This window comes from Calypte anna, chromosome 12 (assembly GCF_003957555.1).
Source record: "Calypte anna isolate BGI_N300 chromosome 12, bCalAnn1_v1.p, whole genome shotgun sequence".
Taxonomy (NCBI): domain Eukaryota; kingdom Metazoa; phylum Chordata; class Aves; order Apodiformes; family Trochilidae; genus Calypte; species Calypte anna.
The window spans coordinates 16,682,149-16,926,885 of record NC_044258.1 but is presented as its reverse complement, the minus strand read 5'-3'; the positions used below and the strand labels follow the sequence as shown (position 1 = coordinate 16,926,885).

The following is a 244,737-nucleotide window of genomic DNA, read 5'->3' as shown; positions in this document are numbered from 1 at the left end:
ACACTGCTCTGTATAGAGCCTTCAGGATTGTGTCTGTAACACTTGAAATCCTGCCCAAGTCTGGCTTCGCTCGCACTAACAGGTACTCTCTGTGCTTCTGCATCTTTTCCTACAAGCAAATGTTGCAACTTTCCTATTGCGACAGCTGTAATAGGCATTCACTTGACTCTGTTTTTTCCTTAACACCCCTGATTCCTTTTATATCTGGCAGGGAGAACACTCGAGATCTAAGGGTTCAGCCATCAAGGCTCAGCATTGCTTTTCTGGCTATTTGTATTTCTTTGTTTTGGAAATCTGAACTTTACCAAGATCCAAATGCCTGATATTTAACTGAGAGTCATCTCTCTTAAGGTCAGAAGGCACCATTAAATCAAGCTGGCAACACAAGATCAGCATCTAGTTGGAGAAGGGAGGTTTTAAATCAGTCATTCCTCCCTCTTCCTTCTGTTTGGGTAGTAAGAGGATTCCAGGTGCCAGGTAATTAAGTCTCCACTGACAGATGAGACAAGTGATGGACCTGCATCTGTATGTTAACACTTCGAGTTTGGTAACCTCAGAGGATGTGGCTCTCGTGGCTCACGTGGCACAGTAGTGATCTACAGCTGCTGGTGTTTGCTCCTTAGTCAGCACAAGCTCCTTTTGCCACCACATGATGAAGAAGTCCCAAGGGACTGAACAGAAATGTAGCTTATAAGTCTCCAAAGACATTGTTACTTAAAATCATAGAATGGTTTCTATTGGAAGGGACCTTTAAGATCATCTGGATCCAAGTCCAGCACATTCTACTAGACCAGGTTGCTCCAAGCCCCATCCAACCTGGCCTGGAAGAGCTTGTCCTGGAGTCTCAGGCCTTAACACTTTCTGCTACTGGTCCTTTGGGGTGGTTCAAGCCATTGTGAACAGCACCATAGAATCATCATAGTTGGAAAGAACCTTCAAGATCAAGTCCAACCATCAGTCCTACACCACCTTAATCACCTCCTGAAGCAGTGTGGTCCTGTATGGTGGCAAATAGCCTGAACTGCCTTGTGAGCCACTTCCAAACCCTTCAACCTACCCGTGATAAAAGGGCTTGGGTGGGATGGGAAGAAATGACACTGTTAAGCTCTACAAACCCCATTGGTAAGGCAAAGCAAGGAGAGCTGCGGGGGAGCCGAGGGAGAGTGGAGACAGCCAAAAAATTCAGAAACTGCTTCAGCAAACAGAGAGAGAGAGACATACCACCACCCAGGCAGGTCTGGCAGAAGGGTTTTGAACAGGAGCCTTCAAAGTTTTATTACTAGGCTCCTTTTTGTGAGGCAGGGCACAGCAAATACTCCGTTTAAGGCTTCTGTGGAGTAGAACCAGAAATATCCAGCCTTGCAAATATCCTCAGCAGCCAAGCGTGGAGCCGAGACGTGCAACATGAGCACCCGTCAGCTCAGTGCCAGCACAACAGAAGGCAGAAGTGCTTCAAGGAACTTGTGACAGGTTCTCTGGATGCACCAATACGAGACGGGCCAATCCCTGCTTGAAATGTGCAAACTCTCACACTCCTTGGCATGACCGCGCAGCCAAAATGCACATTTTTTAATTTTTTTTTTAAAGGATTCAGAGAAAACACGACCAAAGGGATAGGAACGCAGAAGAATTTGGCAATGGGAAGCAGATGCTTCCTAGGGAGGAGGCAGGACTTAGTTTGAAAAAGGTTTGAGGGAAAACTTTATATATAGCAATGAAGTTGCTGAAGTCTGTTTCGTCGCAGAACATCCAAGTCACAGGGGTGACTGTACTCCCAAAGCCACCCCTAGCAAAGCATCTCTGTGGACACTCACCTGGGGCAGTGAGGTGGTACAGACACCAGGTTTACCTCCAGAAACTGCTGCAGCCATCCAGCACAACCCAGGTTACCCAGGTCTGGTCATCTGGACACTCTGAAGTGTCATCTGGACACTTCAGAGGTGATGTCCCATGGATGCCTTCTGGTGTGCAGGGCTGGAGTGGGGAAAAGAGGGAGAGACACACATCAAACTGTATATAAGGCAAAAATAAAAGTGCAGAGACTCAAGTTGAGCTCCAAAGTTGCTGGCAAGAAAGAGAAACGTGGCCATTAGTTTTGGGGAAGGAGGTGGTACAATCCAGGCTTGCTCCTGGTTAGTCAGGTACAAATTTTAGTTGTACTTTGTCTGAGAACTGTCATGGAGTTAAGCACTGAAATGGAAAGAAAATGAATAATAAGCTGATCTGTGAGGGACGAAGTTAATGACCTGAAAGAGAGAGAAAGGGCAGATCTGAGGGAAAAGGACCCAGGAGATGGTAGAATATCCTACAAGAGAAGGAAGTGAATCCCCGTTCTCCTTTATTGCACTAAAAAAGGAATGGCCCCCATCCAGAGGTATCTTACTTTACTTTCTCCTCATCAGCAACTATGAAATACTTCATTCCAAACAGACCCTAGTTATATCCTGAGCTGAGCCTTTGAGTCCTTCAGGTAAAAAAAAATAAGACACTTTCAGGTCTCTGGGCTTTAGTCCTTTTCATACTGGTGTTAATTTTATTTTTCAGGCTGAACAAGATCACTCCTCATTCACAGCTTGGGACCTCCTCATAAAATTAGCCTGGGAAAGCAAGATAATTGGACTGAAATTTTTTGGACTTGCTTAGCTTTGGAACACTCCTAAAAACCTCATGTTTCCTTGAAAATATTCCCTCTTCGAGTAAATGAAGCCTGCTTTATTTTCACTGAGTGTTACAAGATCATACCTCCCTCCTCTGGGACCAGAGAGTTTCTTTCCTACAAAGCTGGGTTTAAAGCCCAGCTGAGCTCCTGTGGCTTCAGCAAGAGCCTGCAGCTTCCTGCCAGGATCCAGCCCAGTACATGGGCTCACAAAAGGCTGTAAAACATCTTGCATGGAATAGGGAGAAGAAATAAATAAAAAATACCAGGGTGCTTTACCAAACACTTGCTATTTGCACCAAGTGTTTTTTGCAGGGGGTATCTGGGATGGGGCAGAGCTCCTGCTCCCTGGGAACTGCAGTGGTTTTGTTTTATCTGCATAGAAATTAGGTTGTCTGATGCCTCTGGGGGGAAAGCTTCCATCTGAGGCACAGCTGAATTCCAATTCTGCCACAGAATTCATTTGCAGCCCTGCTGACTCACATAAGACTCCTGCCTCAGTTTCCCCATCTGGAAAAAACGTGAATATGCTGTTTACACAGCTGTCTTGGGCACTGAAGGGACACCCACTTCTGAAGCACACGTTTTTTCTGCTTTTTGAAGCAGAAAACCAAGGAAATATAGGACATGAACTGTCCTAAAGAGGACTGAGCTTCTGCAGTGGATTGGCATTGCTGCCCTCACTGTCCTGCAGGAACCTGTCAGACAAAACCTATCCATGCCCAACAAAAATCTTTGGCTTCAGGAGAAGCAGCTTTTCCCAATTTGGGATGTAGAAAGAGGATCCTACAGGTAAGAAATTCCTTCTTGCTCAGATGGAACAAAATTTAGAGAGAAAAGGAACCAAGGGGAGAGCTAACCTGTGCTGTGGCCTCTGCTTGTTCAAAAGGAGCTGAGAGGAATGGGATACAGGGTGCATGGACAATGAGCTACAGGATGCTCTGGGGTTCAAGCAACCAGTTATTAATTCCTTATGTCAGAGTGATATTTTTTTTAATCTATGTAGCCCTTTGCTTAACCAATCTCCAACTGTTAGCTCCCCTCCAACACAACAGAAATCCTCAGTATTGAAAGGGAATGCTAAAGCACAAAGGTACCTTCACATCTCCTCCCTCAGAAAGCACCTTGCAGGTCTGCCTAAATCTGTCCTTTGCAAAGGACAGGTGATTTTGACCACACCACAGCTCTGCCCTGTCCTCTGCTCCTGCAAGCTGGCATCCAGATGCTGAAGGGAGAGTCCCTGCTCATGGCAGCCAGGGGAGGACCCAACCTTCTGGACCACTGGGTGTTGCCAAGGACACAAGAGCATCCTGATGGCATGGGATGGATGCTCCTGGCCACCCTGGAACCAAAGGAACATCCCTCCCCACCTGCCTGCCCTTGTCCCTCACATCACCTCCTTCTCTCTCTGCAGTGCAGAATCTGCCCCAAGAACCAGATCTGGGACAGTTTCTCCCGAGATGGGGCTGGCTTTTGTCAAAACCCATCATTAGGGCTCCGTTTCCCTCCTGTTTGGAACCTTCTTCCGTACAACACTGAAGCCTCAGATTTGTCAAAACACGCAAAGGTGCTGCCAGAGGCTGAGCAACTCATTTCAGTCCCTTTACAAAGCCATTTTACAGAAAGAAACAACATGTCAGGGCGATGCCAACAACTGACTGCACCAACAAGGAGAGGTTTGACATACTTTGCTATGCTGCAGTGACTGTTATAATAAAAGACAGCAGAGCATTAGTGAAAGATTTATACTAGTATTTCAACAATGGAAAACATGAGCTTTGCTGGATTCTCATTCACACCGAGACAGGCAGCGAGGGCATGTCATGTAGCTCTGTTTCCAGGAATGATGTTCCAACTGAGGAAATGCTGATTTGCTGCTACAGCAAGACAATTCCTGGAAGCAGGAGAGACTCTCGGATTGTTATCACCTCAGAGGGAAAATTTCTCGGTGCTGCCTCTTATCCCGGGGTGGTTTAAGAGGGAAGGCTCTCCCTCTCCCAAAGGGTAGGAAGAAAAGGTGAGCCAGGAAGCCTGGGAGAGCTCTGGGACCCGCTCTGCATGGCAGCATCCTCCCTGGCACCAGCACCAGAGCCCTCCATGCCAGCAAGCATCAGTGCCAGCTAATTGAATTTGCTAATGATATCTTCTCTCGAAACCCTTCGCACTGCACCCACCATTTTGTGCTTGCAATTAAATTACAAGGAAGGGGGAAAAAAAAAAAAAAAAGGAAAGAGAAAAAAAAAAAAAAAGAAGATGCCATGTGGTGTCATTTGACATTTAGATGTCAAAGTAACTGATTGACAGGGGGAAAAAAAAAAAAAATCAACAGTGAAAGTCCCGTTCCTGCCAAAGCCAGCAGGGAGGTTGCCAGAGGCATTGGGAAGAGCAGAATCCAGGTCCTCATGGGCCAGAGGGATGAGGGAAGGTGGTGGGAGAGGGGATAAAAAAAAACATTCCAAGTTATCCTACCCTAAGGGATGCCACCTCTGAGAGCATCCTGCTCCATCCCCTCCAGCATGGGGATTGGGACCCACAAAGGGAGGAGAAGAGATTGAGATCTTCATGGGAAGGTGGTTCTGTGCAGAACCTGGGGTCCTCCTGCTTCATCAGGGGTTTTGACATCTTGCTAGGTTTTTTTCCTGCCCCTGTTCAAGATAAAGAAAGAAGATATTTTAAAAAATACATATATAATTTTTGAGCTGACCACTAGGGAAAAAAAAGAATTAAATCACTCATTGTCACAATTTTGAAATCTTTTCTCCATTTTTTTTTTACTTTGCAAGATTTTTAATTTTTTTAATGTGAAGAATAAAAAATATTAAAAAAAAACCAATGAAACTATCTCAAAATATGGACAGGTTCTGCCAATTTAAAAAAAAGCTTTTTAACACTTTTTTTATCCTTTTCAAACCAAAGAGGTTCACTCAAACTTGCCCCATCCTGCAAAAAGCCTCAGCAACAGTAAGTAGGACATTTTCCCAACTGGATTAAAGGTTTGCACCCAGATTTCTGAGCTGAATGAGGAAAACCTGCCTCAGGAGCAGAGAGGTGGCAAGGGGACTGTGTAGGTCTGTGTGCTCATCCCCACAGCCTCCATCAGCATCCCCCCCAGGTTCAGGAGTACAAAACACAGTCATGGGCCTCTTGTTTGAGACAGGCAAAGGAGAGAAGGGAAATAAATAAAAAATAGGAAAAAAAAATAGGGAATGGCATCTTTTTTCTCTTTCCCAGACCTCACGTGGAGGTTGGGTAAATACAGGAGGTTTTGACTCCCCCAGTGCAGGCAGCCCCAGATCCATTATGTGGTGCTCAGCTGCTGGAGGGATATGAAAGCACAAATTCCTGTAAGAGAAGAAGAATGTTAATAATACAAAATTAAAAGTTTTCTGTCCCTCAAGCTCACTGACTCACTGGCTATAGAAAATGAGGGACATCAGTGAGCTCCTTTTCTGCCTCCATCCCTGCCTGCAGCAGCCATTCCCCCAGGGACCACCAGTGGGCCAGGAATGGGCACTGGGACCTGTGTGTGTTTTAATGGAATGGCTAAAATATGTACATAGAGTTAAAAAGAAAGGTTTAGGGCTTTTTTCCTTCTCTTAAGTGCAGGTGGGGCTATAAAACCCTGTTGCCATGAGTCAGAGAGCCAGACTTGGCAAAGCCTGGTTTGCCACTTGAAAAACAGAGCACTAATTAAGTCAAGTAACAACAAGGCAAGAAAAAAAATATATATCTTTTTTCCAATAACTAATCCAGCCTGAAATGAATTAAAAATATTTTACCTGGACTCTATTCATATAAAGAATAAAGCAAAAGAAAAACAAAAACCAAACCATGCCTGAAAAAAACAAAAAAAATTGCTTGGCAAAAACTTAGTGCAAATTGCTCTAGCAAGAAAGTGCAGCCTCTTTTTTTAAGCATTTCAGATAGATTTAATCACAAAGCTGAAAGCCTCTTCTTTCTCTGAGGAGAGGCCAAAGGAACAGCCCTTGCTCAGGTGTTCTTTGTAGGGGAGAGAGGATGGGAGAGTCAGTAAAGTCTGAAAACCCCTTTACAAACAGCTACTAACAGACTAAAATGCATCCTTTATCTATCAATATGTATTTTGCATCCCACTGCTACTGGAGAGGCTGGGAGTGGGTTCATTAGGGTGATGTGATGGCAGAAAGTTACACTTTGGGCTGGTCCTGCATCCCCTGAGCAGAGGGATAAGCCATCAGTAGGTGATGTGGCTCTACCCCAGGATTGCCCAGGCACAGAGACGTTGAACTGGTACTTGCAGCCAATCTTCTGGGCACAACCCACCTGAAGGATTTGGATAATTACCACAATTTTATACTCCCATGGTTTGTGCTGCTTGCAAACATTGCAGGAAAATGAGACCCATTTTGAAGTCGTATCAATGTGGAAAAAGACTCCACATCTCCAGCACCCCACAGTTCCTTGGCACTATTCTGACAGATTTTCTTCCAGGGTTGGATTTTTGGGGGGTTTCTGGTTTCGTTTTTTGTTTTTTTGTTTTGTTTTGTTTTTCTCTTGTTTTATTTTTTTTTCCTATTCATACGTTTTTAATATTAAAAAAATTCTTAAGAACTGGTGTGAAACACAGAAAATTAGTGTGAAAACCCTCAGTACAAATACTGGAACGAGATGGGAGGGAATCTATTTTTAAAAAGCAGTTATTTCCTCCTGACCACCCCACCCTTGCAGCAGTCAGGGTTCATTTAGGAATCATTGCACAAAGTGCCACAGCATCCAGGGCATCCAACCAGCTCATCACAGGATTCACTCACCTCTAAAATCACTTGGGGAGAAAAAAAAACCAAAATTGCTGCTCAGGGTAGAGGACAGTCCTGCCATGAACTCCCAGCAGAAATCTGCTTACCTGAATAAAACAACAAAAAAAAAGACTTTCTGGAGGGTTTCTATCAGCACGGGGAGCAGTAAGAGATGCAAAGCACACAGCTTGCAGTTATTCATGCTGGAGATTTATTTTTAGTGGGAGCTATTTACAGAAAGATTCTGTTGCTGCATATTTGGGGATGCTCAGACTGGACCATGGAGTGTGGTCCCCAGGAATGAGCAGAGACCCATTGGCTCCTCTCCTCTGCTCTGTCTGCTAAAACCATTGCACTCCCAGCTATCTGCAGGCTTCTACCTGCACCCAAACTCTGCTATTAACTTCAGGGACAAATCTGGCTGCCAAATAATAATAAATAAATAAAAAATAAAAGGGATGCCTGGTTGGGTGGAGAACACACCATGTGCCAGAGCTTGGTCTTTGTTACTCTTGAAGCCTGTGCATAGATCCCACAAACAGGCATTAAAATTCCCAGGTGGAGTTGGAAGGGAAATGGGAATTGATTGGTGGGGGGGAAGTTCAGGAGGAGGGAAGAAGCCCTGGGTATTTGTGTAGCTCCTGTTCAGGCTCCTGATCTTCGAGGAGGTGTTTTTGTGGGTCAAACCTGGGTTGGGTAGAGCTCCCTGAAGAGCTCCTCATCCATGATCCATGGCAGCTCAGGTGGGACAGATCCCAAGCCCCATCACAACTTGTCCTCATGCACCTCACCTCCATGCTGCTTCTGCAAGGAACAGGAAACTCAAAATTACCATGACCATGCTCAAAATTACATGGGAAAAGCTCTGCCCCCCAAGACTTCTCAAGTCCCACCCCTTGCTCTTCTCACCAAAGGCATCTTTGGTTTTTTTCAGTGTTCATTTAAATTACATTTAATAAGATAGGCATGTCAGATTTTGTTTACAGAAGTTTACCACTCAAGTCAGTGGGGAAAATAAAAATCTATCGACTGTGGCTTTTAAATAATAAGAAAGCAGATTTTTTTTTTATTAGCACTTTATTTCAGTGCAGACAGAAACATCACTGACTATCACTGTTGTTTACTGTTCAAGGCACAGCTCCTACTGCCTTTCCACACACAGAATATTCCCATGGCAATCAATGGAAGTTTAGCATCAAGAGCAAAACATACTCCATCACGTTGTCTGCCTATATAGTAAATGCTAATTCCTTGCCAAGTAAAAACGTGAACATTTCTTGCAGTACATTGCAACACAAACCCATTCTCAAGATGTAATTTAGATTTTCAAGATATATACATTCCCATTGGAGAGTCATTTGTGTGTGTGTGTCAGTGTATGTATAGAAAAGGAAATGTTAATGACTTCTCCATCTACATTTCTATACTTGTTAGCTTTCCCTCCTAGTTTTCTCCTGCCCTTCAGAGTGCTAATTGTGCCTGTAAAAGTCCAGGAAATTTGTGTCATAAATAGTTTCTGCCTATTATAGCCAATGAAACACATATTGAGACAAATATATGGGACTGAATTACAAGCGATTTCACTGAAGTCAATGGGGTTACTCTGCATTTTGATTTCAATTTGGCAAAGCATGTGGTCTAAAGTTGGTCTTGGAGACAGGAATAAAATTAAGTACATGCATACGTACATGTCTGGGTTTGTTGTTTTGGTTTTTTTTCCTCTTTAAATTGATTCCATACAGGGAGCAGAATTTAGCTAAATATATTTAATACTATTTCCTTCTCATTTTCATCACTACAGATAAGAGCTTTTATTAGGAAGAGTGTACCATAAGTATTACACATTTGCCAGATCACAGGCAAAGAGGAAACACTGATGCTGCACTCAGATCTGCAGTAGTGCTGATTGTGATGACCGAGTTACTGCCATCTGGCCATTAAGTCTGCTGGTAGGTTGCAAAATAATGTGCTTTTCTATGTTAACTGGTTAATTCTGTATTCAGGAGAAATAAAAAAAAAATTCCTTAACTTTCTCAGGTATTCAGCAATACAACCTTTTCTTTGCCACTGCCTGTTCCCCAGTATTTTGGGTGTGTCATTCTTTTCCGTGGGTAAATTCAACCCTTAAAAGACCCTGGCTTTTTTTTTTTTTTTCCATGTAGTGCAGAATTGTGTGCATGTGTGTTTTTAAACAAGGGCACCTGCATTAAAAAAAAAAAAAAAAAAAAAAAAAAAAAAGTCTATCCTCATTAGATCCATTTTCTCAATTAAATTCCAGTTTCTGTGTCCAAAAGGCATAAATCTGAGTATCGATTTAGTCATAAAATAATGAAACTCCCAGCAGCCTTCTAAACCCATTTTACTTGGAGGAGCATATAAGCTTTTAAAATATCAAGTTATTCCAGTATTTAATACACATAACTGCTTCCAGAGGGCTGAAGGCAGCAAGGCATCTCTTCCCAACCCAGCTGAAGCTCAGCAGCCAGACCTGGCCAGTCCCTTCCTGGTGGTTTTAAGGCTTCTGACAATTTTATTCAGTGTGAGTTTGATACTTTCACAGCAGGGGCTACATCCCCCAAAGCCAAAATCAATAACCTATCAAATCAAAGCTCTATAAAATACCAATGTACTCTTGGTGTTTTGCTCCTGTAAATACAATTCAGCTTCATTCTACACTTCCAAAAAGGGCTGACTCTACACATCCTGGGCTGCTCCAGCAAGTTAACTGTATCATCTATGTGTACTTCCAAAAAAACACTTTTTAATAAACAAATAATGATCAAGTCCTTGTAAAATAAAGGATAAAATCCAATTGCACTTACATCTATTCAGGGGAAAAAACTCTGAATCTTTTTTTCTACAAACAGGGAACTATTTTGCTGCACTGGTGCATCCTTCACCATGTTCAAAGGATTTGCTCAGCTGAGCATGTGTAACCTCTACGTGGAGGTTGCTGGAGTCTGAGTAAAGCATTTGAGTTTCTTGTGCTCCTATTTTAGGTCAAACTGGATTTCATAGTACCTAAATCAATGTTGGTGAACAAGCTTTGAGGTACATTGGCCCTTTATTCAGCCCTGTCTGTGCTCAGAGCAGCTTGAAATCATAGGAAAAATAGTAAATTGAAACAAATTTTAAAGCCTCTCTGTTTTAGTTGAACTTCTCTCCTCACACACATGCTGAACTTGCTGCTTAATGAAACAAAATCTCCCAGAAATGAGGATTTTATAAGCTAAGAAACATTCTCTTCTAGCTCAAAGTAAAGTGTAACAATGCAAGGAGTAACCTCACTAAATCAATACAAATCCCTCATACAATATTTTTCCCCAGCTGGCAGAGTTTAGCATGCAAACCCACCCTGCATAATGCAATAAACATTCTTCTGGTAACTATGAGTAATATTACAAATTTGGTGGGTTTGGGAGGTGAGTGATCTGCTGGTGCAAGCTGCAGTTCCTTCCCTTTCTTTGCTTGCCTTTAACACCAGAAAGCTCAGTTCAATACCAAGTTATTCCAGGATTTACACCACTACACAACTGGAGAAAAGGGTCCTGCTGACTGTTTTCAAATTATTTCAAAAGAATTGAACTGTGAGGTTTCACCAAAACGGCACGTGCAGAAAACTGAAGCCATGACATGCTGAAATACCCTCTAAATACAAGTATTTTGATCAGTAATGAATATTAAATACAATTATTATTAACAGTTTCTCATACACAATCTTAAGGCCTGTTCTGTTGCAGGACTAGTTTCTAAATTTAGTCAAGGTCAGTGAATAAAAAAATGCAAAGTGTGACCACATTTCAAATGTCTTTCTATACAATAAATCAAAATAGACCCCCAAAACTTTCATACAAATGAGTGTCTCCAGGTTCTGCCACTTTTCTTTCCTCTCATTAACTCTTCCCCAATACATGTAACTAGGTACTTGCTATATTTTTTCTCTGCATGGCACTTACATAGCTCCCCTACAGCAAACATCACAGGAATCTGCTTATTTATTGATCTCTGATGTCCTCCAAAAAACCAGTTCTCTAATACTACATTATTCCAGATGGGTTTGCACATTCTTGACTCTGTTCTACAAAATAGTAACCAAATTCTCTTCTCTCTATATATGAATATTATATATTGAAAAAAAAGTGTGACTGAGAGCCACTAATACCATCTAGAATCATCTCCTTCCACTATTAATTTCAGCCCTGTAGCTTGCAAGGACAACGCTCAGCTTTGGAGGGCTGAACAGCTGCCGAGCAGGACCACAACCTTTGTTTCATGACATCTCTTGGTTTGACCCCTGCTTTCTGGTCACAGGAGAGATGATTGACTAAGTGCATGGGGAAGTCCATTTTTAGTCAGGTGGACTGGAGCCCGGCGTGACAAACTGTGATGTCTGAGTTTTACCTTACACCATCTGGCCTGCCATTTCCAGAGCCTCACATCAGAGGCCTGATGATGTATGTTTAAGCTTGGCACTATCATTTATCTCCTATTCTCTGTTTAAACAGATGCAAGCTGAATATAACAGAAAAGGAGACCTTGGGTACAGGAGGCACTGCAGAAAGTGATGCTCTTGAGCTGTCTGCAGACTCCCAGATTAAGTGTAAAACCTGACAGGGAAGATATGTGTTAAAAAATATGTGTTGACAGAATGATTTAACTAATATTTTAAAAGCAAAACATCAACTGAATTTCCATATCATTTGTAATGTTAGTGAACAAGGTACTACAAAGCAGGCTAACCCCTTCTGTCATTGCCAACTTTATATTTTTCAGATCAAGAAGGTTTTAATAAAAGGAAGCTCTGGAGCCTGATTTTCAGCTGCTGCAAATCAACACAGCTACACCAACAGCACCAGGGCAACCACATTTCATGAAGAGAAGCTGATTTGCACCAGCTGAGGATCCAGGTCCTGATTCTGATACAAGTTCTTGTACACCGGGGTAACTTGCTGAATTGCCAGGAATACAAGACCTCCATGATTAAAATGAGCCTAGGAATGGCTCCAGAGGGGAAGGCATGACTGAACCAGGGTCTGAACCAGATGAGTTCATCAGCCCAGTAAGAGGAGAAGAAAGGAAAAGGTTCTGCCCCGTGCCCTGAGGCCATGCAGGGGTGCTGGGTCCACAGTTGTGCTCCCCTCTTTTTGCCTTCATCCCACATAAAAAACTGTACCCCCTCCTGGATCTAGTTGACATAAATCAAAAAAATCCAGGGGAGGAATAACACTTCTCACCAGCTTTGGATTCATCCCCTGAAGCCTAGATTAAGCTCACCTAGCTGTAGAAATTCAATTTATTGCATTGCTTAAATTAGCAGCTCAGGTCTGCACTCCTAATCCCAACCAGAAGGGGATGCAGCCCTTTTAGGATAGGAAACCTCTGAAACAAGGGGTGCAAACTTCATGTGAGTGACAGCAAAAGGAGTGATGGGCACTGTTGTGTATCTGGGCCACCTGGGGCCTGACATGGAAAAGATAAAATACCCCAGGACCAACTAGACAATGGATACAGGGAAGTTCTGGGAGACACACTGGAGGTTGGAAGGGGAAGAAAACATGCTGAACCAACTCAGGTAAGTAGGTAATCCAGATGTGAAGAGTTTGGGACGCCCCAGCTATACCAAACCTGGATATGTCACCCTCAAGATTGCTTGAAGAGAGAACAGCTCTTCCATGATGTCCATGGGACATCCCTGTGCTGACACTGAGGGATGAGGCCAGACACCCCTGAGTGACACACACACCAGCACCAGCTCCTGAGCAGGCAATTTTCAGCCCTTATTAAAACGTTAGCTCTTTATTTTGTGAATGGAGCCATACTTCCATTGCATGCACAATTAGCCTGCTGTATTAGCAACTTCCTAGCAACTCTGTTCCTTAAAATAGGGACTTACAGTGCAGGCTTTTATCTTATATAATCCCTTAGAAGAAGATAGCTCAGACACCTTTTGGGGGTTTTAAACATCAAACCTTCAGCTTGAGACCTGTCTTTATCAAAGGAACTAGCAGCTCTATCTAGGGTTTATGTTCTTTAGCGGAATTCCAAATTGCCTGTTTTTTATAGACTACCTACATAACAACCTCCTACAGTATTTAAATTTTTGTAATTTTCTACTCCTAATGTGATCTTCACATTTAAATGCACACAGAGTATTTTACATTTATCTATTTAATATCATAGTTATGTCTTTCTTTAAATGCCTGTTATTCAACAACTTATTAATAGTTAGATTTTTTTTTTTTTTTAACACAAGACATTTAAATTTAGTTTATGGTGATTTCTTGTATCTTTCCAGCCAGGAGAAAAGCCTTATTAGCCTAGAAGCCTGTGTTTATAAAACATGTTTGTCTATTTAACTTCAGAGGCATCACCATTATGAGAGAACTAAAGCATTTTCCCTAATTTTTCACAGATACTTCATCACTGAGCATTAATAAATGTGACTCCTGTGACACAGACTTGCTGTTCATCACCAAGCCTTAAAAAAAATGTTTTGGCATTAAAAAACAAAGAAGTTCTTACCCACAGAGTATTCCAGGAAGCTGTCCCAAAGACTAAAGCCATGAGAGAGCTGTGCTGCCCTTTGCTGTCACACTGCTATGGGGTCCCAATGGGGTCTCAGTTGCTCAGCTGCCAGATGTGACCCCATCCAGAGACAGAGAGCACCCCAATGCCTGTGCTGAGCACATGGCTCAAAGAAATGTCATTGGTTAGTGAAGAGGATCTACCATCTCCTGAGCAGGACAAGGTAAGGAGGGGAGAAACAAGTTGTAGTGTCACTTAGCATCACACTCACCCCTCCAACCTTCTTACTCCTGTGGACTTGGATTTTGGTGCCCAACTGGGCCAATAACCCAGAGCAAAGCCTCACACGGGCTGTAGTGGAAGAGCAGAAATGCTCACAGGGATTCAAGGACATCCTGGGCCACTGCTCTGCACAGGGTCTCTACAGGCATGGGGGTTTTCTTGAGAGGATGCACAGAAAGGAAGAGATGAGGGATGAGAGGGAAATGAGATCTGCTGAAGTCCTCTTCAGAATGACCTGCACAGGATCACCAGCTCCAGTCAATGGTGTCATTGACTTCACTCATGTTATTGAGCACCTCCCAGGCAGGATGGAGGTGACCGCTCACTTCTGACAAGGTTTTGAACATCCTTACCCTGAAACAAGCTGAACAGGAAGAAATTGAGGCTTCCTGGAGGACAAGAACAACCCGGCTCCCTGAATTCCCACAACATCGAGTGATGCCTGAGAAGGATTTGGCTGTAGGGGGAGACCCAAGTGCCAGGAGGGCCTCAAACCTGGAGCATCACACCCATGGCTTTGGGGTATCCTCCACCTTGCAGGACCTCATAGGTCAGGCAGCTCCTGGTGCTCTCCCTTGCTGTGGGTACCTCACAGCCAAGTTTCAAGAAGTACTCCTCCTTTTTATTTACTCACCCAACCTGCTTTGCTGGGGCTAGTTCATATTTGAGTAGCAGTGTGTATGAAGGTCTAAGAAAGGCATTTCAGCCACCAGAGAAGTGAGGATGTGCTTTGCATTTGCTGTCTCTAATTCCAAGCGGGAAGGAGAGGAGGTGCAGCTCCTCCTGCCTCTGCACAAGCCACTTTGACTATTGCAAAGCTAATTAAATATGTCTCCTGTATATAAAATATATCATCTCCAGATAACAGCATACTGTTAAATTCTTCATCTTATTAAAAGCTTGCATTAATGCTTTTCCAACATAAATTTTAACTATGGACAGGTACTATTTGAGGAGCCTGACAATAGGACTGACCTAGATTAGCCTGACAGTGCCAAAAGATATATCACCTCCAGCTGTCTGGGGGAGAAGAAGGATGAGGAATACATTCTCCATTATTGCCTAAAGCTGATGTGCTGGCATTATCTCCAGAAACCCAGTGCTGCTTCACCTTCTGCTCTCTTGGTACAGTAAGTGGCTACACCACACCGAGGGATGGTGTTCTCTGCTTGCTGTCTCTTATTTCTCACCTTATTCCTCAGCTGCAGGGAGATTTAAAGGGGTAATGGATAACGATTTGAAAGCCATTGATAATTTCCTCCATAGCTTATAAAATTATGGGAGAAGTCAGGCAATTCCAGGTGGTTGGGTTTATGCACTGAGTTCTCACAGGTGCTTAGCTCAGGGTTGTCATTTGTACAGGAGCAGAAATCACTGTTTATACCAGTGCTTTGAAAAAATTTGAAAGTTAAATTGAAATTCATTAAATTACATTTGAAATCAAACTGAAATTTGGCCTTTGAAAATTAAATCTTCTCTAAGGTTGCTTGGACTCTTCTGTTAGGCTTGAGCAAGATGTGGTGATGGCAGGTTTAGAAACCACAGGGTGTTTCACCACACAGGAAACATATTGTTCTTTTAGTACATGTGCACAGATCAAAGATATTTCAAAGCATCCTTGTACAAAAAGAAACCAGCAAGTGGGTTCATAAAAACCCCTTTACTGTCACACATCTTCTAAATGCAGAAAAACCAAGACTGCCGAAGAGCAGCAGTGTTTCACATGTGCATTACTGAATATTCAAAAGATATGAAAATAGCTTTAAGAGACCAAGAAAATAGAAATTCCAAATATTAATAGGAACTCTGCCATTGATTTTAGCACAGAGCTTGCATTGACATTGTGAGATTGCTCAGGCTTAGACACTTGATTGACACAGTGATGGCTCATTCAAAGTGTATGCAAAGTCAGTGCAACTCTATTAGGCTTTTCTCTTGACTTCAGGTTTTTTTAACTTTTTCCACTGACATCCCCAGGGCTGTTGTATTGACAGAATAATACTTCTATTGCAGTGCTGGTGTATGAGACACTTTCCTTTTTGGGAAGGGGGAAGGGAAGACTCCTCCACTCCTATCCTCCTGGATGAAGAGCTCGAGTGACTGAGCTGCAGCAGTTTAAGAGAATATATATATATATATATATATGTCAGATATTCAGTTGTGGCCACAGAGCCTCTAGATCATTAAATTCTCTTTGGATTAACCGGTGGATTGCTCACCAGATTTTATTTTTGTGTTTTTAATTGTTGACTGAAGTGTTTCCCAGAGCTGGCTCAAACTTCCCAGCAGGACAGGGGAAAAGCAACATTGCCATTTCCCAAAAGAGGACATGATTTCTTCCCAGGACAAAGGTGTCATTTGGCATCTTTCTTCCCCACATACACAGCAACCATCCCTTTCCCTAGGCACTGAGCTCATGGTCTCATTGCCCAAGATACAAGTGCAGGCAAAATATCCTAATCCAGAGGAGAAAATAATATTCCATTGTTACCTGCTTTTGCTATAAAACTGGGTGACAGACAAATAAAAGGAAAAAAGGTGAAGGAAAGGTCTCTCTAGGGAAAAGGCTATCCCTTGAGTTTCAGGATGGTCAAATAAAGCTTACTGTATCTAGGGCTTCTGTCTGACAAAAAGAAACTTCAGTACGAAAGCAAAGCAGAGGGTTGGAAACACAATGAGTAAGAACAGGAAGGGTCTCAGGATCACTTCCTCAGCAGGAGTAAATGGCTATAACTGCACTGGATTTAATACCAGACAAGAACATGTCAGGGATCTACCGAAAAAGTCCTGCAGAAACAGATGTTTCCACCTACTGAGAGATATGGGCAAGAGCCTCAGTTACCCTAAAATCCCTCTCATGCTCTTCTGAATATATACCCCTCATATGCCCTTTAAGGTGTGAGAATGATGCAAGACAGACTTCACCTGTCTGAAAATCTTATCCTGGATTTTTACAGGGAAAACAATAATTTATCATGAAACTTTTTTCCCAGCAGTTCCACTGGCTGTGGAAATTTGCCTCCTCATTTTGGAAGGTATGTACAGGAATGTGTCTAACTCAAGGAAGGAAAATGGAAACAGACAATAAACAACCATAATCTGCTCGATCAGCTGGAGAACAGAAATAAAAATGCTGCCTCTTAAAAAGAGCAGTCTGCATTATCTTGATTTGTACACAGAAAGAAGTGACAACAACATCTAGATGGCACGACTTCCTATCCACATATTTAAACTTAGTCAAGGTTGAGTGAAAAAATACTGCTGCCTTGAAAGATAAATATATTACTTATATTAGCTATAACAGGAATATGTGCTACTGCATAAATATTTAAATTCCAATTTGGAAACTATGTATTTTGAAGAAACCAAGCCCAATAAATATTGGATTACAAATTTATATTTACATTTTCCTTTAAAAACAAAAACAAAAAAACCCTCAAGAATTTCATGATTTCTGTTTCACTGAACTGGAGTTGTAATAATTTGCCTGTGTTGTATAAATGCTCACGTTGCACTCTGTCCTCCAAGCTAAGGTTTCCCATTTCCTTTTAACTTAGCAGAAAAGTGAAAAGCTTGCCTTAAAATATTTCCATTCAAATTGCCTAGATTAAATCATATGCACTTAAACCTCACTGAAAAGCCCACAGACACTTCTGCTGTTGCACTCCAACCCAGCTGGTTGGAGGGAATGAAAAGGAATGGAGTTGTTGTACCACAGCAGTGCTGGCTTGGAGCAGATAAACCAAAAAATGCTGCCCCACAGGCAACAGGAAGAGCCCAGGGCCAGAAAACAGTCCTAAAAAAAGGATCTGAAATGTATTTAATTAAAAAAAAATAAAAATCAGAAAGGGATGGAATGTCATAAAATCTAAGATGTTCTCCAGCCTGTAAAGAACAAGGGCAAGGAGGAGGGGGTTTGTTTGACCCACCAGAGAGAATACTGCATTTAGCTCCAGGGCAGCTTGTCAGGGTCATTTTTATCTACAAAATTGGCCTCCAGTCTCATGTAATCTGATGGTCCCTACATTAAGTACTGAAGACCAGGTTGTTCTTCTTGCTCAGGTAAGATGCTGCTGGTCTCTGATGGTGCAGACTTGGAAGCAGAGGATTTGTGGTTGTGTCAGGGCAGGAGTCAGGAAAATATTAGCCAGGAGTAACAAAGAAAAGATTGAAAATGAACTTGGCAAGTGCCATGGTACTTAAAGTTTAAAGTAGGCAAGGGATGTTTTTATAAAGTTTAGGAAGAATATAGACTCCAGTCACATAAATTATAGGGAACAAAATTGTTCTGTGGGGCTAATTGTAAGACAAGGAAGAAAATCATCTCTTGCTATTCTGCAAACATGTATCTGCAGTTTTTCAGGCTGGGTAAGATCCCAGAAGGGTGAAAAATCATCTGACTGAACTTGCAGAGTGCTGTCCCCTCATGCTGGACCCCCATGTCACTATATGTGGGGACCCAGCAGCTCCATGCAGGTATTAGAGGGATGTTAGAACCCAGCCCAGCTGATGGTACAAGCTGCACATTGCTCTGAATTTCAGAAAACAATTGCTGGGTTTAGTTGCTCCTCTTTTTGGGTGGCTGCTCAAGGGAATTGATTGGCAGAGAGCAAAGGCTTGGGTTCACTGTGAATCAGGAGCTAATAAAACATCCCAAAGGACAGGTGAAGGCATGCCAATTGGTTTTGAAAGTGGAGGGTTTTAAACACAATGTGACTACATAAAGAAAAAAAAGGGGGGGGGAGGGAAAGAAGAAAAAGGAGAAAAAAAGAAAATAAGAAATTAATCGTGTTCATAAGCAGCCCAGTAAAAATATCATATTTTGGGGGGGGTGGAAATATGGATTTTTTGCAGAATCTCACTAGAAAAGTATCTTATTTTTGAGGAGCTTCAGTGCTACATCAAACAGTTTAGACTTTTTTTTTTTTTTTTTTTTTTAATCCCACTGGGAAAACCTACTAAACTTTTACATTCCTCTCCTTTCTGTTCTACAACTGACTGTTGCAACAAAATAGTATAACTCTGGCCCATTACTGGGCCATCAATGAGTGAACCATAAGAAAAAACCACATACAATCAGTACCATGATCCAAATGGAAACATAAATAACAAAGAAGTTTTAAGAAGCCTTGAGAAAAATTCTGTTTTCACCAATTTAAGCTACTTTCCCACTCTTTCCAGCACTGACAACCCCCTGCATTCCCATGGAGCAGGAACATCATGTCCATAACTGTGAGATGAACCTTGACAACATGTCTGGCCCTTCAGCACACAGCAGACTGACCTCTGGGTTTCCAAACCTTCCCCTTCTCAGGAAGTTTTTTACACTTGTTCATTAATACTTAGCTTAAAGGGCAATTTGCTGCCCACTACTGTGTGGACAGCATTTTTAATAAATAATGCATAATGTGTCATGAGAGCAGTAAAGGACAAGGTAAAAAATGCAAAACATTTTAATGGGATGTCTCGATGAAAGCTCCCCATCATCTTCTCTAAATATTTTACTAATGATCTTCTAGCTTGGGGAGGTTATTTTTTTTTTTTTATTTTGAAACAAGTTCATAATGTAGTAATAATATGCTGCTAATTGCTGAAGTAGTAAAATTCAGATTGGTTATTCTGGCTGTTCTCACTGAGGAAACACTCTTACACCCCACACCAAAAACTTCACTAGGGTCTAAGTGCCATATGGACCAAGTCTTCTTCAGGTCTGGGAGAACTTCAGCTTCTCAAGACAAGGGTGGGCTCCAGTTTTCAGGGATGGAATATGGAATAATGAAGTGAAATAATAGCATTAACCAATACCTAATTAACACACAATCTATTTAATTTCTAGCCCCACCATTAGGTTAGTGTCATAGTATATTTAGTTGGCCTGTGTAAAACCCCATTATGGCAGCTTTTCAGAGCCAGGCTATTCACAGGCCATTTGTAATTTTCATTTCTCTCCTCTCTTTAATGTCATAGAGTGAACTTCATGATGGTCTAGAGCAGATTAGTGCAGAAGATTGACGATTACAGCCATAGAGGGTTTTTTTCCCTGCCCCTTCCCAGTGTCTATTAGAAACCTGTACAGATTCAGGGCAGCAACGTGTCTGGCTGTCTTCTGGATTTCAGATCAAGTGGGTGCTGGGGCTTCAAGCCATATGCTTTGTGGATCAGCCCAGCTACACCCATTCTCTCTCAGTAAGGTCTTGGGTCACAATCACTCCAAACCTGAGTGTGGTCATGGATGTGGTCCTGGATGCTGGGATCAGCAGCTGGGACCACGGGGAGCCTCAGTCCCTTGTTCATCCCTGCCAAGAGACCCAGCATCCCAGTCCAAAAACTTAGTATCTAACTTGAGTCAATCATTCAAAACCCTGAGATGAAGCACATAAGATAAAGGACAGGTGTGATTTAGGAAGGCTCTCAGGCTGGGCTGAGCAGAGCTGTCTGTGTTACCTCAAGCTAGAAAAAGATGAGTTTTCAACAGACCTGCTCAGGATATTTTAATTTGCCTAAGTGCATTCAAAGCATGAAAGCAGATGGACAATATGTGAATTATGAACTAATTGGGGGGAGATGGAAATGAGAAGGTAAATTTCATTTACATTATCTCCCTTTTTACGCTTGCTAAGGTCTAAGGTAAAGGCTTGGTCTCTTTCTGGTCCATAAAATATGGATTGCTATTTTCAAACTACATCAACACTGCTAATAGCCATTCCCATTAGTCAACCATATAATAGCATTATGATGCTATGAAATATTGACATGAAAAAAACAATGTAAGGCAGGGGTTACTGACAGTGCACGCTCTGATATTGACAAATAAATGCAGGGTTTTTTCAATGCACTCTTTTTGCCACCTTTCTACCTGGCTGACAGTATATAAAAACTATTTTTCCAGACACTTCACTCACTATTGCTGATGCCAGCTAATGGCAGAGGACCTCTAAAATTAATGGGACTATTCCCAGTGGTCTTTTCCAATGTGGAAAAAGAATTCAGAAATTTGGCTAAAAAGAGGAAGCCTTTATATCCCAGCCAGTGCAGGGAGGCAAGATGGGGGTGGAGGTACAAGAACTCAACCAAGGAGATGCAAACTCACCAAAACAAGCTTTTTAGAAATGTGATCACACAGAAGTGATGAGGGGAAGAGAAAGTGATAGACTTGGTTGCTCCAGCATTTCTTTCTTGTACCCAAGGCTCCAAGAGGAGCCCAGTAGAGTTTTGGGTTTCTCCTGGAGAGAGTCTGCTGGACTCATTCTCCACCTCCCAGGAGTCCACCCTAGGACTGAGCTCTTCCCATTCCTCCAACCCATCTGTTATAATGACAACTAATTTTCAACACAGATAAATCACCATCTCCCCCTTGTTTTCCTGGAAGAACCCCTATCCTGTGGTACCTACCTCCTTATCTGTTCCTGTAACCAGCTGTCCTTTCTTTGATGGTTTCTCCCAAAAAATCCCCAGGCTGTACAAATCCTTTTCTGTGGAAACATGATCATTTTGCCACCAGGGGTATCCAGCCCACTCCTGAGATGACAGGACCTGGGGAAGGGTCTGTGACAAGCCCTGGCTTTGATGTTGTCTTCCCACACACTCTGTCTGGGGCTGTAGGGACCACAGGAGAGTACAACAAGGGCAGCCTGAGGAGAGGTTGTCTGGTGGGGCTGGTTCCAAGGAAGATGTGAGTTTCTGGTCTCCATTATCTGCAAGAGTCAAACAGAGGACGTGTCAGTGGGAGCTGATGGGGAGTGCTGAGCTAAGGAGAACGCAGCCCTGTCTGAGCAGCCACAGCTCCCCTGTGCCTTCAGCAAATGACACTTCACAGACAGGCTCTGGGCACCACAGGAAATCTCCCCAGCAGATGTTGCAGCCCCTACCTGCAGGCACAGACCACACAAGGGTCTGTGGAGAAGCACCAGAGGGAAAACAGAGGGAGGGAAGGATGGGGTCACTGCTCACCTCCTGCCTCCTGGCACTGCTGGGACAATCGGATCTCCTCTTGCTTCCCACCAATGTGTGACACATCCTTCTTGCTTAAGATACAAATGTAGTTTTCTGGTTACAGAGGCACAAGAAGCTGTGTAATTAAAGCAAGGATGAAACAATAATAGGAGCATTGAAGGGGAACAGTAAAAAGAGAAAAGAGAACCTTGAGCTGGCAGGGGATGTGCTTGCTCCTGACTATTGACAAGGAAGATGTGAAGCGGGCCCCTTTGCTGTGCCCACACTATCTATGGGGGGTCACTACCATTCCCACATTCCAAACTGGAGAAAAAGAGTCCTGATGGTGCAGCCAGCCCATCAGCAGGGCTTGAAGAAGGGCAGCATGATGAGGGAAGGATACGCTCACACACAAGGACAAGTGCTTGCTAGAAATGTCACATTGCTCCCACTGATGCCTGAGGGTCACAGCCCCACACTCAGAGAGGCTCTAGGGTTAGCCAAGGCTACTGGAGGGTACAAGCAACAGTTTGCAGCTGTGGAAGTAGTGCTACAAGGCTGACAGAAATCCTGGAGAAATCTTATGTGGCTGCTGAGCTCACCCATTTTCCCTGCTCTTATTCAGGAGGCAGCTCCTGGGGACCAGACCGTCCTGTAAGACTTAGGATTACTGGATTGTAGCACAGGTAGGAAACCTTGCTTGGAGTAGGAACCAATGCTTGTAAGATGCTCTCTTGAGCTAGCATTTTGCTGATCTGGGTCTTTACCTGAGAAATGTTTAACAGCCATGAAAGTGTTCCAAGTTGTGGGCTAGGTTGCTGGCTGTGGGTGAAGCTTGGGCAATCAAAAATGTTGTCAGAAATCAGTTTTCAGATAAAAGAAGTGATATGCAAAGCAGGTGCCTGTTCTTACTATTTGGAAACCCGTGGCACCCCTCCAAAAACCAAGTTTAAACTGCACCCTGAACTCACTTTAATTAGTTTTAAGGTATTGACACCGCAGCAAGAGCCATCAGACAAAACTTCAGTGCTTGATCAAACACAGGACTTTATCTGTGTCTGATGCGAGGCTTTGGCTGCCTAAACCTGAAAACTTCTTATCACTTAATAGCTTGCCTCAAAAAAAAAAAAAAAAAAAAAAAGCTAATTTGGGATGGTAAGTGGATTGACTGCCCAGTTTGTGTTTTAAGGCTAATCCACAAGTGCTGTGCTTCACAGTGCTCCTTGGTGAACTCCTCACCTCGTTCTGAAGCTTTCTGTATAAGCCATCTTCTGTGACAAGTGCAGGGAGATGCAGTGAAGAGTTAAAAGTGAATCTCCTGCCTCTTTGAACTGTTTTCTCAGTACTGCGTGTACACAGATACACTTTTGATGTGTTAACTAGAAAATCTGACTGAAAAAGAACAAAGCAGCTGTCACTGAAAGGAAGACACTGACGAAGAACCACACAGCCTTTTATTGAAGAACTGTCAAGATTGATCCCACAGCACTCAGTTTGTCTGTAGTATTTATCAAAGACCTAGATCAGATGAAGGAAATTAAAAAAAATAATAAAATTCTCTCCACTGGACATTTATAAATGGTATCTGGAAACGCATTACACTTAAAACACCTATGAGAATGTGGTTTTTAACATCTCAGGGACTAGAATAGAAGAACACTGGCATTTTTTCACAAATTTTGGTAAACAATAATTTGGCATTGCTGAGCAAACCCATTTAATTGTTTTAAGTAGCAAAGTTATAAGTAACAAACTGGAGTAAAACCCATTGTGTGATATTAAATAAACGAACTCATAGAAAGTTCAAAACCTCTTGCCTTTAAAAGAGAAGCAGAACATACAGTGCCTCCTCAGAAGCACTGACATTCGTGTTATAGTTGCACCTTTAGAGCTCAAAACAAGATCAGGGAACAAGTGCACCAGAACCTCCCCAGACATTTGAGTAGAACTCAGGTGGGATGAAGGCATTTGCTCAAGGTCACACAGGAGGCCTTTGGACAACCCAATCCATGTCCCTGAGGATTTCAATCCAATCCTCTACCACAAGGTCAGCTGCTAATCAAACATCCTTGCTGGCCTAGGGGTTGAAGCACAGGATGTGAAGATGCAAAGAAGGCTGATACATATCTCATAGGAATGGCAATGATTGCCATTGAAAGGATATTAAAAGCCAAAAACCTCTCTGGATTAACAGGTCCTGGTCCTGCACTGAGCTCCTCAGAGGAACCAGTAAAACCTGTGGTTACTCTGTGGTATTTCTTGGCAAAAATTTAATGGTGAAGGCTCTGAAGATACCCAACACAAAGCCAGCATGATAAGTTCTTCTCCATCAACTTCACTTTATAAGTAATTAGAAAAATGCCCTTTCTTCCACAAAGGCAATTGCTGCACAAAGAGCTCTTAAGTTTTATGAAAGCATTGATTAACATCCAAATTCTACCCATCTAATATACACAAAAAGGCTTTGGGAGAGGAAGGCAGATTAGGCTTTCTGTTAGCTGTGGAAATGGAAGTCAAGGAGATGTGGAAGCCCACATGAAAAAAATGCTGTGGGCCATTGCCTTTTGTGGAAAAGCACCAGGAAATTCTGAAAATATTGGTGTGCTATTCTGCATCCTGGGCCATTCCAGACTTCATGTGGACTTTCACAAGAGGGTTGCTGGCCTTTCTTTCACCAAGGAATTCCTTCTTTTGGGAAGAAATTTGCACCTCACTGGGTCCAGTTCCTTACCCCACACTCACACATTTTCACTCCTGAGGGTTAATGCCTCCCAGCTACAAGGCTGCCAATGTTTCCACCTCTCTTTCCAGTAGAGTAAAACCACATCTCCAAAAAGGATGGGGCAAATGGCCAGGAAAGGCATATATATACATATATATATATATGGTACATCAAAGAACTGTCCACAGGGGGTTTATACACACTCTCTTTGCACTGGCAAACAAGATGCCTGCTAATAAGGTAGTCAGGCCTTCATAATTAATTCATCTGCCCACTAGTGAGCACAGCACTGGCCTGCCTCTCCCATGAGAAGCAGCCCTGGGAGAGGTGGCAATGGGTTAGGCACAGCAGGGGTTAAGGAGTTGGATTGGGAATAGACGTGTGTCTCAGTTTGACAGTCAGACGCTAACTGGGGATGGCTGAACAGATGCTCTCCGAATGCTAATGTCACTCATGGTGTTCTACTTTGGGCAGACTTTCTCCACCAGCACAAGTCATCTGGGAAGTGGCTGAGCTTGGAGGAGCTGGTGGCTTTTCTCCTGGGGTGCTGGGGACCAGGCAGGGTTCGCCCCAGCACACACAGCCAGGCTAAAACCCCTTGCTCAAATGTTATTTAAGTGCCTTAAACCAGCATTGCCCCTTTATGCCAACCTTTGGCAAGGGGTGGATTTCTATAAATCACCTGACAATGGAGCCTTAGCCATTCAGATGCTCTTGAAGGAATTTAAAAAGCACATTGGACTTGCCACATACACTGTTAAAAGACATTTAGCAAGTCCTTAGCCAGCATCTCTGCATCGATTTAAACACCAGTTTTGTTTCCAGACTGGCTCCTCCTCAGACTCCTACTCCTGAAGCCCCTTTAGAAGTGGAAGGGTCTGTGCTATCAAAGACAGTGCATGGTCAAGACATTACATAAGAGGCTGCTTAGACTGAGGATGCACACAGTGCCACGGGGACCTATGACACTGCATAGCCATCATAAACAAGACTTAGTTAAATTGCACTTGGAGAAATTATACACTTGTATAAATCTGGAGCAGAAGACCCTGAAGTTTTACAGTCACATTGGTGCTGCCTGTTATAAACAAAAGAATGGCAGAACTTTGCCCGAGCTCCATCCATATAAACATTCCCTGAAAATAATCACTGAGTTGTCCTGGTGGTGACAGAGATATGGGAGTATAGAGGCATAGGATGCTCTCAGTGGAGTAACACTGAGTTACACCCCTGGGAATCTGTCCCAGAGATCTGACTTTTTCTGAAAAACACTTCCCTCTGTGGCAGACATAACGCTGTACCCAAGGCATGTGCTGCAATACACAATGAAGATAGAGCTTTCATAATTTTCAATTACACTTCCTCTGCAATGATGTTAGTGAATCTCACCCAAAAGTAAATTATTCAGTGCAGATGATACAGGAATCGCTTGATGAGTGTCACTTTTCCATTTAAAGTTTCACCAAGATCTTGGATAAGGGGCTCTTTCTTCACAAGACACATTTTAGATTTTGTTTCTCTCCCTTACCTTCTTTCAGCAGCCTGTTTCAACTTTTTAATACAAAAGTAGCCATTCCAATGGGTCTATTCAGAGGGAGAGCTCATCCATTCAGCCAGAAATACTGATATATATGTTTGATTTAATTTTAAGAATACTTTTTTTTTTTTTTTAATTTTGAGAACACTGAAAGCTAGAGCCAAATATGAAAAGACAACCTCCTCTCAAGGAAGGCTTGGAGGGAGAAGTATCGTGGGCTGCACTGGAAATCTTTTTCTCTCATGTAAATAAATAGTTCATTTACAAGAGCTTTTTAAATGGAAAAACACATCCAATACACCAATACATTTAAACTCAATCATATGGTAAAATATAGCAAACTGAAAAGCTAAATTCCAGAATGTTTCTTTCTCTCTTTTCATGAAGTTACAATTACATTGGAATTTTGTTTTTAGAAAAAAAATAAATGTCCCTTTAACTTCACAGTTACTTTCTACTTGCTGTACTTCAGATACCTACAACAATTAATCATTTTGCTTTTCCATCTACTCCTTCTCTTCTACCAAGCTATTCAGAATCTTACCCATGTGACATGGCCAGTAAATGACATCCTGGTTTTATTTTTATATGATGGAAACTCCTGCTTTTATTCCTGGATCAGTAATACATTCCTTAGTACCTCACCCATACTGGACAAGAAGAATCAGGGAGCTGTACTGAGAGCTGCCCCAAGAGTTCCTGTTTGGAAGTGGGTAACACTAACCCCAACTAAACTGTATTTTGGCAAGGATGGAATCAAAGGAAGGAGCTGGAAGAAGAACATGAGTTTCACACATTGTTATGGACTGTTGAACCAACAGACCAGGAAGCCTCTATCCCATTATTCTAAGTCAGACAACAAAGCCCCATTTCTATCTCCTGGAGAGAGGATGGGGAAATTCTGCTGCTGAAACATCAAGATAGACCAAGAGGTTTGAGACCAGAAGATGTAGCAGCAAAGGAGATGACAGAAGTTTGGGAGAGAGGGATTTAGCATGCATTGATGTGGAGGAAAGGTGGACCCAGCCAGGATGGGAGAAGCAATGACATCCTTCACTGTTTTCCTCCTGCTGCCTTGGAGTCCTGAACCCACCTGGATTTCCCTAATTCTTTAAACAAGGCCTGGATCTACCCACAGCTCATGACAGGTGACACATATCCATGCAAAACCCCCAAGCTTCAACATCTGTCACCAAGCAAATCAAAATCACAGCACAAAATACCTTTTTGTCCTGGCATTTCTCCTGCATTGCCTTGGTTTTGGCATGGCTCAGGCAGCACGGTGCCAGGCTGGTTCCAGCTTGCTGTAAATGGCCCACAGGTAAAGGTCAAAGTCAATCTTTATCCCTTGTGTCTTACATAGCCTGAAGAAAAGGGGGTACAGGAGAAGTGGGTAATAGAGATCATTTAGGACCTTCTGGTCTTCCTAATTAAAAACATAAAAGGGACATTGAAGGATGGGAAATTAAAAACTGAGTTACTCAGATTTTTCCAGTTTGCTCATGCACAAGAGAAAGTTCTTGAATCCTACAACCTTGCAAGATTCAAGAAGGGACTGGACATTTGCACAAATTCCACTATCCAGAGAAATTCTAGCATTGCATAACATCCATCTGCCAAACACAGCACCTGAATTCAGCTGTTCTTCCATTTTGAAATGGCAGAAAAAGCGAAAAGTAAAAAGCTGCCATCTCCCTAGAGTTGCACTTTACGTTACAAATGTTCAAACTCCCAGGCTTTTGGGGCTTCCTAATCCACTGATGTTCCTCCTGACTCCCACCCTAGCAATAGAGAACTGATAGACGAAATAGTGTTGCCATCTAACACAGATCCATACATACAGCTCATATACCCTTGCCATAGAACGAGATTGACAGCCTGTGCTGGGAAAGCTGATCCAAACTTGGACTCCTGTTGGCGTGCTCCTTGTACAGACTTCAAGTCAAGTGTGCAGAGTGCTCAAGAAAACAAGACCATGGCTCAAAAGACAACAGGACACCCCCTTTTTTGCACGCCAGCTTCTCTCTCTAAGCCAGCAATCTATCAGGAACACGATTCCTCCCCACCACAAACACTCAGCTCTGAAAGGAAACTTGTCTTTCCCATTCTTGATTTCCTTTCAACCTGTTTCTCTAAAACAATCTTCCCCTCAGGCAACGTGAGTCTCCAGCCTTTGTTTGGCTGAAGATGTAAATATTTGGGCACTCACAGATTTGATATATATATACATATTTGTTGGAACATTTACCACCTGCTATTCAAAGTTAAATCCATAGATTTCAGAAAACAAGTTCTTTATTGCTTTTTGTCTAATGTAAAATTAAAGACAGCTGAAAGCCTACAAGCTTTCTCTTGCTTGTGACTCAGTTGTAGCATAATTACCCCTCTAAGGCTTGAATAGCAGCAAAGAGCCAGAACTTTGCAAGGGATCATCATCCCAGCAAGAGCTCCAGAAGTTTTGTGCTCCTGAGGACATTAAATCAGAGGTCATTAAAGACACCCCAGACTCATGAAAACTCCCCATCTGTACTCTGCACGAGCTCTCATCTGCCACTGGGAAAGTTTCACTTGACTCCTGAAGCAGGAAGACCCAGGGTCTCCATAGAGCATCATGTGCCTCCTTCAGGGTCTAATGTAGATAACACCCCAGTGATGCATTGCACAGGGTTTTCCCAGCCCCATTCCCAAATTTAAGTGTTTTTAAGAGGTCTGTGAGATCCTTATGCAGCTAAACTGTTCCTACATATGAGGTCAGGTCTACCAAACCTCCATGGCTTTCCCAGAAGGGCTTCTCTTCCATAAGGCACTGAAGCAGTACTAGGAACAAGGTCCACCACTTGGCTATGGGCAGATTTCTTTTCTCTCCAGGCATCTCAGAAACTTCTTCAGACTCAAAACCAGATGAAGCACTGGCTGTCTGGAAAACAAAAACAAAACCCAAAAAACCCTCCAAGGAGATGCCTTTCCCAGGAGAACTGTGCTGTGTTCTCATGCTCATTGCTTTCATTAGGTTTTCCAGGTGCTGACCAGGGGTGGTATGAGCAGAGAACAGAGCACATAGGAGCATGGCAGTGTGTGGAATGGTAGAGCAGAGCTCGTATAAATAGGGATGCAAAATGCAGGAATGCCATGGTCTCCAGCATCAAACTGGGTTTGTTTCTCACTACTACATAGAGGCCTCTTTAGGCTCACAGGACAATTTGAGCTTTCAGAATATGCTTCAATAATACTATTACATCCCCCAAAGGCTTACTTTAGGCAGGTCAGAATTTCCCAGTCCCTTGTGACTGCTCTCAGCAAACAGGTCCCGGTGAAGTTTCATCACCCACACCCACTGCTGGCACCCAAGGACAAACCCAAACTGCTCACATGGCAACTGCTTTTTGCACTTAATTGCATCTATGCAAATACTTTCAACACCCAGCTTTGCATATGGGACTTACATGAGGTTCATCTAATGGGACACACAACAGTATAACCAATACCTTCCAAACAAGCAGGTTTGGAAACCTGAGAAGCAGAAGCACTGATGGCTGGTCATTAAACTGACTGTTTGGATCTGCCTGTTATAGGAGAGGAAAGGATGTCTCTGCTCCCTAATGAAAAGGATAGACAGATATTGAAGAAGAGTAAGTTGGACTTTAATTACTGTTTTTGTTGTCTGATCTATAACTCAAAAAAAAATTTTTTTTTCAGGACTAATATGGAAGCCTCAGAAAAATTCCACTGGGATATAGATGAGGTCCAGTTTGCAAAAATATCCTCTTCATAAAGAAGCTCAGTGCCCTCTTTTGCTTGGCAAACCATCATGAATTTATGATGCATTACATTTGGAAGGGAACACAGAGCACAGCTGAGGCAAGTTACTGAAACGCCAGGAGAGTAAAAGCAAAATGTTCCGAGAGGGAAGATGCATATGGGGATGTATTTGAAAAAAAAAAATTATATATATATATATAAATATACACACACATTTGCTAGAGAAAATGTATATGTATTTATAAAAAAAAATCTAAAGTTCTCACCAGTCAAGAGTTAGAAATTATGCAAAACGCATCTGCTTTGATAAGCCTGTTATAAATCTCACAGCTTGAAGCTTTTAACTGACCCTTTCCAGATCATGAATATTTTAAGCGAATCCAGTTTAATTTAAAACAACCCTGGATCAATATATGCATTTATTCTGGCACTGTCCAAATTTCAGGGCCTTGTATTATCAAAAACCCTATTCTACATCTCCAACTTGACTCCAAATCTCCAAGGCTGGAGCTCAAATTGGGGGTAAATCTACATGGATTGAAACCTAAAAGTGTCTATATGGAACCTAGCCAAGAAAGACAATTTGGCCAACTATATTTAGTGCAAACCCATGACACAAAGCCTTTCCTACTGCCCGAAACCGATGCTCAGAGAAGCACACAAATGCCCTGGAGAATTGGTGGTTTCCAATACGACTTTGTGATGGTGTTTAACATGGGATAGCAGCAAGGAGACATTTCTTGCATTTCAAGCAAGTCCACCCTACCTACCTTCAGAAAACCCACCCACTTGTTCCCCAGAACACTGATGAGGAGATGTCCACCCCTCCAAGAACTGGCACATCCAGCCTGGAGGGTTACACCTTCCATGCCAACATAGTTTCAACAATCCAAAAGGTGTCCTGAGCACCCTTGGGAAGAAGTCCTCCAGCCTGTATGACACTTTTTCTTCCTTCAGATGTGCAGAGAGAGTCACAAGCTGAGAACAGTGAGGCTGGAAAATTATTATTGGAGGTTTATAGAATCTTAGAGGACTTTGCAAGACTTTGCAAAAAGCAGCTATGTATAAGAATAACTCCAAGCCTACTGTCCAGTTTAAATGTTAATGGAATTAACAACTGCTCACTGTCCCACAGATCAGCTTTCTCTGCCTCTCATCTTCATGTCAGCAAGAATTTCTTAATAACTACAGTGCAAAGTAAATCCTGCCTTCCTTTTCAAGTCAATGAGAGTTTTGCTCTGAGTCAGAATTTATTATGTACTTATGTTTTGCCTTCCTAGTACTGTTCATTTTTTTTTTTTAGAAAAAGTTCTCTCTCTCAGCACATAGTCTGCTGCACTCTTTCTCATTTGAAAGCCTCCCTTTCCCCTACATCTCCATCCACTGCAAAATTCATTCAGTGCCACTAACACAGCGCAGATCCTGTATTAATCCAAGCAGCAAACTTCTGTCACCGTCACGTTCCGCAGCGGTGACAGCCGCCTGGCAGCCGTCCCCTCGCCTGGTGTCAGGGCAGCAGCCAGCTCCCCACCTGCCATCCCTTGGGCCTGCTGGGACACCAGTGAAAGCACAGCACCCTTCAGAGACACACACACCTCCCCCCCACCCCCCCCCCCCCAAAAAAAAGAAAAAAAAAAAAAAAAAAAAAGAAAATGTTTAAAAAAATATTTATGGGTATGCATGGGAAGGGCTGTGGAGTTACTCGCTTCTCAGGTATAATTTGAATGCCTAAAAAACATCCATCTCCATAGGAAGGACATGCTAGAGCAGCTTCCAGGTGCCTGAGTAAAAAGAAAAGCTATTGGTCATTGTAATGCAATGAATAACAGATAGTAAGCTAAGCCTGCTTTACAGCCCCAGCCTTTCTATCTAACCACATGTGCTCGTGGTGATAAAAAGGCAGAAAAACTTCAGGTGTGTTTGTGGGGTTTGTTCAGTGCATAGATTGTGAAACCAACCTCTAAGGAAATTCCTACATAAACACCCTGCTTGTGACTTCATTAGGATGCTCACTGACTCTATGTGAAGTCCATAATCATCTCTACAGAAGGAAAGCAATCAATATGTTATCGAGAAGATAAGTCAGTGTCAATGCTAATGTTTAAATATTCATCTACTTGTACCAACATCTTGTCTGTTACCGAAACAACAGGAACATTCAAAGATTAACTCTACATAAAAGACTCAGATGATTTTTTTTTTTTTTCCCTCCAATTCCTTGTTTTTCTCTCATCGGTTCCATGAACAGTTGTTAAGTAGAACAGGTTGGCATTTTTTCATCAAAACGTTACTTATTTGAAAAATGGGTCTTGGAACAAACCTAGACTTTTGCAGAAAATTTTCATTTTGGGGGAAATTTTTCAGCTTGTTGTCAAGAAAAGTGAAAACTGAAAAGAACTCATTTTCCAGGATACACAATAGTTTTGAATATATAATCAAAAGAGCTAAAAGAACCAGACGGTATTTGTTTTAATCCAAAGAATTCGAAGGGAGAGAATATAAAAGGACTCATATTAATTGCAAGCACATTTATGAGAAGCTTCGGAAGAGAGAAGATTTACTCCTTCATTCAGGACCACCAGAATTACTCCAAGAAAGTATGGAAAGAGAAGAGAAGGAGTGAGGATGACTTCCTAGCCTTTGCAACGCACTCAAGCTATTTCCATCACTCAGAAGAGACTTCCCAACACTTCTGCAATAAGAGATCTGTTTAAAATTAGAAATAAATTAAAAAAAAAAACAAACTTAAGTAGAAGATTAAGCAGCACGTGAAATGCTTATACAGAAAGATGCTGAAGTTCATTGTGTTCTGCAAGGTGCTGGTTGGAGGCTCAAAATATGAGCAACATTCCTACCACCAGAGGCAACAGTCCCCTGCATAAGGGGAGAAAACTCATCTCCCAGGTGATCACATTACCCTGAGAAATCCTGCTGAAGAGCATTAGCATGGTTTCATGCAAGATGGAGACTACATCTACCTGGAAAAAATCTGGAAAAAATAATACATGGCCGTGATCCCAGTCCCACAACAAACTCATCTATTGCAGCACAGGCATTGTGCAGCTTAGCAAAAGTAAACCAACACTTCCAACACCTCATCCACAGGTAAGCATTGAAGTAAAGCCTGTTACCATTTCTTAGGTGGGATTTGAACATCAGAATTGGATGAGTGATATGACAATAAGAGAAGCAACAGAGACAAACCCCACTGTCAGCAAGAGAGGTTTGTAATGGAATAGCAGAGAATTTGCTATTTACCAAAAGCCTTGTTTTAATCAGGGCTACAATTAAAGACTTTAATCATTCTGAGCAGCTTCAAAGCAATGACTTCTCTCATGCATATCATTTATGCAACAACTGTAGCATCAGTAGTCTGTCTGGACATGGGAAGTAGCCTATGGAAACATAAATCCATTTGTCTGTATGTTAATACAAATCTGAAAATGCTGCTTTACACATTTGAGAAGCTGTTACAAACTGTCAAGCAAAAAAATATGTATCTTGTGAATTAACGAAGCTTCTGAAAGACACAAACTGTGTCTGTACACAGCTTGTTATGCTGGGGAGAAGGGGGCAAAGAGAGCATGGCAGAGAGCACCCACAGCTACCCTGTGGGGTTGTGTCCTGAAGGACAAATTCCAGGGGAGGGCAGATTGTCCCCATACCCAGCCAGCCCTCATCAAGCCTCAGTTTAGGTAAGGACTTAAGCAAATGTAGGAATGAAATCTACAGACTTGCCTCATGACTGGACACATTTTTTAGGCCAGCTCTGAGTTCAAGAGCATACTCAAATGGGAAGGGATTGAGGTGGGAGTTACTTGTACTCACCCATCAACAAGTGTCTTGCTGCCACCAATAAAGTCCTGGGACCAGGAGCTTCATGGATGGTGATGGAGGCATTTGTCAAGCATGTGAAGGCTAAATCCAGGCCTTGAGGTCTCTGTGTAACCCATGTGTACCACCAACTTACTCTGCTTGGCCCCTCTCCACTCTTCTCCATTTGCCTTGGTGGGATGGGGCAACAGCAGCAGCACTGGCAGCAGAGCAGGGAAATTGGTGAGTTAGGAGAGAGCTCCAGAGAAAGAAGGATGAGGCACCAAAAGGAGAAAAGACTGTGGGTAGGGGCAAATCTAGCAGCAAACACCCCCTGTTATTAGGGAGCTTTGAAGAATTTCAACCTGTGCTGGGAAGAAGGCAAAATGCTCTAAAACTGCATTGGGGTTCTTCTCTGCTTTAAAGAATTAAACTAGCATGGAAATTAATGTATAATCAGATTTATAATTACAGTGTAAAACACATATGGTATTAGGCAAGGCTGGGAAAGGCATCCAGTTTCCAGCCCTCATTTCCAGCTCCTTGCATTTCCCCTCCTAACAACTCTTTTGCTCACCTGAAGATCATAAACCTCTTATTCCCAGGTGCTACCATACCCTTCTGCTTGTCTGTCAGCTGGCCCCAAAGGCAGAGAGAACCTCCCAGATCTTCTTATTTGCTAAAAAAATAGAAACAGCATTCTCTTCTGACCTTGTGAAACAAAGATAGGCAGGAATTTGCCACAAAACCTTTTACCCGAAGGGAATTGCTGATTTCTTTAAGAAATTGTTCCAGAATGGATTTTGCTGAACTTCCAGTAAAACACTGGCATGATTCCAAGGAAGAACTGGGGGATCACAGTGCTGTGCTGGACTCCACATGCAAGCTCTAGCAGAGGAATGGAAGTTCTAAGCAGGACATGTCAGAGCCTGAGCCACCCAAAAAGCAGAAAACCACGAGGACTTGTGTCCTCACAGGACAATACATAGAAGAGAATGTCCCAAGAGCCACATCTTATGGTGCAGAGTTCCCTCCCCTGAAATTTGAATGGCCCATACCACATTTCCTCAGGTTCTATACTGAAACAGATAAATAAAATAAAATGTGAAACCCTGTACCAACCTCCTGGCCTTGGCTTTGCCTGCCCACAGACCTGAGACATCAGCCCCTGAGGTGTCCTCCAGCACAAGGAACACCACATCTGTGCTTCAGGGCTGTGGTGCCATCAGCAGCTATTCCAGGTCACTGGTCTTGAGTCACCAGATGTCACCTCTACCTTTGGAAGTGTCACCTTAACACATTTCTTTCAGGACAACTACCAAACCCCCCTTTTTCCTCTCAGAGGCTACAACAACATTTAGTCCCACTTCCATATCAAGCCCAAGCCTTCATTTTAAAATATACATCGAGGAGACTGTCTTGGAAAAAAAAAAAAAAAATTAAAAATCTAATATTATGCTTTTGAATAGAGAATTTACCTAAGTAAATAATTATTTTTAAACCCAAGATTTAGGCAGCTTTAGTACTCCACATTATGCTAATGTTTGACAATTACTAAGTGTGGGTATCAGCCAGCATTTTTTTATTTTTTTTTAAGTTTAATTTAAAGCAATTTGACATGGAAAGGTTATTACTGTAGTTGCCAATAAAAGCTGTACTTTTAACATAAGTGTACACCAAGCCCTAGGGTATGTGACTATTATCTTTTCTGCAATTATGTGGTGTTCTACATAAATGTTTAAAAAAACCTTAGAAATATCAAAAGTACTAACTTAGCTGCAATCAAAAGTTGAGGAGCAGCGCTGGGAAGCCCGGTTCCTGCAGACACAACACAGGTTGAGGTTTCCTCCTAGAGGTACCGCCGGGAACGGCGGCTCTGTCCGCACCGCTCCGCCCCTGTCCGCACCGAGATGCCCCGAATATCCTCACCAAATCCCGATGCTTTCCCCCTGCATCCCGCAGAAAGGCGGTTTTGGTTTTTTTTTTTTTTGCTTTTTTCCTTCTCTTTTTTTTTTTTTTTTTTTTTTTCATTTTTTCTTTTTTCTTCTTTTTTCTCTTTTTTCTTTTTTTTTCTTTTGTCTCTTTTTTCTTTTTTTTTCTTCTTTTGTCTTTTTTTTCTTTTTCTTTTTTTTATCCTTTTTTTCCCCTTTTTTTTCTTTTTTTTTTTCCTTCCTTTCTCCCAGTTTTTTTCCCCTTTTATAAACACACACCCACCCCCCAACCCCCCCAGGTTTCTCTAGCATGGCATTTGAGTTTTTTCCCTTTCTAACTGGAAATCCCTGTTTCCACTTGCTTTAGGGCTGTGTTGCCAGAAGAGACCCCACAACTGGAATTACGAACCTCAGGGAGTCCCCACGCCCAAGGAGAAACCCCCTCACAGCAAGGCAGGGGGCCCAACCCTCACACAAAATTTGATCCCTCCAGACAGGAGCATCAGTGCATTGCCAGCCCTGCCTTTGGGTGGAAATCAGCCTTTTTCCCCAGGAAATTACGAGGAAGACCACAAAGAGCGCCTGGATATAGGTGTGTGGAGGAGAAAGGTGAAGATCTGTCCTCAGGAAAGCTCAGGCATGCTTGGGGAGAAACAGTTTCTTCCAGATAACTGCTCTCCTTCAGGATTCACTTCTTTGGCCCAAGTGAAGATGCCACAAGATGCTCATGGCAGCATCTCCAGCCAAGGTCCAAGCCCCACATCAGCCTGTGCAGGTAAACTCCTCTCTGCTCCGCTTGCTCAGCCCTTCAAAGGCAGAGCATGGGGGCAAAGACACTGGAGTGAGACAAGCTCTAGTCCAAACACTGGAGGCTGCTTAGTTAAGAGATAATTTTGATTTTTTAATTTTTTTTTTTTAAGTCTGGATGCTTTGGTTTGGGTTGTCAGGGTTTTGCTTTTTTTTTTCTGTCTGGGTTTTGTTTTAAAAGTTAATTTGAAGCTTGAAAAAGTCACAGCACCAGAGTGGCTGGCTGAAAAAACAGTTTCCCAAAACCATCCAGCACCAGGGCAATGAACTTCAGCTCCTTGCCCTGCCAGTGCCTTGTGCTGCTAACCTGGAACCATCTCCAGACAGGGAAAGGGAGCTCAACCTCAGCAGCTGCTCAGCCCTTTGTCTTTCTACTGAGAAAATGAAAACATTGGTTAATAGCTCCAGTGCCAACTGCAGTTCATGTTTCAAATTAGCTAAAGTTTGTTATTTTACACTTTAGGTAGGAGCTGCAACAAACCCTTCACCAGCATAGTATACAAGCCCCTCTAGGATCCTTTGGAAGAGCTCCTGATGAGTTCACCAATGTTTGCACATTAACCTCTGGGTGAAAAGCCAGCCAGAGGGATGTGAGAACTCCGCCGAGCCCTCCAGAGCATGACACAAAATGATGCAAGTGTGGGAGCTGGGAGAGAAAAGGTTTGGTGAGCCCAGAAAAAATAATAAAACGTTTAAATCCTTAATTGTTTTTCTTGAAGATTTATCCAAAACTGAGCTCTCCTTAAGCCTGTGAGTTTGCAGAGCATTGTCAATAAATTAGATCATGCACACAAGGCAGGGATTTCAAGCCAAAAAGCTCTAGCCCTGAGTCTCTTCACAGCAACACTCCCCAGAAAAACGGCTGGAGATGAAACATGAGATATGTATTAATTATCAATGGTCTAATAGAAAATTTAATGAAGACAAGTATCTTCTTGCACTTTATCCATGATAACGATGATGGTACGTCAGCGAGATGCATACCTTACTCTGTGGCAGTGAATGTCAAGTCTGAAGCCATTATAGCAATTCACCACAATAATGGCTGGCCAATGTATGGACTTGTAGCACTTCATCAAAGTAATGACATTCATCCACAATTATTTATGTTATGGTAACAAAGAGCTGCCAAATGCAAAACAAATGACAGGAGGATTTGCAAGTGAATTCCTTCCCGTAAATTCTCCTTGGGTTATGCTTAAAGGCCCTCAGGATGGAAGGCTGCACAAACCCAGAGCTGTTGTGCCACCTTTTATTGCCTACGAGCCATGAACCCAGTGCTGCTGCTCTGCAGCTCTTCAGAGATGTACTGACAGCATTTGAGCTGTCCCTGGTTTACACCCAGGAGTTGCCTTCAGAATTTTACAGGAGTTAAAAAAAAACATATTTGGAAGATGACCTCTGCTTACATCTGCCTGTTAAGAGAAACAAAGACCCAGTTGTACCAACACTAACACATTGAACTCACAATATACGAGCAGTCCCCACTTACCTCGATGGTGGTTGGATTAGAGACATTATTATTACCAACCAGGATCCTCTGTTAAGAGCAGTAATTTTCTTTCAGGGGCATTCATGTGGGTGTTTGTATAAATACACTGTCAAACCCCTAGGAACACCAGCAAATATAAAATGGTGACATTCAGGTTCAAATGCAATGAACTAATTTATTTTTTTTAAAACGCAGCATCCAACTGTTTTTCAGCACTCACAGATGTCACTGGAACAACTTGAATACAAAAAACTGCCTAAGAACAATATACTACAGAGACCAGCTAATATTAATTGCTTTTAAAAATGCTCCCTGTTTAAGTAAATAAGAGCCAAACCTCCCTGCAGTAAATGTGCCTTCATATCATTACATACCAATGTAACAGCAATCTGAATGCATAAAGCATGAAAAGGTTGAAAATATTGGATTTTTTTTTTCTTTTTTTTTTTTTTCTTTTTTTCCTTTATCATATAAGTCTCCAAAGCAACACCCAGAAAAGAAAACAATAATATCTTCTCAGCTGCTCCTTCAACCACCCAGGTCAAAACTCTACGAAACTCTAAGCCGCGTTTTCCGAAGCGAACTCTGCCCTTGAGAGAAGACACTGGAGGACGCCCCTCACCACAGGCTCTGGCCACCCTCGATGACCAGATTATGGCCTGTCATGTAATCTGAGGCTTCAGAGGCCAAATAGACAACTGCAGCCTGGAGGTCAGTGGCCTGGGCCAGCCTCCCAGCAGGGATGTCCAGGAGCCAGCGTCGCACCAGCGGCTGCAGCTCCTTGGAGCGGATCAGTGGCGTGTCCACGATGCCCCTGCAAAGAGCAGACAGGCTGTGAGGCTTAGAGGGTTTCTTTAAAATTATTTCATACTGTGTTCATAGATATAATCAGTTCACCCCTTTATTTTAGGTTACTTGTCATAATTTTATGTTTTTTTTCTATAAACCAATAGTTTAGAACCAAACTCAAAAACTCCTTGGACTCTTGGTAATGGTTTTCTTCCACCTATTTCTTATGTTTTTAGAGCATGTCACACAGTGGGTTTGTGTACAAGCCAGAAACTGAAAACCACCCTACTTCCTATATGTCAAAAAAACAAGGGACACAAAAGTCAGAGCCCTCCTGGGTACCAGACCCTTTCCTCACAAAAAAAGAAGAGGCAAAGCTCAGCACAGCACCCCCAGTGCTGTCCCCCTCAACCAACAAATCACCCTGTATTTACCCATCTTTCTTCTTTCACATTAATGAACAGTTGCCCTATTTATTAAAACTCTGCTACGTTCATTTTCTTCAGGTGCCCCTAAAAATGAGTGATGCTTGGGAAAGCACAGAGCAGGGTGAACATTTGGCTGGCGTTTCTGCCTTTAACTGCGACTGATTTGTCGTACTCCTCCTTAACAACATATTTGTATTTTGCAAAATGTATAATTTTTTTTTTTTTTCAGGCCCTGAACAAATATATTTACATAACTGTGTCTAACGAGAAATTACATTTAACTTCTCAGAAATGACAATAAGTAAAACCTGAACTGCCAATTCCACTTCATTAGCGTGGTAGAAATGCATTCCAAATGTTAATAAAAATTCCAACATGCTGATAAATTAGCGCTTCTAAGGAGCATGTGACACCTTGGTTAACATATTCAACCTCAATTATATTTCTCTTCAGCACCCTGTTATCTGGAACCTTTGCTGGCAATCAGAGGTGCTGTTTTTCAGCGGCCAATTTTCTAGATAATGTAGCTTATCAACACTGTGGGTAAACTTGCCAATGAAATCAGGCTGCACTGAACCACACACACGCTAATTGCATCTCTTTTTTATGCATATTTACAGACTGTCACTTCAAAGAAATCAGTGGCCCATTGAGGCAGCCAGTTAGCTGGAAGAATTGCCTCTTGCAAATGAAAATTAGCAAACAAGCTAGTGATAAATATGAAATGAACAAAGTATAAAAATACCCATTTTGTTCTGAAACTTCATCGGCATCCCAATTTCTACTTCCAAGGAAACAATTTTTTGAGACACGCTGGATTCTGGGTATGAGATTCACCTTTTGTTTTAAATGAAGGCTGAAACCTCCTATTTACCCTGTTACAAAGTGAAACTAATTCAGACTTTCCCCCAAACATTTCTCTTCTCACTAATCGGGCAGGATTTAAATATCAGCTTTAGTTTTTTATTCTAATAGTCAAGAAGCACCAGAGCAGTTCAGAAGCTGTGAGAGATGCAGCTCACTTAAGCTCTGACAACGTAATAAAATCAAACACATTCCAGCATAAGATTGCAGATGATTTACTTATTTCCCCCAAGAACAGCACCCCTGCTTTACCCCCCACTCTCTCAAACTCCTTGAAAACTGTTTTTCTTCAGAAAAAAGCATGCTTTGAGCACCAGATGTGACATATATTGGACTCCTTTCCCTCCCATGCCTCTCACTGTGCTTACAAAAGCATCAGCATAATCATCCTGGCTTTACACTATCAGAGCTCAGAATAAGATCTATCTGATTATACAATTATTATTTTTTTTTAATTTACAGATATGTTGTAAGCCCAGGGGACTGCATATCAAGAATAAGGCAAACAAACCTCCAGAACAACAGATTTTGCTAAAAAGAAGACATTTTTTTAATGTGGTTGGGAAAATGATCTTTGGTCTGATCACTGCAACCTATAAATAGCAGCACTCTGCCTCTCACTGGACCTTTCTTTAGGTTGACTTCAAGCAGCAAAAAATTTAGATGTGTGTGCAACCAAACTTCAGGACAAAGTTTTTGTTCTAAAAACGAAGGGGAAAAAAAAATACAGTGTGAAACTTAAAAGTTGCAAACACACATACTGATGGCACTATAAATATTAGGCATGTCATTGATACTACACATCTTCTGGGAAGGCTTTGGTGCCAAGTTGGGCAATTTAATGTTGTCGAACCCTTTTAGGCAGATTTTAGTTGGCTTCTAACCAGTTCCAGCAAAGACAACTGCCAAAGCATTAATTCCTACCTCATCTCATATGCAGTGCTGAGCCTATCAGTACTTTCTGTTGCATGTCAATGTAATATCAAACTGCTGGTTCCTTAATGTTAGACATGAGCATCAATATTTCATTATTGATACACAGGACAATTGGAGACATTAGGAAGAAGGAAAAAAAAAAAATTGGGTTGGGGGGAGGAGAACCAACCAAAAACAATTGTCTGAAACATTTCCATTTCAGGAGACACATTAGGAAAAATATCACTTACCAGATACTTAACTGGAATTGTTACGTGTGCTCAATCCCCAAATGAGAGCAAAAAAAGATTCCATCTGTATGTAACTTGATTTCTTTCAGATGAGTTATTAATTTGAATGAGTTAAGTACACTCCACTTAATCAGGAAGTGTTTAATCAAGAGATCCACTTAATTGGGACATCTCCCAAGGAATTAGATTTAAGTCCAAAGATACTTACCAGCAACAACTGCTGCTTAATGGGGATGGTAATGCTGCTTAATTGGGATGCCTTCAGGTGATGCTGGGGTGCTCCTTCTCCTGACAGCTCTGCTTCTCCTTCCCCATGATGGGATACACCCAAAAACTGTCCTGATCCTGCCCTACCTGCTTTCTAACTCCTCATACCCACCCAAGAGCCTGTTACAGCTCCACATCCTTCCAGGGGAACAAGGTGAGTGTGCAAGGGATGAAGCTTCTTTGCACATCACATCCTAAATCCAAATCCCACTGGAGCTCAGCAGTGGGTTGCACGTGGTCTGTGACAAGCTGGCCTGGTTATGGGTTGAGCTGAAGATCAGCTCCCAGCTGCCCATCACCAAAGGTCATTGCATTATGGCATTTTATCCTATTTTATCCACAATCATCCCAAGGAGTCTGCTGTAACATTTTATGCATTGATAACTTTTATGCATTGCTCTGCATAAGTGTTATACACTCACTAAGAAATTAAGTCGATAACAAGTGACCAGATAGGAAGATAGGGAAAAAAAGTGAAAAGATTGCATGATAAAATACTGTTTAAGGCCACACTGGAATTTTTGGAGCTTCAGCTGAGAGCAGGTAGGCTGAGAGTTCCCTAAAGCATCAGCACAGTCATGAGTAGGAAGGGCAAAGGACAAGGGCACACTTCCATATCTTACTTATCTACAGGTTATCTTGGCTACCACTATGCCCCATATCTACTTAATGTCTTCAATTGTCCTGTGTATCAATAATAAAAAACTGATGCTCCTGTCTGACATTAAGGAACCAGCAGTTTGGAATCACTTTGACATGCAGCAGAAAGTACTGATAGGCCTTGAAAAGGGTGATATTTTTTTTTTCTCCAGCTCCAACAATTGCCTTCAGAAACATGATTCCAATTCAATTCCAACTTACACAAAACAATGAGTTTTGATCATTGGGTGGGGATTTTTTAAATTTCCATAAACCTTTTAGAAATGGGTAATTCCTCATTTAAGAGCATCCTCATCCATAATGTCTGACTGTGGCACTGCTATGCCACCTCCAACAGTCAAAATTATCCATGTATTTTCAGACAAAGCCAGGATCATTTGAGCTTCCCTAATTCCTTCCATCTCCCCTGGCTCCAAAACTCCAGCACAAATTCCCTAGCACAGGTTATGGGAACACTCTTATGGAGCTGATTTTTCAGCACGGGGAAAATCCCATCAGAAAGTAAGACGCTGCTTATGGAACCTGTGGATCACATCAAGTGAAGGCTGGAATCACTGGGATAATTACTAATAAAGAATAATAAAATAAAAAATCATAAAATAAAAAATCATAAAATAAATAATCATAAAATAAATACTCTTAAAATAAATAATCTTAAAATAAATAATCATAAGGAAGACAGCTACCACAAGGGAGTGGAGAACAGACCAAAAGTAACAACACAAGCACTTGCCTATTGAGCTCTGTGCTTTTTATTTTTCTTCTTTTTTTTTTTTTTTTTCCCCCCCTAACTCCACTTGTGGATTGAAATATGTAATTTGTTTTTCCTAATTTGATGTACATTATATCTTCATTATTACAATTTAACTCCTGGGTTAAAATCCTGCCCTTCTCACTTACTCTGATTGACTTCACTGGTCTACGGAATTTGACCGCTTCCAATTAACGCTGCCCACTTGGGTTTGAGCTCAGCACTATCATGCACTGTTAATTGCTTAATAAAATGCCTGTGTTGGACACATGTGTGAGAAACAGGGGAAGAAAAAGTCTACGTGGCAAGAAAACAACGGGAATAAATATCACAAGAATCAAACGTACAGCTTTATGCCTCTAAAGAGAAGGAAAGTGTGATTTGTAATAAATATAGATATATATTTACAAAATTACACCTGGCCTCCTGTGATTGTCAGAGCTGAACAGTATCTCAATTACAGCAGCACAATGTGGCTTTTAAAGTGCCTATACATTTGTCTCAAGTAAAAAGGGGAAAGAGGTACTGTCTATTAAGTGTCAAAAGCCTTTTCTTTAACCACAGAAGGCTTGGACAGACTAAGGAAATATTTCATCTGGAAGAGAAACGCTAAAAACTACCCTTCACATTTTTGGAAAACCTATTATCAAATGCTAAAACCTCTTCTTAAATCCTTGAGTATACACAGCAACAGAGCAGGCTCGGTTCTAAGTATTTAAACCTTTGTTAAGGGGAAAGACAACATAAAAAGGATGCAACCCACCTGCTAATTAGAAACTTTATTTGCTGAGATACTGCTCATCCGAGCTTCTTAGATTTCATTCTCTTTGTGCTTTCAGACTGAGACTGTGTTTTACTTACGGGGAAATGCAGTTGACTTTTACTCCTCTGTCAATCCACTCGGTTCCTAATGTCTGCGTTAATTTTACGACCCCGGCTTTCGAGGCGTTGTACGCCAGCTGCTTCTGTGGGTGTGGGACTGGAAGGGATTCAGAAAGAGAAAATTATTTATTCTTCACCAACTGAGATAGCTCAGAGCCTGCCTGAACAATTCTCTGTGTTAAGATGAATTACTGGACGTTTTCCTCCCTGCGCCAAGCTGGCAGCGAGAAGGATTTAGCTGCCCACACAACAAAACTCTGTTTTGCCATCTCTGTTTGCCTCAGCAGGTAGGGAACTGGGGGGAAAAAAATGAGTAAAAAATCAAGAAACAAAGATGTTTAAAAGGTTCTGTATTTGGGCAAAATCAAATCCGAGGGATTAAACATACTTAGGCAATACTTGACTAATTCCAAGAAAGATAGTTATATACACACATATAGTGTAAATCTATGTGTGCTTATGTACAAAATACTAAAATACTTTTAAACTCTTGTACTAATAAAATATAATGTACCATAAAGATATATTATGTATTGTATCACATTACATAATATAATACATTCTATGTTGTAATCTGATATAATTTATATGATATCATACGATATAAGTGCACACTATATTTTATATAACTTATCTTATACATAGCACCCTGGAACAAATTCTTCTCCTTAATTTTAAAATTATCTGTAGTCTGAAGCAAATACATCATATTATCTAACCAGTGTTTGTGTGGATGTGAGCACAGGTGTGTCCTAAAAATTCAGAACACCCACCACTTCCAAAATCTGAAGCTTTTGAAACTGTTTCAGTGATGTCACATGTCAGTCAGGGAGGGAAAATGATCAGCTTGCTAATTACAATGTTCATGCTTGTTAGTGCTGTGTGCTCGAGAGGGTCTGCCCCTCCACCAGCTCTCACACTTGCAGTATTCCCAGGAAAGCTACTTAAGGACACATCACCAGTGGATGGAAAGTGCTTTAAACCCACCAGAGTCAAATCAAGTCATCCCAGCTGCTGGGACTTACACCCACAAAGTTTTCCTTCTTGGACCTTCTGGCCACCATCAGGACTTCATTAAACAAACCCAGTGCAAAGCACTGATAGGTGATCAGCCCCATACTGGCACTGAGCACTGCCAAGCTGCTGGCTCCTCCATGGCAGGGAAATCAGTGCCTACTATCAGGAATCACAAAGCCAATTGTATCCTGTGGGATACAGCCCTGAAAACAGGGAAACTGAGTCTATGTGAAAAACAGCCAGAAATCCCCGTGATGCTTGGATAAAAGCAGATGGGAGGCACGGGTAGAGGGCATTAAATGGGTCTGAATTTTTCAAGTTGAGCTGGTGCATCAGTTCTAGATCACCACAGGCCATGATACCTCAACATACTCACTAATGCTTCCATTGCCTAAACCCACTGGGTTTGTGAAAGTCCATTTAATGAGTGAGAAGGAAATACTAAACAAATTGAGTTACCCAGACTCTGAAAGAGCAAAAAGCCCTGACACAAAGTACAGCACTTGTGAATAAGGAGCTTTGCCTTCAGCACAGATGTTTGTGAATAAGTTTAAAGCACACACATGATGGGATCAACAATTAGTTTTGGTCTGTTGGGGGGTTTTTTGCATGCACTGGAAGTTTGCTAAAAAATTCAGAGGCCTTTTGCTTGCTCCGATGAGCATTCCACACCATGGCTCCCCTCTGCCAATATTTATTCTGTGCTCCTTTTTTGTTCAAAAGGAAATAATTCACATTTCAGCCACTTTGCCCTCTGTGTGTGGCTGCTGCCCCTCAGCCTCAGCACTGCCGTGCAGGCTCTCCAAGAGATGTGGAATGTGATTTCTTGATTAATTGCCAGGCATCAGCTCCAAGTTACATACAACTTCGGTAGTTAACCTTGTGACCTCCCAAAAGCAGTTCTTTGCTAAACTTTCCAAACATGTCTGTTTGTGATAAATCATTCAGCATTTGCTACATAGAAAAGGGTTTTGGCACCACCTCTGCACCTCCAGCACATACGGGTGAGAACAGCAAGTGGGTGCCAGCTATGACAGTCAATTTTCTGACTCAGGAAGGGGGTCCTCAGATGGGGTTTTCAAGAGAGTCCTTCCATGTACATGCTTTTGTCTTCATAACAATATCTAAGGAAGGTAATTCAGAAGATGAAACTTCCCTTCCTGAGACACTTGGCCCCTCTCAAAGGGAAGAGCTCAAGAGGAAGGCAAGGAAGGTTGTGAAGCTCTTGCTCTGGGTGGGGTTTTTGCAGCTGAGCACCCTGCTCCACCTTCTCCTCCTCCTCCTGTACCTGAGGTGGTCTCTTACAGACAGAAGAGCAAATCTGTAACCCTCTGTGTTCCTACAAAAAGGAGCTTGAGCTTGTGAACAAAGCTTTGCCTCTGGCAGTGTCACCAAAACCACCTGAATTTATAAGGCTTCTGAGAAGCAAGAGCACTCATTCCTGTTTGATGAGAAGATGGGAGGAGAGCAGACAACAATTTCAACATTTTCAACACCTGACATTACTTTTTTTGTGACCTTGGTTGGTGCATAAGGCTTCTAAGCCTGACCTCAAAGCAGCCACCTGATGTTAATGAGAGGTGTACATGGAGAGGAAAAGACCAGGCCACTTACCACTAAAGATATTCCCTATAAAAATTCCAGATCTAAGTTACATCTGTGCAAACCGTGGAGCTGCAGCAGCCTCGTCTGCCCTACTGAAGCATCCGTCTGGATTAACTCCAGTGAAATACCAGAATCAAAATGCACATATGCAAAATGTATGCAGTTTATCTTCAGTTAATTAAAACTGATTCTGAGCAGTGTATCTGGAAAAATTACAAACAAAAACCTTCCTCTCCTGCTAAGAGGCTCCTCATTTTTTCTCTATCTCTGAGGAAGGACTCAACCTACTGGGAAAAAAAAAAAAAAAAATCCCCTAACTATTTCTAGTAACATTTCATACTATGCCAGTTGGCCAACATACTTAAATAACCAACCAACCAACATATTTATTTAACATTCAGCAGATGGACATGATATGAACATCGTGGTTTTCAGTCGTAGTTTTATAACTACTAGATTTTTGCAATGCCAAGATTCAAACAGGTTCAGAAGGTAAATGCATCCCCCTTAACCTCTGGCCTAGCACACATTAACTTCCAATGACATTTAAATGCATCTCCTGATGACCCTTCCAGGCTGCTCTTAGGTTTGCTTTCCAAGGTTCCTTCCTGCTCCAGGTCTGATGCCCTCAAATGTGATCCCCATATGGGTCTCAGAGCACAGCAGAGCTGTGCCAGGGCCTGATGGAGAAGCTGGGCACTGCCTGAGCATCTCTGGGCTGCAGGAGCAGGGCTGGGAGCAACGTGCCAAAACAGCAGCCCCCCAGTTGGTGCCAGTTTCCAGACCTTCATCACTTTCCCTAAGCTGGAATACCTCCCAGTAATTATTTTTTATTTTTTTTACAGCAATAATATGGTCGGTGACAACCCAAGCCCAGAGCAGAGCCCCACAGAGCAAGAAAGTCTGGGGTATATGAAATTTAAAGCTCTACATTCTTGTCAAGAGTATTTTTCTTTGGGAAATTCTGTAACTCTACAAAGCTGGAGTGGAGGGAGGGATGGTGCCTGTGTTTAAGCAAAAGCAAAACAGCTGGTAAAGACACTTGAAAAAAAAGATTAACAACAACATTATAAATGCATTTTTGAAGAAACATTTAAAGTTACTGTGTAATAAACTGAGCAGAATGTCAGAGAATGTCAGACTGGGCACAGTAAAAATAAATGTTATTCCCAAGGAAAATAAAAAGACTGCATATTTATGTAATATTCAGCAGATGGACATGGTATTAATACAGGGGTTTTCAGTTGTACTTTTATAGCTACTAGATTTTCTTGCCTAACTTGGCAACCCAAGGCACTATTTGATTTTTGGATTTGGACAATACTGCAACAGATGTCCAGACCAATAAAATAAATTCCTAAAGGGCTCTGCTTAATTTGTGTAATTGATCAATTTTTGTTACATGGGCCTCAGCTCACCAGCATGTAACTGCCTTCCAGATTAGCTCAGCAGTGGGGATTTCATTCCATATGTTCCAATGGTTCATTGGCACTTTGACCACACTGCTGATTCAGCAGCCTTGGTGCAGACACCTGTTGGCAAGGGTAATGAAATAAAACTGCAGGTTTTGGGGTGAAAAACTGGCACACAACCTTCTGGATGGCTTGGAAACACCTTGGGTGCACAACTCTTGCACCCAAAGATGTTTTCCTGACAGCAATGGGGAATTCACCAGCACCTCTCCCATGTCATCCGTGCCTTGGGAGTCAGAGAAGGTGACTCCACCTCTTCTATAAAAAGGAATAAGTGCTCTAAAACATCGAGGACTGATAAATGTTGAAAAATGACATCAATAAAAATTCTGTAGTACATTTCCTCTAATACAAAATGTCAGTGATTTACTCCTTCCCAATACAGGTTTAATTGATTCAAATAGCATCGGTAGTAATTAAAATATGGATTCTGAAGCACAACTGTTAGCTCTCATCACTCACCTATTAAACTTGCCATGGATGCTGTGTTAATTATCTTCCCATACCCTTGATTCAGCATAATGCGGCCTGCAGCCTGTGACAGAAATTAAAGGAAAGACCAGTGACCCTTTTTGTGATTGTGCTAATAATGACATGATAATAAATTAAGTCTTCACTTTTCAGAAGAGTTTATGTGCTAACACATTTTTTTTTGAAGCACTTGATATAAAAACTTGGTATAAAAATGGCTGATGCAGGAAAAAAAACCCTTCACCATTTCAGACCCGCTTTGCTGTTGGCAGGATTATTTCAAAATAATCACAAAACTTGGGGAAATTTCCTGCCTTTCAGGATGTGTCAAATAATCACCCTCCAAAAAATCTGGCTATTTTTATATACCTGGATTTGGGCAGCCAGTAAGCACCTGATGCTTTCGAAAAAATGCACCAAAATCCACAGCTGATGTACAGCCCATCTCCCCTTAACTTTACCAAAACGAAGAGAAATACAAATGTGATAATTAGGAACAAAGTGTTATTACATCTTAATTAAGTAAAGGCTTAGAATACCATTGCCCATTTGCAAACCAGACCAGCACAGCATTTCCCACTTACTTGGCAGCACAAAAATAATCCCCTCAAATTCACATTAAAAGTTTTGTCCCATTCTTCCAGGGAAGTCTCTTCACTTGCAGAGTTCATGTTGATTCCTGCGTTGTTGCAAGCAATGTGAACTGTGCCCCAGCGAGCTACAACTGCATCCACAAACCTCTGCACATCCTCAGGTTTGCTCACATCTGCTGCCAGAGCAATGCCTTTAATCCCTGTGTTAAAATAAGAGCCATGAAGTGAGAAAAGGGATTCACAGAGAAAAAAAAAGAATCTATTTTGTGACTGATTATTAAGTTGTATATATTTACATATATGCATTTTTAATATATATATTTATATATATGCCACTTTAATTCATTGCTCCACACCAAAATGTTGCTACCTGGTGCCAGGTTTGCAAACACCAGCCCAAGGGCTGAGGGGAACCTGGCACTGAAGGAGGACGAAGCTTTGAACACTGCACCATCTTCTGTCCAAACCCTCAACTGCATCCTCCTCCTCCTCAAGCACTTCCACAGGGAGCATCCTGCACTGGAGCCTGGATGAGAACAGCTCAGGAATAAGATCAAGCAAAGGACTCTTTCACTTGCTCAGATGCAGATGGTTTTTAGGTTTGTTTTTTTTTTCTCTGGATGAACCACAGCATGCAGGCAGCTGGAAATCTCAGACAAAAACAAACCAGTTTTTAGTGGGAGCTAACTGGGAATACCAGCAGGTTCCCAGGTATGGTAGTCCCAGTGTCTGGCCTCATTCATTGCAAAACACACTACTGGAACAACACAAGTGTTCAGGAGTGTGGAGATTGTGCATGCAAAAGTTGTACTTTTTTTTCATGTAAAAACCCAGGCAGTGAAATTTGCACCAGGTGTGATCCATGAATAGCTTCACTTAATATACTATGAAAATTAGCTTTAAATACCCTTATATTAAACCAAACGAGCAGCCTACTGAGGTATCTGATGCCAATGGGATTATACCCATCCTGTAGGACAAACCCAGGAAGGCTTGTGGGGAAATGGGTCCTAAGTCACAGGAGGAGGCAGCTGCTGGGGCTGGACCATAGATGAGCAGTCTGCCAGCAGCCAGCACACAGGTAGGAAGTTACAGTTGTTAAGGCAATTTGTTTTTTTTTTTTTTGGTAGTTAAAAGGAAAAATGATTTCCCATTGGTCATTTAGATCATTCCAATGAAAAGTTTAAAAGAAGTCTTAAAACTTATCCTAGGAGAACAGGTGAAGACTCCAAAGTTGAAGCTTTGAGATGGAGGTTTCCACTAACACAATGCAAAACAAGAACTGCTCAGTGATGTTTGAAGAAAATTACAGGGAAAGTGGCTTTTGGATGGAAAAGCTTGATCTCCAGTGCCTCCAGAAGCCTTCTGGAGCACCTGCCCCAAGGTGATGCTGCTCTGGGCTGCTCCCACATTGGGCCATGGGAGCTCATGTCCCCTCTTGGCCTTCAGTCATGCCATGGTCCCCTTGCTCTCCATGGCAGAGAAAAGGTCAGGCTCATAGTACACCACCTACAAAAATGAATACACATTCTGCCACAAAACAAGACCTCTTCTTTTATCACAGGTTTTATGCTAAATATGCTGAAAGAATAAGAACAGCCAGACAGCCCCCGTGGCTCCTCCTAATTGTTATCAAGACGTGCAGGGAGCTGCTGCAATCTTTCTTATTCAATCTACAGAGAAAATGGGTGCAAGCGTGTTACTAATGGTAACAGAACGAGGCTCTTCACCTGCCCTCCAACTCTCACCCCATTCGTGGCTTCATCTTACACAACAGTTCATAAAAACAAGACAAAAGGTGCCCTGCGTGAGTGTCTCACAAGCCAGCACTGAAGGCACACTCACTTCAAACCAGAGTCCCCCACTTGACCTGAATCAATTCAGCTGATATCCCTGCACTTCCAAGGAGGGAGAAAAAAAAAAACCCCACACTTTATGTCTCTCCACTCCTCCACCCTCCCCAAACATGTTAAAAATAAAATAAACTCTGTAAAGATGGCTTCAGATCTGTAGTCCTAAGCACAGGTAAGAAAGCCAAGACATGACCAGCCTGCCACGTGCACCTCCAGAGTCCTCTGTTTAGTTTTGTGGTGCTTCTGGAGGCATTTTTTAGGCAGAGGAGGTGGGGAGGAGCCCAATGGCTCCATGCTGCAGAGGCATTGATGTGCTGAACCTGCTCGAGGTGCCCTTCTGCAGGGGACAGGGACATCCTCCCCCCCCATCCCTCCTCTTCCACAGGGCTTCATCTCTGCTCTCTCTGCAGACATGGAAGAATCCATTGCATAAAGACAAGAAGATCAGAAGTGACATTGTGGGGAAGGCATTTGCATAGTTTAGAGTGAAAATGCACATTTTAAAAATCCCATTAGACTCATTCCTCCCATAAGGTAGAGGCAGTGATTCCCCCCTGAAGACAGAGGGGTATGTAGTGGAAGGTAACCCTCAGGATTTTTTGGTTATGTTTCATCATTTTTGGTTCTTCTGTCAGGATCCATTAGCAACTGTTGAAAGAGGTATTCACTCAGGAGCTCAAACCAAAGACCCCTATAGCCAAGGGAGATACACCCGAGCTGTCTAACAAAGCTAAAACTGAGATCACAGAGGTTCTGATGTTTAAAATTCATCATTAAATGATGGCACCATCCCAAAAGACAGTGAAGGGCTCCTTGGTATAAGAAGTAAAGGGGGTTTAAGAAAGCTAAGCAAAACATTTTGAAAAAGTATCGAGGTAACTTGGAGCACCACATTTCCAACGTCAAGTTAAAGACCCATAACCAAAAAGAATGGGGGGAAATCCCAGATGTTTTGTTCTTATTATAGCAGGAAAAATATGTATTAATGCTATGAATGCTTCAATTTACTCATCTGAGTAAAGCTAGCTGAGCCTTTTTGCAAAAATTTCTTTCCAGCAGAATATGTTACTTCTTTGAAGCCAAAATGCTTCGTGGAAACATCTTGATTTCAACAAAAGTTTTCAAGGGAAATTTTCTGAGGTCCAGGCTCGACTCTCTGGTTACCTCTAGAGGGAAAAAGATTGAAAACCTGACCTTTTCAGATCCTTTCCAAAAACGGGCATTTGGATACAATTCCCTTTCACAAAAGCATTACAAAGTTTGGGTTTTGTTCCAACAAGGAATGGTAATAAATCTGAAACCTCAAAAACCATCATGAGATGGAATAGATGTGCCTTGACCAGCTGCACTGGTCAAGCTGATAGAAAATACTTGATCTCAAAGGATAAATTTATATAAAGATGGGGAAGACTGATTTTCTTTACTTTAGACTGCAATAATATTTGTTGTGCTTCACAAACTTTCCCACTGCATTTTGTAACACCTCCCAAAATCTCCTCTGGGCTTGCAGCCCAGCAGTGAAGGAGCAGAGATACAGGGCAGCCAGTGAAAGATGGAAAACCAAACTCCTACTGAAAATCCCCTGGAGAAAAGTTAAGTGAAGTTTCAAATTGGCTGCTGGCATCCCAGGTCTCAGGGCATTAGCAAGGAGCCCATTTCTTCTTGATATGCAGGATCTCACTGGGAAAAGTGTCCAAAAGGCAAGGTAACTCCTAGGGTATAACTACTTGGTGCCAAGACCATCTGGCTGCTTCAGTGCATAAGAGAATGGAAAGCTTCAGGGAAAGAGGGACTGAATGACTCAAGAATTTATAATAGGAACTGGACATTTTCTAGTCTAGGTGGTTCTTTTGGGATCAGATCATCAATCAAAGCTTTAACCAGCACACTGATACTCAGGGTGGAGTCTCCTGCTTACCAGAGCTGGGATGATACAGAGCAGGACTTGTTAAGATGTTCTCTGCAAGAGGCTCAGGATGGCATCAAAACCATCCCTCACTCCTTCCTTCCTCAGGAAAGTGGTTGAGGATGGGTGACAGAAATACACCTGGAGGTGTTGGGGAATATGGTTTTTCAATGCAATCCCTTTCTGAAGCCAGAGTGGAAACAAACACTGGTGACTGAAATCCACATGGGAATTCCTTGGCCAAAGCCCAATCTTTAGAGGCAATGAAGAACTGAACTTTGAAGAAGGCTCAGTTGTACCCTCACAAAAGGAATTATAAAATGAATAACATTTTCTTTCTTTTCTCATTAAAATTGTATTTCCAGTTTTCTTTTTCCCCTTTACAATTGTAGTGTAGCAAAACTCCAGGGGGAAATTCCATTTTATGTTAGGTTTTCTGTTTTTACAGCTAAACCAGAAGTGGCTTGCAGGGCATTTTACCTCTTACTTGGGGTTTTAGTTATTATGTATATTAGTATTGTGTTCCCTATCTGATCTTGCCTGCACAGCTGAGGGTTTCAAAACTGACTTTGCTTCAGTCTGAGGCCACACTGAGAGATTCAGGCTGACAACACCCCTGCCTTGGTTTGGTGTTTTTTCTGCATGGTGTAGACATGAGGTATGGAGGAGGTGTCACAGAGGGGGGGTATGTGCTAACAAGTTCATAGGCTGTGGTTGTCATCCATCCTTGGTGAAGCCTGAGGTGCCTTGGCTGCAGACAGCATCATCCCAGTGACTGCTGAGGGAATGCTGACATCCAGCCTGGGCAGGAGAAGCTTTGTGGCCATTCCATGTACTCACTGTTGGAAAACCCTCTGCTCTAACTATTCCCTATCAGAAGGAAGGAAGAGAACTGCCCCACAGAGGAAGGGCCAGGTCTGCCAGAGGGAAGCAGCTGGTGACAACCCATCACAGGGGCCATCTCCAGCGGGACCTGCTGGGCAGGCTTGGTCTTACCTTTCAGGCTGAGCTCGCACACCACAGCCTCTGCCTTTGCAAGGACCAGGTCCACAACAGCTACTTTAGCCCCAGCTTCACCCAGAGCATGAGCAAAGGCTCTCCCAATGCCCTGCCCTCCTCCTGTGACAAAGGCCACCTTCCCATCCAAACGCAGGCGGTCGAGGATGCGGTGCTGGTTAAAACCCCAGAAGACTTCATCCCTCACCACTTCTTTCTACAACAAAAACACATACAGAACGGTTTAGGTTAGAAGACACCTCCAAAATCACCCAATCCAACCTTTGACCAACACCATATACATGGCACAACAAGGTGCCAAGGTCAGGGACAGCTCTGGAGGGCTCTGCCTGTGGGAATGAAGTAGGAGCACAAAGTGGGATCCCCATCTTCTTGGCCCATTCTTTAACACCAAATGTGTGACTGATTAAAGCCCCAAAAGCCTCTTTATCTCTGCAGATATTGGTCTCAACAGGAGAGCCAGATATGGTATTTCCTGACCCTGTTTCCCATGGGGTCAAGTACAACATCTTCAAAGATGACTGATTAAGTCTCCCAGCTACTTCATCCCAAGGCCCAATCCTGGTTCCAGAAAGGCACAAAGACTGAGAACAAGTTTCCAAAGGCAGGATTTGATTCAAGTGGAGTGCAATCAAAATATCTTCACAAGGCTGGTGCACAAATAAAGATATCAGCCAATAACTTACACCAAGCTGTCATCTGATCAGCTGCCATACATCATTTCCCCCCTGACTGGAATCAAAATGGAAAATACAAGATGTTTAAAATCTTGAGTTTCAAATGCCAGGAATTACCAGTGGGTGTAGCTTTGGGAGCACTCAGAAACTGCAAAACAATCAGGATATTTGGGTCTGGATTTACTGAGTCAGGCCATTATGGTTCCAGATGGAAATTTCATTACAGCTGCATGATGCCCTCTATATAAAATAGAGAAAGAAAAATGCACCATCTTTTCTATAGGACAAGTAAAATCTAAGGCCATAAAAATATTCACCTCAGAGACCATTGGAGGGCATCATGTGATGCTTTGGGGGGAAAAAAAAATAAAATAGAGGTACTTCAGAAATATTGCATTGGTTCATTACTGGGCTCCTGTTCCATCTGCCTACACCCTCCTGCATGGGAAGGACCAGAGACTCCAGGGACAGACTCCTGACAAGCAGCATTCCAGCTACTCCAGGGATTTATCACAGCACCAGCATGGCTGATCCAAAAGACTTTGCATGGAATCAACATTTAATAGCTCTGGTATAATCCTGGACTCCTGAGGCTAATACTTGCCAAGTGTTAATCTGCACAGTCTATGCTGCACAACAGAACCTGAGTTTGGGTTCTTGCCACCAAACCCCTGGAAATCGTTTGGTCATTGTCCACAGCAGAGCCAAATATTACCCAGAAGGGCTCAGAGAAGGAAATACACACCTTGGATTCAATCACTGCATCTGGAGGCACAGGGCTCCTTCGAATGATGCTCAGTCCACCCTGCACAGGTAAAATTATCTGCAAAAGTAACACACACACACGTGGTTCTCAACTGCTTTGTGCCTGGATTTCCACCACCCAAAGTCCACTGAAATGAAGAATAGTCCTTCTTTCCTTCTTTAAGCCACAGTAGCTTCTCTCCTATTCCTATTCTTCAGCTGAAATTCCTTCCAACACAAATATGTCAGGCATTTCTATTTGCTCACATTCCAAACTCACAGCTTCCACAAATGCCAGGAGGGAAAAAAAAAAATTAAAAAAGCAATTTTGTCTCTCTAAATCAGTGCCAGCTGCTGGGGTTTCTGGGTTTCCACTGTCTGGCTAATGCTGTCATAAGGATATTTCAGTCTTATTCCTGGAGCTCAGCAAACCACACTAGGAATGCTTTGGTGTTCTTTAGCATTTGCTGGAACATCTGCCCTGCACCCACAGAGGAAGGTCAGAGGATTTTGCCACCTACTTTCCCTCATAGCACTATCACACTCAGTGCTGGGGGTTCAATGCCAGTATCAAACTGTTAGAATATTGGATCTGGAAAGAAGATGCTTGTGACATGCAGTGAGTGGCTACCAATGAGATTCAGGGCATGGAAAATTGCCATTCATCTTTCCCTCCTCTACAAAGCAAAGCTGTTGCTCCTGATATGTTGGCTGGCAGTTGCACTGATGATAAAACAGATACAGGATCCCAGGAAGCACCTTGGAGGCCTCCTCTGACCTGCAGAGATTCCTCACACCTGAGCCATGGAGACCTATGGCAAGAGGGCATAGAGAGGGAAGCACCTGGGAAGGAGATGGCAGAGCTCACCCAGCTCCAGGACCAGCCCTGGAGAATATGTAGATAATTTTGCCTCTAAAACCACAGCATATTGTTTATGCATCCTATTTATTCTTTTTTTCCTCCTGCTGGAGTAGGTCTTGGTTGACTCCTGCTGTGCTGGTGATGCCCTCAGCCTCCAGAGCCTTCAAAGCAGGGTGGTGGTAGAGCTGATTATTCACTCTTAAGTGCTCCACTTTTCTCCTGCCTTTAACACTCTGTATGATATAGACAGAGAATATTCTATATTTCTGAATAAAGAAACTCATAGACAGAGCTCAAGTGAGGTGAATTAGAAGAAAATTGGAGTTCATTTTAGGTCCTCTGGATAATGGCACCAACAAAAGAATCATTTTAAAGAGTACTTTGCAAAATCCATAGATACAGTGCCATGGGCACCTTAACCAATTGCATTGCACTAACCTGCTCAACACGAGGATCTGAATTAATCACTGTATTTAGTTTTCTGACAGCTAGTACATTTTCATCAGCTATGTTCTCCAGGTAGACTTGTCCTTTCAGGAGTGTATTTTCGACACAGATCACTCCACCCATTCTCAGCAAGTGGTTGTCCATGACAAAGCTGTAGCAGTCAACAGCATTTCTTTGATCAGCATCAATAAAGACTATATCAAAATCCTCATCCTCAGCACGTAATGCCTGGGAAAATAAAAATGTGTTGGAGAAAACACTAATTATTTACCTGAAAATTTAGTCTTGCCATTAAAATGTCCCTTATATAAAATCCAAACCAAAGGGAACTCTGGCCTTTTCTGGAATTCTGGAGACCTTGGAAGATTTCTGTGCTTTGCAAACAATTATTCAGCAACCCTGGTGCCCAAAAGTCTGAACCTTTCAAAGAAAATCAGGCCATAAATGAGGATGGCTCATCCCAGATTGTGGTGTTGAGAGTCACAGCAGCCACATCTGCATATCTGGAGTCAAAGTAAATTGATCCATCAGGCTGAGGGAGAGGACTGGCACCAAACCCTGTGCCTGAGGGGCTGCAATAACTTATCTCTTCTCAGAAGAGGAACTATCAACAACTTGAAGAGGGGCAACTCTCCCAGACTGGGAAAAATGAGGCAGAAGCCTGGTCCTGGGAATAGCAAACCAGTGCATCTCACTTCAGTGGCAGGAAAAATGGTTGAAATACCAATTAATAATAGAATTATAAAGCACATAAAAGAACAGGTCATGATAGAGATAAAGCAGCACAGCTCCTACGAAGGAAAATGATGTTTCTTTAATCTCAAAAAATGCTTTGGAGGGCTCAGCAACAGAGAAGATAAAAGAGAACTGGCTGCTATCATCTAATTGGATTTTCAGAAATGTGGCACACCTTCCCTCCAAGCAGGCTGCTGATGATAATGTATAAAAGTGTTGATGGATGACCAGATGGGAGCCTTTACAGCCTTCTCCTGTGGCAGTTAATGCACTCGCTGCCCAAGAGGCTGAGATGGAATATTTCAGATTCCATCTGGGACTATTTAACTGCATCTGTGTGCATTGCAATGAAACAACAGCTCATCCACCTATCTCAGCAAGCAAAAAGCTTTCAAGTCTTGGCATTTCAAGTGAAAAGAGAAATAATTATGTTTTCCAGAACTCACTGTTTCTACCACAACTTTTAACAGTACTTCTTGCCTCCAGATTTCCCTTTTGTGTTTGGAGACATTGTGCACAGTGAGTGATGAGTGGTCCCCTGGGATGTACCAGAGGAAGCATCAATAACAAATGGCAACAGGATGTGAAAAACTGATTTGTTTGGGGGAGTGAGGTTGATGGCTCCCAAACAGAGATTTCAGGCATCTTTCTGAAGAAGAGAAAGCATCGTTCAGGGGAGGAAATATCAGGAAGTGGATCGTTGAAATTATTCTGAATTATTCTATTGTGCGAAGTGGTGTCCTTGTGAGCTTGCTAGTGCCTCAGAAATTAAGCCTGCCTGAAAGCCTGGATACTCACACTTAATTGCAAATGTTTGATAGCACAGCAGCTCTGCCAAAAGCATTCATGAGTCCACATTTAGGACACCTTTTGATACTACACTATAATGAAATTTTACCTTAAGGCCAAATATATTCTGGTTTACAATAAACATAGCAGAAACTGGGACACCTGGTTTCCTGGGATTTATCCTTTCATGATGCCCTGGTTCCCATGCTGGGGGTGGAAGCAATGGGAACATTTTTGCCACTGTGGAAGAGGATCTGATATCAGGTTGCCTCTCAGCCAGTCTGTCCAATGCAGATACTTCAGGAAGGGTCAGTAGATGAAGGCTGGGAGGAGGAGTCCATCAGGAAGAGAGATCAGAGCTCTCACTCCCCAGAGAGAAGAGCCAAAGCCAAATTCAAGTAATTATCATGACTTATCACTACTTTCCAACTTGTAACCTTCCTGGGCAGAGGAGGTGGGGGGCAGACATTCAGAAGCAGATGTGGCCATCTCTGAACATATGTTACTACTGCTCTGTAGTATTGCTCCCTCATGAAAAAAAAACCTCACTTTAATGCATTGACTTCATTAGGTCCATGAGGAGTTGTGTAGCTCTTTGGATATTAGCTGGACTTCCTATTTCACCCCTCTTTCTTTACTGTCTGCTTGCTGACAGCTTATCTTTTCCTTATCTATCTTCTGATACAGATAAACCATCAGCTTTGGCTCTAGAGCTGCCTCTAACCAAGAGGAGAGTAGCCCAAGGAATGGGAATGTGCTCTGTGTCCTGGAGTTTCTTGGCTAGCAGAACACAGAGCACCTGGACAGGAGGTCACAGTGTCCAGGCTACCCTGGAGAAGGTTTCTTCCTTGCCAGCATCCACTGCTGAACTCAGACAGACTGAAAAAATAATAATAAAAATTAAAAAGCTACTCTACTGGTAGCTCTGACTGGGATTTAAGCACTGGAACAATCAGTGATGGGGATCTTGCTGCTGTCCCTCTCTCTCTAAGTGGAGGAGAGGATTTAAGAGGAGCTTGACCACCCTTATCCTCCCAGAAGAGACTGGGCCAGGCCAGGGTCCCTGCTTGGGACCTCCCAGCACGTTGGAGCTGGTTTTGTCCTTTGCTGGGAGAGCAGCAGAGCCCAAACACTTCCAACTGTGAGGAAAGCTGAGATCCAGAAGGAAATAATCTGCCTGCAAAATATCCTGCTGAAACTAATTTCCTGAATGTTTACAGTGCAATCTTTGCTCCTTGCTACAGAGGCATCAGAGATGGTAACAGATGGCAACAAGAAGTGTCTTAATTCAGAGCAAATTTGGCTAAAATTAATGCTTTTGCTTACAGTGAGTCATTAACTTCCTTTTGGATTCAAAAAGAGGGGGGGAAAAAAGAAAAAAAAACCCCAAAACCACAACAACTAAACTTGTAGCACTTCATCATATAGAGAAGATGCTCCAAAAGGTAGCACAAGTAAGGGCACAAGAAACCTACTGAGGGATAGGGTAAAAATCAGAGAGAGGACATCCTGAATAAAAGCATGAATGAATCTTCTGCCAAAGCTCAGAGAAAATCTGATTGGAGTCCTGATCAGAGGCAACACTTTCTCATAAGGCACATCCAAATTCAATCAGAAAATAAAAAGACTGTCCAGTTCCTTTGATATGGATCATACAGTCAGCGTATTTGTAATAAAGATGTACTCAAAACTTATTACCTTCCCCATGCCTTGTTCTTGACCTAAATGTAATAGCAACGCATCCTTCGGGTACACAGAATACATGAAAAAGTACAGCTCCCTTTTAAAGCACCATTAGAATATTTTACTGGATGTGGACATACACTCTTGTTACTCCTAAATGCTATTCTATTGAGTACAGTTTATATTCACCAGCAAAGCTAAATCTCTGGGGAAGCTAGAGAGGGAATGCAATTTCTAGTAATAACAGCTCACAACAGTGAATACTATCCACTTATCCCCACAATTTCCAGCTATTTTGGACTCCTTTCTGAATTAACCTTTCATATCAAAAGGAGCAATTCTGCACACTAGAGACTCCGACACAATTTCATGCATAATTTATTCACTCAGTTCAACATTAAACGCAGAGTCCTTGACTTTGTCAAGGTGGATTCTGTTGGCAGACTTCACAAGCAGCAAAACAGGAGAAATGAGATCTGCAGCTCAACCTCTTCACCTATTCTGTCTGGTAAAAGGAGGGGAAAAAAGAAGAAAGAACCCCCTGACATGCTTGCACAATGCCCTGCAATCAGCAGAATCTGTGGCAAACACGCCGCTGTTTTGCGTGTTGCCTTTTCCATCTTAAAATGGAAGGATCAAAAAATCACGGATGGGAATTAATATCCCACTAGTTTGCATTCCCTCCAGACTCAATCCTGCATCCATTGTTCAACCAAAAGTCAGCTGGGAATTCAAAGAAGCTCTTTGCAAAATCAGGCCCTGGCAAGGGACATGAACCGGGCTTGGCACGGACCGAGGGAAGGACTGGAGGAATTGTTGGGAAAGGTTTGGGAATGCTGTGCCAGCCCACATTGAGGAGGTAGCCAATTCCCACTGAATGCACCTGTACCAGAGGCTGAGCCCAGGGAAAATCTTCCCCTCAACCCACACTTTGAAATATTGTGTAAAAAAGACTTCAGGCCCCTGGGCACAGAGGTGTGTGCCATGTTGTACCTGAGCTACATTCTTTGGTGAGGACCTGATCTGTCTTGGCCCTCCTGTCCCTCACACATGAGAAAGGTGGATTTTATTTTTTCCATTGTGCCCTCAGGTACCAAATGAACCCCACTGTGTACCTGACCCCTGCAGCTCCTGACTGGTATTTAGCATCCTTTGACAGCTCAATATCCCAGATGTTTTGCAGCTGGCTCTGAGCTAGGAAAAGAGACAGGAAAACTGGCCAACATTGTGCAATAATGCAAAGGAGCACAAGAGGCTTCAGAAATCTTGGTCAGGGTGCTGCTATGGATGGATGAGCTGCTTTAGTGATGCTTTTCACTTGCTTACAGTTCTGATGGGCTGTGGTGCCACCAGAGCCACATGGGCACCACTAAATTCCTGCTGTCTGAGGTGCATGGGTACAGATGTGTCACATCCCTGTGGCAACTCCTGCAACATCTGGCAGCCTTGCTTCCAAAGGGCGTCAACAGCAGATGTGGACACAGCAGTGGACACATCCTGCAGCATGTGATGGTAACTTTTGTCAGGCTGGGATGCAACTCTTGGGTGGTTTTAAACCAGGAGTGAGAGTACATCACCTACCTTCTGGCAGTATGGACTTGATAAAACAGTTTCACCAAGCAAAAAAGGACTGCCCTGCCAGGTGGTGTTATTTAGTTTTCATATGACATTTTTGTGCTTGGAAAAAGTCAGTGGAGCAAGAAAATCCTCTGCTTCCAGGAGTGAGGACTGCAGCAGATAGGTAGAAATCCTGCCCTTTTGTACCCAACTTGGAAGGAAAACTCAGCCACAGTCACCACAGCAAGAAAGCTGCTGCAGACACCTCCAAAGAGCAACTGGTGGGTGAGCCTCTGTCCTCTTAATTTCTCTGGAGGGGACAAAAATGAAACCCAGGGCTGCAGACACTATAGACAACAAAGACAATCCCTGCAGTCTCCCTGGACAGGATGGGGACAGAAGTATGGATCTATTCCATCTGGTCCATGAAGCTGAGCAGTGGGAACTTGGATGGGCCATCCCTGACCCATATCCTGCCTGAGATTCCCTCATCTTCCTGCTTTCCAGCATGGCCACGTGGCAGTGGAGGAAGCCACAGGTCTCCAACCTAAAGCATCCTTGGAAAAGGCATCTGCTGTTCAAAGCCTGATCCTCTTCCATGCCTCCAGTTGTTTTCCCACACAGCTGCCTGGCTCCAGCTGGACAAACCTCAATGAGCCCAAACTGCAAAGGCATCAGAGAGGCCACAAAATGCATTTTGTCACCACTCATAGTCATTGAATTAAATGAATTGACACCTACAGGACAATCCTGATACCAATGCCAAAATATCTGGCAGGTTGAGGAACAGAGTTTCAGAGCCCAGTGCAGAAATCTCTCATCAAGAGGTATCAGTGCCGGGATCTCTCCTACCAAGCACCAGCATCTCCAGTTCCAGCATCTCCAGGAGCAGTTTGGAGGCCTCAGCACCTGCAGCACAGGGGTCAGGATGTGCCCTCACGTGGCAATCGGAGGATATCAAATCAATTGCAACGTTCTGTTTTAAGGATTTAATTTTCATGTCTTTGCTCCCTTCTTTAATCTCTACCCAGCATGTACTCTGCCTGCCTCTGGATATTTTAATTCAGTCACAGTAAGTCAGTTGCACAGAATGGGCACTAGAGAGCAACAGCAATTCAATTAATTTCACACTCACTCCAGGGAGCTGGGATTTTAAATGCTGCACACTGCAGGTGATCTGTAACATTTCACTTATTCATATACTTGGCAAAGCTCTTTCTTTCTTTCTTATCAGACTTGGAGGTCATGGAAGCCAGAGGTCAGAAAGCTCCTGGCCATTTCATTTTGGAAACAAATACAGGACCTCTTAATGCAAATAGTTACAATCAAACTCACACTGACACATCCAGATTGAAAATGGAATCAGATCAAATTGGTTTGCATTAATCATAAAAAGGCTACGTGTTTAATGAACCCTGCATGGACATCACCTGGCCCTCCACACCCTGGTGATGCATAAACTGGAATTAAATGTGAAACTCCTCTAGCTGCTGGCAACCAGAAACTTTCTCTACTTCTTGGGACAAAGTCACCAGTCAGTACAAAACAAACCCAGCTGAAGTATTTGACAGAACTATCAGAGCTGGAAGGGACTTCTAGAGATCATCCAGTCCAACTCTCCCACTAAAGCATCATCACCTAGAGCACATAACACAGGACTGTACATCTGAGGCTTAACACATTGCTCTGGAACCAAGGAACTTGGGGTCTGATGCCCCCCAGTGTTACCAGGTGGGGAAAATAGTGACAGATTGGGGTTTACTTGCACACTTCAGCAGGAAGGGACCTGGGAGTCTGGATTGACAGGAAGCTGAACATGAGCCAGCAGTGTGCCCAGGTGGCCAAGAAGGCCAATGGCATCCTGGCCTGGATCAGGAACAGCATGGCCAGCAGGTCCAGGGAAGGGATTCTGTCCCTATACTCAGCCCTGGTAAGGCCACACCTTGAGTACTGTGTCCAGTTCTGGGCCCCTCAGTTCAAGAAGGAGATTGAGGTCCTGGAGCAGGTCCAAAGGAGGGCAACCAAGCTGGTGAAGGGACTCGAACACAGATCCTATGAGGAGAGGCTGAGGGAGCTGGGGCTGTTCAGCCTGAAGAAGAGGAGGCTCAGGGGAGACCTCATCACTCTCTACAACTCCCTGAAAGGAGGATGGAGCCAGGCGGGGGTTGGTCTCTTTTCCCAGGCAACTCTCAGTAAGACAAGAGGGCAGGGTCTTAAATTGTGCCGGGGGAAGTTCAGATTGGAGATTAGAAAGAATTTTTTCACAGAAAGGGTGATCAGACATTGGAACGGGCTGCCTGGGGAGGTGGTGGACTCTTCGTCCCTGGAGACATTTAAAAAGCGACTCGATATGGCACTCAGTGCCATGGTCTAGTGACTGTGGCGGTAGTTGATCAAGGGTTGGACTCAATGATCTCTGAGGTCCCTTCCAACCCAGCCTATTCTATGATTCTATGACTTTTCCAATTCTTGTGAACACTAGAAGCAAGCTGTCCCTCCCAGGGCATGCCCAGCAGTCACAGATAAAATCTTCCAGCTTGTTATGTTTGGAATCAGGGACCCTGAGACTAAGCCCACCCACATCAAATAAAGCTCTGCCACTGAAGCCTGTAGATCCATTTAGAGCTTGTGATCCGTCTGACCAAAAGGTGCAATATTTTAGTTAAGAAGGACAAAAAAACTATCTTGTATAACAGAGCTGTTCCATCACCTACCATCATGAATAAGAAATAACTCCAGTGCAAGAACATGTTCACCTATTTACAAGCAAACCAGGGTCACTACCCAAAATTTTGTACAGAAACTTTTTTCTACAGAAACTAAGACCTGCCCAAAACTCTTCAACCTGCTCCCAAACTCCCCTCCCAACCCATTTTACCTCCAAAGTGTCTGCTGTAGGTCCCACTCTCATGCTTATCTTTTTACCATCTGAAGAATAATCAAATGCTTCTTGGCTGTTCACTCCCAGATACAGAGCTTCTGCACATGCAAAGATTTTGCCATCATCTGGCAATTCTTCTGCAATAGCAAGGATGCTGTAACCTTTAAGCTTGCCAATTAATAAAATCTTCCTGGCTCTGATCATATGAACAAACATCTTAAAAACTTGGCCTGTTGAAAGACAAGAATGAAAATTACAAAATAAAACCACAGTTCACAGTACCCTGTTCAGAATGAGAACTGGATGTACCTTTTAAGTTATCATTTAGAAAAAAAAATCTAATCCTAAAACACTTTCAGATAAGGGTTTAACAACAGAATCTGACAAAATTCCACCTAAAATGCAGCTAAAAGACAACAGAATAGAGGGACGGGTTTTAAATGTAGAACCTTTATCATCAATGCTGCTATTGTTCAAGTGCTTGTTAAATAGTGCTTGAAATATTGCATATTTTAACATTCCCCCCATATGAAAATGGCTTTAAGATGTCTCCATATTCTTTCTGGAACCCAGTTTAAAAAAATCACTACATTACCTTGCATTTGCTCTTAGAGTCATTATCCCCAGACAGCACCATCATTTAAGAAATTTATCATCAGTGGTGTCCTTCGAACAATGTATTAGTGTAATACATTATAAGAGTACTTCACTGGGATGATATATTACCCAAAAGATGGGAACATCTGGGAAGAATGAATCTGGGAATAGATTTAGTGTAATAGGCTTTATATGTGGGGGCACAAGCCTGGGTTTACTCCTTGGAAAGGTGCAGTGCTCAGCCACAGGCACCTCCACCACCAAAGCACAAAAACCTCTATCAGGCACCACCAAACCAAACCCAATGTGATTTTTCCCCTTCCTTTCCCTTCTAGTGAGGACAATGATCTCCCCCTGGAACTCTGAATTAAAGCACACGAGTGGGCACAAGGTCATGGGAGGTGGAGGAGAGAGAAAATTCACACACACACAAAAAGATTGAAGTTCCTATCTCTCTTTTTAAGTAATTTTCCACATTTTCTATCCACATCCTCAGTCCACATCCAGTCCCCACTCAAGGTGGAGTAGAGGATGGTGAACTCCAGTGATAACCTTCACACCAGTCTGGTGCAATTTCAGCCTCCCAGTTGACCAACTTGCCATTCAAAGAGCCAGAGGCATGGGCTTCCTGCAGCCTAACTTTGGTTTCAGCTCCTCCAGCATCCCCAGGGCCATGGGCAGGTGAAGGTTTTCTGGAAAAAAAAAAAAGAAACTTTATGGTAATAACCCAAATCTGATTATCTTGCATAAAAAACAGCAGCCAAGAGGTGGTTTCTAGAAAAGGTTTGTTTGTACATCAGCACGAGAAATCAGCCTAGAATCATGATAAATATCCCTAAATCACATTCCTAAGAGGACCTGCCTTGGCAATAGGTCTACTTCAGTGCTGGCAGCTGCTCCAGCCATAGGGGTTTGGGAAGAAGGATTTGTGGGGCTGAGGGAAAGTGTTCCCCACTGTTCAACCCATATCTTCCCCATTTCCAAGTTGGTCCCAGGTTGGTGTCTTATCCACCTGCTGGTGTGGGGGAAAAGGTTCCAGTTACCTTGGCCAGTTCTTGGGGTTTTTTATTTTTCCATCCAGAAAAGGTTTCATTGCAGAATGGGGTATAAAAAGCAAATTTTTTTTGCAAGACAGGAAAAAAAAAATTCTCCCAAACTGCTGAGAAAAATGGGCTATCTCCAGGTATTAGCTCACAGAAACCAAGCCTGTGACAATGTGGATGAAGTGAGATGCTCCCTATTATAAAAAGAAGGGCAGAGAAGACTGGAAGAAGTCCATAGCCTCTGGCCAGCTTAGATCACCCCATCTGAAGAAAACAACCCCCAGCAATGCTTGGTGATACTTCTATGGGCCAGAATTTAGAGTCTTTTTACCATTTTTTTTTTTTCTGCCACTCTCCCCCCTCCACTCCTCAGCAAAATGAGAAAGAATTCATAACCCGTGTCAGCCACACTCAGATAATCCAAGACTTAGAGTAGAACATTTTGTATAACCTCTTTTGTGCCCCTCACAAATGCTTTAACAACTTTAATAAGATAATGTGTAGCTATTATCCTACAGCAAGCGTAAGTCAAACAACTATCAGCTATTATTTCAACAACAGAACGATCGTGCAGCCTTCCCAGAATCCACAGCCTGGAACAGTTTACACATTGTCATTTTGAGGCAGAACTGGCTTTTTCCACCCATCAGAATCTACACTGATAAATGGCAATGGGTTTAGCAGACCCCACATGGCTGGGTAATATAGTGTAGCTGGAAAAAGAATAATGAGGGTATCAGTTGGACTTCTGAATTAATGATACTTTAAATTAGTTTAATTAATTAGTTTAGTTACCAGAGTAATTTAGTTAGCAGATTAATTAATGTTTGTAGAGTGCTGGGAGATAAAAGCAATGTCTAAAGGCTGTTATTAGGGGGTGGATCCAGAGGTGCAGGTTTTCTTCTGCCTTTACTTATCCCAGCACCAGTCTGATCCCAGGGCTCATTCTCTGAGCCTCTCAGCAAGGCACAGGGTGGTGGTTGGCTTGTGATTTGTCATGGGATGGGTTGATTGGCAGAATATGCTCCAAAATTTCCAGATAGGACTTCTTGTTCCCAGCTGGAGGCCATAGGTGCACACAGACACCCACGTCCATGCACATTTTGTGAGATATTAAGGTTCTGTCCTTCTTCCATCCACTGTTCTCTGTGTTTATGGCCCATTCTGAACAGAAAATCTCAGAACACATTCACACAATCACAAGGTTGCAAAGGATTATCCATACCTCTTTGAAGTTGCCATTGCATCCAGATAAGGGTCTAGTCCAAGAGCAACATCAAGGGCTTTTTGTAAGTATTTCTTGAGCTGTTCAGGAACACGAGAGTCATTGAGGGCTATTTCTTTGGCTTTGAGAAGGTTCTCAGCAATGAGTCCAGCTGGGGTTTCTGAAATGGAGAAGAAAAGGATGAATTATTCTGTAACTGCTCAAATCAACAAGAGAAGAATATAGGAAAAAACTTGCTTGGCTTTTTTTTTTTTTTTCCCTTATAGAATTCAGGGTTATTTTAAGGAGTAAAAAAAAAAAAATAAATTAATGCAACCTCCTAACCCTTCTTCTGCCTTCACCTTGCCATGGCTGCGCTGGTGATGCCCCATCCTGAACTCTCTGTTTCTCAGGTCAAAAAAGCCCTAATTACACTTGAACCCATCAGCACTTCATGGCAAAGCTCCCAGCAGCTCTTCACAAGCCAGACCCTGCCAAAACTGAATATTCAGGTGGAAGGAGTAATAGTAAACACAACAGAACAATACACCAGCACATGGAAGGCTGCAAAAAACATCTCAAGGATCAAGACAACCTGTCCTGAGGGCAAAAGCAATGCTGCCCATGGCCATGTACTTGCCCTGAAACCTCCCAAAAAAAGCCCAAATCACCATGTGGCAGCAATGGGCCCCAGTGAGTGGTGGCCCCACAGAGCATCAGAACACGTGCTGGGTTATGAAAGCAGTGGCAAGATCAGGTTTCAGAGTCCCAGGGCAAGCAGACTGTGAGCATAACTGGGGTGGAGCAGACTGGCCCTGGCAAGACTTTATGCCCAGCAATAGAAAAGCTGTAAATAAGTAAATGAAGCAAGTGAAAAAAGGACATGTTTCCTCTGGAGGACTGGCCCAGCCCAGCAGATGCAGGGCAAAGCCCTCTGGAGCTGCTGTTGCTGCAGGCATCACATTCCCATCCCAGAATGGGTTTTTTGGTGGGGTCTTGAACACCATTGAAGGCATCCAGCCCCCCCATAGCCTGCCAGCAGAGCTCTGGTAGGAAGCCACAGGACATCAGGGAATCACCTCATCTGGCCCACTGCTGAGAAAGACTGCACCAAGGCAAATGCAGCAGCATATTTTAGGATTAGCTTCCAATTAGGAGATTATTCTTAAAGAATCAGATTGTGAAGTTGAGATACAGACATGACTCCAGCTTCTCAGTTCTCCATTTCTTTCCTATCTACTTAAACAGCACCTTGGATTTATTCCCTAAACACTGGGTCTTCTGGGTCCTAACCCAGATTTGGTGGTGGTCTGGTGTCAGTTTCCAGCTGAACGGTAGAATGACAGGAAAGTGTTTGATTTTTTTTCAGTATCTTCTCTGCTTGAGCATTTCAAAGAATCAGCCTGAGGTGGATACACTGAGCAACCACATACTCTCCATAAAGGATGGGAGAATAATCCAGTCTCCTCACTATGGACATGACCACTCTTTCTCTCCACTGCAGGGAGATAGAGCAATGACCCTGCCACAAGAAGAGCACCAGGACTTCCACTTGCTCCTTCCCTGGTCCCAAGGGGCACCATGTGACTAAACTCCTATCTTTGGGAATGGGGAATGGCCAAAACCTCCCCAAATATCTGCTGCTCAGAGAAGTGTTTTGCAGCTTTTTGTAACTGCTAAGATGACAACTCTGTTGGTTTTTTGAGACAGCTTCACCCATTTTCATTGTTTGAGTTACAAAAAACATAAAAGTAGACAAGGAACATAGAATATACATGCATTTTGTATGGGAACTGCCAGCTTGGACCAGAGCTGGAAATCATCTATGCTCATGGCAGTCGACCAGCCTGATGCACCAGGAAGGCAGCTCCAGCAGCCCCTGCTTTCCATCTCCTGCCAACCTCTCACCATCAGAGGCAGCTGATACCTCTTGCAGAAGTTTTATAATTAATTGCAAGAGTAGGAATAACCACCCCCTTCCCAGACCATGTCTTAGTTAGTTGACCTCAGTCCAGCTACACTTTGCCTGAAGACATTTTCCTTTCACAAGCCAAGCACTCTGAGACCTTTCGTTAATTCCGGGGGGAAGAAAAAAACCCAGATGTATATGATCCGTGTTGGATTTTAATAATCATCATGTTAAGCTTCTGGATGAGTAACAGACAAGGATCCCCTGTCACTCAAGGAGGGGGGAAGCAAGATCCCCATCCAGCTGTTTTGTAACCTGTGTCATAACACCAACCACAGGCACGCAGAAGAGCTGTCAGGGAGCAGGAGCACTCAGTGCATGCCCAGATAACTCTGTAGCTGAGCTTATACAATCTTTTCAGGAAGTTTTGCAATTTTTTTTTAATTTTTTTTTTTTTTTTTTTAGCAGCCTGATGATGCTTTGGGCCAACAGCAGAGGTCAGAATTGCCTTCATTTATGCAAGCATCAAACAAGTCAGAGCAAAGCTCGGGGCTGGCTGGAGGGCCCGGCTGGCGCTGTTTCTACTTCTCTTTTTCTTTTTCTTTTTCTTTTTCTTTTTCTTTTTCTCTTCCTTTTTCTTTTTTTTTAATATTCTACTCCAGGAAGTATTCCAGGAGTATGAGAAGCAGAAGTCTGTTTTCACACATAATAAATGATGCTCTGCACTGCAGGGTTGAGCATTGCCCAGTGGCAGCCAGATCCACAGCCCAAGGCAGTCGAGGGAGGTTTTTAACAGCTTCAGTGGGCTTTAGATCATGCTGCAAGGGGTCAAAGTATTTCTATTCAGAGCAGCTGGCATTCCTACACTCAGCTGTTGGTTTTAGAAAAGGGCCAAAAAAGGCAGCAAGCACCTGGATGTGTGTGCCACCCCCTGCACAAGTGGCTATCACAGAAAGCACCAAGGCAAGGTGCAGAAAAAATACTTAGAAAATGAGCAACCCAATCCCATCAGAAATTAGCCCCAGCCAAAGCTCTCTTAACACTGCAAGTGTCTCCTTCCCACCCATCCCTTTCCCTGGGGAGCATCCTCTTCTTTCCACTAAGGGTTCCTGCAGCCCCACCTGCCCTGCTCAGCCTCAAACTCCTCTTCCCAGTAAACCCTCCCTCTGCTCCCTTCTGCCAAGCCACAGAGCCCATAGGTCACATCTCTGCAGGGACCCAGGACTGGGACATCACACAGCATCCATCCCCTCCTGTCACATCATCTCTCCTGGAGCTCCCCACCCCACCTGGGGAGTTTACCTGTAGGGTTATGCATGTTGCTTTTTGTCCTCCAGCTTCAGATGCTGCTGCTGTGGGCTTGCTACCTCTGCAGAGCAGAACCTTGGTGCTCAGGTGTCCATCAAGAGGATGGGATTCTCCACCAGGGATCACCTGGGCTGAGTCCCAACCCTGGGGAGCGGCTTCAAAGGAAGGATGGCCCCAGGCTGGAGCTGCACCCATTCCTGCCTCCACCCAGAGTACAGATAGCAGGTGAGATCCAACTCACATGAAAAGTTGACATGAAAACTGACATGAAAAGAGAAAAGAAGGAAGGAAGAGGGAAAAAAAAAAAAAAAAAAAAAAAAAAAAAGTTGACTTTCATTGCCTTCACTTTACGTAAGAGCAATGTTCACATCGTGACCTCAGGAAGCTGCTTGCTCTCAAGGAGATAATCAGCAATTTCATAACCCCCTTGTTACATAGCACAGACACGTGTCCCTGCTAAACTGTCAGGTATGAGGCCAAAAATTCCCAGGACTTTGAACTCCAGATTATCCACAAGTGGTCCCCAGTGATGAGGTCACTCTCTGCCCCATGCAGCTGGACAGAAGAGCACACACTCCTCTGAGGTCAGCTCTCTGTATGGGATGGAGAGGAAGTTCCATCACAGAGGTATCAGTGGTCCTGAACCCCCAGAAAGGGTCCAAGGAACACCCAGTCTGGAGGAGATGTAGGAAAAAACCCCTGGGAACATCCAGGGTATACAAAAGCCTGTGTTGGCCTGTTGTTGGAGCAGAAAAGGTGAGGAATTAAAGCAATGTAATTAAGGAGCATGTGATGGAACTGAGGTCTGCTGGCCACCTCCTCTTCATGTAGATGAAACACAATGAGGAAATGTGGACAACTCCATAACCAGAACATCATCTTTCACCTCTAGTGTGTTCACCCTGGGCTGACTCAAACATTCCCACAAAGCCTGAGGAGAGAGCCCAGGGCTGGGCAGAGAAGGTGCAGAGCCTGGGGGGAGCATCTTCACTGTAAGGCTCTTGGCAGCCCCTCTGCAGGATGGATGGTACAGGAACATGGCAGTCATTGGCCATGGCAAGCAGGTAGACAGTGGAAACTCGATTTTTCCACTTCTAAAATGAAACAGAAGCCATCTAGACGACCCCAGAATAGAACAGGAAAGTATGAATGGCAAATAAGTAAATGCACAGGACAAAAGCCTAAAAGGAAAGCAAATAGAGTAAGTCCCAGTGCTCAGTGGATTGCTATTAATCAAAACAAATAAGACAAAGAGGACAGAGCTCCTTGCATATTTAAGATTATTCCACCTTATGATTTAGTAAACAACAAACTGCATTAGACCTGCAGTCCCTGTGGAAAACAATCCAAATTGTGTTTGGATTGGGAGTTAAAATTTCTGACAAATATTTGGTAAAGAGGTTAAGAGCATTAGTATGCCATGGAGCCCACCTGCCACTAGCTTTTGGAGGTGACTTTGGGCAAGTTGCTCCTTTTCTGCTGACTTCTCCTGGATGCCACAAGAGTTTATGGTGTGACAAGGTGAGCCCAAGAACGTAACAGGAAAAGTCGAACTGGGCAACCCTGGGTCACATGGGAAGCAGGGATGGTTCCCTACCACCCCCCCACACACCATCACTTCTTAAAGAAGGGGAATTCATCCTTCTGACTGAGCCCAAGCTGCAGGGTCAGTGTGGGATGGGGTCTCTCAGGGTGTTCAGGGGGCATCTGACATCATCTCAATCAGACAAACAGGTGATGGTGGCAGGAGAGCAGGGGACACAAGGGCAGGGTCATCACCTGGACCACAGTGCTGATGCTGAAACGACTCCACCACAGGGAAACCTCAGCATCTCAGAGCCCCACAGGCAGCTGAGCAAAGGAATCAGAGCCCAGCTCATCCCCCAAACAGCCCTTCAGGGGAAAATCTTCACGATTATGTTTTTAAGCCTGCATAAAAACTAAAAACAACAACAAAAATCACAAAGTTCTCCGATGCAAGAGAAACCCAGGAATGTGAGCTCAAAATTGATTTAACCAGCTGGTATTGATCCCATGCCCATGCTCCTGCTCCTGTCTCAAATCAGAAGTTGGGGCTGCAGCCAGATCAGAGGCTCCTGAACATCACAGAGAGTCATACAACTTGCCTTTCATAACTTTAAATTTGCTGCAGGGCATCATGTTGGAAGTTCACGTGTGCACTCCTATCATTCTTCTTAAGCATTATAAAACCAGCTGATTATACAACCCCATCCTGGTACCTGCACATGTCTTCAAATGCTCCTACCACCCTCAACATGCATCCCAGATTAGATAATCTTAGTTTTGTAACTCATCTTCCCTGTAGAATCAAGACCTCCCCTTCCAACACCTGCTCACCTGGAGTCTTTAAAAAGCACCTCAAAGACACTCAGTTAGAGGAGATCTTTTAGAAGGGAGATTTTACCTTCTGGAATCATGCCAGTGTCAGAAGAGACCTTTGCTCAGGTGGCCCCTGCCACCACGTCCCAGGAGCCCCAGCAGACAGACTTCCAGCTGGTACGAGTCAAGAGCACGTGGTGCAGGATCAAGAAAGGAGAAGCCCTTTCCAACCCTGAGGACAAGATAACTCTCTCCGAAGCAAAAATGTAAGTAGAGGAGCCCAGGTTGCCCACTGGTGGCTGTGCTTGAGGGCTCTGGTGAGTCCATCTCTGCTGTTTCCCTGCTGGGATGCATCTCAGGTGGAAAAATCTTCTGTGCCCTTGCAGCTTGATGCCACCATTAGGTGTTCATCCCTACAAAAGTGAGCTCCAAAACACGTGCAACGTGGCAGCACAGGTGTCTGCAGTTCTCCTTGGCATGAGCTGGCTAAGTTACAGAGGGAATTTTACCAACAGCCTGAATTTTTGTAGCTGGGAAGTTTCTTTAAGCTTCTGAAATACTTAGACACTTCTGAATGCTGCACTTGGGGCAGAGTTTCTTGTCTTTCCAAGAAGTGTTTGTGTGCCAAAGCTTGTGCACAGGCATGCGAGAAGGACACAATCAAGGTGAGAGCTGCAGGTAAATGAAGTGGCTGGGTGGGAAAAATAATCCCAGTAGGTCACTGACACAAGGCAAAAACCTTTCCACATTTCTCAGCCTGCAGAATTCACCTAATGCTGCTTCAGAGACAAATTTCCCTTGGGGATACATACAACTCTTTGCTGATATGACACCTCTCCAGTTAATTATCCTTTAATTACTGGATGCTCCTTTTCCCAACCTGGAACCCTGCCTGTGATGCAGCTCCTCCTTACTGCAGCTACCTTCTCCATGCCAGATGTTTTCTAGCATTTGTCATGCATTTCAATGTCACAAATTAACCCTTTCCTCAGCCAGGTCAGAGAGATCTCCCCAGTACCAGCGTTGCTAAGGCAGAGCTGCTGCAGCTAGAAAAGGGCTTTGCCAGACCCCCAAAAAGCATTCTGCAAGACCTCAGTCAATGGGCAGGGTGAACCTGGGGCCCAGAAAACACCTTGAAACATCCTCAGCTGATATATCTGTCAGTGAGGGAATGCCCAGCCTCAAATTCACTACTTTTTTCCTCCAGCAGAGGGGTTTCAGTGGGTGCCAGTTGTTCCATGCAGAACCCAAAACTTATCCCAGCAACATCCCAAACCATCCTCTCTCTTGGGAGGGGTGCACACAAAGCACAGCTGTAGGGTGTATATTTGGTGCATTAAAATATAAGCTATAATTTTTTAATTGTTTCTTTTTTTTTAAATTGCATTTTATAAATTCAGAAGAAATTTTCTGGGAGGTGTAAATCCTCACTGGTTTTCTGTACCACTTAAAAAGGTTAGGGCCAGATTTAGAAGCAATTTGGTAAAGAAAGCAGAGAAGCATCTTGTTAAACCTATAAGAGAAAGTTCAGGCATGTGGAAAGAAATTGGGCATGGAGGGAAATCTGCTTATCCAGTGAGCCATCTGCTCATCCCAGAAACAAAACAAAGACTCATGGAAACTTTCAATTTTTACCCAACTACAGCTGGTAGAAGAAAAGGTCTTTCAGAAATTATATTTTCCAGTTTTGGTCTTTTTATATATAGAAAAAAAACTTTCCTGATTCCCAGCAAATTTTTAAAAAGCCACTTAGCTGCCTCTTCACCTCAGGAGAAGAAATAACTGGGTTGCAGATCTGTGCTTTATCATTATCATATAGTTCAGCCATTAGGTTGTCCTCTAAGATGTGGGAGGTTTTCTCTGGTGCCAAAGCAGTTGGGTCCTGATGCCCAGCAGACGCATCCCACCCATGCTTTGGCAGTACAGGGGTAGGAGACCCTATATTCCCCACCCCCAAATACCTCCTTAAACTATCTCAGACATGTAAAGCACAAAAGAGGAATATCAGTATTTCCAACCTTGTTTTCTGGTCCTTGCCAGAGGGGAATGCATCTCCGAAGGTGGAATCTCCTGGACAATTGAAGCTCCCATCTATTTTTGCTACAAAGTGGTGGAAACATCCAATATCCTGGATCCTTCTAACACTACTCTGCTCTGGGGTCACATTAATGATCCCCACCAACTGGAGCTGGCCAGGAGCAGCAAAAGGAAGCTGAGGCGTTTCGTTGTCATGGATGAAGTCGTCGATCAACTTTATGGCTCCAAAGTCAGAGAATACTTTGAAGAGAACAACGTTCACCACAAAATCCTCGCCCTGCCCACTACTGAAGAAACCAAATCCATGGACCTCGTCTTGAACATCTTGCAAGAAGTCCAGAACTTCAGCCTTGACAGAAGAACTGAGCCCATCATTGCCATTGGAGGAGGTGTCTGCCTGGACATCGTTGGCTTGGCCGCCTCTCTCTACAGAAGAAGAACCCCTTACATTCGGGTCCCAACCACCCTCCTCTCTTATGTTGATGCCAGTGTGGGGGCAAAGAATGGGGTGAATTTCCTGCAGTGTAAGAACAAGCTTGGGGGCTACACCCCCCCAGTGGCAAGTTTCCTGGACAGGTCCTTCATTCGGAGCATCCCTCGGCGACACATCTCCAATGGCCTCGGGGAAATTTTAAAGGTATGAACTTTGCAGCTCTCAAAAGGGAAATCAGAATAGTTTGGGTTGGAAGGGATCTTTAAAGGCTGCCTAGTCCAACCCCTCTATGGTGTGCAGGGACATCAGCTAGGATCAGGTTGCTCATGGCCCACTTCAACCTGATCTTGAATGTTTCCAGGGATTGGGGTTTCTATCTCCTCTCTTGGCAACCTGTGTCAGTGTTTCATCACTCTCATCATTAAAAAATCTTTCCTTATATCTAGCCTAAATCTAGCCTCTTTTATTTAAACCATTACCCTTTGTCTTATTGCAACAGACCCTACTAAAAAGTCTGTTCCCATCTGTCTTTTAAGTCTTCTTTGAATACTGAAAGGCCCCAGTGCTGGTAAGGTGATCACCAGCATCCATGGCATTGTATAAACCACCCTCCAGAAAGAAGAGTGAGCCATTAGGGCTACAAGGAGACTTCTAACCCTCATTGAATTTTTATATATATATATATTATTTTTTTTTTTAAATGCTAAACTTGTTAAATTATCCCTTACATGTTGTGCTTAGCTCTAGACCTGAGGAATATATTCCAAAACTCAAGGCCAGACATAGACATAGCACAACCAGAGAAGAAAGCATCTTGTCACTGGGGCTGATCCCGAGCACTCTCAAATGAACTCCTGGCAGAGTGGTTCATTATCCAGGAGATTAATAATCTGCAAGATCATTGGCACCTATCTCACGGGGTATGTTAAGTGTGGTCAATCAATCTCCTGTGAGAAAAATTCTGCTTCTAAAATTACCTGGGAAGCCCAGAGTAAATGGTTTTATGCCCGGAGAGCTTGGAAAACTTCTGATAAAGCAGAGTTCAAGCTATTGAAGGGTATTAGCAAGGAGTTGAGAAGCAGCATTTTTGGGTGCTTGCGTAGAGGGAACTTCCCAGGATAACTGGAGGTTTCTGTCAAGTACTGGGAAACCCACAGGTCACTGCTCCCCACTGCAGGAAGGGGCTAATGCTGGAGTCAGAGGGTGAAAAAATACGTATTTATATGACAGAAATATTTCTGAACTCTGCTATTGTCCATATTGCAATGCTCTCCCACCTTCCCTTGCCCCAAGAGTAATTCCAAGGATTAGGTGAGAGTTACCCTGGGGAATCCCTGTCATGGGGACAGCTACTATTCAGCTGAGAGAGTCTTAAGCTTCCTGCCAGGCACACAGATAACCAAAGCTCACTGGAAACCATCTGCTGGACCACATAGCCAGCTCAAAGCATTGCCAGGGTTGCCCAGTAGCAAGGGAACTTGCCCACCAGATCTCCCATCATCTCTGGTGTTTTACCAGAGCCCCACTGGGGATTTCTACACTGCCTTTTGCTTCCATCTTCACTTCCATAGCTAACAACATATCAAGTGCCACCAGGCCACTTTTCCTGGAGGTCTGAATGTACACCAGACTGGTGTATCCTCTCTGCTGCAGCCCCACATACATGTCAGCCAGAACTGTGCCTACAGAAATCCTTCTGCATGTTGCAGAGGTAGAACTTGCCCATGTGCCAAGCATGTAGCTGTTTCTTTGCTGGTATATAACAGGATGTTTTAGGGCAATCTACTGAAACACTCAAGTTTTCAACAGCACAAAGATGGTTCACATGCTTATCACATTTAATTGCCTCTTCTACCCTAGATGGCACTCATGAAACACAAAGGGCTGTTTGACCTCCTCAAGAACCATGGGAAATACCTTCTGGACACCAAGTTCCAGTCCTACAGTGGCTCCACTGACCATGGAGATGCTGCATTGCAGACTACCAGGATTGCCATTGAAACCATGCTAGAAGAGCTGGCTCCCAACCTCTGGGAGGATGACCTGGACAGACTGGTGGATTTTGGTCACCTTATAAGCCCAGAGCTGGAAATGGTGAGTGACAGACCTCGTATTTCAACATCTTTTTAAAAAACAAAGAATAGAAATCTTTCAATCAGCAGCATGAAATCTTTGTGTAAAAGGAGCTGAAGGTTTGCACAATCCAGGTTTGCACATTACCAGAGATCACCCCACACATCCAGCCTGGTCCTGTTGGGTAAAGAGAACTCTCCCTGACCCCTTTCCCCCACATCCTCACCCATGTCTACTATCAGGATGGGATTGCTTCTCATGAGCCTCTTACCAAAGCCCAAAGATGAGCAGAATTCAGTGAAACCACTAGAAATCACCAGTGTGAGCTACAAGAGTGCAAAGGCACGGAGACCACAGCCTAGGTTAGTGGGGAGAAATGGTCACTGAGAAATAAAGGGGGAAGGATTAGACCTTATGCAAAATTCAGAGTTGTTCTCTCCATTCCATGGAGTTGTTCATCAGTGATTCGAATGGGAGGAGAATGAGCTCCTGGAGATTAGCTTCAGGAGATTCTACATGCAATTAATCACCTGTCCAAGAGATCATTCCCTATCAATCCAGAACTCACAAGGTGCTAACTTCCAGTCAATCTGTACTTCTACTGCCATGGGTCGAATTTCCTCAAGTACACATAGAAAAAAAAAACAACTTATTTACTATTTGTCAACCCAAAACCTTTTTCCCCACCCACCTTTGCTCTGTTCCAGAGGGTTTTGCCATCCTTGATGCACGGAGAAGCCGTCAACATCGACATGGCCTTCATGACCTACGTGGCCTACACACGGGGACTCATCACTGCTGGGCAGAAGGAGGAGATCATCCAGTGCATGCAGGGCCTGGAATTGCCCATCTGGCACAGTGGCTGCAGCTGGACCCTCATCAAGAGAGCTCTGATGGAGAGATTGAAGCACAGTGGGGGTCAGCCCCGCATGCCCCTTCCCACCAGCCTTGGAGAAGCAGGTATGGTGGGATGGGGACACCAGGGACACCTGGGATCAGGTGCCTGGGGGACAGGGTGCACCCTAGGGTGGTGATGTGATGGGAAATGTGTCCTGCTGTTCTGCAGTTTCTGGTTTCACTTGTGATTTTCTTAGCATCTCAACAAACTCGGTGAGATGAGAGATGCTTGTGATTAGGCTGAGGTCTATTTAATTGCCTTCTGGTGGACCAAGTCACTTTGCAAATGTGTTTGCCAACCAGTGGTCTAATGGCAGTGCTGGGCTGACAATGACACAGGGGAAAAACAAGTCCTGTATTATACTTGAAAATATTTGTTAAATAATCCTTGGCAAGGAGAATTTAATGTACGTCTGTGCCTAGAGATAACACCTGAAAACTACTCAAAATCTGTGTGCAATGTCAGCGGTGAAACACCCTTGAAATTTCTTTTTTTTAAATAAAAACCTCACCCATGGCACAGAAGCAATGCAAAGAATCAGGTTGTGATCTTCTCCATCAGTAGCCATCCAGACCATTTCCATGAAGCTCAGACTCTCCACACTCACAAGAAAACCAAACCTCATCAGCTGCTTGGAGGAGCTACTCCCTCCCTTAGTGAGTCAGTGTGTGAGAGCATGAAAAGGTCAATTAACTGAAGGGTCAATTAACTCCAAGTCTTGTTTTCCAGAGATATTCAATGACACCACTGAAGAGACCCTGGCAAGAGCCTACAAGCTGTGGGTCAGGGACTGCAAGACAGGACTGGAAGAAGAGCCACCCACCCCCTGAGAGCTGCCAGCTTGGGCTTTGACAATGTAGATTAGTGGGCAGGGATACATTTTAAAGCAGATAAATACAGCAGCACCTGTGGAAACTACGTAGAACCCAGAGCTGCATGAAACAAGAAGAACATTGGCATCTGATAATGACCCACCTCTTCCCATTGCTCTGCGTTCCACCATGGGCTCCTTCCTCATCTCCGTGCTTCCCGGGCAGGTAAGCTCAGCTGGGGAATGCCACAGGGACCAGGGGACACCAACTGAGTTTATCAGCTTCAAGGAACCTCAGTGATCTGCCTCAGATCTTCGGTGATGCAGAGCAGGTCCCACGTCAGATGCTGACTGTGAAAAATGTAAAGGCAACATTTTCCTCTTCCCTGGAAGCTGAATCAAAGGAATCACAATCAACAGCCTATGAATTATTTATGGCATTATTATGTTGGTTTTTTTTTTCCTTATGTCATACAAGTTTGTGCTGGTGTGCTGGCTTCTGTTTTGCTGAAATAATAAAAGTCAATAAAACTGGAAAACTTTCAAATGAACAATTCCATTGGTGCAGGAAGAGTGGGCCTGGGGGCATCTGAACATGCCCGAGAGACAGGAGGGAGGAATAGAGCTGACATAATAAATCCCTTTTCCTCCTGAGCCTGGAGAACATGTGCCTAGAAGTTCACCAAAAGACTTTTGTGGGGCCCTCATAGCAAACAGCACAGGAGCACATCCTCAGAGCCACATCTTCCCAAAGAAATAGCACCCTGACACCCTGACGTCAGTAAGCCTGTGGCTGAGGGTATCAATGGAATTGTGTACTTCTTCCAGACTGCCAAATATTGGTTCATTCAGCTGCTTCCTGACAGCAGCCACCAAGTGGGGCCAGGATGCCTCCTGCTCTTAGGGAAACCATCTGCACCTCACTTGTCAGCCTCTTGCTTGAAAAAGGCACCATGCAGCCCCAGGCTGGATGAGGAACTGAACATTTTAGGAGCCTGAGAGAGCCCCAAGGAAGGCAGTGAGAGGGTCAACATGCCAAGAGCCTCCAGGAGGGGAGGTCTTTGTTGTCCTTGTCCCATCCAGTGCTGGCCACTCGTTGGAGGTGATCCAGGACCAGAGAGCTGTAGCCTGGTGCTCATCTTCAAGAGTTTACAGTTATCACCTGGGTACACTCTGGGTAGTTTACCTCCTCTCCAGGACCTGGAGGGGACATTTTTCACATCAGATAACTTGTCAGTGAAGCACAGGGTTATCAGCTGCCCAGAAGTGTCCATCAGTGCAGTGGTCCTACTCCCATCCACCTACCTGGAGGAGGTACATGAAAAACATCCCTTTGAGATGCTTATGTTAAATGTCAAGGATTGTCCCTCGGAGGCCCAAAGGACCCCAGACCCACAGGATGCCAAACAGCAGCTTAGCCAGGTCCAGCCAAACTGAACCCAGAGGAGCCACAAAGCCACACATACCCCTTAAAAACCTAAGACCTGATGTGCTCTTGGTGACAGCAACGTGGCCTCAGGTCACCTGCCAGCTGATTCCACACGTTGGCTTTGCCTCCATCTTCTGGAGCCAGCGTGTGTGTAACAACACATCAAAGGAGCTGGAGCACAATTAAGCCTGGAAAGTGAACACATGATTATTATTTTTCACCCTCCCTTCTGCCGTGGGTGACAGAATACAATCAACCCCTGACATGCTTGGTTGCTTAGTAGCAGACAGGCACATTTTTAATTATATACTAAAATATGCTAGAGAACATAAAACGGCTGTGTGACTAATATGTGTACATCAAGAAAGGCATGTGACAGCAGCTAAATTGTTTCAGTGTCTGATAAAGAGTGCCTCTGCCTGGCTTGTCATTGAAAGATCAAGGGAAGGAGGTGGAAGGTATTATTAATAAACCAGCGACTTTTAAAAATACACCTCATTGTTTGCAGTGCCTTTTTTTTTTTTCTAAATGTCTAGCATGAATCTAATTCTTTTCTGTTTATTCAGCTTTGATTTAATGCCTGCTTTCTCAAATGGAACTATTATCATTAGCCCTAAAATCTCTGCTTATTTTCTTATTACCTTCAGTGACACGTTACTCCGGGGAGAAAAGTGCAAGCAGGACCCTGCTGGATGCTCCTCAGTGAAAGTTTCTTCATGAATTTGTTTGAACTAAATTACTTTTAGTGGTCAGAGAAAAAATGCTTTTATTAGTTACATGCTCCCAGGTTATTTCTGTTTAAATAATCTGCTCTAAAAAATGCATCTTACTGGAGCACGGAGAGCTCACAAGCCTGGGCTGGGATACAGGTAACCCAGGGGGATGGAGCTAAGCCAGGAGATGCCACCTCCATGGAAATCATCACAGGGACAGACAGGGTTGGTGCCCACCCCTGGGAAGTCTCCATGAAGCTTTGGAGCCAGCAAGAGAGGATGCAGCCCCACAAGAGTGTGCTGTTCCCTGCTTTTTTAATTGATGTCCTACTCTTGCTGCCATCAAAAGGCAAGGAGGAGCAGCCAGCAGGAGCCCTGCAGAGGGTCTGATAAAGGAGCAGAGAGTGGGCAAAGAATTTGGGGAAGCAGAGACCCCTGAGCTGTGTCCCCTCTACCCAAACCCCTGGGGACCCAGTGTAGCTCAGCCAGAGCCCAGCCCAGCTCCTGTGGGACCAGCATCACCCTCAGACACCAGATCTCTCCCTCCCAAATAATTGTGGTCAGGGTAAGGTGACCACTGATGGGCTGTGCAGCTCCTAAAGGGTCTGAACTTGTCTCCCAGCCACCCCAGACACCCAGTGCAGCTCCCCTGCCCACAGCAGGCATAGGGGATTTTTTCCATGGTTTAATTAAGACAGCAGAGAAAGACAGAATCATGGAATTATTTTGCTTGGTAAAGACCTCTGAGATCATCAAGTCCAACCATTAACCCAGCACTGCCAAGGCCACCACTACCCCATGTCCCTCTGCACCACATCTACACAGCTTTTACATCTCTCCAGGGATGGGGACTTCCCTGGGCAGCCTGGGCCAGGGTCTGACAACCCTTTCAGAGAAGGAATTTTTCCTAATACCCAATCTAAACCTCATCTGGTGCAACTTGAGGCCATTTCTTCTTGTTCTATAACTTGTAACTTTGGAGAAAACATCCATATCATGCAAGTGTGTACATCAGCCCCATGGTGATTTTTATAAAGACAATAAAAGAGCAAACACCACTCAGATGCTTTGCATGTCCTGCCTCTTTCTACTGCCTGTGGCAGCCTTCTCCTTGCCTCACAGAGCTCTTGGTGGGGAGGTTTGTCACAGGAACCATCAATTCCCTCACAGGGCACAATGTGGGAAGGCAGGGATGGGGGAAAAGAATGGTCTGGGATCTACCTTCTCTGCAGGGCCTGGACAACAAGAGCATCCATCCATGTTCAGCATTGCAGGAGTTCACCAGAAGCCTTCTCACTCCTTTGTGGTCCAGCTGGAGGTTGTGAAAAGGAACAAAACAGCTTTGGGCCTCAGCAGAGACAGAGACCTCAACACGAACCCATTAAGAGAGCTGCTCCCCAAAACTTGGTTAAAAATGGAGCAGCTTCAAATAAGGTGCACTTCAGGTGACAGGTAAAGACCACGGTGATGGGCAGGGCACACATATTTAACCCATGGTCCTATGAAGCCTTATTAATAAAGCCAAGGATGCCAGAATCAAGCCACCCCCCAGCAATTTTAAGGAAATGAACCTACTGAGGCAGTGCCATCACCATCTCCTTCCCAGCACTCGGAACTGCTGAGCTCCCAGGTTGTCTCCTTGGAAGGAAAGCAGGATGTGGTGACACGATGGCAGGGTCCTGCTGTGCCACCATGCCACGCAGCAGAGCCTGACAGTGTCCCACAGCCAGGCCAAGGGGCTTCCCACCAAACCAGACCCCACCAGGCACTGGTGGGCTTATTTTACCATCTGATTTCTTACCCTGCCCAGAAGTTTCCAGGCTTGTCCAGAGGCACCAAAAGGTTTCCTACCAGGACCTCTTTGCTGACACTCAATGGGTTTTCTCCCTTCTCCTCTTGGGTTCTGCATCCCAGCCAAAAGCCACACTTGGTTCTCATTATCACCAAGCAATTTGCTCCCAAAAAACAGTGCTGGCACAACCTACCACCAAAAGGAGAAGCCAAAGCAGACCTAAAAAATTCAATTTAGGAATTGCATCCTAGGCTGCAGATAAACAGAATTCCTGGTGTGGTACTACAGCATCACAGCCCAATGCTGTGCTCAATTTCTGAAGCAATAGCACTACAAGGTGGGAACACTCTGAAGCTTCATCTTTAACATCTTCAAAGAGGACACAGGGCAAGTAGCTTTGCCCAGCTTGTTTTGTTTTGTTTGGTTTTTGTTTTTTTGTTGCTGTTGTTGCTTTTTAAACTGAGTGATGCAGGACAACTACTCGTTCTGAATTGCAACCGAATTCAGTATTTTCTGCTCCTAAGAGCAGAAAACGTGCTTTCCGAAAAATCCAAAAAAGAAAATCTGATTTCCAAGACACAGGCTGAATTCCAAACTTCTGTTGTGTGTAATCAGGGCTTAAAGCCCATGAGATAATTTGCATTAAGCACCACTGCTGCTGCAGCAAGGTCCCCAAAGACAGCAGAGACTCCAGACTGAGGACAGAGGAAGTGACAGCCTGGTGAAGAACAGGACCAGAAGGGATGAAAGCAACAGAGACAGAGAAAAATAACAAAGATGGGAAGACAAAACAAGACCCCAGGTTGTTCCCAGCCAGCAGGAGCTGCAGCACAACCCAGGAGCAGCTGTTGGCATATGGGGTGAGTGGCAGAGGACTGGGACCTCTCTGTGCACAGGTCAGCTGGAGAAGGCTGTGAGATGCTCCTGTGCAGGAGTGCTGGGGCTGGGCTCGGGGACCTTGCAGGAGGGACAGCAGGACAAAGAGGTGACAGGAACCCAACACCTCACCCAATGCCCAACACAGGCTCCATGGGAGGGGAGAAAGGCAATGCCATTATTCCACTTGTTTTGCTCCTTATCCCAAACCCTCTTGTGGGTTTACCTGCTTCTATGTGCATTTTGCAAAGCCCAAGTGGGGCCTGGTTGGCAGCTCCATCCCCCCCCGTGCTACCACGATACCAGAGAGCCAGGTGGCTTTGGTGCAACTGGTGAACCTCCCCAGGTGAGTGACATGGACACATCCACCACCAGGTGACAAACAGAGAAGCACTGCTGGGACTTCAAACACAGAGGAAAACAAGATTCACTTACATGGAAAACGAGTGGCTTACACAGACGTATGTGAAAAACCAAAATGCTTTAATCCATCTATCAAGAACAACAGTTCAAATTATTTCATTGGATACATTAATATTGATCCATAATTTACAGTGCTATGGACCATACACAAATTATTGCTGCAGTCAACAGCAGATGAATATCAACATTACAGTACCAAGCATCATAGCAAGAGGCAGTAATTAATGTCACTTTTTCAAGAAATATAGGTATTTATACTATTATCAACATCAGCTTCCCCCCCAGTGCATTTTATGTCAAACAACATAAATGTAAGTGCATTATTTTGTGCTTTGTGCTTTCCTCATGTACCTTCTTTTTGCTTTTACAGGTTGTAAGATATAAATATTGCTTTGTCGGCCAAAAGCAGTAAAGGAAGAACTTCATGGTACTTGGCATGTTCCTGCTTGTTGTGTGGCCTTGGCAAAGTGAGAACTGGTATCCCATCCACCTGCTCAGGGAAGCCACCACCAGCCCAGTGTCACACAAGACACCAGCATCAGCCTGGGCAACAACTTCTGTCCATCTCACTCATGCCAAACCCTGCCTCTAATCACTGCCCCTGCCACTGACCCCCTGGAAAACCTCACAGCCACACATTCCATGGTGTCTGAAGAGGCAAAGCCATCTCCAGCCTGCACCAGCCCAGAGGTCCATGGCTCCTAGAGATGTCCCCAGCACAACAGGGTGCGCAAACTCCGAGGAAGAAAACACAGTGGGGATGAGGAGTGAGCAGGGTACAGCCAAGTCAGTGTTCCCCCAGAGCAACACAGAGGATGGGGAACACACAACACGGCTGCTGGGGCCACAAGTGACTTCTTATCAAGAAATCCAGCTCTTGATATAACAGTTTGAATCCTAACTCATCCCCAGGCAGCACGGAGCCCAAAATCCCAAGTCGTGGCTGTCAGCAAGTACCAGTGTTTCACATAAGCTTGAAAAATATTTATATATACCACAGTCTAGATTTCTATTCTTGAATGCCCAGCATGGGCACCAAACCAAAAGCCTTATTCAGTATATTCAGTGGTTTTCAGTTCCTACACTCCAGCGTGGACACCCTGCCCTCGCACAATGCTGCAGAGCTGTCCCCTTTTCATGGGGAAGGGTCACCCAACCCGGTGTTACAGTCACAAGCATTCCATTTTACCTGTCACCAGAACCAAAAGGCAGCACCAGAAGGCTCTACCTGCATCCTCAACTGGGAGCTCCCCACAGCACAGCTCCTTGCAGGGAATTTCCCTGCCCAAGGACCACAATCAGGCTCCCGGGTCCTGCCCTGGGCCAGAACTTCACTACCCTAGGAAAGACACATTCCCAAAAGCTGTCTGGGGTGGGGTGGGGGGGGGAGGTGTGGGAGGGGGAGAGGCATCATCATAACCTAATTCTGGCTCCTCCTTCAAAAAAAAAAATAATAATAATAATAATAAAAAAACAAACAAACAAACCCAAAGCCACAACCCAGTGGTTGCACTGATGCTAACGCACAGCTCGCTGCTCAAGCAGAAATGGTGGTGGCCAGATGCAGGCAGCAGCAGCCACAGAAATGGAGGAAAAAAAAACACAGGACCAAGAAGAACACAGACCCTGGAGCAGCAAGCTGTGTCCTCACCCAGCTCTGTGCCCCTCTCCAGGGATGCCGGGAGGAGCGGTGCCAGGTGAGGACACTCCGAGAACCTTTCTCTGGGTGAAAACTGAGCCAGCCACACCACAGGCTGCAGGAGCTGCCAACGCTGTCCCCAGCTGTCCCATCCCTGCCCCGTTCACCTGTAATTCTGCACACCAACTGCTGCCACCAAGGCTTCCTCACAAAGCCTCCCAAGTCACCAACCGCGTCACTCGTCCCAAGTCACGTCCAAAAGGATAACAGGAAGCTCTTGTTTTCTTGTTTTCTTCTACGTAGGCACCGTGCTACACTCCAGCATCCTTGACCACATCACCCCTAAAGCCCTCTCCTAAGCCACACTTCAGTCAGTGCTAGTCGAGGAAGACTACAACAAGAGTTTAAGGCACTTCATTCCGAACGGGATCAGCTGGAGGCTGCTAGGGAGAAATCCATCCCATCCATCAAGCTCCTAACACCACAGGTCAGCCCTGCCAAACACCCAGGCTTGAGAGAATACAAGTATAAACTACCCTTATTGCATAGGACTACACTTGAGTAGATAATGCACCCAACTACTTTTACAACATTGTTGCATGTTAAAAATTAATAACATTGTTATCAAGTAACAGTTATTTGCAGATACAGTAATTTACTTTTTTTTTTGGTGGTTTTTTTCTTTGTTTTTTTTTTTTTTTTCTTATATCAGCCCCAGTGCTAAAATAAAACACAAATTACTATAACGGGTATATTAACTACATAGTTATGTTTCCAAGCATATTACTACTTTTTTTTTTTTTCCTGTATCACTAAAAATAAATATGTAAGTTCAGTTTCTCTACAGAGTTGTTTTATTACCTAATCTAAATTTGTACTCTACCTTAAGTGTGTTTAAAAACATTTTCAAAGTGAGACTGTAATATACAAAATATTCTCAAAATCTCTCTTAAAACACAGAACCCTGCATAAAAGCTTCCTTTCAAGTGTTTACAAAGAACGCAGAAAACTTCCAATGAGTTTTAAAAATGTCAAAAAATTCTCGCAATATTAAGAGGCAAAAATCTTACAAATGAAATACAAATATATTTAAAACAAAAAGTTGAGGATAACTAAGGAATCCATGCAAATCAAAATAAACTGTACAATGCAATTTAAAAAAAAAAAAAAAAAAAAAAAAAAAAAAAGCCAATTAGATATGTACAACATAATGTGCCCAGCTGATAAAATGATGTATCCTTTTGTTGTTGTGTTGTTTTGTTGGTTTTGGGTTTTTTTGTCCAAAGAGTTTATACCAACTTACAGTGCTCCTGCTTGGTTTCCTGTCAGCAAGCCACCGATCTGTGTTACAAAACAAAACAAACAAACAAAAAAAAAAAAAAAAAAACAAAGAGGAAAAAGTCGAACCATGATCAAAAGTAAAACTCAAATCAGCTCAGAGTAAAATCAAATGGCACTCTGAGAAAGAGGCTCGCATCTCCCTCCAATTTTCAGCAACAGCATTTTTATCACTATCAGCACAATCAGGATGTCTTAACACTTTTTTTTTTTTTTGTCTGTTTGCCTGTATTCCCGGGTGGAGTAGGGTGGCCTTTTTCCCTAAACACTTTTGTCATAGAAAGACCAACATTTGAGGGACATTGTATCTTTAAGGCAGCACTATTCAATTAATACAATTACAAATTGGACTTCTTGTTCTTGTTTCTGTACATTCTTTAACTTTACAGCTTGTTTCCAAGTAAATAGGATGCATTTACAACTCTACGATTTCCCCCCCTCCCCCCCTTCCCCAGTAGAAATAAAACTCTTCATTTGTAATTCTATTGCTTTGAGTAGATTTGACCAGTTCAAAGTTCTTGGCGAATCCAGTTCACAGATACTGTACATATGCTGTACAATATTTTGGAGGCATTGGTAGTTTTAAAATAGAATATACAAGTTTCTTCACAAAAAAATTCTAAAAAAAATCCTCTATATATAATATATACACACACACAAACACACTGGGCTACTGTTGAAGCGTAAAGAAAAGAAATCAAAAAAAAAGAAAAATTCTACAAAAGGTAAATTATTTCATCTACTGATCAAGAAACAAAGCAGTTTATGAAAGGTGTGCCAAGTGTATGCTAACAAGCATGATCAGTGTCCTCCATGCTCACGCTGCTCCTCCTGCTACTTGTCTTTGATGCTCCAGGAGAGACAGAGGAAAGTAGTGGGTCAGTTACTCCAACAGGAGAAAGGGTATCGTCCATCAGGATATCTTCCAGTTTGGATCCCATTTTTGCAGGAACACTGTAAGCTGGTTCAGTCACGTTTCCCAGGTTGTCACTGAAGGTGATGGTACCGTCAGTGAGGTCGAGGGTGGTTGTGCAGGACAGGTCTGTGTGGTGTGGCATGATGTCTTGGGTACAGTTGTCCAGCACAGGTTCTTGTTTGATGGCCCTGTTGACCATATCAGGGGAGCAAAGGCCTGTAGATGGAACAAGGGACAGTCCGTGTGCCCGAGCTTGCATTTCAAGTTCCTGTGAAAGAGGAAAAGGGACAAATTAAAAAAGAAAAAAAAAAAAATCTGAGCGCAGAATCTCATCTCACACTCCTGGGTACTGCAGCTTTGCTTCCCTCTGTTGGATACAAATCCTTTCCTCCCTTTCCAATAGTACCCAGAGCTTTTACCCTGCAGGTTTTCACCTGAACACCACTTTGCTGTGTGCATCATCATACACTGCTCCTTCCCCTCAGAACTTACACTGGAGCCAAAACCCAGTGCTCTGCAGAAAGGAAACATTTCCTCTTGGGGCTCCTCCTCAAACCAGTGCCATGGCATCAGGTCAGGTGGGTAGGGCATTTAAAAGTTTAAAAAAAAAAAAAGAAAAGAAAACTGAATAGCTGAAGCATATGCTTAGTACTTTTTAAAAAGCTTTATGTGAAGGCACAGTACATCTGTAGGATGCTTGGTCATTTCCTGCTCAGACTCTTAGAAGGGACATTTCTCATTCTACAAGTCTGGTAGAACAGGAAGAGGTCAGCCAAAACTGAGCAACACTGTTCTTCCACTGAAAAATCATAGGCAAGTCATAGGAAGGCTTTAGACTTCACACAGCCAGGATTCTTCAAATCTTTGTGAAAAGTTTAAATCCCACCATCACATTTAATCATATAGATGCACTTGACTGGAGACAGAGAATAGAAGAATCCACTTAAACACCCTTTTTTAAATGCAGCAGTAAGAGATGTTTTGCTTCTACTTATGCTTTATATTAGGCAGTCACAATCACTGTTGTGATTGTAGTGATTCTGGATATTCCTGTCACTGAGGTTGATTAATAGGCTTTTTTTTTTTTTTTTGCCATTTTCAAGCTAAGAGAACAAGCTTGTATTGACACACTGCATTATCAACAGACAAGGTGAAAGAGGGAAGGACTTTTTCCATCAGCTAACATTATGCTGGGCTTAATAAGAATCAACACAAGAAGAGAAAACACAGACTTTAGGTTGTTTGCTACCAGATGTATTGCTCATTATTCAAGGCTCTGGGTTTTTGTGTTATTTTGATTGAAGAAGCCAGAGCAGATGGATAACACAAAGGAAGATGAAAGATACTTAAAAAGTGATCTGACTTGGCTTTGAAATACCACTTCTTGATGCTGCTGTGCAGAAGGGTCAGGCATCTTTATCATCTCTAAACAAGCAGATTGCTCAACCAACTACAAAAACTCTGCTGAAGCTCATCCCAGCCTGGTCTATTTTAAAGCTGTTTACTGCCACACTTTGACTCTCAGGCATTTCTGGCTTCATTATTTCCTTTGTGGATTAGCCCTGCTGTGGTTCAGAGCTGTCCTGACCCAGCACACCTCAGCTTGAACCCAGAGCTCAGCTGGGAGCAGCAACACAGGAGTATCTGGGACATCACTGTCTGTGCTTTGTGTCCTTACACCCATCTCTAGGTATACTTCTTTAATCAGCCTTTCATGAAGAAGGGTGGATATCCAGTAACTGGAATTTTATTTTTGTTTTTTTTTTTTTAAAAACTAATGCATCTTTTCTTTTTCCAAGAAAAATCTCAGCATCGGTCACCATGAATTAAAATCATGGCTCCATTCCTAGAAACAAGCTTCAGGGACCATCATCTGCAGTCAAACCCTGCAACATCAAAAGAATTCGCAGCTTTTTTATCAGCAAACCTGTATTCTGAGCAGCAGGTGCCTGTTGGCATGTTCCAGCTTCTTCTGCCTGTTCTCAAGCTCCTTGGTGCGTTGCTGTTCTCTCTGCAGCTTACGGATGTAGTCCACGGATGCTTTTAGAATAGTTCCCTTATTCCAACGCATATCCCTTCAAAATCAACAATAAAGGAGGAGTTAAGACTCTCAGGGAGCTTATTTAAGAGATTTATTTTACAGCCATTACCTTCACATCAGCAGCTATGATTACACCTCCTATACACAGAACACCTGCCTCATATTGATTCCAAGTCGATGAATGCAAAAGGCATTTGACAGGGGCTAGAAGTGGCCAGAGGTGGCCAGAGGGCCATCATGCATAGGGCACAGAGCCCAGGGGTTGCCCTGTGGCCATCCTGGCACAGTTTGGGACCAACACTGCACAGAGTGAAGATGTCCAGAGGCTCCTTTCATCACCTTCTGGCAAGGCTGCAAGACAACACCACCACAAAACACCACAGAACTCTTCTCAGACAGGGTCCAGGTTGCTACCTGTGCCATGTTTGATTTTCAGGTGGGGGATTAAAAGGACCAGCCTGGTGCCTCTGTGGGAGAAAGACCTGAGGCCCTTCAGCTCCCCAGAAGCAGCCACCAGCAGTCCTCCTGGTGGCACTGTGTCACTGCTGTGTCACAGCCAGAGGAGCCCAATGCAGCAGCACATTCAAGTGCTTTTAACTTAGGTTAAAATACAAATGCCACATTGCAGCCTAGGGGTGATGTTTTTTCAGTCTGGGGGGGGGGGGAAGGGGGGGGGTGGCACTTACACTGCTTCTCCCACATTATTCCTCCCACATTTGCTTTAGAAAGAGGCTGCCTGCATCTGCTTCTCCCCCACATCATCTTACTTTGTTTCAGTTTTTAAAAAAAGTTTATTGCAGACTGTCAGACCAAAGATCTACCTGTCCTGTGGGTTGATACTGTCCAATATTGTCTTCCTTGCCTTAGAGGAAGCTAAAGGGTCTCTATGAAGCATAGCTATGAGTTGCTCCATGGCCCTCTGCCTTAATGGAAACTCGCCCCAAAAGCATCATGAAACATTGATTCAGATTTAAGTGAGATTTTCAAACTCCAGAGCCAAGTAGCTCCTTGCTACTGAATCACCACTGGTAAAGTGTTAGGACAAGTTAGTAGCAGTAAAATTACCTAAAAGGCCTACTGGGAAATTACCACAAACACTGGCAAATTATAAGTGATCAGACAGCTACATTCTCTACTGCTCTCCTTTTTTCCTGGAGGAAAGGGGAATTCAGTGGCTTCCCAAATGAACTGCCCTCTATTTTCACAGCAAGAGGGATTGGTTCTGTCTTGTCAAGCTATGACACCCAATAAAATAGAAGAATCATTCAGCAAGACAAGCAGCAAGACCAGACTAAGCTTTCGGATCCTGATGTCTCTGCTGATGCTGCAGGAGTCAGTCCCAGCATCAACCTCAGCCTGGCCAAAACACAGGGTCCTGCCACATCCTAAGCTGCTGCAAGATGGTGAAGCAACCATTTGGTGACTAAAATCATCAAATTAATATCAACTTAAGCAAACTCCAAAAGGAAAATAAATAACCCCTACAACAATCCCAATTTAATGGAAACTTCAAGCATTTCTACAATCACGGGAGTGCCAGGATCATCCAAGAAAACCTAGGATGTTTTTTCTTTGTAAATTCTTTTCCTCCCTTATGATTTTTTTTTTCTTTTAACATCTCCCTCCCACAGTCTCCTTGGGCACATTATACTTACGGGTCATTTGACTTGGGTATCAAAGTGCCTAGTTCTTTTATACGATCATTAATATTAAATCTTCTTCTTCGTTCAACTTTAGGAAAAACAGCACAAATGTTACAAGCAATATTCACACTTAAATACAACTTATTGTTTCATCAAAGACTTCTTTAAATGCCTTTGAAATGTTCACCTGAAACTTAAAATCCAGTGACAGAATAAGATATTTTGCTCTCCCACATTTGGAGACTCTAAGTCAGAAGTTCTGGCTACGCTGTAAAAATGTGAGTTAAATGGAGACTCTAAAAATCAGGATGGTTGTCTTAGGTTAGGAATGAACAAGAAATAAATGCTTTCCCATGGAAAAACATCACAGACAAATTTGAAAACAAAACTTTAGATGCTCAAGGAAACCCCAAAGCAGGAAAAGGGACAAAACATACAGTTTCTTTTTGAAAGTAGCTTCCAGATACAACATTTTGAGGAACCAAAAGTCAAACTATGCTTGCATTAGCTTTTCATGCTATAGAAAAGGCTTCTGAATAGCTCAAGGAATGAAAGAACTCCTTTTTCTCTAGTATTATGAAGCATAAAAGGACAACTTAAAGCTCCTTTAAGTCATAAGAAGGCAATTAAAATGTTTTGGCTTTTTTTCTTCAACTTGAAAATATGTGTTCCTTTCAAAAATGGAATTGATAAAATTGCCACACTGAGGACACACACTGATGCTTCAAGTCACAAACTGACCATATGTATGAGATTCTAGATTACTTAAAAAAAAAAAAAAGGCATAATTGTGCAAAGTGGGTTTGTTAAAAGCAACTGGATATTGCTCCTAGTAATGCCATTGGTAACAACCACCTGTTCACTCAGCTTATTAAAAAAAAAGAGTTTAAAATTCCAGAGTATATTTAAGAATGCATTTCACAAGATTGGATTTATTTGATCTATGGGCATAATCTAAGGAACTATATACTGTATGCAGCATCTTGTCAGATTTAAATCAAAGCATTCAAACACTTAATGTCTAAAATAATCACAACATTGGTGCAAAATGCAAAGAACCAGAACTTACTCAGGTTGTGATTGTCTTTCTTTTGCCTCTCCTTAGCCAACGCTCTCGCTTCTGACTCTGTAGGAAAAATACATGCTGTGCATGTGAATGAAGTAATTAGAATCAAAGTAATTCAAACACACCATTCCAAATGTGAAACATTTGGGCAGGAAGCCTCCTTGACATTTCTCAAACCAATTATTTGACCCCTTGCAAGCAGCCAAACCCCAACGCTGGGGTCAAACTTGACCCCCGTGCCTGCAGAGCATCCCTTCCCCCCCTCCTCATGCTGATTTTCCTCAGGAGAACAATTCCCACGGAGGCCCTGATTCAGCATGGTGTTTGAGGACAGCAAACTCCTGAAATCCAACATACCTTCTCCTACACTGCCATCCATCTGGCACGCTTACACATGGCACAGCAGCCGAACCAGAGGGACCACACGTTTATTGCCTTGCTCCCTGGGCAGGATGTGAAGCAGCCCCGAGTCAGAGCCTCAATTCACTCCAATTAAAGGCTACATCCTCTCCTGGCACGTGCCTGCACATCACCCCAAGGCCCAAGGTAGAACTTAAGTGACCTATTAAAATACTGCATTTCCCAGCTAGTTCTCATCATATGGAAAGAAAGGTGTTGATTTTTTTTTCATCTTGTTAACAATATTGTTAGAGAACAGTGGTCCTTGCTTCAGGAAAAGCAAAATGAAAGAAACGTGATGACAAGCATGCTGCACATCAGCTGTCTCCTCAGTTCAGAACCATTCTTAAACTTGCCTGACACATTTATTACTGGATGTCAGCATTTCAGGCAAAAGCATAACTAATTTTTTTTTCAGTTATTTGATCTTTAATTTCTCAAGCAATTCTAGGGTTTTTTGTTTGTTTGCTCTATCCTTTTCAGTGTTTAAAAAAGGGTGAGGTCCTTAATGCCCTGTTGCATTTAAATTTCAAAACCAACACAGATTGTTTCATTTTGCAGTCACTCAGTGAGGACAAGTGAACAACTGATCTCTTAGCACAATCTCTATTACAGTTCTTTTCTGCATTCTTTTCTTTTGATGGGATATGGATTGTGTCCATTTAATTCAAAGCAACAGGTGATAAGGCTTTCCCTTGGAGCACTAGAAGCTGACTACTTCTCTACTTAGCATACAGAGCTACATTTAAGAGATTATTTTATGTCTCAATGAAATTTAGGCTTAATCTGGTAGTGCAGATATGAATTCTGGAAGGCCAAAACTGATGGAAACTGCTCTGCTGGGTGAGCAGGATTCCCATTAAATGCTTTACTAACTAGAGCTGAGAACTCAGAACCATCACAAACATCAGACCTGAGGATAACAGATTTGATTTATCTTGATTCTTTGTGGTTTTGATTTTTATACAGTAGGACAGTGAAAGGTTTCTGATGGAAACATGCTACATTTAAACATTGCAAGGAGAGTTCCAACAGGAAAATCAGGAAATGGAGAACCAATAGACTCCTGCCTGCAATACCATGTGGATTTTACAATCACTGGCTGTCAGAAAGCACCATCAATAGTCATTTCTGCACAAAGGCTTGGCCAGATCAATGTCAAAGCAACTCCTGTTAAATTTAATTCCTCAAAATCTCCTAAATGCAATGCAATCTGCTAGCATTTTCAATAGAAAAAGCACTCATCTAAATTGCTTCTGTGTACAGATGAATGTAGCAGGTAGGCATTTAACTTAGGTTCAGGTCTGCTCTGACCACTCACTAATTTCCCCTCTCTTTTTGCCTTCTTTGCCTGAAGTCTTACACAACCATCTGCAGTGAATCCACCAGCTGGGACATCTGACAAGTTGGATGTTTAGTTTGCCATCTACAGACACCTTTAACTTTCTATAATTGGGGCAATGAACCTTGTCTGTAATGCAGGACTCGGAGCAGTTCTCATCCCCTCCCACCTTCCTCTTAATGAAGTTCCAACACTGCATGAGCTTTTCTTCTAACAGCCACAAATCATTGCACAGTTTGTGTGTTTGAACTCACATTTTGTGCAGTCATATAAATGCAAATATCTGCCAGCTCAGAGCTGTGGCATTTCCTCCTGAGAAGCCAACTCCTGGGCTATTAAATCTGCTCTACTGAAACTAATTCCTGCCCAGAACCTGCTTTGCAACTGAGTCAGCCTCTGAGTTTTCACAACAGAAATCCAGAAAGATGACAGACAAGAAAGAAACCATGGCTCTACCATACTGTACACAGTATGACTCCCTGTGAGGCTTAAGAACAACACTTTCTGGGTTTTAAGATGACTTTGTCATTGGTTCTAGGATGCAGCTCCATTTGTCCCTCCTGCAGACAAGTCTGCCTTGTATCCTGTACTCTACCTGTGGTTACAGCCTTGCAAGTGAAGCAGAAGAGCAAAAGCAAAACATGCCTGAGAATAAGAAACTTTTTTTTTCCTTCAAATTCTTTAGTTTCTGTATGTATATGCTTGAGATAAAGAAGCCTTTTAACACCCCCTTCCCTCCCTCTGCTTCCCATGGTTTATTTAGAACACTGCTGGAAGAACCAACAGGACAAGAAATGTACAGCATGCTTCATTTCCATCTTAATTTAAGAGATGCATATTCTCTCTTGAGAGTTTAATTTTCATTTTATAGGCTCTAGGTGTTCAGCTTTCACATCACAACAGGCTGTTCACTACTGCCCTCCCCAGCTCCAGTAAAGCCTCAACTTGTAGCCTTCCTAACATGAATCCCCCAGAGACCAGAAAACAGCTCTGCAAGAGATGCACAAAAGCTTCCTGTGAAACAATCTTTTCCCTGAAACAAGGAGGGATTTTATCTCCATTTGTCACACTGAACACACACAGGAACACAACTGCATTGGAGCTGCTGAAAAAATGGTCCACAAATGCAAAAAGTAACTATTCATCCATGTATTTTCCCCTAAGAGAAATTATGTCCAATATCACCTGCATTCCAAACAATTATATTACTTCTCCAAGGTGGTATTATAGACGTATTTACCTGTGAGCTCCCTTTTTATATTGGGAAGATTAGCTGGACATGAGTTGCTGATGTTTAGTCCTGGAGGAGGCATGCTTTGGTTGCCATAAAGGTCAATCAAATTGCCAGACACAGGCAACTGGAAAAGATAAACAAGGAAAAGAATCATTTCTTTAGCCCTTATGAAAGGCTTTGAACAGAAGAACAAGAGTTAAGATCTGCTAAGAAATCTGTGCTCTTTTCCATGGGCAAACAGCGTGCAGTGATACCAGGAGAAGTCAGAGATTTGCACAGGCATCAGGAATAAAATCACTACACTGGGAAAATTCTGTCTTGTCTCCTCAAGAAGATGCAGATAGAATATGCAGAAGAGGTAACATACTGACCACGTGGCTGTATTTTTGCCCTTTATTTTCCAGTGAAACTATGAAGTCTGTACCCCATCACTTTTCTTAAAAAGAAATCTCAGAGCCCGCAGAAGACTCCTGGAGGAAGCCCCCATTTTTCCAGGAACATATGAGTTAAAGTACTTAGAGAGTTGTCACATGCTTGAGGAAGAACACTGTAGTCATCAATCCCATTTTCCATGTGATTTAATAGCTACCTACACAAAAAACACTTAAGTTTACTTTAACTTACATAACAAAAACACCAGTAGGAGGAAGATTATTTTGACATTAAGTTTCCTCAATTACTTGTTCATTCTGCTATTCTTATTTAAGCAAGATCTACACAGAAATAGGACAGTATTCCAACATGACTTATCAAAGCTGTCCCCTTAAATTGAAAGGTATTTAAAGAAGTATATCCTGAGTGGATTATTTTACCCATCTCTCTTTTGTTTTCACACTAGTTTTTTAAAAGACAGGTATAAACCACTCTGATATCTTATCTGAGTAGCAGGACTTCTTATCATTGTAGCTGCAAAGAAAACCAACCCCTCCAAGACACTGATCCTGCAGATTAGAGTTAACTTTACACCCTTATAACTGTTGAATACAATGGATTGACTAAAAACCCAGATTTCCAAACTCCTGCTGATGGTCCTTGCCAGACTAAAACCTAAGAAAATGTCTCTGCCATCTGGAGCTACCACAATGAAAGTTGATGTGCCATCCATCCCCTGGAACTTGTGCTGATACTTGTACTGAGCAGTAGCCAACAAAAAAAATTAAGTCCCCTTATTCAATCTTTAAATGACAGAAGAAAAATATAACTGACTTTGCACCAAGATCCAGCTTTAAAATTCATTGCCCACCCCTTAGCTCTTGAATGCCATACAAGACAAATTCGAAGAGAGAGGGAGGAACATTTATAATAAACCATTTTTTATGAAGCTCTGAAGCTCCCCCTTCACAGACTATGGACCAAGTTGTGATGGATCCACATTAATGTCAGGGTGACCACTCTCTCCCTCACTGCTGTTCAAGGCTGACCCCTTGTATCTTTTGGCCCCTCAAAAGCATCCATGAGACAAGCAGAGCACCAGCGTCACACACCCTTCTGACTTGGATGTGCTTCTCCTATTCATGGTCCTAAGCATGGAGGGAGCACAAAGAACTTGTTTGTAGCCCAGGGACTTCAAGTTCAGAACCAGACATGTGAAATCTAATTAGGAATTTCAGGGAATAATAAAAAAAAATAAATCCTTTCCCCTAGAAAAAAGCATCTTCAAGTCTGGGTAAAGCAGCAGGTTATAATTAAACGTGGAGAAGAGTCCAGGTCACCTCTGCTTTACATACTGCAAGATGGACCCAGCTTCTTACATCAGATTTTCTCATTTTTATTTCTTTTTTTCCCCAAAGGTGCCAACACTGTGCTGTCTTTTGGTGCAAACAAACACAAAAGGGGACTGAAACACAGGCAGCAGCTGCTGAAGTCCTGTAGAAACTGCAAGCACCAGAACCATACCAGGAGCTGTGGAACACCCACAGCACAAGTGCTGCTGATACAAAATTAGCAAAATAAAGGAAGATGAAGGGAGAAATCTGCACAGTTGATAAACGTTGCAGGTTTTCACAACTCATGAATGCTTATCAAGGAAATTTACATTACAGGTAGATGCCCACAATCTCAATTTAAATCAGGGTCCCACAAGCAAAGAGACTGATAGGCTTTTTTTTCCTGAATCCTTTTCTCAGCAAGCTGAACTCCACTGATCAAATCTTCAGTTCTAACTTTGAGTGTGGTCAAACTTTTTATTGTGTGCATGGTCCACACAATCTGAGCCTCTGAGAGACCACTTCTCCAGGGCTGCAAGTCACATCTTCGGGACTAACCTTACACAACCTCATTCACCTGAAAAATACGAAGTACATCCAGTAATTGAGTTCATCCCAATGCCTAGAATACCTGCTGTAAGAAGTAAGTTAAAACTGAAGCACATCTTCTGCTCTCAACTCTATTCCAGGTCCCAGAGGAATAAAAATCATTTGACTTTCATGGTAAGACCAATAATCATTAGTGCAAAGTTAACTGGGAAGGGGACAGTATCCCTATGCTGAGGGCATTGGTTTGAGATGTTGGCAGTGATGTGAGCACATAAAAGCCACAAGACTGAAATGGGGGGGAAAAAAAACAACAAAAAAAGCCAAAATATACCAACCAACAAAATAAAACAAAACAAAAAACAAACCAAACCCCCTCCAAAAAACAAAAAAACCCCAGCCCTGCTCCAAACAAAACAACAAAAAGCCCCCCCCCCCCCCCCCCCCCCCCCCACAAAAAAAAGCCAAAAACCAAACCAACAACAACAAAAAACAATAACAAACCAGAAGAGGCTTACAAATGGGCACAATGCAGCAATACCTGGTACTGATTTCAAATGCTTCCTACTGGAAGACACTGGGAAAAATTAAACATTGTTTGCAAACAATTCAGCTCTGATCTATTAAACCAGCTGAGCCTTTCATCCCTTCCCCTAAATTCAAAGAAACAAGAAAATGTTTGAAACTCCCACAGCCATTTCACTGGGAAGGTGCAAGTCTAAAAACTGAGTAAGACATGGGATTTGATGTCCCTTTTCTGGTGCTAAGGAGGCTCCTTCCCTGTCTTCACCAAATTTTAGCATCTTTCCAACTTAAATATGCTTCCCTGAAGGCTTTGCTAGCCACTGCTGGCTAAGAAGAAATTTAAATACAGCATCAGTCAGATCATTCACCTTCACTCTCCCCCAAAAATAACAAAGAGTGGCTTATCCTTGGCTTAGCTTTTTGTCTTCATTGAAACAGTGTGGTCAAAAAAAAAAATCCTTATTTGTAAGTTTTCATATTTCTAGGCCTTGGCTTCACAAGGAGCACAAATTGCTGCCTTTCTACAAGAGAAGTTTCAAATACAGTAATTATCACTGCAGACTCCTCATAGTGTACATTCAGGGGAGCCTGAGGCTTTCCTTTCTCCTCCAACAAAACAAGCACCCACATGCCAGCCATTCAGGCTCTATATAAATTATTGACACATCAGCTGTGAGATCAACAAGGCTGTCTCCAAGGTACCCACTGGGAGGGATTCTGTTCTGAGGGATTGTGTTGTTCCCTTCCCCACAGGAACAAGCTCAGTGAGAGCCATGGAAATAAGACTCCTCTCTGCTTCTGGAGCTGAACTTCCACAGGAAAGTCACATTTAGAAGCAGAGCAGCACATACACACATGGCTTTCCATGTCAGACTCCTGCTGGGAATGGATTAATTGGATTGAATTAGTTGCCATCTCAACTTGACATACATAGTACTTCACACAGTACCTAGCAATGTAGTTAACCAGGTTCTAACTACACAGAAAACCCTCTTGGCAAACTGGTAAGCACTCTGTGATACCTTTCACCACAGAAGGACAGACAGTTCACTTGTGAGCCAATGTCAAAGTTTACAAACACTTCCACCAGCAGTTGGTGGCAAGGAGCCCTTTTCAATTAAGAGGTACTTGGAAACTTCCCTTAGCTTGCTCTGCACTGAAATCTCTGATTTTGCTTATCAATTAAGTACTGTTAGCAAGTGTAACAAACTGGTCCTTTTGTTCTTTGTTGTCATGGAACAATTGCAGCCTTTGTTGTGGTCTCAGCACAGCTATTTATAGCTTGTGTCTTTTTTAGAGACCATTTCCCCTCTTGATTTCTTCCACCTCAACTTAGCTAAGCCTACAGACATTAATTCCTTATTAATAAAACGCTGGGTATTTTAAGAGCTAAATCCTGTTCCAAAATAAAAGTGTCTGTTAAATCAGGTTCAATTTTTACCCAAACCAACTGTTGGAAAACGTGGCTCAACTTCTATTTCTACAGAAGGGCTTCCAGGTTAATTCAGAGTCAGAAATATACTTTTTGCCTACAGCAGTTTAAATGAGTTTTTATTCTACTATTCCATATCCTTATTTTACAGAATTCACCACATATGGTGAAAATTTCTGAAATTTCACAGCAACCATGGGTCAGGCAGTCTTTACCAAGGCTTGTCAGGCAGCAAGCAGGAGGGATGCAAGACTGCCCTAAATGTTGACTACGTGGACTCCTTGCACCAAAAGGACAGAGAGTACCAACATTATGTGCTTTTCTGGAAGCAAAGAACCACTGCTAGGACCCTGTGAAACAAGAGAGGAAGAAAAGCACAAAGAAATCCACGTCCCCTCTAATTCAATGGGTCCCAATCCAATGGAACTTCAGAGGAAGGACTCTGAAAGAACCTGAACCCCTAGTAAAGGAGTAACTATATTGAAAACTATATTCTCATGGGGTTTTATGTTTTCCTCTCAAACTCCAGGGCAGATCAACTTTTCAAGTCATCTTAGATTCAAGGAAAATTTGTTCTTTCCAGTTATTTTTTTTCATCTACTCATAGGGCAGAGTTTAGCAAGGGATGCTGGTGGGCAGTTTCCTGTGGCATCACCATGTCTCCAAGAGGGCTGTGGGAATCTGTGGGAGCGTAGGACTAAGTTAACATGACATCAGATCAGTACTCTCAGCAAATGTAAAACCATGCTACAAGATTGATGCTATGTGGTAAGCTGTAAATTTTGGCACAAGATAAAAAAGAAAAAGAAGCCAGCCCTGGCAGACATCTACTCAGCCAGATCTAACAGCACTTTAAGCCTAAGGCAAAAAATTCACTGGAGCTACCATCCACAAAAGATCAAAATAAGATTATGCCAGAAGTATGATTATATTAATGCTTGCAGCAATTTGAACCAGCAAGCAGAAACAGCAACTCAGAGGTAACCTGCTCCTTCCCTTGCTCACCAGCTTTCCCACCTCTGTGCTGTCTTTCATTTCAGGCTTCCTATGTCCCCTTCCCTTCTTCAGTTTTGAAATTTTTTTATCAATTTCTCTTTTGTTTGTTTTGAAGGTTTGGTTGTTGGTTATTTTTTGTTTGTGTTTTTTTTTTTCTTTTTCTTCTTCTCCCCCTACATTTTTTAACTTTTCAAATCATCTTAGACTAAAGGAAAATACATCCCTTCCAGCAGGACTCAGTTATTTCTCAGTCTACTCACTCAAAGCACTGTTTAGCTGTCATCTAGCTTGGGAATTCTGTCCATGAGATCCAGTTAAGCTAAAGCTGTGATGTTAGGGCTAACAGTTGCAGTGTCCATGGGCAGGGATGTTAACAAATGATTTAAGCATGGCATACAATTTCTTATTTGAACACAACAAGATAAAGGAATCTGGGGTGACAGACATTTCTCCTATGCCTTCTGAAGCCAAGTATCAAGCCCAGAGAAATCTTTAATATCAAAGGGTATGAGTTCACTCCTGTTAGTCCAGTTCACTCTTCTGTTACAATCCTCTCATGGACAAACTTGACTTTAAAATAAAAGCAAAATTGGTCTTTGTAACCCCCTGACCAGATTCCCACTTGCATTTTTGAATCCCTGTTTTTCATTGCAACTGTACACCTTCAGCTTTTCAAAGAAAAACTAATTACACTCCATGGGACAACACAATAACAACTTAATTGCTTGGAAAATAGTCATGCTACAGTTTTGCCCTCTCTCAAGGAAAACCAGTTAGACTTAGCTGGGAAATGAGAAGGAAAAGACCATTGTACCGTATTTGCCATCTGCAGGGCTGGATCCATCAAGCCAAGGATTTCTTCATTGTAACTTGACTCCAGGCTAATTATGTCATCGATCACATCATCCATCTGCAGCAGAAAAGGTGGACAAAAGAAAACAATACAGCTATCAAAACCACTAGGATATTGCTATAGCATTACAGTGCTCGAAAAGCACCAGCCCTCTTCAGATGTCTTAATGTACGCTTGACATCAATGCTAATAAACAACATTGATGTCCTGTTCCTTAAGCACATCCTATATTCATTTTCTTAAAGACACTAGAGGGCAAGTTTATTCTTCAATATAATTTCAAAGAAACATGCTCATTAAAAAGGGGACCTGTGCTCCAGCTCCTGTGTCATCCAGTACCTGCATGCATGATGCTCGTGAGTGGGTATTCAGAGCCGGGCACTCACTCTCAACCCTGCTTTGCTCTTCAAATTTATAAAATCCCTGCAGAAATAAAAGGGGAAAAAAAAAAAAAAAAAAAAAGAGAAGAAAAAAAAAAAAAAAAAAAGAAAGAAAAGAAAAGGAAAGAGGAAAGAAAAAGCAAAGCATGGATCTGAGTTCATGGCACAGTCTCGGTCCCAAAAAGAACACGATTGAAACAGTGTCATGCACACACGTACCTGATGACACAGCAAAGAGAAGCTGTAAGTATCCTCAGGAAAAAAAAAATTGGGTTCAACTGGGACAAGAGGATGCAACTATTTGATTTGCCTTTATTTTGAATCTACGGAGCACAATTATTTTATCTTGCATGTGCAAAACATGTTTTGCCATAAATGTTTCTCAAAATTATACAACATTTCCCTCACAAATTGCATCTACATTAGAAATCTGGCATGAAGGCTTAAGGGGGAAGGATGAGTGGACACAAAGAGTTCTACAATTACCTCCCATTTGTTATATTACAAAAATTCTGATGCAATTCTTACACTTGCTACCATCTTTCAAAACATCTTCAGCACCTGATCACACATGTTACATCAATAAGGTTTTGCCAGCAAAGACTAAGACAAGTTTTTGAAGGACTTTTAGGCATAGTTTAGTAAAGTCTAATATTTGCAGCACTGAGCTCATCATAAAACAGCAATCAGTAACATTTTAGGATATATTACTTGGGATAATCTGGCCTTCCTGCTAAGCAAAAGACTTGCCCAAATTTTACTGTAAAAATACTGAAAATATCTCAAAAAGCTGTGTGTTTTTCAGTTATTTTTACTATGCTCCTTGCTCTTTTTACATAAATGAGCCATAAATAACATTATTTCAGAAAGCTACAGCTTACAAAACTGCTTTGTGTTCTGCAAAGGTCAATTTTTCACTGCATGCACCAAACGAGGAGGAGGAGGAGAGAGGGAAGTAGTTTTAATAAGCATAAACTAGCTAAAAGGGGAAGTTAGAGTTGTTGTTTTTTACCAAATTGTTCTATACAAATATACATTAATTCAGGCAGATATAGGTAGCAGTTACGTTTATCTTCACGGAATTTTTCTCTTGGAAAATACAACATCTTAAGAGTGAGCAAAAATAGTTTAAACCAGAAAGCAAGCAGACTGCAATTCCATTTTACTGAAGAATATGGACACAGAGAGAGCATTACCTCTTTTTCACAGTTGGAGTTAAGGGTGAGCATTGCCATCGGGCTGTTGGGAGCGCTGCTTCCAGTTCCAGGCGGCATGACATGGTCACCAGGCTGGTTTGGACATGGCAAGCTCAGGGCTTGGTTGGCATGTTTGTTTGCTAGAGTGGTAGAGAGGTACTGCTTTACCTGCTGCCTCTGGGCTTGCTGGATATGGTACTTGGTTGGATTCTCAAGGTGAGTCTGCACCTGCAGGACACAACGAAGAAAAAGTGCTTTATTGTTTTATGGCATCGCTGGAGGTGCTACTGATGGGACAGACACACACCAGCTTGGCACTGGGCTGAAAGTACAAACCTGTGCAGCTCCAAGAAGTCCCCAGCACTTCACTCATTCCCACTGAGCAGGAAAAAAAACAGTTTATGAGCGAGTGGTTCAAGAAATGACTTACTAATGGCAAACCAAGAAGTTCCGTTTGGTTTTCTAACAATGTGAGGTTTCTCACTCGGGACCAATGCTCGGGTTTTGCAGTTTCTCCAGAACTGACTGTTCTCTGTGCAGACCTTCAGCTATCTGACATTCAGCTTGCACTAAAATATGGAGAAACTCGTCCTGCTTGCTAGCAGCTACTGATTAAAACTAAATAATATGGATTGCTGTCCTTTATCAGATGGCAAGTAACAGAGAGAGCCAAAGGTTTGTCGCTGGAATTTTAGGTTTTGTTGGCTTATTTTTATGGAACACCTTGGTTAAAAAAGAAACTTTTTTTTTTTTTTTTTTTTGCCTACGAATTATTTATATCTCAGATATATGGTCTAAACCATATACAAATAAGACAGCCTGTTTATAAACACATTATGCAAATAAGATGCAAGAAATGAAGTGTTTCAGTTCAGATCAATCACTGTCCTCAGCAACAGCTATTTTTGTATTTAAGCTTTTCAGTACTTAGCATTTTCTTTACATACAAAATATACAAAAACTCATTCTGAACTATTCTCATGCACCCAAATGAGTAAGAGAAGAAAGACAACTTTTTCCATGCAAAATTTTTACCATATTCTGGAAATAAGTTGTCGCATTTCTTTGAGCATCAACGTTTTTATCAGAAAGTAGAAAACAAATTAAAATACAATAAGGCTCTGAGAAGCTCTATGGTTTAAAGTGGTTTCATTAAAGTGCCTTTCGCTGTTACAAGCGACCACGTATGTGCCCCATTTCTTTTTGTGGAAAAGATTAAATAAAGCACCCTAAATACTAGCAAAAAAAGATTTCCTATATACTGTAAACCTTCTTAGCAAGAGGTTTTAAAAGAAGTCTGCAGTAACAACTCACCTGATAATGATTATACTCAAGCATTTCCAGCATACTACTTATAGGTTGGGAGAGATGCGACTGCAATATCCTTTGCTCTGTGCTGCTCCAGTTTGAGGGATTCAAGTCTGGAAGCACCATAAACAAGCTACCCCAAAAATACAGCAGAAGGCACTTGAATGCCACTGCTCAGACTTATAGTAACCTACGCCTATTAGCCACGCATGTAGAGTAACAAACAGTTCACACAGGGGCTTCTTCTTCGAAGCCAGGCAAGCTTAGTCCTAAATATTGGTATTATTTTCTTTTCCCTGGCTTTGACGTCATGCTTTTTCATCAACATAAAAGGATCTTTTTAAGTGATGAGCTATCAAAGTCAGATTGACAGTTTGCTCAAGGCTAACTCGCTATTCATCTTTCGTTCCAGTCGTACTAAGAGACAATGGTATTTTTCTTCAGCAGTAAGGTTAAAAGTTTTTAAGTACAGAATAAGAAATAACTCAACAAACGCCCATCCCCTGGCAATGGGATGGGATGGATAAACCCATGGGGCTACACAGCCCTTTCTTCAGCTTCCACCACGCTACCCATGCAGCCACCAAGCCACCAAGGACCTGCAGCTGAACACGGAAGGACTGAAAAAGCTCTGCCATGTCCTCAGCCTCCCTTGGTGCTTCCATCCCAGCCTATATCTAGAAGAGGTTTTCCAGTTCAGGAATGGTTGATAATGGGGTAAAGTGTGTCCCAGATGCACTCACCCACACTTGTACACAGTCCCTGTGCCCACCAGAATTTACTTCATCTATCCAACTCCCTGACTAAAGTTTCTACTCAAGCATAACCACCAAAACCTGCTCAACTTGTCTTATTTTCCAGTCTCTGCTGTGCAGGGAAGCACACTTGAGATACCATTTCTGGAGAGTTTAATCTCATTTGTTGCACTAAATCACAAGATGTCACAACACAGAAGGCTGCTGTGATCTGCACAGCACTTGCTTTGCTAATCCCAAATTCAGTTATCAATTTTCCTATCACAGGTGGTAAGAGTTACATTGCCCAGGTAAGCCCATTTGCCACTTCAATTTTCATCTTCCAAGTAGATAAAGTTACCAGTAAACAAGCTATTTCCATAGCCCTTATCTCTGAATATGTTATTTTAAAAACAAGACCTTCTTGTCCAACAGAATTTGCACATTTCTTTTTCTCCACAGGCATCAGACACCACAGCTGCTCTCCCTGGATCCTGCCATGGTGACACAACCATCCATGCTCCCAGGAGAGGGATCAGCAAAATTCCAAGATCTCAATTGTGCATCATCAAATATTACAATATTTATGACACTAATACAATGAAATTACTCCACTTTGCATCATGTTTTGAAATGCACACTGCCTGAGATAGGATTTTTGTTGTGAAAACATATATTTATTTCATAAGAACACATTTTCCCCAAGATACACTTGTATTATCTTGCATTAGACCAGCTTATGTTATTTTGTTATCCCATAATTTATTTTTTTTTTAATAGGCTGTGCTGCCCTCAGCATGCCAGGGAGGGCAAGAGAACTTTTGAACCTTAAATAAAGGAACTGCAAGAGCTGCATTGCTTTCACAAACACTGAAGCTCCAGATTTCTACTTGATACAGAACTGCAACTATTCTCTGAGAAATTATATCTTGCTGAAAAGTGACTGGCACAGGGCAACAGATTTCAGCTGCAGTTCAGAAGCTACTGTCTGCTTTTTGTTTTTTCCTTTTTTTGGGAGGATTTTTTGGAATAGCTTTCTTCCTCTGCCCATCCCTACAGTGAATGGAACACCTATTTTCATGCAGTATAACTGCAAAGGAAATTATAATCCAGTTGGTTCAATTCCCAACACACCACACAGTAACTTTAGCTCTCAGAAAAGGCTAAATCCTTTTGAAAGTATTCAGAGTTACCCAGTAGATGATGTTTTCATGGAGAGTCAACTCTCACTATACATGGGCAACAAGTGACTGAGGAAATTAATTCACTGTCAGGTGTCTGGGCTTCAGGTCAGTGGCAGCTGCAAAACAGATCATAAAATGAAATTCTACTACCCTGAATTTGAAACTATGAAAAAAGCTTTTGACTAATTTTTTTAGACGAAGATCTAATTTTGGTCCTCAGCCCCTTCTTGACTTTGAGGTGAAGAATAGTTCTTGTTGTTCTTCCAAAGTCATGAGACACAAAGTGTAAGATGATGATTTATTGGTTTGGACACAGTCCCTAAGAAATGTGTCTGAATGGGGACATGCAGGAAGAATGGAACCACTTCAAACTGAACCTTCTGGGTCTCCAAGCATCTATGTCCAAGAATCTCAACCAAAGTTTTGCCACAACATTGATCAATTCAGCAGAACAGTGGGGTTTGAGGGGGCATTTTGGTATTAGCAAGCAAGGAGTAACAGAAGTATTAATTGCAGAACTTCTGAAAATTATTGAAGATGTGATGGCTAAACAAGCAAAATGTATCACACCACAGCAAGAGAAGAATTACTGTAGTAAGAAGAATTTGGCCACAAGGAACTAGAGATCAAGGATGGCCAAGTGGCAGCCTACAGCCTGGATTCAGCAAAGAAACACCTGGAAGAAGAACGTACTTTCAATTTGTATTCAGGTGTATCTTCAGTTTACTTGCTCACCAGGGTTCTGCTTACATGGCAATACTGAATAATTCTGCCCCAGAAATGGAGGCCCAGAATTGGTTTCATGCTCCACCAGCTCAGCAGCACCTCCACTGATCTCCATGGGCTGGCTCCACGCAGAGTCACATGAAAAAATCTGTTTACTGCACCCTTATGTAAACCAGTTTATGTCCTGCAAGGCTGAGCTGGTCTGAAAAAGTTTTGTATGGAGCCACACTGATTGCTCAGCTCTCATCTCTCCATTTGGAGGATCCTGAAGAGCAACACTAATTTCTCAAGCAAAGGAAATGCTCTCTCATACCTTCACTGATCTCAACATCTGACTGCTAATTCCAGTGCATACATCCAGGTCAAGTAGGGAAAAAACAGAGAAGCTGCCTATTTTCTTCCACATCAGAGAAACAACTGTAATAATCCATATGTGTAGAGCAGATTTTTCCCAGTCCTTGGGTCTAGTGTCAATCAATCAAATATTTAATCAATGGCTTTCACTACCTTTGAGCATACACACCATATCAGTGGGAATTTCAGGAGCACTTGAGATTACATTCTTCAGAATCCTTGTAGTATACTTACACACCAGTGACAGGGCTCCCAAGTCCTGAAAAACTAAAAATGTCTCCTCATGAAGGTGATTGGGGGCTGAGGAATTTAAAACACAAAGCAGGGCTGCATGCTTAAGCAGAGGGCACAGGACTTAAATAGCCCCTTCTGTACCCACCCAAAGCAAACAACTGAAACAATAGTTCTGGTACATGCTCCTCCTGTCAAGTCTTGCTGGGAATCACTCAAACAATTTCCTAATAGCTTACTCATGATGGCAAGAACTTGGAACAGTGCTAAGTGGCAACAGAGTGATGCAGCCTCACTCCATTGGACCAAATCCCTTTGGTTGAGGCACAGAGGGGAGTTCAGTCTTGGGCAGGCACAGGGCAGGGCAGTCTTTGGGCCTGGCCAATGTTTTCTGCACAGGTTAACAGGGAACTTAGACCAGAATAAAAATCAGTCATTAGCTGTAGCTTTACAACCAGTCACCCTCTAGGAATACTTCAGGTCCAAAGAGTCACAGAACTACCTAGGTTGGAAAAGATCTTTAAGATCATTGAGTCCAACCAGAGCTGGAAGTCGACTGATTGCTGGAGGATCAAGATTTGACCCACCAGGACTTTTGGATTAACAAGGCTAAGTTAGGTGTTCTGTGATGTTTATCTACTCTAGGAATTTGTCCATGCATGGGTTTGATTTCTTTGAAATGGGTAACTACAGGAAGCAAGCAGCAGCCCAGCTTATCTTATATTAAGAGTATTATTTCAAGGGGGAACACTGCTTTTTGGGTTTGCCCTCTCAGTCATGACTTCAAATCACAGCATGGTGCTTGTCCCATCTCCAAGTAACTCAAAGAAACAAAACCCAACAACAACCCCCCACAAAACACCCAAGTTATAAAACTCTGAACGCTTAATAGTTGTTTTACTCTCTTGTGGTCCTTCCTGTAACTACTCAACAATTTACCATGCAATTTCATGGCCCAAAACTTTTGCAGATATCCAGGGTAATACTGGTTTACTCATGTTCTCACAAGATTCTCATTAAGTGAAGAAAAGGCAACCAGGCCAAGTAGCATAGCCATCAGGAGCAAAACACCAAATGAATCTGAAGAGAACAAAGTTCTCATAGCAAATTGCTAAGAACCAGGATGTGTAGTTAAGCAGCAGAGACCTCATGCCTGGCTCTGCAAAGTGGAAGATGCCCCAAATCCTCTGTTGATGCACCACAAGTGACAAAAAGTCATCAGGATGCCAACAGCTCTGGCCTGCCCAGCTCCTCCAACCCCCACAGGCTGGGAAGGAACAGATTCCCATTCCCCAAACCACATAGAAGGAGATTCTTCTCACCAAAAAAACATCACTGAATCTTCCTGTGAAAGTAAAGACAAACCACTTAACGCTTCATTTAAGCAGAGAGATACTTGGGCACAGGGACATGCCAGAGGTTTATGGAGGACAGCTAAACAAGGAGGAGGACGACTTTGTCCCAAACCCTCACTTTGCTTTTTTGCCTTTTTTTTTTTTTTTTTTTTTTTTTTTTTTTTTAATTAAAAAGACCATTTGTTTCAAGCAAATTGCCTTAGGACTTACAGTTTATGATTACAAATAAAATACTTTTTAGACAGTTTTCTCAGTTCAATAGAACTTCTTGTTGCTTAGGCAGCTAAATGTCATGGGATTTTTAAGAAAGGTTAAAATTCTGTGCTATTGAACAATTAATGGAACCCAAAGAAAAATGATATAAAACCACATCCACTGAAGTGTTTTGCAAGGGCTAAAGGCTTCAGCTGGCACAGAAAGCCTGTTCAACATGTTGGGCCAGGGCTTCAAAGTTGCCTTTTAAAGCTGCTTCCACCCATTACTTTCAAGGATAAAAAGCCAACAGCAGAAGCAACAAATAATTTTCTAGGGCTTTGAATAAGAAGAGGAAGCTGCAAAATTAGAAGTCTATCCTTTCAGACTCGAAGCAACATATCTGAGGAGAATGACATCTGAGGAAAAAAAAATTAATTAGTGCCTCTTGCATTAAGAGTAATTTAGTCTCCTAAAGTTTTCTAAATCCAGGTTCAAGATTCTGCAAGCTGTATTCACCACAGCTTGACTCCCTAAGCCTGAAAGTCCTGAAGACCATAACAAATCTTGAATTATTTCATTTCAATATTGATCATGGGCTTCATTGCAATGCCAGGAAGAACACTCAGTCGAGACAATAAAACTCCCTGGTTACCCAACTCATAAAAAAACCCAAAACCTCTCTGAACTTGAAAACCAAGGCAGGTACAAAAAAGTTATTTAAGATCTGGGATCACGATTCCAGTCTATCTGGATCCACAGTTATCTTCAAGCAAAAATACTTATGAAAAAGAAAAGGCACATTGTACAGATGGTCACTTATACAACCAGGGGTTGTTTTGCTCATCACCAAAAATTCCTCTGCGTAACGTGACTTTTTATCCAAGGGAAAGACATGAAGCAGACAAAAAGAACAAAGTTTTTGTGGATTGGTATTGAAAAACTGTGCTTTAGCTATAGAAGCACATGACAACAGTATCTAAGGAAACTGAAGAGAGGTTAGCCAGATTTGCTTAAGGCAAGAGGAATTGATGCAACTCGCAGGTTAGTGGCGTGCGAGCTGCCATTCCTCAAGTGAGGCTTTCAGACAGGATTTAGCCCTTTGAAACTCCTGCATTTCTTTTTTGTTAGAAATCCAGCATTTCAGCTGTTTACATCCTAACGCACATGCCATCAATTTTTATTTTACACAGTCACTGAGAGGATACCAAAAGGCTCTGCAACATTTTAGGGCAGACAAGTAATTGACTCCCTAAACTGCCAGACACAAATCTTTTGCTGGGATTTCAGCTACCCCAGGTGCTTCAGAGTGTAAATATTTAATGACTAACAGGCAACAATCTCAGCCACACAATTGCATCTGACAGGTAAGCCTGAATTATGGTACTGCCATGGTGAAAACCTTAATTCCAGCACCTCATATTTATGTCCACTTCTGCCGTCCTCCTCTCTCCTAAGGAAGCTGAGCAGCACTTTCATCAGCACAAGAGGGTTTGAGATTGCTCACAGTAGGACACAAATGACTTTTCTTTAAAGGAACTGTTAAAGATAGACATAAAGTCACTTCCAGAAGCTCTCTTGCAAGAGCTGGCACAGAGATGTGAACTCAAGAGGGAACACAGTCATAGGACTAAAGGCATTTCAGCTGCTCCAAGCCAGTACAGGTGGCCTGAAGCCATCCCTGCTCCCTGCTTCACCTATCAAAGTTTTCTGTAGCCCATGCACAATCATCCACCCTTCCTACAGCCCAAGATTTACCAGACCACTTTAGCCCAGTTCACTATTAACTTTATGAAGAGTCACTTCAGAGAGGTAGAACTATTTGTCCAACCTTATCTTCCTCCTAAGGTTGCCAAGGACTCTGCAGTCACATATTTAGAACCTGAGCAAGACTATCAGTTACATTTCACAGGGGTTACTAACCCAGCCACCATTCCAGCCCTCAGTAACCCCTGCTGGACCTGCACAACAGAGTATTTCACTTCTAAGTCTCTGATTTACTGAAAACCTGCTGGAAAAAAAAACATTATCTTCATGATTTCACTGCACTTCCCATGGCAGGGAGGAGGTGCAGAACTCCGACCCTTCTCCCAGCAGGGTTTTCCCAGGTCAGGCTACTACTATCACATCAACCTTCAAATGATTTAGGGATTCTAGTTATTTTCTAGAGCCTACACCCAAACCAGGATGCAGTTTGCTATGCAAGAGAAGGACCATGAGTTTCTTCTCAAGTTTTGCAATGCCCTGAGGAGAGAGTTTCCACAGGTGAGAAGAGGCATCCTCCTCCAAACTTGGTTTTGCTCACATTGCTCATCTGCCAAATGTGAAGAATGCAAATGGAACCCACTAAAAGGAATGGCATCTTTGTAGAAAATGAACAAAACAAAAATCAGGAATCAGTTATATTCAAGGTGTTGAGTAAAAAGTAACCAGAGCTAAGCTGAAAACAGAAGCAGAGAGCACACAGGCTGATTTTAAAATAAAATTCTTATTACCAGCTTCCTAGAGACGTGGATTTGCCCACGCAAAGAATGGGACAAGTTGGTTGCTTGTCCAGACTTCAATAAATAAAATCCAAAAAGCTTCAAGTCCTTATGCCACAAGCAGATTTTAATGCCATAAATATATGCTATGGCTGCACGGACTTGCCATACACTGACTTTTCAGGAATTTACTCTAAAACAGGCTCTTTTGCTCAAATTAAGTAAAAAGTATAAGAAAGAGGAAAAACACCCCAACTTGTTACTTTCATAAATTTCAAAAAATCATACCCTCCACACTGGCCTCATTTTTCACTATGAGGTTTGTGAAATGTCACTCGATTTTATAGTGCATCAGACACAGCTTTGAGCTCAGATAACTTCAAATGTTGGTAACCGTAATCTTTGGCACTTTGGGGCTAAGCAAGGAGTTCAGCCTAAGCAGACCATGCTAAGACAAAGCCAGCTTGTGAGAAAGAATTGGTGTTCAGAATATTGCCTGTGGGCTACTGAAGTATTTGTTTTAAAAATCTCAACATTCAGCACAGAAACACAAGATAGGGAAAGAGAAGGTGGCACTAGATCAAATCGAATTCCCCAAAGCCACAAACAGAAGCAGTTGTATCCTTCTCTTTTTAAAATAAAAGCTATTTCTCAACTCAAAAGCAGCTCTTGGATTATTACATTCAAAGGGAAAAAAATGTACCTCCCCACTTTGGAGGCACAGTGCACGTCAAAAGGGCTTCATAGAACAGTCTGGGTTGGAAGAGACCTTTAAAGGTCATCTAGCCCAAGCTCTACATCTTGTTGTATACTTGTCTGAAGACATCTACACTTGTTGCACCCTTAAGTCTTAAAATGACCTAGGTGTAAGACTGCTAAGCTCATTGTTCCCATAGCTTTATGGGGACTGTGGCAGCATCCTCTCAAGGTCACTTAGGAAGTACATATCAAGAAGATGCCACTAATCATGACTCAAATGTGAAAACACAAAACAAATGCACCAAACCCAACTGTTATGATGGAATAGCCAGGCTTGTGCTTCTACCAAAAAGCCTTCCTCCCAAAACTTTCAAAGAAGTGTCCAAAAATAAGAGTGAAAATAATTATTTCGAAAGACCCATTTGTTTTAACAAACCACTTGGCAAGACACTGCCTACAGCACAAAGGACACTTGTTCTGGAACATGCCTGTTTTGATGCTATCCACTTTACAACAAATACTCAGCACCATGAGAAGCAGTCAGCAAAAGAATGAAGATTTTGTTAATTCAAAACGGTTTTACGTTAACACACCCTGAGCTTCTACATGTCTCAGTTCATAAAGATTTAGAGAGACTTAGGAGGGTTGTAGCCCACTTTGCCTACAGCCAATGATGTCTCATGTCAGCCCCAACATGGAACAAGCAGAAGAATAAGGTCTGGATCCATCCATTTTATTCCCACTGCTAATGTCATCATTAGACACAGCCTAAAATAACAATAAATCGCTGACTTCATTTAAGGGAAGGAAATGCCAGTTGCCTTAGCACCAAACTCCTTCATTTTTATCCTGCTGCTCAACGAGCTGTGATGTTATTTATGGCTGTATTAAAACCTACTGAGTTGTAATAAAGTAGTTTCAGTAGCTGAGAGTGCTTGATCATCGTGTTCACTGATGTAAGATGATCCAAGTCACCTTCATGCAAACTCAACTGGCTGCCATCTGAAGCATTCTGATAAATACCAGAATTGGGAGGTTTTGGGATTTTTGGTGGGTGTGTTCCCTGTAGAGGGTGGCAAGCCACTGCTCTGGAGGAAAATCAATCCAGGGGGATCAAATTGATGCCATAGATTGTCAGAAGTGAAAAAGCAAGAGTTTCAGAGTTACTTTTGAACAGTGATAGCTCTTCCTAGGGAGCTGAGTGCCAATGTCTGACACTTCCATTAAGCAATATTACATCCTTTATTTCCTGCCATCTCACAAAGTAGGTGCTACATCAGACACCACAGTAGCCACAGGTAACAACAGTAAGAAATTAAGTATGCTTATTCTGCTCTAAATTTCAACCCAGAAGCCATAATAAAACTTAAGTGTTTTAGTTATTTCTTAGTAAAGGAATGTTGCCATAATACTTCTGTCACTCACAGACACACTTAAGGCAAATGCCCATTAGGTTCCATGACCTCAACTCTTACACATCATGATCCTATTCTCACAACAGTCAGACAGCAGATAGTCTGGCTCCCAGGGGAAAAAAAAAAGAAAAAAGAAAAAATAATTGTGAACATTGGCTCATTTATTAACCAAGGATGCCAACGTTTCATCCCTCTTAAGATCTAGGGCCTTACATTCATAGAGACATAGCATCACGATCTATTTGATACTTACAAAAACAACATCCAATCACTCAGCCATATTTGTAACCTTCCCCACACCTGCCCCTCCATGTCTTCCAGAGCTGTTGAAAACCCTTCTCCTCCTGTTATTTCACATATAGTAGGCAAATAATTAGTTACACTGTGGAACGAGAAGCTCCTGGCTACATAAATGACCCTTGATCAGGCTGGAGGATGGGGGGCTTGCAGGATAATCACCTGAATTGGTGCAATTTTGACAAAAAAATGAGTGAACTGCCATAGTAGCCCTGGGTTTACTGCAGTTGTAACAGAAAATGCAGTCAGGAGCATTACTTCAACAGATATTGCACAAGTTCCTTATGAAAACTGAAAGACTAGGAAAAAATAGGTTATATTACAAAAAGATGGGCTCAAGTTCTGTGATGCTCACACACACGTCCTGGCACAGCAGCACTTCTAGCCTGGGAACGTGTGTAAGGTCTGCAAGGGACCACAAGCTCTTGATTCTCTACTGCATGGAGTCCTACCAGGGCTGGGATTAGGGCTCTTTGTGCAGGATTGGAATCACATTTTATTACATGACATCAGACAAATTCCACCTTCTCAAACAGCTTACAGAAAACGCTTTTACAATGGTTTCATCTGAACTTCAAAAAAGCACAAGCCAACAACTCACCAGGAGAGGCACATTCACGAAAGACAAAGAAGAGTGTGTGTTATCATTCCAGTTCTCCAAAGGTTAGTTGCAAATAAGAATCACCAAGAAATTCAGAAGCAAGTTTTATCAGAAGATCAAAACGTCTTTTGAGAAGAAGAAGAAGAAAAAAAAAAAAAAACCAGGGCCTCCAGGCTTGGTCTCAGAAGAATCCTATTTTAAACCGCACTTGACCCACACTAATGTAACCCTTCAAATGCTATTACAAGAACACAACTATGTTCACAAGGGGAAGAAGGCAGAGTATCCTCCCCCAAAGCCATATTAATGTAAAAAAAAAAAAAAATCATTCATCTCCTTTCAACATTGAAAAAAATCCAAACAACCAGCCCTGTATTTTACAACACACCTCTGATCACTGATGGAGAACACACACGGTTTTAGCTACCTAAGAACTGGGATGGGAGCATAACACAGCTGAAGGCAACCAGATGCTAGTTAGCTGGATGTAATTAAGAGATTAGATGTGCATTAAATAGATGCTAAATCTTCACATTCATCCTTTTTCAAACCTTAAGTATAAACCCATTTTAGCACCCACTACTTTACAAGGTGGAATAAGTATTTTTAGAGATCTTCATGCTTCAAGAATGAAAAAAAGCTCAGAAGGAACAGAGGTGTATTTTAAATGAATTAAAATTTGATCAGAGGAAAGGTTTAAAACCCCAAACTTTTACATCTCTTAGGAGATGCCAGTACATTCGCAACAGCCAACAGCTGGGTTTTGGCTATGGTAGATGCAGCCACAGCCAGTCCCCAGGCCACCACAGCAAGCTGTGCACCCTCAAGAAAAGCAATGCAAGATGTGGGACCCAGTTCAGAACACTCCACACCATTTCAAGCCCTTGATGTCAGGCTGGCTCTAGGCTGTTCTCACAAACTGAGCTCCAAACTAGAGGCAGAGCTGACCTGACACAGGGCTTGGTGCTCATGCCCAGCTGCTTGTTCTTGCCCTGCCACATCAGCTGTCTGCTCTTGCTCCCCCAGGTACAGCTCTTTGCAGGGCTATACTGACCCAGGCAATCCAAATCACAAGGCTAAATTACTAAAAAGTCATTTTTCCAAAACCAAGGCTTTTTTTGTTTTTTAATGTCAAACTGCTTCAGCAGTCCCACCTAGTTTTTAGCATAGTCCCACAGATGCTCCATGGGTGCAGCAACGATCAGGGCTACAAGGGACACCATCAGCCACCTTTGCTGCCAGTCAGAGCATCATGGAAAAAAAATTAAATCAGGCACAACTAAGGAACTGCTCGAGCAACAGGCAAAGCTGCTTCTGCCTTACCCCATCTGGTGGCCTATTGCTTATATACAGCTGGTAGCAACAGTTCTGTAGGCATTATCTGGAACTGCAACTACCAGAGAAGCAAATGTAAAGTTGGATTAAGTGTGTTCCTCTAGAAGTTAACTGTTTTTACTCCCTGGGTCCTGTAGCAGTCAGCACATTCCTCACTCTGCATCCAAAGCTGAGTGTCCAGCCTGTGTGCTCAGACCTGACTCCGTCCTTGCAACCTGCCACCTTCAACCAGAATTAGGGAATTAACAAATTTTCTTGAAAAAGTTGCAAATTGAGAGTTGCAAATTCTAAGGCTGAGTCCTGGGAACTGGCAGAAGCTCCGTCTGGAAGTTATTCCCTTGTTTCTTTTATTAAACAGCTCAAGGAAAGGCAGAAGGCAGTGGTGAGCAGTGACTCACATAAGAAGCAGAGAGCCACCACTTACTGAAATATTTTGCAGCACTCCAGAGCAGAAGGCACCACTTTTCTTCCCTCAAAAAGCCAACATGCTTTAGAAAAGGATAAACTCTTTTGAAAAACCACAGTAACATGATTAAATACTATTTTTCCTTTTACACAGCAAACCAGACAAGGCTGAAGCCTTAAGGAATATATGAACTTTCATGTGAATGGGGCCCATTAACTGCTGGGGAATGAATGGTGCCTGTGGTCCAGAACTCATTTCCTTTTAGAAAGCAAAGGGATGGAAAGCTCACAGTTGCTACACACAAATGCTGATTCATTCAAGGTCATTTTACTCCTTCCCTGACAAATTGGTTCTTTGAGACCAACCGAGGTTGTCCTGGTATTTCAGAAGAGCCTGGTTCTGGTGGGAGTCTGAGAGCAGAATTGTAAATTAGTCAAATTAATTCTATACTACAATGGTACTGGATTGCTCAAAGGATGACTTTTCAATTAGTAAATCACAATAATCTGGATGATTGCTGTATTTTATTTTATTTTTTTTTAACAGAACTCTCACCTCCTAGAATTTTCTGTTTAACAAGGAAAGAATTAACTTTAAAGCAGTTCCTGAAATGCTAACATTGCTTTGACAGAAGAGCCCTACTTCACGGGGCTGTAGCAGTACTAAAAGCATCTCTGTCTCCCCCCTAAAACACAAGCTCTCAGCAAGGCAGGTTTATCAGTCAGCTCTTATCAGCACAGTGAGGCTGGTTAAGGGCACTGGTTCTCTGGATCACTGATACAAGTAAGCAGGAATAAGTCTTTCCTGAGAAGATCACCTCTATCCAGGGCCCTCCGAACCCAGAAGAAAGAAAAAAACTCATCCACCTAAACAGCAAATACAGGGAGATGTCACAGTCTTAAGTACAGAGAAGCAGAAGCCTTAAAGACAAGGTTTAGTGTGCTGCCTATAGGTCCTTGAGCAGACTTCTAAAGATCTGGGACAGTCAGATAAGTTGTTTTCTACATCTCAGTCTTGAAATGTGCTACCTACAAGGAAGGGATTATTTTTAAAAATACGTATTTCCATTAGTTGCCTGTTTACATTTTCCTCTGAAATGAGCTATTAAGTCCACAAACTGAATTTTGATGGTTTCAACCAGGAGTTTCTTGGTGATTTTCAGGAAGGAAGCCATGTCAGTAACAAAATGCTGCAGCCAGAAGCCAGGACTTCAAGTCCTGGGTTGCCAGAAAACAGCTAATGGTTTTAGGTTGTGTCAGTCTCATTAGATTAGAAACACAGAAATATTTATTACTTTTATTCTAGAAAGCCATACTTCTTCAAATCTTCTTCTCTCACTGGTTCACATGGTCTACAAGAATCAGGATTTGTAGCACAAAGCAGGAAGGGGGATTTGATTTACCCCAATACATTTGTGTCCTAGATAGGCAATATTCCATGGAAAACATGCTCCAGTTTTAACACTTAAGCTTTCTTTAGCATTCTAGTCTTGCTTGTTGAATAAGTTTAGTACTTCTGCCAGACATCAGCAGCAGGTTTATTGAAAAGAAGCAGCCTGCCTTTCAGCTTTCTAGGAGTTAATTGGGTTTTTTTGCATGTAATAACTATTACATACAGCATTTAGCTGGTTAATGGCTTTAAAGGTACCTCTAGGACATGAATTGATGCAAACATAATATGGTACCACAAGCAAACAACATGATTTGATTAGAATAATGTGTCAAAATTTTTTTAACACCTGAGTATCAGCCTTCAGCAGTGAAATAGCCTTGGAGTTTGTTCACCAGCAGCTGAAAGCTTGCCCAAGAAATACAAACTCCTGGAAACCATCATGCCATCTGCTGAGAGATTCTGAAAGTGCAACACAAAGAATGGCATCTGAGTTCTCAGGGCTTCCCAGCACTTCATCTATTCATTTAATTCCTGTAATATTGATGTTGAAATGCATGCTGCTCGTAATCAAGTTCAAAAGCAAAAAAAAAAAAAAGATTTGCTTGAAGACTCTTGGGTAATTTACACAGTTCCAAGAACTAGCTGCAACTATTGATATTCAGCAATTTGAGGATATTAAACCAGATTGGTCCATAACAAAAGTCTCTTCCAGTATGTTAAAAAATAATAATATGACTTGGGAAACTCAAACTATTCATTTGTTGTGGACTTTCTAACTTTGAAAAAACACTGGTATTAAATAGAGTTGTGCTTGTTGTTGTTTTCCTATTTTATTTTTTCAAGATACTTAATTTTCTGTTCTACATCATTACAAGCTGGGAAAAAACATATCTGTCACTCAGCAACCCCTCTGCAAGTTTTTGGAGGCAGCAAGTTAATTTCATAGCTGGTAACAAAAGAATTCCAAAGAATTAAAGATTGGCAGAGCCATATTCCCATAAAGATCACCACTTTGTTTTATTTTGGTTTTAATTTACCCATGTGCCAAGCAGTTAAAAGCAGACACAAAGTTTTACTGGGTCATAGCAGCATCTAACAAATGCAAACTGGATGCATGGAAGAGGAGAAAAAATGGGGTTTTTTTATATGCACTGAAAGAATACATAGAATTCTGGCCCAAAACAACACTGATGTGTTACAAGAGGCTCAAAAAAATCCATCTAAAGGATTCAGGATCTTTCAAGTCACAAGAGGAAGGTGAGCACAGGCTGCTTTTTCTCTAGCCCACAACAGTTTCAGAAGTGTTGTAATCCCAGTCTGACATTAATTATTAAGGGAAGATTTACAGTAACTTCATTCTTGAAGTCAGACAGAGCTGCCCAGATCTCCTGGCCAGCAAGTGCTGATGGAACAAATTCAAACAGGAGCTGCCATACAGAGATTCTCCTGCAGAACAGGACAAAGGCAGCACCATATCAATCCAGTTCTACCTTGAATCTCTCATTTAATTTCTGAGTAATGCTATTCTGATCTATAAAGAAAAAGAAAGAGCTCTGCATGGATAATTCCCTATGCAAATCAAAGCAGATGAGTTCTGTCCTCAATCCAGGGACAAATTTCCACTAGAAGCATTAAAGAGATGCTTTATTCAATGAAACATCTTGCTCCAAGAAAGGATATGGAGCTGGCACTGATTTCTGAGAGATAAAGGGTTAAAGCAGCTCCCCATTTCCCCAACTGCAGGACTACTACTACTATTGTAAAGTCTGTATTCAGCTGGATTCCATCAGCCCATGCTTTCTTAACACAACCTGACATGTACCTCTTCAAGATCTTGGATTTTTCTTTTTTTTTTCTTTTTCCTCCTCTCTGCCTCTCAGTAGTAGACACAAGAAATAAATACACCCAAAAAGCCAAACAGTAATCCAAACAAAGTAATATTTAATTATCAAGTTGGGGAGACTGATGACGGGACTGAATAATTTCTTTTCTTTAAAAAACAACCCAAAACACACTTGCCAGATCCTTTACAGCCAACACAATACTGTTTTTTGTTTCAAGTTCATAACTTGGCTCTTAAAGTAGTTGATAATGAACCAGCAGGAATTATTTTAAATCAACCAGTTTTATTAAATGAGCCAGAAAGGAAAGAGGCAGGGCTAATTACCAACATTCCTTGATGAATTACCTAGCGGTGTGTGGTAAATCTCTGGGCGTCTTTGTCTTGATCCCCAAATTTATCCCTTACTTATTTCTCAAGAGGTTAAAGGACATGGGGCTAATTAAGGAACCAATCCAATGACAGACAGAATCATTCAAGGTAAGGCTGGGTTTCACTCTCTTTCAAGATTTTGCATCTCTGCCTGGTACTTCTTAATCTAATTTTTTTATTATTTAAGAAAAAAGAAAAATTACTGCTGGGGAGGGGGAGGAAAAGTGCTAATCTTGTCACGGTCAGGCAGGTTGAAATTGCCATGCAGTGCTGGGCAAAATGCTACATATTTGTAATTTAGCCAATAAGAAATTCCTTAAGCCTCTCTTGAATGGCAGGAATGTCTCCAGCTTGTCACTTTGAATTCATTCAGCAGGCAGGTTCAGCATCTCGGAGAATAATGCTGCCAAACTAGCTGAAGAATTGAAATATTTGCGAGCGTACATAATACCCAAAGATTACTTTAAGCAGATCTAAATTTTCACATTTAAAATTTAACATCTATCAAAGGTGTCAGCAGAGGCCTCCCCAGTCCCCCACCCTCTTCTCCAGCCCTGTGTGTGGCTCCAGGCTCTATTTTCTTCCAGATTAAGGCATGGACTCAAAAAACCACAACTGCAATGACCATCAGCCACCCCTGTCTTAGCCAGGAAAGTGAAATAAGTTGGCTTTATATTAATGTTGACTAAAAAAGGACTTAATAAAGCTGTTAAAACCTGTTAGCTGGTGGGCTGCAGCTTTTAATACCCAGAACTATGGGCACCTACAAATCTTTAGGAAGATTAACTCATCTTCTGCAGGTCCAAAACAGTCACTGACATGTGGTGAACCACCATTTTCCCAAGGTCTGGTAACTCAGCCATCAGATAATATGTCTAGACCATGGAAGAAAAAAAAAAAAAGAAAAAAAAAAAAAGTGCTTTGAAGCCACAGCAGAACAAACTCAGCAAGCTCTCCTTAATTTTGTGGATGTAATCATGCCAGCAGGAAGACAGCAAATCCTCAAGACCACCAACTAGGATATAAATCACCAAGAACCTTCTAAAGGCTATCAGAGACTGGTCCTCCAGATGCCTATAGAATTGTGTGTCAATATATCCTTATTTCATCCATGTCAAAAATAAGTTTTTTCAAACTAACTACTGTGAACTTGGCAGGGCAAGAGCTCTATGATAAAACCAGCAGTTTCCCAGCTACCATCCTGCTCTGCTCAGTTACCTGTGCAGTCCCCTCTCAGCATCACTTGTCCAAGGAATATCCAAACCCCCCCAACAGCACCATTAAGCAGCAGCACAGTTTATCCCCCAGCTCTGGGAGCTCTATTTTGTGCCACAGCCAAAGAGCCAAGATGGAAAAATCAAACATCTTGCTCAGCAACAGGATGTCTCTCCAGAGCTAAGCAACAGCCATATTTGCATCCATAGGAAAAGGACATTTGGGACAAAAGGTGAAAGCAGTTTTGCACCAGCAGTCGAGCAGTCAGATACTCATACACAACAAGTATGTTGCCCCCTTGAATTCCATGGATTTTTAATGTCTAATAACCTGGGTGTTAAGCAAGAGTTTACATTTTACCTCTCTTACTAACCACAGGCACCAAGCACTAGAGTTTGTTTTGGAACAGCTTTCAACCCACTGAGCAAGCAAAGATTTAAGGCCTGAGAGATACTTACCTGAAGGCTTAGGAGTCAAGGCAGGAAGGCTTTAGTGGTTCTGTAGTTTTAGGCAGGTTTTCCTTTATGATGAGTTTGCTGTAAGCTTAAGTTCCATAAATCAGAGTCACTGAGTGTAAGTGACCTTAGTTTAACCATCTACAGTCCACCAAGACCTGGTCTGGCAAATCCCTTGCCTAAGTCCTCAACCCCAAAAGCTAGCCATGCTTACTTAACATACTGGCACACACCACTATCTACCATTGTCAGGTTAGATTAAATTAACTTTTAATCAGATAAGTGTGTCCACAAACACACATTTGTTGCAGCAGATGCCACCACACGTTTATCTTGACATCCCATTGTTCCTGTTCCTCAGCACGGTGAGATAAGTCCCCTCTACAATGAACTTTTATGGTAATTATTACACCAAAAACATCACTGTTAATTGCACAGCCTTCCTTACCAGGTAGGACTGCACTACCAGCACAGCTCATCCTGAAAAAGGACTAGAAGAAGGGTTGTTTTTTTTAATATATTTGTCCATAGTCATTAAAATCACTCAGAAGGCATGCCTGGCATGGCCAAAGAAATACAGGGTACCTGATGCAAAGTTCTCATCATGGTGCATTGCAAATGTGAGTGAATAAAGGTGAAGGCAAGAGGGCAGCCTGGTTGCCTCCACCTCTCCAAGCAGGGAGGATGCAGCACTGAGCTCCAATTGACATGGAAAAAGTGGCTCCAAAGGGGTGTGATGAGCATGAGCAGTGGTGAAATTCAGGGAGAGACAAAGAAAGAGAACTGCTCTGGTATCAGTTGTGATCAGCCCAGTATGAGATAGGTAAAAGCTCTTGCAATAACCAAGCTGGAAGAGGGGAAATGCAGTAAATAAACAGGCTCTGGTTTTTGGCTTTGAAAAGTAGAGGTTTGGGCTTGCTTTGGTGCCCAGGTGAGAGAAGAAAGGCCACAATGAGAAGAAGCAGCAGTAAAGAGCTGTATTTCTAGCACCAAAAGAGCAGGTAACATCTACCAGGAAGACACCAACCTTGGCACTGCAGCCCAGGAATCCTAAATGGAGTCCTTAGTGATTTCAAAATGTATTTAATTAAAAAAAATATATATCCAGTGTATTATATGCATTATTGTATGTAGATACACAATAACAACCTGTTAATGGCCAGTGTTAAGGCATGGGGTTTTAGCCTGTATTTCCATACTTATGTTTGTATATAGGCATCACATTTTGGGGTGAGCTACCCCATTAGCAAGAGCAGGCACCACGTGGGAGCACAGAGAGAGATCTCATGATACAGGCCAACAAAGCAGGACCTGCCTTGCCCAGATCCCCTGGAGCAAGGGAACTGCTTGCTCATTTCTCCAGAAACAAGAATAATTAATCTCAGAGGTCTTTTCCAACCATGATTATTCTGTGATAAAAGGAGATATTAGCATCCCAAAAGGGACCTGGTCAGGAGACCTTCTTTTGGGTGCTGTATAAATGCTTTGTGGGTAATAAAAGTTATTTGCACCACTGCAGGTGCCCACTCCAACCCTCCAGGTCTTTGCAGCAGCACCCAAGGTTTCAGAAAAGCATCTCAGCACCTATGCCAAATGGAAGTTACATTCTTAAACCCCCGATGTCAGAGAAAGAGAGAGGAAGAGGTTTGAGAAGTCCAGCAGATTCCTCATTGTGCTACTCATCTGACAGGACAACACTTTGGAGGAAGGGGAGGTAAATCAACCACATCCTCTGGAAAGTTAAACATGCAGCAGCAGGGACAGACTGGGACAGGGACCATCCCATTTCACCCCAAGATATCCAGTTTAGGCTTCCATCAACCTCTGTGCTGTGATCTGGTGCATCAGGTTAAACCATGACAGCACAACTGTGGCATCCATGTGCCAGCTGAAGAACACCAATAAAGAACATAGGGGGGCAGGGGGAAGAAGTGTTCATCCTCAATTTTCCACTTTCCATCTGCTTAGCCTGACATGCAGAGGGATGGGTGTCAGCTGCCCACTGGTAAAGCTTTCAATTCTGCAAGAAATGGTAATGTCTTCAAAGGAACTGATTTGCAATTCTGGGGGCTGATGCTGGCCCTGAGCCTCCTTTCCTGCCTCCTGAGGATGCTCTTGTGCATCTCTTCCCATGGAGGACATAATCCTGCTCACATCAGTGGCAATTTCTGAGATGCCACATTATGTTTTGGGCAGGCAAGTCCAAAGTTAGCAGAAATTCTTGCTAATTTTGCTTGGAGAATAATGCCTGATGGCTGGTAATTTCAGCCTTTAGACTCATTCCTTATTTATCATCTTTCAGATGAAGGAAAACACTTTTCCTTCTGTGCCTCTTAAAGGATGGTGAGACCCATACCTGTACTCCTACAAGGGCAGCTTTGCTAAAGATGCCAGAGGGACATTAAGTAAAATTCTTGTCATGCAAGTCAGTGTTCCTGTCTTCAGAACAACAACAAAAAAAATCCTAAAAATCAGCTTCCTGGACTAACACAGAAGACTGAGAAATACTCTGTGGATGTGGCTAGGGTACCACTGTCTGTCAGCAAGACAAGGAGTTATCCTGCTGCTGCCAGTAGCTTGGCAGGGAGGCAATCACTTACTTCACAAGAATCCTGCGAGGTACTTTGTAGGAAAGGAGGTGGGGAGCAGGAGAGATGGGGAATGAGACACAAAAAGGAGAACCCATCAACTCTTATCACATCAACAGGAGGTGCTCCCTAAGTAATTGTCAGCAGCCAGCTGCTAGGCCTATAGGAGAAAAGTTAATTCTGTGCTATCAAGCAGGAAGACAGGAACAGAAAGCCCAAGACAGCTTTGGGGAGGTTGATAAACAGACCAGCTTCACTACAAACCAACAGTGCATTCTCTCTATTTCTACACCACCTTTTAACACATTTCAGTCTACAAGGTATGGGTTTAATAGCAGTAATATTATGCAGATAGATGAGTGAGGAGCAAAAGGACCAACCCATCATCAGCTCTCCCTGACTACAGGAAGAAACCTGATCCACAACCTCCTCAAGACCTGGGCTGACCCTGCTTCCAGAAAGGCAGCAACCAGTTCCCAAAAATCAGCTCTGGAATACTAAAGACTTCCAGCAGTGATTCCACTCCAACAGGTAAGGACTCCTACCAGGCAAGGGAAAAACTGTAATCAACAACAGCAAAAAGAACAGCTTCTTAATACTAATTAAGTATACAGAATAAAAATACACCTGTATGGAAGAAGCTACTCCATAAAACAACCCACTGAAGACATCTTAAGATGAACTCTTTGCAAAGAAGTTAAGAGTTAACTAAAAATAAAAATAAAAACTTACTTTGTACTTCAGGAACACATTCTCTCCAACATTGATAAGGCTTGGAACTATCCCAACGATCAACATTTTAAGTTCCATGTTCCTATTTCCAAGGCCTGACAAGAAACTGAACTGCAGCAGAAGCAAAGACACTCCTGTGACATCTCTCTGTAGTGTCTGTCCTTGAGTACCAACAGGAGATGGATGAGAAGGTGCTTAAAGACAAAAACCCCCCCTGCACATCTCTGAAGCTACCATCAGCTCTGCAAAAGGGTAACTGACAGCCATTAACAGATCTTCCTTTTGCTATTAAATTTAAGATACTATTTCAGAGGCATTACACCTGCTCCTAGTTCATCTCTTAATTAGGTTGCACAAAGCAACACAAAATTTCAATTCCAAGAGGTCATTTCCTACCTTGCCAAGCTACATTACTAGGCAGAGAAGTGATGCAATAAGAAGTCATTACTCAAGAAAATGAAATTCTATTTATTCATATGGCCCTTGACCATACCCCATTATGTAATTTGGGGATTCCTATGCAATGTGACGTTGATTCTTTTTATTTTTGTATTGTTTCTAAATCAAAATCTTCACAACAAATATAAAATACCCAACGTCATGAACACCTTTGGCTTCTTTTTAACCTCATTGTTCCAAACTACCATCCTCAGACACTCACAAGTTATGAGAAATGGGAGAAAGGGAAAAGCACACAATGAAACTAAAAAACCAAAACACTGGAAAACTCAACAAGCTTGGAGTGAGCTTTTTTGATCCTAAGTTCCAAAACAAACACAAAAATAGCCACTATACTTGGTTTTATTTGTTTGTGAAGTAGTATTCAGAAAGATCTCTTTTGAAGAACACTGCCTCACAGATTAATATTTCTGAAAGTGTAAAAAAATCCCCTTTTTGTCTATCTCATTCTTTAAGGTCATTAAATCCAGACCATCTGGATAATGAAGTTACCAACTTAGTTCCCTATTTATCTAATTAAAACTTCTGTACAGCTCGTATGGAAAATTTGTCTACAGCCAGAAAACAACTGAAGTGTAAAAAGCAGCTGCAGGGAAATGATGTCACTCACTGTGTTACAGCAGGCAGAGCTGGCTGTCACCACACTGCCACCAGGAAGGTCCTGATTTATTCTTAATCTCATCTTTGGAGGCAAATAACTTTATCAAAAACCCCAAAATTATGGAAAGAATAAAAGGCTGAATCTTTAGCTCTTTTCACCCACCAAGAACACATAAACTATGGTTCTCTCTGTTCTCTCTTCTCCCATCAGCAGAGACCAAGAGGGGTTGGGTTTGCAGCTGGCTGTTACTTCTGTAAATGCAGGTGATGAGAAGACATCATTTTATTCTAGCAGGTAGCTCATGTTTCCACAACCTTCAGCCCACAATTCTCTGTCACCAAAAGGTCCTTACTGCAGGTTATTACTTTTAATTTACAGGCCACTTAAGGATACATTCTCTTAACTTTTTGCTTTACAGGGTCACGCACGCTGCCATGTGGGAAAAAGAGGAGTGCAGGGGAGGTGTCCTCCCTCTTTCCAGGAGACCCTCCTCCATCAAGAAGGACAGATACTTCTTTAGCAGGCCTGAAGGACTAGGATTCAGGTTTAAGTCCTTCATGGGAAGTTCCCCAGCACCGTTCCAGCAGATTACATATCCTAGGACAAGCCAGATCCTAGTAATCCTGTTTGTAATAACTGAGCATCACCTCTCATCTGCAGCATCTTCTGTAGTTTGTCCCTCAGAACTAAAGGGCTGTCTCTCCTCCTCTGGCATATAAAGAGGCAATTGTAAAATGAACAATATAGACAACTGCTAATGCTCCTTCAAGACATTACACTCCTTCCTTAGTGTAAAATACCATCAGAAAACAAACGCTTTCCAACAAGTTGTCAGAGAGGTTTAAATAAAATCTCCCCAACTCACATCTTAATATGGTAAGATGAAAAATGTAAAAACCTAACACATGTTTAGCTAACTAAGTGCATCACAAACACACACATTATTTCATAGCACCTACACATATGCTGGATCTGAATTATTATAACTACGCTGTCATAACCTAGAAACACGTTTAATAAATTACTTTAGAAAAATATTATTCAAAATACCTCCTCCCTGACCATTTTTTTCTCTGCTATTTGCACACATGCTCAGAATATATAGTAATTAATTTGTAATGGAAATGTACCGACGTATAAACCATTCCAAATTCAATGTTGCCTTTTGATCACAGATCACATTGGAGTGTGACTCAAGTGTCCCAAATAAGTATCACCAGTATGCAGATTTGATAAATAAAAGCACCCTCCAGTTCCCCCATGAACATGGCACAGGGACTGCCTCGAGATGCTACGCCTGCAAGTCTGTTCTAAACCTAAATCTTTGAGTATCATTGATATACAACAGTGATGAGCAAACTACAAGTGTGTTGTAACCAAACTCAACTAACTTCACTGGTAACAACACGCTTCCCAACCAGAAGTGGTTGCTACGCATCAGATTGCAATCAAAAGATTCAGCAGTAATGCAGAGGAAAAAGGTAACTCTTAAAAATTAACAAAAATACAATTTTCATTCAATACATCAGTGAATTTCTCAAAAATGTTTTGCATCCTTTCACTTACACATTTCATGTTACATTACTCCACTTGGACTTACCCAGCGCATGAAATTATCTCTTTTCTTATAGCTGTTCACATTTTTCCCCCCAAGTAATTAGGCAAGCTACCTCTCCTTTGACAGAGAGTACTAACAAGCTCCTACAGTTTCCAGTAGGACAAGGAATCCAAAGCTACTAATAGCAAACAAGTCATTTAAGCAAAAAAGGATTACAAAGGCTTGTTGCAAAAGGCTGGAAACTCACCCGTATTTCAGATTAAGGCTTTCTGAGAAACTCTTTTGTAATGAGTTTTGACTCCATTTTACAAAAATACGTGTTTTCTTATAAAATTCAAAATAGATATTTGAATGCCTATTGATGATTCCTTCTTTTTGAAAATAACTAAGTACCAGAAAGGCAGAGAATTGTTTCCAGAAGGGAAAATGACAGAAACATCAGTTTTGTAACAAAACCTTCTTCCTGAGATCTCAAAGTTTGAAGAAAACAAAAGTCACACAAACTTTTTTAAAAAAAACATTTTCTATTCTTCGCTACCAGGACACCAAATAAGCTGCAAATTGAGCCAGGGTGCAGCTTTTTATTTGCAAAATTTCATTGCCAAGAAGCCCCTACAACCGTGTCCCCATTAAATACAGCCCGTTTCGATGAGCGAAAGCTCCTGAACACAAAGACAGGGAGCCCAGCGTACCTTGAGGACCTCCATGGGGACCTGGGTGGCAGGGGGCAGGCTGGTGGGGACACTGACGTTGATGGCAGGTGTCTGGCTGACGGGCACTCGCTGCTGCATGAACTGGGCTGCTTGCTGCTTCTGCTGCTGCTCCCGACGCTCCTGCTCCTGCATCTGCTCACGCATGAGCTGCTGTCGTAGCAGGATTCGTGAGGTCATGCTGGAGGAGCTTAAGGGAGGCTTGGAAGCGCCAGGATGCTCGGAATTGCTGTGGGAAGACCAAAGAAAGAGAGTTCAGCTTCCACGAGTGGGATGGTGGCTTCAGCAGCTGGAGGTTGCAGGATCAGAGCGGGACATGGGGCGAGATGGGTGAGAGTAGGGCGGCATCACGCGAGGGGGAATTCGGAGCCGACCTACTTCAGGTACTTAGCAGCCACATTAGGCTGCCTTAACTTGACTGCAGCTAACCACTTCCCAATGCCAGAACCCAGCTGCAAAGAGCTATTTGCTGTTTCAAGTTTTACAGCAACCATCCGCAAGAAAAACAAATGTTTTGATCCGTAGCAGCAGGCGTTCGTATCCATTTTTATGAAAAGGAACAAAGGACGCATCAAGCCTAATGACAGGTGTAGATAACAGTCCAGAATAATAGCTCAATAATGAATAGATAATAGCTCAAAAATAAATAGATAAAATAAATCTACCTTTCCCTAGAAAGCACAACGTAACTTTGGTTCTGTTATTTTCTGCAAATACTACCTTGGGATTGGATTTGCTGGTGCTGACTCTCCTCGGAACTAGAAACCAGACCCAACCAGCATCTTCCTAGTGCAGTAGATACAAGAAGAGGCAGAAGAAACAATAAAAGCTTTATTTCAGTCACACTTTATAAAGCCCATCAGGCTGGCTCAAGCTAGCACACTTCACCACTGAAGAGCTATCTCTAAGCCATTGGCAAACAGAGCTTCCTACCAGACAGCATGAGACAAACCACAGGACTTTACCAGGGACTGTAGGGACCTCCTGAAGCAACCCATCATTTTGCTAGCCCTCAGAACTAAAATCCGTTTATAAGACATTTGTGTAGCATAAGGCAGCACAATTAGGGGATGTAAATACCAAGCTGCACATCCTTCAAAGGCAGAATGTTGCGAGTGGGTAAAAATACATGACTCCATAAAAGAGCTACAGTGGGTATAATTCAGGATAGTTGGTTTCTGATTCCTTTTGCTGCAGCTAATTGCCATCAGCCCAGGGAATGAAAGCACTCATTAGGCTGTACACATGCAGGGCCATGCCTGGGGAAGTGAGAACTCTCCCATTCCAGGAGTGGAGAGAGCTCCTGAATACCCCACCACTGGCTCTGGTGCTTAGGTGGTACCTGCAGGATGCTGAGGTGACAGCTGACAAAGGAGGCCAGGAGCCAGCACTGGCTCCAGGTCTGGCCCAGAAGCTGTGGAAATCAAGGTCTTGGGCAACCAGTGCTGCTTGAAGTTTTCTGGTTTGCTTTAGGATCGATGTTGAAAACAGTTCTGACTAGAAGTAGAAAAAGGGAACCCACACTTACTTTCCCAAGAGATAAACACTGCTTTTCCAGAGCACACTTTTTGGGGGCAGGGAGGGAGGGAGGGGACCATCTTGCTATTTAAGACCTGTCAGGTTGAAACATTCACAGAGACACTGATCCTTTTGATAAAACAAGAGAAAACCTTTGTGGTGAAACTAATGCAGCTGTGGAATAATCGCACTAATTAGCTGCCCAAGACAAGTCATTGACTGTGATACTGGTAAAAAACATCACCCTTTCAATTAAGGGCAAAGCATTCTCACATCTAAACCCAGCAGCATGTTTCCTGGCTGCACAGCTGAACCACTTGCACATTTCCAAACCCAGGAGATGCTTTATGCCCTATGTAACAGAATAGTTACAGATCAGCGGATTCCCAATTGTTTTAATCACAAACTGCTACTAGGAAAAACTCTCTGAGCATGCACCCCCCCAGTACATATATATTCATTTCTGATTTATACACAAGTATTACTAAAGTGCTAATAGTTTTTTTTCCTGCCCAATAATATTGCTCACCCCACTTTGGAGACCGCTGTAACAAATGTGCAAAAAAAAACAACAAAAATAAGCATTCAAATGCTGCTTTTAAGGAAGGATTCTTTCCCCTCATATAGGGGAAAAGTTTATTTTGCACCAGCACACTAAGATGGATTCTCATTCTTGTCCTACTGGCATTTTTTACAGATACCTAAATGCTTCCAAAGTTGGTAACCCAGCAGGTTCCTCCCACCTTCTTTTATTTCAAACTGTTTCTCCACCTGCCCAAGCCAAGCGTGCTGAAAACCATCTCAGAACCTAGAATTTTGGGGAATATGAGGGAGAAGAAAGGAGAAATGACTTTTCATGGCATTTCAAACAGCCCCTGCCAGGAACCTCACCTCGCTCACGCAATTACTGTACCTACTCACAGCAACAACTCAACTGTCCTTACATCTTCCTGCAGATGAGTCAGGGGTCTACTGTGGAGAGAAAATTGTCAACAAAAGCTTCAAATACTCTGCCTTTAAAAGAAATTATAATCCCACAAAATTCTTTTCTGCCAAATTCTTCCCTAAAGGGCAGAGACCCTTCCAATTTTTATGTTTCTTTTGCAGTGCTGCTCGGTATTTTAAATTATGCACTGGAAAAAAATGGCTTAGATGGAATTAGGTAGGTACTGCAAGGTTGAGCAATGTACTTTTAAAGCAGTATCAAAAGAAGAGAAGTCCCAGCAAGGGGAAGAATCTGACCTTATTCCCATCCAGAACATTAGATTTCGGTGGCCAGATGAGGAGGATGAAAAAGCTTGAAAGGAGGTGACTGAATGTCCTGTTCATCCTTATTTCAAAGGAGAAGCCAGAAACCAGCACAGCAACGACACAGCCAGGAGCTCAGCAAACACCATTCTCCTATTTGTGCAAGTTATAATTTTAGGCAGCACAGAAGCACACAAGCCCTGACCACAGGCAGAGCTGGCAGCAATGTGCTGCCAGACCACTGCTCCTGCCCTCGATGCATCTGAGTTCAAATGATGCTTTTATCTGAGATAAAAGCTGCTGCACAACACCTGCCTGCCTGGCCAAGATGCCTCTGTCACAAGCACTGTTAAAGAAATTGGGCAAGCACAAGACAGCTCCTGCCATGCAGATTTCCCATTATTTTTCCCCTGGATAAATTCCCATATTTATCCCCTGGAGCTCTGAAGATCATCTCATGGTCATGGCAGTCTCACCACACCAGCCCTCCTTGAACCCATCCACGATAAAACATAGAAAACAGTTGGAAATGCTGCTCCTTCATTCTCTAAGCCTGGCCCATGCACAACACAGACAGAACATCCTCCTGCCCAGCTTCCCTTCTCCATCCCAGCTGCTCCACCTCATGGAATGGAAGATGGTTTGGGTTACAGCATCACCTACCCTCTGGAGATCAAACAGAGAAGCTCTGTCAGAAACTCAAGTTTTTCAATCAAAAAAGCTATTAAAAACTTGTTATGTTACAAAGGTCTCATCAAAAAAGCTTTGAAAAATTCGTATTTTTAAAGCTTCTTGACTTCCAGGTGCTGCTGCACAGGCAGAGCTCCTCCTGTGAGTGCCAAGTACCACAGTACAACCCAAATCCTGGACATGTAGGCTCAGAACTCTCATACACAAACTGATTCACCCCCAGATTATGCAGAGTTGGTAACAGAGCCCACACAAACAACTGATACACAATGTGATTGAGATGCTTCCTGCAAACACAGGTTATGGGTACCATTTAATTGCAATAAATGAAACCGACTCATCCTTTTAATTGCCATGATTAAACCAGTTATCCATTAGCAGTCTAATAAGCACAGTGTAACTCAGACTGAGAGTTATTAGTTATGAGTGTCATCTGCCAATCCAATTAATCATGAAGTGATAACATTTTATTAAATAACTTTGAATTCCATACCCTTTGCACAGAGGCCTGGGAAATATTACTTACTGCATACACACTGCGGGCTCTTGCACAACAAAAGGCAACTGATCAGATTAAAATCAGGTTGGATTTTGTTGTCATCAACTCAAGAGATTACAGAGACCATACCCTTTAGAGCCTCATCTACCTTCCCAGATGTTTACTGATTAGTTTATCTCTTTCTCCTTGGGCAAAAAGACAAACCAGTCTGCTGCTGGTCTGTTTTGTTTGCAGACTCTTATAAATGGATCAAACAAGTTCTCTGGGTCACATGCCTTATTTACATGACTTGTCCAGTCTACAAACATTATTTTGCATTAGCTATGTATTTATTAAGAAACTTCTCTGGAGATCTTGATCAGGAAGAAGTTATTTAACTCAGCTTTGCTTTTTAATTGCTGTTTTAGAATTATTTTTTAAGAAAAAAGAAAATCCTCCAATGCAGAGTTTCTTAGATTCTAGGTTACAGTACCTAAAAGCACACACCAACTCCTCAAACAGAAATAAACAAAAATCACATAAAATAAATTTTTAAAATAAGAGCTTTCATAATCACTTTGTTTTGGCAGGACCGACTGCCCTGCTATAAAAGCAGAGTAATAGCACAGAAGAGGGAGGCTGTTGCTCTCCTCCATTGGTGCCAGCTGTTTGTTAATGGGTTAGTCCAGAGAAAAATGAGCCAAGGAAAGCAGATTTAGCACCTCAAGAAATCCACTGAGCTGCACCAGATCTCAGAGGTCAGAGGTGAGAAATAAAACGGGATTTAAATGCTTGTGTTTCATGTCCTACCCTTATCCCATTCATAATTATTTATAAAGAAAAGAAAAGCATCCACATTTAAGCACTTGACATTAGCATAAAACTATCTTGATTTTTAAAGCAAGCAGATGAGAGATTGCCAACAATACAACTCAAATACTTGGCTTCACCTCCAAAAGGCATCACCACACAGCTCCCCTTCCAACACCTCTCCTCTTCAAAGACTGATACAGATTCCTCAAAACTTCAATTTATTTTTACAGATTCCCTATTTCAGCCTCTCTACCAAGCAGTAAAACCTCAAGAAGCTTTTTGTTGGCAAGATGATCCACATGGCTGAAGAAACAACACTGCTCATAGCATCTAACCTGCCAGCCAGCACCCCTGATTGCCACAGAGAGAAGTGACAGAAGAGGGAAGGATCCCAAAAGAACATAAATAAATAACTAAATGCAGAAGGGAGCCAAAGCACTCAACCAAAAAATTCACAAAAAACAAACCCCCCCCCCCCAAATCTCTCCTCTTTATCATCAGCAAGAGATTTGAAGTTTAAGAACACTACTAGGAATTTTTCCTGGAGCACTTTATACTTCATGCCTGAAATTTAATAATTGATTGTGGGTTACAGGGACACAATGCTCACACACCAACTGCCTGCTGTTGCTTAAAGTGTCAATAGAAAAAAAAATTAAAAATAAACCAACAGCTGGCACCCTTTTATGTCCTCTCTTGCCACAGACAGAACAATGACACAAACAGTGTGGAGACCTTTACAATAAATCAAGGACTATGGTTCAGGCCTCTATATAAAAGGTTTCTCTGAAGGTTCCATGTTCAACAAAAGATTATCTGCTGCTGCATCTGCTCTAGCATCAAGGCAAACAAGTCCTTTCCTAACCTGACCCAAAGCAGCTCAGAGCTGCTCTCCTGCAGCAGCATCACTCACCCCACGCTGGGGTCTGCACCCCTGGAACAACTCACGGCCCAATGGGTATCCATCCATCCACCTACCCGAGTGCACTGAGGGCACTTGGTTGCCAGGGGGAAGGAGGAAAAAAAACCAAAAACAAGTACCCATCATGAAGATTTGTTACTCAGGAGGTAAGGGTTGAATTACAAATCAAATTAACTCAGTAGATAAGTCTTATTTTTTTAAACAAACACCACCACCAGAAAAAAAAAAACAAAAAACCAAAAAAACCCACAACACCAAAACAAAACAAACCCACAAAAACCCCAACACCTCGACAAAACATTCTTTTTAATCCTCAGCTAAGATTTTTTTTTTTTAAAGTAGCTGTACACCATTTGGTAGTTTTCCATTTTTCTTCCTGTCTTTAAAACACACCTTCACAAGCTGCTGAACATAATGCTTTCTGAACTTAATGAAAACCTCTCTCATGACCCAGGAGCACTCAGTAAACAATTATTAAGCTCTGGAGGTGGATTTTGCATGAGTGTTGACTTAATAAAATGCTGTAAGTTGATCTGCTTGAATGCCCATTTACTTAGGGACACAGCCTGCAGTATAGCTTGGAAAGTTTGATCACCACAAGATTAAGAAACAAGGTAAAACTAAAGAGGTTCAATCTAGAAGCTGCAAAGGTCACATTTTACAATCCTTTACTACCAGTTATGAATAATTGGAAACCTAGGATATCCTCAAAGACCTCTACATAATAATCACTAGAACACACCTAAGTCGTTCGCTGACTAAACTGAAGTTCCATTAATCTTTATTTTCAGAAGGACAAATAGAGCTATGTATGTGTATATATATATATATATATATATATATATATATATAATTTTCATCAAACATAGAGTATTGTATGATTCTTCCCCTCCTGAAAATGACCACAGTGACCTCAGCCAGCCAGCCACAGCTCCCAGAACACAACCTCCATCACACCAACTCAACCACACAACCAGCTCACTGTACCATTACCCTGGCAAAGCCACCACTTCCAGACAGAACCTGTCCAAGGAATGGGGCATGAACACCTGAACACTAACAGCTTTCATCTTCCTCCCCCACACCAACTCCTGTCCAAGGGCTATTTTTGCAGAGCACCTTTGGGTGAAAGTCAAGCAGTGTCCCGGCTGGTCACGTCTCCAGGGGTGGTTCCAGATAAGGACCTGGCAACTCCAATCCCTACAGAGCAGCAAGGTGGGCAGTGCTGACCTGTGCAATCCAGCACCTACCAAGGAGAAGAAGAAGAAGGTGGGTGAGGCAGCTGCATGCCAGGTCTTCAACCATCATGACAGGACTCCAAAACAGCCCTGAAGTCCAGGGTCAAGATCTCTCGTCTCCCCTGCATGAGGAAATTGGTGCACAAACTGCTGCCAGAGACAGCCCAGGACACAGAAGAACACCTGGTGCTCCCATAGGAATGATGCTCAGTCCTGCACCTGTACAACCATCACTGCTGGACACCCTGATGGAGAACCAGGAGGAAGAGCAGACCCAGGTTGGCGCTGAGAGTGCTTCTCCCATTCATTAATTAAAAGGGGTGTGATCAGGCCATTAACAGCATCAGAGGAGTGGATAAGGGCTGTCTGTAATGGGCACAGGTTTTCTCACGATCTTTATCAGCAAAAAGACAGTGGGAAAGGGTGGGTGCAAGACAACTTGTAAGTCTTTCTCATTCAAGGCTCACTGGGTGAACCTCCACACAAGAATTCCTGGAGGGGCACCTTGCAAGAGATGGATGTGCATCTGTAACGGTCTGGAGACTCCAGGTGATGCTCTACACACTATTTCCCTTCTTTCCCCTCTGCCCAAAGAGGCTGTATTCCTCAGACAGTAAGAAGAAGGGAAGGTGAAGACACCTAAACACAAATAACTCAAAAGTTCCCAAAAATATTCCATGAAAGGTTAAAGGAAGTTAAAATTTAGCTGACTGCATTATCCAGTATTGGTTTGGTACTCTTCAAATTTTCAAAGCCATCACAAACTTAGAGATTACACATGAAGAAGAAAACAAGAAAAACAAAAAGAAAAAAAAAAAAAAAAAAGAAAGAAAAAAAAGAAAATAAAGAAAAAATTAAAAAGATAAAAAAGAAAACGAGCAAGAAGTGGATTTGTGTTTTACTCAAAAGCCTGACCAGTCACCTTGTAAAAAGCTTTTTTGAACCACTTTTCAGACAGCAAATCTATGTATCCTTGCCTCTCTAAAAAGCTCTACACTCGTATGCAAAACAAAAAAAGCAGATAGCTAAAACAACCAAGAGGTGATAAAACAAAAAAGCAAGGAGATAACACTTCACTAACAACCTCTGTACCTCTTGATTTTGTAATATAGAATTTACTTGCTTTTATCTTGGTAAACAGAGAAGATAACACTGTATAGGAGAGGGAAGATGACTTATGTTCACCTAACTTTTTGATACTTTGCAACTGTGGAGTGCCCAGATATGATGGAAAGGTGATGGGCAGTCAGATCTTGGTTCAGAAAAGAACTCTCACTTAGACAGACAGACACAGCCTGGTGGAAACAAGACTCAAGCATCCTCTCTTCAGTTTGTACCTGTCATTCACACACGTAGAGTCCCTCCCAGCCAAAAAGCCACTGGGCTCTTCCAGGTTTCCAGTGAGCCAGCAAAGCCCAGCCCAAACCCAACCCTTCTGCTGCACTGAGGTTTTCTGCTCCTTGACTCCACTGTCACAGCATCATTCAACATTTTCTTAAGATGAGGAGGCAGCTTCAAGCCTCATCTCGCACAGATGACAGCCTTGCTCTGGTATGCTGAGCAAACAGGATCTTAAAGAGCAAAAGGGAAAGTGTTTATAGAAGATTTGCATTTAATGATTAAGAACCTTAAACAGTCATAATGAAAGCCACGAACTGAATTTGATGTTCAGTATGTGATGGGTTGGTGTTATCAGCATGTAGGACTTACTGGTTACAGTGAGTATTATGTGCAAGGGGAAAAAACAACTTTTAACACATTACTGCAACAACCACTAATATTAAAATCATCTTGGATTGATGTTAGGCAAACCCTCACTTCAGTCTCTAGCTCTCTAGCTGTTCATTTCAGGACCTGCTCAGATTAATGAGTGTCTTCAGCAACTTTTCTTTCTAACAATGCAGCTCTCCAGACTGAAAAAACTGATTTTTGAGTGCCCTCATTTCTTAAGCAAACTGAAACTGCAGAGTCCTTAAGAATTGCTCATAGTTCTTCTACTTTTTTTTTTTTTTTTTTTTTTTTGCTATTCATGGAAGAGTTACTAGGACAAAAAAGATTGTTTTACTGTGCAGGCTGAATGATGTGGGGAGGGTTGTGGGATGTGTGTGTGTCTTTATCCAGCACCAACTTACTTTACAAACCATTTGGAAGTTTACACTGCAATTGTGACTTGAAAGCACAAGGACAGATGTAGCAGCCTTGCTGCCTTGGCTATTCCCAGCCCAGACAGGAAGGTGGGATAAACTCCAGCTGCCCATGGAAGAAAGGATTAGTGATGTTTACCAACTTACTGATTGAGGCCATGCCAAATGACAAATCCTTCACTTGAGGAACTGCCCAACTGCAAACAACTACAGAAGAGATGGTCTTCAGCTCCCTTGCTCAGGCCATTCCATGCAACCTACAACATCCCTGGCATTGGGTCATCTCAAACCAAGCAAACCCCAGGAGTCCATCAGGAGTCCACTGCTATGGTACCACAAGTTCCAGCAGCATCCCAAGTATGGCCACATCAAGCAATAAGGTCCCTCTGTCCCCAAATACCCATCCCAAAATCCCAAAGTTCAGGGCTTTCCCATAATAGGTGGGGTTTCTGTGTGCTTACATCCTTTGGGTCACATCAGAACACCTCAGGGTCTGTCTACAGCCAGCAAAGGGTGGCTGGGGGAGTTCAGGGCAAGTGTTGATTAGAGGACCTCTTCACTCACCATCCAACAGCTGTACATTCTATTTTAAGTTCATGCTATCTATATGAACTGTGGTCTCTCACAAAAATATTTAGTATTGATTTAAAGGCTTGAATATTGAGGAATTAGCATCTCCAGGGACTGTTCTGGCAATTCTTCCTCCATCCTTTCTAAAAAAATACTATCCTGCACCTTGCTTCTAACAAAAATTCTCCAGGAACACCAGAGAGAGGAAAGGAGGAAAATAATTCCTTAAATTTAGCCTCACGTGCAAATTAAAGACATACTAAATCAAAAATACTATTAATAAGTAAGCCAAAATAAAAACATGCAAGCAACATTTATACAGGCAATATTTCTGATATTGATATAAGTATATTTCTGATTTCACAAAGTGTCAAAATCTATACAAAAAGTTTCACCTTGAGCTATGCTTAAGGCTTTTCTTAACAGGTTAAATAGAGCCCTCTTCACACAAAGCATTAACTTAATTTTCCATCACTCTTTTGTTCTGCATCTGTTTATGCTGCATCTATAAAGCACAAGCCCTTCTTCAAATAAGAGAAGTCAGGCAAAAGACTCAGAAACAACTTCATGATGCCAATTAAATTCTTAAATATTGTTATAGCTCCATAGCTGCTGCAGTTCTAGAAAAAGAGTATTTTAAAGTAAAATTATTCAGCATGCACCACGTTTTGCAAAGTTTCACAACTAAGCCATGCTCTCCATGTAACCTGCTGCAGGAATACCACTTCTTACTTTGAAAAATGCACAAACCAAATCAGTTTGGTTTTGGAGAAAAAAAAAAAAAAAAAAAGGCAGCTAACTCAAGACTATTTACAAGCCTTTTTGTTAGACCCTCTTAATCCCTTCTGCACTGCCAGAAGCACAGCACTTGAAGGGCTATTTTTGTTCAAAGCTATATTTGTTGTGGAACTACTGCAAACTCCTGATTCATGTAAACAGAGGAAAGAGCCAAACAATTTTTCACTGGACTTGAACTTCACATCTGCCTTAGTTACCAAAAAAAAAAAAAAAAAAAAAGGCAGGCGCTTAGGTTATAACCAATAAATCCTGCAAAGACTACAGTTAATCATGAATTCTCCCAACAGGGTTTGGTTTAATCTCGTTTATTTAGCATTTATGACCTTGGCAAAGTACCTGCAGGAGCACCCACCAATACAGTGGAGCAGAAATTCACACCTTCTGCTACCCTGGGCTACTGCAGATGACTACACAGGACTACAGCATTCACCCAGGCTTATGAACTTGCAGCAAAGTCACCCAGGAATGCTGTACAGCTCCAAAGATTGCTGCAAAGCCACATTCAGGAACTGCAATTGTTTTTCTAAATACTCATGGAGAAAAAAAAAATCATCTATTTTTAGCAGCCTCCAGAGCAGACAAAATGATTTGTTATTCTTGTTTTGTTTCTAAGAGCAGATAATAAAATGTCTCGTCCATTTTTACTTGTGTTATCTACCACTTACTGTAGGCTGTACAATCAGAAGTTATTTTACCTTAAAAACATGAATCTTATTTGTAGTTACACTTCTGTGTCCCAACTCTTCACAGGGCTATAATCTGGCTATACAATTCCAAATCTTAACAGAAGGACATATATTTAAAGGTCTATACAACTACTTAAAGCTATATTAAAGCCAATATTAATTGGGGTAGAGAAAATAAGCATCAGACATCAGAATGCCAAAGTTATTCAATTAACACTTGCACTGTCGAAGCACAGAGTGGCTGGAGAGCAGCCAGGCAGAAAGGGACCTGGGAGTCTGCATCGACAAGAAACTGAACATGAGCCAGCAGTGTGCCCAGGTGGCCAAGAAGGCCAATGGCATCCTGGCCTGTATCAAAAACAGCGTCACCAGCAGGTCCAGGGAGGTGATTCTTCCCCTGTACTCAGCACTGGTGAGGCCCCAACTCAAGTACTGTGTCCAGTTCTGGGCCCCTCAGCTCAGGAAGGATGTAGAGGTCCTGGAACAGGTCCAAAGGAGGGCAACCAGGCTGGTGAAGGGACTCGAGCACAGGCCCTATGAGGAGAGGCTGAGAGAGCTGGGGCTGTTCAGCCTGAAGAAGAGGAGGCTCAGGGGAGACCTCATTGCTGCCTACAACTACCTGAAAGGAGGCTGTAGCGAGGTGGGAACTGGACTCTTTTCACAGACGACCATCAACAAGACAAGAGGACACAGTCTTAAGTTGTGCCAGGGGAGGTTTAGGTTAGATATTAGAAAGAATTTCTTCACGGAGAGGGTGATTAGGCTATGGAATGGACTGCCCGGTGAGGTGGTAGATTCTCCGTCCCTGGAGACATTTAAAAAAAGACTGGATGTGGCACTCAGTGCCATGGTCTAGCAACTGCTCCGGTGGGTCAAGGGTTGGACTAGATGATCTCTGAGGTCCCTTCCAACCCGGCTAATTCTATGATTCTATGATGATTCTATGATTTGCAGTCCTGTTTGCAATGTACCAAAAAAACCCAAAAAACAACCTAACAAAAAATAAAAATAAAAACCCCACAAACCCTATGTCTGGAGGGAGAAGCATCTACTGCAGGATTTCTTCTTTTGCCAGCTCCCCACATCTCCCTCTCCACACTAGATGGAGCTTTGTCCTCCCGTTCCTCAGCCTGCCAGCTTCATTAGGGAGAAAAAGGGTGAAGACGCAAAGGGTGAAATGCCACCCCCACCCTGGATAAGCCATGGGCACACATGGACTTCAAAAGGCTGTGACACCAAGAGAGAACCTGGGCCCATCTGTGTCCCCTGGGTTCTGCTCCCCCCCAGCCCCGCTCATCTCCCCTTCCCCACTGCCACCTCAGCTTCCAAAAAATATCAAAGATTTCAACAACTTCAAACTGCAACTCCTACCAGACTTCGCTTCTGTGTTCCCACCATGTTAAAACTGCATTGTTTTTTCTCCCCTGAAGAAGGGGAAGCACCCAAGCCTCCTACAAAGCTCACACACCTGAATTGCTCACTGGCTTCACAGAACCACAGCATAGTTTGAGTAGGAGGGGACCTTTAAAGGTCACCTAGTCCAACCCCCTGCAGGGAGCAGGGACATCTTCAACTGATCTAGGTTGGTCAGAGCCACATCCAACCTGGCCATGAGCATCTCCAAGGATGGGGCATCCACCACCTCTCTGAGCAGCCTGTGCCAATGTTCCACCACCCTAAGTGTAAAAATTTTCTTCCATCTCTCAAGATTAAACCCTCCCTCTTCCAGTTAAACCCATTACCCCTTGTCCTATCAATACAGGCCCTGCTAAAATGTTTGTCCTCATGTTTCTTATGGGCCTTTTTAAGTACTGAAAGACCACAGAAAGGTCTCCTTAGACCTTGGTTGAGCAACCCCAGCTCTCTCAGCCTGTCTGGATAGGACAGATGCTGCAGCCCACTGATCATTTCTGTACCCACTGGTAAGGCACCAGGCTTGGATCCACTGACATGCTAGAAAACAACTCATAGATTAGAATAAAATGCCCCTTGATTTGTATCTGAAGGAGTTGGCCTGGTACAGTTTCAGAACATAGCTCAGGAGAAACAGCTCATCCTTCTGGGGAGCTGCCACAACCCCATTAGGACCTTTCAAAGCACAACAGGATATGGTCCATCATCAGTATTTCTATGATGAATTTCAACTCAATGGGTCTGAGAAGAGCCCAGGGCAATGAGTCACTCCTAATGGCACAAGAGGCCAGTCCTGCAACACCAGCATAAAAAGAAGCAGCCTCAGGCTGTCTCAGAGAAGGTAATAATACCAAAGGGAATAGAGAAGCATGAGTGTCCATAGTACAAGATGTCTGAGTGAGATCTTGTGGGCAAGAGGTCCAGCCTGGGCACCTCTGCTGAAGAACAAGGACCTGAAATGGAAATGACACAGGGGGAAAAAAAAAAAAAAAAAGGGTGCCCTTTCTAGTGGGAAGCTGAAGAAAAGTTTGGCATTTTCATCTTGCAAAATGGAGGCTGATGGAGATGAGTGGTTTTGTCTATAAATACAGCAGTGAAACAAACACCCAGGAGAGAACAACCTTGGCAGCTCACCAAGTGATATGAACCAACCATGAACAAGATTTCCTTGGTACCAACAGTCTCATTCTGAGAAGTCCAGTCCTGAAACCATTTCAACTTGAGGACTGGCAAAGGAACAACTTGCTGCTTTTCAGATAAAGCCTTGTTGCCTAATCAAAGTAGGTCACTGTGGAACCAAGCAGCCAGGAATAAATTACAAGCCACAGATGATGCTGTCCAGCCAAAAGCTTCAACAGGACAGATGCAGGACCACACAAACTCTTTGGCAGAGCACACAGACCTGAAGCAGTACTGCAATGGGAGCTGTTGCCTTCACAAACATCATCATGGCCAAACAAAATCTTTCTGGAAGGAGAGCATCCTAGCTTCACAGGCTTCCCAGTGGGTACAAGCAAAACAAAAGTACTTTTCTGGAGGTACCAACCCATCTGGACCCTAATGACACTTTCCTCATCTGGAATGCAGGGTTGGTTAACAGAGTTATCAGCACTCATCACGCTGCAGTTTCTTGGAAGTCCACTCCTCATCCCCACCTTCAGAAGTCCCATTGCCTGTATCCTCTCCTACTTTAGCCCAGTTGAGCAAGCCAGAATTCAGAAGTGTTGAACTGAAGTAGCCAAGAATACCTCAAAAATGTGACCACTCATTTCCAGCCAATTTAGAAATAACTTGAGTGCCTGTGTCACCACTTGGCAAGTTTGTGACTCCAGTTTAGCTGATCCCACCTTATGTGTCTGGCTGCTGCACTACTGCCCAGATTTCTGCAGAGACCAGAGGAGTCCAGTGCTTTTTAAACTGGGACAGTCACACATTCAAAAGGGAGTAAACTCATGTAAGACTAACTTCAAATACTAACAGCAGGAAATGTCTGAAAATAGGCTCCAAATAAAGGTCATTTTTGTCATGCAAAAGTCCCTCCGAGTCACTATTTCTTAAGTAGGCATAAAATCCCATCAAGCAATACAAATAACTGACATAATAGTGCAAAAGAAAGCTGGAGTGAGAAAACTGTGGGAGCAGGTGATGAAAAGGAGATGCTGTTGTTCATTCACATCAAATGATCAGCCTCGGTCGCTATTTTCTCTTAACCATACCACATTATTCAGCTTAAGTGGCCCACAGAGTCAGCATCAAGAAGTTTTCTTTAAATGAAATGTTCAAGTAGGTCACCAGTTCTGAGCAAAAATATTTGCTTATTTATTTAAAAAAGAAAAAAAAGTAACAACTGGAATACCTACTATATTTTTTTCTCTTAGAAGACTTCCCCTGGTTTTCAGGCAATGTTTTCCTGGCCAGCCTGGGGGTACCTCTGATAGTCCAGAGGGGACAGGCAAAACCGGTCAGTCAATTCATTCTTTTCAGGTCAATGTGTGTATAGCTTATATGTAACTTAAGAGCAGATTCTGACAGTGGAACAACACCCACATACCCCTGCAGGGAGAGTTTGCTCACCTGCCCTTCCTCTCCCAATCAAAATCTGATAACTCAAGAGATTTGTTATCCTACACCATCAATAACAAGCAACAACAAAACTGAAGGTGAACCTACCAAGCTCCTGCTACACCTACTCACACCTTTAGCAAAGAAAAAAACCCTATTACACAGTCTATTACACCAGTGTAAAAAACCCAAAGCCTTGGCATCCCCTTACTCTTCAATATCCTGGACTTGCCATCCAAAATTTCCACACAAGTCCAAAAGTGGAGCAGAGTGAAAAAACCTTCATTGACCCTGTTATTTCCAGCCTGGGAACAAAGAACTTCAGCTGCCAGGGCTCTTTGAATCTAGTCTAATTTATTCTGAAAAAAAGTAATAATTAAGAAGTACACAAAACCAAAGTATGCAACCTGAAAAACACCCTCCAGTCTGGCAGAGCAAGTGCTTTCTAAAGACATTTACATTAGCTCCTGCTGCTAACACTGGCTTTGGGTTGTTTTTTTAAATAACTGAGGGAAAGCAGAGACAATCTATAAAATACACAGCAATATTAAGCTGGAAAAGGTGAAAATTTTCCGTTTGAAAAGAAAAAAAAGCACGGATATGTCAGGTTAATATGTTCTAATGAATAAGTCCATATACAGGTGGTTTGAAACTGTAATATTTGAATACTTATGTCTGAGTTTTTAATAAGCCAGCAAGTGTTTAGTACTACTAAAAAGAAAGCACATTAAATATGTCCAGACTAGGATTCAAAAATTCCCAAAAATGAAAGCAATAAATGCCCTGGGCAAAATAATAATAATAATAATAATAATCCAATTTTACCACCCATGCCACCACAGAAGCAGCATCAGGTAAGTTGAAGACTGCAAAATCAGCCAGAATAATAAGAGTTCCCAGGCCAAAGGGGTTTGGTTTTCAAACAGGTCCAAGGCTTTTGTACTGTAGTGCCCTGGGAAAGGACTGCAGATGAAGCACTAAGAAGTGCCAGCAAGGGAGGCCCTTTCATACCAGTGTCTTATGAGCAATAAAACTGTATTACTGTCACTGGTACTACTTCAGGTAACTTATTGAAGGAAAAACTCAACATAAAAAGGTGAAAAAAAAAGTCTTCAGTTCCAGTGAATGTATAAGATCATAGTTCAAGAGGGTGAAAAGTCCTCCCCACGCCCATGTGGAAGTAACAGACTGAAGGTGACAGGAAAAGTCTGCTTTACCCCAATGAGCAGATCATGGCACTTCCAGCACAGCCTAAGCAAATGAAGCTGAGAGTAGCACCCTCAAAATGAAGCCAAGACACAAAAAAACCCAAACAACTCAGTATTCCTGGATAGCACATACAGAGAGAACTCATGGACAAAGCCCCTAAGCAAAAAGGTTCATCCCTCACTCTTGGGGTACCAGGGATGCAGAGCCCAAGCTCCAGAAAACCTGAAGAAGTTTTGTTTTATTGGCCAGTATATTCTAGATTTAGCTGCAATAGCTTAAACCCCCAGTTTCTAACTGTTCCATCATTTTCTCACTCCATTATTCAACAGCAACATCATTTTATCAACTCTCCAAGTAATACCTTCCAAGAAGCAACATCCAAGAGCTTTTCTGTAATAACATTTTCCATCATAACAAGAGCAGCAAACCAAAAATTTGTATTGGCAGAAAACTGCTGGGTTTCTACACAAAAGTCCACATCTTTATAATTTTTCATTTGAGATAAAATGCTATGCAACTAATAAATCAAATGTGTGACTAGAAGGTGGGACCAACCCTTAATGTGGTTTTGCACTGGTTAGACCCATGCATAAAAATTTAAAACAGTGAACTTCAAGCCAGGATTGCCAAATCATATACTTCCCTTACTGCAATGAAAAATCCAATATGCAACTATTTCCAGTGTGGTTGGGAACCTAGAGTTGCAAGTGAAGATGGCAAGGAAATAAAAAAATCCCAACCAAAGTACCAACAGAAAATAGATTTGAAACTGTATTTCTGCATGGTAGTTAACACTGTGTTTAGAAACATCCTTCCATTCCTGTTTAAGACAATGGTGGTACAAATTGCTGCCAAAGTAAACTTCAAAACTTTGTTTGCCATGGAGGAAAACCAAGCAAGCTAAAGTTCTATGTGCACAATCCTGTTTGAAAAGTGGGAAGGTTTCTTTGTTCTCTTTTGTGTCAGGTCATTTCAAACTCTGTGTTTTTCGTGTTTTATTGTGCTTGCAAAACCTTTGTGGGGAAAAAAAAAAAAAAAAAAAAAAAAGAAAGAAAGAAACAAACAATCTGGAAGATTACAAACATTAAAAAAAAATACTCCTAAAAAGCCCTGCTAAGCATCCTGTACAAATATATTGTCAAGTGCAACATTTTCTATTCTATCAGTTGACTCCCAAAAGCTTGGAATCTGAAAGCAAAATATTATTTCAGGTAGTGAAGGCAGAATGTATTTTTTTTTAAATGTTTGTATCATATCCAGAAAAAATATATATTTATGATTTTATTAAAACAGAAATTTCTTAATCTGTATTCTTTAATGGCAGTTCCTGACCATTAACAACCATAAATACAGATAAGACCTTTTATTCAACTATCATGCTAAATTCAAGTTTCTGTAAGCAGCCTGATAAAGCAGCCCAATTATTCCTCCCTCACTTATCTCTTATCTAAAACCCATAGACAATATCACTGCAGACACCAGAAAATAACTTGGAACTTTCTACACAGTGGTTCAGCTGTCCCAATATCTCTCTATACACAAACAAGTGCTCCCTCCTGCTTCATCCTTGCTTTCCATTCAGGTCTTGGGCATTTCCATGTTTTAAGTTTTATCTTCCCAACATGCAGAAAACTATGCAAACAGTAGTTTCTGAAAGTTAAATCAGAAAGCTAATGCTAGTTATTCAAGGTATCCCTCATGGTATTTGTTCTGGCAGCCTTAGGATTCAGACTCAAATCACACTCTTAGATGCTGCAGGAGAGCAAAAGCAGCTGATTTTAATGACATTATTAGACAGCAAACTTCCACTAAGCAGTTAATTACAACATTAAAAATTCAAGCATACATCCAGTGCTTTGTAACCAAATTTAGCTGGACAGTGGCTTCAAACTCAAGGAAATCAAGAAGAGCATTTCATTCTTACTCGTAGTGGGGTTTGATTACAGCTTTTTTAGCTGAAAACTCTTCAGCCCTTACTGAACCTGAGGAAATTGATCCACACTGGTACTCACAAGGCAGCAGGGACCTCACTGGGTACAGCATCAGTTCTGCAGCCCATGGAGCGACCCGTGAACCAGTTGGCTGAAGATGAAAGAGCAGCCAAAGGTCTTGTGCTTGCTTGTTGAGATTGTTTCACAAAAGGAAAAGAAATGAGCAAGGAAATATTTACCACCCTGTGTGGGTTTGGATTTTTGTTGTTGTAAATCACATAATTTCTTTTGGTTTGGGAATCAGATAATTTCTTTTGGTTTCTTCCTACCTGGATCAGGAGGGGAGAGAGGAGGGGAAAAAAAAAAACAAAAACTAATAATCCTACAGCAGTGCTGCTTCTCCAGCTCCAGCCAGGCAGCTGCAGGAGCTGACATGCAAAAGCAACCCCGTGCTGGCACCAGAAGTGACAATTGCTCTGTACAACTCTGCTGCAGCTCAGAAAACAAAAAGGACCAAGAACTTACCCAGGGGATTCATTCTGTTCCTTTTTCAATCCAGCAAGGCAAGAGAGAGATCACCTGGAACTCTGCTCCTAATGGCCCCAAAACCAAGACTAGAGAGAAAGGTCTTAGTAAGCACCAGCTTCCAGAAACTGCACTTCCACTCCTACCATCCACCTCCTAACCCTGCTGCTGCATTTGTGGCTGCCTTTGTTAGAATACTTCTGCAAATGAAAACAGATGAGTAACTATTGCTGCTTTAGCAAACTCCCAAGCCCATGGTCACTAATAATAGCTTTGTTCCTTTTATTACTAAACAAAACCAAAAAGAAAAAAAAAAAAAAAGTTTAAATGCTTGTATAAAATGCACATTGCTGAATGTTTTCTTTCATTGATCCAGTGCCATTTCCCATAGGAGCTTAGGCCCAGGTCTCTCGAACAATTTCTGTGGATCAACAGAATACAGAGCAACCTCCAGGCTAATGGAGGGGTGTTGCAAAAAAAAAAAAAAAACAGAAAAAGAAATTAAAAATAATCAGGCTTTGTGCTCCTTCACTTTAGCTAGGAAGAGTGCAATTAAAAAAAAAAAAATCTAAACAGATACATTCCCACATTCTGCACAAACTAGAACCCAAGTGCAGATCTGAGCTCACTGGTATGCAACACCCCAGAGCTTATAAATTCATGAAGATAAAGGTGCTTTGGGAACCTGAGCTCTGCACCAGCTCTGCCCCTGCTCCAGGAGTGGGGAGGTGGGACAGGAGGGAAAGGGCAGAATGTGGGGAATTAAAGTGGGGAAGTGCAACAGGAGAGGAAGAAAATGGGGAGAGTACGAAGCCATTGCTGTGGAGTGACGGGGGGAGAATGATGACAAGAAAGCCATCCCTTGCACAGCCCCTGAGCTGCTTCACCACTGGTAGAAAAAAAATTATTTAGCAAAATAAAAAAAATCAGATCAGAAAAAAAAAATCAGATTTTTCTCCCTGGAACCGAATCTATTACAGGCATTCCTAAATGCAATAAAAATAACTGACTTGCAAATCAGCCCTTTTTATCAGTTATCTGCAATGCTTCTCCCTCATGCAGAGTTCTACCACACACCCAGGACCTGCTGTAGCCTCCTAACATCTTCCACCCCCCAGGCTCACAGTTGTGCCCAAGCAGAGGTTGTGTCTCCCAGCTGCCTGGTTTGGCACATGGGTTTTCATCCTCACCTTGTAGAGCACATCCAAGCCCAGAGCCACCCTTAACCTGGGACAATGTTCCTGGGAAACAAACTTGGAGCCACTGGGCTTTGACCACCCGTGCTAGAAGGTGAGCAGACATCATGAATCAAAAGATACTGAATGTTTAAAAGTCATATTGCAAACGTCCTGGAGCTTCAGGGGGGTTTTAGCTTATAAATTTCTATTATTGGGCTGATGGGTGCTGAATAATCCTGAGCACCACATGGCAAGTGTTTGTTGGGTTTGGTTGTTTTGTTTTGTTTTAACAGGAAGTAAGCAAGCCAGAAGCAGCGAAAGCATCCTCTTGTTCTTGGGTGAGCCCTTTTTTTTTTTTTTTTCTTTTTTAGTTTATTTGAACAATGGCACCATGAACCAGCTTACAATAATGACTGTTACAAAATAGGAAGCGGAATTATTAGGCAAGCTTTGTCTGCATAACTCAATCAGCCCAGGGAGGATATGACAGGCACAGCAAAAGACAAAGCACTGGACTTGGTGACCTCAGGCATCTCTTTCAGGACTGGGTTTCTGCAACTGAGTTACTAAAGAGTTGAAGTTGGCTGTTGCTCCTCTCTTAGATGCACCAATTCCTGTAACTGGGGCAGAAAAGCACACATGCTTCCCAAGAAAGCTGAGCATCAAGTGTGCACGCAGGAAGCAAAACCTTTAGAGAGGCTGAGAACTTTTCAAATAACTTATTTTTGCAAGTTTCAGAATGAAAAAGCAAAGTTTAGTGTTGAATATTTTTAGTGGCCAAAAGATACACGCAGCAGGACAGGTAAATCCTGAGTTGGTCTTTAAGCAAATAACCAAGCAGAACTTCTGGAAAGGAGCAAAAAATAACCATCAAAAGTGGTCTGAGTAGCACCAACATTATTTTAGACGTGGATCAAAGGATTTCCACAAGCCTGCTGAGAGCTTCACTGGAACCAGCTCAGGGAGGGGGGGGATATAGTTAGGACAAGGTGATCAGCAACCCAAGGCAGACAATTTGCCATCCTGTCATTACAATAATCCTACTGAAACTATGAAAATCAGGGGCAAGTGCTCATCTGAGCAATACTTGTGGAGATAACAGCAACACAAGTGACTGAGCAACAGCAATACAGGAACCTGTAAGTGAATCATTAACCAGCAATGATTTCTCCATTACTCACTGTGAATATAGAGTTACTGTGGGTAAGGTTTGCTTCTAAAAAAAGGGAACAGCCAACAACATGAGTACTAATACATTCATCAAAGCTCAACACAACGTGGGGAGGAAAGAGGAAGGGTACAGCTATCTTTATCTTTGTCCAAAAGAGTGGTTCATTGAGGAAAATTCTGGGAAGGAGCAGCAGCTCTGAGGAAAGCATCCCACCCCTTCTCCTTTCTAGGGGACTCAGGGTCATTTGGTTGTTGGGTTTGCATTCCACCAAGAAATTATTAACTCATTCTACAAAAGCTATACATCTGTCAGACTAGTGATACAGATCAATAACCAACAACCTGAATGTCAACAGCTTGACCTCTAGGCAAGGTTTTCCATACCCCTTTATCCACATGCTACAGGAAATACTCCTCGTCCATTTTATCCAAACATTTGAGGTCCAAAAACTACTGAAAATAAGCAACAGGAGAACTGAGTTGACATTCTCAGCCAATCTTTAGGCAAGATTAGCAAGCAATTAAAGCTGTTGTATGAGGAATTTTAAGTGCTCTATGACTTCATGCCAAGCAGCTAGGCAAGCACTGGAATTTATTTCTTACAATGGTGTTATATAGAACCAGAAGACAAATTTAAAGATTTTTGAAGCAATGATTCAAGCTATTACCAAAACATCTCCTACACTTTAAATACCAGGATATGATGAAAGAAATTCTACAGGGAAAAAAAGGACACAAAAATCATTCTGACTGTTTCCTACCAAAAACAAAGTTAATGTGTTTCAACAAAACTGAGTGGGTTTAGTAATTTTTTCTCGTTTTGTTGGCAAAATGTAATTAATAGCTATGTTAATCACTGGTTTAGCACATTCTGGGAACTTTTTAAATTCTCATCCCTCAAGGCAAACAAGTATTTTGCCACCCATTGCCTACAACCAAGACTCACCAGGACAGGTAGCAGAGAATACAGCTTTTGTCCCAAGAGTTGATCTCTTAGTCCCAGCTACACCTCTTCATTAAGCTACCAGAAATAAAAGACATAAAATCAGAAAAAGCCATGCATTTCATGACAGTAGGAGTTACAGCAAGTGGAGAAGCTTATTTTTGAGTACAACAGAAAATAAAATAGATTTTGTAAACTGTCACCCACAGCAACATTTACACAGCTTGCACGGGTTTGATAATATGGGTTGAAATTTATTATTTTCATAAACACATCAAGTGGAGCATAAAAAATGTCCCAATGAACAAAGCCAGTAAAAGAAGTTAAATAAGGCAACTGAGGCCCAAAACTGCAGTTCCAGACTGATCTGCTCTGTGCATAAAGAACGCTCTAGTTGGAGATTAGGGGTGAGAAATAAGAACTCATTAGCTCTTCTTCAGGGTTCATGATTCAAATCTGACAAAACACACACTTCAGTGTTTCCAAGCTTAAAGAAAATTCCAGCAGGGTCACGGAAGATGCTATTTATAGCTGGCTTAATCTCCGTGCACTCAAACACGCTTTTGTACATACACATATTTTGTTAGCACTTAAAGAAAAAAACAATAATAATCTCTGTTACTAAAAACTTAATCATCCAAAAGTTCTGAAAATGCAAATAAGTTTTTCTTCTTAATATTAGCTGCTCTTGACTGAACTGCACCAAAAAAAAAAAAAACCAACAACCAGACTCTAGTTTTTCCAGCCAAAGCTGTTACCAGAAAAAAACAGGTCCTGGAAAATATTCAGTGACAAAACTGAGAGAGAAGAATGTGGAAAGTTAACAGCAATTAATTTCTTCAATAGGAAACAAACTCTTCCCACCCTGAATGTACTTATCAGTACAGTTTAGACTGTTCTGAAAGCTGGAACATCCAGGCAGTGCAACACAAGAGAAGTGCCCAGGGCTGGAAGGAAAACCAAGAGCTTTGCAGCCCTGGTCTTTGAGATCATTCTGCAAACATAAGCATTGCTAAGCCTTCTGACAGAAAGAAAATACATTAGAAATCAGTGCTCCTCCTTGCTTCCTGACTGGCTGCTCACTGTAAAAATCACTTAGGTCTGGGGCTGTCAATAAGATGGCAAAGCAAAGGAGTCAGACATCAGGATTGGGGAGAGGCAATGGGACAGCTCCAGTGCCACACAAAAATGGTGCCTCCCCAAACTGTCCCACTGCTTCTACAGTGAGTGGGACAACACTGGAGAGCAGTAACCCCCATTTACCTGGAAAGGTGTGAGGAAATCCAACCAGACTGCCTGGCTCTAGGGATAGTGGCCAGCAGGTCAACCCACAGGTAGAGAGTGCTACCAGTAGCAATTCTCGTGGGGTCAATACTGCCATCAACATTGCTCAACATTTTCATTAGTGGTCCTTGGGAGATAAGCTTGACTAGACAAGGCTGCTAAGAGCCTTGTCCAACTTCAGACTTGGACACTGAGCCACAGGGTTGGAGCAGATCACCTTCAGGGATCCCTTCCAACCCAAATTATTTTTGATCCAGACACACTGAGGTTTTAGCCTTTGTATTTTAAATTACTAATCATGTAATGAAAAGCATGAAAAAGTACAAATCAGAAAGGTTTCAGCCATTGCAGATGGTTTCCAGATGGTTGCCCAGGCTCTGCATCACCCCTTGGAAAGCTCTACAAAAACATCTGTAGTTGCACTAAGACCATTTCAATGCACATGTAAAGCTTCACAGGCTCCACACAAGCCATTTACTCACAGAGTCTTTGTTATACTCCTTATTAATCTATACAGCTAAGGTTGTTGAACTACAGTAGTTTTCAGCCATTTAGAGAGGCTGAATGTTTCCACTAGCCAAAGTCTTTATTTAATAGAGTTCAATAAAGGTTTCAAGTAAGCATTTAATAATGTTGACAACTACTAAAATCCAGTTAGCTGAGCCAACAAGAAACCACTGAACCCCTACATATGTTGTTCTCTTCTCCCCATCAAGCACACCCAGTGCAGATGCTGTGTGAAGGCAGCAATTTCCCTGCTTCAAACACTACCAGATCAAATCTGACTGCAGGAGAAGGGGGAGCAGCTGAACCCCCTTATTCTCCCAAAATAACATCCTGGTGAGTCAGCCCTCAGCATTTTCCCTGCTCAAATCCAACACATGCACAGAGGCAGGTTGTTTAGCTTACTGCTATTCTGCAACAATACCAGTGCCCAAGATAAATTTTATTACCTTTAAGCAAGTTTTGGAAAAGATTAGACATTGGAGGAGCATCGTTACCAAACGTTACTGCCAGTGACAACTCCATCATCGCCATGCTGCATTTAAGGCTTTGAGTTAATAGCACTGAACACAGAAGTATTCTACCAATGTACATGCATTGGAAAAAATTAAGCAGAATCAGTCAGGATCTCTCCTTGTTAGTTTTCTCTAAGTGATAAAAATCTTCTAGCAGTCATACTTCATAACCAGCCGTCATTTCTCTTAAGGTACGCCTCAAGGAAACTTGATGTACATCCAAACTTCTGCAAGCTTGCTGCTTTCTCTTGGATGAGTCTTTCATTTTTCCCTAAGAGTGCAAATCATGTTCTGGAAAGGCGACAGCATGCCAGGGATACTTAAAATAGAAAGGCCTGTAGCTGGTGATACTGCAAATATAAATACAGCTATTGGTATAGCAGTGGGAGTAACAGCAGTGACGTGGACCCAGAGCAGCTCAGTGGGTCCAACTCCACTGGGAAGCTGCCAACAGCTCCCTAAAACCCAAGCAGAAGAAAGGGAACAGATACTTAAATCTGGATGGGCATCATGCAAATGAAAGGAGTCGTGGCAAATTCACAGCACTATTTTAAGTCTTGGGCTCCAGAGTTACTCCATTTCAGTTTTTCAGTGCAGGAAGGGAGACAAGAGAGCTACAGAAGTATTTTAGCAAGGTGGTTGGGAGAGAGTGAGCTGATTGCAAAACTTTGTAATTTTGACCTTGCTGTTAAAAAAAAAAAAAAAAATTAAGAAAAAAAAAGCCTTTGCAGTTGGCAGCTGAGGCACTTTGCTTAACTGCCACTTCTGTATGACCCGGGAAAAGCAGAGCCATGGCTTTCGGTAACATCAGCCTTTAGAGAGGGATACAAACACCAAACCAAGAATTTCAGTGAAAAAAGCTGGACTGAGAAAGGCTTAGCCAAAGGAGCAACCCCCTATGAACCTTAAAGCCTGCTTAAAAATATTAGATGTGAAAGTTATCAAAGCACACCAGCAGTCAGAACGGTGTCCAAGTCTGATATAATAATGTCATGTTTATTTTTGTCCCTGACTCCAGACTATATTTGTGCTTCGTGTAGCATTTTAAGGGAAACACACACACAGACTGAGCAGAGTAGAAGGTGTTATCAGATTAGCTGTTTCAGAGAGCAGCTTTGGTCCATCACCAAGTTAATAAGCAATTTCACATCAACAGAGAGACTAAAGAATATACAGAAAAGTATTTTTCCAAACATTTAAAGATAATTGTTTCTATTGCACTTATAACAAAAAAAAAAAAAAAATCAGAGAATTCAGAATAATTTTGCTTGATAAACTAAATATAAAATAAATTTCAAAAACTTTATCCAAGGGCTGATTAAATGTTTAGACATGCAATGACCTAGCCAGAAGTCAGAGCCACTTGAGCATCCTGTGCATCTGGCAGTGTCATTCAAACCACTGGGTACTGCAACACATACAGCTTCAGATCAAGGCTTCCCAATGTTGTTTCTTCTTCCAGGAGTTTTCTTCCCTGAAGAAAACACTCATGATACTCTGTTATTGCTGAGCACAACACACAGCATGCCTGGGGCAGAGGGGAGACAGCAGTGTCCCACCACTCACCTCCTTTTTGAGTCGGGTTTCTGTTGAGTAGGATTCAAGCATGGATTCCTATCTAAAAAACTGAGGCAAGACTGCAAGTTTTAGGACAGAGATAATAAAAAGCACCTAAAGGTTGGAAAATAAAGAATAACTTCAGTTTAGCTGCTTGATCTCTGCCTAGGATGCTGTCACAAATTACCTGAATTGTCCTTCCTGCAATTAGCACACATCTCAACACAAAAGGGCATTCACCCAAGGGTTCGGATTTCAGGGAGACATAAAAATTGAACTTCTTGCTGAAGATGGAAAAGATTGATCCCAAAGGATAGCAACCCCCATGACAACCAACACCTTCCCAGTTTCAGGGACAATTCAGGTATGGGTCTTGAACTCAGAGAGGGGCTCGTACATTTAAGGGTAATGCCACCTCAGGCAGGCAAACCTGGAGGAGATCTGCTCATTGTTTTAGAACAAATACAAGTACCATGTTACTGAAGCTCATTTCAATTAGACCAAAAACTGATCAAGAAATAAATTCTGTACAAATAATTTGTTTCATTTCTTAGTCTTACCAAGAATTCAACAAACTCACGACAAGGCCAAAATTATCAAATTCTAAGTATTCTGAAAAGAAGCCTAGCTACTGGCTTGGGACATCTCACACTCATAAAAAATAAGCTTTGTTTTTGGTGAAATAACATAATATCTGGGAGATCTGAGAGAAGAGGTCTGCTCCTCCCAGAAGCAACCAGAAATTGCCGCAGGAGAGGTCCCACTGAACTTGTGTTCAAGTGCCAGTGATGCAGAAACCATCCCTTCTAGTTTGTGTTCACCCTGTCCTCAAATATAAGAGTAGGCACTTGGTCTGCAGGAGACAGTTTCATTCAACTTCCCATTAAACACCCCATGGAGGTGGTGGGGCCACAATTCAGCCCTTTCTGATCCAGTACCCCCTCAGATGCTCAACCTAAACCCAAGAACACTCTGTGCTTCTAGAAGTCCTCAGGCATCCACAGAGAAAAAGCCTTTTAAGCAAAGGTCTTGGGCCAGAACTCAACAGAGACTCAAAGCAGATGTCCCAGCCCACCCTTGGTTCATCTTAACAGCATCCAGCACAGCTCCTTCACCTTCCCTAAAAATATAAGAAACCAGGACAGATGACTGTGGGATGCATCCACAAAGTGCTTGCTGAGAGCAGCTGATGAACAAATCCATTTGCCCAAAACATCAGAAGTTATATTATTTTAATCACAAAAAGTGATGGGTTTTCAGCCATGATGATTCAAGAGTTTATAGGACTATTAGACCAATAGAAACAACGGGGGAGGAAAATAAGCTTTCAGTAGACAAATTCTTTATCAAGCTTCCAGCTGCTCAGACCCCCACGCCAAGCTCTGAAATTCACCTGTCATGTTTTGGGATTTCTCACACAAGATAGAAGCAGGGCAAGAAAAAAGTATCCAGTATCAACTTGCTCACATGACTGAAGAAAACTACCAAACTATAAGAAAACACTTGCTTAATGGTTGCTCAAATCTGAAATATCATTAAGTGCACTGCTGTTCCAATAGTGTGTCAACAGATGGATCAGCATTAGCAACACAGGGATTTTCCACATGCCCTTGGTTGCATAAACCAAGAAAAACTCAGCTATTGTGGAACAACAGAGAGTTCTTATGAAGTAAGAATTTAAATATAAAACTATGAATTGATTCCTCTTACTGCATTTTGTGGGAGCCCTGTTCTTCAATGCAAAGCCAACTCTGCCTAAATGTGGTTAGTTTTGGGGAGAGGGGGGGGAATGTGGAGACAGGAAATAATTAATATTTTATTAATGGAAAAGAGAAATCCTAACACATTCAAGCCACCACTTCCAGTGCAGCTGACAAGTTTGCCTTCAGTGTATGATGGGAACACACTAAATCAAGCCACCACATCCGAGTTCTTCCTATGCCATGACCACCAATGTCATGCAGTAAAGCCTTCATGAAAAATTCCACTTATCCCCACTACATGCCACAGAGGCAAACAGGCAGACATAAATCACAGCCAGAAGTAATCTACAAAGCACTCACTATGGTTGGCTTGGAGCATGGATGCAAGGATGAACAGATACTCAAGCAGAGGATAAAAAGCAAAAAAAGAGGCAGTGAGGTCAGAACCACTCTTCATCCTTCCCTGAATCCAGAGCAAACTGGTATCTTGTCACAAGATGTTCTCCCTTTATAAACTGCTCTCAGAAATGACCACTTTGCAAAAACCTAACAGGACAAAAAAAGGCATAAATACAGAATGTAGCAATACAGAAGGTGGCTCTCCTTTCCCTGCAACCTGGATCTGTAACTAATACCACCATTTGTTGTTTCTGTATTACTTACTTCCCTACCCTGCCTAAGTGAAATAAACTCAGAGTTCTCGGGATCATGATCCTTGGATTTGTGCTGTACAAAACACTCCAAAGCACAGAGGTCTAAGTGAAAAGTTAAGGTCAGCCTATTAGATGTGAAGCTGCAGACATTTCCTTTTCTCTTCTATGGTACAGGGAAAGAACAGAGTGGAATGAAGACCTCACATCAAAAGAAAGGATGCAGTACAAGAGAGGCCTTCTGCTTTCAGAGAAAGGGCCATAGGAAAAGACAAAAAGAAACAGAGATGTACAGAAGTAGCTGCCAGGACAAAAGTCTGTGCAGGGAACAGCCCCAAGGGATGGGGCACAGGTGGAATCTGCAGCATGAAGCTGGGAGCCAGGTATTAAGGACAGGTAATGTAAGTGACAAGCAAAGACAGAGCCAGAAAACAGTGTAGAGGGTAAGACTGAGTACCACCCTATTAAAGATGGAGGAAAACTTGTTTGGGTGGATGTGGAAAAAGACAGGTGAGGCAAGGGATGCACATTTTGGGGTAAAGAACAACACCAGCTCTTAAACAAAATAAAAACCAACCAACCAACCAAAAAAAAAAAACTACAGAAGAATTGAGAAAATAAGAACAAGCAACCCCAAAGGCTTTTGGCTTTGTTTGGTCTAATGAAAGGTCAAAGCCACAAGCGTTGTGTAAGTGACAGCTTCAAGAAATGAGCTGCTCAGAGGTCACCCCCAGTGCATGGGTCCTTGCAGAACACTTGGTGGACATGGCCATGAGCAGACAGGACAGGACAGGACTTTCCTTTCTTTTCCAGTAACATTAAGGATGAGAGCAGACTGCTGTATGTGTTACTGCTGTCTGCTGCATCTCTCCAACCTCCCAGCTCCAGCAGGGACTATTGAGCTATTCCTGCCTGTCAAAGAATATCATTGCCAGTAGCTCAAGGCCATAACTATTGGCAGATGCAACCAAACAAGCTCTGTCTGCACCAAGGGAAGGGTTGTTTATGTTCTGCAATATTTTGGAATACATTCTTTTTTTCAGGAGCTCACAGGAGAGCTTTGCTTGGTGACATTAACATCAGATGAAACAACTACAGAACTTGGTAAGGACAAGGGCTCTGGTTCCTGACTGCTGCTCATCCTCATCACTTTAGGGGAAGTTGCTCCCCTTTCTCTTTCCACATTTGCAAGGCAGGAATGATGATAAAGGCCTCTTCTATAAAGCACTTTTGGAATTAGAAAACACAGCCACTGTTGTCCAGGCACAAACAATGGTCCCTGTTCTAAAGAAAATGGAGAGAGGCCAAATACTTGGATGTTTAACCCAAGCAGAGCTGCACTGAGGGTGTGAAGGCTGACAGGAGGTACAATGCAGGCTCAAGAGATCTCCAACTCTAAGGTGGTGGGGAGAAGCACACACACATCCCTGACTTCTCTCTCCCTCCCTCCCAGCAGCACCCAGAACAGTCCTTGTATGTTTCACAGCCCAAACAGCTGTGTTTAAATTCCAAACGAGGTAAAAATCATTATGGATCTGGGATGGTTTCTGTTAATCTATCTGTATGCTTAACCCATCACGTTGCATTTGCCTCTGCAGTTCTTCCTTACATCTCTTCCCAGACACAAACCAAAACTAGTTAAGTAACTGTACAGTAAAGCCTTGATGATGCAGAGTTTCTAATGAGGGACTTCCCAAGAAAATAATACTCAGACTTTGAGTAATAATTATTCATACATGTTATAAATAAACACAGCTCCTAATACTTTTAATTAGACAGTTTCCACTAAGAAGTTTTGTTTCCCCTAAATATTTACACTGTAAAAAGAAAGCACACAACATTTCTCCCAGAGATGGAGGACCTGAAGAGTGCCCTAAATCAAAATACTGGAATTACTGGAGCCCTCTCTTATTAGAGCTTGCTTCTTTCAGACTAGTTAAAAAATTGATGAACATCAAAAGCAGTCATTTACTGTACATATTTGAGCAAAATTAATTGTGCAAAGTTTTTGTCCATCTGTATTAAAATTTCATTTGGAAGTATTAAAGCAGCTGTTAAAGTATTTGCTTCTGCAGTTCCAACAGAGAGTAACCCATACCCAGAGGCTTTTCTTTTGCTACATTCCCTTCAGCATACTGAGTACTTACCCACTCTGGGTAGGATTGTTCTGTCCCTTTACCTGAAAACAGCTTATTTACCAGTCACAAAACTTAAGCTTTTTCAACATCCCCCCTGCACATACCATGGCTCTTGTGCAAATCCTCTCATACATACACCAAGCCTCTACCTGCCACATAAGCTCCTTAATTATTTGTTTGCACTGCCAGAGCACACAGGAGCAGTCAATATCAATCAGCACCTTGTACAAACAGCACTACAAAAATAGCAAACATGACCACTCATGTCCCAAAGAACTTATTATATAGAAGATGGACAGCACAGTAACATGAAGGGAGACAAAAGCATGCTAGGAGAGAGCAGCAGTCCTTACACTGATGCCAAAGGTTTTGTCTTTTTTTTATAATGGTAATAAAAATTACCAACCAATTCCTATCGTGGATACCTTCCTCTGTTTGAAGGAAGGAGAAATACCCAGGAAGAAGGAATACTTTTTCCATACTACAGCTAACAGTCAGCTCATTTGGATGTAACAGACAGATGCTCTTCCTTGAAGCAGTGTTGTAGCTGGTTGTCTTCCCTCTCCTCCCTCCCCAGGTACTGCTCTGCAGAACCTTCCCCTCCATTTCCTAAGAACAAAGCTGCTTTCAAGTAAAGCTACCACAGGAAATGGTGCAGCAGGAAACATCTCAAGATCATCTCAACCTGCCCATTTGCCCCTTGCACTGGTAAACTGAAGATCTTGAGGGAAAGGATGGAGACAGATGGAAAAAATGAGCTACCAAGACTGTTTCTATTCTGAGCACCTCAAAGAACAACCCAAAGAAACTTAAGAGATGGGAGAGAAAAAGCCTAGAAGAGACAAGAACAAAACAAGGCAAGCACATTAAGTGAGGCACCTGCTGTAAAAGCTTTAAGAGGTGACTCACCCAGCTCCCTGTTCCTCTCTCCAGCCAAGCTCCAAGCTGGAGCTCCAGTCAGAAGTGCTACAAGTCAGGAAAAAAAAAGGGTGGAGTTGACAGAACATTTCCTGAGCAATCACTGGAGCAATAAGCAGCCTGTTTGTCCACTCAGTGCAAATTACAGACACATCAACACTGCTTAGACACACAAAGCACAAGAAGATAGCCCTGAAAACTTCTCCATCAGCCCTACCATACCAGAATGTCCCTAGGACAGCAAGCACCAGTGTCATCCATCAGTTTCTGAGTGCCACCAAGACAGTCCTAAAGCAAACAACTGTCAGTCTCTCAACCTAAACCACATCCCATTGAGAAGACTATTTTAAAGGGCTCATGAGGATGATGTTACTGAAACACTGGTCTGTTGGACAAGGTGGATGAGCACACAGCAAAAGCTTGGGGAAGGAGAAGGAAATGTGCTGTAACACAAGACAAATCTCCAACTGTGACTTCCAAGGTGGGAAGATGAGAAGGTGAAAGACATGCTTGATATTATGACAGCCAATTAACTACCACAGACAGAAACCCTTCCCAGATGGAAGTATGAGAAGCAAGGGATGGGGAGCCTGCTGGAACTGCTGAGTCCTAGGAGATGGATGTGAAAAGATGAGGGAAGTTCTCACAGCCATAAGAATATATTAATATATTTGACATATTTAATTTCAAGCAAAAAAAGAATGGACAAGAGACATTCTGAAGGCTCCGAGTTCCCCTTTGTGCTGCACAAAAGACCAAAGGGTCTCCCTAAGAGCTGTAGTCCCACTTGGTCTGTAAGAAGGACCAAAGACACATATATACAACAAAGGCAGAGATGCAGAAAGACCAAGACAATTAAGCAGAACTCACCTTGATGCCTACTCCCAGCTGATTCCTGCTGCCTGCCCTAGAAACCCTCTGGACAAAGCTCCTACCAGGTCAGGCTGCCTTCCACATCCCTGCTGCCTCCTTCCCTGTGGGACAAAACTCCCAGTACCCCATTGCCTTCCCTCACGTATCCAGCCAATACCTTCATATCCTGTGCTATTCATCTTTCTCATCACCTTTTCATCCTCATAGCAGAGCTATTACCTGCAGGGCTCCTAATCACATTTAATTGGTGTATTCTACATGGAAGAGATCCATAATCTTCAAAGCATCCTCCAAACAACCTACAGTAGAGGAGATTTCCCCCTCTGCTCAAGGAATTTGGCAAGAACATAGCAGCAGACATTACACCAAGTGGCCTTTTTGTTTCCACTCCCTGAGTCACAATCCTATGCATCAAAGATTGATTTCACACCTACCTGGCATGAATGAGCTTTCCCAAATGTTCATGACATGCTACAGAAAAAAAAAAATAAAATAAAAGCAGCAAGGGGAAGGTATGACTCACCAAGTATTTGCTAATCTATAGCTGATCTTCAGAAGTTATTACACTTGTATCATGTTTAAGAAATAAACATTGAGATTTCCAACACTTATCTCAGCCCTACAGCAGACAGCACCGGATCCTTATGGGCTACCACAGCTGCTGGAAGGACAAAACCATCCACAATTGCCTTCTCCAGGAGACAGAAATCATCAGACCACTCAGAAATAAAAGAACAGGCATCCTTCGACAAAAAACATATTCATTGGTTAAAGGCTTTTTTCCCAAAACTCTATTGTATCATCCTTAGTTTCTTCTGACCAGGTATCAATGGCAGCACAGGCTCAGTGGACTCCAAACCTACAAGAAGTTTCTTTTTAAACACCCAAAATTCTTCTCGGGTTTCGAGGAGGACCATGTTGTCTCTTCCCATCCTCAGAGGTATTTGGCACAAGAAGAGACAACGCCTATACCATAACTGAACAGATAAATGGTCTCCCTTGGCTGGCTGAATCACTCTTTTAAATTAAGCAGAAGCCTATGGAAAATCCCAAGCTTTCCTTCACCTCTCCCACTATTCCTACTCCCTGTTTCTGTCCTACACAACTTCAAGGATCAGTTTTGCTCCCAGCAGAAGTGTGGGACAGCTCCAGACTCCTTGGTCTGGCTACATTTGCTTCTCCCAGCATCAATGTGTAAAAAAGCTTCAAGTGGCAAACCTGGGCTAAAAAGGTTTTTTAGCACTGTTAGATGAGGAAAGGGACTGTAAGAGCCAGACTTGGAGTGGTAGCTCCAAGTTTAGGGAATCCTGTAAAGACTCCAGCACAGATTATTACTCCCCCTCCCTCCTGTTTAAGAAACGTTTGTACCACAAATCCTGATGCAGCTGAGTAAGAGAAATGCCACCTTTGGAAAAAAAATGTAACTGCTGAAAAATCTGGATCTCAGTGACACCACTGGGGTGGGGAGGAGAGGACATGCCAAGAGGTTGGATCTGCTACAGATGGTGATGCCAAGCTGGTGAATCCCATCTTAGGAAGATGAGAAGTGCCACTATTCCCAAAGCAGGGAGAGCTCCATTCACTCAGCAGATGCTCCCTTCCCTCAGAGCTATCCAAGCACATCCAGTTCTGCCAACCCAATTGCATCAATGCAAAAGCAGTAAACTTTACAGAATTACACCTGCTACAAAGGGTTCTTCCTCCTGAGCAAAGCAATGCACATTATTCCATATACTTTTACAGAAACTATTTTTAATCATCCAGAGATTTAGGGCCGGGTTGTCCCATACACAAGAAACAGTGCAATCTACCAATGTAGCCTGAAAAATGCACTAATATGCAGAAAGCCAAAACACCAATATTCATTTAAAATTACAGCCATTGAGAAGTTACTGGACATCAAAGCAGAAGAAAATTCTGCAGTGTTCACACCTGAAGCAGAACCAACCTATTCCACTGTCCCTCCAGATGTGATCAGAATCAGAAATGACACGAGAGCAAATCAAACTACCTCCCCTAACCTCCCTTGAAATCAGACTTTTTTTCATTTATTTTTATTCTTCCCCCCATATTTTCCCTCTTCTGGGCTTTACTTTAGCAGACCCAAAGTCTTTTAGCAAGTTCTCATTCTCTTTGTTCTCCAGGCCAGATTTTATTGTATGTGGACACTCCTGCTTGATAACAAAAGGATTTCAGCACTCAATTACCTTAAAAACTGTGTTCATTTCCAGTAGATTGTTCCTATTGTATTTCTTTTCTGTTGACCTTCAATGCCTACTAATATGCCAAGCCCAGGCCCTTTGTTTTCTTTAAATGAAGCAAATCTTCTGACAACATTGGCAACAGAAGCACTGCTTGAACAGAGAGCAACCAACAGTTACTCTTAGCAGTGTATTTATTGTAAGGAATGAGACAATCCCCATTACCTATGGTTAATGACCACAGTTTCACACCCTCTGCAAGTCCTGCTGCTGACTGAATGAGGTACAGACAACCTTCAATTAACTCTTTCTTGTTTAATTTCTATTCTATGTCCTAACTGGGGACCATACTCTGCTTCCCTAACTCACGAGAGTACTTAGTTTCTTTTAAAGGGAAAACTCAGATAATTAAGCTTTCATTCAAACAAATTCTTGATTTTTCAGGTGCTCTCATGGCCTTACTGTCATTATGAAGGAGTCTGCACCTTGTGTTAAGAAATTGCATCTTCCTCCTCCCCAGGTGAACTGCACTGGATAACAGCTGCAGAAGAGCTGGATGACTAACAAATATTCATCCAATAGCTGAAAATAAGCAGATTGATTTGTTATTCCCATTCTTGCCAGCAAGTGCTGCTGTTTACCAAGGAAACGTAAGAACCAGGAGGGGAAGAATAAAAAAAAAGATACTGCTGAATTTCATATTCTGTTTCTTTTCAAACCCTTCCATGCAGAATTCTGATTCATCAGTTGAAACTCGGGGTGGTTTCAGAGAAGCGTGCTCATGGTAGCTTCTGAAGGCAGAAAGCTTGCAGATTATTTTCTGGGGGAAAAAAACTAAAAACCAAACCCCAAACTAAACCTAAACGTGCATATGATCTATTGCAATGTTGATAAGCACATTGCAAATGCCCAAGGAGAAAACTTGTGTGGGGAGATAACTGTAGAAACTATTCTTAGTAACAGAGTTCTGTATCTGTTAAACTAACTCTGCTGGCACTGTGCTGAGAATTTATATTCAAGAACACGTGGTCCAAATGTTGTGAAAAAGATACTATTTAAAATTCTGGTTTATGTAACCTGAAACATCTCTGAGAGCTCAGGGAGGTATTTTCATTGTGTCCCAGGAAGGAGCAGAGCTTGGAGCAGCGGTCCCCAGATCAGGGCTCCAACACTGTGGTGTGGGGCATCAGAAACCTGCAAGTTAAAAGCACAGCAAAAAGGCAAAGCCAAGCCTGATCTCCCAGAGAAACAGGTTACACAGAGCCACATGCCCAAACGTGGCTGAAAACCAGGGCTTCAAACCAGGGTTTTTGCTGGCTAAAGCTCACTCAGTGCAGGGAAGTGATTTCTCTCTTAAGAGAAACACTTAAGCAAATCCTTAGTGCTCAGTGTGCCATAGAGTTCCATTTCCTGCTCCCCCTCATGCAGGCAACTTAAGATCCACAGACAAGCAGTAAAACTCTTTAAAAAAGGCTGCAGATTAAAACAATGTGGTGCAAACCTCGTGTGTGGCAGTGAAGGAGATGAGAAACTTGGTCTGAGGACAGTATGAAGCACCAGAGCCCCACTTTCATACTTTAATAGATAATTTTACTGATCAAACTTCAATATTTCTTTTAATTGTCTTATTTCAATCTGAAAACTAACTTTTAATAGGGGGAAAGCTCATTACAGACTTTTTATTTTCTTTCTAGCAGCAGAAATGTTGGGTTTTTCACGGTCTTCAAATAGCATTTTATTTTTGGACACCATGAGAAGCTAGGCAGAGACTTGCTCTCTCTACCCAATACATCTTCACTGCCTCCTAAAGTTAGACCAAGCAGAAATTATGGTAAAGTATGCTCTTTCTAATAGAATTTCTTTAGGACTATGCCTCTGAGTACCAAACAGAACTGGACCCCTGGATGCACATATAAATATTTCCTACAAATAAAGTGTTGTCAACTGGAATAGGATCATTCCCTTCTAAATCCATGGCTGAAACCTCAACAGATTGAGAGAGAGCAGTCACTGCATTTGACATCACCTGAAGACCACTGGTTTATAAGTGACCACATGAAAAAGTCATTATCCAACCTGGAAATAAGTGGGATCCTTCCTTGTAGAACAGCTATAGAGAGGCCAAAGCATGAAACAAAACAAAAACCAAAACAAAATAATAGAAAAGCCTGCAATTTGCTGGGACTCCAGCAAAACAGTTTTGTAGTCAAGCAGCCAAAAGCTGTATTAGCCTGTACCACTCAGACCAGACTTACTCATAAACCCTTTCTCCTGGCTCCCATGGCCATATTCTGGTACCCATTTTGAACACACACACACACACACATCCTCTTTAATCACCTCTTAGTAAAAAGCTCTTTCTAAAAGCTGATGATAGAGACAGGCCCCTACAGTAGTCTCAAAGTATTTTTTCCTCCTAACCCATCCTCATGGCAACAGCCAGAAATACCCTTCAGTAACCCATACATGTCAACAAGCTCCATTACAGCCCAGGATGTTTGGTATAGCAGTTATTTCACAAGCCTCTGGTGGGACTGTAAATCCTGGCAGTGTCAAATGCATTTCCTTTTATTACAAAACCCATTTTGAAGCCATCAAAAAGATGGCTCATTTGTAAACTACCACTTCTATATTTAGAATATTACTTGCATTACACATTTTATTTTTTTTCTTCCTGACGTTGCAGAAGAAAAGGCAGGAGAGCAAGAGTACAGGCAACCCAGCACCTCCTCAAGTAATGGGAAAGGTTTTGAGACCTTGGAAGAAGCAAACTGCTCCTCCAAACTTGAAAGAAAAGCCCAATTCACAACTTGCAGCTTCAAACACTGTCCCTGACTTCACCCCAACATGAAATGGAAACTCTTCCTCTGGCCAGGCTCACCTACAATATGACTGCTTCAGACATCAGTCAAGGTGCTCGGGAGTGAGAAACCAAAGCTCCATCAAATCCCCACTCAGAAGAGGACCACTGACCTTCATAACTATGTTTCTTCCCTATTGGAAGTACAAATATTACCTACAAGGACTTTTAGAAGTACTGGACCAAGTTTTTTTTAACATGAACACTGAAGTACATCACAACATCAACTTTGTGAGTCAAATAAAACATGATACATGGTTGATGAAGTACAGATCTCAGTGAATATGACTTAACTAATACACTAGGAGAATAACCACATCTCCTGTATATGGAAAGATGAAGACAAGCTTGGCATGAGACACCTATAAATGCAACTAAAATCATGACTGACAGGATAATGACTATTCCCCAGCACACAGCTCTATGGACTCGGAGATTCTGACTTCTTTGAATGAGTTCTCTCAACTCAAGATGAGTTGTTTTCATCAGTTCTGGACTAAGTAGTTCATTTATCTATTCTGGGTAAAAGATATACAAGCTTTTCATTTCTTGACTAAAACCTGCTCTGCAGCAAGAACTAATAATAAAGCCTACCCAAACAGCTTGGTACAAATAAACTGAGGGAGGGTAGCATATATTATTTCCCACATCTTTGGATATACTTTTTGGTTTCATTTTTGGGTTTGGTTTTTTTTTTTCTGGGGGGGAGGCACTGTTCCAATATTATTTTTTTTTAAATTAAGGCAGCAGAACACGGTGTGAAGCTGGGTGGCATGTAGCTGCCAACACATCAAGCATTTGCAGTGATTCAGTAGCTCAGGCTTTGCTGAGGTGTTCCTGGTTTTGAAATAACCAGAGAAAGAAGGAACCTGACATTCCAACTGCCAGAACTCAGCTGATTGGCACCCAAATTCCAGGTGTACACCTCTAGGATTGCATTAGGTGTATTTACTTCTATTTCAACACGAGTAGTTATCTTGTCAAATAATGGAAAGGTGGTTTGCATCTCAAACTGGCAGAGGACCAAATAAACCAAGAGAACAGCCACTGGTTAGGGACAACTTTAGTATTTCAGCATTTGCATTCAATCATGACCAAAGGTCTCAGTGTGTATTTCTCTGAAAACATTACCATCATTTCATATTTTTTGAACCCTCTCTTTGTTTTTTCCTGTTAAACCTTTCTCCAGCTCTTCAATTACCCTTCCCCAGAGAAAGATCTTTGAGAAGTATTTATCTGTTAGAATATATAATTTATCCTGCTACAGCTACTTCCAGTCAGCCTCCGACACGACAGATTTATTCATTCTCCATGGATTTTCCAGTAGTGAAAAATCTAGAAGTGAGACAGAATTCCTAAAGAATTTTCCTAGTAGCTCAGGAATTACGATACTTCATTTTTTCTAATAAAATCACACAGAGCTCACAGAGATACCAAACACTCCCAATGACTTCATCCTTGTCTCAAACCCAAACAGCTTTTTCATGGAAAGACAGCCACAGCACAAGCAGGTATTCAGACTCTTGGCACACCTTACTGGAATCTCCTGCCTGAAAATCCAGGCACTAACATATGGAGGAGTCAGAGTGAGCACTTCTATTTTCATTATATAGAATTTTTGTTTCCCCCACATTACAAGGTATATTTAATGACAGAAAACATGAATTAGAATTAAAAATTACAGAACAGACCTAAAGCCTTCCCATCAGGGTGATGGCACCTTTTTGTATACAGAATCCTCATTCAAGTTGGGTGCTGCACAGTACAAATAATTAATGAAATTACATTTGAGCCTTTTCCCTTTGGAAAAAGAAGCTCCTGGAGCACTCTCAGACAGCCCTTATGTGAGGATAATCTGGAAGTCCAGAAGATAGGACTCCATGTTCCATTCTAAGATCAAAAGCACTGGTAAAGCAAATCTTTTTCTGTGTGGTTACAACAGGTTTTGCCATTCTCCACAGCCAGGACTTCCTTGGGATGTCATGTCTGAAGTGAGACCCTACCTCTGTCCCAGTCTCTGCTACCACAAATCTCTGGGCCACAGTGAACCACAACCAAGTATCCAGGGAGACAGGGCTGGGATCCAGAACCACAACCTCTTGAAGCTTGACTTGAAACACTACAAGTTGGTCACCAAAAATGCTACTTTTCTCCAGCATCTACTCAGAACTTTCTCCCATCCTCAAAGGTACCTCTGAGTTTACCTGCTCTGCCATCTTCTCCACCAAGTCTGTCTCAAGAACCCCTTCCCAGGCAGGACACCAAGCAGGGTTTTGACAGCAGTGAGGCAGTGGGTGCACTGGGACTCGTTCCTGTCACACTGACAGCTCTGCCTCATTGTTTCCCCCTGTAGCCATCTGCTTCTCATGTCTTATTCTCAGGCTGCAGATCTGCTGTGAAGCATCCCACCACCTTTTTTCATGCTCACACAGCACCTACCAGCAGCACGGGATGCTGGGTCCAGAGCAGGGATCCTAAGTGTTATTAGTGTATTATTTGTTAGTATAGACACAATGTGCATAATAAAAGCTGTTCACAGAGGACTTTGTTGTTGGGAGGTCCCCAGATAGACTGCTGGAAAAATAACATCACATTTAATAATAATTTCCCTGACATGTGCCAACTTCAGAGGAACCCTCTTGAACCTGTGCAGCTCTAAAGTACCTCGTATCAAAGTCCTAGATCTATATACAACACTGCCGAGAAGAAACAAGGTTTATATTCTGATTAATTGTTCAGGATGAAAATATGGGCTCTGACACAATGTAATAGCTATTTTGGCACAACTTTTGAGAAGCATGAGTAAGCAGCCTCTCCTAATTGATGTGCAGATTCTGGAGTGGGTAGGAACTGCATAATAGCTTCATGTTGTCTTCTGAAAGTTAACACAGATGTGAACCCCATCAAACAAGTCCACAGTCCCCAGCAGTGGCTATACACAGGAAGAATTTAATCCTGTTTTCAGCCATTAGCTATGTTCTCTGTCTGCCATGAAAAATGGATTTACAGAGGAGGACTTGGACCTTACAGCCGCAGCCGACGCAAGCGATTCCCGGTCTCGATGGTGGCAGAAGGACTGAAGCAGCCCATCCAAATACCTTGGCTTAACAAGTAACCACTCAGCAGCTGAGCAATGAGGGCAGCCACATGTCCTGTTAGACCACAGCCAACGTGTACTAAGACAGCTTAGCTTGGTCTACAGTCCCAGAGGTTGGTGTTAACCTGCGTTACATCATACGTGCCACGAGCCAGGACTTTGCACACAGATAGCTACTGCAGGAGGCTGAGAGCAGTAAATTATTACACAGAATTAACTATGCTTGAGCCTTAAGATGATTAGTTCAGTGAGCCAGTATGTTTGGGATTTGGTTCCTATAGAGTAAGCATAAAGCTTGAGAAGAGAGTCCTGGAAGATTACCAGACCACTGGCAGCACTGCTCATTCATTTAAGAGACTTAGTAAGTTAAGAATCAGTCACATAAAGTCAGCGAACTGGACTCGTTAGTAAAGATGTCACTGAATGTAAGCAGAGTACTTGTCATGCTTTTTACTGGAACGCTGTTTATAAAGCAGAAAACTTCAGCTGCATGCAGAAAATCAACCTCACAGCAGCAACCACAGAACTCACACACCACTTTTACCATGTTTTTCTAAGATCAGCAGTAAGATTTTATGTTCCATCTAACCCAACATAAGTGCAAGCTGCTATGAAAGGAGGAGTCTTGCCTTCCCACAGTCCTGCTTCCCAGCCCATGGGTGGGTACAGTCTTGGAGCTGTGTGGCCAAAACCCAGCTCAGTTCTGTTCTGTAAGCAGACGGAAAACGGTTTGGTTTTGGGTTGGGTTTTTTTTTTTTGAGCCTGTGTGGTCCTTTCCCATTGAATCAGTGAGATAAACCACCCCTCCCCTGCAGCCATTTAGCAGCCAGCTCCTTCATGGGGTGCAGGACAGGGACTGAAAGCCCAGCTGGACATGGCCATACCTTGCCCCAGCAGCCTGCAGCCAGAGGAGCAGCACAAAACCACACCCCATGTAGTGCACAGTCCTTCTGCCAGAGTTCAAACAGTGAACTTTTACCCGACATTACTACCTTGGAATTAAAGTATTTAAGTGACTGATAGGAGGCTATTTTTTCCCCTTAAATCACTCAAATGATAGAAAAGACAAAGCCTGTGATTCCACATATCTGAGCTATAGCAGAGATGGCTGGGCAAATGCCGAGCCTCCTGCATCTTCACCTTTGAGCTCTACTGGAATAAACAATACCAAAAAATTGGCACAGGTAGCATATGAATACACATCACAGGGCAAAAGCATGATAGACAGCATTGCTTTGCAAACACCTTCATGTTCAAGTTCTGAATTGGCACTCTTATGTAGTTCCTGATCCCCAAACCAAAAAACATGTGCTTGTGCATGTGATGTGCAGCTGAAAAGGGGAAAGCTGCCCCTTAGCCCTGCAGTCACCCAAAACCTCTGGGAAGCAGAAACTAATGAAGTTTTCCAAGCTGTTGGAAGGCCTCTACCTTACACCCAAAGGCAAGTCAGCCCATATGAATTGGTGTGATGCCAGCAGTCCAGTCCTGGAAAGCCTGGGACTCACCAGCTGGCACATACTCCACACTTCCGTGCAAGAAGCTTGACAGTTTCTGGGGAAAATGAAACCTGCTTGCCCTTGCACAGCAGCTTTGCTCTTGTGGAGGGGAACAACATCATGGAATTTTGCTCCAGTGCTGGGAGGAGTTAAAACAGACCTCTTGCCAGAAAAGCTGTGGACCACTTTTCTCTGTAATGCTGATGGCTGTGGTAGGATGTAAAATACAGGCACAGCAGTATGAAGAATGCTACCAGAGAATCACAAAGGCAAGGGCTTCCTGAGGCAATTATGCTGCTTGCAGGTAGAGTTCTCCTTCTATATACATCCTTCTGTGTCCTTCTCCAACAATAAATTCAGCAGAATATGCTGGAGTTTGGGCTATGACTTTGGTTAAAACAAAGACAGGGATCTCAGCTGTCAGTCTCCATCCCCCAGTTAAACCAGGAGTCCCTCCATAGACTTTTCTCCCAGCCTCTTGGACTGCCTCACACCTTCTGAGAGCTGGACTGTCACAGCCATCCAACATCCAGCTTTCAGAAAAAGCTCTACAATAAACCTAAGTGCAATTAAAAAACCAATGTGCAACAACAGAAATCCCAGCTCCACTAATAATTTTCAATTTAATTCAGAACATTCCTTAACCATACAAATCCGGAGGCAGCACCTTCAAAATGCTTTTCATTAAGGACTCAGCATCTAGCACAGCTCCCTGTAAGTTGCATATAATCTAATTTCTGCACTACCCTGCTTCAGTTTCTCATTACTGAATATCTTTCATGTTTTAATTCACATGACATTAGATTTGCAGCACTAAATGAGCACCTTCTGAACTCCCGAATAAAATGGAGGTTAATTACTAAACCAGATTTTTTAAGTGAGAGTAAAACTCTATTAATGCCTAAAGCAATGCTAAACTTGACAACTTAATTGAAGTTAAGCATTGCAGAGTTAAACTGCCCTAACAGCTTTATTCAAGCAGCAGCTCACACAGAGAGACCCAAGATCCCACGTTTTATCCAGATCACAGGACAACTCCTGCTCCCAAATCCTGCATTTGCAGCAAGAGACTCAAGTGGCATTTTGAGATGGCCTTACAAGCAGATGTCCAGACCTCCCCCTCCACCTGCTTCTCCTCATCTCCCTTGAACACATCCCTGAGCCTTAGAATAAACAAGGAGAGACCAAGAGAAGCAGTGGGGTAACAAGAGCTTTCACTGCAGGTACAGGTAAAGGCAAAAGCTGCAGTCAAAATCTGCCAACATCTAACGCTTTGCCACGTATTAATTTTGTTACCAAGGCACCTAAGAGCTAAATCTTACAGTGTCCTGGGAGATCAGATATTGCTGCATGTTCTTTACCAGCCTAAGTCACCCATTTGCATGAGAAAAGCCCAAAAAGAGCTACCTAAATGCTGACACCATGCTCATCCACAGACATGAAGTAAGAAGGACCATTGACATAATTGGTATTCAGGTTTGCTTGGAGCTTCTGGATGGCAATAAGCACTCAAGTCACTTCCCAAAATAGTGCTACTCTGGGAAAGCCCCCTTAACATTCTGCTTGTTACTCAATAGTTATTGGAAATGCAAAAGCAACAAAGCCTGGAGCAGTAAATACAGCTTATTTTCTATACTTCATCTTTTGCCAGTCAGCTCCAGTTACCCCAACGTGTCAGAGCTTGAGAGGATGGAGAAACGAATGCAGTCTCAGAAAACACAAACTGCAGACTGTACAGTCAGCACATGTTCATTTCCACCTCTGATACCAAAGTGAATTCAGTGAATCCTATGGCATGGCACAGCACTGGACTCTTCCTTGTAAAAAAATGTGAATTTTTTTACAACAGATATACTTTATTTTAGCCTAGAAAGCACCTCTGAACTCAACTTTTCCAGCCATCCCAGTAAACCCTTGATATGCTAAAGAACATATTCTGTAATATCTCCTTTTTCTCCGTCCTTAAAGCTGCCAAAAGCAATCTGCAGACCACTGTAGTCCTTGATTACTGCATGACACCAGATGGACAAGGTAAGATCAGCCCCGACTGAAGCTTAGATACTCAATTCCATGTGATATTTACTTAATATAGCCTGGCAGGAGTGTACTGGGTGCTGTCCCAATGAACACAGCCAGTTGCAGGTTACAAAAAGGCACTTGGTGCACATTCCAGCACACTGAGGAACTGCTTCTAGAATCATCCCAGAGCACAAAATGGCCAAAGTTCATGTTTACCATTTTTTAAGTCATTTTGACTTTGGTGTTTGAATTCATAGCAGACAAGTCAGTGCTGGTTCATCAAAGAACTTGTGGAATTACTATAAACAGTCCAGATAACATCTTAAGCAATAAGCATCTGTCAAACACTTTGCACAAACACCATTAAGGTACAGTTTTACAGCACTGGACACAACCTCTGCACTGAAGCTTAAGAGTTTTTTAAACATCACGTAATGTTGTAGGGTGCTTAGCACCCATCTGCTGTGGGGAATGGCTGAGCAAAACAACTGGATTGTGCCAACCAACACTGAACCTAGCCAAGGAAGAAAACCTAGTGGCTTTTAAGCCAAGACTGAAAAAGGATGCAGAAATTTTGGCCACCAGGTCTTCAAGCCTGTACCGTGGATTGCTCTTAGGACAAACAGTTTAGACTCAAGGAACTGTTCTTCATGATTTAAGAGTATATAAATCTAAATACTCATCTCTCAAAGGCCTAAAACTTGCAACGCCAAGAACTTGATCACTTTCTTTCACCTCTGTTAAAGAAGAAACAACAGCACAAAATACACCACCCAAAAAGCTGAACACATCAGCCAACAAGTTCATAAGCCAACTTTATGGTTAGGGAGGGATATCAGAAACTAAATGGGCAGTTAAGTGTTTTGGGAGTGGGTAGGAAAAAAAGACATTTTCTAGTGCTTTTCTTCTGTTACACAAACTATAACGAAAATCATTGAATGCTGCATCCCATGCTGAAAGGATTATGCATTTATCTTCTTCTAGTTGCATTTTTTACTTTTCTAAGTAATATTTCAGCTTCGGTAGAATATATTAAAGGCATAGTGTAAGGCTCAAAAGTATATCAGATTTAACAGCCCACCATATGTTGAAAACTCTTCTCCCAATCCAGCAATATATCCAAACCATGAGCTGAAACTTAAGCACTGATAGTCTGGAGCAGCACAGTTCATTTTCTGAAGGTTTCCTGGACTGGGGGAGAGCACTCCTGTGTTTGCTACAGCTTGGGCTGCAACAGGTTTACATCTGTTATTATAAACCCAATTGAATTATTTAGAATTCTGAAATAAAGAATACATGGAAGTATATCACTGAACACAGGATTGCTCAAGGGAAGTCTTTAAACATATGTTTAACTTTAGCTGGTGCTTAAATCTGATCTCTTTCAAAGAAGCCTCGGCATGAACGCTGGATGCTTTCTTTAGCTTGCAGCTCCCACTATGCCAAAAATTCAAAGAACACTGGGGTGGAAAAAAAAAAAAAAAAAGCCTATGGCAGGCATTTGCTCCAGGAGAATGCTTTTGGGAGAGATTGTAGATCATTTTAATATTTTGATTACTTTTACAACTTCAAACAAGCCCAAGTTGTTTCTAAAATTCCAGATCACAAACCAGCACATTGTTACCTCCCTGAATTTTCACTTGAATTCTCATCCTCATCTAACAAGATGCCAGGAAACAGAAAAGAGCCTGTTACCATAAACCTTGATAAAATTCAGTGAAATTATCCAGATGGTTTTCATTCCACAGAAAACACTAAACCAGCAGTTTGCAGAGCACAGCGTTTTCTACACACACCAAATAAAGAGAAAACAATACACAAGTCAGAAGTACAAATACTGAGCCTCTTATATTTTTGCTCCAGCAGAAATGCAACACAACCAATATAACCTTGGAGTTCTAGAGCACACCTTTCTCCTGCCAGAGGAGCCCTGCAACCACCAGAAGTGCTACCAAAGGAAGTACATGCAGTTCCTAGTGCTACCACTTATTTCTTCCCATGCTACATACAAAAGGAGGAACAACCCCCCAAAGCTCAGCATTCCCTGCAGCACTACGAGAAACCAAAGAGCATCACCTGAACAACCTATGTACTGTGAAGGACTCTGCAAGAAGCCAAATTTAGCTTTTACCCAAAGCAGAGCCTGATTCTGTAGCTCTTAAACTGTCTAACATTAACTAGTGATTACAGAATTGGAACTTCAAGAGCTGTTAAAGTCCTTGCCACATAAAACAAACCCACTGGAAAGAGCCAAGGACAGAACTGCAATTTTCTGTCTTGTTACTTAATAAAAAAAATGCAAAGAGATTAAATTACACACGGGAAATAATTTTATGACAACACCAGAAATCACTGAAATCCACCAACAGCAGAATCGGAAGACTGATCAGAAAGATCAGCAAGAGATAAGCCATGCAAAAATATCTCTGCAGTTACAGATGGATATTCATCCTTTTTACACTGCATCTCCCTGAAACGTTTCATAGCAACAGGGCAGGAGTTATCAGAGAGGAGGGGATGAGACTGGTAACCATACAAACCAGTTCCATCCTCCAGCTCACAGCACAGCTCAACACGATATGAAAAAACAGGTGAGTGAGCAAACCCAGCACTTCAGCAAGGAGGACCTGCAAAGAATCAGGAACACATTTCTTCTTTAGATCATTACCATGCTCTTTCCCAGCATGGTTTTCCTCATCAATCAGCCAGGATGGCACAAGAAGCATCACCACGAACTGCTGAGCACTGCACCAGATCAATAGAGCAGTGATGCTCTCACTCTCCTTTGGGAGAGCAGGACGTGACACCTTCCATGTGCCCCCCTAAAATAACCAGAAAGCTCAGGCTGCACAAGAGAAGCTCTGGATATAAAAAATGGTGGGATTACCAGCCAAGACTGCAGCCATCATCAGAGGTGCTCCAGGTTGCAGCTCACTGCAGGAGCCACCTCTTGTCACCAGCTTCCTCTCATTGAGCAGCTATGCAGCACAACGCTTTGGCACTGCAGAAGGGCATTTGGGAACACGAGATCATTGGCCCTGTTCTTGCTATTTATAGTCTCAAGTGGTGCTACAAGGCAAAAGGCCAAATGGTCAACAGTTTCAAAGAGCAGGTTCCTAAAGATCCCACCTGAGACTCAAAACCACACGCGCACACATCCCAGATCAGTACCAGCTCCCGGCACAGCCCGTGGAGCCAGAGGAGGGAAAATTTACACCATGGAGCTTGTGGTACCCCTGCACAACTCTTACAAGCACCTTCATTAGAAAGGCTAAGTGAGGGATAATTAACAGTCTCCTCCACAAATGAGGACTTCTTTGGGAAGACAGTAATTACTGCCGACTCAGAGAGATCTCTCCCAGAAAGCAGGAGGCTGCTCCGAAGGCAGCGCAGCCGATTCCTTTGGGAAATACCAAAAAGAAAGACCCTCCCCAGCTCTGCTAATGCAGAGCAGCCCCAGGCCTCTTTCTTCCAGCCCCATTTTTCTTTTCAGAAGTATCTCCAGCATCTCCTAGATCCTCAGAACAGCCCGATCTGTTCCATGCTTTTCTACATTACTTGACACACTTGAAAAACAAAGTTCTTGTTGGCCCGCAGCATCTTCATGGTGAGAAGTTCCTACAGCACAGCTTTGTGCAGCAAATATCAAAAGCTGTATTAGCTGGGAACCAAATTATCACTTGCAGAATAGTTTTGCAATTAGATTGAAACTGTAAATTGTGCAACAAGCTAAATCAAAAAAACAACTTCATGAGAGACAAAATTAGTTTGTCTCCTGCCTTACTCACTTAATCCTTTGAAATAACCCACTTCTACACAGATTCGAGCTTCCCTTGCTGCACCACAAATGTGTTCACATTCCTAAAGAATTAAACACTCTCAAGAACTGATGCATACTTGTCTTCACTGTTAACATCCACCTCTGCCTGACAGCTTCCTCGCCAATGTCTACCATCTGGAGAGGCTCTCTGGCCATCAGTATGATCAGAATTCATAAATCTCTCCAACCTCCTTGTCCTCTTGCAGCAATTCAGGAACCTCTGGTTCCCATAGCCCTGAAGATATTTTCCTTCCATTCAGATAGCCCAAATATAACCACTCTTATTTTAAGCAAGTTCCCATATTTCATCCTGCACCCAATTACAGACATTTGGACAACAACCATTTAGAAACAGATGGAGCTGAAAATTACCTTATTCCTGAGCACATCTTCCTTGCTTCCTGGTAGAGCTGTTCCACTTTGTACAACTAAGTATTTTCCGGAGCAGGGTGAGAACCATCCCAGGCAAATCCTCACTGCCTTGTAGTTACATCAAGCCTCTCCTGCCACTACCAGTTCAATGAATATTATACAAGGTAAAATTGACTAATTTCTACAAAAGAGACACCTCCAAATATCCCATGGTTTATTGGTTAGATATTCCAAAGAGTGACAGAAATGTCCAGTCCTATGTTAGGAGTCCCAGATAGGACTGGAACTTAAAATGTCTGTGTCCTGAGTGGGTAAAGCTGGGGTAGGGGCATGTTGCACAACTTGCTCTTCCTCATCCCTGTAAGAGCAGACCACTCTTTGGCATGTCACTCCAAGAAAGGTTTAGCAACAGTTCACCTAGTCCAGACAACCCAATCTTCAAGGGACAGCACTGAATACAAACACCAACCTCTTACACCCTTCACTGCCTGACTCAAGCAATTCTCCACACTGTGCTGGTTTTCTCAAGCCTTCTTTGAGGCCACCTTTCCCCCATGTATTCTCTGAGGAACCCAGACAACTACCTTATGGGTTTTTTTAAATTCCACTAGGCAGCAGGACACATAAAAATGAGGTGATGCAACACAAAACCAAAGTTCCCCTTATGAATATAGCCCTAGGTACCCAACAGGATGTGACAGGTGGACAAGCAAGCGAGCTGAGGAGGAGGATGAGGTCACAAAATGAGCAGTTGCACAGCCTGCTACTAATCTTAAATTCCAAACTCATTATGCACAAGCCTAACAAACAAAGGAGCAGCTTAACAGATTTACAATGTGCCTTCTCCAAGGGTGAAATAAGTATTTTATCAGATAGGAACCTTCGTGTTACAACAGCAATAAATAAATGATCCCAGCAACTCTTCTAAACTGTGCCACCAGACATAATGACATCTGGGATGTGCCTTTAGCATGGCTGAACTTGAGTGGAATGGTTAATATTTGGTGCAGATGAAATGCAACTTGCTGGACTGAGCAGAAACCTAAACACAGGAGTTAATGGCATCCCAAGAGACTCCCTGCAAGAGCCCCACACCACCCTAAACTCTTTCCAGCCCAGAAGAGGTTTTCCCTCTGCTTTTCTGTAAGATCTTCCCCTCCTGCATGTGTACACATCTCAGTATCATTCTGATTTCATTCTCTCAGACTGCAACTGTTATTATTTATTCAGGCAGGAGTCTACAAACATTATAAAAAGGGTTTGGCTTGTTCCCTCTGCCTCTGTATTCCTAGTTTGGCTTCACAGCTGCATATTACCATGAAGTGAGGCATCTAGAAAAAGCATTTCCAAAGTCAGTCATATTTTATACAAACTCTCTCCTTCTTTATTTAAAGCTCAAAGAATCCTAAAAGTACATAGCAAGTGTGCACAAACCATGCTCAGCCAAGCCCTCCCACTCAGATCTCTCAATGATCCTTTTCCATCTCTGTGGTACTATTCCAGCTTCCCAGTTTGACACGTCAGGACCACAACCCCCCCTTGCCCATCTCTTGCCATCTGACAGCTTCCAAACCCTGCTCCCATCTTCTCACCCTGAAACAGTTCCCAGATGATTTTGCTCCATCCCAAGTTTTCTTGCTTCTCCAGAGATCACAGTAATTCTTCTTTTCTGTGTGTTTACATATTCCAACAGGATGGCTGGCAGTAAAATTAGTAACAATCATTCATCTTTCCTGTCTCCATTCTCCAAAATATCCTTCATTTGGGACACGCTGTTTTTCTCCCATTTCTTCCCATACTTTTGTCTGATCTTCAGGTCCCAACACCCCTTCCATACTAGATTTCTACCATTCATACCCCAGTTTGTGTTGTCACATACTGTGAAGACAGGACACGATGTCTCAGCATCCTTACAGACAAGCTCTGACAATACAGTAGCTGTTACTGGTGTGATACTTTAAACACATTACACTTGCCAAGCTTCTCATGCCTAAATATTTCAAAGCTGATCAACACCTTTCCAGGTACCCAAAACACTCAAGTCTCACCACATAAAGTCATTTTCTTACAGAATCCATCATAAATAAATTCTTTAATGTAAGAGTAGGTCAAGCCAGGCACATTATCCTTGCACACAAACAAAACTTGCCTTTGTAGGTTGGAACAGATAGAAACCTTCTTCCTACTCCCTGAAAGTTCAGTGGTCTCTTCATAAGCAGTTTCAGAAGCTGGTCTGAGGAGACCAAACCCTCCAGCATACTCCCCCCAGCCATGCCAGCAGGTTCAGGAGGGCTTATGCCCATTTATATCAGAAGAAAAAAAAAAAAATCAGGACAAACAGAGGCACAACGTACCTGTGAAACTAGATCACTGTTTTGGGGGAGATTATTTAAAAAGCACCAATCCAGTTCTTCCAAGAGATGGGAAGTGCTGCATCATCTCAAATGAGACTGTTTCCCTTAGCCAAAACATCCCTAAGAAATACCAACTGCAGGGCTGATCTCCAGACACCTGACACCATACCTGTTGTATTGGAGAGTAAGAGAAAAAGGGTCTGAAAAAGAAGGATTTGTTTGTTCTTGATGCTCATTTCTCCAAGTAATACAGAATTCATCAACTCCGTATCTGCAAATGCACCACGTCTGCTTACATCGTAAAGGAATAATCTTCATGGGAACTGATTTTAAAAAAACTTGTTTACTGTTAGAGGTTGTTAATTACAACATTAAAACACTAACCCGAACCCTACATTAAACTTGCATTCTGTTTTACATAGCAGCATACGTAACAATCATCACAGCAAGCAGCAATGTTGGCTCATGCTGGAAGAAGTAATTATATATCACAGCAACACATTTTTGCCCATCAACCTGCCAGTCCAGTCCCAGCAGCAGCTGTGAGCAGCAGGTCAGGGTGGGGGGAGCCTACAGAGAGTTTCTACATAATCACCACTTTAGAAAAAAAAAAAAAAAAAAAAAAAAAAAAAAAAAGCTATAAACCACCAGACCTGGCTTGAATGCTTGGCAGAAAGCTGCTAACACAAACATCACAGCAGAGATGTTACCAGAAAAAATGAGCTGGATCCAAAGGCCCTATTAGTGGTTAAAGTATTAGCTAGCAGTTGTACTGCAAGCCTGCCTTGGTAATTTTCAGTGTTTGTACTTGTACCAGTGATATACCCCCCCCCCCATCCTCTTTCTCTTAGATGCTCCTATGTTCTCTTTGAAATCCTTATTTTCAGGTGAAGCACAAACATCACTGAGTGGGCTTTAGGCAAAGCACAAGCTGAAATTCTGGCTAAGGACGGGGGGACAGAGCCTCTTCCAAAGGCACCCTAAAACTCTGCTCATTGACAGCAAGCAGAACCTCGGCATGGCTAACACAAGAAAGCTCAGAAGTGTGCTGCAGGACAGGCTGTTTCAGACTGTATTACACTATTTGGTTCCAGTGATCCTGAATATTTCCATCTTGACACTCAGAGCAGCATCAGCTGTTGAAAATAAAGCAGGAGCATTGTTATATTATGAATATGCAACAATATTCCTTTTCCTGCACTGTTCTTCCCCAGTGTGAAATGAAATGCAAAACCACCTGCAATAGTTGTCCTGTCGCTGTTTAGTTGCAGGGGTTACTAAAACCAAAGAAATAAAAATAATCACAGTTCTAGTACAGTATGATAGCAGTGGAGGAGTTAACTGTCCAGCAAAATCTGACATGCTATAATGCTTAATCAAGTTGTCTTTGTCCCAGCTAAAAATATATTAAAAGGCAGCGAATTTTACCAAACAACCAAAGTATTTCAAAAACTTCTTTAATCCAAAAAAGAACAAGACAGACAATAGTGGCCAAGAGCCTGACCAGCTTAATGGAAGTTGGACTCTCATTTTGTTCTCAACACTGAAGCAAAAGATCATTCTGGGAAGACACTGAACTGCCAACATGCAATTTCAATTTTTAGCAGAAAAGTAAACAGAAAATTACTCCTTCTGTTTCGTTTTCAGAGTCTTCAAGCACATTGATTTGAAAAGCAAACCCAGAAATAAGAGGACAGCACAGTAAGTGTCAGAACAGGTTTCTCCTGTGCCTTCATTTTTAAGCTGCTGTACAGATTTCTTCCCACTAAACTTTTAATCATTGGGCATGGTGAGAGGCTCGATTTGTTTATAAAATAACACATCTGCACATCTCTTCTACTCATTTCCCAGTTTTCCTCTAGATGCTGACCAAACTGCACAGCAGGAATTAGCTATGTTGCCAACCACCATGCTGGAAAGGACCTCTGATAAGTGCCAAATAAAACCAGACACTGTGCAGAATAAGATCCACAATGACTTGTTGATGACAACTGGGAGGTTCACAGCAGTCCCAAAAATTCTGGTCCAGAGGCTTGTGAAATAACCCCCACTCCATCCAGGCAACAGAGCAGGACCAGTAGCACCCCAGCTGCCCATCAGCAGGGCTGCATAGGTTTATTTTCAGCTATTTAAAATGCAGAAGAATGCATTGATTCAAATTATCACCTGGATTCTGCAAATCAATAGCAGACAGCTAGGAAAGCTCCCAGGTATGGATTTATTTCATGCAGAGTGCATGTGTACTTGTACACAACTAATAGAGCCAGCAGGATGATAAATAAATAGAAAACACATGTGCATGCTAAAAGGTGCAAAGTCAGTGCAGTTATCTCAGCCTCAAAATATCTGTGAACTCTCTGACCAGCTTGGCAGCTGAACAAAACCCTCCTGAGGAAAAGCAGGCTAGGGAAGCAAAAAGGTGACGTTCAATAGTTGATATCAAAGCAAATGCTGAACCAAATTTCCCAGACTGTTTCTGTTTCCTTGCTAAATAGCAAAGGCCTACTGCAAATAACAAAGTGAGGGCTTTGCAGAGGAGAAAAGGTCAACCAGGATCTCTCCCCACGGAAAAACGCTCTGCTCCAGACAGGGAGCTGCACCAGCTCCCAGCCTAAAGTCATACAAAGAAACACCACTTATTGTCTCCACATGTTTATACAACAGACACTCGGATTGCAGCCTTTCCTTTGGAGACTGTTTGCAAAAAATAAAGGAGTACAAAAAAGATGTGGTGAGGGTTTCCTTCCCAGTGAAGAGACTCTGAGGTGCAGAGCAGACATGGGATTATTGACTCACTCACAAAAACGTTACCAGAGATTTCAGAGCCTACTTCTGCCTCAGCTCTACTCCCACCAACGTTGGTTAAGACTTTCACCATTGACTTCAGGCAGTGGTAGCCTACGTATCACTTAAAACTCAGCTATTATTACCTTTCAGCTTAAAATATGTCGTGTTCCTCTGTAACAGACGGAAAAATATTTCAGGAACTTTTTAAATCTGTTCCTCCAAGATACATTTTGATTTTTTTTCTTTAAAGACGCTGAGGCACGGTTCCTGGATGCAAGCACATGTGACCTGTTCTAAATAAAGCATATTTTCCACTTCTTGCACAACTGGAACAGATATAAGCAGTAGCTTGAACAAACTGCATTGCAGAACCCAACCAGAATATAAAACACTTGAATAAGATCCATAAATAGCAGTAATATGAAAAGACTACCTCCAGTAAGGCACAAACTCGATGCTGAGAAGCCTAATGTAATCAAGTTCAAATTTAATCACGTTGCAAAGTTGATTTGCAAAATTAAATTTGATCATCTGCAGACTTAGGCACTTTAGAAAAAGTCTTCTTTGGCTCCAGAGTAAGTACACAGTTTAAAAACGTGTAGCTCTTTGGTGAAAGTAATACTGCCTCAACACACACTGGATAAAAAAAGGAGTTTTTACTAAGTTGAGACTACAACGTTGGGAAAAAAAAAAAAAAAAATCAAGAAAAATGAGTGTTTCACAAAGGATCCTAAGTGGATAGAGATGAGGTACTAGCTGATGTAAGTAAAATATTGAACGTTTCTATTTTTAAAAGCATTTGGACACCACAAATTATGGGAATTTTATAAAAACATCACTGCTTTAATAATGACAAACTCTACATCTCAATGCTATTGCTCATAAAGCAAGAATAAGCTTCCTAAAAACCTATTCATGCAACTTAAAAGCATTTCCTAATAATTTTTCCTACTAAAAATACTTTAGTAACTGGATCATTCAGGTGCTCTTTGACCAGTCTGAAAATAAGTAAGCTGGGAAAGGGCAACAGAAAACAGTATAAATAGGAGTAATTTACCTGCAGGTACATGGTTTTTTTAAGAGGAAGCTAGTAAATTACAACTGACAGTAATTTGCTGGTACTTGCTAGGTCGTGCAGGCAATCCAAATAGACACATCATAAAGAAACAAAAAAAAACCAGAAAACCAATTCAACACAGGAATTTTTTACTGCATCTGGCACATCTGAGTTAGTTCAGATCACCCCACACAGAGGCAGACTGTACTGCCAGGTAGCAGGAGGATATCAAAAACACCCCTTCAGTAAGTCCAGTGATTTACAGCATCCACAGCACCCTGATGACTGCACACAGGCCATGTCAGGATCTGTGTTTACTTTTGGGTAATAACTGATGATTTTCTTCAACCCATTGCCTGGAAACAAAACTCCATCAGTTCCACTGTGTAGTGCTTACACTAGAAAAATCTTATTTACTTTTTCATTACACAAACACGTAAATATTTAAGTGGATGTACTTAACATTAAAACTATTATCCTTTGGGAGTTTGGTAGGAGAGGAATAAAGTATGAATGTGAGGAAATAAAATAAATCTCCTTGTCTTACTGGCTAGTCATACAGTCCAGTTTCCTCCCACAGTGAAAAGTGACTCTGGAGAAACCAAAGCAACTGAAACATCGTCTCAGTTTTCAAAGACATTCAACCACAGCAAATTCGAGAGAGCCCTTAAATGAATCTTGCACTGAGCACAAGAAGCTAACTTCTCCTGAGTCTGAGGGGTTTAGGAAATATGGTTGGAACTGATGTATCTCAGCTCCATGTATTCCCTCCATCCCTTGTGATTAAAGCTTTCTGCTGGGCTTACATTTTTCCTTGGCCTCTAGCATTCAATTGTGGCTTGGCCTAAGCTAGTACAGTATTTACTGCAAAAAAGCTTTTATTATTGGACCCCTCGGAGCTTTGGATTGCAGACTTGAGTTATGAAATATGGATGGAGTAACTGTGATGGCACATTGAGGAGGAGAAATCTTCAACTGGATGTCACAGACTGGAAAACAAACAAGTCTGGGATGAAGCAAAAATAGGAGAGTTTAGTTGAAGACAGCAATACCTGCAGGGTTGAGTTCAACTGGGCAACAAAAAAAAGTTTTGTACTTGGTTCAGAGCACAGTGTTCTTATGTCCATCTGAGCTTGATGGCTTTTGCCATGTGCTCAAAATTTCAGCTGCTATGAGTAAGTTGAGGATGCTTCTCACCTCTTGCAGTTAGAAAAGCTCAGTGAAAGCCTTGAATGTTGCTAGGATATCAGTTCTCACCAGGGGAGGGAGCAGACTGCTGTTCAGACTCGACTCCTAACATCAGCCATCACCTCTGGTTTGGCTGCTCCCCAGGCACCTTTCTAGAGCAACGAGAGAAGAAAGCAATTCTCATGGCCACAGCCCCATCTACACCACGCTGACCTGGTGCTATTTCCCCCCAACTGCCATGCAATTACTCCTGATTTACATCCACAAGAGAAAGCAGCAGGGTGATGTTGGATACCCTTGATAATTATCAGTCAGACTGGTTTCAGGCCTGAGCAAAGCAGGACTACAGAAGTCCTCTGAGATTACAATCTGCACGTCACACAGCAAACAGGTTTGTGAGCAACTTTTGCCTCCTGTTATCATCAAGTTTTATCAGCCTGGCTCCAGGGACAAGTTTATACGGACCTGGCAAGGGCCCTGGCTCCTCTGCTTCTTCATTTTCCATAAGGCCAGGAAGACAACTGAGACTCTACCTTGAGGTAAGAGCAGTACGTGAGCTGGGCAGGCTCCATGATGAGGTTAGGATGTCAGTTTGCTCCTTGCCAGAAAAACTGTGGGTTGTTATTCCACCCTCGGGGCTACCCTCTTCTTGTATGCATGGGTACATGCAAAGGGACAGGGACAAAGCTGGACACCTCTCCTATCCCACAGGTTCTCCTGGAAACATGAGAACAGACCTGAGACACCAGCAAGCTGTCTGGAGGGGACCCTTTAAACTCCAAGGGTGGGCAGTGCCAGCTGCAGGAAAACCAGGTGAGAAGAAACATAGTGGGGCAATTGACTCTGAGGAAGTGTGAAGTGGTGACATTTAGAAGACAACCAAATACTCCAGTGCTTCATTACAGAGCAGCTTTATTATCTCATGCCCCTGAGAGAAGTGAGCAGCAGAGGGACACGTTCAGGTCCTAAACATAAAATCACAGGAACTAAAAGCAGCTGCAACATCTGTGCAAGGTCAAATGCAGACCTGGTACCTAAGGCTCTGTGCCCACACCGTTTGAAGGCACAAACTGCTGATTACAACGTGGACAATCATAAAGGGACAGCTACACACCAGTTAGAAACCACAACTGGTGCAAACACTGATTTTGGACAACAGCACGAAGGAAGCATCAATGCTCCACCACCCTCCCTGTGACTGCTGCACCCCAGTGCCAACACAGACACTGAAGCCAAAGCCCCGTGGGTCTCCCATCCCTGCTGGGAACCCACCACTGCTGGCAAACCTATCTTTTCCCAGGCTCCCAGCTAATTACCTGGATAATAGCAACTTCCCTGCACAACCTTGGAGGGCAGAGGAGTTCTGGTTAGGTTGGCTGACCCATCAGGCTGTGAAAGGCATCACCACCACTCCGTGCACCATTTCTCAGCAATACCCAAGGCTCGGGGTGAGGTGCAGACAGGGCACAGCAGGTGGCCTCAGATGTGCCAGCCCCTCCGACACCCACAGACAACCTCAACATCTTCTACTACGAGACCTTCAGCGCTTCTGAAGCATTCAGAGCACGATCAAAACCGCATTTATTTACGTTGAAGTGTGTCTTGACAGGCAGAACATTCTAAACTTGCACACCGAGGAGGGGGGGGGGAGGAGGGGGTGTTAAATATTTACCTTCCCGTTCATTTTTCAGCTGCATGCACAGTTGTACCCAGAACACTGTTCAAACCTAAAAACCATGCACGTAACGAGAGGCTAAACAACATCTCCCCAGACACGATGCTCTCGCAGCAATGACCTTAGCTCAGCCGAGTCCTGAGATGAAATGGAGGGCTCGCTCCGGACCGAGGACTTTGAATGAAAAACCCAGTGGAGGGAGAAACTGACGAGGTGGAAGCAAAGCATTTGGGTTCTTTTCCCAGCACTGGGATGGAAAGGGGGTACCCAAGACCCCTCAGAAGGAGAGCAACACACACTGCCTTATTCCCCTTTAAGGGCCGTATCTCCCCGACACAGCCACTCCAGATAAGCCCAGAGGGTATATCTCGGGGGGAAAATACTTTAGAAAGAGACTGACGTACCCAGGCAAAAGTTTCCCGTCCTCACGCAGCCGCCAAGTAACACACCCGCTCTCAAAATAATAATAGTAACAAAAAAATAACAACAACGACAACAAAAATAAAAACAAAACCAAAACGACCCCGAAACAACCTTAACACGCCGCAAGACCTTGCAACAACTTTGCAGCTCGACCCCACCTGAGTGCTCCCACACCTGCCGGCGGGGGGCACGGCCGCTCACCGGGGGCAAGTGTCGCCGATGCCCCCCTCCCTGTCCCCGTCCCCGTCCCCCCCTCCCGGCGTGCCGGCGAGGCCCCGCACGGCCAACAATGCCCTTTACATAACGCCGGCCCGGCCCGCCCTCCCGCCCGACAACGCCGCTATTATGGCAGGAAGCACCAAATGGCCGCCCCGCTGCGCAGGATGAGTCCCTTCAGCGCCGGGGTGGCCCCCAAGGGGAAAGGGAGGGGAGGTGGGGGCTGATTTCAGCCTTCGCCCACGGCCCGAACCAGCGTCCGGGGGCACGGCGTCCTCCCGCCGCCCGTCCCACCTGCTCTTGAGGGGTTGGCTCTTCAGCTCGTAGTAGGTCTTGGGCTCCTCGTGGAACTCCTCGCCCACCTCGAAGTCCGGCACGATACCCGACTCCGCCTGCATCGTCGCCCGCCGCCGCCGCTGCGAGAGGGAGAGACGGGAGGTTACCGCCGCGCCGAGCCCAGCCGAGCCGAGCCGCACCGCCCGCTCCCGCACACACACACACAGACACACACACACACGGCTCCGCCGCCCGCCCCGCCTGTGGGACTTGTAGTCCGCCCCGGGGCCGGCCCGGCCGCCTCCGCCCGCTGCGCACTACAACTCCCGCCGGGCCGCGCCGCACCGGGAAGGGTCGGGCCGAGCCGGGCCGGGCTGTCAGCCGGGAACGCGGAGGCGGCTAAGCCCAGCCCAACCCAACCCAATCCAACCCGGCTCAGCCCGGCCGTACCCGCCACCTGCCCCCCTCCCCCTTCGCTCCCCCCCCATGGATCCTATCCCGGTCCTTTGGCCCCACCCCTCAAGGCTGGCGTCATACGCTCTGACCATGACGTCACGCCTGCCCTCCGGAGCTGCGACGTCAGGGGGTCGGCACAGGATGGCGGGGGGGTTGCCCGGGGAGCAGGATGAGGGTGTCCGTCCCCCTGCCCCGCTGCGCAAAGGGGGATGCGAGGGGGTGTTCATCACCCTCCGAGTGATCAGATGAGGTTGTTCAGGCTAAGGAAGGCTCCGGGAAGATCCTAGAGCTGCCTTCCAGGACCTGAAGGGGTCTATAAGAGAGACGGAGAAGGATTTGTTACAAGGGCGTGTAGCGAGAGGACAAGGGGTTATGGCTTAAAATCAGGAGGTTTTGGTTAAGCATGAAAAAGAAATTCTTCACCGTGAGGGTGGTGAGATGCTGGCCCAGAGAAGCTGTGGATGCTCCATCCCTGGAGGTGTTCAAGACCAGGTTGGATGAGGCTTGGAGCAACCTGGTCCAGGGGAAGGTCTCCCTGCCCGTGTAGGGGGGTTGGAACTATAAGGTCCCAACCTGAATCATCCCGTGAGTTTATGATTCGATTACAAAGGGTCTTGTCAAATATCCCTGCAGGAGGTGGGCATCCAGCAGCACAACAAGATCCCTGTGGAGCTGCAAGGGATCCCTTGTGCGTTGCCTTTGTCAGGAGCTGCGTTAGGGATGGAGGTGAGGGTTATGTTAAGCAGAGGATGTGAGCAGTTTGAATGCAAACAGCAGAGATCTGCAGGAGATAGAGGGTGTGACATTTATGGTAATTTATTTTGCCAGGCGTTCACCTCCCAGGACTGTTTGCACTTAGAAAAAGTTCTCAGCAAAAGAATTTACAGCTCTGAGAGGCTCCCTGCAAACTTTATGTGTCTTTATAAATTGACAAAAGTTCATAAACGTTGCTAAGAAAGATGTGATAAAATTAAAGATTTGAGAGCCAGCTGGGTTTTAAATTACTTGCAGCAGAACATTTGGAATGCTGACTCCTTTTGCAGACTGGCTCCTGCAGGATTAGGGAACTAAGGGCAGATAATCTTCAAGCACAAAGTCTCTGCCCTGCTTCATCATGATCCCAGGGATGACAGAAGCAGAAGGATGGGCAAAGGGGAATTCAGGTATTGACAGGGATCAGAGATGTCCTGTGCCTGCCCAGCCCCTGTAAGTGATGGGGTAGGTCTCATCGTGGGTTCAAAGAGCATGGAGGCAGAGGGTTCTCTTCTGGACTTGTTAAATAATCTTATCTGTCCTTGCTTGTTTTCTTCTGACTGCGGTCTCTGTGCCAAAAGAAAATGGATTTCAGGAGCAGGGTGCTGTTCCCATGCTCACAGGGGAGCAGTGACCATCAGGATGTTCCCCTTTACAGTCCAGAGAAACCTTTGTCACCTCTGTCCTGTCTCCTTACCTGGTGTGATGTTAGGGTGACAAGGACCTTCCAGTTCAGAAATGCCATAGGAAATTTCATTCGTGGCATTTCCCCAGTACTTTGACCTCAATAAATGAAGTCACAGCACAACTCAAAGGCCCGGGACATTTGAGGATGCTGTTGGTAACTGATGCCAAATAATTCTGGTGCCATCGTATCACACACAGCTAAAATCACACCACTCCTCTTGTATCAGTGCAGCACCACTTACTCCAGCAGATCAGATGAGCCCAAAAAGGGGCTTTTCCCCATGTCCTTTTGCTTGGTCACAGCTGCAGAAGCTGCTCATCTCTGCTTGTACCTAGACAGCCAGGACCTCTGCTCATTTCAGGCAATGCAAACAAAACCAAGCAAGGATTTTAGCATGGTTGAGAAATTTAGGTCCCAGATTATTATGCATCTGCCAAACTCCAAGCAATGACTTATTAACAAGAGTAATTGCTTTAATGAATCAGATACAACAAATTGGATAAGGCCCTGCAGAATGTTCTTTTGAGCCCACATTGGCAGATGGCTGGGATAGCTCGACAGAGGAGTAGGCTTGCTAACAGCACTTTGGGAAAAAAAACAACCAACAAACAAACAATTAAAAAAAAACAAACCTTAGGGGGGAAAAAACCCAACAAAAAAGAACAAACCACTGCTAAGCTACATTTACAGCCTGAGTCTCTGTTGTTTAGGAGCTCTTTTGATAACTCTGTTTTCATGAGCGAAGAAGTGCTACAAAATGTGATGCAAAGGAGCAAGCAGGAGGACTCATCCCTTTGAAAATACTTCTATTTTTCCAGGTGTGAAAATGAAACAGTGTCTTCTGCTGTTCGACATGTATAGCTTAGGAGCTTTCAGCTCTCTTTTAATTATAGCACTAGTTCTAGAGAACTGAGATCTGGTATGCAAATATATGTCCTAGGCAAATATATGTCCTTGCTTCAGTTGAGATACTGGACCTTCAGTAGAACCAACTTGTTCAGTTCACAAGGAAAGAGGAAGCAGGTTTTCCTTTCATCAGCTCATGAAGATTTTATTTCTGTCTTTCATCCCTCCTCATGCCAGGTTTGGGTGTAGTGTTTGCAGTGTAGTGGGGGCAATTTCTCATTGCATCTTCACACTGTTTTGCTGAGTCATCCAAAGCTTTCTTCTATTCATAATAGATGTCGTTTGTGCTTGTAATATTATTTTAGAGTTTATCTTTCAGAGGGAAGGAACAATACTTCCCCTGTGCAAAAGCAGGATACCAAGATGGAAGCATGCCCCAAAACAAACATGGTGCTTAAAGATGAATCCCATTATACCAGGATTACTGTTTGATTGCCACAAAGAAAATGAAATTAAACCCAAAATACATAAAAAGTGAAATCAGGGATGAAGTGACTATTGTGTTGATGTAGGCTTTAGATTTCTGTAGAGATTTTTGAGTGTTTTCCAGTCATGGATGTCAAACAGCTGTAGGGAGGAGCACAAGAACTATTGTCCCATTTAGCTAAGTGAAAAAAAAAAACCACAGAAAGGTCACTTGTCAAACATCAAATCAGCAGCAGAACATGAACTTTAATCTAGTGTTTGCCTCAGGGGCATAACCCAACTAAGACTCTTACCAGGTAAGATTTCTGTAGCATTATCACACCACTACCAGCAAGTCCCAAACACTCCCTAGGCAGTGAAGTCAGATTTCACTGGGGATGCACTCACATAAAATCAGATTTAGGGATCACTTGGAATTCACAGCCTGATTTCCTATTGCCTAGAACTGGTTTTGCCTTCAAGAATTCTTTAAATACAGAATATGGCCGGGAATAAAAGAAAAAACTGTGTCTCTATAGACAGCTCCGTGTTGGGTTGCTTTCTTGAACGTAATATTCCATTTGCACACGTTTGGGTTTTCAGTGTTCTCCTTTTATTTTTTTTTTTTTCAAATGGATTGAAATTTCTGTGCCTTATTAACACCCTCCTAGAGTCACAGATTAACACCTATATGACACTTCTGTCTTGTTTGTTACCCAGTCTAACACAACCCCCTCCAAAAGCCATGACCTACTTTAGGGTCCCCTGCTTTGTTTATCTCCCCAGTGCCATGCAGACACTCTCCCTCTGGTCAGCACTGGGAAGCTGTTTCTCAACTGATGGCTCTGATATTGCTAAAGCTCTCAAAATAGGCATTTAAACCATTAGATGAATTCTCTGACTGGATTCTCACCAAGTCTGAGAAAGAAACCATGAAAGTTCAGGAGAGTGAAGGGCTTCGTTTGGCTGTGCAGTGCCTGAGGAGAAGGGTTTATCAGGAGCCACAGTTCTTCCTCATTTCAAACCAACATTTCCTGTGATTTCAGCAATGATTTTTGAGACACTGTGGGTACACAATTTAACGTGCAAAAAGCAGATTAAGCAGAGCCTCTATTGCTTTACCCCCCTCTGTGATTACTCTTTGCATTGCCTTTATTTGTGGTATCTTCAATAATAATCCTCATAATTAGCTTTTTTCTTTTTCTTCAGGCCTACAAGTACCATTAAAAATGGTTCTCCCATCAGTGTTACTGAAATCACCATCTAGGGATCTTTAGTAGACAGCAGGAAGCAGCAATATAGATTGATATCTCTCTAGGCAGGCAAAGAAATTGACTCTTGACTCAGCAGAATTCCCAGTTTGGAAGACTTCCCCTCCACCAAGATTTTGTGCTTCCATTGAGATGGAAAGGAAGCAGTCAATGCTGCTATTGAAAAAATAAACAGACATGTGACTTAATTTTGAAGAGAGTTCCCAGACCTTTCCATTCATACTGTGTATCATACCCTATGAAATTCAGGAAGAAAAGGCAATTTACCTCTGAAAACTGAAAGACAGGGAGATGTCATCACTCTTTATTCTCCTTACAAGGCAGAAGACTTGTTTAAAAGCTTTCAGTATCAAAGAGAGTTGACATTTAAGTGAGAGCTTCCAGTACCTGTGGAGTGATTCTGGATCATCTCATAGGAACATCCCTGTACCATTTTCTTGCCCCACCAGCTGCAAATACTTCTAGCTAAGTTCTCCCATCCCAGATATCTAAATTCTTTCACTCTCCCATGTCAGATGAAGCAGAGAACCCCCCTGCCCATGCTCTTTGTCATCCTCCCTCATTCCTTGTCCCACTTGATTTTTTTCCAGCTACATCTGTTTTTTTGCACACCCCCAATCCATCACCCATTCTCCTTTCCTCCCCAGCTGCCATCCCATCTCTTGGCCCACACAAGATGAATTCTCCTATTTTAGACCTCTGTTCCTTCCACCTCCCAGTGATACCCTCACACATTTAGGATTTAATCACAGTTTCTGCCTGCCCTGAGGACTGCTTGAGCTTTGTCTCCCGTAAAGTGCAGTTCTCATCCTTTCTGCCATCAAATCAAGGGGTTTCCTTCTGCCCACACAGGAAAATAAAGCAAGGGAGCTTCTCAGCAGAAGCTCCCTACACACAGCAGCTCAGATGTGTAAGAGCAGGGAACCCCTGCTCCCATTTAGGATGGAAAATACCAGAGGGGGGGGATGAAACCTGTGGAAATTCAGCTGCTGCTCCACTGTGCCTGTTGCACTTTGACTTTTTCAAAGCAGCACCATTTAACCAGGTTGTCCCAAGAGCAACACATGGCATCTCTCTGACATCCATGAAAACCAGCAGCCACACACAGGAAGATAAATCCTCCAAACTTTGGCAGTTCACATGCAGGGCTTTGCTAGACAGCCCACAGCAACCAGATGTTTTGAGAGGGAATCCAAAAGTAATTTTCTGAAGGAGAACAGGCCAGCTACCCCCTATCAGACAGCCTTTTTCTCTCCACAGCCTGCCCCACACAAGATGTTGTCAGGCCTAATAATTTCACTGCAAGGTTTGCATCTCCTCTTAGAAAAAGTTTTGAGTTCCAGGATTGAAAATGGGCCCCCTGGTTACATGAATACCTCGTGAGAAACAAGCAGAATTCCTCTTTTAAAATATAGTTTCTGAGGCTGTGTCATCAGTTTGGAACAAAGTCTGAAACCCTGTCAGTCCCAGGGTGGTTTTATCAGCAGAATTGAAGGTGATTAATACTGCAGCTGGGGCTCCTGAATGAATTGTGTTACTCTCATGAGTCATTCCCTAATCCCCAGCCCTCCCTTTTTCCATCCCTGCCATATTTGGGAAGGTAACGGAAGGATTCGAGGGGGAACTGGACAGTCTCTGTTGTTCAATATCCTTGTTTTGATTTTTCACATGTTCCTCTTTGCAGATGCTAACTCATGACACTGGGTAGCAACAGTGGTGCAAACAGAAGCTGCAAGAGCACTGTCATCCTGACTTGGCCTGAGGGGGGAAAAAAAAAGAAAAGGCCAAGACAGGGGATGAAGTAATTCCCTCTGGTTCTTCATCAAAAGAAGAGTTTTCATGATTTCCATCTTAGAGCTGAGCTTGGTGCTCAAGGCAGATGTTCCTCAGTCCAAAAGGGGGTCACAACTGCCTCTGCAGGGACAAATGGTCAATCTGCCCTGGTCTGGGGTGGCATTCAGAGCAGGGATTTGTAGGAGAGAGAAGAGACTCCTGAGGATAGTTACCTTTGGTCCATGGCCTGGAGAGAAGGATCTGACCAGCTGTAAACCAGTAATACCCAGTTACCCTTGGATCTGGGAGAGCATTTGCAAGATGAGGTGTAGGCAGTTGCCTTTCAAGTGAAAGATTATGTTCTCCTGAATATCATCTAAAACATCCTGAACATCTCCTAAAACAGCTGTAAGAACTTCAGAAAGACAAATCCCAGAACAAGGTCAAAAAGCTGGCAGTGGGGTACATAAGACTGGCACCTCCTGAGGGACCGAGAGGACCCAGTGGGAAAGAATTTGGGTTTTGCTCCCCAAACACCACTATAGAAAGACACACAAACTCATCCCTCTGAGCTCTGTGAGGCTTTTGCAAGCTCTCTGGGAGAGGCAAATTTATTGGCAAAAGGCAGAGGGTTCTGACTGGCACTTAAAAACAGCCAGAGACAGGCAGGGAACAACACCTGAAATCAGGAATAAGTCTATGGGCTAAATTTTGTGAGGGCAACCATGTTTGGCCAGCATGGCATCACAAATCCAGTTAATTAAACTGGTGCAAAGGCCAAAGCAGATGTAGATAAACCAGGTTAAACTCTCACTTATGCTGATGTAATGTAATTCAGGGCAGTAGCAGTACTAGTTAAACCAACTATAGAGTTAACTGGTTTAAATACATTTGCCTCAAATATTGGCACTGGTTTAACTAGACTGCTTCAAAATCAAAAGCAAACTCTACACCCCTGACAATCTTTCTCTGTTGGATGGAAACCAGTACAACCTGTAGAGACATGTAAGAAATTGCTTTTAACAAGGAGCAAAGGGCATCAGGAGAAGAAGACTCAGCCCAGCAGTGCTGGTCTCAGGCACCTTATTCTCAGCTTTCCTCAGGATCTGTGTCATCTTCACATCAACAACACTTAGGTCTAAAACTTCTTTCCTGAAAATCCTATTAGAAAAGGTCAGACCAAAATCACAGCCCATTTTTCAAGATACTCATAATCTCATCAGTTTGGAGGGGAAGGTGTTTATTTTCTTTCCCACTGTCCAATAATAGTTTGAAATGGAAAAATCACAGGTGTTCTTTTTTTCATTGAAAACTTCAAGATTTCTATTTTGATACACAAATGCTTCCTGTGCTTCGTCTGTCTTTTCAGAGAGATTGTGCTACATCTGCTATTTGAAGAAAACAAGGTTTTTCAAAAAGAAATCAGAAATATGAACATTTGTAGTTAGTAGTCACAACAAGCTCAAATGCCAAGACCTTCATATTTCTGCTTTACATCAGACTTTACAGACACAGCATGAAATATAAACTCTCCCCAAATGTCTTAAACACCCACCTGGAATCAGAGGAAAATAATATTCTACTAAACATTAAAATATTCCCCACCTAAAGTGTGAATCTCTTTGGTTTTTCTCACCTGCAGTATTTCTACTGCAATTCATTTCTGTTTCTTCAAACAAAACCAGAGCAGTGAGAGAACCAGAAATCCAAGAGTAAAATAAAAAATCTTTGGTACACATAAAGCCTGCTGAGACTTGTGGGGTTTTTAAGGGAGAGGAATTAAAGAATGGGGGCCAATATGCTGAATTTGAGTGTTAACTTTCACACTTTTGGATGTGAAAAAAGGATGCCCTCAGCTAACTAAACAGTGTGGCAAGTATTTTAAATCTGTATTATACAGAGCTAATTGGTAGCATCAAGGGCCAAAATTACACTCAGTTGAGATCAAAACTGCCTGGATGAAAAAAAAGAGTTCCCAAAACTCTTTTGAGCAATCATTACATGTTTTATTCGTAATGTGTGCCTACTTTAGAAACCCCACAGGGATTTCACACTTTTTTTTGGCCCCCTCTTTTCTCTCAGCAGGCTGCCATTTGATCTGAACAGGCAATTCAAGTCTGTGTCATGGCCTCCATCTACCTGGAAAGGATCATTTGCCAGAGGATTTTTCTTTTTTGTCGTTTAAAAGCAAGAAGCTTTGTTAAGCAAAGGGAGTTAGAGGCCTGATATTTCAGCTGGGCATCTGGATCTCTTAGAACCATTGCCTCCTTGGGAAGGAAGGAAGGCATCTGTTTCATCAGCCATGAAAGATGCATCTTCCTTTAATGTAATTTCAGGAAGAGTTGTAAAGTTTGGCACAAATGTGTGCACACAAAAAGCAGAATATGAGGCAATTTGCCCAGCAATGTGCCTCTGCTTTACTGCCCCTGTCATTACATCCCTCTGTGAGCCCTTAGCCTGCATTACTGTGGTCTGGATTCATCCAGCACTTGTTCCTATCAGGTTTGGTCTGTATCAGATCAGATCTCACTTGGATCTTCTCTGGTTACCCCACCAGGGTACTCAAATATGGGATAAATGCTTCCCTGCTCAGTCACCCAAGGTGCTCCTTGGCAAAGGTCCCTTTGACTGCAAGACCACAAAGCCATGGACTGACATGAGCTGTGAAACCTGGGGAGAACATCAGTGTACACAAAACACAACTGTGGGCCAGCCATGGACCCCAAAGTATGGCTTGAACTGCTTGGTTTGGAGGGTTCCATGTGGCAATCCTTTGGGAAGCATCCATGCCAACACTCCTTTCTGTATTAGGAGGCTTGATAGAGAGTAGCACAGCCTGGACCAAGTGGTGCACAACTAAGTGACTGGAATACATGAACTGACACATGGCTTAACCTTCCCCACCCCTGCTGGGTGATGTAGTACATGAGAACAGGGTATTCAAACTGCTTCAGATGGCCTCAATTATTTGGCACAGGCTAAAGAGAGCTGAGACCTCTCCAAGGAGCCAGTCAGTAAGAAAAGCAGAGCTGGAGCTCAGTGTCTGCTTTCCCAGCAGTTAATGCCATTACTGGGGCAAAACAGAATCAGAAGGATGCTCTCAACTCTTGGGGGAGAAAGGAGAAAATTCCCTCTGGTGATTTCCATGCACAGCAACCTCTAACCCTAAGTTATTTGCACCACAAAGGCCTTGCTCAGCAGCACCTGAGTCTGCTTGGTAGGTGCTAGTTTAGAGGAGGCTAACCAGGTAACCTGGCTGGGTTACCTGCCCACACTCACTTGAGCTGCTCCTGACAGGGATGGAGGACATTCCCATCAAGCTGTGGCCCTCTGTTTTCCTGCAGATGTCCAAGCAGTGCAGAGGAGCCACTGCTTCTTTGGCTCAAAATTAGAAATGAGTATCAAGGAACTCAGTACTTGCACCTAATTAATTAGCCCTGACCATAACCAGACCCTCCCTAAGTCTTTTAAGCTTCAATAAAGGCAAAGAGAAGGCTACACGATGCAGCTCATGGGGATGCTCAGGTACATACCAGGAGTTTCTGCATGAACAGGAGTTGTACATGATCCTTATAGGTCATTATTGATCTGTCAGGAACTGATAAAGTCTATTTCACTTAATTTTCCCTGAGAATGGCTGGATTTACTGGAACCAGGGACATACTGGGGGCTACACGTACCATAGAATCAAAGCACAAGATGTATGGAGGCCCTGAAGAAGATGCTATATCCAAGCCAAGGAGCCCAAATCTTGCTTCTTTTAGACTTCAATCCTGCCTCATCCATGTCAGGTGAGCACAAGAGATCTTAATACCTCATTATCTCCCTTCATGGATAATCAGCTTCCTCCCCATGAAGCTGGGATACCAACCAGGTGCCACATTGCTCATCCACTCCAAGTGGAAAAGGGGTCACCTTAAGTCACCATGATGTTCCAAGCTATAAAGATATCTGTGGTTGAGTCTGACTCTCATAACCCCTTGCAGAGCACCTATGGGAGAAGGGCAGCCATAATTTCCACATATTATTAGCAGAAGCAGCAAAAGGTGCAGTCACTGGCACTTCCCTGTATCCCCAGTGTTCATAAAGCTTTCCTTGATGCTAGCAAGTCTATTAATAACACCTTGCAAGCAATCAGAACTGCTCCACCAGCCTGGGAGGGGGAGTGTTGGTGACATCGTGTTCCAGCTGAAAGTCATGTAAAATCCTCTGTAGCTTCTTCTGAAAGGCATCAGCATCATCAGCAAATAGAAATATGCAATCACAGCACCTTGTCATTGAAGGGAAGTCACAGACCCAGCCAGCACCCCAGATCCTCTTCCACTAGAGGTGAGGAAACAGGATTTCTGCCCAGCTTGGGCCTTATCAGTAAAATTCAGCAGCACATTCAAATGCAAAAAAAAAGAAAAAAAAAAAAAACCCAAACAAAAAAAACTTAACCATCTACTGACCTGCACAGCTCTGCTGTAGCCTCCTGGCTCAAGTGTGTGGCAGAGGGTGGCCTGAAGCTACCACGGCCATCAGAGAATGTCTTCTGCCACTGGAGAAGACTTTGCTGTGGGTTTCAGCAGGAGGGCTCTGCCTTCCCTGACCTCAGGCATGTTTGAAACCCCAGAGCAGCCCCTGGGGAGATGCTGCCTGAGCTCACTGCAGAGTGTTAATACTGGAAAGATCATGTCGGCCTCATTAAGAAATAGTTTTCTTCTGGAGTCTGCCTTGTTTTTTTAAAGCACTCAGGAGACAACAGAACCCCCAACATTTCTTCTTTGCACTCGATTTGCTGAGCAGGGGCCTGTACTGCTCACTGCCAGATGTTGCCCTGTTTTCATGGGACATGTGACACCAGCATCAGTGCCAGCAGCTACGATGTCAATGCACACAGCAACCAGGAAAAAGTTCCATGGGTAGCAAACCAGGGCACACATGCAAGATCACATATTTTAGATATGGTATTGTGGGTGAGGGGAGTTTCTAAACCCCAGGCCTTGAGTCTGGCTTAACCCACCAGACATCAAGCTGCCCCTGCTCAGCATCACCCCACCCCAATGCTTATTCTTGGTCATCATTCCTGCACAGGCATCACCCTGTTGATGATGCTTAGATGTATTATTTTAAAATGAAGAAATAAGTGGGGGAAAAACAAACAGCTATTTCTTTTATCCAAATTCTGGCCTGGATTTCTGTAAGTTTTGCTAGAAGAATGCAGTATTATGGTGAAGAGAGCAGCTTTATAAAGCTGTGCCAGTGCATATATTTACGGTCTCTCCTACACTCGGCATTAAGAAATAATTCACCACAAAGAATGACATTCTGTTCCCATTCCAGCCTTGCCCACTTCCTCAGATCTCTGTGCAGCTGCAGTGCAAGAAATCAGAAACCAGAGACACCCAGAGCAGAGGACTCCAGGAAGCCCTTGCCACCAGGTATGGGAGAACATTTGTGGAGACCTCCCCATGCAAGAGGACTCCACATCTGCTGGAGGTTTGCAGCACAGGTTATCCCCTACCAGTGCTCCCACTGTTTGATTTCCCCTTCCTTTGCTATTTAAGGAAAGAGGAATGGAAGTCTCACCTGGAAAACACTCTATCCAGCAGCACTACCAGCTGCTCTCATGTTCTAGACCCATCAAAGGCTCTTCCAGTATCCAACTAGAAGAGACCAGTGGCAGAAATATGAGGAGTCTTGGAAGACTCTCATCAGGGAGAGTGTCCTGGTCTGGGCCAGGATAAAGGTGATTTTCTGTCTTGTACTTTTGCTTTTAGCTGAGTCTCTTTAAGTAGTTGAGAAAAGGACATCCTGGGGTGCTGTGAAGGGATCTAAGATGCTAAGCAAGGAGCTGGTCCTAAGACCTCACTGAGTACAATTCCTTGGTCAGAGAAACCTCTGGACCTCTTCTCCTCTACTGGAAAGGAAATCTTTAAAAAGAGAAAGCAGCAGAGGGGAATTCCAGAGAACTAAGGCAGGGAGCAGAGGAAAAAAAATGTGTTCATTGCATGTCTGGCATGCACCTGACTGACATTTCACTCTTCAAAATGCTCCCAGTAGATAAATTCAGATAAAGGGGTAGAAGTCTTATGATTCAAACACGTGTTGAGTAAGAAACCACATAAATGAAAATATCAAGGATACACTGACTGATGAGGCAATGAGCTCTATTCTGTAAACATTCTTTCAAAGGAAAATCATGTGCCTTGTATAAAAAAAGTTGCTTTCTTTTGGCAAAACTCTATTCAAATCTAGTATGCCACATCCAGTTACTCTCAGTGGGATCTGAAGCTTGCAATAGGCTCCTTTATATCCTAAAGACCTATTTCTTTTTGCAACACCAGCCATTAAGTGTCCCCTTCTCTGGGCACACCAGCATCACTGGGGCTCCCGGGTGGCAGCTGCTGAACCATGTGCCACCAGGGAAGCTCGGAACCTGGGCACCCCTTCCTGCTGGCTTTGAGCTCCAGTCAGAAAGTCAGGCAGGAAAGTCCTTCCAAATGGTTGCTCACTCCCCAAAACTAGGTCACCAAGGGGGGAGAAATGTCCCTGCAGACTGTGAGGGTGAGAAACTTCCTACACAAATGACGTGGCACTGGCAGCCTCTACAAATGCCACTCAGAGCCCCCTTCTGCCTCCAGGCTCCTCTGGAGAAGGGATAGGCAGTGGGATTTTTCCATTCTCTTAACAGGGTCTTTCATTTTTTCCTCTTCCCACCTTCTCTGGGACACCTCAGAGTGGGATTTCTTCAAATGCCTGTGAAGTGGGTGCCAGACAAGGTCAAAGTCTTTGCTGTGGGTTGTCCAACAGCTCTGTCATGGAGCCCACGGGGGTAACATGGACCTTTCCACTCAGTAGGCCCAGGATGTCAAAGCAAGGGCTTTGACTACACAGTCAACCCAGAAAGCCACAGATACACTCACCACAATCATCCCCAAAGTGGCAAAATTGGTTATACCAACATAGTTGATAGTTTTTCCAATCTTCATGCAGCACAGCTAAATCTCCTACTTTGCCTTTTATTTCTTCAACCTGATACACCTGGGTCTTTGTAGAGTATCTAAACAGCCTTGCTCCAATTTGCCTCTGCATTTCATTTTCCCTGCTACTTAAAAGGCATCTCTGCCACAATCACTATCAACTTTTGGCCATCCCAAAGGTAGTTGCCCTGTGCTGCCATTGGGGTTTCCACCAGCAGTGCCCCCCATGTTCCTCACCAAATACACGAGGAACCTTCAGGACCCATTTTATCCCAACACCTAAGACTGAGATGACCTTTACCGTGTGTTATCAAAGCATCCTTGTGAAGTTTACATCATATGTGTAACACCAAACCAGAATGATGCCCAGGCTGCGTTACCAAGACAGTGCTTACCATGCTCAGAGCTGCAAATGTGGGTACTTCCCAGCATGAATTTGGATACCATGAGATCTATAAAAACCATCTTTTGGACATACAGTTATTTTCTAAGCTTAGACAACAACAGGAAGGAAAATAGTTTTGAACAAAGAAAAAGAAATCTTACCTGCTAGAATTACTGAAATGTCTGTGTTAAGCTCTGCAGAAATTTCAGTACAACCCTGAAGACACTTAGCTGGAATTTTGCACTCAAACCTGTGTATCCCTACCATTGCCCATGGACCTGTAAACCACAGAACTCCAAACAACTTTGTATGCCCCATCACACACGTAGAGCTGGTAACTCATGTTGAATATCAGTGTCTGCCATGAGTAGTCCTGCTGTAACCAGTGGGACTTTTTCTTCAAAATGAATAAGAACATTACAGCTTGAGAGAGGGTGAAAATGTGCAGTGAGACCACACGGCAGTATCTCTCCAAAAGGACACATTGCTGCCTCCCTGGGACTTTTGAAATCTGGTTGACATTACTGTGTCACCATCTCTGTTTGGACATGGGACCAAGGTAAGAGACCCCAGTCATTCTCAGGACACAATTTTATTCTTTCCCAAGAAGCCCCATGAAAGACTCTTCCCCTTCCCTTGCCTTCCATGAAAGGCCTCACAAAGGAAGTTGTTTCCTATCAAAAACAACAACTCGTTAAAGCCAGCAGAAAGCTTCCTGCAGTAAGGTACCATTCTCCATGCTCCCCATTCTCCATCCACAGGCAGTTTAAGCCTCTCATCCCTACAGGTGTACTCCCAAACACTCAGCCCAAAACACAGAGGCACCAAACCACAACAGCTGACTGAAATCAAAAGTGAGATCTTCAACCATCTGTTTCAAAATGTGAGGCCATTGACTCATTAGTTTCATCTAACTACTAAAGCACAATAAAAAAAAAAATAAAAAAACCTACACTCCTTCTGGAGAACAATATCAACACGTGTGGGAGGATAATATCTCTGCAAGATGTTGGGGGGGGGGGGGTGTTGCAGTTCAGAGCATCTCTCCAGGGATTTGCACTGAGCTGTCTCAGGTCAGAGCTGCTGTAGATTGCCACTTGCTATGGTTGTGTTGGGCTCTGGGCTGTTCCCTGCCCTGCTAATGGGCAGCTTGATGTGGGTTCTCTCTTTTGTCTCGGGTTTTGGTGATGTGAAGCCAGGTGGGAGCACATCTGCTTTTACCACTGTATTTCAGAGCACTTTTTAAAGTAATTGAGTTTTGAGCTGAAGTTGTGCAAAATGACCAAAAAAGACAAAGTAAGCAGCAGCCTCTCCTACCCCCCCCTTCCCTTTCAGCTCTTTCAGTCTCATCTGGCAAGTCCTGATTATCTGGGATTGGAGTAATTCTCAGGGATTACTCACAGGCTGACCAGAGCTGCTCACAGCAACTTTTCCAGACAAGGAGGAGTGAAAGCTGGTGAAGATTACTTTAACAGAGTGTGCCTCAGCTCAGGGAAGCTGCTGAAGAAAACAGAAAGAAAGAAAAAGAGGGAAATCAGCCCTCGGTTGAGTTCAACATTTGAAAGTTGAAGCCTGAAGCTGCTGATGAGCTCACACCAAACTCTGCTGAGCAAGGGGAAGGAAAAAATTTTCTCTCCCCAGCGTGACTTCCAGAGAGGAAGTTGTGTGGGCAGAAACACCGGGGTGACCCTAAATACATGGATGTCTCCTTCCCCAGCACACGGGCTTGGGAGCACTTGGCTTTCTCCCAGTGAGGGGAAATTTCAATGGGAAGATGCAGGGAGGAAAATATTCAGTACCTCCTGCTTTAGAAGCACTTCTTTCTACAGCCAATTATGACTCCGGCCATAAAGTTTTTATTGCTACCTCTCATGCAATTTATTTATTATAAGTTCCCTTTTTTTGAGTGGGCTGTTTATTTTTAAGCAAGTGTTGTTACATTTTTCACTAGATTACTAATAGCCACGTGCTCTGGCTGCTGAAGCTGAATAAGCTGATGTAACTGTAGGTCAGGATCTTAGCTCCTTCCTTAGCCTGTCCTCAAAGTAAATACACCAAGGATGAACTCAGGGTTTTCCCTAAGAGCCCCATGGACTTTCTGCTTGGAGGATAAGGCAGAGTCCCACATCCAGCCTGACCACCAGCTCTCTAGAGTTGTCACTGAGATTTAAATTGTTTAAAATCTCTAACTAACATTAACAGGGCTTTGCAAAGGGCAGGGTTAAGGCAGAATTTGGCCTTTAAACTGACTTTTGCACCAGCCCCTTCTTTTTGATAGAGCTCCTTCAGCTAACAATAATTTAGGAATTTCTCAGCAGTTTTCCAAAGCCCCAGCAGTACTCAGGCACAGCTAGTGACATGGTGTGACAACATACACCCAAACACTACCCTAGCATCAGCATCTGGGACTTTTCTTTATCCAGCAAGCCCTTGGCTGTATGACATGGTCCTTCTCAAAGCCACTCCTCCCCAGCATCCTCTACACCCACCAGGTATCCTGCTGAGAGTTTCTGACAAAGTTTTGTGGGGTTTTTTTGGGGGGATGTGGAAATGAGGAAATAAAATTGCTCCGGGTGTTCTAAATATGCCTTCCTCTCATGAGAGGAGCTTACTGGAAGCACATGCTCCTGGAGAGGCCAAACAGCCTGGGGCTGCTCTTGCCTGGTCCAGAGTGAGCCTTGGTCAAAAAAAAGTTGCAACAAGCTTTGGGTGTCTCCTTGCACTCCTCTGTGCTTTTGCTCAGGGGCATTGTGCAAGATGGAGCAGAGCCAAGGCCCTCTGAGCATCACCAGCTTTGGCCACAGCCCATCTCTCCATGCCTAAGGGGACCTCCCCCAAAATACTTTGCTCATCAGCCTTCTGACAACTCAGGTATCAAAAACCTCCACTCTTTCCAGAGAAAAGATTTTAAGGAGACCCTATGTACCTATCAGCAAGTTTTAGGTTATTTGTGTTTGCCTCTGTCCTATCAAAAACACCATTCCCACAATATTTTGAGATGCTGATATTGGTCCACAATGTGTTACCCACATTTTCAGGTGCTTGGTGCATGTCTGGCCCCTCCTCTGTTTACTGAAAAGTTAATTTGTTTTTTGTTGTTCAAAGTAAAGATTATTCGGATGAGTAAATTCCAAATTCCTCCAAAGCCAAAGGCTTGGGATGGGCTGTGAAGCCAATATGCTTTGGATCAAGCCTTCAGCACATTGCTCAATTTTCCATTCTTTTGCAGGAAAACAGTTTTTCAGTTACAGGGTGGAAAAGGGCAGCAGAGGGGTTTCCAGACAGCTCTGGGCTCAGCACAGCTGGCTCAGTCCTCTCTGATGATGCCCTCACTGGGTACCATTACAGCAGCCACCCAAAAAAATGCCCTGGCCTGGAGCTTTCAGATGCCAAGTGCTCCCATCAGAACTCCCTCCCTGAATCAGATCAAATCAGAGGGTTTGATCAAGGAGGTTTTAGCCAGGTGGGGGTTGGGCTCTTTTGCCAGATGACTTTCAACAAGACAAGAGGGCAGGGTCTCAAGTTGTGCCAGGGGAGGTTTAGGTTGGACATTAAAAAGAATTTCTTTATGGAGAGGGTGATCAGTCATTGGAATGGGCTGCCCAGGGAAGTAGTGGATTCTCCGTCCCTGGAGATAGTTCAAAAGAGACTGGATGTGGCACTCAGTGCCATGGTCTAGCAACCGCAACGGTGGTTCAAGGGTTGGACTCGATGATCTCTGAGGTCCCTTCCAACCCAGCCAATTCTATGATTCTATGATTAGGACAAATGTATTTCCCTTTACCCCTTTCCACTCAAAATGCCACAAAGGCTCTGGGAAACTTTACATATCCACTTTTAGAGTAAAAGAGATGAATATTCCAGTCTGTATTTCACTCAGAGCGCCAGCTCAAGCCATTCCTCTTCCCTAAGGAGCACCCAGGCTCTTCCATTGAGCAACTTGTCCCAGTATTTGTGGGATTTACAGCTCAGTCTGGAGTCTGTGCCCAACCCCTGGTGCGTGTATTTAACCCCAAAACCTAGCAGGAGCCCAGATGAAGCATTTAAAATGTTTTTGGTTGGTTGGTTTGGTTTTGGGGGTTTTTTGGGGGGTTTGGCAGGGCTTTTTTAGTCTTTTTTTTGTTGTTGTTGTTTTTTGTGAGGTTTTTTGGGGGGTTTTGTTTTGTTTTGGGTTTTTGTTGTTTTTTGTTAGGTTTTCTTTGGTTTTTTTGTTTTTTGTTTGGTTTGGGTTTTTGTTGGTTTTTGGGTGTTTTGTTTTTTGGGGTTTTTTTGTTTGGTTTTTTTTTTTTGTTTTGTTTGTTTTGGGGTTTTTTGGGGGGGTTTTTTGGTTTGCTTTTTGGGGTTTTTTTGGGGGGGGAGTTTGTTTTTTGGGGGTTTTTTGGTTTGGTTTTTGGGGGGATTTCTTGTGGGGTTTTTTGGGGGGTTTTTGGTTTTTGTTTTGGTTTGTTTTTTGCTGGTTTTGGGGTTTTTTGTTTTGGTTTTTTGTTTTAGTTTGTTTTGGGGTTTTTGTTGGGTTTTTTTGTTTCTTTTTGTTTGTTTTTTTGGGTTTTGGTTTTTTTTTTGGTTTTTAGAGGGGGGGGGGGGTTTGTAGGGACTTTTTTTGTTTGTTTGGGGTTTTTTGGTTGGTTTTTTTTTCCTCTGCATTCAGTTGCAAAAAAACAACTCACCTCCAACTATTCCCAAAGCTTCCTTTCCAAAGGATCAAACCCACCCCTCAGCATCCCCGCGGTTCGCTGCGGACACACCATCCCGATTTAGACCAACCTGGGGAGCCCAGCCCTCCCTATCACCCAGCCTGGGCGACGATATGACCACGATATGCCGACGATATGAGGGCTTTATGCCACCATCCCGATGCTGTTGCTGCCGTTCAGCACTTTCTGCAGCAGATGGTGCTGCCGGCTCGCCCGGAGCCTTCCGCGCCCGCAGCTCCGCGCACCTAGCGGGGAGCTGCGGAGAAGAGAGGACCCAGAGGACCCTTGAGCACCCCGAAACCAGCTGGTTGAGGACCCAGCACCCATCAAAGGGCCCAGCAGCACCGGGAGAGATTTTCAAGTGAATCGGAGAAACTATGTGGAAGCCATTTGGTTGCTAACTTGGATAGCATGGTTGGTTTTGTTTTGTGGTTGGGTTTTTTTTTTTTGGGGGGGGGGGTGTTTGTTTGGGGTTTTTTGTTTGGTTTTTTTTTCGGTTTGTTTGTTCGTTTTTTGTTTGTTTTTTTTTTTTATATAGTGGATTTTTCTCTTACAGAAATTTTAAGTTTTAGGAACCCACCCTCCCCCCCCCCAAAAATGTTTAAATTACTGTTGATCTGATTTCTAATTGAAATACAACATCACCTTTTCCCCCCAGTGAAAGCAGGGGTTTAGGTCCTTCTGAAATGCCAGAAGAGAAGCCCATTTACCACCTGGACTGACTCCCTGCCCCATCAGCCTCAGATCACACCATGGCCTGGGGTAGCTGCAGCCTCCAACCAGCTGACAATAGCTGATTTTTACCAAACTTGAGTGGAAATGGTCCTAACGACCTGATGATTTTTCACCAAGTCAATATCTGAGAGCATAAATTCCTCACCACATAAAGCAACATAGCACTTCTAAATAATAAATGAGGTAGAAATGTACAGCTTGTTTAGAAAGACCCAAGATATATAGCATTACAACATCTATTTCAAATTACCAGCTGTCACTGATCTCATAAAAAGCCTTACCTTGCAATCAGTCAGCAAATCCCACTTTTCTGTAGGATAACTCCAACCACAGGACAGCTGTCTCACATCCCCAGAGGGACCTGCAGCAACCATTTGATATATGTTCCTTTAATTTAATCAACAGCAATAAAATCCCACCCCAGGCTGATTCCCTCTGCTAAAATATCTGGCTGAAAGCTAATTTGGGCAAGTCTGACCACAGTGAGACATGTCAATATTCTCCATCACACATGACATCAGCTAATGATGTAACACAGAATCTAGCAGGGGTATAGAGGTATTCCTGCCATCCCACTGCATCTTCCAGTCCCAGGAGGAAAGGACTGGCTTATGGATGGCCTCAGGAAAAGTCCCCCAGTGCCAGGGCAGAATCTTGGACCCATGGAATTATTTTGCTCTCTATTTTCCCAGTAGCTGTGAGGCAGCCCTGCAGCTCTGGCCAAATCTGTATCCTCTTGCCCATCCTGTCCAGCTCATTTTAGGGTTATATGGCCCAAGGAAAGAGACAGGATTTTAGGAATGAGGTTCCCAAGTCATCCAGATTTCTAAGGAGCTGACAAGACATTTAACATTCAGTTTGAAGCTCCCAGAGCAGTGACTGAAATCTGCCAGTCCCACCTTATTGTTTCTCAAGCAGCTGATTTCCACATCACTTTCTGGATGGTTTTAAAGCTGTCAGGTGCAGTATAAATAGTATTTAGTCTTAACCATAAGCCTCTTTCCCTTCCATGGACACTAAAACAGACCAGCCTGCAATTGTAGAAGAATGACAGAAATCCCCAGAGCATGAAAATTCTCATTTGGGGTGAAGATTTGCTGAATTCCCTTCCAGCCCAGCAAACCCATCTATGATTTGATCCCTTCTTACCTGTGCAAAGCACCTTTCAGCATGGGGGGTTCAGTCAGCACTGAGTGATGCACAGGTAGTTGCTGGCCTGAAACAAGATTTAGGAAGAATATTTTCCATGCCCAGTATTATTTTATTCCTTGTTCCTAAATCAAATTCCCCTCTTGCCCTCTCTGATCAGATTACAAACCCCAGCACCACTGCAGGGTACACAAAACAGAAGATGTGGCACTTTTGCTCCTGCTTGTGACATTCCTTTTGCAGATAAGCAGTTCCTTTGGATTAACATCCATGCTCTTCCCTTCCCTAAGCAAGCAGCAGAGGATTTGCTACTTCATCAAAGCCTGCCCCTGCTCCCCTGCATAATTCCTTGGGGTTTAGAGGGTTAAGGATAAATGATTAGCCCTGTCTCTCCCTGATCTGTGTCATTGCTCATTCCACATTAGCACAATCCTCATCCCGAGGGAAAAAACAGGGAGATGTGGCTGCAGGAACTGAGCTCCAGCCTTTAACCAGGGTTTGGGGAGACAAAACCAACTGCAGTGATGGGTGCATCAGCTTTGCCAGGGATAACCAAGCACAGGGGGAAGGTTTTTGCCTCCCCAGCAGAGCTGCCTGGGTGTATTTGAACATGTCCCCTTCTGAGAGAGAGGAGCCACAAACAGGGAAAATATGTGATCTCCATAAAAGTGTTACTTGAGAATGGCCACTTGAGTATTTCAAGCATCCCTGGCTGCAGGTGCACTGAAGTTATCAGCATTTTCTGTGCTACACAGCAAGCTGATGTTGACCCTAAGGCTTAATTTGGTAACAAGATTACTCAGAGAAAAATAATGTCCTGAAAACATTTATGGGACAAGGAAATATGCCCAAAGTAAACTTGGCCAGTGGCCTTAATAGATAGAAAGCCATTTGTTTCTTTTTGAGAACTTAATTAAATTCCCCCTGAATTCATTTGTAATAACAGCAATGGGCACCATATATGGGAAGCTGCAATGAGCTGTTAGCAAGGTAATTTCCTGCATTTGGCTTCTATCTTAATACTGTCTAAAGCCAACTAGATTTAAAAATACAGCTGGTGTGCATTATTCCCTTCTGAGCATGAGCCTGTGGATGGGCTTTATTTGCAAGCCTGGGTGTGTAAAATAAATGACTTTGGTGCTGCCTGACACCCACCTTTATTGCCTGCAGAGTCATGTTTGATCATATTCTCTCAAAGGCAGTAAGGAGAGAGTTAATATCATGTCTTCTGCCTAACAAAGAAGCCTCTAGGAGGGCAAAGCACATCCCTTACACACTCTGACAAGCTCCTTGGATCACTGTCAGTAATGGGGAGGAGGGGGGGGAGGCTTTGAACTGAGCCACCTGGAATCAAACAAGGCAAAGCTGTAAGTTCTGCCATGCTCTACAGGCTCCCTGGCAAAATGCAAAAGTGAAGGAAGTCAGAGGTGGGGAGAGCCACCTCTTCTCATCAAGAGAAGCACACACCCAGTTTGCAACCTCACCTGTTTCTCAAGCCTTTTGCTGGGCCTCACATGCACAAACGTGGTCAAGAAAATAAATATATGTATAATATATAACATTACAATATATAACAAAAAATATTTTTTAAATCAAGGTGTAATGGCAAAGAAAAAATGGTTATTGCTGACTAAAGGTGGGAAACCTGCTCTCAGAGAAGATGAGCTCCACCAGTAGCTGAAAAGAGCTTTCTGCAGCAGCTGCAAGTTGTGTGCACTCAGAGCCCAAGTGCTAATATGGGAGCTGTGGTTAAAACAGGGACAAGGCTTCTAAAACCTTAACCTGCCTGACATTAGTTTTGGCTGGTATTAAATAAATATTCCAGGCCTGACAGGGGGAGAGTAACTCACAGTACAACAGACAGCAGGATTATCTTGGAGTATAAAACTGAATTGAAGCAGGTGGCATCCCAAGTATGGGGTTGCTCTTTAGGAATGCCACAGGAACACTGGGAAAGAGCTAGAGGAGGAAAACCCATCTGTAGATATCTGCAGAGGGTGCTGATCCTTTCCCTCACACCTCAGGCATGGGAGCATTAAATATCACAGAAGCAGAGTTCCTGCTCACCAGCCAAGGATACATTAAAGCCCCTTTTAAACCACTGGACTTATACATGCAGTGAGATCCAGCCCCAAGTGGGAAAAGCATCAAAAAATCCTCCAGGGGTTTAACCCCATGCACCACACCAGCTACCAAAACATGCACATAAGTCAGAAGAGATGGCATTCTATTTTTTCATCATGAATACATGATTACAAACCTTCTGCTCTCTGGGAAGCTGAGGTGACTCAGTTCAAGAGCTAAAGACCTGGCAGCATAACCATTTACATCTATAACCTTCTTTTTACACTCCTCATATAGCAACCCAGCTTCCCCAGGGGGTAGCTTGCAGGTTGGTGCCTCCTTAGGATGGTTCTCTCTTTTTTCAGGCTTAACTGAGACAACACAGGATGCTGAGACATCCAGTGGTGTCTGAGCCACAGAAAACTGCTGCTCTGCACCTCTCCCAAGCATTTCCAGTATCACCATTTGCTAGGGAGCCTACTGAAAACTCTGTCCTGCTCCTGCCTCCTAAAATACCCTGGCTCTTAGCACCAGCTAACGAGAAGGCACAGCTTTTTCTTGTTAACTGTAGAATAACTCCATTGTATTTTATATTTCCCCAGCTTTAGAGGCATGCCATGGCCTTGATCATCCCACCTCTCCAAGCACTAATCTTCTGTTATGACTAGCCCAGGGAGAACCCCCAAATGATAAGCCTGGATCTGCTACACCCCAACATCTTTCTCACCTTACTGGAGGGTTTTGCTCTCAGTATGAGATTTGTTATTGGTTTAGAGGTTTATTGCTGCCCCACTACTCTGTGGACATTGACTCAAGAGCCTGCAAAGCTTCCTTTACCTAAGGACATCCTGCAGGGGCAGTCTCTGATTTTGCCAGGACTTCTGTACCAAGCTCAGAGTAATCAAGAGCCTCACCAAAGTAGAGTGTGAGACCTGGTGTGCAATGAGGATCTCTACTGCCTGTTAGTGACTTGCAAAATTAATATAAAGAATTTCTTAGTGAAACAAGAAGCTTGAACCTGCACTTGTGCTCAGGGAAAAGCCCCACTGACACTTGTCCATCCTCCTCTACCTGTTCCTCTTTTGCTGCCCTGCAAAAATCTCCAGTGGGAACATAGTGAATGGCTCAGATGTTTTCTGTCTCCTGCAGGTGATCTCCTCACTCTCAGCAATCAGGACTTGCTGAGCTGGTGGTTCCGGACCACTGTCAGTCCTCAACTTTCTGTTCTTCATCCCCATCGGATTCCCCAGACCACTTTGGTGAGCCCTTCTTGTGACACAAGCTTCATCCCAAAGCCTCCTTACTCAAGCATTACCTACTATTTCTTGTTTCTTAGATCATTTAGGTGCAACTGGGAGAGATCACCCACCCTGGGAAGCTCTGCTCTGGACTGGGTTTTTTTGCCCATCCCTCCAGATTGTCTTCCCTGCCCATTCCCTAGGAACGGTGACTGGGAAGGGCTGACCTTGGGGGAGCTCCCTCTCTCCAAGGACAATATTCTTTTACACTGAGTACATCCAGGCTCTGAAGAGAAGTAATTAATGAAATATTCCTTTACTTTTATGAGCAAAAGACAACCCATATACCCGTGATATTTAATGGTCAAGAAAATGAGCTGAGCAAAATTGTCACCCACCGGGTGTCACAAAAGCCCCGAGCTGCTCCTGGGAATTTGTTCTTGGAAAGCAGCACATGTACCAGATCCAGCCACAAAAGGAGCAGGAGCTTAGCAAAGGTTTTGTGCAAAAGGGACCCTTTGCATTTGACATGCTCTGTCGCATTGAATTTTAATTACAGGTTCCCTCTGGTGGCAGCACGGGAAGGGAATGCTAATGAGGGAGGGGGGAGAGGCAGAAGGAGAAGAAGGGAGGGATGGCAACCCCCAGCCCCATGCTCACAGAAAGGGCAAAGTCCTCAGCCTGATGGCAAGGAGCGGCTAACCTGCTGTAGCCAAAGTACAAACCTTGCTGGTTCAGATCCCCCTTTAGCTCCCACTATTCCTGGTGGGCTGCTGGTTGGATTCAAACACATTTAAGTGAATTCCTGGCAAGGTACAGGAATTTCCGAAGGAAATCAGGGTTTAGTTGAACAAAAATGACCAGAGATCACTTCCTAAACATCTACCAAGATATGGTGTTGAATTATCACAGTGCAGTGATGCCACTTGCTCAGTGTCAGGAGCCTGTTTGTTGAGTTTTATTAAAACATCATTGAGAAGAACCACTTGAAAAATACGGTGTCACCATGGTGGGTCCATAGCTCAGGTGATTCTGGCAGGGGTTACTTGTAGGCTCTTTGCATGGGGTAAGTGTGATACTCACAATTAACACTCTAAAAGAGCTACAGTGAGCACATCCCTGCTGTTCTCTTCCTAGAAAGAGAGAAAACATCTTAATCAGTGATCATTAAATATGTGTCAAGTGGCAGTGTAGCAAAAGCTCCCAAATATACAGGGTGTTGATATATATATATATATATCTTTTAAAAAGGTAATCAGGACATTAGGGGGTCATGTAAAGATTCAAGGAAGGACAGAGTGAATTTAAAGTACAAAACCCACGTTTAAAGCCTCTATAGGTATTTAGAGGCTCCTCAGAACATTACATTTCCCCAAGGTCTAACTGAAGTCACCTCAGTGCTGGTGAGGCCACACCTTGAGTCCTGTGTCCAGTTCTGGGCCCCTCAGTTCAGGAAGGATATCGAGGTCCTGGAGCAGGTCCAATGGAGGCAACCAGGCTGGTGAAGGGACTCGAGTACAGACCCTATGAGGAGAGGCTGAGGGAGCTGGGGGTGTTCAGCCTAAAGAAGAGGCGGCTCAGGGGAGACCTCATCACTCTCTACAACTCCCTGAAAGGAGGATGGAGCCAGGGGGGGGTTGGGTTCTTTTGCCAGACGGCTTTCAACAAGACAAGAGAGCATGGTCTCAAGTTGTGCCAGGGGAGAATTTCTTTACGGAGAGAGTGATCAGACATTGGAATGGGCTGCCCAGGGAAGTAGTGGATTCTCCATCCCTGGAGATATTTAAAAAGAGACTGGATGTGGCACTCAGTGCCATGGTCTAGCAACTGCAACAGTGGTTCAAGGTTTGGACTTGATGATCTCTGAGGTCCCTTCCAACCCAGCCAATTCTATGATTCTATGATTCTATGAAGTCAGCCAGAGACAATCACAGCATTCAGCTGGGCATCCTGTGCATTGGGAAGGTGTTCCAGACCTCTTCTTTCTTCTCCCAACTCTGCCCCCCCCCCCCCAAAAAAAAAAAAAAAAAAAAAAAAAAAAAGAAGAAGATATGAAATGTATAATCCTCAAAATGATTCAAAGCATCATTATTTTTTTATTATGATTACAGTATTCAAACATCAGCCAGCTTTCACAGGAATGTAAAGTCTGCTTATCAGGATGAGTGGCTGCTCTATAGAGGTTATGTGACAATTGGTAAAATCCTTAGGGATCAGAACAAAGACTTCCACAATGCTTTTGTTGTCAGAGTGCAATCTATTCCTGAGGGGAAATTCTGTGTTATATTGCTGTCTGCTTGCACAATAGAAAGATGTTTTTTTCCTGCATTATTTGGGTTAGTAATGTGATGTTTGCTATTTCATCACTGCACGCTCTTGCCAAAAGAATTTGTATCACCTCACGCACTATTGATAAAATGGAGTTGCTTGGAAAAAATAATATTTGATCCAGTGAAATAAATCAGGCAGGAATTTTACACCATGAAAATACCATTTAAACACGTGTTGCTGTGCTCCATTCTTGGGTTTTATTATTTCTGTGATTTATTTTCTATATTTTTTACATATTCTTTATTTATTTATATTCTTTAACTGTTCTAAATTTTTCTAATATATTCTAGTAGTATATTTTAATATATTCATGCTCCTGGCATGGTTCAGAGTGTAACTGCCTTGATGTGAGGGCATAAAAGGCAGCTGGGAATCTCTCAGCATTGCAGAAGTATTTTTCAGAGATTTTAAGAAAAAAATACTCATCCTTCTACATATTTATACATATATATATATATATGTACACACACACACACTAGATTCATATATATTTACTTTCCCCAAGCTGTGTGCTTAGAAGCAGGGCCAGCTCCAGGCCAGCCCATGTAGCACCAGGCAGGCTGAGATGCTTTGATTCCCAGACACAGCTTCCATGGGAACTCTGCTGCTCCCAGGTTACACAGGGAGAGGGAAAGCTGATCCCTAAGTGATGGAGCCCCTGCCCCTCAACAGGACAAAAAAAAGAAATGTCTGACTCTACAGCTGTGTTTGGTGCTATTTTCATGTTTTTTCCCATCTGAGCAGGATGGGCTCTGAGTCTCCACCAGCCATCAGTGCAAGAGGGAAATTCAGCTTTTAAATTAGCACAAATTCCCATTAAGGGAACCTCTAATTCTTCCCTAATGAGGCTTGGCAGATGAAGCTGAATGAAAACCACCCGCATCACACATTTCAAGGCGTCGTTGCTAAATCTGAAATAAGCACTTTAATCTGTGGAAAGAGAGATTTGAGCATAAAAATGCATCTGGGAAGTCAAATCCTTTACAGAGCCCTGAGCCACACAAAAAGGTTCCCCCCTTGGCCAAGCAGGAGAATACTGACAACTCCTCTAGCAACTGGTACCAAACACTCTGGGCTGATGCTTCAGCTCCCTGAGTTCTTCTCTGAGAGGCAGGAGGCTTCAAATTCTGCACCTTGAAGGACTCAATCCTTAGCTTGGCCAGAGAGACCAAATGGAACATGAATTTGGTACCTCTGTGCCTCAGTTTCCCCTCCCCAAACAGAGGAATAGGGTTTTCATGTCCTTTCTCACTCCCACTGCACAAGTTGAGGGATAAACCTGCAACCCCACATAAGTCAGAATTGTTGCTTGTACATATTTGTGGCACATTTGCAAAGACACCTCCTGACTTCAGTAGGAATAAAAAGTTGGCCAGGTAATTCCTGGCACCTGGAATCAATGGGCATAATATCTCAGCTGGTTTTATGTTCTGAAATTAGGTTATTTCCACTAAGAGGAGCTCACAAAGCTAGCCAGCTTCAGGAGATGAGGTTTTTGGGTGGTTCCATTAGAAATAACAGCTTACACCTATGTTCTTGCTGTGCAGATGCTGGAGCTCCTGCTTGTGCATGTGAAAATGAGGCAGCTTTTGAAGGAGAAGCCTCCCACCACCCTCAAACTTACTATTACCCTTCTCCATTTATTTCTGCATCTATCTGTATCCTCTGCTCTGGATTCTCCGCACAGGAGCCATCTCCCTGTGCTCCCTGGGGAGCTCCTTCCCTCCCTCCAACCAAGGGGAAGGCTTGAAAATCCCCACAAAGGGCTGAAGGATCTGCTTTTGTGCAATAAAAAAAAGATTACAGTGGAAGCTGCTAACCTTTTTATTTGGTACCTGGGATGCACATTATATACTGCCTCTGGCAACATCATGAGCTGCTCTTTGTAATGGAGGCTTATGCTATAAAAGAAAAAATAATAATGGATTTTATCCTCTGTGATGCCAGGAGGGGAATGGACTGTCTGCCTTAATAGACATTAGATCTCCACAACCCTTGAAACACCTGGCTTGGTTTACACTCAAATGCCATCAAAATATTCCCATTTAATGGAGAAAGTGGCAACATAAATGTCAAAATGCCTTACGAGGAGGAATAAAAACCAATTTACTTTAAAATTAACAACTCACTTGGTTTTCAGCTACAAAGCAATGCACTGACTCCGGCATGACAGGCTTGATGGTTTTCATCTTTGTTGTCTTATTATGCAATCCCATCAAATGATAGCATTTTCTCTCCCCACAGCAACAAACAAACAAACCAAAACAAAGAACAAAACAAAAAAACACCCTTTAATGCTAGGATTTTACACATAGGACTTGCCCAAAAGTCAGAAAGCCAGAATAATATAGTAGTGATGAATAATACATAGCTAAAATGGATTGGTCATAGAGAATCTGTTGGGTGATGAATCTCAGCTTTGCAGTTCTTTTTTATAATCCTTTCTATTCTGTCAGTTTCATCTGACAAGGTTAAAAATAATCTTATAACCCCCCCCTAAATGGCATTTTCTCCCCTGTGGTGACTCCTGGGTTCTCAGTGGGTGCTCAGCAGTGCCTCTGGGGAGGTTTGCTGAGGCTGTGGGTGCATTTCAGAGGCTTCCCAAGAAAAATGCAAATCCCTGACAACCCCAGTGTAGCGGGAGGAGCCATTCTTGCTCCTGAAGCTCGATGAGCTGCTGGTCTCTTCCAGGACTCCAGCCACCACACAGCGCTTCCAGGGTAGAAATGTAGCAGGAGGAGCCTTTCTTGCTCCAGAGGCTCGACGAGCTGCTGGCCTCTCCATGCCTCACACCAGAGTGAACTGAGGTCAGCTCTGTGGGTGTGTGTCCCACCTTTATTGGTCCCTTGATCTTGCTCATGCCCAATAGGGGCCTGTCCTAATCAGGCACAGGTGGACTCACACCCACTCACTGGCAATTCAAGGCACCTGGTTCATCTTATTTCTCTACACCCCAGAGCTGCAGAAATCTGTGCAGGGTATGAGATGCACAGCCAGGACCTTCACCTGTACTGCTGCCATGTTCTTTTAAGACCTCACCTGGAGTATTACATCCAGCTCTGGAAGAAAAGTAGATTTAGATTGGATATTAGGAAAAAAATCTTTACTATGAGAGTAGGGGGAAAATGGAACAGGTTGCCCAGAGAGGTAATGGATGCCTCATCCCTAAAAGTATTCCAGGTGAAGCTTGATGAGGCTCTGAGTAACCTGATCCAGCTTGGGTGTCTCTGTTTAGTGCAGGGGGTTGGACTTGCTGACCTTTAAAGGTCTCTTCCAACCTGAATTATTCTGTGATTCTTTCTCAAGCCCATACAAAAGGCTTGATCCTGTATCCAACACTCTCTGCCACCTTGTGATCTGCCCCCAGGCTGGTCTTTAGAAGCCAAGGATTAAAATATGCTGCTAAAAGCATTCTTTTGAGCCTGATGGATGAAGGGTGTAAACTTTGGGTATCTGGATGGCCCACTGTCTAAAAAAGAGAAAGCATGGGAGGGGAGTCTACTGGTTTTCCTTGGAGAAAGAAGAGCTCAGTGGGAAATGGTATTTGGAAATGAAAAGTGAGATCAGTTTTAACCAAAACAGGATGGAGCTGATGTGAGAAACCATCTGCAAGAAATCTGGTGAGCAAACTTGGTTTACAGGAGGGTGAGGCCAAGAGGTGCTCAGGCCACATCAGGCATCTCACAGTGTTCTGGAACTCAACACTTTGAATTTTGGCCTAAACATTAGGGTGGAGGGGCTGAATTTTATTTCAAGAGCCCTCAATTTTCTGCCAAAGGAAGAAGTTCTTTTTGTTTTCAGTAAAACATCCAGTTTTGACAGGACACCTTGACTGAGTTAGCTCCACCTTCTGAACCAGAATGTCCCAAAATGTCCCACTCCTGCCTGAGAGAGGATGGTTTGCTATGAAGGGACCCAAAGCAAGAGGCTAATATGTGCCTTTTCTCCTGCTGTGCTGTCAAATCAGAGCCCAAACACACCAAGAACAATTCCCTCCAACCCCAGGAGCCTCGTGGCTCTCAGAAATCAATTTAAACCCATCATAGCTCTGTCACTGCCTCCCGAGATGGGCAACATCTTGCTGTATGTGATATGTCAGAGCAGAAAACAATTATAATGTACCACATGCCACCACAGCTGGAGGTCAATCTGTGTAACACATGCTAGGGCTATTGCTAAGCTCTGTTATGATGCATAATCTGGTATGGTATAAAATGTAACATATTGGAAACAAGGAAAAAAAAAATACAGGCAGTTCTCTTTGCTGGGCTCTTCCTTGAAGATGAAAAGTGCACAAAGTGCAGAAGATAATTACTTGAAGTGAGTGACCTGAGCTCAGAAGAATCCAGGTGCTTATGTTCTCTGTCACCTTTGAAAACACAAGAGAAAATCTGATAATAAGAATGAGATTATTGTAATTTGATGATAACTTGATAGCTGGCCCCAGCCCAGCTCTCTTTGAAGTCAATAGGAAAAAAATGGCAAATTCATTAAGTCAGTGACAGTTTCATGAAGTCCTACTGAAAGACTAATAGACATTGCTTGCTCACCCCTGTTTTGAACTGCAGGATGGATCACAGGGCTGGAAGTGATTCACAGCACAGCCAGGGATGTTCCTGAGACAGGTCTGGAGGAACCACATCACTCATGCTGACATCTCACTTCCCTGACTAGCTGCTACTTTGTCTCTTTTTTCTCTGTTAAATCACTCTGTCAGAATATGGCTCTTATATATATATATATATATAATTTAAATGAGCCAGGGTTGAGCTGGGAAGCAAAAGGAATTTTCTGCTGGCTGCCTACCTGGGTGATGCTGGAAACACCAAGCAATGCTTTGACATCCTCAGAGAAAATTGGACCAGGTTTATTTTATCACTCATCCAATCCCCATGAGGTTAAATGCTCCTGATGGCTCTGCTTGCCTGGGTATCTCATCATCTTTTTATCTGGGGGGTAACTGGTTTTGGGTGATGCTGCACTGAGGCAGCCACCATCCGAAAACCATTCAGGGCAGCCTGTACCTGAGTCTTCATTGCTTTGTGAGGTCTGAGCTGGATGATTTCTCAAGACAGCTACAAGATCATACCAAGATAATACCCTATTATATCTGAAGGGACAACAAATGAGAAAAAAAAAAAAAAACCTTTGTCACAAATAATTATTTCCCATTATTTCCCAATAATTGTTTACACTCTTCCATGAGAAGGCTCCTAATCTGTAGTGTGATTAAATTAATCAGGAGATTAAAATGCAAAGATAGGCAAGAAAAAAAAAGATAAAGAAGAGAAAGAAAATAAATTTTTGAGTTTTAGGTCACATGTGAAGAAATCAGGATTTGAGAAGACATTCCTGAATTGTGCTGGTAGAAAAGGCAGCATTATACTGCTTTGCTACAAAAGGAAAATAATTCTGGAGTTCAGGGCCATTTACAACTTAGAGCTGGGACTTAGATGTGGTTTTAATGCCACTTATAGAATCATAGAATTGGCTGGGTTGGAAGGGACCTCAGAGATCATCAAGTCCAACCCTTGAACCACCGTTGCGGTTGCTAGACCATGGCACTGAGTGCCACATCCAGGCTCTTTTGAAATATCTCCAGGGACGGAGAATCCACTACTTCCCTGGGCAGCCCATTCCAATGTCTGATCACCCTCTCCATAAAGAAATTCTTTCTAATATCTAACCTAAACCTTCCCTGGCACAACTTGAGACCCTGCCCTCTTGTCTTGTTGAAAGTCGTCTGGCAAAAGAGACCAACCCGCACCTGGCTCCAACCTCCTTTCAGGGAGTTGTAGAGAGCGATGTTGTTCCCAAAGTTGCCCACTGGTTTCAGATTTTGAACAAGCCAAGAACTAAGATCTGAATTTCAGGTAGGATTCTCCAGTCTGAAAACAGCAAAACCAAAATAGCTGCACAGTGCTAACCCCTGTCCCTGCTGCTCACCTGTTCTAAAAAATAATTGTAATGCTCACCTGGACCTCAGTGCTGCTCTCAGAATTAATGCCTGGAAAGGATATTTAAAGTTCAGTGTCATGTCCAAACTGAAGGCAGGAAATGTAGACAAATCAGAAAGCAAATAATGAGGTTCCTTCAGGAGTATTTCTATCATTAGCTCTTTGCTTTAATTGTTTGCCTGGTTCAGAATACAACCTAGAAAACCAATCCTGATGCCAGCTCCTCAGTAAGCAGAAGGAATTGTGCAGAGTTTGATGTATTGATTAAACTGCCAGAGAGCAACTTGGGATGAAGATTGAACACTCTGAACGTAATAAGCAATGATTGAAGCTGAGGCCTTGTCTGGATTGGAATAGATGGCTTTTTCTGCCACACAGCTAAGCATTTATCAGAACACTAATAATGTTTATTACTTTAAGACTCACAGCTCGCTGGTTAGATTTAAAGGAAACTAAAACTGCATGGGGTGAGCAAACCCATTTGCTCTCAGGGCTTGAAAACTGGGCAAGGCAAAGCCTGTGAAAAATACAGTCAAGAAAACTGGTGCTGCTGAGGCAACTCTGAAGCTGAAGACACCAGTGTGGAGGCAGCAGGTCCTTTCTGGACCAGTTCATCCCAAACTGGGGTATGTGTCCTTCAGCCCCCCCCTGCTATTCCACCTGTTGCTCACCAACCTTGTAGACATGGAGCATCTTCACAGCTGAGACCCAAGAGCCCATGACTCTTCTCTAGGAATTACTAGAAAAGCAAACAAATTAATTAGAAAATAGGGTTACCATTACCATTTAAAGCAGAAGTCTCCCCCTGCCTTTGGCTGCCCATGCTCCCTGCTGCTCCTCAGTCCCAGTTACCCCTCAAATCAGGGCCAGAGGGAGATGGAGGTTTCTGTCTTTAGAGCACCTGACAGCTAAAATTCTCAGAAAGTTATGAACTGCAACCATTTGAAAATCACTTTTTTATCTGAAAATACACTAGTTTTAAAATTTTCCTGCTCTTTCCCTTCTTCTTGTGGAGTATTCCTGACAACTTTCCCTCCCCCATTTCAGCAGATCCCAACCCCTTCAATTCTGAGCACTCTTTCAGATAATTACTCAGCTCCTCTCTCAATCATGTAATCTCCATAAATAATTTATTAAATATGCTGGAGTCATCAGAGCAAAAAGGTCACACAAAGATAGTGACTGTGAAATGGAAAATGTGTTGGTCGGGTTGCTTAATGAATTGCAGATGCATGCCCAGAACTTGGAAAAACTGAAACACATCACATTTTAGGCAATAAAACCTTGAAGGGCAGCAAGGATTTATAACCACAAGGAAAGCTTCAGCATGAAAAAAAAAAAAAAATACTGTCATTACTTAAATATGCAAATATTCCAAGTATTCAGAGAAAGAGAAGGATATCTATTTGTCTAGCCTTATAAGCTATTGGCAAACTAATGAAAATGAACTTTTCTGCATTATATGACCATGGAGCATGCAAAGAGCACTTTGTACTTCACCAATGCAGCTCTGGGGTTAAGATTTAAGGGTCTTATTTCTCAGCCCCAATAGGGCCCAGCAGCCCAGGTTGTGTGTGTTGCACTTTGCAAATCTCCTCACACCCCTACACGTGGTTTAATGGTTATTAAATAAAGGAATACATCAAGGTAAAACACTCCTGGAGAAAGGCTGTGGATTTTACCTTGATCCCAAGGGAATTTTAAAGCTAGCATTGCCCCCCATAAGTGAAATGAGTACACTGAGAAGCTGTCTCTGTTTCTCAGCAAGCTCAAGGGTGCGAGGCAAAGCTGTGGCTGTGAAGATTGTCACTCCTGGAGGATGCTCCATCCTGAGCACAGGTTTTGTGCCTCCCCTGGATGCCCAGGAGCTGCTCTGCCAGCCCAGGATGGGCACCTGCTATGAGGAGCCTCTGGGCTTGTTCAGCTCTGGGGAAACTGCTCCAAATCCTCATGGGTAGTGCCAGGGGTGACCAGGCATCAAATTTGGCTTTATCACAGTCCTGTACTGCTCATTGGAGAGAGAGAGGGGAAAACTACCCCTCATGCTGGGATGTGAGGATGAGCAGTTTAATGGAATGCTAAACCCACATCCCTGACCTTTGATGTCTGCCCTCCTAGTGACATTGTGTGTGTGTCTCTTCTGATGAATAAAGCTCTAATAACATAACGTCACCTTATCTACCATCAAAGCTAAACATTCTCTGTCTTACAGGCCTAAAATTTATTTAAATTTCTTATTGAACCATTATGCCATAAAAATCATCACCCGAGGCTGTCAGGTGTGCAGCAGGGACAGGTCCCCAAAATGCTGAGGTGGCCACTGATGACCCCCAATTGGCTTTTGGGGAGCAACCACAGGTTTCCTCCTCCCTGGTTACTCTTTGCCATGAGCAAAGCCCACTCTCTGTTTTTACCAGGGAAGGAATTTCTGCCTCCTCAGCTCCTAAGCTGACCTCACAGAGACAAAAAGAAGAGGGTAGCACTGGGCTGTGCCACCTACAACAGCTCTGACGTCTACAAACCCACCCTCAAAGGATGACAACCAGGTGCTGCCCACCAGGAGTAGCCTGACAGGAACAGCTCTGCCCTCTAAGCCAGTCCAGTCATTTCAAATGAGAATTTTTCAGATCATTTCAAATGAGAATTTGTCACCCACCCACAGCCCCACTCCCAGGGTTTGCTTCTTCGAAGTCCCCAGGCAGAGCTGTCTGGCTTCAGAGATGTTAATTATTTGTGTCTAGTGTTAATTAGCTGTCTGCAGTCGGTCATGCTGGAGCAGTGACAGCCTGGGAGGCTGTCCCCAAGCACAGCCCATGGGCTTTGTTCCCCATCCCTCCCTCTCCCCCTCCTCAGCTCCCAGCCAGAACATTTCATTTTAGGCACGGTGCCAGAGGCCAGACCCCAGAGGACCTTTGAGATTAAACACGGAGGGAGTACAGTGGAGAAAAGGGGGGGGAAAGGGGCAGTTTCAGCTCCTCAAGCTTTCCTGATGCCTCTCAATGTCCATTTTTCAGCCAACCACAAATCATGTCCTCAGCCATCCAAGGGAACCTGTCTCTATGATGGAAATTTCCACGCTCGCCTCAGTTGGTGTCCTGCTCTTTGTTGTTTCTTTACTGCCTTCAAGACATGGTAAATAATTGAATTTTTACAGAAAGAAGGGGGGGTTTTTTGTTGTTGTTCTCGTCGTTGCACAATAAGAAATTCAACCCTGAGTAGCTCAGCACAGAAATGCAACATCCAGGGTAAATTCTCCTCCTGGTGGTTGCAGTTACAGGGAAGAAAAGTTCTTCATTCACCCTAGAAGCCATAATTGCAGACACATCCCATAATTTTCAATAAAAGAGGTTCATCACAAGGCACATTTCCGAGCTGCATTAAGTCTGAATCATATTTCTTTTGTTAGGATGTTAAACAAGAATAAGTGGCTTGGCATCTCAGCTAAACAGCTGTGAAATAGCCTGGGGGGAAAAAAAAATGCACAGGGAATAATTTATTCATCCCTTTCCACCTGCTCAGTACTGGAGGACAGGTTGAGGTCTCACCCCAATGTGCCAGTGATTGTTAAAATGATACCAAATTATTTTCACAAATGCTTCTTGCTTGGTGGTTTTCCTGGTGACCAACACACTGTAGATATCAGACATCTGAAATTCCAATTTCAAACCCTTCTGACAGGATGCAAACTGCAGGAACAGCCCTGGGCAGAACACAGCCCCAGCCAACACCTCTCATTCAGCATCCAGACCCAACACAAGCTCCTCCAGCTCTAAGGCAGCCACCACTTTGCTTCTCCAACATCTTTGGATTTTTTTTTTTTCCCAAGCTGCCCATCTGCCCAATCCCTCCTTGCTTGCCCAAACTCAGAAGGACCAAATCAGGAACATGATGATGTCTTTGACCACTACTCCTAAAGTTCCCATCATCAGAGGGTTTTTTTTCTCCTGTATCCCTCAGAAACCCATTTGCTGGTGCATTCAACCCAGAAGCAAACACAAAGAACATGCAAACACACACCAAGAGTGCTTAAAAATCCCCATGCATATTCATGGTGTTCATGAGCATTGCTCAGCTCCCTCTCTTTCTGCCAGGGATGCAGAAATGCCACCAGGAGCCAGGGGGTTGTGGTTATTTAAACATTCTCTGGGCCACCAGCAGATGCACTGACACCCATGGGTGATGGAAGTGATGCTGCTGGTACCTGGAGAGGACCAGGACCACTCCCAGCTGCCACCACAGCTCCTGTGCCTCTGCTGCCTCTCCAGCTTGGCAGAATCAGACCAGTGTATTTCAGAGGGGAAAAACTGAGATGAGAGATGGAATTGAAGATTTTTCAAGGAGTTCAAATCAGCATTTTGTGTGGAATCACCCCAGATCTGACAGTGAATAGTGTCCTTGCTGGACAAGCCCTGACAAATGCCACTGGGGGTAGCTCTGCTTGGGAGGGAAACCAGTGTGATGCTGCAGTTCTGTACAGTCCTTCTCCAGATTAGGTAGTTTGAGTTCTAAAAGGTGTTTTTTGTGTGTTTGTGAACAAGCTCTGTTTCTCTGAGGCTACTGAGGAACTTCAGCTGTTAACCAAGGAAAACTCGACCAGGCAATATATTTGAGGTGGTTTGATTTTGTGGACAGAGCTGTTAACAGCAGTAGAAAACAAAACAAACCAAAACAACCAAAAAATAAAATAAAATAAAATAAAATAAAATAAAATAAAATAACATAAAATAACAAAAATTAAATAAAATAAAATAAAACAAAACAAAATAAAATAAAATAAAATAAAATAAAATAAAATAAAATAAAATAAAATAAAACCAACAAAATAAAAAATGCTTTTGCCACAAAATTAGAAAATTGTGCCCCAGGAAACAAAGAGCTGGAAGGCCAGAATAATAATTTCAAACTTTCCACTTCAGGGTTACTCATTGGAGGGGATTGGGAAGAGGAAAAGGGGAAAATCTACTGAGGAAGGGCAGAACATATGATGCCCTGCACAGTGCTGCAAGGGGATGGGTCAGGAGATGCCTGGGCCTGGAAGGAGCAGGGAATGGGCATCCCCTGGGGGTTAATGCCAGGCAGGTGCAGGGGATGTGGGCTGACACCTGAACACCAGGTGACAAATCACCTCCTGCAGAAGCTGGTAAGCAGCTGGGGAAGCTGGGCTGTGCAAGGCAATTTAAGCTCAATAAGTCTGTAAGAACTGGAGAGATAAATCAAGCAAATAAATCAAACAGGAGGCAGCAAACCTGGGTGGCTGTTGGTTGTTTGGCCATGCTGGGTGACACTGGTGGAGCTGCTGAGGATGTGGAGAATATGTCCCACATTCAACCTTTTCCTCCAGCCTCAAATGAGTCAACATTTTCCCTTTGTGGAAATATTTACATCACCCTTTTGCCTTTTGACAGCATTGTTTTTCTACTGCTGGCCCCTGCCAGAATGACCCAGCATCCAAAACAGCAAATGAAGGAGCTACCCCACCTTCCAGCAAACCCTGTGGTGGGACAGGAAATTAAAAACTCCACTTGTCATCTTCCAAGTACACCCTGACCTCTGCATCCTAGGAAGAAGTCTACCCCATAAGGTTAAATCACTACTTATCTGCTTAATGTCAATCAGACATTAAGCAGATTGACTGGGAGATTCCATTTATTTCTTTTTAAATGGGAACCCAAACAACTTAATACTCCTTCTTGACTTAATCTTCTGGCAGCCTGGGTATCCAGTTTATTGTCTTTGTTTACTTTTTTTTTTTTTTTTTATGCCTCTTAACCTCCTGGGGCCTATTGATTCCTCTGGCAGTGGCTGCTCTGTTCCTGGGCTGTTGTGGCAATGGATGAAACCCACACAGAGATTATCCTTGCTGTGCATCCAGCTGCAGTGCCTGCACTGACTTTAGCAGCAATTTTTAAGCATAGGCTCTTGTGGATTATCCACATGGTTTGGGGAATACAGATCAAGATTAAGACACAACAGTTCCAGATCTGGAAAGTGTAGTGTTATTAATGGGGGAAAAAAAACCCAAAAAACAAGTAGGAAAGTGGCAAGGTATAGTCAGCAGTTTGAATAAATGGTTATCTATGAAGAATGCTGGAATTTGGGACCTTTTAAGGTCTGAGAAAGCAGAAAATGCAAATCCAACACAGCATTCATGCACCACCACCCAAACTGCTCTATTCCTTTCCTATGAAATTACCATCTTCTCAGCTGTAATATGCTAAGTATGAAATAAAGCTGATTTAAGACCCTTTTATACAGCTGTGCCCCTGAAATGAAGGGCACTGGGTTGCCACCTCACTTTTATTCTTTTGCTCTGAATTCCCTACTGGTTTGATACAGATAAAGCTTAAAGGGAAACCAGCAAGGACCTGATGACAAGGTAATCACTGTGATGGTTGCCATGTGGCAATTCAAGGCTTGCTGCTGTGAGATGCTGGATGCTTTCAGTGCCCTCACAGATGAGTTTTGCTGTTTCTAAATGAGCAGGGTGGGATTTTCAAAAGCCTGTGGAGGAGCCCAGGTAACTTGAGTTTTAATGAGGCAGGTACTTGTGGATGGTTTCTGGAAGCCCCATCATCTTGTAGCCTAATCAGAGATGTTGTTTGTTGGTTTATACAGCACAACAGATGTTCATGCTGCTCCTCTTCCAGACAGAAAAATCTACCAAATCCATCCTTCCATGCTAAACTGCAGGGGACAGAAAAAAAAACCCAAACCAAACCAAAACTTTCCTTCTGGTTTTAAACCCTGTTTCCCTTTGCAAGAAGAGAAGCAAACAAGGCATGCTCTGATCACAGGAATCCCATTGCAATCCCTCCTGGCTCTGGGATGCAGTTCCACTTCCCTGAAGTCAGAGATTAAAACTCATGGGCAGCTTGAAGTTTTTTCCTGCTGCAGCTTATTTCCCTGTCACCTTTCTCATAGTCAGACACCTTCTGTATTATCTCAACCCTCTCTGCCACTCACCTTTCTGCCCTCTTCAAACCACCTGGAAGAAGGATGTGAACACCATCATGAAGATCTGCAGAAAGTGCAGGGTCAATTCTGACCGTGGGACAAGCTGTGACATCCCTGTGTGAAATTGTCCTCATTGAAAGGGTCACTGACAGGGCCCTGAGGACACTCGTGGCCTCAATCAAGCCTCAATGGCTTTGGCCAACCTCACCTGGGGCCTCCACACACTCCCATGTGCCCATGAGTCCATTTAAACTCAGCTGGGATCACTTTCCTCTTCCCCTGAGCCACGGTGGAGCAGTGCTGGTGTTCAGTTCAGCCATGCCTGCCTGGGGACCCCTCCCCAGAGATTAAATTCCCTGCTTCCCTATGGAAATGTCTACTCTGTAAATTTATTTCTTGATCTGGACTCCCACCTGAAGCTGCTCCCCACCTCTGGACCTGACTTGCTCAGATACCAAGGACCTGAGCCCTACCCAGGGGGTGCCATGTTCTGCTCCATGTTCCTTAGGGATCTGCTGTCCTTCCCTGCTCCCTGATGGTCTCTTTCCTAAAGGTAAGATCAACTATACCAATTTTTTCTACAGCAAATACTTTCCTAAACCATTTATTAATTTTTTTTTAACCTATTGCTGAGGCAACGTCTGAAAGAATCAGGGTGTAGGATTCTCTTGTGGCTTTGGTGAGTTTTATACTGATGTTTTTTCATTGATGATGCATGGATTGCACACAGCATTGAAATCATTGGGTCAAAAGGCTGCTAAAAGGTGCTAAGGTGACTCTTAATGGGCTTTTTAAAATAAAATTTTTTAAAAACAAGCAAAAAACTTTTAACAAGTGGGTTTATTTCAGGGAGTTATATGGCATTCTCCTTTAAATCACAGATGTTTCACTAGGGACATGCTTGTAGGCTCTGTCCCATGATATATGGAGAGGCCAAAGCTTTCCATGAGTGTAATTGCATGGTTGACTTCTTCACCAGAAGTCTTTTCAGAGTACCCATGGAGAGCACTCTGGAGGCTGAGAGCACTAATGGAAGGTCAACAAGTTCACTTTAGATGGCTGAGGGTCAGACACTGCTCTAGGTTGCATTACTGAAGAGGCAGAGCAAATCTCCTGGGCTAAATGTCACAATTCCTCCTTGACACCAGCATTCCAGAACTGGAATGTACCCTTCAGAGCAGTTTCAGCTCTTATGATCAAATGAATAAGATCCAACAAGCAAGACTGTTAGAATTATGCCCATTGACCCTCTTGTGGTATTTTTAGCTGGTTAAATACCTCTTCCTAGACTGGCTGCTGGAAAGGCAAAACAAAAAACCCTCACATCAAACCCCTGTGTAGCCTTCAAGCGCTGCCTGCCAGGGAGCAGAGTAGCTGTGTTCTGCTTTATGGCTGCTAAATGTGCCTGGAGATGGAAACGAAGCAGCCTCAAGCCCTTGATAGAGAAGAACTAAAAGAAATGGAAAACTGTTCTTTTTTTGTTTTATGTGTTAAAAAAAAAATTTGGCAGCTCTTCCCTGGAGAGCCAACAAAATCACAGGGCAATAAAGTGGTGGAGAACAGGCTTGGGCACATTGCAATATATTCTGCAGAAAAAAGAAACTCGTAGTTTAAGTTAGAAATTATATTTTAGGGTAGGAAGGAAGCTGAAACAGTGTCTTGCCAGCAGCCTCTCCCAGGCATCCCAGAAGATCTGGAGTCCCAGCCAGCAGCTCTGGGGATGTGGCAGTGCTGTCCCTGCCCATCCATGAGGGCTGAGGCTTCAGGAAGCCAGAACCTCAGGGTTAACACAAGAGCCCCTCAAAGCCTTGATTTAGCTTCATAATCTGGAGTAATCCAGATTGACCCCAGTGACTGTGATGTTTGGTTCTCAGTTAGGGTTCTAAGCATGTAATTTATTGAAGACTGAAAAGCAGGGAGAGTTCTGGAGGAATTTTGAGCAGAAGACACACAGAAGGTGTCTGTGCATGAGGATGGATTTTTGAGGAGAGTTTTCTTGGTTTCTTGCTGGTCAGCCTGTTCCCTTTCTTATCCTCAGCTATCTCCCTTTATAAAAAACAAGAAAATCTGCTAATATTCATCTCTGTGTTTTGGGATCTCCTGATCAGAGACTGTTCTAACAAATCCATGCCAAGGTCTATAGATCCCCTTGGCATGAGAAGCCCAGACTTGAGATGGTTTGGAGAGTAATTTGAAATATAGGGAATAAACCTTAACTTTTATGGTGCTAATGTGACTCCAAGAACAAAATGGAAAAATATTTTATAGCTGCATGATTAAAACCTAATGGATATTCAAATAATTCTGAATGCACAAATCCATCAGGACTATGGATGTTAATTTTTTTTTTACAATTTTAGATCAGATACAAGTCCAGAGGGCTGCAGAGAAAGGCTCAGAAGCAGAACCCCTTCAGCATTAGTGATGCTGGGAGTTTGTGTCCCCTGGGAAGACACATTCATAGAATCATAGAATTAGCCGGGTTGGAAGGGACCTCAGAGATCATCTAGTCCAACCCTTGACCCAGCGCAGCAGTTGCTAGACCATGGCACTGAGTGCCACATCCAGTCTTATTTTAAATGTCTCCAGGGACGGAGAATCTACCACCTCACTGGGCAGTCCATTCCATAGCCTAATCACCCTCTCCGTGAAGAAATTCTTTCTAATATCTAACCTAAACCTCCCCTGGCACAACTTAAGACTGTGTCCTCTTGTCTTGTTGAAGGTCGTCTGTGAAAAGAGTCCAGTTCCCACCTCGCTACAGCCTCCTTTCAGGTAGTTGTAGGCAGCAATGAGGTCTCCCCTGAGCCTCCTCTTCTTCAGGCTGAACAGCCCCAGCTCTCTCAGCCTCTCCTCATAGGGCCTGTGCTCAAGTCCCTTCACCAGCCTGGTTGCCCTCCTTTGGACCTGTTCCAGGACCTCTACATCCTTCTTAAACTGAGGGGCCCAGAACTGGACACAGTACTCGAGGTGTGACCTAACCAGCGCTGAGTACAGGGGAAGAATCACCTCCCTGGACCTGCTGGCCACGCTGTTTCTGATACAGGCCAGGATGCCATTGGCCTTCTTGGCCACCTGGGCACACTGCTGGCTCATGTTCAGTTTCTTGTCAATGTAGACTCCCAGGTCCCTTTCTGCCTGGCTGCTCTCCAGCCACTCTGTCCCCAGCCTGTAGCGCTGCATGGGGTTGTTGTGGCCAAAGTGCAGGACCCGGCATCATCCCGTTGGAATTCTTGCTCAAGAGCTACAGCAATGTCTGGGTGAAAAGTTTTGGCTTCTGGAGTGCCAAGGGGTTGGACTGAAGGGTTGCAAGGAGCCACCCTGCACTTTGTAAGCTGCCTTCACCTCTCTGGAAACAATAATAGGATCAGGGAATAATGAAGCAAGAGAAATGCAAGAACAGCCCAGTAGATTGTGCTATCAGCCATCGAAATAACCATCGTTTCTCTGAGAATGGTTTTAGTGATAAAAGGAGTAGCACCCATGCCTCCAGCCCAGTTTTCTGGAGTCATAATGGAGTGTTGATAAGGGGAAAGTGTGTGAGAAAGTCTGTAGGACCTGGGTGTGTGGTTTTTGTCCTGCTGAGCTGCCTCTTATTTAGGAACTAGAAAAACGAAGGGCCTGGAAATCAAAATATTGAAATATTGTTCAGCTCCTTCTGCAGAGTTGATCTGCAATCTCTGAGCTAAGCTTTTGTGCCAGGTCTGTGTAGGACAAAATATTTCATCTGCAGGGGATGATATGGGCAGATGGAGCAGATCATTCAAGCTCAAAGAATGGATGTGGAGGGGGATGCCCTGGGTAAAGCTCACGTTCACTCATCTTGTTTTAGTCCCTTCATCTTGGGCACCCATGTCAGAATGAGTGAAGGACAAAAAAGTGGGGAGGCTAAAAGTGACAGAGGGACAGTGAGTATAAGAATCACTTGTACAGAAATTAACAGAACTACAAATTAACAGAACTACTGGTGGGTACACTTATTACCACTTCTAATTGCCTTTGTTGTATTCTAGGAGAATATCTACTGAGAGAACCACACTTAAATGAGAACTAGAGATTGTGTACCAATATTTAAGAGATTATTTAGTGTTGGATGTGATTAAGACACATGTATGGATATAGATTAGTACCTTAGAATGGCATAAATGTATCTAAGGCAAAGGGCAATTAAAAATATTGTTCAAACTTTTAAAAATGAGCTCTTTAAAGCATTGGTATAGGGAAGACAACTTTTGAAAGTTGTCTAAATCAGGGAAAGGAACAACAGCTGCCCCTCTAAAGCAATTCAGGTCCCTCTGAGCCTTGTGTACAAACCAAGATGCTATTGCAGAAATGCTTTAACCTCTTACAGTGTCTTGGAGGCCCTTTTGGCTGGTGGCCAAATATAAAGGACATTATTGAAACTGGATGGGGTACCAGGAGTTGTTACCAACAAAATCTTTATGTCCAGTGATAATCCAGCACCTGTTAGAGACTCTTTGTCCCCCAGATCAGTCATAAATAGGGAAGGAAAGATGCTTTGCCCAGGGAAGGATGAGAAAAACACTGCAGGTACAGGGAGGTTTCTCTACCAGGGCTGAATGCATTCCACCCCCTTCATTTTATAACTGTTGTAAGGGAACCAGCTTGAGGTGAGATAACCAGGAAAATGTGCTTAATTATTTTGGATAGCACACAGGGAGCTACACCTGAAAACAGAACAGGAGTTGTGTGATGGTGCTGAGGTGGGAGAAGATGCTTCAGACTTATCAAGCTCTCTAAATCTGGCTGATGCAAAGAGGCTGCTCACACCAGGAGGGCACTGGTGCCTCCCTGAAAGCTGAGATTAAACATGGATGATTGTATTTGCTGAATTTGGACCTTGGACTTGAATCCTGGCATCTAGATGTTGGTTTTGTAAAGAGTTTCTCAGGGCTCAGGTCTGCTGGTGTATTTTTATAACAACATTTAGTGTGTTTTGGCAGTTGAGGTAAATGACATCATTTTAACTCTATCTTTGTGCATTTTATTTACCTCATTTCCTTTTTCTAAAAATACCCCAGAGCTGACTGTTCAGTGATAGGAATCTGAAAACAGACAGAGAAAAGCCAGCACTGCCTTGTCTTCCACTTCTTCATTTAAACCACACCAAGCCACCCAAATTGAGGCTGCTTGCAAAAGGTCTTGAGGAGGAACAGACCCTCAGGATATTTTGAAGATGCAAAGGAAAGAGGGATGAAAGTTGGAAGGATGTAGGGGAGCTTCAGTTTCCTTTGCTTGTGGGGCAGGGTTGTGCTCAGGAGGGGTCCCCAGGCTCTCAGCTTGGCACAGCCTGGAGGCTCCAGTCCTCCTCATGACAGAAACATGGAAAAATCACTTTGCAAAAGCACAACAGGAATGTGTGGGGTAAAGACTTCTCTATCCAGCTCAGCAGCTTTGTTCTGAAAGGAGAGGAAGAAAAAAATCTCCTCCTGGGAAATAATTTCAGATGGGAGCATCCCCACTGTTTTTCAAGACTGAGAAGCTTTTAGGATCTTCTGGTTTTAGGTTTGAAATACAAGGGGTGGCTTTGGGCATTTCTGGAGCTCATGTGAGGTGGCTGTGGGAATTTGGAGTTGACTCTAAGGTTCCATGGGTTGTTTCTAATGTATTGAGTGCACCTACCATAAAGGTGCATGCACATGTTTGAAACTCCACAGCTTGCTTGCAAAAGCAACCTGGATCCAGGCTGCTTGTTCTCCTTCTCTCTTGGAGGTTTGTGCTCTGCTGCAGGTGCACAGCTCCAGCATGTGAATACTCACCTTGGCTTTAGGATAAAAATCAGCCAACTTCTAGCTTAAATCAGCAGCAAAAGCATTTTGAGCTAAGCTGGCTGACTTTGCATGCGTCTATATTCTGTTTTGTCAGCTGGGCTACAAGCAAGGAACCTCCAGCCTGTGAAGAGTTTTGTTGCTGGAGTGAGAATCTTTTCCCAGAACCTTTTTTAAGTCGACTGAAACAGCAACTCTTCCTTCGAAGCCCCCCAGAAATCTGCTGCTAGCATGTATGGGTGCAGAGGACATGGAATACAGCAAGTCTGGGCCTCACCATCACTTAAGTGATGCCCTTTTAGCATCTGTATGTCAGCACTTGTCTTCCTTGGTGTTTCCCAGAAGCTTGCTGCAATGGGTTAGACCAGCAGTCCATTTAGCCTGGCATTGCAGTGTTCATCCTAAATAATAAATGATACTCACTCTGGCATTTTGTACAGTTTATCATCAGTAGCAGATCTCTGTAGAGAGGCAAAGTACCTCTTAAAACATTAATATTCCTCCTTTACTATAAAGGGATTTTGCAAAAATCTATGGTGCTGGGGTCTACCCTGCACAGAAGGAAAGGAGCATAAATTCAGCCCCTGTTCCCAACCTGACTCTTGTCCATACACTTTAGATACCTACTTAAGATGCTGACATTAAAAAAAAAAAAGTTTCAGGGCTAGGAATGCAGGAAGTTTGTTTCAGACTTCTAAAACTTCAAGAAATAGATGGATTGACTAATAGTGCTGCACTGCATTTAATCTAAAGTTTTGAATTGCTGGCTAAGGAAGGCAAAAAGGACTTTATTTTTAGGTCCTGCTTTGAATTCTGCTCCCCATGATGGGCTAGAAAGGAGATTTCTCACTAAACCTGAGGCTTCTTAGTGTGAGACACATTCTGAGCTTTCTTGGTTGAAAGCTGGGGAAGTCTTTGTGGATTACTGTGAGACCCCAGGCAAACCACATCTTAAGGTTTCTTATCCTGTTCTTCTGTCTGGTCTCTGCTCTTTAGGGCAAGAGACTCCATGGATTTGTCAGATGCCTACAGCAATGGGGTTCTGGTGTCTGTTGGTATCTCAGGGTCAAGTCCAAAGTCAGCAGAGGCCACTCAGCTGAAGAATTTTGCCCTGCATCCCATTATCAGTCACATCAGAATCTTTTCTGCTGTCATGCACTGCTGTCACTCATCTGTACACACTTAGCTCAGGTGCATTTGCACTATTTTCTGCAAGCTTTTGATTTTGTTTTAATTCAGCTATAAAACAGCAATACAGCATTTATTTCAGCTGCTATAAATACTGGCTGACCTTTGCTGGTCAAAGGAAACCTGCTCCTCTGTCTCTAGCCTTTGATTTAGGCTTATTTGTGGAAGGCAAATGGATGCATTCATCACATCAAAATATCTCTCAGTGTAATTTGCCCTAACAAAGTGTTTTATGAGGGAAGGAGGGTATTGTGAATGTTAATGATGGAGGTAGTGGGTGGCATTAGAGTTTTTTGTGATATAGAACAATCTTGTCAGAGAGATTGCATAGTGGTTGGTTGCCTTCTGCACTACAGAGCCCACTGGAGATGGGTGGGCAATGGTAGGGATGAGACTACTGATAAAGTGATATATGCAGCTAAAATACTATATTTGCAAGATCTGCAACATGCAGGCTATACAGAAGGAAGTTTTGGACAAGGATGTGTAAAACTTGGAGACCTGAAGTTCTTGCTGAATTGCTCTTGACTTGTGGCAACTTGTGGCACCTTCCTGACATCTGGCAGCACTTTTCAGTCCCCAACCCAAAACCCCAGAGGAACTGAAAGAAGGAAAAACCCAGAGAAAGCAGATGGCAGCAAAAACCAGGCATGGGGGCTCTCGGGTGTAAGCAGAAATGAGGGAGGAGAGGCAAGAGACTGAACTGGATGAACAGCATTAGCATGATTGCTGCAGTAAGTAGCATGAACAGATCATTACATGGGTGCAACACAGGCAAGGAATCCTGCATGAGTGTAGAAGTTGTACAGCTAAATACATAAGTGAGTCAAGCTGTGTTTATTACTCTCCTTTAAGAAAAGCACCAGATAGTTTGGTAACTGTAGTCTGTAGATGGGGAAAACCAGGAAGATCTGGTGCTGTGGGGCTAATAACCATTATTTGATATGTGGTAGTTGCATGGCAAAAAAAAAAAAAAAAAAAAAAATTAATCCTATTTACCTTGGAGTCCTCTTAATTTTGCATAAGTGAATGATCAAGGATTTGTGAAATTCCTGCAAAACCAAATCTATTCCTTCAGAGCAAAGTACTGAGAATCGATTTTTTTCACAGCACAAGTGGTGTTTCAGCTGCAGTGATGTGTTTTGTGGGCTAGGTAGGACTTGCTGTGGTGCTGCTCATGTCAAGCCTGGCTTCTAACATTGCCTCCGGTGCATCTGACAGCCCCCAAACAATAGCCAGGCTGCTATTCCTTACAGTACTATAAACAGCCCATTTCCATATGGTAATCAGCAGCTTGCATTTGTAACATACCAGCACCGATGTTCGTCAACTCATCTTATTGTTCCGTTTCGCTCTGCAAGGATGACAAAGGGCCCTTAGGAGCAGAGGGAGCTGGATTTAGACAAATCCCTTCCCGTCGCCCGGTAGAAATCTCTGTCTCTCACCCAAGAGGAGATGACACGGGTTCGCTGCCTCTGTCGGAATTGCAGCTGGGAGTAAATCAGAGGTGGGGGGAGGACCCGCAGCGGCTCTGGGGACACCAGGATTGTCACTGGTGAGCACAAGTGTTAGCGGGGAGCAGGAATGGCCATCTCCCTCCGCTGCCTCTGCTGAAGTTGAGGACAAGGATGCTCCAACTTGCCCGTGTCCCCTCTCCGGTGGCGGGAGGCGGCCGCGACGCTTTGTGCGGGCTGAGATCGCCTCTGTGTGTGCCACATGGGGACAGGGATGTAAACACGACCTGAGCATCCATCCCTCCATCCATTGCCAGCGGGGCTGGGGCCGCTGGGAGCGGCTGCGGAGCTCTGTGTGCGTGTGGCTATGTCCCCCGGGGGAGGGGGGAGCGGGGTCCCCCGCAGCCAGGGGCGGAGCTGCCCCTCGTACCCGCCTTGGGGGGCAGCGGGGAGGGGGGGAAGCCGGGCCGACGCTAAGCCCTGCCCCGCCGGCCGAACCGGGGGTGAGGAGCCGGGATCCGCCGCGGGGGTGGATGCGAGGGGAGCGGCGGCAGCAGCAGCGGCGGGGCCGGGCGGGGCGGGCTGGGCTCGGCCGGCAGCCCCGCACCGCACCGCAGCCCCAGCCAAGGTAAGGGCAGGCAGCGCATTGTTCTCCTCACGGAGCCGGGGGGGAAAGCAGCTGCTGACAGGGAGGGAGCGGCCGCCGCTCGAACCGGGATGCGCGGAGGGGAGGATGAGTGGCGGGGGCTCGGAGCGGCTGAACTGGGGTGGGAAGGGGGAGCGAAGCTGCGGGGTACCCCCCGTTCGTGACAGAGCCGCGGGGAAGAGGGGATGCGCGGCCACATTAGCCCCAGGAACGGCGGTGGGGGGGGCAGGGCTCCGCACCCCCTGGGGACCCTTCCCTCTCGGTGGAAGTTGGGTGCCTGGGGGAGCCGGGACCGCCGAGGAAAACGAACCCGGGATGTCAGAATTCCCCTAGGAGCAGGATGAGGAATTGAGCGTCTCGGTTCCGCTCTCGGCTCGCTCTCCTCAGACAATGAGTGTCGTTTGGGAGCTTGCAAGGGTCCGGGAAGTATTCCCACCCCAACTTAGTGTGCCAAGCAGGAGAGGACCACCCGCCAGCCTGGTCCTTCCCCATCCTTCCAAAGAAAGGAGCCGTGCGGAGCCCCAGCCCTGGGGCTGTCAGGGTTGTGAGGGGCTCGTTTGGACAGAAATCCATCCCTGCCGGACCGAGGCCCCGCTGAGGAAGCCCAGGGCGCTTCCTCTGCCTTTGTTACACTTGTTTGCCTCCCCAGCCTGGCCTGGCATCCTCCCTCTCACCCAGAATAGTCCCTTTCCCCGTATTGTTCTGTGTGTGTTTCCTCTCGCCTCTCTCTTCCTCCTCAGCCGTCTGCGGACACGACACCCTGACACATGTTTTCCCTCTCCTGGACAGGGTTTTTTAAGTCCAGATGGATGTGTTTGGAGAAAATTCTCCCTTTTCCCCTCAGTGTAACAGCCACGTTCCAATTTTACTCCAATCGCCCTTGAAGGAGGTTGGACTAAATTGTAATAAAGTTCACTTAGAACCTGCTTCATGGTAAAGATGGGATTTCTGATTGCCTATGTAGCACTTGATATCAGTTTAAATTGTGCCAAGCACTCTCTGCTCCTAGACAGAGCCTTCTAACCCAGTCATTGCCATGATGTAAAGCAATGTAATGCTTTGCCTTTGACCTCACTGCTCCCTTGTTATTTGTCCAGAGGTCTGAGCGCTCCTGTGGGTTAACTGAATGTTGCTTTGTGGAATGTAGCTGAGGGCTTTTAGCTTGAGTCCACTGTTCCTGGAAAAAAGTTCTGGAGTGGCTGGAGGATGTCCTAGGGAAAGGCCAGGTTAGCAGTTGGTGGGAACAGTGTCTCCAACATCTTCTGCAGTGTGTTTTCAGTCTTAGCTCTGTTGGAAGTGTCTCTGAGCAGAGGGCAGTGCATAGCTGCTGTCTGGGGGAATTGTTGGTTTTTCCTTTAGGGGATTGTGTTCTTTAAGCTCTGCCTTTATTTAGAGTTTTGCCTAATGGGAAGAGAAGAGCAGCTGAGCTCATTCTTGTAACTTTCGCTGGATTCCCAATAGCTGCAGTAAAATAGGCAGGTCTTTAATCAATTTTTACTTGGCTGTAACTTGGGAAATCTTGGAGCAGCTGCAGGGGCACTGGCTGGAGAGCTGTGTCTGCAGCCTGAGGAGGACTGCAGTGCTTTGGTTATGCCTGGTTCATACAGAGGCAGGAATGTAAATTTAGAAAAACGTACCTGTTTACTCCATTTCTGTGCTTGATTTTCTTCAAACTGTTGTTTTCCCCTTGTTTGTTTTGTTCTGTTTTTTTTTAAGTGTTGATTGTGCAAAAGTCATCAGTACTTGCTTTTGAAAGATTGACATAATCTGCAACTGCGTGAATTTTGAGGCTTGGTCTAATTTATACAGAGGTTAATCTCTCTTATTTCCTTGGACTTCCACAAGTGTAGTTATATCAGACTGGATCTGTTTAGTTTGATTCTGATGTACTAAACATGTCAAAATGGTTACTAGGAACCAGCACTTCAACCCAATAGAATGCATGTGTTGTCTCAGTCAAAAGACTGGGACTGTACAGAAACCTTCCAGTGTGTTAACAAGCCCTGGAATCCATAGTTCATAGAATCATAGAATTGGCTAGGTTGGAAGGGACCTCTGAGATCATCAAGTCCAACCCTTGATCCACTACTGCCATGGTTACTAAGACCATGGCACTGAGTGCCACATCCAGTCTCTTTTGAAATATCTCCAGGGATGGAGAATCCACTACTTCCCTGGGCAGCCCATTCCAATGTTTGATCACCCTCTCTGTAAAGAAATTCTTTCTAATATCCAACCTAAACCTCCCCTGGCACAACTTGAGACCCTGCCCTCTTGTCTTGCTGAGAGTTGCCTGGGAAAAGAGACCAACCCCCCCCTGGCTCCAACCTCCTTTCAGGGAGTTGTAGAGAGTGATGAGGTCTCCCCTGAGCCTCCTCTTCTCCAGGCTGAACACCCCCAGCTCCCTCAGCCTCTCCTCATAGGGTCTGTGCTTGAGTCCCTTCACCAGCCTAGCTGCCCACCATTGGACCCGCTCGAGCACCTCAATCTCCTTCCTGAACTGAGGGGCCCAGAACTGGACACAGGACTCAAGCTGTGGCCTCACCAGGGCTGAGTACAGGGGCAGAATCCCTTCCCTGGACCTGCTGGCCACGCTGTTCCTGATAGAGGCCAAGATGCCACTGGCCTTCTTGGCTACCTGGGCACACTGCTGGCTCACGTTCAGCTTCCTGTCAATCCAGACTCCCAGGTCACTTTCTGCCTGGATGCTCTCAGCCACTCTGTCCCTAGCCTGGAGCTCCCATGGGGTTGTTGTGGCCAAAGTGCAGGACCCGGCACTTGGCTGTGTTGAACCTCATCCCATTGGAATCAGCCCAACTCTCCAGTCTGTCCAGGTCCCTCTGCAGAGCCCTCCTGCCTTCCAGCTGATCCACACGCCCCCCCAGCTTAGTGTCATCTGCAAACTTGCTGATGATGGACTCAATCCCCTCATCTAAATCATGAATAAAGATATTGAACAGCACTGGGCCCAGCACTGATCCCTGGGGGACACCACTAGTGAACGGCCGAAAACTGGATCAACCCCGTTCAGCACCACTCTCTGGGCCCGGCCCTCCAGCCAGTTCCTAACCCAGCACAGGGTGCCCCTGTCCAAGCTGTGGGCTGACAGCTTTTTCAGGAGAATGCTGTGGGAGACGGTGTCAAAGGCCTTGCTGAAGTCCAGGTAGACCACATCCACAGCCTTCCCCTCATCCACCAGTGGGGTCACTCGATCATAAAAGGAGATCAGGTTGGTCAGACAGGACCTAAACCCATGCTGGCTGGGTCTGATCCCTTGTCCATCCTGCAGGTGCTGTGTGATTGCCTCCAGGATGGTCTGCTCCATAACCTTGCCAGGCACTGAGGTCAGGCTGACAGGCTTGGAGTTTTCCAGGTTCTCTTTTTGTGGATTGGCGTGACATTCACCAACTTCCTATCATCTGGGATGTCCCCAGTGGGCCAGGACTGTTGGTAGATGATAGAGAGAGGCTTGGCAAGCTCTTCTGCCAGTTCCCTCATCACCCTTGGGTGGATCCCATCTGGACCCATAGATTTGTGGGGACCCAAGCAGCTCAGCAGATCACTGACTGTTTCCTTCTGGATTACAGGGGTGCTGTTAAGATTCTTGTTTCTTTCTACAAGCTCCAGAAGCCAGCTGTCCTCAGCACAACCTGTATTACTGTTGAAAACTGAAGCAAAGAAGGTGTTAAATACTTCGGCCTTTTCTTCATCTTTGAACAGGAGACCTTCCAGACAGATCTTTCTCTTGTCTGTCCTCTGCCTGATTCTCTGAGTCCGGGGCCTCATCTCCGTTCTCTAAGGGCACCTGGGGAGATGGTGGGGGTTGGGAGGGGATTCTTTTGCCTCTCCGATGAGGGACCTGTTTCCATTCCCTCCCATCCACCTGGTTTGCTCCAACTGCCTGATGGCAGGAAGGGCAGGGCTTCACCATCTCCTTCTGGACTTTTTTGGGCTAGAAAGGGTGTGACTCCACCAGTCAGTTTCCCTTTCACTGTCCCTAATACTTCTTAGAATCATAGAATTGGCTGGGTTGGAAGGCTCTTTCCTAGGCTTTGTGCTATGACATGAAAAACAAAACGCCTACTACCTATAGTTTATTTTCAGTGTATGTTATTTGGTTCAGTCTTGTGGATGTATGCAAGTGGCACAGAGATTCCTTTGAGTGACTTTGCCACTGCTGTGGGACTCAACTGAGGTGGCCATGGATGGGCATTCTCTGTGCAGCCAAGTCCACCACTACTTTCTACTGCTTTAAATTACCAGAAACTAAAAAGAAGGCCCACTGCAGGGCTTACAGAATTTTGAAAGGGCTCTTGCATATTTTTTGTACCCCACTCTCTTCTTCTGAGGCTTCTTAGCCTCCATTGAATGGCAGGGGAGAGAGGGAAGATCTAGATAAATGGAGTCCTCTGGGATCCACGGACTCTGTGCCTGTTGCACCTTCCCAGAGATATGCTGGGCCAGTATGTCAAATCCATTTGCAAGTGGTAGTCCAAATTAAAGCTGGGGGATAAACAGGTTAGAAGGTTAATGAGATGTCTGAACTTAATTGGTTTTCCATACAAATTGGCTGTAATGTCTTTTGTTTGATTTTTTTTTTTTTCTTTTTTCTTTTCTCATCCCTGGGATGCTGTGTTACAGCAGTTATGTGAACATGAGTAGCAAAAAGGGGGAGGGGAAGTTATGGCTATTTGGAAAATGTGGCTGGAAAACCTTGGTCATAATGCCTAGGGTGGGCTGATGTGGGATTTTGGGCAGAGTAAGGTAGCTGAGAATTAGGACCCTACACCCCTGTGTGTTCTGGATCTCAGTGCCATGGACTGTTGGTGCTCCTTTAGCTACAGGCAGCAGCGTGCCCTGGCTGTCACACTGAGTTGTGCAATCCCTGGATTTAAATGTGCTGGGGTACAGTCTAAGCTGGGAAGACGTAGGGGAGAAGCTATAATATGGTGTGAAATGATTTCCAGGTCCTAAAGTTGTCCAGCAGCATCCCATCAGGGTAGCAAGGGTTCTTTTTATAAGCCTATGCCTAGCTTTTAAAATGGAGAGATGTGAAGCTGAAGGGTGATGGTGAACTGAAGATTTTGATTTTACTCATCTAGCTGGAAGTGCCTGACTTAACACTCAGATAAATAAGATGCTCAGACTGCTAAGTTTTTGCATTTCTTCTCTGTGTAGATTTCCATTCCTATTGGGAAATATATTTGCCAGTGATTGGAGCCACCCCATTGCCATGGAGGGGGCATGAGGAGCTGACATCCTTCCAGCTCCCATGGGTGCACAACAGTGCTGGGGAGGTGTTCAGTGCTTTTTTTCAGATGGTTTCAGCTGACAGGTTCAGCTCAGGAGCAGACACTGCTTGGTCAGCAGGAGAAGGCTCTGCCTTTTGGTGGGATTGAGCTGGGTGGCAGAGCCAGCCCAGAGATGCTTTGGAGATGATTTCAGTCAACTGGTCCAAGAGTGGCCTGGGGAAGGAAAGGCCCTGGGTGTTCAGGCTACGTGGCAATAAAAGTTACAGCTCTTCCTGAGTTCATTTGCTGTGAGACCCTTGTGGTTAAATAACACTTCAGACTTTTCCTCTTGGATTATATACCAAGAAGAACAAAAAAAAAAAAAGTCAAATGGCAAATTCTAAGGGGCTAACAACAGGTTTTGACTAATTTTCTGTTGTTGTTTTGTTTTTTGTTTTCTCCTGACTGGAGTCAGGGAACAGTGAAACAGTTTTTGTGCTTAAAATGGAAATTGATTGTGAAGGGAAAGTTTTCATAAAGAAGCTGCCTTTTGGTGTAAAGGTTTCTAAGGAGCTGAGGACAGCCAGAGAGCGTGCAGACCCACAGGAGATGCACAGATCCAGGTTTGCAGATCACCACATCATCACAGGGAGGACTGGGTGATGGGACGCTTGGGCTTAGCACCTTTGCATTTGTAATCAGGCTCCAGCTAAACCAGGACATGCCATATGCTGCAAGATTGGTCAATACTTAAAACCAGTCACTGAGAATATGATTAAGTCAAGAGTTGAGTGCAGGAAGTAGGTCGCTGGGCATCACTGATAAATGAGCTGTGTCCTTATCTTGTGTACATCACCAGTCATGTTGTATGAAAGGGTTTAGTTGTAGGAATAATTCCTTGGCCAGTTTAGAGCACATATATCTAGTTTTTTAGCAGGCTAAGCATCCCATGCCATGATGTGAAGCCACTGGCAAAGCTGCCATGGTTTGGTTCCAGGCGTTTCAAAGCATTCAGCCTTCCTCTTGCCCCCAGTGCTTTCAGCAAGGCTTAAGAGTTCTGTGGTTAAGTGGTATAGGTTACAGAAAGAAGGGATTTTTGTTTTCTTTTTCTATTTAAAGCCCCACAACAAACCACCAGTAATTTTTGGAAAACGTTGACTGCACAGTGAGTACATGGAAGCTGTAATTTCAGTTTTCTGTGCAGCTTGTTTACAGGGCAAAGTCAGGAAAGGATCTACTTATATGTGATGGCCTCTTTGTTTAGGCATTAAACTCCTGGTAGGTTGGATGTATATGAAGATGACCAGAGCTTCAGATTCTCAGCAGCTCTTAAAACTTCAATGCAAAGGAAGGGGGTTGTGAAGGGGGAGAAGAGATGGAGCTCTGCTGGGGTTATCTTGTTATCTACCAGTTTATCAAATCATATGGAAACTGATGTCCAAGAGTGCTTGGCAAGATGCCCTAGAACTTAAAACATATGAAGCCCTGATCCTGGGTCCTTTCATTCCTTTGCCAGGACAGGGCTGATCACTACAACACTACTCTTGTTTAAAGCTGATTTTCTTTCTGAACCCTTTAGGTTTGTTTTCAGATGGTACAATCTAGTCACTGAGCCAAGAGAACCATTCCAGCCCTTCCTTGTTGGTCCTGGAACACGCAGGTGATCAGTTACTGATCAGCAGGGATGGGTTCAAATCATCACAGCCTGGTCACACTCTGTGTGGTCATGGCTTGGCTGGGGGGGATGGGTATCTAAATCTCTTTCTAAAAAAAAAAAAAACCCCAAAACCAACCCAACCCCCAAACAAAAAAAAAAAAAACCCCAAACAATGTAGCCCTACACTTTTTCTCATGCTAATGTCTGAGCTATCTTTAATTCCTCTGAAAGAGAGTTCCTTAGGCTGGTTAATCTCCCCATATATAAATCTCTTTCATACAATTAATCCTTTTTTTTTTTTTCCCTTAATCACTGTAGGAGAGAGATGGTTTTAGAAACAAATCCATTTACCTTGTGTTGCAGTGAAATCAACCCCCTTTTGCTTGAAGCAGAAACAAAAATATGGAGTTTTCTGCACATACTTGGTGTAGTTACTGCTGAATGGTGTCAAAATAAAAGATTTCAGAGTATTATTCTCTCCCCAGAAGCTCTCCAAAGAAGAGATTACTTTCAAGGCTTTCAATCCTGAAAAATCGCAGTGAAAATCAAGTGACAAAAGTTAAAAAAAATCAAGGATGAAATCTTGTCCCTCTTGAAGTTAATGGGAATCTGAAGCCCAGAATTTCACCTGCAGTTTCAAAGATCTCCTTGGAATATCCCACATTTCTGTGCTTTTAGAGATGTGGAACTACATAATTGTATTAAAATACCATTTCCAAGGCATTCCAGTTTTATTCATATATTACCTATCTGACCTTTGCCTTGAAGTGGAATATAACATTAAGAAAACAGACTCCTGGAGTATTTAAACAGTAAGTTAAATAGCCCTACCAAAAGTTGTGCATCCTTTTTCTTTCCCAACAAGTCCTAGAAGGACTTGGTGAGCCATTAGGCAGAGACCTGGTTCTGGACCAGGTTGGGCACCAAATAAAAGGCAAGAGCCATCTGTAATCCAGCCTTGGTGCTGAGCTCACAGCAGATTGATGTATTCCATGTGACATAATTCCTCTAGAGGAATCACAGTGCTAAATGTGTAGGTGACATCAACACTGTTACTGTCTTAACAGCCCTACTGTCATGGGAAGGAAACGTTCCCATGTTTGCTGTTGTGTGAGGAGCTGGGGCTCAGCACAGCAGTACAGAAAGCAGTTCTTATGAAAGGTAAAATGTCTTAAATCCCAAGATTTTTTCCTCCTTTTTTAAAAAAAAGGTTGTGTGTAAGATTAACCCTTGACATGGTTTGTCGTGCTGCTTGCTCCTGCAAGGTGATAATGATGGAAAATGTATGTCTGGAGCTTGGGAAGTGTCTCCAAACAGTGCACAGAGAAAGCTGCAGTTGTCTAATGAGTTGTGGATTTTATCCTCCTGACTTTCCTCTGGCATTCTCTCTCCTTCATCTTTTTTATTTTAGACTTTTTCTAGTTTAGAAGACAAACTGCAAACCACTCTGGATTGCAGATCCAGCAATTTAAGCATATTTAACTCTGCCAATAGGTTTCCCCTTGTGCATAATATGAAGGAAATGTCTTTCCTTGCAGGAATGCTGCCTGAGAGCAGGGCCTGACTAGAAACAAATTTAAATGACCCAAATATTAATAGTTCTGTCAGTGAAATGACTGCACCACATCTGGAGCAGAAAGATGAAGGGTGGGAAATGTAAAAGGATGGGTTGCAGTAGGAGGCTTGATAATCTGTACCATATTACTCAATTTTACAATAAAACACAAAGTGTTTCAAATTGCTTGTTCCTCCTCCAGTGTCAAAAAAGCTTAACAGAGAGTTGATAAAATCTAATGCTTTAACAACTAAAATACAGTTGGCACTTAGTGTTAGTATTCTTGTCAGTGGGGTGTGTAACTTATCTTCTAGCTAATGTAGAGATCCTGGATGCCTGGACTCTGTTTGTTTGTCTTCCAGAATAAGTATTTTTTTTTTTTTCACACAGGTAACTGAAAGTTTTCTAACTTTGCTCTTGTCTTGATCACTTGAAAAATCAGTTCCATCTGTACCTGGTTTAATAGTCTGTTCTCCTTGTAAAGAGGACAAAGCTGGGAAAAGCAACCTTTCCTAACCCCTTCTCCAGCCCCACCTGATTTTATTTCCATGGAGGGCAGAAGTAGGAAGCTCCAGGAGGTGTCTGCTTAGCAGGCTCGAGGCTGATGCATTATCTGGCACAAAGCAAACATTTCTGTGCTTATCTTCCAGTATTTCCTAATGCTGACCATGTGAGTCTGCCTCTCCTGGCAACAGCACAGCTCCTTTCCATCTTTTAACCTTCCTTGTGCTCCCAAGAAAAACCCTGGGAGGGCCGGATGTGCCTATCTGCTGGAAAAGAGAGAGAGGAGTCACCTCAGGGCAGTTTGCCATGAAACAGAGAAGGTAAATTAAAGCTGAAATCTAGTAAATGTGTCCTAGTTAGCTTGGGACATCCAGGGGACACCAGCAAGCTTGGCTTGTGCAGCTGTTTTTGTAGGCAATAGCATGAGTCTGATACACACAACAGTGGCAAGGATTTTGGAGCTTGTCACTGAGATAGATGGAGAGAAGAGAAGAGAAACTGGGGGCTTTCTGCTATAGGGCTGACTGGGTGTGTGTGTACTGGGGGTTACTGGTGTGATAAAAGATCCTAATTTTCCCTTGCAAACCTAGTTAATCTTTAAATATGTCAGTGGTCACTGTTTCAGCACTCTGGATTTGCAGGAAGCTTTCCTGTGAGGTGCTTTGCTACTTTTTAAAACTGTCTTTAGAGATGCGGATTGTTCATCTCCAAGGCAAGGGGGTGTGGGGATTTAGAAGGGTCTCTGGTGTACCTGTGTATCATCTGGATCTGCATGTGGAAAACCAAACTGGATGAAGAAGAAACGTGGAAGGAAAAATGGCAAAGGTCCTGCTCTGGGTGTCTGGTGTATCAGAGATAATCATTGTTAAACAAATGAGTCTCATAACAAGAGTATTTCAAGAAATCTTTAGGAAAAACTATTCAGGGAGATTAACCTCCATCTTTAACCATCTTATATAGTACATTGAATGTATTTTATTACCTTGAGTTGGCTGCTAACTTGCTTCCTTCCACCTTGTGCTGGTGCTAGCAGAGTAATTTTAACCCTCTTGTTCTCAGCTGGACTCTTTTGGTTGTTGTTGTTTTTTTGGTTTTTTTCCCCACTAAATTTGCTGCTTAATGACAGAAAGAGTTGTTAGCAATGTATTAACATTCCTTCTATCAGAAGTTACACCCTCTCACAGCATCACATGTTTGTCAGGACAAGCTGTAGCTCTTCTCCCTGGGAAGAGAAATCCCTTCT

General features: G+C 43.2%; 3 protein-coding genes across 13 annotated transcripts; 1 reads left to right on the top strand and 2 right to left on the bottom strand.

The window, feature by feature from the left end:
• Positions 1-38,835: 38,835 nt before the first annotated feature.
• On the bottom strand, positions 38,836-70,595 carry LOC103533758. The gene is made up of 11 exons (XM_030458538.1): positions 70,403-70,595; positions 67,213-67,372; positions 65,545-65,636; positions 64,345-64,577; positions 56,694-56,930; positions 55,391-55,472; positions 53,952-54,161; positions 49,188-49,396; positions 48,595-48,667; positions 44,018-44,135; positions 38,836-39,045 (listed from the first exon to the last, which is right to left on the bottom strand). Exons 1-11 carry the CDS (start codon positions 70,416-70,418, stop codon positions 38,850-38,852), a joined length of 1,626 nt encoding a protein of 541 aa, XP_030314398.1. The 5' UTR covers positions 70,419-70,595; the 3' UTR covers positions 38,836-38,849.
• A 2,249-nt stretch (positions 70,596-72,844) lies between these two features.
• Positions 72,845-79,019, top strand: LOC103533756 (2-epi-5-epi-valiolone synthase). The gene is made up of 5 exons (XM_030458666.1): positions 72,845-73,014; positions 74,738-75,422; positions 77,079-77,312; positions 77,999-78,251; positions 78,919-79,019. The coding sequence occupies exons 1-5, from the start codon at positions 72,845-72,847 to the stop codon at positions 79,017-79,019; spliced, it is 1,443 nt and encodes a 480-aa protein (XP_030314526.1).
• Positions 79,020-87,855: 8,836 nt separating this feature from the next.
• Positions 87,856-187,117, bottom strand: MITF (melanocyte inducing transcription factor). 11 transcript variants are annotated; one of them, XM_030458753.1, is made up of 11 exons: positions 187,092-187,117; positions 186,765-186,886; positions 128,710-128,956; positions 103,486-103,713; positions 102,249-102,332; positions 101,871-101,966; positions 95,858-95,975; positions 92,880-92,954; positions 91,823-91,898; positions 90,054-90,201; positions 87,856-88,394 (listed from the first exon to the last, which is right to left on the bottom strand). In XM_030458753.1, the coding sequence occupies exons 2-11, from the start codon at positions 186,866-186,868 to the stop codon at positions 87,999-88,001; spliced, it is 1,572 nt and encodes a 523-aa protein (XP_030314613.1). In that variant the 5' UTR covers positions 186,869-186,886; positions 187,092-187,117; the 3' UTR covers positions 87,856-87,998. The 11 variants fall into 11 exon arrangements, with proteins under 11 accessions (XP_030314613.1, XP_030314614.1, XP_030314615.1 ...); XM_030458754.1 differs by lacking the exon at positions 187,092-187,117 and adding an exon at positions 186,986-187,039; XM_030458755.1 differs by lacking the exon at positions 187,092-187,117 and adding an exon at positions 186,982-186,999.
• Between the last annotated feature and the right edge of the window lie 57,620 nt (positions 187,118-244,737).

What these genes read in the sequence shown, in the direction of transcription:
- LOC103533756 (XM_030458666.1), top strand. Translation starts at nt 72,845, where the DNA reads ATGCCAGTGTCAGAAGAGACCTTTGCTCAGGTGGCCCCTGCCACCACG. An exon ending in ACTCTCTCCGAAGCAAAAAT is followed by an intron (nt 73,015 to 74,737) that starts GTAAGTAGAGGA and finishes AGACATGTAAAG; the next exon opens with CACAAAAGAGGAATATCAGT. An exon ending in CACCAGCCTTGGAGAAGCAG is followed by an intron (nt 78,252 to 78,918) that starts GTATGGTGGGAT and finishes CTTGTTTTCCAG; the next exon opens with AGATATTCAATGACACCACT.
- MITF (XM_030458753.1), bottom strand. Translation starts at nt 186,868, where the DNA reads ATGCAGGCGGAGTCGGGTATCGTGCCGGACTTCGAGGTGGGCGAGGAG. An exon ending in TCCCCATGGAGGTCCTCAAG is followed by an intron (nt 103,714 to 128,709) that starts GTACGCTGGGCT and finishes TGTGTCCTGCAG; the next exon opens with GTGCAGACTCACCTTGAGAA. An exon ending in ACTCCAACTGTGAAAAAGAG is followed by an intron (nt 102,333 to 103,485) that starts GTAATGCTCTCT and finishes TTATTTCTGCAG; the next exon opens with GGATTTTATAAATTTGAAGA.
- LOC103533758 (XM_030458538.1), bottom strand. An exon ending in TGCCTCTGGCTCTTTGAATG is followed by an intron (nt 64,578 to 65,544) that starts GCAAGTTGGTCA and finishes GTCTTTCAACAG; the next exon opens with GCCAAGTTTTTAAGATGTTT. An exon ending in CTACAGCAGACACTTTGGAG is followed by an intron (nt 56,931 to 64,344) that starts GTAAAATGGGTT and finishes TTATTTTCCCAG; the next exon opens with GCATTACGTGCTGAGGATGA.